This window comes from Schistocerca cancellata, chromosome 1 (assembly GCF_023864275.1).
Source record: "Schistocerca cancellata isolate TAMUIC-IGC-003103 chromosome 1, iqSchCanc2.1, whole genome shotgun sequence".
Taxonomy (NCBI): Eukaryota; Metazoa; Arthropoda; class Insecta; order Orthoptera; family Acrididae; genus Schistocerca; species Schistocerca cancellata.
Window position 1 is genome coordinate 652036450 of NC_064626.1, and position 288358 is coordinate 652324807.

The 288358-nt window shown below is 43.0% G+C and overlaps 1 protein-coding gene and 1 pseudogene across 1 annotated transcript; both read right to left on the reverse strand.

The window, feature by feature from the left end:
* Positions 1 to 1049: 1049 nt before the first annotated feature.
* Positions 1050 to 154827, reverse strand: LOC126092044 (calpain-9-like). Its single transcript, XM_049907489.1, has 10 exons — positions 154720 to 154827; positions 130134 to 130238; positions 114536 to 114682; positions 103745 to 103876; positions 85078 to 85271; positions 65930 to 66089; positions 41261 to 41445; positions 9983 to 10154; positions 5321 to 5432; positions 1050 to 1144 (listed from the first exon to the last, which is right to left on the reverse strand). Exons 1-10 carry the CDS (start codon positions 154825 to 154827, stop codon positions 1050 to 1052), a joined length of 1410 nt encoding a protein of 469 aa, XP_049763446.1.
* Positions 154828 to 167395: 12568 nt separating this feature from the next.
* Positions 167396 to 167513, reverse strand: LOC126098332 (5S ribosomal RNA; annotated as a pseudogene).
* Between the last annotated feature and the right edge of the window lie 120845 nt (positions 167514 to 288358).

The following is a 288358-nucleotide window of genomic DNA, read 5'->3' on the forward strand; positions in this document are numbered from 1 at the left end:
AATCCGTCATCTTTGTCTCCCTAGACCTAGAGAAAGCATATGACCACATATGGCGTGCAGCTCTCTTTTTCAAACTCCAGTTAACTATGTACGCCTTATTGCATCCTTGCTCTATAATCGCCTATCCTATGTCATTCTTTACAACACCAATTCCTGTACATTCCACCCCACTGCAGGTATGCCCGAAGGTTCCATTCTCTCCCCTCTGTGTTACCGCTTATACACTGCCAATATGTCCAAGCCATCTCCTCCCATACATCTTCTTCAGCATGCTGACGATACCACATTCCTCGCCCTCTATCCTACTCTCCAGAAATTCCAAAAAGTCCCTCCAAATCTACCTCAATGAGTTTACCTCCTGCCGAACCAATGGCTCCTGAAGATTAACCCATCCAAAACCTAGGCAATAATTATAGGACGCACCACACTCACCTTCCTTCTCCACGACTTCTACCTCACCATTTACGATCATCCCATCCAGCTAACTAACACTCTAAAATACCTTAGACTAACCTACAACTGGCAACTGCTGTGGAAAGCTCGCCTAATAACTATCGAACAGAAATCCCTCAAAAGAATAAAACTGCTAACTGGGCGAACATGGGGACTACACCCCTCCGCTTTCCTTCACGAGTAAAAACCCTGATCCGCCCCATCCTTTGCTATGCAAGTGTTGCATAGATATCTGCCCCTCCCAAGTTCTCTAAGTCATTCCAGGTATTTGAATGCCATGCATTCCCCCTCACTTTCTACATCTATTTACCTTCCCCACAAGGATCCTTTACAGCTCGTGAAAATCCCGCCTCTCCGCACTCGCACTGAACAGCCTCAAACACTTTACACCACCCACAAACTCAACTCCACTCACTGGACTCGCATTCGTAAGGACGACGGATCAAACCCTCTACTTTCCAGTCCTCATACACTGCCGTGCCTTTACCAACACATTCCACAACTCCTACCTGTTCACCCTCTCCACCTACTCTCCCGAAGAAAATTCAACCACTTGCCTCTCCCACATCGTGAACTTCACCCTGACATTTATCCATTCATTTCCTGTGCGTTCGTGGACAGTACAGAATGGTGCCGTCACGCCCTGTCGTGAGCACCGTCAGCCGCGTCCAAGGGCACTGCTTTGCTGGATCTGCAAGTTGATTGCCCACAAGTGCACAGCCTCATGGGAACGTGTTGTTACACAGTGTCCCACCTTATCAGGGCTTCCTCTCCCTCCCTTCCCCACATTTTCTTACCCCCTTTCTTCTCCCCATCTGTTTCCTTTCCCCACCCCACCCCCTTTTCTCGACAACTATTAACATCAGTAATTCCCCGTCTACTCCACCCCTTATTCTGTCCCAACCCCCATCGCTGCTGTGCACCAGTCCTCCATCCCTACGCCACAACATTCCTTCCTTCCTCAGTGGCCAACATTCCCGCTCGCAACAACAACCTCCCTATCCAACAACAGGTCCTTCCGGTTATTTGTGACAGGAAAGTGCTTCTTTTAAATATCAGTGTTTCGCCAACAGGTTACAAATGTTATTTATTTGCGTTTATCGTGTTTCGTTTTATCTTTTATTATTACTCTTTTTAACTAACAGTGCAAGAGATCAATCTAAAAACTTCATTTTAATTTTTTCTCTCAAAAACGTTTTAACTTCAATGTAAATACCTCCCATATTACCAAGCCAGGTGGGGCAGTGGTTAGCACACTGGACTCGCATTCGTAAGGACGACGGATCAAACCCGCGTCTGGCCATCCTGATTTAGGTTTTCCTTGATTCCCTAAATCACTCCACGCAAATGCCTGGATGGTTCCTTTGAAAGGGCATGGACGATTTCCTTCCCCATCCGTCCCTAATCCGATGGGATCGATGACCTCGCTGTTTGGTCCCCTCCCCCAAACAAACCAACCAACCAACCTCCCCTATTTGTCTTTTTTTTCATCTAATTAAATATTTGATGTCAGTTGGCTATAGAGAGGGTTGCCTGTAGCGATGACAACCCTCCCTTCTCCCCGCCCATGTGCGGTGTGGGGGAGATAAAATAACAAGAGCCGGCCGTTGTGGCCGAGCGGTTCTAGGCGCTTCAGTCTGGAACCGCGCGACTGCTACGGTCGCAGGTTCGAATCCTGCCTCGGGCATGGATGTGTGTGATCTTCTTAGATTAAATAGGTTTAAGTAGTTCTAGGGGACTGATAACCTCAGAAGTTAAGTCCCATATTGCTCAGAGCCATTTGAACCATTTGAAATAACAAGAGAAAAAGGCGTGAGGGCTCTGTCTGGCAGGTAGCGGCGAGCAGGCGTACTCCGTACTGGGGAGTTGAGGTGATGGTGCGGACGCAAATAGGTGCCTGTGATTGCAGCGCTATTTACCACTACCCGCCATATCGGCGCGGGTTGCAGCCCCTGACGCTGTAGTGGGTGCAGGAGGCTAAGCGGTAAACAACTCAACGACTTTTCTGTTGACAAACAACCTCCAAGATGAGGCTGGGGCCGTACCAGGGACCGTACCTAGCCCGCGGAGCATGTCTGTGAGACGTGTGGCCGAATATGCTGGGGCACCCCACAGTCCTATCACGCTTCTCTGTGGCATTCCTGACGTATCTGATGAACACCCGCCGTCGAGGACAACATACTGGTTTCTATTACAAGAAGCCTTCGAGCCACAAATCTGGGAACGTAATCCGCATCCTCGGACCTTCGTTAACAGTCTGTAGTGGGGCCCCGTGTCAAAAGTATTCCGGAAATAGCAGTATTAGTGTTTAATGTCCCGTCGTCAACGAGGCCATTAGAGACGGAGCGTAAGCATGGATTACGGAAGAATGGGCAAGTAAGTCGGCAGTGCCCTGAGAAAGGAACCATCCCGGTATTTTCCTGAAGCGATTAAGCGAAATCACCGAAAACCTGGCTAGCCGGACGTGGGACTGAATCACTGCGCCACCTCGCTTGGTATGAATGTGGAATTTGCCTATTGTCCATTATCCATGGTTTGCAGAACATCATATGAAAGAAGGGCAAACTGAGTTTCGCGAGTAATGCGTTCTAAATCCAGACAGAAGCTTATCCGTCTCGAGCAAACTTGTTAGTATAGAATTCAGAATACGTTGAAGAGTTCTGTAGCAAACTGATGTTAAGGATATTGGCCTATAGTTTTGAGTGTCCGTCTTTTTACTATTCTTATACAAGGAGTCTCCTTTCCAGTCGCTTAGGATTTGCGCTGGGCGAGAGATTCGCGACAACTGCATAAAGGGCCAATGCTGAAGAGTACTCTCTATAAAACCGAATTGGAATACCATCCCAACCTGATGAGTTATTTGTTTTCAACCCTCTCAGTTGGTGCACTACGCCAAAGATTCCTACTACTATGTCGTCCATACGGGACTCTGTGCGACGGTCAAACAATCTTCCCGCGTGAATGAGTTCTTAGAAGCGAATTTAAAGAATACAGAGGTCACTTTTCAAACGATCAGTGAGTCTCCTGAATAAAACAGTTCTCTCGAACTATAAACCTGGAGCAGTAAGACGGTGACAGATGTTACCTCCAGTTTTATGCCTTAGAAATGGGGGTTGTGTCAACTAATAAACATACTTTGGCAGAAATGTTTCTTAAACCGATATATCAGTCCATTACTTTACTGCTATTAGTCATATTGTACCGTAGTGGAACAACGCGATTCCTTTGCTTGAACAACAGAAAACTTTCAGATTTTTCTATAGTAAGAAGTACTCAGACTAGTACAAATATAGGGCCGATTTCAAGGTTTTTCCGTTGTATTGGTACATGTTACACAAAAGGTTTTGACGATGATTCATGCAAAGAAGTCCCAAAACGGCCACCACAAGTGAAAACATCGAAAAAGTGCACAATTTGCTATGGGACAATGGTAGATTAAATCTGCAAGAAACGGGTGATGTCATAAGCATGTTAGAATAAGTGGCAAGTTTTACACGGAGAATTAACTACGAAAAACTTTCGTGGAACTTGAATACTGCATTGTTTAACGCTGGCCAAGAGAAAATTTGATAACAAATTTCGCAACAATTTCTGACAGCTTTAGAAAGAGTACAATTGATATTACGCGTCGCTCAATTGCTGTCGAATGGTTCAAATGTCTCTGAGCACTATGGGACTTAACAGCTGAGTTCATCAGTCCCCTAGAACTTAGAACTACTTAAACCTAACTAACCTAAGGACATCACACACATCCATGCCCGAGGCAGGATTCGAACCTGCGACCGTAGCGGTCACGCGGTTCCAGACTGACGCGCCTAGAACCGCACGGCCACACCGGCCGGCTGCTCAATTACTGTCGATGCACCATTCACAGACAGGAAAGGCACAGAAACCCAAGCAATGAATGGAAGCTGATGGCCCCACCAAAAAAGGTGAAATCGGAATCATCTGACGGAATTCCTATGACAAGTATTTTCTGGTGTACTGAAGGGCTGATTATATTATAGAAAGTAACAGAACATGTTGTGAATGTCGTGGTAGTATTCTGCACCTCCCAGATGATAATATGTAAGAAGTGGTAAATTGATAGCAAAATAAAAACGTCGTAATGCTACTCATCTAAGGAGAGTTATGTTAGCAGAACAATAATACGAGTAGCAGTAATGTTTTCTTATTTACAACACGAGTACATAAAGCGCAGCACTGTAGTGATTTTACCTTACTTCAACTGAAGACGATTGATTAAATGACCAGAGTGCATTTTCCTCTGTTTTCATTTGTTTAGTGTCAACTCCAGCAAGTGGTCGAGTTATGTTACTCCAGGTGCCTGGTCTGTCAACTAGTACAGGACAGTCAACGTCAGTGTCTGTTACGTTTTCAATAACAGGGTGTTCACGCAATCGTACACTGTGATAAGACGTTTCTGGATAGGTCTTGAAGAGAGGAAGTGTATTACCGAACTAAAACAAACTAGGGTTCTACTTAAAAAAAGACCTACTGTTGTACAACTTTCGTAATGAACAAAGTTATAAGAAAGCGATCGTATTCGTTATTGTCCTCCTGATAGGTAAACAACTTTTGCTTGATACATTGTTTGTTTTGCTTCTGCACGAAAAGTTATTTGAAATGGTCAAGATAAATGGTAAACGCTGTCATTAGCACTAGAAGCATGCAGGTTATTCACAGGTATGTACGTCGCTAGCAGTTATAGTGCTGAGCGTGAGAACGTACATGTGAGGGAATTTCGAATGTCTGCACCAAAATGCACCTTTGATAGTTACTATCAGCGAGGGCGTGTTAAAGCTCGATGGTCCTGGGATCGATAGTGGACGTGTAAGTCGTAGTAAGGGTTTAGCGGATTTCTTACCGGTGGTGGTGAGCGTGAGCAGGAACTGCGGGTTGGTAGTGAACTTGCTGATGTCGTTGCGGCAGCCGCCTGCACTGCGCCCCGCCACCCATTCCCCGTGGCACACCTCCACCTGCACACAGGGAGCGCAAGGCTTTATGGCGTGTGGGAGCGGTTCTGGGCTACAGCGTATACACAGGGCTTCCAGCTGCTCATACCTGTGGTTTCTATGCGACCTGCAACGCCTTCAAAAACCACATCCGACATTTTCATATTCTCTCGCTCGGTTCGCACAAATTATTAGCCTTACGGAACCTTTTCGTGCCGCGCGGGATTAGCCGAGCGGTCTCAGGCGCTGCAGTCATGGAGTGTGCGGCTGGTCCCGGCGGAGCTTCGAATCCTCCCTCGGACATGGGTGTGTGTGTTTGTTCTTAGGATAATTTAGGTTAAGTAGTGTGTAAGCTTAGGGACTGATGACCTTAGCAGTTACGTCCCATAAGATTTCACACACATTTGAACATTTTTTTGCACCTTTTCGTAGGAAGTTTAATGTAGTGTAATGTAGTAAATTTTGTACTGGGATATGTTTTTGCTGGGGGCCTCGGTTTTCGAGCTATTAAAAAAAAAACGCGCTTGAAGGTTACTTTTGTAAGTTTGCTCGAAAACCACGGTCTCTGGCGAAAATGTATCGCAGTACAGAATTTAACTACATTAAATTTCCTACAAAAAGGACCTGTTCATTTCTTTTGAAGGACTAATAGTTTGCACGTACCAAGGGAATGAATATGAAAATCTTGCACAGGTATTTGAAGACAGTGCATGTTGCATAAAACATAGGTAGGGGCAAAGAATCACCTTGAATAAAGGTAACACATATGACGAAGGCAAATGGGAAATATGTGGTAAGGTCTTATGGGACCAAACGGCTGAGGTCATCAGTCAATAAGCTTACACACTACTCAATCTAACTTAAGCTAACTTACGCTAAGGACAACACACACACCCATGCCCGAGGGAGGACTCAAACCTCCGACGGGGGAAGCCGAGCGGACGGTAACAAGACCCCTGAGACCGCTCGGCTAACCCAGACGAAGACAGATCGGTACATACTACTGTAGAGAGCCAAGATTCTAAGCAATGTTTCAAAGAAAAAGGAAGTTATCTCGAGGTGGTATAATGGCTGGACAAGGAATAGTACTACAACAATTTTCAAAAAATTGGCCAAGTGCGATTAAGACTCAGCTCTGAGGTTTCTGTACAAACTTAATTACATATACATACGCTTAATCCATTAAAGGAATCATGAATCTCGGCGATTCTGATTCTCTGCCAAGCACTTAAATGTGAATTGCAGAGTAATCATGTAGATGTAGATGTAGTAGATTTTTGCCTGTTATTGACATTGATGCTGGCACGACGTTGGTGCTGGGAATTCCAAGAATTTCCGAGAACTTTCGGACAATAAATTATGAAAATTATTTTTTTCATGTGAAATAATTAAAAATTAACACGTCGTGAATTTTTTTCTTTACCTGAATTGTGGAAACCTGTTTTTTGCCAAACTGCATGATTCTACAAGAACCTACCAACGCCTCTGCCATTTCCTGAGTGTTTCGAGTACTTCTAGAGCGATTGCCATACGCGCCTTTGTTCAGGATACACACACACGCGGGAAGTCATCATCATTGTTTGGAGAATTACAGCTAGATACAGAGGCACGATCAGTTTTGAAAATTATTTCTTGTTATAATTCTGTCATCTGAGATAATTTTCACTTTGATGTGATAAACTAGTTACACGCGCAACTGAATTCGAAAATACCGTTTGTGTAAAATACGCACGGTAAGGCGTTTGTGTACCTTTATGGACCCATGCAAAAGATGAAATCAATTGAAGTGAAAGTAAATATTTCCGTCGAATTGTAGCACCAGAATATTTATTTGTAGTGAAAGAATATTTCACTGAATAATTTTTTTCATTGTTTAAGTATATATACTTTAATTTATTATACACCTTTCCAATGATTCATCCGGGCTCAACACTGTGTTGAATGATTAAATTTCACTTTCATTGAGATGTGAACATTCTATTAAACTGGTAATACTCTGAAGCCTTTATTTTACTAGCGATGGACCCCCGACGGTTTATGCTCCATGAATTGGAAAAGGACGTTTCAATTCTCAAGTACCACCTGACAGTTTCAAAATTACCCATAATAAATAAAATGTTCTGCTAGAATTCTAATCCGGAATAGTAATGTATCATCAAAATGTTAAATAAAAATCTTTTACCCAACCAGATGTTGTGTTATATGTCTCAAATGACTGGTTACTCTCCTCGGGTATGCAGCCGGATACTGTAGTCATATTGACACAATATTTCAACAAAGCATGTGGCCTACTTTTTCAGGTGTGGAACAGTTCCGGCGAGATCGTGCATCAGCATACTCACTTCGAGATCGCGGGTAGTTGATCCGCTGAAAGGTTGTGTCAAGATGGCTACATTACCCAGCTGTATACCCGAGAAAGCATCATCAGTCATTACGCGGGGAAAGTCTACGTAAACTGGTCCCAAATGGTTGTTGTCGCAAATATACGAAAACCCTATTATATCTGACAAGTATAGCATGTCTTAAATTTGACCTTATGTACTCCATTAGTGGTTACAAAGTATGATTTTCGACTTTTTCTTTCAATTGAAATTTATCCAGGTATTAAGGGGTTAAGAGTCTTAATAGTAACGAATGGAGAAATCCACTGACATAACCAACAGTTTTGAAATGTAGTACTACAGAAGAATCCTAGAGATTAGATCGGTAGATTGCGTAACTAATGAACTGGTACTGAAAAGACAGCTTTGTAATTTACACAATACAGAATACAGAATAGAAGTGAGTACTCACCATTATCAGTATTTCACTCAGCTCTGCGACTGTGAGCACAGGCTTGAAGTATATGGCTATGTGTGAGCGTGGGATGCTGTTTCTTCCAGTCGTTTCAGCCTATATTCGGGAAGTCAGTCCTTTTTATTTTTCATTTCTTGCCTTACTCGACTTCCTGTGGTTTGTCGTGTGAACTTAAGAACCGTATCAGATTTGTTGTTGGTACTAGGTACTGTCAACTTGAACTGTACGCCTTTACCTGAGTGGAATATCACCCGTCAGGTCGCAAGCTCACCCAAGAGAGCAGGCGTTCAGGCAAGCTACAGAAATGTACCCCGTGTTAAATGCAGCTCGTAATTGGCAGGGAAGCTCTGTAAACACTTGTTGTTAGTAAGTTTGCTTCTAAAAGTCCTGTGTCGTATACTGATATTCATGGCGTGCTCTACATATTATGTAAGTAACGACAAATGTAATGTTATGGCTTAAACCATTTTAACCCTTATCCGTGAAGATGACTGAAATCGGTCGATATTTGGGTTTAAAATAAAAGCAGCTCATGGTCAAACATGCGTTTCATACATCACCAATTTAGTATTGGAGGGGAGTGTGAGAGGTCAAAATCATAGAGGGAGAACAAGGGACGAATACAGAAAACAGATTCAGAATGATACGGGTCGCATTAGGTAGAGATTACATGGTGAGCTGCGTCAAACCAGTCTTCAGACTGAATACCAGAACAACAACATCTCACAGTGACCAATGGCAGAAAAAAGGAGAAAAAGCTGTCGGAAACGGCGAAGCTGATTGCCTGTTCGCGTTCTGCTGTCGTGAGAGCCTATGGGAAGCGGCGGAAGCACAGTGAAACCACGAGAAGGTGACTGGAGGTCGGAAGATTTCCCGCTCTATAAATCAGGACAGGAAGCGATCTGTAGCATATCTAGTGACACGGTATAACGCTGACGCAGGCATAAGTGTTTCAGAACATACCGTTCCGGTAACATTGCTGAACGCGGGGACCTGCAGGAGACGACCCCTATATGTCCCCCTGTTGATCTAACTGCAGTGTCAATTACGGTTGCAGCCAGCAAGGGAGCATCGAGATTGGACCGTGGATCAATGGAAATGTATAGCCTGGTCGAATGAATCAAGTTTCATGTTACACCAGGAGGATGGTAGTGTTCAGGTACGTAGTGATCCAGGGGAACAGTTGCTCGAGACATGCACCGCGTCATGGACGAAAGCCAGTGGGGGGTGAGGGGAGAGGCGGTATATTGCTATGAGGGAGATTCACATGAGCCTCCAAAGAATCTGTGGTTGTAATCGAAGGCACCATGACAGCTGGGGTCTACGTAAATGTTATTGCAGAGCACCTGCATCCCTTAATGCTTCTGTTCCCCGATGGCGATGGAATCTTCGAGCAGGATAAACGTCCGTGTCACAAGCTCCGAAACGTACTACACAGGAGTATGAGAGTGAATTCTCGTTGATGTCCTGGCCACCAAATTCGCCTGATTTGAACCCGATGGAACTCATCACCTCCGCGCGCAGAAACTACTGACCCATAATTTACTGGAATTGGGTGACGCGAGCATAATCATCTAGTACCTCTTACCTCCGCAAACCTACCAAGGACTTGTCGAACCTACGCCACGCAGAATCGCTGCTACCTTGCTATCCGGAGATGGACGAACACGCTATTAAGCAAGCAGTCATAAATGTTTCGGCTGATTAGTGTAGGAGGGTGTGATACTGACGTAGCGGCGGCTCCTGTCGGCAGCGCTGTTGCCGTTGCTGGTGGCGGCGTCGGCGCCGTCGGCGTCGTAGTCGAGATCGGGCACGAGTGTGGCGACGGTGATCTCGGAGAAGTGTCGCTGGAAGTCAGAGAACTCCATCCAGAACTCGCCGTCCGGCGCCGGCTGCAGCGCGCCCATCTCACGCCGCGTCTCCTCGTCCAGCAGCTGCCAGCGCCCGTCCCTGCCCACACACTAATCTGTTTCTGGGGCGTCGCGCCACATCTAGTCTACTGTGTTCCCAGGAGACACCGATTACAAAACTGAACAACAATATTCAGAAGAACAGAAAAGTGAAACGAGCTTATGAAGTAAGCACCAGACAAAATCTAGCGGCCCCAATACTCACAAACAAACGCACACACTCGCAAATACATACACGTACACGCATGGTAACATGCTTAGACTTTCGCCACATGTGCGAGGGCCATACTGACATTTTTTCTTATAGACATTTCTATTCAAGGCTAGCTGTCCCCGGCAGCCGCTGCTGTGACTTAGTCTCATTAAATGGAAAACGAACAAAACAGAAAACACACGTTTCTAATATATTTAGGAATTGGATATACATCCTAATTTCCTTCTCTCCCTGTCTGTCCATCTCCTCCTCCTTTTCCCTCTCTCTGTCAATGAACAAAGTAAGAGCATTGGACTATCAGACCAATTGTGTGTTTGGATTGAGGAGATCCTAGATAACATAATGCAGCATGTCATTCTGAATGGAGAGAAGTCTTCCGAAGTAAGAGTGATTTCAGGTGTGCCGCAGGGGAGTGTCATAGGACCGCTACTATTCACAATATACATAAATGACCTTGTGGATGACATTGGAAATTCACTGAGGCTTTTTGCGGATGATGCTGAGATACATGGAGAGGTTGTAACAATGGAAAATTGTACTGAAATTCAGGAGTATCTGCAGCGAATTGACGCATGGTGCAGGGAATGGCAATTGAATCTCAATGTAGACAAATGTAATGTGCTGCGAATACATAGAAAGATAGACCCCTTATCATTTAGCTACAAAATAGCAGGTCAGCAACTGGAAGCAGTTAATTCCATAAATTATCTGGGAGTACGCATTAGGAGTGATTTATAATGGAATGATCATATAAGGTTGATCGTCGGTAAAGCAGATGCCAGACTGAGATTCATTGGAAGAATCCTAAGGAAATGCAATCCGAAAACAAAGGAAGTAGGTTACATTACACTTGTTCGCCCACTGCTTGAATACTGCTCAGCAGTGTGGGATCCGTACCAGATAGGGTTTATAGAAGAGATAGAGAAGATCCAACGGAGAGCAGCGCGCTTCGTTACAGGATCATTTAGTAATCGCGAAAGCGTTACGGAGATGATAGATAAACTCCAGTGGAAGACTCTGCAGGTGGAAGACTCTGCAGGAGAGACGCTCAGTAGCTCGGTACGGACTTTTGTTGAAGTTTCGAGAACATACCTTCACTGAGGAGTCAAGCAGTATATTGCTCCCTCCTACGTATATCTCGCGAAGAGACCATGAGGATAAAATCAGAGAGATTAGAGCCCACACAGAGGCATACCGACAATCCTTCTTTCCACGAACAGTACGAGACTGGAATAGAAGGGAGAACCGATAGAGGTACTCAAGGTACCCTCCGCCACACATCGTCAGGTGGCTTGCGGAGTATGGATATGGATGAGGATGTGGATGTAGATGTAGACCGCCTACTCCCCCCTTTCTCTTCGCACCTTCTCCTGCCTCCTGTCTCTCCATTTCCTCCAGCCCCCTCTCTCCCTTCTCTTTACCCATTACTTCCTCCCCCTTTCTATGTCCATCTCATCCTCCCCCTCTCTCTCCAACCTCTCCTGCCCACTTTCTCTGTCCATTTCCTCTCCTCCACACCGCCCCTGACAGTGAACTTTGTTCATTATTTCATATCTAATGTACACTCCTGGAAATTGAAATAAGAACACCGTGAATTCATTGTCCCAGGAAGGGGAAACTATATTGACACATTCCTGGGGTCAGATACATCACATGATCACACTGACAGAACCACAGGCACATAGACACAGGCAACAGAGCATGCACAATGTCGGCACTAGTACAGTGTATATCCACCTTTCGCAGCAATGCAGGCTGCTATTCTCCCATGGAGACGATCGTAGAGATGCTGGATGTAGTCCTGTGGAACGGCTTGCCATGCCATTTCCACCTGGCGCCTCAGTTGGACCAGCGTTCGTGCTGGACGTGCAGACCGCGTGAGACGACGCTTCATCCAGTCCCAAACATGCTCAATGGGGGACAGATCCGGAGATCTTGCTGGCCACGGTAGTTGACTTACACCTTCTAGAGCACGTTGGGTGGCACGGGATACATGCGGACGTGCATTGTCCTGTTGGAACAGCAAGTTCCCTTGCCGGTCTAGGAATGGTAGAACGATGGGTTCGATGACGGTTTGGATGTACCGTGCACTATTCAGTGTCCCCTCGACGATCACCAGTGGTGTACGGCCAGTGTAGGAGATCGCTCCCCACACCATGATGCCGGGTGTTGGCCCTGTGTGCCTCGGTCGTATGCAGTCCTGATTGTGGCGCTCACCTGCACGGCGCCAAACACGCATACGACCATCATTGGCACCATGGCAGAAGCGACTCTCATCGCTGAAGACGACACGTCTCCATTCGTCCCTCCATTCACGCCTGTCGCGACACCACTGGAGGCGGGCTGCACGATGTTGGGGCGTGAGCGGAAGACGGCCTAACGGTGTGCGGGACCGTAGCCCAGCTTCATGGAGACGGTTGCAAATGGTCCTCGCCGATACCCCAGGAGCAACAGTGTCCCTAATTGGCTGGGAAGTGGCGGTGCGGTCCCCTACGGCACTGCGTAGGATCCTACGGTCTTGGCGTGCATCCGTGCGTCGCTGCGGTCCGGTCCCAGGTCGACGGGCACTTGCACCTTCCGCCGACCACTGGCGACAACATCGATGTACTGTGGAGACCTCACGCCCCACGTGTTGAGCAATTCGGCGGTACGTCCACCCGGCCTCCCGCATGCCCACTATACGCCCTCGCTCAAAGTCCGTCAACTGCACATACGGTTCACGTCCACGCTGTCGCGGCATGCTACCAGTGTTCAAGACTGCGATGGAGCTCCGTATGCCACGGCAAACTGGCTGACACTGACGGCGGCGGTGCACAAATGCTGCGCAGCTAGCGCCATTCGACGGCCAACACCGCGGTTCCTGGTGTGTCCGTTGTGCCGTGCGTGTGATCAGTGCTTGTACAGCCCTCGCGCAGTGTCCGGAGCAAGTATGGTGGGTCTGACACACCGGTGTCAATGTGTTCTTTTTTCCATTTCCACTAGTGTATATTCAGATTCCTTAGTAGTATTCTAATAATAAGCCAATAAGCCATAAATACAGCTTTCCTGTTTGCTAACAACGTTTCGCTGTTATATACAGGGCGTTTTCGTTAGATCGTGCAAAAATTTAACAGGACTCAGAGGGTGTTCCACTGAACAATTTGAGGTAGGGAGCCAGCTTAAAGAGATAACAAGAATAAAATGACATTAGTGAGTATTTCTTTAGTTACAGTTAACTGCAAATACCATCACTGACACAATGAACTTACAATCTGAACAGTATCCTAGAACATGTGCTGAAACTCATGGCCATCAACCTCAATGCAAGCATGACATCGGCTAACAAGATTCTGACGCACCCTGACAAATATCCCTGGTGTGATCCTCGTATTTTCCAGGTCCCTCGGTTCTTATTTCCAAAGAACCAGTCTCCCGCATTCGTCCATAGAGAGAAATAAACACTCGCTGTTACAGATGATGCCTGTTGGGAAATCTTTCCCTGTACAGCCTTCCAGCAGCGAGAGCATTCCAACGTACTTCCACACACACAAGGTGTACGTCAGTGAGTTCTGCAGCTGTGCCGGTACTAATCCATCGTATTGTACTGTACGACTCTGAACAGCACCAAGTAATGAATGGGTCTGTCGTTGATTCATAGCAAGTTCTGTCATGGGACAATGTAAATACGATACAACAGAGCCACCTTATGGACAATTAGAGTAAACAAAACCTGCATCATGACTTCCTAGTAGCCTGCGGCTGTGGCCGAGCGGTTCTATTCGCTTCAGTTCAGAACCTCGCTGTTGCTACGGTCGCAGGTTCGAATCTTACCTCGGGCATGGATGTGTGTGACTTCCTTAGATTACTTAGGTTTAAGTAGTTCTAATCCTAGGGGACTGATGACCTCAGATGTTAAGTCCCATAGTACTCAGAGCCAGTTGAACATTTGAACTTCCTACTAAGCAGGCTCGTCCTCCTTGTTTCGTTGCAGGAAATAAATGCCTGGAGTTTGTTCTTTTGGACATGTCCGAAACAACAGGACGACGCAAAATCCTCATCTGTGACACATATTATGTAATTGAAGGTGTAGGGAAGGGAGAAAGGACGGAAAGAAAAGGGTAGGAACGATTGACGTCAGCTACATTGGGACTTGATGCGTAGTTAGCGGCGACGAGTGAAAGTGTGTGACCGAAAGGGCTTCGAACCTGGGAACTCTGCTTACTAGGCAGTTGCGTTAATCACTGCGCCATCCAGCCACAGTGTTTATCGCAACACCGCGGACTGTCTCGGCACACCTCTTGGCTGATCCCCACTCCCGCCTAGCGGCACTCCGTCCATGTACTCCATGCTCGCTACTTTTAGATACCCATAAGAGGTACTTCATAATGTTAGAATACAGCATATGTTCCAAACCCCTACTGCAAATCGACGTTAGTGATATGGGCCTGTAAGTCCCTTTTTGGGTATTGGTGTGACTTGAGCAGTTTTCCAGTCTTTAGATATGGATCTTTCCGTGAGCGAGTGGTTGTACATAATTTCTAAATATGGAGCTATTGTATCAGCATACTCTGAGAGGAACCTGACTGATATACAATCTGGACCGAAAGCCTTGCTTTTATTAAGTGATTTAAGCTACTTTGCGACACCAAGGATATCTATTTCTTGTTTCTCATCTTGGCAGTTGTTCTTGATTGGAATTCAGAAATATTTCCTTCGTCTTCTTTGGTGACGGAGTTTCGGAAAATCGTGTTTAATAACTCTGCTTTAGTTGCACTGTCATCAGTGACTTCACCGTTGTTATCGCGCAGTGAAGGTATTGATTGCGTCTTGCCACTGGTGTGCTTTGTGTATGACCAGAATCTCTTTGGACTTTATGCCAGATTTCGAGACAGAGATTCGTTGTAGAAATTATTGAAAGCATCTCGCATTGAAGTATGAACTATATCTCAAACTTCTGCAAAACTTTGCCAATCTTGGGGATTTTGCGCTCTTTTAAATTTGGCATGCTTTTTTCGCTGCTTCTGCAACAGCGATCTGATCCGTTTAGTGTACCATGGGAGATCAGTACCATCACTTATTAATTTATGTGGTGTCTATCTCTCAATTGCTGTTGATAATCTCTCTTCGAAATCATTCCACAACATTCCTATGCTTGCATGAAGGAGTGCAGACTGTTTCTTAAAAAGGCGTTTAAGAGCATTTTCATCAGCTTTTTTAAATAGATATACTTTGCGTTTCTTTTTGGTGGTTTTAGGAGTTACGGTATTCAGCCTAGCAACTACTGCCTTGCGATCGCTAATCCCAGTATTCGTCACGATACTTACTATCTGTCCAGGATTATTTGCTGCTAAGAGGTCAAGTATGCTTTCGCGACCATTTACGCTTCGAGTGGGCGCATGAACTAATTGTTCAAAATAATTTTCTGAGAAAGCGTCTAGTACAATTTCGGATGACGTTTTATGCCTGCTGCCGGCTTTAAACGTATATTTTTTCCAGCATATCGAGGGTAGATTAAAGTCACCACCGACTATAATTGAATGAGTGGGGTATCTACTTGAAATGAGACTCAAGTTTTCTTTGAACTGTTAAGCAACTATATCCTCTGAGTCGGGAGGGTCGGTAAAACGACCCAATTAATAGTTTAGTCCTATTGCCAAGTATAACCGCTACCCATACTATTTCGCAGGAATTATCTACTCCAGTTTCACAACAAGGCAAACTACTTCTGAAACAATAAATACTCTACCACCAATTGTTTTTAATCTGTCCTTTCTGAACACTATTAGATCGTTAGAAAAATTTCTGCTGAGCTTATTTCCGGCTTTAGCCAGCTTTCTGTACCTATAACTATTTGAGCTTGAGTGCTTTCTATTAGGGCTTGGAGCTCTGGTTCTTCCCCAACACAGCTACGACAATTTACGACTACAATATAGATCGTTTCTACAACTAATTTACTGAGTTTTACCTGCCCCCTTTTAGACGGACGCCCTTTCTGTGGTTCCCTGAGGCCCTCTAACCTAAAAAACCGCCCAGTCTCTTCCACACAGCCACCGCTACCCGCGTAGCCGCTTCCTGTGCGTAGTGGACTGCTGAGCTATTAAGCGGAACCTGGAAACCCACCACCCGATGGCGCAAGTCAAGGATACTGCAGCCTACACAGTCACAGAACCGCCTGAACCTCTGATTCAGACCCTCCATTCGGTTCTGCACCAAAGGACCACAGTCGGTTCTATCAACGATTCTGCAGATGGTGAGCTCCGCCTTAATCTCGCAAGCAAGATTGGCAGTCTTTATCATTTCCGCTAGCCGCCCAAAACCAGAGCGACATACGTCATTGGTACCGACATGAGCCACCACCTGCAGTTGGCTGCACGCTGTACTCTTCATGGCATCCGGAAGCAGCCTTTTCACATTCGGAATGACTGCCCCGGGATGCATACGGAGTGCACAGTGGCTTCCTTCCCCTCCTTGGCAGCCATGTTCCTAAGGGGCCGCACTATGCGCCTAACGTTGGAGCTCCCAACTACCAGCAAACCCACCCTCTATGAACGCGCAGACCTTGCGGGCCGAGAAGCTTCCCCTGGGACAGGTTTGAACGACTGCATCCAGCTCAGAGACATCATCAGCCGCAGACAACGCATGAAACCTGTTTTTCAAACGAACCACGGAGGCCCTACAATTGGCCCCTCAAAATGTTTTTCGCTGCCTGCCAGTCTTTGGAATGATCTACCACTCTGTCATGGGTGAGGGGTCAACCTCAGTGCAGGCAGTACCCAGAGTGGCCACAGCAGTGGACCCAACGGGCGACACGTGGGATGTGGTCGACGTCTCTCGCATCCCCGCGTCCGATCCCCCACAGTGATGCCCCTTGGCAGCAGCCTCTAGCTGTGAGACGGAAGCCAACGCATCCTGGAGCTGTGAGCGAAGGGTCGCCAACTCAGCTCGCATCTGTGCACAGCAATCACAGTTCCTATCCATCACTGCAGTGGCTCCCGTTTGAAGCTCATGTAAATATAGAACAAACGAAGGGTGTATTCGACTTCTTAGCAGCAGGAACACGAGGTGCTCTGTCACTGATGGTCAATCCGACACTCGTTGTGTCATAATTTCAAAGCAAGTGGCAAAGAACTTTCGGAAATTTATGATTTTGTACAAACGAGGCTTTACTATTTTATTTATTTTTATTACTATAGATAACAAAACAAAAAACATTTGTTGTACCGATCCATAAACTTTTCTATGCCTTCTGTAGACTCAGTTGCTGCCAACTTGTTCAGCCTACCACTAACATCCTCTTTCAGTTCGTTGTCGTTTTCATTGTTTTTACCGCCCAAAAAAACTTTCTGTTTGGGAAAAGACGGCAAACACTTGGGGGACGAGTCCGAGCTATAGGCGGATGTCCGAAAAATTCCTATTGCGAAGCAGATCAGGCGTCAACCCAGCAGAAGGCGGGTGAGTGTTATCGTGAAGAAGCTCAGTGTCGCTGATCAACAATTCGAGCCGTTTGTTTGCTACGGCGCGACGTTGTCGGTGAAGGGTCTGAAAATAGTGCGCCCTTTCTATCTCAAAACACAGTGGCCATATCCTATTTGGTGGTCAAAATTTCTTCGGGTGTTTTTGGTTTTGGTTCAAATGGCTCTGAGCACTATGGGACTTAACATCTATGGTCATCAGTCCCCTAGAACTTAGAACTACTTAAACCTAACTAACCTAAGGACATCACACAACCCCCAGTCATCACGAGGTTTTTTTGTTTTGTTGGGGATTGTAAATGATGCCATTCCATTGAGTGGCGGTTTCTTTCTAGACCATTATGTGACACCCAGGGCTCGGCACCAATAAATATGTGATCCAAATATTCCGCCATCCTTGTCGCATCAAATGAGAAACGTCAATGCAGCTCCCGTTCCTTGTCTTTTGTATTCGTCTGTCAAAAGTTGAGCAATTCTCCTAATATACACGTTTCTACACGGAAAATCATCACTAATAGTTTTATAAAGTACTGATCGTGAATTTTCAGTAAGGGGCAAGTTCATACCGCCAGCAGTGAAACGTCTATCTTGTTGAATGTTTTCCCTCAGTCCTTGATTTCAGTTTCTCAGTCACAACAAAGAAAGCCTGTTAATTCTTTATCGTGAATATTTGGTCGTCCGCATTTAAACAGGATGCCTTTTCTGACGGAAGCCTCAGTCATCATATTTCCATAAACTTCAATAGGTAGGTCGCTTTTTGCATTGAGAAGCCATATTACGCTACGAACCTCATACTTAGAAGGACCGTTAATTTTGCCAAACCTTTTAAAATCGCACAGATAAAGAGTAAACGACAAATCCTGTTTCGGCTTAGCGTCGCACTAGCGCCAACGATTGGAAAGGTGATAGGGCGGCGGGGAAGGAGGTTAAAATGGCTAATGTAAGTGGAACGGAAAGAGGTAATATTTCGTTAATCTCATGCATTAATAAAACTCATACTGTACCCGTAACATGAACTTATAAAGCCCACGCGACCCCGCTGATATATAGTGTGGCTGTGACAAGACGAGGAAAATTAAAATGGGGGCAACTTCGTGGACGTTCATTAATCGGATGGCTTCATCGTAAGTAATAGCTATTGATCACTAGTAATACTTATGTAACAGTTTCATCAGAACCTTACTGTTCCGAAGGCTTGTGCGCTTGTTCTGAGTTGCTGACACAGTTTCACAGAACTTATCGATGAAATGTCAACGGAAGTAGACTCACGTTGGCGCTAACGTTTCGGATCGATACCACGGCATCATGCCACTACGTGAGTTATCGTTATCTCGTTATCATCCGCTGCACCACGCCGTATTGAATATTATTCCTTGCCTCACAAGCGGTCCTTTTCTTTACAAAATCATTTCAATCTACAACTCACCAACGCATTATCATTATCAACTGACACAATTTTTTTTATATTGACAATTCCGTGAGTACCAAGGAATAGTCATGGCCATATTGCCAAGTAAATGTGAATACAGCTTATTACTCTGAAATTTTTTACGTACATTGTTAACGTGAACAACAGAAGCCCCGAGGAGCAGAGTTATGAACACTTGGGTAGAGGGAGGGGGTAACTCATTGTAGATACAAGCGAATGCTTCCTATATTCACATCTTCAGTAGTTTCTGAAATTCGCTGGTAACATGAGAAAGAGAATAGCGAATTGAAGAGACTACATCGGCGGAACAAAAAAAGAAAAAAATGGTTAAAATGGCTCTGAGCACTATGGGACTTAACATTTGTGGTCATCAGTCCCCTAGAACTTAGGACTACTTAAATCTAACCTACCTAAGGACATCACACACATCCATGCCCGAGGCAGGATTCGAACCTGCGACCGTAGCGGTCACGCGGTTCCAAACTGAAGCGCCTAGAACCGCACGGCCACATCGGCCTGCTCGGCGGAACATTTAGGAACTCAGAGCCGTCTGGCATGTTGTTTTGCAAGGGAAGTAGCACCAAACGGCGAAATTGTATTGAAATTTTACGCCATATAGATGTGGAGGCACTAGCTATTAGTCAATATTGTTTACATCTTACGGCTTTCTTCAGACCGATACTACATTCATACTTTAATAAGTATGGCGGGACAAAATCAAAATCCTAGTTTGGTTTGCGAAGAGTATTTTTTTTTTTTTCGCAATGATGCGAGAGATTGTAGGGCGCGAGTGAGTAGCGATGGTGGTGGTGGTCGGAGGTGGCTGTTGTCCTACCATAATCCTCGCGGGCAATGCTCTTACAGACAAAACGGCGCAAAGTCTTCTGGAAATAATCTTATAGACAGTGACTAAGCAAGCCATTTCTCCGAAATATATTTTCTTCCAGGCTTGCTAGAATAGACTGGTGTGGAGTAGGCCTTCCGTGAAGTTTTGAAAATGTGAGAGAGATACTGCTAGATATGTACTCTGAGGGCGGGTGGCGGATCGTATCTGGATATCTCAATCCCAGACCGGAATGCACTTTTAATTTGCCAGTATGTTTCAAAAGAGAGAACGCTCCTCTGAAGAATGAAAGATTCTTTCTGAAAACAGAGCGTATTGTGTCGAGTTCCGTATTAATTTTAAATGTACCGTTATTACGTGCGTCCTCTTTATTTCCGAAATCTCGTATGTACAGTGATGCTCAAAAGTATCCGAACGACCTGAATTGCATTTCGCCGGATTCGAATGCAACCCACATAGCGCAGCTGTCTAGCAGGTCCTCTAATCACCCCTCGGTACAGTCGTTTGACTATTGAAAATGGTTCCAACAAGTCACCACTAGGAAACACTGCTCTGTATCGCAGTAACTCAAGATGTAAAGTAATACCAAGGTACTACAAACATCAGGGAACATCTTATCACAGAGAAGACGGTTCTGCAGGCTTGTAAGCTCACATTTATTACAATAAATGACATACATGAAATGTTACCACTCTCATTATTACGTCAGATAGGTAATTCACGTAGTAAGCTCGTCGTATTCATGATTTCCTCTTCAAAATAACATACCGTATTTATTATTTAACACAAAATGACATTAAAAATTTAACTTATTCACGAGCAGCTAGTTGAGAATATGTATGAACTTCAAATGACACGACGAACCGTCTCGTTCTGCATATGGATTCAAACCCAGGTAATGCAGACTAAGCAAAGACTTCGTGACTGACGGAAACTGTCATTCCTCACTAGGCATACAGAGAGTGCTATACCTCGATTTTAGACAGTATCAGTTAGCAAATATCAACTTTAAATTACATAACGTAAACATTGTTAACGGACGCGAATTCCTACCCAGCATCTATTGTCCTTGTTAACGAACTACGAGAGATGTTAAATATTGCTTCTTCACAAGTAACTTACTTGAAATGCCGTGAGGTAAAGCTTTTTGTTGGACAGGGATTCGAACCCATAGCCTAATTAGATTGTCATCGAAGCACAATCAACTGTGACATATCGGATTTTCTCGGCAGTAGCTACATGTTTTGACTGAAATGACGAGACGAAACATTAATTTGTCCTTTCCCAGGACTCCAACTTGGCACCTATCGCTGTTATATTCTAGAGAAAACGAACGTTAAAAACGGGTTTGTTACACCACCGTCGACATGTGAGCATGTTTGAACTAGAAATAATATAACGAAGAGTTCAGTGCTGACTGGGAATCGAGCCTCACACATATCGTTGTTGACTGCACACAAAGAGACTTCAGCTACCGAATTTTTCTCCACCAGCAGCTCAGAATAACATCCTTGAACTTACAATGATTTCGCAAATAGTTCCGTGTCTCAATGGCACTTAAAAACGTCGGATACCGTTAGTGTTGACAACGAATGAAAATACATTACAAATCAAAATTATTACCCACCAGCAGATAGGTGTTCTCATGCTAGAGCTTGATAATTGCAAAGAAATTGTTGCAAAGAAACTGAATCATGGTATGTAAAGAAATCTTTCATTAAAATGACACGTTCTATATCATTAGGAAATGTCGTATTCATGATCTATGGAACAAGTATTAATCTAATCTAATCTAATCCAATCATATCATATTGCCGAATAGTCATGAAGAGGGACGAATTACAGACAACTTCGCGAATATCAGTAACCAAATCTAAACTTGAAAACAAAAGACGACAGTTTTTGTAATAAAGACCCTTTCGGCCTTGTTAACTAACCACGAAAGATGTGTGATATACCTCCATTCAGAAGGAACAAAGTGTTCATGCATTTAAAGATGAAGCGTTGATGTGAATATCTGTGACGGAGATACGAACCCAGCACGCAATAGGATTGTTAACTAAGTAAAATCAAATGTTACGTATCGGTTTTTCTTACCAGCTGCTAGATGTTTGATTCTAAAATAAGGATACAAATTTTTGTGCCTGAGCGACAATCGAACCGCACAGCTACCGTCCTTCTTTATCATCCACGAACATAGCTTAAGTAACACTTGCTTACTCACCAACAGTGAGATGTGTGCGTGTTTGACCAAAAATAACGACACCTATTGCGATTGTAGGTAACACATGAACAGACATTAAAAATGCAAGTTAATTTTCACTAGCAGACTGGTATGCACGTGATATGGCTTGAAATGAAATTATGAATATTTTTGTACCGGATCAGGTTTCGGACCCACATACTTACCTTTGGAGGAGGCCTAGAGAAGATTGCAGTCTTGGGAGAAGGAACGAAATAATTGAACTATACTGTTTCGAGAGATTCAGATCCTCGAAAGATGAGATACGAATTCGAATCACAGTCCAGCACCAAATTTTTCAACGTCTCTAGTTCAATTAAGTACAAGAAAAATAAGAGCCCTGTTCCTTTAAATGGCTATCGTTTCATCAAATAAAATAAAATGTTCTAATGTAAGTAATTTTACTGGAGACAGTTTTTCTGTTTACCATGACTTCCGCCTATGTCATTTCTCAACGTAGACCGGCTCTGCCCAATTCGTAATGAAGGAACGTGATGTTTAATGCGGATTCTGGATTATAACGTCTCCTGAGGTTACCAGAGGTAAAGTAAATCTGTTTGTGCCTCTTAAAAGTAAATGCCTGAACCCACGCATTGCACCTGTGATAGTTCGTTCCACCAGACCATTGTGGCCACATTTCCCCAGCCCCATGAGTGTGCTGTAACGGATGATGTGCTTAGCTTACAAAATTAGTCACGGTGGAAAAAATTCGAGTCTATTAAATGGTTAAGTAGAAGCAATCTTCTGACGTGGAGATTGTGCTATTCTCATGTCAGCACGATGTAAAGACTCTTCTAGGCATCATGGCCTCGATGTAAAGTCATTTTGAAGTATTCACTAATTCAGCAAATTTCATAGTTCGAGAAAATCCACTGTTAAATGTGAAGTTACCGGATAATTCGATTATTACCGTCATTGTTACTACCATTTTCTTCATACCGTTGCTGGAACACAAGTGTTTGAAGATCATTTAATGGCTTTTGGTCATTATAGAAATAGTTACCCAAGAAGAGGTTCTTTCCCTGTCTACGAAGTCCTTTTCATGTTAATATCAAACATCAGCAATTGCTCGCAGATTACATTAAAACTAAAGTAATTGATGAAGACGTTACTTGACAAAAAAACGCGCTGCATTTCTTAATTTACTTGCGCCTAGAAATGGCTGTCGAATACTGCCAAACCAAAAGCCAAGGGATCTTACTGCCTTCCGTTATACGTCGCTGTTAGTTCTTCCACAAGATTTGGTCGACGTGACCTATTTCAAGTTGTGTATGGCAGAGAATGTTTTAGAAAATCAATTGTTTTCCTTTGCAATAAACAGAAAGATTTTTATTGTAAGCTATCCAAGTTCAAAATTTTCTCATTATTAGCTCAGAGTTAATATTCACGTCTATAATGTAGCAAAGTATTTCACAGTTGCAAAATCCGCATCCGTGTCATTGACCTTATACTTAGTAGCTGACCATAAATTCTAGCTCAGAGTGACACCACTGTAAGTAACCTAATGAAGCGAAGACTGTTTACCAGTGCTCTCTTTCAGCGGAAAATATGCAAGTCACTCATTGGGCTCCAATAGTACACTGTAACAGTAATTTCTGTGTGTATGCAATGCATGCAGATTGTGGAATTTATTGGTGCTCTCTCTTCCACTTCTGTATACAATATGCCTGACCTAAACGGGCCCTTTATCATTACAGGCCCTGGGCGGTGCAACATCATTCTGACAACAGTAATGTGCTTATACTGACAGCTTCGCGGTTCGTTTTAACTGATTTTTGAATCATTTAAATAAAACAACATGACCTTCCACTGGGAGACATTTCGTCCCCCTTTTCCTTGTGTGAAATTTGTCAGTAAGCCTTTTGCCTTCCAACCAGCGAAATGCGGCAGAGAAAATCCGGTAAACGATTCACAAACCACGATTTAGTGTCGTTAAGACGATTTCTTTAAACATTGTCGTAGCTGAAGGAATTTAGTTTCTTCTTAAATCGTCTTATGCAGCTACGTTCACAGGTATCTCAAATAGGAAATGCTCTTTATCCAGGTACGAAAGTTGTTAAACAAACTTCCCACTGTTTGAGTCAGGTCGATCTTTTCGTCTTATAGCACTGCATAAGTATTTTGTCTAAGAGGTAACACAAGTAGTGTTCCTGTAGCTGTAGGAATCATTGGTTGAAAACGATTTTAACACCAATGGGTACAGTACTGCCAAATATTCAAAATGATTATCAACCTAAGTCTGAGTTCATCCACAAACTGAGGCGTATTTATAGTACTGTAGCTAGACTGTGTATCCTTGTCTTATTTGAGTGGGCATTGGAAGACATTTACACACACGTATACAATACTATGAATACTTCGAACGCTGTAGCTATCGTTGCTCTCAAATCTAATTTTAGTAGATGGGAGGATACAAAGAAACAATCAGACTCATGGGTGTGGACAGCAACTAAAGGGCAGATGCGGGCACTGTGCAGATCTGCGCTTTTTCTTCTTCTGATCTATACAAATAATGTATACAAGTCAGCGTATGCATTGTTTTCATAATGTTTCTCTCTTGTTTAGTCTTGTAATGATGAAGTGGATCCACACCCATGAGTCTGATTGTTTCTTTGCATCCTTCCATCTACTATCGTTGTGCGTTACTACTCGGTGTTCAAAAAGCAATAAATTATGCCTGCTCCCACGAGGTATTAGAACGAGGTCGCAAGAAGGCTAACGAATTATAATCAAAATACACTGAGACGTCAATTTGTCCGTCCTCTTGGTGTTAATCCGGTGGAAATAGTGGGTATTATTGCCTGCATCACCGGCATCCCATTGCCGTCTTCTCTTTCGTTTGTGTATTGCCCAAGGTGCAAGAAGTATTTGTGTTTTGCTTGCTTCTGTGACGAGTTTCAGCTCACTGAATGCGAGCAAGCTCACGAATAGGCTGTCAATAATTGGAATTACGCAATAATAGACTTAAAATGTGTATTTTTGCATTATGTATCCCTATGAAAATAACTGTAAATAGATTATATGCCTACTTGCTTATTACTCGCGCTTCTCAATGCTTTACTCAGAAAATAAAAAGAAAAATAAAGAGAGGGAGACAGACCGAGAGAGAAAACAGAAATGTATTTCAAATATCAGCTCGGTGACGCCTTGTTCGTCTCGTGATGTAAAGCAAGGATAGTTGATAGGTAGTATGTCGTTGTACTAGCGATATGTATGGCTACAGGGGTCTTTCTTTTCTCTCTGCAAACAACCAGAACTGAATTAAGTAACAAAGATGTAAGAAGACCTATGCAGTGCGACAATTAAACACTCAGTCTTTCTTCGTTATTTTGTTAATCCTTAACTGTAATGCAGTAAACATCTTTGATTACTGATTTTTTATTACTACCATTGTCATTGTTATTCAACACCTTACAACAGATTTCCTATCACTCACTGTTGCCGATACACGTTACGAATGGATCAGGATGAATGGAATGTGGGATGTTTCGTCACGGAGAATATACACATTTCTCTCGGCGTCTTATGTTCAGGGTAATATGAAAATCTCACTAAGAGCAGTCGACAACGGGATGCCGGTGATACAGGCAATAATATCCCACTATTTCTGTCGACTTAACACCATGACGACAGACAAATTGGCGTCTCGGTGTATTTTGATTATAATTCGTTAGCCTTCTTGCGACCTCGTTCTAATACCTCGTGGGAGCGGGCATAATATTTTGCTTTTTGAACACCGAGCAGTAACACACAAAGATAGTAGATGGAAGGATACAAAGAAATAGCAGTAACACACAAAGATAGTAGATGGAAGGATACAAAGAAACAATCAGACTCATGGGTGTGGATCCTCTTCATCGATAGATGACTAAACAAGAGGGAAACATTACGAAAGCAATGAATACGCTGATTAGTATACATTATTTGTATAGATCGGAAGATGAAAAAGCGCAGATCTGCACTTTACTTTCTGTCTTAATGGGCATGATTTTTAGTTTCTTCTCTTCTGAATTTTCAAATGAATTGATTATTACATGGCATAGAATAATTAGTTAACTGTGTTTCTTACAGCTTCCATTCGCACCAACATTTTTCTACATTCTCGTTCAATTCATGAAATTCTGCCTGTATGATCACAAGACTGCACATAGATGCAATCGATTTCGAGGTGCATAGTATTTGTTATCTTACTTTTTGTGACAGGTGAGCCAAAGTTTATTTCCAAAAACTTTTTATTGTACTGAAATAATCTTTTGTCACAAAGTAACAAGGTAAGTGTTTTATTGGCATATATTTTGTGGGAATCTGTAATCGTTATGGAAGATTATACATCTGAATGTTTGACACAACTGGTAGGAGAAAACGCTGCATATTAACCAAACCACACGCCTCCTCTCTGTATCCTGCTATGACATGAGCATGGAATTCTCCTCACATACCGCCACAGAGCTGTTCCTAGCACAGCTGAGAATTGGCAACATCGTCACAAGCATTTGGCAACACTGTGACAGGGCAATCACTTCCACGTATGGTACTGAACTGACTCGCTAAATTCGCTTGCTAATCCATTTCCATTTGAATGACTCATCCTATATAATCCTCATGAAAACTAAGACACTAAGACTGAAAATTCAATTTTTTGGCTAAAGAAATGCTGTTCTTCACATAAGTGACAACTTTTATTATTTTTAATGATGCATAATGAGGCAGAGCGACAAATACCATGATGAGAGTGGAGTGCTCGCAGCAGTGTGTCCGTAGCCCCGTGGTACAGCCCGTGTCTCGTGTCGCAATGGCTCAATGAATCGTCAGTTCTAACTGTGGTAGGAGCCAGCGTGTGCGAGCTTTTTTTTCTGATTTAGTTTATGGAGCCACGAATTTCCAGAAAAAATTCTGTAACGAAATCGGAAGAAAAACCTTTACACTTCAAGTCCTCTTGGTAGCTCGACCCAGAAAGTTGTGTTAATGGTCATAGATCTTGGCTTTCTGACTGTCAAGCTGCTTCACAATACAAGCGTCTCTGAAGAAATTCGAATCGACCGTCAACGATACGAATTTCAATCTTGTTCTTCACACAAGGCTCACATGCCAGGGTGATAAGTATGAAGGGAATGAACCTCTTGATTACTGTAGGGCCTCTATGCTAAATTTCTACAATAGCAGTTAGGAACTCTCTGCAGACATTTACTAACAGTGGCTCTAGTGACTTACTTTTTCTCTGGGTAGCTTCAAGTATGGGCAATTTTGTCGCCTTAAATCCAATTGAAGATTTTAAATATCACTTCTGAACAGCATTCACTTCTCCATTAATTAATGTATAGACCTCAAAACAAGCAATATGCCTAAGTAGCTACGTAGCAGGTTCTGAAAGGTATTGACACTATGTTTTGCATCCATTTACCAGAGGGAATCAAAGAAAGGAACCAAACACATTACACTACATGTACTCTCTGTGCCTTGACTAACACATATGACAATGAAATTAAATCTGTGCCACATTGATGTATTGCATACTCGTGTAATAAAAGACACACCAAATAAAAACGGTTTTGTGCCTCCGTTGCAACAGAGTGTGAAACACAAATTGTAGACAGATTTTATGGGTCACCACTCAACAACATTAAAGCTTTTACACCGTCGAGAGAGAGGGGTGGAACAGACGCTGTCAGCAGAAGGCGAGACAGCGCAGTGCCTCATCCCCTGTCAGTAGGCAGCAAACGGGTCGCAGAGAACTCAGACGCATGCGGTGTTCAGAGGCGTATGGTCGGCCAAGAAATCTCTCGCTAAAATAGTGTTGAACCAAACTGTTATTACCAATGTGACAGAAAGCGAAATATTTTGTAGATTCGCTTGAAATACACTCATAGCTGCAGCACCGAGAGGAAAGGGTGATAAGACTTATATCGACGTGTACTCTAGGTTGCCAGATGTCGTAATAGCTAGTCCTGCATTTTACCTAAAGACTACAGTCGCAGTGGAAAATGATGCACTCAGACTGCACTCAAGACTTCCTCCAGGAAGTGACACAGTCTACAATGTAGCCTGATCGAGCATATTGCTGGACATAGAATTCTGATGACAGCACGATTGTATTTACCACCTTACGGACAATTTTTTCGTTTAAGACTGTATTTACAACACGTATTGCACGCTGAACACCCAGAAAAATTAACAAAACAAAATTATTTTATGAGAGCAAAGTTAGCTACAGCGTTCGAAGTATTCATAGTATTGTATACGTATTGTAATGGCGCCTCAAGGAAGACAAGGATACACAGTCGAGCTACCGTATTATAAATACGCCACGGTTTGTGGATGAACTCAGACAGGTTGATAATCATTTTGAATATTTAGCAGTACTGTACCCATTGGCGTTAAACTCATTTTCAACCAATGATTCCCACAGCTACAGGAACACTACCTGTGATACCAGTTAGACAAAATTCTTATGCAGTGCTATAAGACGGCGATCGACCTCACTCAAACACTGGGAAGTTTGTTTTACAACCTTCGTTCCTGGATAAAGAGCTTTTCCTAATTGAGATATCTGTGAACGTTGCTGCATAAGACGATTTAAGAAGAAACTAAATTCCTTCTGCTACGACAATGTTTAAAGAAATTGTCTGAACGGCACTAAATCGTGGTTTGTGAATCGTTTACTGGCTGTACTCTGCCGCATTTCGGTGGTTGGAAGGCAAAAGGCTTACTGACAAATTTCACACAAGGAAAAGGGGGACGAAATGTCTCCCAGTGGAAGGTCATGTTGTTTTATTTAAATGATTTAAAAATCAGTTAAAACGAACAGCGAAGCTGTCAGTATAAGCACATTACTGTTGTCAGAATGATGTTGCACCGCCCAGGGCCTGTAATGATAAAGGGCCCGCTTAGGTCAGGCATATTGTATACAGAAGTGGAAGAGAGAGCACCACTAAATTCCACAATCCGCATGCATTACATACACACAGAAATTACTGTTACAGTGTACTATTGGAGCCCAATGAATGAATTGCATATTTTCCGGTGAAAGAGAGCACTGGCAAACAGTCTTCGCTACATTAGGTTACTTACAGTGGTGTCACTCTGAGCTAGAATTTATGGTCAGCTACTAAGTATAAGGTCAATGAGACGGATGCGGATTTTGGAACTGTGAAATACTTTGCTACATTATAAACTGTCGTCTTTTTTTTTCAAGTTTAGATTTGGTTACTGATATTGGCGAAGTTTTCTGTAATTCGTCCCTCTTCATGACTATTCAGCAATATGATATGATTTGATTAGATTAGATTAATACTTGTTCCATAGATCATGAATACGACATTTCGTAATGATGTAGAACGTGTCATTTTAATGAAAGATTTCTTTAAATACCATGATTCAGTTTCTTTGCAACAATTTTTTACTCTCTCTCTCTCTCTCATTCTTTTTTATTTTTATCTCTCTCCCTCACTATCTCTCTCCTCTCTCTCTCTCTCTCTCTCTCACACACACACACACACACACACACACAGTCTTTTTTTATTTTTATTTGTTTGTTGTGCTCGTCCATCGGCGAGGCACGAAAACGTTCGTCAATGATTTTCTTAGTTTTGATTACGAAAGATATATAAAAACAACTATGAGAGTTACTGATTTATTAAGCTTAGTTTGCAGTCAGTTCTGAGTATTGTTAGTAACTACGCTCCAGACCCTAAACCCAGTTACAGAAATGTGAATCAGACGGATTACGTATTCCAGGTCGTAGCAGCCTCGTCTTTGATACGTCAGTTATGGTCACTTCCCAGCCCACTGTAGGATCACATCGGTTCGTCTTCTTCCTGCTGGTAATGTAACTAAGATTTGGCAACAGGGCAAGGTATATTTGGCAAATCTGTGATCGACGAATTACTTCCTGGTGTGCACGGAATTAAGCCTCAAAGTTCACTTGATTTTTCCTGTCATTTCCATTGAATCATCTGAGTTATTATTAACGCTTTAGCTGTAACAAAAGATTGTAAATTTACGGTTTTCAGCCCTGGAAAGTCGTTGCACGTGAAAATCGCATCTAATCCCGTCCTTCAAATAGCGGTTTATGAGTTTTAGCCACTACTGGTCTCGTAAGAGGACATGTAGGTGTATGCCTCTTCCCTAGCTCTGTGGAAACGTGCTAACCTGACGAAAGCGTCTGTTATGGTTTGCGGTTCCAGTATTGCTGACTGTAACGTTTTTACCCCTTCTGTGAAAGAGCTACTAGCAGTCAGATCACACATCGATAAGGAAATCGCAAGAAAATACTTTCGGCTCATAGTGCAATGGTGAAAAACTTACAATGCTGCACAACAGGTAACGCCTCTTTCCGCTGCTGACAAACAAATGTTGGGTTTCTAGGAATACATAACTTTATTTATGAAATACCACATTTGCATACAACTTGAGTATGACACAGCATACCAATCAAACACAGACCCAATCAAAATCTAAGTGAGTAGTATTTTACTAATTCGTGCCGATAGAGGCACGCTTGTGTACAGATACTCAGTTTCATTGAAACAGACTTTCGTCGTAAGGTTGTCGTGGGTAGTTTTATTTAATTTCTTATAATACAGTGCACAATTTTCGTACGATTTCTTTTAGTGTTGTTAAAACATTAGTTAACATGGGAGAGAAAGTAATCATAAAAGATAAATGCGAATTCTCTTACGTTATCTATAACAGTCTGACAATGCACATGCAGTTTATTGATTACATGCATGTAGAAAACTTGTTCCGAGTTAACGCTGTCAAACAAGGTTTTATGAAGAATAAAATGCCACTGCCACACGACAGCTAATGTATAAAATACTTTTCTGACGTATTTTGGCACGATGCTTTCTCCCCATACATAATACAAAAGTTTCGAGATGCATCTGCATCCTGGCCATCTATTAAACCTGAAAAGAACAAAATGTCGCAGAAATTAGCCCTTTTTCCACATGCGACTATTTTGGGTTCAGAAGTGAAGGGAATTATGTTCAACGTTCCATGAGATCGATAACTTCAGCAGGAAGCAGTGCGGCGTTTTAAAAAATGTAGTAGTTAATGTACCCAAATTCGCGACGTCTTATCAACAGTGCGCGACGCTTACCGTTACGCTACTAGCTGACACAGAGCTACAGCACCGCCAGAACGCAACAACAAGTTCTCCAGAACTTGCGCATTGCACAGTGCTGTGAGATAATGCATATGGCCTGATCGAGACTTCTGAGAGACATACAGTTACAGCTTTTCTTTTGCACTGCACGACGTTTTTAACAAACAGATAGCGCAATAGAGTAGCTCAAGTCGAAAGGAACACTTCTCGTTAAAGTTTTGCATCCTACACTGTTGGCAGTTCTGTGTAGGTGTCAGTTACGTGATTTTATTTCGGTGATTACAAAATAGAGTCGAAAGTATGCACTGGGTAGCCGATGCAGCTAGTTCATGGCGATTCGGTCAACCAAGTAAATGAATGTACTGAACATGCTGCAAACCACTACAGGGAGTCTGTGTGTCAGAATTCTCATCCAGTGTGGCGCAACTTTGTTATGACAGAAAAATGAGTGATAGAGAAGAGAATTTGGCGGTGTGGTCTCTTGGATTGATGCTAGGTTCATATGCTTATGGTTTGGGTTCGAGTCCAACTTCTGCTGATGATTTTTGATAAGGAGAGACAGATTCTGTTCTCTTCTGGCTACGCCAAGTGAAGAAGGTATAATGGCATTGTGGTTTGATATTCATGTTAAACATGATATTCCTTCTCTACCAAGTAGACGTTAGGTTGAACCACAATAAAGTCAGGAGTCGTGACACGTAGAAACTCTACCAGAAGTAACCTTTCTTATACTAGTTATTTATTTCTAGTGACGAAACAAACGCTACGTAGGACACTTATTCCGTCTTTTATTTGAGCTTCTGTATGTCGATAAAATTGGTTCTGATCTGGGAATGCAACTCAGAGCGCCCTTAACGCGGAATTTGATCCCTTCGTGACAATACAGCTCGGCTACAATTTGTTGTTTGTTCAAAACTGCAGATTCCTCAACATCTCCACATATTGCGCGTGAAAGGGTTCGAATCTTGGTCCGGCACTAAAGCTTTCATTATGTATTACCAAGCTCTAGCATGAGTACACCTATCTGCTGGTGGGTAATAATTTTGATTTGTAATGTATTTTCATTCGTTGTCAACACTAACGGCATCCGACGTTTTTAAGTGCCAGTGAGACACAGAACTGTTTGCGAAATCATTGTAAATTCAAGGATGTTATTCTGAGCTGCTGGTGGAGAAAAATTCGGTAGCTGAAGTCTCTTTGTGTGCAGTCAACAACGATATGTGTGAGGCTCGATTCCCAGTCAGCACTGAACTCTTCGTCATATTATTTCTAGTTCAAGCATGCTCACATGTCGACGGTGGTGTAACAAACCCGTTTTTAACGTTCGTTTTCTCTAGAATATAACAGCGATAGATGCCAAGTTGGAGTCCTGGGAAAGGACAAATTAATGTTTCGTCTCGTCATTTCAGTTAAAACATGTAGCTACTGCCGAGAAAATCCGATATGTCACAGTTGATTGTGCTTCGATGACAATCTAATTAGGTTATGGGTTCGAATCCCTGTCCAACAAAAAGCTTTACCTCACGGCATTTCAAGTAAGTTACTTGTGAAGAAGCAATATTTAGAATCTCTCGTAGTTCGTTAACAAGGACAATTCGCGTCCGTTAACAATGTTTACGTTATGTAATTTAAAGTTGATATTTGCTAACTGATACTGTCTAAAATCGAGGTATAGCATTCTCTGTATGCCTAGTCAGGAATGACAGTTTCCGTCAGTCACGAAGTCTTTGCTTAGTCTGCATTACCTGGGTTTGAATCCATATGCAGAACGAGACGGTACGTCGTGTCGTTTGAAGTTCATACATATTCTCAACTAGCTGCTCGTGAATAAGTTAAATTTTTAATGTCATTTTGTGTTAAATAATAAGTACGGTATGTTATTTTGAAGAGGAAATCATGAATACGACGAGCTTACTACGTGAATTACCTATCTGACGTAATAATGAGAGTGGTAACATTTCATGTATGTCATTTATTGTAATAAATGTGAACTTACATGCCTGCAGAACCGTCTTCTCTGTGATAAGATGTTCCCTGATGTTTGTAGTACCTTGGTATTACTTTACATCTTGAGTTACTGCGATACAGAGCAGTGTTTCCTAGTGGTGACTTGTTGGAACCATTTTGAATAGTCAAACGACTGTACCGAGGGGCGATTAGAGGACTTGCTAGACAGCTGCGCTATGTGGGTTGCATTCGAATCAGGCGAAATGCAATTCAGGTCGTTCGGATACTTTTGACTGTACGTGTGATGATTGTAAACATAACGAGAAAAAATACTTTGAAACAACTAAGGCTGGAGTCTGAAGAGTGTTTTATGGCCGAGTTAGAACTCATACCCCTACAATCTTAGGTTCAACGTAAGAAAAATCTTCAAACAAGGTTAGTAAGGTGTGAAGTGTTGAAACGAGATGATTCTGGGTGTACGTAGCGGCATTAAGATGAAATACGAAATGTGTTGTAATTTGGTGTGGGATATGTTTCGTTGAAAGACATGACATGTTAACCTGACAGGTTTCCCACAGTATTCTTATGTTACTTAACACCAACGCAAAAACTTCACGACTAGAAAGTTTCCCTTTGTTACCCACCTGAGCTTGTTCCAAGTTTCTAATCACTTCAGTGTCGACAGTAGTTAAATTCTGTCCTTCCTTCGATCTTCGGTAGGATGGCTTAACATTCCCCGCGACTCCATATCCTTGACTGGTGGAAATTTCTACGAGCTGTGCAGCTGTTATCCACTGCAAATCCAAAGGAAAAGAGGGCTGGTCTTTTCCGTGGTATAATACTTTGAATTACAAAGATGGCGTAATTCTTGTCGCACGAACTTACGGAAAATCGAAGAAAAGTAAACTGACAAGCTCAAGAACACAACGCGTTCCCCGGCTGTAACGAGAGCACAGCAACAGTCCATGCGGCGTAATCTCCCGAGACACTAAACAAGGATACGAATGAGAACATGTTTGGTTGTAATCTACAGCACCTTACTTTCCCGCTTAATACTGAATTCTTGATTTGATAACTATCGTGGCGGAAGCAGGCAGAGTTTGGTTTCTAAAGGCATGCATTTTCTCTTAACTTTTAGTCTGAGTTTTTATTCGAGTCTTTGTCATTTATCTCTAAACAAAAACATTTATTTTTTCAACAAAGTTTAAGCAGCTTAACTTTGGCATAATACTACTGTCGAAAGCTATGTTATTCTTGTTGCTCATAGTATAATGTCTACGCGAGTTTGGACATCAATTGCGAGCCGCGTATATACGCCTAATATTTTCAATATGTATTGTTTCCTGTGAAAAAACTCTGATTTATGAATAGGAAGAACAGACCAATAAACCAGTGTAGCGGAAGTATGTTTAGGAAAACAAGATGGCGACTATCGTATTGTAATAAACAGACTCATAATGGTGCAGTGAGTCGCTGAATTACACAGTTAAGCGGGAACTGCAGAAATATCAGTTTATCGCCAATTTCAAGGATATATGTGAAGCATCACTATCAGTTGTAGGCGAGGTCATTATTTACAAAACTTATAATCTTAAACTGGCGTCCAAATATTACAAATCGTCATCAAGTCCTCGACGAGAAAAAAAAAAGTCACCTGTACTGTTTCTCGATTTCGGGGTCATTTGGCTTTGAAATCGACGGTGTGAAAATTTGGAAATGATCCATACAGCCGAGTGGACAATGAAAAAGAAATAAAATGAAGGAAATGTAAGATATTTTCCTCCCTCCGCAAATAGCCGTTGCTAGTAATAGCGGGAAACCCAAGAAGGAAACTAGGAGATCACTACAAATAAAAGTGTGTAAACTTTTAGATGACACGACTTCTCCCTAGTCCCGAATCGGTAGAAGTCGGTAAACGTCGGGAGGCTTCGGCAGGCACGCAGTTTCGACTCCTAACATTACGTAGCTGACTGTGCTGTACAAGGTAGCCATTGTCGTCTGCTTCGTTATTGTTTTGCGCTGTACTGTTCTGCGTGTTTTTATTGTGCAGTTGTGCTAAACATTATCAAAATGAGTGGAGAGGCAGTTGCTGGCCCATCTCGGGAGTCGCCAACAACCCCTACCGGTAGGCCTAAGGTTAGAAGGAAACCAGTATTACGTCGATGCTCGCAAAATTATATTGCGTATGATTGTGTGATTGAATGCTGCGAAAGGGAAAGGGAGCAGAAAAAATTGCTTCAACCCATTCATTTTTATATATAGAGATATACTATATACTATATGACCTGTTTAAGTATATTTAAATTTTATAATTAATAGTTTAACATTGCGGGGAATGAAATAAATGAAAAAAAATGGCGAGCAGTGGGAATCGAACCCGGGTCCGCTGCATGACAAGCCTTTACCTAATCAATTTTTTTTTTTTTAGATCTCATTTTTTCTATATTGTTCGTTCAATTTGTTCGTGGCGGACGTCCGATGACACTCGTTCAGGTGTTCGTTAATCCATTCACTCAGTTTCTTTTATTACAGAGGGTAGCTAAACCCTCTCAACGAACATGCTGAGCTACCGTGCCGGCAATCAATTGCGCTACACATGCTACAGTGTCCTAACCTTTGAAACATTGTCCTTTACTGTTTTCGGGTGTTCGGAGAACAACTCACCAAAGTTTCATTGCAATCGGATGAATGGTTTGTGAGCGCGTAGTAGACAAACACACACACATATATATATATATATATATATATATATATATATATATATATATATATATATGACGATTTCAGTTTCGTTTACGAACAACATTTAAAGCTAGTTTTACTTCCAAGCCTTTCGTCTGCTTTCGTGTAAGCATGACGCGCAATTTGTAGTGCCAGCACTGCAACTGGTAGGCGTGCCCCCTCCCCCACCCCACCCCACCAACGGCTCCTCTCCCCTCGCCAGCCAATGCTTGCTTCCTCCTCTCCCCGCACTCCCATTACAACTCTGCCGTCTTACAGTTAACACACTGTACATTAACACAGAGCCCCATGCACAAGGATGGCAGCCCCAGTATAAACTTTAGTTGGCCCTCCAAAAATCTGTTGACATTGATCTTAAATGAAAGCTTTGAAGAAGACCTTCAATAAAACCAGCCAAGACCAGATGTGAACAAATACCTGGGATTGATCATAGAGAAAAGACGTCTTCTACCAGGTCCAAAACATCTGTAAAGTTACTCTTCACTTAAGGAACAAATTAGTGAACATAGTACGACACAGGTTTCGATCTATATTTCATATTATGTGATCGTCGTGCGGCAATTCTGAAAGCTATACCAGGATAAAGAGCAACCATGTGGACACATGGAGAGTGTTATGTAATTTGTCATAATCTGATCCTGTACGTATCTGAATTACTTACATTTTTTTAAGCGTTACAGAGATTCAGATAACTCAGTATATTTTCAAGTAGAGACTTATAGAGCTGTCAAACTCAAGCGGGAAGCTGTTCGCGTGGTCGGGGCGAATGAACAACGCAAATGCCATGCAATATGTGCGCACTAACGCTCGGTGGTGTGAGCAGCGGTTCGCTACGTAGCTGAAGGTGTGCACTTGCAGCACACAACAGCTATTGGCTAAAACAATCTAAAATCTCTTGTCCGTTTCTTCAGTAATATATTTTTCGGTTGCTCCTTGAAGGCTCTATAAAACTGAAATTCGTCCAGGGCGTCCATAAATCCAACCTTCTCTGCCCTGAAAATACCTTCAAAGAAAACAAATGGTTCAAATGGCCCCTAGAACTATGGGACTTAACTGCTGTGGTCATCAGTCCCCTAGAACTTAGAACTACTTAAACCTAACTAACCTAAGGACATTACACACATCCATGTCCGAGGCAGGATTCGAACCTGCGACCGTAGTGGTCACGCGGTTCCAGACTGTAGCGCCTAGAACCGCACGGCCACTCCGGCCGGCTACCTTCAAAGATTCCTCAGTACTGCTGGTGTTATAACTGTAATCGTGGAGATGTATACTAAATGAAGAATTGCAACTCTCGATTATATGTGTGCGCTCTCCGAATCTGGCAGAGAAGCATTTACAGATTTTTGCCACGTGTAAACTTCCACATTCACCATATCTGGTTTTATAAATGCCTGATTGCATTAATGGTTTTGTTTTGTGGAAGGCGTGCCTGACTATTTTCTCTACTTTGTTTAACTGTGCAGAACGCAACTATCAAGTTAGTTTTACTAAAATTACGGGCTATTCGATGTGATGCAGTGCCGTCTTAAGACATAAAAATGTACTACCTTTTTTTCCTGATTCCGCCTCTCGCATCAGTGTGGTTCCCGTATGTATTTTGCAGTTCTTGTTCCGTAATTTTGTAGATTAGTTTTACCCACCATATCAGTACTGCAGCCATTATTACACTATTCGTTCACATTAATGTGTCCATCGCCTACGTTCAACGTGAACGTACAATAACCGCTCATATGCGGCAGGTGGCAACCTCTGCAGTGGAGGGTATATGAAGTGCGTCAGGGGGACGGGGAAAACAGGGCAGTCGTTCTCGTAATTCAGAAACGGAGTGATTTATCTGACATCCAAAACACGATGATCATTGGCTTTTGGGCCAAGGGTGGAAGCATTTCCGAAACGATTAAGTCGGCAAACTGTTCGCGTGCCATCGTGATTATACACTACAAGGAAAAAAAACGGCGACACATCACGAAGGAATCTTCTAAATGGGAAATGGGACAGAAATCGGTAGATGTGATGTACGTGTGCAGACAAACAAATGATTACAGTTTCAGCAAGACAACAACGGGTTGGTCCTCCACTGGCCTTTATGCAAGCATTTATTCGTCTTGCCATTGTCTGGTAGAGTTGCTGAATGTCCTCCGTGCCAAGTTCTGACTAATTCGTGCGCTAGATATCGTCTAAATTCCGAGATGCTTGGAGTGCCTGCCCACAACGCTCAAAATGCTCTCGATTGGGGAGAGATACGACGAGCTTTCTGGCGAAGGTACTGTTTGTGAAGCACGAAACCACGCAGTAGAAACTCTCGCCGTGTACAGGCGGGCATCATCTTGCTTGAACGTAAGCTCTGAATGACCTGACATGAAGGTCAACAAAACGGGACGTAGAATATCGTCGACGTATTTCTGTGATGTAGGGGTGCCGCGGATGACAAACAAAGGGGTCCTACCATGAAACAAAGTGGCATCCCAAACCATCACTCCTGGATGTCGGCCCGTATGGCTGGCGACAGACAGGTTGGTATCCTACCGTTGTCCGGGGCATCTCCAGGCACGTCTTCGGCCTGGAATTTCACCGACTGGATTGTAACTGTCTTCAGTGACGAGTCCCACGACTCCCGCCGCCATACGGCCCTACATCCAGGAGTGAAGTATAGGGAGATATTTCTCTTCACAGCAGGACCGTTTTGGTTGCTAACCGTGGCACCATTACAGTACAGCGGTATGCAGACGATACTCGACATTCCGTTTTATCGCCCTCATTGAAAGCCATCCTGGGCTTAAATTTCAGCAAAATAATGGTCGCCCACACTTGGCGAGAGTTTCTGCTGCTTTTATTCGTGCTTGCCAAACCCTACCTTGGCCAGAAATGTCGCCGGATCTTTCCTCAATTACGAATGTTTGACGTATTATGGGCAGGGCGCCCCACCCACCTCAGAACTTTGACGATCTAACGGACCAGTTGGACAGAGACTGGCTCTATATCCCACAGTAGGACATCCAACAACTCTACCAATCAGTAACAAGCCGAATATCTGCTTGCAAAAGGACCAGAGGCGGATCAACGCGTTATTGACTTGCTCAGTGAAGCTTTCTCTCTTGAGCAAAACATTCGATTTTTCTGAAATTGTGATCATTTGCTTGTCTGGACATGTACATTTACCGATTTCCGTCGCGTAATGATAATTCCTTCGTGGTGCGTCCTTTTATGTCTTTCTTTTGAGTGTATAACGAGCGTGACAAAATGGCGCTATCCAAAACCTACACCGACGTAACTGTGGTGCACCAAGGGCCATCGACGACAGTAGTAAACGACAGCTGTGCATGTTAGTATCGGCGAATAGATGTGCAACTGTTGAGCAGCAGACCACTGAGATGAACCAACAGGCTACTAACAGTGTCTCCTCAACGACCATTGAGTGAATGTCGAAGCGTATGGGCCTCCACAGTGAGTGCATTGTTCATACACCCAGGCTAAATGCCGTTGATCGACGACAAAAGCTGGAATTTACACGCTAATACCGCAATTGTACGTCCAATGAGTGGCGACAGTTGGCATTTTCAGATGAATCACGTTTGACATTCCACCGACAGATGGTCGTTAGCTGCAACAATCTTCGGAAGGGTCCAAGCCGCAGGATGGAGCGTTATGGTCTGGGGAATGTTTTCCTAGCCCGACGGATCAACACAAGCTTCTATCTATGCCTGGGACCAGCTTGGTTTTCCCGAGCACGATAGCATCTACCAGCAGAACAATGAAGCGTGCCACACATCTTACACTTTACGTGCCTGGTTCGAAGAGCACCAGGGGTTAGTTTACCGTACTCTCCTAGCCACCAACCTCCCCGGGTGCAAATTCGCCCCTTGGATCCTAACCAAGAAACGGAGAGCAACTGCCCACGGCACTGGAGTCGGTTTGGTTCAAAAATGGTTCAAATGGCTCTGAGCACTATGGGACTTAACATCTGTGGCCATCAGTCCCCTAGAACTTGAGAACTACTTAATCCTAACTAACCTAAGGACATCACACACATCCATGCCTGAGGCAGGATTCGAACCTGCGACCGTAGCAGCAGCGCGGTTCCGGACTGAAGCGCCTAAAACCGCTCGGACACAAAGCCGGCTACAGTCGGTTTGGCTCCACATCCCTGTCGTTATCTTCTAGAATCTCATTGACTCTCTTCCTGCACGTCTCGCAGTGGTTCGCGCTGCAAAAGGTGGTTTCTTTACAGGTGTTTACATTAATGTGACTCAACAGTGTAGTTGCTATATGTTTCGATATACATAACTCTTCGACAGTTTCGTCCTGATATTTAAGTGCTTGCTCACGATGTTAACTAATAGTTATGCCAACGTTACCTTTGCTGCCTTAGTGGTTCAAAATGGGTGAAATGGCTCTGAGCACTATGGGACTTAATATCTAAGGTCATCAGTCCCCTAGAACTTAGAACTACTTAAACCTAACTAACCTAAGGACATCACACACATCCATGCCCGAGGCAGGATTCGAACCTGCGACCCTAGCTGTCGCGCTGTTCTAGACTGAAGCGGCTAGAACCGCTCGGCCACCACGGCCGGCCTGCCTTAGTGAAATGGATTTGCCCAGCATATGCGTACGGCATGGACGATAAATAGTTTGGACGAGAAGAGAACAGAGGCTTTCGAAACGTGGTGCTACAGAAGAATGCTGAAGATTAGATGGGTAGATCACATAACTAATGAGGAGGTATTGACTAGAATTGGGGAGAAGAGAAATTTGTGGCACAACTTGACTAGAAGAAGGGATCTGTTGGTAGGACACGTTCTGAGGCATCAAGGGATCACCAATTTAGTACTGGAGGGCGGCGTGGAGGGTAAAAATCGCAGAGGGAGACCAAGAGATGTACACATTAAACAGATTCAGAAGGATGTAGGTTGCAGTAGGTACTGGGAGATGTAGAAGCTTGCACAGGATAGAGTAGCATGGAGAGCTGAATCAAACCATTCTCTGCACTGAAGACTGCAGCAGCAACAACAACAATGCGTACGGCAACGTGCGAGCAGGCGTGTCAGCTTCTATACAGCAATGTTATGGGCTAGGTGTGAAAAGGCTGTTTTATGATGCAGCACTTCACAGCCGGTATAGGACTGCAGCAGCTGGACATGTGAAGAGCGCTGGAGATGATCGCTCACCCGTCGCTCCAGGCGCCGGTCCACTCGCGGTGGTCGGCCCAGGGGTTGCGCACGCGCACCATGCGCAGCGGCCGCCGGCCAGCCTGCCGCACGTGGCGCACCTCCCGCACGGTGTAGGCGTGGCCGCGCGCCAGCCCGCTCTCCGTCACCGCGGGCCTACTCGCCGACATAGACGCCCAGTTACCCTGCAAACGCGATATTATCAACTCTGTCTCTCTGTACCTGCCCCTCTTTAAAAGACTAGCATTTTCTTTGTTAGAAGTGTATGGTCTTAAACGCATTTGCAAATACAAATATTTACGTGATAAACTTTGAAAAACTAAGCTCTAACGCACGGCTTTCCGGGCGGGAAGGAGCGCCTGGCCCCCGGCACGAATCCGCCCGACGGATTTGTGTCGAGGTCCGGTGAACCGGCCAGTCTGTGGATGGTTTTTAGGCGGTTTTCCATCTGCCTCGGCGAACGCGAGCTGGTTCCCCTTAGTCCACCTCAGCTACACTATGTCAGCGATTGCTGCGCAAACAAGTTCTCCATGTACGCGTACACCACCATTACTCTACCACGCAAACATAGGGGTTACACTCGTCTGGTGTGAGACGTTCCCTCGGGGGGGGGGGGGGGGGGGTCCCGGAGGCCGAACCGCACAATAACCCTGGGTCGGTGTGGGGCGGCGGAGGGATGAAGTGGACTGCGGAGTCGTCGTGGGGTTCTGGACTATTGCGGTTGCGACGGGGACGGAGCCTCTCCGTCGTTTCTAGGTCTCCGGTTAACATACAATACAATACAAGCTCTCTTTCTACAGTGCGATCTAAAAGTCGCGCACATGAAAATAAATGCATCTGTAAATAGGAGTTGCTCTGCATCAGTTCGATTAGCCACTGCAAGATAGCACAATGTGTTCCACCAACAGCAGATGAAGAGCCCAATGTAACAAGTTAGATCACGTGACATTTATAGTATTGTGCAGCTAATAGCGCGGTAAACATGTCGTTTTTGCAAGAGCAAAGAGTTTTTGCTGTTGTTCAGCATTTTTTGTCATCCATATGCACATATCATATGTGCATTTCCTGAGAAATGTGCACTTGCCGCGTTGCCAAATAATTCAGTAATAACGAGATTAATCTCCCAGTACTGGGAACGTGGATCAGTTGTAGACAAGAAGAGAACCTGAGATCAGCCATTAAGATGGACGTTAAACTGCTTGAGGTGACTAATGTCATCCTGTGCTCGCTTTCGAAAAGTTTGAGACTGACTTTCCAATCTCGGATTTGATATGGCGGTGCTCCCAAAGCGATTCAGAAGTTAGAATTTCGTGCTTATCACGATCGTAATGTGGAGGAATTGAAGAGGCGGAATAAACAAAAGCGTCTAGCGTACTGTACGTGGATTTGGTCATTTTTAACATCCATGGAATCGTAAAACTGGACCGCATTTTCTGTACTGATGAGACGTAGTCTCACCGTAGTGGGTGCATGAATAGTCAAAACACAATACTTGGGTCAACTGAAAATCCATATGTGTTTCATGAAAACAACTTGCACTGTTAGAAAACTGGAATGTGGTGTCCTTTATCGCGTCCTCGAATAGTGATCCCTAATTTCTTTGGAAGTGCTATTAATACACTACTGGCCATTAAAATTGCTACACCAAGAAGAAATGCAGATGATAAATGGGTATTCATTGGACAAATATATTATACTAGAACTGACATGTGAATACATTTTCACGCAATTTGGGTGCATAGATCCTGAGAAATTAGTACCCAGAACTATCACCTCTGGCCTTAATAACGGCCTTGATACGCCTGGGCATTGAGTCAAACAGAGCTTGGATGGTGTGTACAGGTACACACCTGCCTATGCAGCTGCAACACGATACCACAGTTCATCAAGAGTATGACTGGGGTATTGTGACGAGCCAGTTGCTCGACCACCACTGACCATACGTTTTCAGAAGGTGAGAGATCTGGAGAATGTGCTGACGATGGCAGTAGTCGAACATTTTCTGTATCCAGAAAGGCCCGTACAGGACCTGCAACATGCAGTCGTGCATTATCCTGCTGAAATGTAGGGTTTCGCAGGGATCAAATGAAGGGTAGAGCCACGGGTCGTGACACATTTCAAATGTGACGTCCACTGTTCAAAGTGCCGTCATTGCGAACAAGAGGTGACCGAGACATGGCACCAATGGCACCCCGTATCATCACGCCGGGTGATACGCTAGGATGGCGATGACGAATACACGCTTCCAATATGCGTTCACCACGATGTCGCCAAATACGGATGCGACCATCGTGATGCTGTAAACAGAACCTGGATACATCCGAAAAAATGACGTTTAGCCTTTCGTGCACCCAGGTTCGTCGTTGAGTACACCATTGCAGGCGCTCCTGTCTGTGATGCAGCGTCAAGGGTAACCGCAGCCGTGATCCCCGAGATGATAGTCCATGCTGCTGCAAACGGCGTCGAACTGTTCGTGCAGATGGTGGTTGTCTTGCAAACGTCCCCATCTGTTGACTCGGGGATCGAGACGTGGCTGCACTATCCGTTACAGCCATGCGGATAAGATGCCTGTCATCTCAACTGCTAGTGATACGAGGCCGTTGGAATCCAGCACGGCGTTCCGTATTACCCCCCTGAACCCACCGATTCCATATTCTGCTAACAGTCATTGGATCTCGACCAACGCGAGCAACAATGTCGCGATACGATAAACCGCAATCGCGATAGGCTACAATCCGACCTTTATCAAAGTCGGAAACGTGATGGTACGCATTTCTCCTCCTTACGCGAGGCATCACAACAATGTTGCACCAGGGAACGCCGGTCAACTGCTGTTTGTGTATGAGAAATCGGTTGGAAACGTTCCTCATGGCAAGACGTTGTAGGTGTCGCCACCGGCGCCAACCTTGTGTGAATGCTCTGAAAAGCTAATCATTTGCATATCACAACACCTTCTTCCTGTCGGTTAAATTTCGCGTCTGTAGCACGTCATCTTCGTGTTGTAGCAATTTTAATGACCAGTAGTGTAGTATTATGTACCAAGTCGTCATTCAGCAGTTAATTTCGCTTTTTGAGACAGATGAACGTTGTTGTTCGTTTCAGCAGGACGCTGTCACTGATGACACAACTAATGAAACAATTCATATCTTAAGCGAATATTTTGGTGATCGCATAATCTCTAAAGCATTACGGCTCTTACATGTTCCCGATTTAACTATCTAGACTTCTTCCTCTAGCGCTATGAAGTAAGGGTCTTTAAAAACAGGACGTACACAATGGAGGAACTAAAGATTAACATAATAACGGACATTAACATCAGTGTCGTTATGCTACGTAAGGTAGTCTCAATCTGGTAAAATGAATTCGTGGATGCATTACTGAACATGACGGGCATTTTGAGCATGTGCTATAAACAATGTGTATGATATTATGAGATATAGCACTTTTTAATGTGCACGACATTTCGATCGCCCTTATTACAACTATTTTTCGGCTATAAAGTAAACAAACACAAGGCAATACGTTAAGTAACGACCATTTCGCTTTAACAAATGGGGATTATCAACAAACCAATAGTGCATGTTTCGGCTGTATACCTGCCCATGACTGGCAAGTGTGGCTTCATCACTAAACAAGATACGTGATACATCTGGAGTGTCCTGTCTTAATGCTCACATGCAAAGTTAACACGGTTATTATAGTCGTTTCCACCTAGCTCTTGATGAAGAAAGGAAAAAGAGGAGTGGATCCTATGTCAATGGAGAATGCGTAGGACATCATGCCTCCTCCTCGTGCGATTGTGCGGGAGCCAACGTACGGATCACCTGAAACAGCAGTAGCAAGAACATTAATTTCTTCCCTCTTCTGCCGTCACTTGTTTCCTTCTGTGGCATTGTCTATGTGTTGCACTATCACTTTGACGTAACTGGTTGAAAAGGTTGATAAATAATAGCCGAGATGGTTGACGTCTATTGAGATATGTACAGTCATGCTCAAAAGTATCCGAACGACCTGAGTTGCATTTCGCTGATTCGCATGCAACCCACATAACGCACCCGTCTAACAGGTCCTCTAATCGCTCCTTGGTACAGTCGTTTGACTATTGAAAATGGTTCCATCAAGTTACCATTACAAAACACTGATCTGTATCGCAGTAACTCAAGATGTTAAGTAATACCACGATACTAAAAATATCAGGGAACACCTTATCACAGATAAGACTGTCCTTAAGGCTCGTAAGCTCACACTTATTACAATAAATGACATACCTGAAATGTTACCACTCTCATTATTACGTCAGAAGGGTAATGCAAGTAGTAAGTTCGTCGTATTAATGATTTCCTCTTCAAAGTAACATACCGTATTTATTATTTAACACAAAATGACATTAAAAATTTGTTATTCACGAGCAGCTTGTTGAAAATATGTATGAACTTCAAATGACAGACGAACCGTCTCGTTCTGCATATGGATTCAAACCCAGGTCATGCAGACTAAGCAAAGATTTCGTTACTGACGGAAACCAACAGTCATTCCTGACTAGGCATAAATGCCAACTTTAAATTACATAACGCAAACAATTTTAACGGACGCGAATTCCTACCCAGCATCTATTGTATTTGTTAACGAACTACGAGAGATGTTAAGCATTGCTTCTTAACAAGTAACTTACTTGAAATGCCGTGAGGTAAAGCTTTGTATTAGAAAGGGATTCGAACCCAGAACGTGATCGGATTGATATCGAAGCACAATCAACTGTGACATTTCGGAATTTCTCTGCAGTAGCTAGATGTCGTAACTTAAATGACGAGACGAAACATTAATTTTTTTCCTTCCCAGGACTCCAACCCGGTACCTATCGCTGTTATATTCTAGAGAAAACTAACGTTAAATGTAGGTTTCTTGCACTAGCAGCGACATGTGAGCATGTTTGAACTAGAAATAATATGACGAAGAGCTCAATGCTGAGTGGGAATAGATCCCCACACATTTCGTTGTTGACTACACACAAAGAGACGTCAGCTACCGAATTTTTCTCCACCAGCAGCTTGGAATAACATCTTAAACTTAGAGTGATCTCGCAAATAGTTCTGTGTCTCACTGGGAGTCAAAAACGTCAGATATCGTTAGTGTTGACAACGAATGAAAATACATTAAAAATCAAATTTATTATCCACCAGCTGACAGGTGTTCCCATGCTAGAGCTTGATAATACGTAATGAAAGCTTTAGTGCCGGGCCAGGATTCGAACCCATTCACGCGCAATATGTGGAGATGTTGAGGAATCTGCAGTTTTGAACAAACAACAATTTGTAGCCGAGCTGCATTGTATCGAAGGAATCAAATTCCGCGTTAAGGGCGGTCTGAGTTGCATTCCCTGTTCAGAACCAATTTTATCGACATACAGAACGCCAGATAAAAGATGGAATAAGTGTCCTGTGAACCTACATAGCATTTGTTTCGTTACTAGAAATAAATGACTAGTATAAGAAAGGTTACTGGTGATAGAGTTGCTATATGTCCCCACTCCAGACTTTATTGTGGTCGAACCTAACGTCTACTTGGTAGAGAACGAATATCGTTTTTAATTTGAATTTCAGACCACAATGTTATTATATCTTCTTCACTCGGTGTAGCCCGAAGAGAATGGAATCTGTCTCTCCATATCTAAAATCATTGACAGAAGTTGGGATTGAACGCAGACCATAGGTATATGAACGTAAAATCAGTCCAACAGACCACCAAATCCTCTTCCTTGTGGCTCCTATTTCTATCATAAAGGCATTGCGCCACACTGGATGAGAATTCTGTCACACAGGCTCCTTGTAGTAATTTGCAGCATGTTCAGTAAATTCATTTACTTGGTTGACCGAATCACCATGAACTAGCTGCCTCGGCTACCCAGTGCATACATTCGACTCTATTTTGCAATCACCGAAATAAAATCACGTAACTGCCACCTACACAGAACTGCCAACAGTGTAAGATGCAGAAATTTAAATAGGAAGTGTTCATTTCCACTTGAGCTACCGTATTGTGATATCTGTTTGTTGAAAACATCGTGCAGTGCAAAAGAAAAGGTGTAACTGTTTGTCTCTCAGAAGTCTAGACCCGGTCATATGCACTATCTCACAGCGCTGTGGAATGCAGAAGTTTTGGAGGAATTGTTTTTGAGTTCTGGAGCTGTTGTAGCTTCGTGTATATTCTTTGTTACATTTTTTAAAACGCAGTTCTGCTGTCTGCTTAAGTTATCAATCTAATGGAACTTGTAACATAATTCCCCTCACTTCTCAACCCAAAATAGTCGAAAGTGAAAAAAAAGGGCTAACTTCTGCGACATTTTGTTCCTTTAAGGTTTAATAGACAGCCAGGCAGCAGATGCATCTCGAAACTTTTGTAGTATGCATGGGGAGAGCGCAAAATACGTCGTAAAAGTATTTTCTACATTAGCTGTCGTCTGGTAGTGACATTTTATTTTCTTCATACCTTGTTGGACAACTTTAACTCAGAACTAGTTTTCTACATGCATGTAATCAATAAAATGCATGTGCATGTTCAGACTGTTATAGATAACATCAGAGAATTCGTATATATCGTTGATTATTAATTACCCTCTCATGTTCCCTATTGCTTTAACAACATTAAAGGAAACCTAACGAAAATTGTGAACTGTATCATAACAAATGAACTAAAACTACCCGCGATGACCTTTCGACGAAAGTCTGTTTTAGTAAAACTGAGTATCTGTACACAAGCGTGCCTCTGTCGACACGAATTAGTAAAATACTACTCACTTAGATTTTGATTGGGTCTGTGTTTAATTGGTATGCTGTGTCATACTCAAGAAGTATGCAAATGTATTCCTAGAAACCCAAAATTTGCTTGTCAGCAGCGGAAAGAGGCGTTACCTGCTGTGCAGCATTGTTAAGGTTTTCACCATTGCACTATGAGCCGAAAGTATTTTCTTGAGATTTCCTTATCGATATTTGATCTGAGTGCTTGTAGCTCTTTCACAGAAGGGATAAAAAATCTACTCTCAATGAGACTGGAACTGAAACTGCGAACCATTACAGACGCTTTTTATAGGTTAGCACGTTATCACGGAGCTGGCGAAGGCTGATGTGTCTCGCTCCCCTCTTACGAGACCAATAGTGGCTAGAATTCGTAAACCGCTATTTAAAGGACGAGATTAGTTGCGATTTACACGTGCATCGACATTCCTGGGCTGAAAACCGTAAATTTACAATCATTTGTTTGCACCTCAAACGATTATAACTCAGATTGTTCAATGGAAATGACAGGTAAAATCAAGTGAACTTTGAGACTTAATTCCGTGCACACCAGGAAGTAACTCGTCGATTATAGAGTTGCCAATCATACGTTGCCTTGTTGCAAAATCTCAGTTACAGTACCATCAAGAAGAAGACGAACTGATGTGATCCCACAGCAGAATGGGAAGTAACCATAACTAGTGTCTCCAAATCGCGGCTGCTACGGCCTGAAATACGTAATGCGTTTGATTCGCATTTCTGTAACTTGGTTTAGGGACTGTAGCGTAGTTACTAATAATACTCAGAACTGACTGCAAACTAAGCATCATAAGTCAGTAACTCTCATAGTTGTTTTTATATTTCTTTCGTAAATGTACTCAAAACGAAGAAACTCATTCACAGACGTTCTCGTGCCTCGCCGATAGTGCAGCACAACATACAAATAAAAATAAAAAAAAGAATGATTGTGTCTACGTGTGTGTGTGTGTGTGTGTGTGTGTGTGTGTGTGTGTGTGTAAGTGTGTATGCGTGTGTGTGCGTGACAGAGAGAGAGAGAGAGAGAGAAATTAAAAAGAATGAGAGAGAGAGAGAGTAAAAAATTGTTGTAAAGAAATTGAATCATGGTATGTAAAGATATCTTTCATTAAAATGACACGATCCACATCATTACGAAATATCGTATTCATGATCTATTGAACAAGAATTAATCTAATCTAATCTGAACATATCATATTGATGACTAGCCATGAGGAGTCATGAATTACCGAATTTTTTGCCAATACCAATAACGAAATCTAAACTTGAAAATGAAAGACGACAATTTTTGTAATAAACCGGGACTCCTATCAAGACCATTTCGTCCCTGTTAACTAACCACGAAAGATGTCTGGTATACCTCCATTCTGAAGTAACAAAGTGTGCATGCATTTAAAGATGAAGTGCATGATGTGAAGTTCTGTGATGGAGATACGAACCCAACACGTAATCGGATTGTCAACTAAGTAAAATCAAATGTTACGTATCGGATTTTCTTACCAGCTTCTAGGTGTTTGAATCTAAAATAAGGATACAAACTTTTGTGCCTAAGCGACAATCGAACTGCTCACCTACCGTGCATCCACGAATATAGTGCTTACTCGCCAACAGTAAGATGTGTGCGTGTTTGACCAGAAATAACGACACCTATTGCGATAGTTGGCGATATTTGTACGGGATCAGGATTCGGACCCACATACTTACCTTTGGAGGAGATCTAGAGAAGATTGCAGTCTTGGGAAAAGGAACGAAATGATTGAACTATACTGTTCCGAGAGATTCAGATCCTCGAAAGAGGAGATACGAATTCGAATCACAGTCCAGCACCAAATTTTTCTACGTCTCTAGTTCAATCAAGTACAAGTAAAATAAGAGACCCGTTCCTTGAAATGGCTACCGGTTTTTCAAATAAAACAAAATTTTCTAATGTAAGTAAGTTTACTGGCGACTGTATTTCTGTTTATCATGACTTTCGCTATGTCATTGGCTCTGCCCAGTTGGTAATGAAGGAACGTGATGTTTAATGCGGATTCTGGATTATAACGTTTTCTCTTGAGGTTACCAGAGGTAAAGTAAATCCGTTTTCGCCTCTTAAAAGTAAATACCTGAACCCACGCATTGCACCTGTGATAGTTCGTTCCACCACACCATTGTGGCCATATTTCCCAGCCCCAGGAGTGTGCCGTAACGGATGATGTGCTTAGTTTACAAAATCAGTCACGCTGAAAAAAATGCGAGTCTATTAAATGGTTAAGTAGAGGCAAGCTTCTGACGCAGAGATTATGCTGTTCTCATGTCAGCAGGATGTAAAGACTCTGCTAGGCATCGTAGGTTCGATGTGAAGCCATTTTGAAATTTTCACAAATTCAGCAAATTTCTTAGTTTGAGAAAATCCACTGGGAAGTGTGAAGTTACCGAATAATTCGATTATTACCGTCATTATTACAATCATTTTCTTCATACCGCTGCTGGAACACTCTACTTGAAGATCATTTGATGCCTTTTGGTCACTATAGAAGTAGTTTCCCAGGAACAGGTTCTTTCCCTGTCTGCGGAATCCTTTTCATGTTAATACCAAACATCAGCAATTACTCGTAGATTACATTAAAACTAAAGTAATTGATGAAGACGTTACTTGATAAAAAAAACTCGCTGCCTTTCTTCATTTACTTGCGCCTAGAAATGGCTATCGAATACTGCCAAACCAAAAGGCAAGAGATCTTACTCCCTTCCTATATACGTCGCTGTCAGTTCTTCCATATGATTTGTTCGACATGACCTGTTTCAAGTTGTGTATGACAGGCAATGTTTTAGAAAATCAGTTATTTTCCTTTGCAGTAAACAGAAAGATTTTCATTCTAAGCTATCCAAGTACAAAATTTTCGCAATATTAGTTCAAATTTAATGTTCGCTTGTGTAATGTAGTAAAGTATTTCACAACTCCGACTCATTGACCTTACACTTAGTCGCTGACCAAAAATTCTAGCTCAGAGTGGCACCAGATTAAGTAACCTAATGTAGCGAAGACTGCCAGTGCTCTTTCTAACTGTAAAATACGCAATTCACTCATTTGGCTCCATAAGTACAATGTAACAGCAATTTCTGTGTGTATGCAATGCATACGGATTGTAGAATTTAGTGGTGCTCTCTCTTCCACTTCTGTATACAATATGCCTCACCTAAACGGGCGCCGGCCGGGTGGCCAACCGGTTCTAGGCGCTATAGTCGGGAACCGCGCGACCGCTGCGGTCGCAGGTTGGAATCCTGCCTCGGGTATGGATGTGTGTGATGTCCATAGGTTAGTTAGGTTTAAGTAGTTCTGAGTTCTAGGTGCTGATGACTTCAGATGTTAAGTCCCACAGTGCTCAGCGCCATTTTTGAACGTTCAGTCTCAGTACTCTATGCTTGACTATGACTGTAGTCTTGAGGTAAAACGCGAGACTAGCTAATATGACGTCTACCGACCGAAAGCACACATCGAAAAATTTTTTATCGCCCCTTTCCCCTCGGTTCTGAAGCTATGAGTGTAATTCAAGCGAATCTACAATATATTTCGCTTTCTGTCACACTGGTAATAACAGTTTGGTTCAACAATGTTTTAGCGAAAGATTTCTTTGCCGACCATCTGCCTCTGAACACCGCATGCGTCTGAGTTCTCTGGGACCTTTTTACTGCCTACCGGCAGGGGCTGAGGCAATGCATTGTCTCGCCTTCTGCCGACAATGTCTGCTCCACTCCGCACTCTTGACCATGTAAAATGCTTTAACGTTGGTGAGTGGTGACACATAAAATCGGTCTACGACTTATGTTTCATAGCAACGGAGGCACAAAACCATTTTTATTTGATGATTATTTTATTACACTAGAATGCAATACATCAATGTGGCACAGATTTAATTTCATTGTTTCTGATCCAGTGCCCTGTAATTAAAGCGTCACATTCTGTTCTTTTTCCTTTCACAGGAGATTTTTCAAATAATTTATTATTATCATGGATTCATATGTATTAGTCAAGGCACAGAGAGTAAATGCAATGTTATGTGTTTGGTTTCTTTCTTTGATTCTCTATGTTAAATGGATGCGAAAGATTGTGTCAATACATATCAGAACCTGCTCTGTAGCTACTCAGGAAAATTGCTTGTTTTGAAGTCTATACATTAATTAATGGAGAAGTGAACGCTGTTCACAAGTGATATTTAAAATATTCAATTGGATTTAAGACAACAAAATTGCCCATATTTGAAGCTACCCAAAGAAAAATAAGTTTCTACAGCCACTATTAGCAAATGTCAGCAAAGAGTTCCTAGTTGCTACTGTGGAAATGTAGCATAGAGGCCCTATGGTAATCAAGAGGTTCATTTCCTTCATATTTATCACACTGGCATGTGAGTCTTAAGTGAAGAACAATATTGAAATTCGTATCGCTGATGGTCAATTCGAATTTCTTCAGAGACTCTGCTTAGGCGAAGCAGCTTGGCAATCAGAAAGCCAAGATCTATAACCATTAACACAACTTACTGAGTCGAGTTACCAAGAGGATTTTATGTGTAAAGGTTTTCTTCCGATTTCGTTACAGAATTTTTTCTGGAAATTCGTGGCTCCATAAAATATATCAGAAAAAAAAGGTCGCTTAGGCTAGCCCCTACCACGGTTAGAACTGACGACTGACTGAGCCATTGTGACACGAGACACGGGCGGTACCACCGGGCTACAGACACACTGCTGCTTGTACGCCACTCTCACCATGGTATTGATCGCTCAGCCTCATAATGCATCGTGAAAGATAATAAAAGTTGTCATTTATGTGAAGAATAGTATTTCTTTAGCCAAAAAATTGAATTTTCTGTCTCAGTGTCTTAGTTTACATGAGGATTATATAGCACGAGTCATTGAAATGGAAAGGGAATATCAAGTGAATTTAGCGAGTCAATTCAGTACCATACGCGGAAGTGATTGCACTGTCACAGTGTTGCCTAACGTTTGTGACGATGTTGCCAATTCTCAGCTGTGCTAGGAAGAGCTCTGTAGCGGTATGCAAGGAGAATCCCGTGCTCGTGTCATAGGAGGATATGGAGAGGAGGCTGCGGGGTTTGGTTAATATGCACCGTTTTCTCCTACCAGTTGTGTCAAACATTCAGGTGTATAATCTTGTATAACAATTACAGATTCCAACAAAATATAAACAAATAAAACACTTACCTTGTTACTGTGTGACAAAAGATTATTTCAGTACAAAAAAAAGTCTTTGGAAATCACTTATGCCCACCCGTCATGAAAGTAAGATAACAGACACTTTGCACATTCAGGTGTATATCTTAAATCACGATTACAGTTTCCTACAAAATATATACGAATAAAATACGTATCTTGTTACTATGTGACAAAAGATTATTTCAGTACAATAAAAAGTCCTTGATAATCACTTATGCCCACCTGTCACGAAAGTAAGATAACAAACACTTTGCACCTCAAAATCGATTGCAACTATGTGCAGTCTTGTGATGTTTAAATCAATCGTCTTAACGGCACTAAATCGTGGTTTGTGAATCGTTTACTGGCCGCACTCTGCCGCATTTCGCTGGTTGGAAGGCGAAAAGCTTCCCGAGAAATTTCACAGAAGGAAAAGAAGGACGAAAGGTCTCTCACTGGAAGGTCATGTTGTTTTATTTAAACGATTCCAAAATCAGGTAAAACGAAGTCAAGTTGTCAGTATAAGCACATTACTGTTGTGAGGACGATGTTGCATTGCCCGGGGCCTGTAATGATACAGGGCCCGTTTAGGTTCAAAAATGGCTCTGAGCACTATGGGACTTAACATCTGAGGTCATCAGCACCTAGAACTCAGATCTACTTAAACCTAACTAACCTAAGGACATCACACACATCCATACCCGAGGCAGGATTCCAACCTGCGACCGCAGCGGTCGCACGGTTCCCGACTGTAGCGCCTAGAACCGGCCGGCCACCCCAGCCGGCGCCCGTTTAGGTGAGGCATATTGTATACAGAAGTGGAAGAGAGAGCACCACTAAATTCTACAATCCGTATGCATTGCATACACACAGAAATTGCTGTTACAGTGTACTTATGGAGCCAAATGAGTGAATTGCGTATTTTACAGTTAGAAAGAGCACTGGCAGTCTTCGCTACATTAGGTAACTTAATCTGGTGTCACTCTGAGCTACCTTTTTTGGTCAGCGACTTAGTGTAAGGTCAACGAGTCGGAGTTGTGAAATACTTTACTTCATTACAGAAGCGAATATTAAATTTGAACTAATATTGCGAAAATTTTGTACTTGGATAGCTTAGAATGGAAATCTTACTGTGTATTGCAAAGGAAAACAACTGATTTTCTAAAACATTGCCTGTCATACACAACCTGAAACCGGTCATGTCGAACAAATCATATGGAAGAACTGACAGCGACGTATATAGGAAGGCAGTAAGATTTCTTGCCTTTTGGTTTGGCAGCACTCGATAGCCATTTCTAGGCGCAAGTAAATGAAGAAAGGCAGCGAGTTTTTTTTTATCAGGTAACGTCTTCATCAATTACTTTAGTTTTAATGTAATCTACGAGTAATTGCAGATGTTTGGTATTAACATGAAAAGTATTCCGCAGACAGGGAAAGAACCTGTTCCTGGGAAACTACTTCTATAGTGACCAAAAGGCATCAAATGATCTTCAAGTAGAGTGTTCCAGCAGCGGTATGAAGAAAATGATTGTAATAATGACGGTAATAATCGAATTATTCGGTAACTTCACACTTCCCAGTGGATTTTCTCAAACTAAGAAATTTGCTGAAATTGTGAAAATTTCAAAATGGCTTCCCATCGAACCTACGATGCCTAGAAGAGTCTTTATATCCTGCTGACATGAGAACAGCATAATCTCTGCGTCAGAAGCTTGCCTCTACTTAACCATTTAATAGACTCGCATTTTTTCCAGCGTGACTGATTTTGTAAGCTAAGCACATCATCCGTTACGGCACACTCCTGGGGCTGGGAAATATGGCCACAATGGTGTGGTGGAACGAACTATCACAGGTGCAATGCGTGGGTTCAGGTATTTACTTTTAAGAGGCGAAAACGGATTTACTTTACCTCTGATAACCTCAAGAGAAAACGTTATAATCCAGAATCCGCATTAAACATCACGTTCCTTCATTACCAACTGGGCAGAGCCAATGGCATAGCGAAAGTCATGATAAACAGAAATACAGTCGCCAGTAAACTTACTTACATTAGAAAATTTTGTTTTATTTGAAAAACCGGTAGCCATTTCAAGGAACGGGTCTCTTATTTTACTTGTACTTGATTGAACTAGAGACGTAGAAAAATTTGGTGCTGGACTGTGATTCGAATTCGTATCTCCTCTTTCGAGGATCTGAATCTCTCGGAACAGTATAGTTCAATCATTTCGTTCCTTTTCCCAAGACTGCAATCTTCTCTAGATCTCCTCCAAAGGTAAGTATGTGGGTCCGAATCCTGATCCAGTACAAATATCGCCAACTATCGCAATAGGTGTCGTTATTTCTGGTCAAACACGCACACATCTTACTGTTGGCGAGTAAGCACTATATTCGTGGATGCACGGTAGGTGAGCAGTTCGATTGTCGCTTAGGCACAAAAGTTTGTATCCTTATTTTAGATTCAAACACCTAGCAGCTGGTAAGAAAATCCGATACGTAACATTTGATTTTACTTAGTTGACAATCCGATTACGTGTTGGGTTCGTATCTCCATCACAGAACTTCACATCATGCACTTCATCTTTAAATGCATGCACACTTCGTTACTTCAGAATGGAGGTATACCAGACATCTTTCGTGGTTAGTTAACAGGGACGAAATGGTCTTGATAGGAGTCCCGGTTTATTACAAAAATTGTCGTCTTTCATTTTCAAGTTTAGATTTCGTTATTGGTATTGGCAAAAAATTTCTTTACAACAATTTTTTACTCTCTCTCTCTCTCATTCTTTTTAATTTTTCTCTCTCTCTCTCTCTCTCTCTGTCACGCACACACACACACACACACACACTCTCACACACACACACACACACACACACACACACGTAGACACAATCATTCTGTTTTTTATTTTTATTTGTATGTTATGCTCCACTATCGGCGAGGCACGAGAACGTCTGTGAATGAGTTTCTTCGTTTTGAATACATTTACGAAAGAAATATAAAAACAACTATGAGAGTTACTGACTTATGATGCTTAGTTTGCAGTCAGTTCTGAGTATTATTAGTAACTACACTACAGTCCCTAAAGCAGGTTACAGAAATGCGAATCAAACGCATTACGTATTTCAGGCCGTAGCAGCCGCGACTTGGAGACACCAGTTATGGTTACTTCCCAGCCTGCTGTGGGATCGCATCAGTTCGTCTTCTTCCTGCATGTACTGTAACTGAGATTTGGCAACAAGGCAACGTATGTTTGGCAACTCTGTAATCGACGAGTTACTTCCTGGTGTGCACGGAATTAAGTCTCAAAGTTCACTTGATTTTACCTGTCATTTCCATTGAATAATCTGAGTTATTATCGCTTGAGGTATAAACAAATGATTGTAAATTTACGGTTTTCAGCCCAGGAAAGTCGATGCACATGTAACTCGCAACTAATCTCGTCCTTTAAATAGCGGTTTACGAATTCTAGCCATTATTGGTCTCGTAAGAGGGGAGCGAGACACATCAGTCTTCGCCAGCTCTGTGATAACGTACTAACCTATAAAAAGCGTCTGTAATGATTCGCAGTTTCAGTTCCAGTCTCATTGAGAGTAGATTTTTTATCCCTTCTGTGAAAGAGCTACAAGCACTCAGATCAAATATCGATAAGGAAATCTCAAGAAAATACTTTCGGCTCATAGTGCAATGGTGAAAACCTTAACAATGCTGCACAGCAGGTAACGCCTCTTTCCGCTGCTGACAAGCAAATTTTGGGTTTCTAGGAATACATTTGCATATTTCTTGAGTATGACACAGCATACCAATTAAACACAGACCCAATCAAAGTCTAAGTGGGTAGTATTTTACTAATTTGTGTCGATAGAGGCATGCTTGTGTACAGATACTCAGTTTCACTAAAAGAGACTTTCGTCGTAAGGTTATAGTGGGTAGTTTTAGTTCATTTTTTATGATACAGTTCACAATTTTCGTTAGGTTTCCTTTAGTGTTGTTAAAACAATAGTAAAGATGAGAGAGAAATTAATAATCAACGATATATACGAATTCTCTGATGTTATCTATAACAGTCTGAACATACACATGCAGTTCATTGATTACATGCTTGCAGAAAACTTGTTCTGAGTTAAAGTTATCAAACAAGGTTTGTAGAAAAATGAAATGCCGCTACCAGACGACAGCTAATGTATAAAATACATATACGACGTATTTTGGCATGATGCACTCTCCCCATGAGTACTACAAAAGTTTCGAGATGCATCTGCTGCCTGGCTGTCTATTAAACCTTAAAGGAACAAAATGTCGCAGAACTTAGCCCTTTTTTTCACATTTTAAAAAATGTAACAAACAATATACTCGAATTTGCGACACTTACCATTACGCTACTAGCTGACACATAGCTTCAACAGCTCCAGAACTCAAAAACAATTCCTCCAGAACCTCTGCACTCCATAGCGCTGTGAGATAATGCATATGGCCGGGTGAAGACTTCTGAGAGACAAAAAGTTACACCTTATCTTTTGCACTGCACGATGTTTTCAACAAACAGATATCGCAATACGGTAACTCAAGTGGAAATGAACAATTCCTATTTAAATTTCTGCATCCTACACTTTTGGCAGTTCTGTGTAGGTGGCAGTTACGTGATTTTATTTCGGTGATTGCAAAATAGAGTCGAATGTATGCACTGGGTAGCCGAGGCAGCTAGTTCATGGTGATTCGGTCAACCAAGTAAATGAATTTACTGAACATACTGCAAATTACTACAAGGAGCCTGTGTGACAGACTTCTCATCCAGTGTGGCGCAATGCCGTTATGATAGAATTAGGAGCCACAAGGAAGAGGATTTGGTGGTCTGTTGGACTGATTTTACGTTCATATACCTATGGTCTGGGTTCAATCCCAACTTCTGTCAATGATTTTAGATATGGAGAGACAGATTCCATTCTCTTCGGGCTACACCGAGTGAAGAAGATATAATAACATTGTGGTCTGAAATTCACATTAAAAATGATATTCGTTCTCTACCAAGTAGACGTTAGGTTCGACCACAATAAAGTCTGGAGTGGCGACATGTAGTAACTCTATCACCAGTAACCTTTCTTATACTAGTCATTTATTTCTAGTAACGAAACAAATGCTATGTAGGTTCACAGGACACTTATTCCATCTTTTATCTGACCTTCTGTATGTCGATAAAATTGGTTCTGAACACGGAATGCAACTCGGACCGCCCTTAACGCGGAATTTGATTCCTTCGTGACAATGCAGCTCGGCTACAAATTGTTGTTTGTTCAAAACTGCAGATTCCTCAACATCTCCATATATTGCGCGTGAATGGGTTCGAATCCTGGCCCGGCACTAAAGCTTTCATTACGTATTATCAAGCTCTAGCATGGGAACACCTATCTGCTGGTGGATAATAAATTTGATTTTTAATGTATTTTCATTCGTTGTCAACACTAACAATATCTGGCGTTTTTGACTCCCAGTGAGACACAGAACTATTTGCGAGATCACTCTAAGTTCAAGATGTTATTCCAAGCTGCTGGTGGAGAAAAATTCGGTAGTTGACGTCTCTTTGTGTGTAGTCAACAACGAAATGTGTGGGGATCTATTCCCACTCAGCACTGAACTCTTCGTCATATTATTTCTAGTTCAAACATGCTCACATGTCGCTGCTAGTGCAAGAAACCTACATTTAACGTTAGTTTTCTCTAGAATATAACAGCGATAGGTACCGGGTTGGAGTCCTGGGAAGGAAAAAAATTAATGTTTCGTCTCGTCATTTAAGTTACGACATCTAGCTACTGCAGAGAAATTCCGAAATGTCACAGTTGATTGTGCTTCGATATCAATCCGATCACGTTCTGGGTTCGAATCCCTTTCTAATACAAAGCTTTACCTCACGGCATTTCAAGTAAGTTACTTGTTAAGAAGCAATACTTAACATCTCTCGTAGTTCGTTAACAAATACAATAGATGCTGGGTAGGAATTCGCGTCCGTTAAAATTGTTTGCGTTATGTAATTTAAAGTTGGCATTTGCTAACTGATACTGTCTGAAGTCGAGGTATAGCACTCTCTGTATGCCTAGTCAGGAATGACTGTTAGTTTCCGTCATCTTTGCTTATTCTGCATGACCTGGGTTTGAATCCATATGCAGAACGAGCGGTTCGTCTGTCATTTGAAGTTCATACATCTTCTCAACAAGCTGCTCATGAATAACTTAAATTTTTAATGTCTTTTGTGTTAAATAATAAGTACGGTATGTTACTTTGAAGAGGAAATCATTAATACGACGAACTTACTACTTGCATTACCTATCTGACGTAATAATGAGAGTGGTAACATTTCAGGTATGTCATTTATTGTAATAAGTGTGAGCTTACGAGCCTTAAGGACAGTCTTATCTGCGATAAGGTGTTCCATGATATTTTTAGTATCGTGGTATTACTTAACATTTTGAGTTAGTGCGACACAGAGCAGTGTTTGCTAGTGGTGACTTGTTGAAACCATTTTCAATAGTCAAACAACTGTACCAAGGAGCGATTAGAGTACCTGCTAGACAGCTGCGCTATGTGGGTTGCATGCGAATGAGGCGAAACTCAATTCAGGTCTTTCGGATACTTTTGAGCACGACTGTACATGAACGAAATGCAATACACTCTCCGTGCACTATGAACCTATCGGCTTCTTCTGCATTGGCAAATCCTATTGCTTTGACCGTCACACACTAACTGACTAGCAAGTCGCACAGCACTCACTGAACACACAAGCACAGTATAAGCGAGCATATCGACACAGTTTCTAGCAACCACGCAAGTTGAATGGCCCAAACAAGTATCGGCGTAGAAACCTTTCTAAATATGATATATCGTAAATGACTCGCACTAGAATCCTGCAACAAACATCAGTAACACTCCAATTTACCCTACTTTCGTTTGTTAATGTCAAGAGGCATTGTTCCATTTAAAAAAGTGTATGTTTGAACAAAAAGACGCTTTCTAAGTATTGTGACAATCTATCTATTGTCTAGCAATACGAGCCACTGTCTACCAATCTACACTCCTGGAAATGGAAAAAAGAACACATTGACACCGGTGTGTCAGACGCACCATACTTGCTCCGGACACTGCGAGAGGGCTGTACAAGCAATGATCACACGCACGGCACAGCGGACACACCAGGAACCGCGGTGTTGGCCGTCGAATGGCGCTAGCTGCGCAGCATTTGTGCACCGCCGCCGTCAGTGTCAGCCAGTTTGCCGTGGCATACGGAGCTCCATCGCAGTCTTTAACACTGGTAGCATGCCGCGACAGCGTGGACGTGAACCGTATGTGCAGTTGACGGACTTTGAGCGAGGGCGTATAGTGGGCATGCGGGAGGCCGGGTGGACGTACCGCCGAATTGCTCAACACGTGGGGCGTGAGGTCTCCACAGTACATCGATGTTGTCGCCAGTGGTCGGCGGAAGGTGCACGTGCCCGTCGACCTGGGACCGGACCGCAGCGACGCACGGATGCACGCCAAGACCGTAGGATCCTACGCAGTGCCGTAGGGGACCGCACCGCCACTTCCCAGCAAATTAGGGACACTGTTGCTCCTGGGGTATCGGCGAGGACCATTCGCAACCGTCTCCATGAAGCTGGACTACGGTCCCGCACACCGTTAGGCCGTCTTCCGCTCACGCCCCAACATCGTGCAGCCCGCCTCTAGTGGTGTCGCGACAGGCGTGAATGGAGGGACGAATGGAGACGTGTCGTCTTCAGCGATGAGAGTCGCTTCTGCCTTGGTGCCAATGATGGTCGTATGCGTGTTTGGCGCCGTGCAGGTGAGCGCCACAATCAGGACTGCATACGACCGAGGCACACAGGGCCAACACCCGGCATCATGGTGTGGGGAGCGATCTCCTACACTGGCCGTACACCACTGGTGATCGTCGAGGGGACACTGAATAGTGCACGGTACATCCAAACCGTCATCGAACCCATCGTTCTACCATTCCTAGACCGGCAAGGGAACTTGCTGTTCCAACAGGACAATGCACGTCCGCATGTATCCCGTGCCACCCAACGTGCTCTAGAAGGTGTAAGTCAACTACCCTGGCCAGCAAGATCTCCGGATCTGTCCCCCATTGAGCGTGTTTGGGACTGGATGAAGCGTCGTCTCACGCGGTCTGCACGTCCAGCACGAACGCTGGTCCAACTGAGGCGCCAGGTGGAAATGGCATGGCAAGCCGTTCCACAGGACTACATCCAGCATCTCTACGATCGTCTCCATGGGAGAATAGCAGCCTGCATTGCTGCGAAAGGTGGATATACACTGTACTAGTGCCGACATTGTGCATGCTCTGTTGCCTGTGTCTATGTGCCTGTGGTTCTGTCAGTGTGATCATGTGATGTATCTGACCCCAGGAACGTGTCAATAAAGTTTCCCCTTCCTGGGACAATGAATTCACGGTGTTTTTATTTCAATTTCCAGGAGTGTATTCTGTGAAAACCGTACATCAATAGCACTTTCCATTTTCGCAATATTTGCAAAGCAGAGTTTAGGTAATTCATCCTGTATAACGAACGCCATAACTATTCTTTCGGGATGTGTAATTCAGTAGTCTCGAAAAGTAGATGATCACTGTCACTAACAAGTTTCACTTTGAGTGCAAAAGAAACAATGCGTGGTCTCTCAACACTGTGAAGACACAGAGAAGTGCACTTAATTGTTTAGATTCCCAAGCCACCACCGTAGATATGGGCCAAGTCTCTGGTAACAAGTGCGACTTGAGCCGTTTATGGACCATAAATCGTCACCACAACAGCAGCCACGGCAGTTTTTCTTACGAAGACTCAGAGACTTTCGTCGAAAGCTCAAACTGAACCCGGATTTAACGTGGCAAGCTAACTTACAATGTCGCCGCGGAAAGCATCGACTCGATATCGCAGTATCAATCTACACTGATTGAAATGCCTCTAGGCATTAAATCCACCCTGACAACATTATTACAATGTCAAAAAGCTTTCGATACGAGTTTCCATGTTGACAGAGTTTGAATTTTCGCTGTTGTTCTAGGTAGTAAAGAGTGACGCCAATCGAAAGAGTGGCTCTTCGTCTCTGGGGTGAAATGAGACACGTACGTCTCAACACTAGGAGCAGTTTGGCCAAGAAAGGCATTTCTGTCAGTGTAACAGCGCGTCGGCGCTGCAGCCATTGTGTCTGTTTCGTGTTGGTCACTCAGTTACGAGTGTAGCCACTGTTAACAAATTCTGCTATGGCTATGATGTTTGGACATAGTTTCATCAACCAAAGAACGAGAAATAATTGGGAGACTATTCTTTTACTTGTTTAGATTTACACGTCTGTCTTAAGTGATTTTGTCCCCTACTTGGGTCTCCAAACCATATGTGATGAGTCACGAACGTGCTAGTCGATTTTATTCGTGCACATTTGTTCGGACGTTGTTGAACATGTCACATCACTGTCTCACATACCTCTCGTTCATTATTTACATCACGACACAGTTTCCTTAGCTAACTGTATTTTATTGCAAGTTTCGGCTTCTCAGAGTTCCAAACCTGGATAACAATTGGGACCTTTCTATGGGTGGGATTTTGTACCAAACATTTAATTTTAATTACAAAATACACAACTTGTTTCGACTGGCTGTCATGTAACAGTGAAACTAGGTGTCGAGGAGCCCATTCGACGTCGTATGTAAACTTGACATCACTCTGTGGACCTGGAATGTGCGAGTGTCGTTACTGTTGCTCTCGTATTTACATATGTTCGATATTCGCTACTACCTTTGTTTTCTTATAACTAATGTGATTATTAAACTCCAAGAGGAAATTGGTTTTGTTGTCCATTTGTGGCAATGTGGACGTGTGGAACAAACAAAAAGCAGCAAATCGTGGTCAATTTAAGACACGTCTTAGCCCTGTCGTCTGCCCATTTAGCAAATATTTAGTGTTGTTACAATACTACGTTACCTTAATAACGCTAAGAAAATGCAGTGCCACTGTCACTAGCTGCAAAGGTACAAGAGCTACAGTTTCGCTATAGGATGTTGGAAACTAGGTGAATGAGGCTTCATGAGTCTACGGGTTCGCTAACCCATTACTAGGAACCAAAAAGTGAGAGATCCTACGCAATAAAGCCAGACAGACATTCCATCGTAAAAGAGAATTTTTATTGTTCGTCTTCATTGCTTTTGTAGCGTCTTCCGATCCATCCACACAACAGCGTGCTGCTGGTTGCCGCCCTGTCGAGTGGCCTGCAACTGGACCGCAGCTCGCCCTGCCTGTGACACCCGCTGCTGTCCTGGGGGCGCCACGTACGCCGGATACAGCCGGCACCAGCTCTGTCCACGAGCCACGTGAAAGAAGACAACTTGCCGGTATTCCTCCTCCAGGCCTCTATAAGACAGCCCAACAGCTCGCCGGTCAGTGCGAATTCCAGCCTCGACCTCGACTTAACCTCAGTCTACACGTCAGATCTCAGCGCTTGTCAATGGGACCAGACAAATCGTCAAGGCAGCGTACACTGACCGTGCCTACGGCAATGTTTCCCGATCGCGACACACTGAGTGTTCAACTTGCACCTTCAAGAATTGCTATCGCACCACAGACAAACTTCATCAGATCAGGGCGATCTTTACGATGTCTTCACTCGGGAGCTGTTTCTGTTGCTAGAGTTATCGAGAACTTCTCTGTTCAAGTTATATTGTTCTTGGCTATCTGAGCACCTTTCTCTTCTTGTGTGTACATCACCCACAACTTTAATTTTTTAAATAAACGGTTTCAGTTCGACATGGATCATCCTAAGATCAGATTGTATCCGTTGCCAAGTGTAGCCCGTCAGCAAAATTTACAAGCTAAAATAGTGGTTTGGCAGAATCCGCTTTATTCACATAACATTTTGTATGTCGGTTAAGGATACTGTTCTTGGAGACACTTAATTAAAACTTGCGGTTTGTCAAGGGTAAAAAAAACATTGTAAAAACCTCCCAGAAATCTGTAATTTAAAATGCGGACGATTTCCAATTCCATAGCGTTGCTGCAGGTTTGTCTTCGCTCCTCCACGTGACCGCAGTTTTGGCGTTGTGCCGCGAATCGAACAGTCGTCTGCGAAGCGCCACCATGGGCAGAGCGCCTCGTCGCTGATTTCAGTCCAAACACGTGTTCCAGCTATCCCGCAGCTAAAGTTTTGTCCCTGTAACCTTGGACATCCATTTGTGACAATAATCACCTTAGAAAGTCATCGTAATTGTTAAAATAGGCATTGGGATTGAATTCGCTCTGTACGTTCAAAATAATTTGATCTGGATATTGCTTCTTGTGACTGTAAATTTGGAGTTCCTCGAAGACGTTAAAAATCGTCCCTCTTAAGCTGTCTTTAGGTTGTTCAAATTCTTATCAACATCCAACGTTGTCATACGGGCCTCAAACACTGTTTCGACAGAGTTTGGGGTTTCCAAGCTCCTCCCCGTTTGTTCTATGTACAGTTTGTTGCAGTAAGTGCAGTTCATCGTATACACTCCTGAATCCAAAAACTTATTCCTGTTGTTACAGATTTTATGGCACAGCTTCAACTTAGCACTTTTCTTTTTTACGGAAACCTATTCTTCATTTACTTTATGAAAGCATCTTTCGAATTTATCGGAAGCCTTTCCGTTGTAGGTTATAGCCAAGTATTCTTTCATTCTGTTTTTTTTTTCTTAACTGTGACGTGATCCCTTTTTTGTTTTAGTTGTTTTTTCTTTATGCTCTTATAAACTTCCATAGCGAACCTTCCTCTTTGTCTGTTCGCTGTTCAAACCTATAACCCAGGGCTTGTATATTATGTTTCACTTATTTGACTAAAGTAATTGCAGAAACATTTCGTGTTAAATTATGACAATTTTTATTTTAAAAATTTGTTATAATCTTGTAAATATTGAGGATCCACAAACATGTTTGATTATATCAGGTTTGGTTCCAAAGGAAAACAGTTTTGCCGAGGGACTGTATTCATTTCAAGTAGCGAATGGTGTAGCAATCAGTTGCAATGATGTTTATTGCATATCTAGGTTTCGGTCACTGTGTGGCAATCTTCAGTCCAGTAATATAAGTGAAAATATTAAAGTAACTTGTATATGCACATAAATTCAACTGGGCGATTCATGCTAGAGGCTGAGGTGACACTGAGGCCCTCTTTATAATTACAAAGCAGCTGGCGTCAGTGTACTCGTACCAACGTACAGCACCGTCCTTATATGTATTACGCTCTGACAGCATGGAAGGCGGGCGCTGTACATTGGTATGATGTACATTGGGGAGCCAGCTCCGTTGTAATATTGTAAAGAGGACCTCAGTGTGGACTCAACCTCTAGCGTGAGTAGTTCAATTGGGACTACGCACACATACAAGTGTTTTTGATGTTACATTTACTGGTTTGTATTTTATGACTGAGTAACATTTAAAGCTTATGCGACTCTACATTTAATAAAGCATGCATGTTACCTTATTGTAATTTGTTCTTAATATGTGTTGGAGCGCTGAAGATGGTCATACAGCGACCGAAACCATTAAATTCTTAATGTTGCAAAAGCACCCACTAGAGAGCACTGTGGGTTATCAGTATCGCTCTAAGCTGAGCCGTGCTGTGCTGCTAGCTATCTTAGCGCGCTTGGCAGACGCGAATCACCTTCTTGGCGCAGGTGACGAGGTCCCCGCGCGCGAAGGCGTCCCTGAGCAGCGGGTAGAGCGCGGCCGACGAGCGCAGCTTCTCGGCGACGCCGCCCGTCAGGTCGACGAGCGCCTCGAGCGCGTGCCCGCCCGCCAGCGCCTCGTAGCTGCCGTGCAGCCTGCGGCAGCGGAAGGGGGGAAGCGTCAGCTCAGCTCTGCACCCACCCACTGCACTTCTAGCTGCCTGTCCAGAAACACTGAAGGACAAGCCTGTAGGCCTCAAGGCGCACGTGCGGCACACCAAAAACATTTACCATGTTACTGCGTGTATTGATACAACGCGAATGAAGACAGCTACCATGGGAAAAAAAACTGTAAACAGTCGCAAAATATTTTCGCGCAGCAAAATTACTTCCATACATAAGGCGATTTGTTAACTTACCACCCAACTTCAAAATGAATCATTTCGCTGCAGATAACAAGCTATGGGAGGGCTTCAGCAAGTAACGCAACATATTTTTTTTCTGAAAGCAGGTTGGTTTTACTGAGAATACCAAAAAATGGCTCTGAGGACTATGGGACTTAACATCAGAGATCATCAGTCCCCTAGAACTTACAACTACTTAAACCTAACTAACCTAAGGACATCACACACATCCATGCTCGAGGCAGGATTCGAACCTGCGACCGTAGCAGTCGCGTGTTTCCGGACTGAAGCGCCTAGAACCGCTTGGCCACCGCGGCCGGCTGAGGATTCCAAAACACGACATCATTACCCGCTCTTTTGGCTACAAAACTCTATTTTTCAATACAGTCTGCGTTCAATCCCACAGTCTTACGCCACTCACTGCGAGGGCCTGCATGCCCGCATGGTACCACTCTACTGGTCGACCTCGGAGCTAAAGTTTCGCTGCATCAGTAACCTCCCCATCATACAGCCATTACTTCCCGTGGGATGGTGGGATGTATCCTTCACTGGCCCACACAGAAGGAAGGTGCGAGATCCGGGCTGAATAGTAGATGAGAAAGAACAGTCTAATGAAGTTCTGCGAACTCCTCTCGGGTGCGCAGACTTCTGTCAGGCCTTGCTTTGTCATGGAGAAGGAAAAGTACGTTTGCATTTTTGTGCGACTAACAGTTTGAAGTGGTTTCTTCAATTTCCTGAGGGTAGCACAATACACTTGAGAGTTGACCGTTGCACCATGTGGGAGGGCATGAAACAGAATGACCCCTTCAGAGTCGCGATGACTTTACCGTCTGAAGGTGTGGCTTTGAACTTTTTCATCGAAGGAGAGTTGGTGTGGTGCCGCTCCATGCACTGATATTTTGTTTTGAGATGAGCCCATGTTTCGTCGCCTGTGACGATGCTCGACAGAAATTCATCACGATCAGCCTCGTAACGCGCAAGCGATTCCGCACAGATGATCGTGCGCTGTCTTTACGGTCTTCTGTTAGACGGCGAAGAACCCAGCGGCCACACTCGTTTTTCCTTGTGGACCTCGGGCACCTGACGGATTTAACAATATTTTATTTCTCTTTATAAAGAAGAGTATATGTTTCGCTGATTCGAAAGTAAAGTCCGTAAGTTCAAATCAGCCTGCCACAGAATTTCGGAGCTACCACCTCAATAACGCTGATATCTGTTCTTACATGCAGGGTGTGGACAAAACAATACAAACACAACTTGTTACCGTGTCTAATAAAGTGTAGCAAAACAGTTGGCATTCAGAAAATCTTCCAGTAGGAATGGATACGTACAAGTCCTGTATGGTTTTTCAGGGAATGGTAACCCATTCTTCCTGAATAACAGTGCCAAGTTCAGGCAACGATGATGGAGATGCACAGCGATCAGGCACACTTCTATTCGAAACAGACCACAACGGCTCAATAACATTGACGTCTGGTGATTGTGGTCGCCAGGGAAGATGCGACAATTCATCCTCGTACTCACAAAAGCACTCCTGAGCGAAGCAAGTGGTGTGAAGTGTTCCTGTCGTCTTGTAACATGCATCACCATTCGGGAATAAACATTGTAACTTGAAAATTATTTGTTTCACAATTGTAATTTCGCCCTTTGGACCATTTCTAACTAGTACGGCAAAGCGCTTGCTTCAGCACATCTAAGACTTTAAAATCCTCCGACATTTATATATAAAATACAACATCAGACGAGTGCGAAGTTCTGCATATCGCAAAATGATGTTAAGTTATGTGAAATGTCACCAACGTTAACATAGTTCACATAAATCGCTCAGTGTTTTCGCACAGTCTTTACATATAAACTAAGGTCGTTGGCGCGAAAATATGTATTTCAAAGTCTGACATGTGCTCAAGCAAGATCTTGTGCAGTACAAGCTGCCAAAAGTTAAAACTGCAATTCCGAAATAAATAGTTTCTACAGTCAATGGCGGATATGATTTCTTTAAAATTCTGCATGACTGTGAACCCCGACCATGAGAAGTTCATTGTACCACGTGGTGTACTTGATCAGCCAAAATGGTCGCATGATACTTGGCAGTAACGCCATCTTGGTACCCATGGAATACCACGATATGGCTGCCAAATTCGTCACCCAACCCCATCATGTTTCACTCTTGGTACGTAAAGTCTCCAGAAGTTGGAAACACTCTGCAACGAAACTCATCGGACCAAATGGCTTTCTTCCATTTTCCCATATTCCAGGTTTTATGGTTTCGGCACCACGTTTTCCTGTAACAGGCATTTGAATCACTGATGAGTCATTTTGAAATTCCAGCTCACCCTGCAATTTCCAAATTATGGAGCTTCCTTCTTTTTGTTTTGGAGCTGACATGGTTCGCTAGTGCGACATTCAATTCTGCAGTGACGTTTGCAGCTGTCGTCTTCTTATTTTTTGTCCCGGTCCTTTTCAATGACCGTCTGTCACGCTCACTCAGCTGACACTTTTGTCCGCATTGTGACTTCGTGGATTATGGTTTTCCTTTTTACCCGTGCGCGATGTAAACCTTTGATACGATGCCTCTTGAAACACAAAAAAATTACGGCTCCTTTGGTTACGGAAGCACCTCCGTACTAGTACCAACAATTGGCTCACGTTCGGATTCACTTAGCTCAGATATAATGCACTCAAAACCACGCAAACGCTGTTCTAATTATGGCTAACACTGCCCAGGTGCCGCCGGCCGCGGTGGTCGTGCGGTTCTAGGCGCTCCAGTCCGGAGCCGCGCTGCTGCTACGGTCGCAGGTTCGAATCCTGCCTCGGGCATGGATGTGTGTGATGTCCTTAGGTTAGTTAGATTTAATTAGTTCTAAGTTCTAGGGGACTGATGACCACAGCAGTTGAGTCCCATAGTGCTCAGAGCCATTTGAACCATTTTTTGCCCAGGTACCACTAATGGTCAAATACAACAGCGCAAGCTGCTGGCTTGAATAGCATCTGCATTTACGTTCAAGCATGCATTTCTCTTGGTGTTTCCATAATTTTCTCCAACCCCTGTATCTTCTTCGCCTTGCACCCATACTTGGCTCATATACTGTTGTATTTCATGCTAAAATTATTCCGTCACTCTGACTGTGCCGCAAATTATACCTCTAAAATAGAGCATGCAATTGCCGTTTTTTTATAATGTCCGGAAGCCACTGTCTACACATATCACGACGGGATTTATTACTACCAACGTCGTGTACAAAGCTTTTTTTCTCAGAGGGCCGCGAACCACTCTAAGATATATTTAAAGAATTACACTCCTTCATGCCATATTTTCTCTATGTTATTTGATTCTTTTTTCCCGACAGTGGCAGCGACAGTGTAAAGTAGTTGCCTCAGTTTCTGCATGAGTTTGATTTCTTCTTGTCACGAAAGGAATATAAAGCATTTCTGGTACATTTTCAAACCATAATTATGAATAAAATATTGGAAAGTCAGAGATATTTTATAACAATCCACCATAGATCAGTACTGGACTGAAAACTTGAAAATTTCGACTCTGGAAAATACTCATGTGCTGTGTCGGTTTCACTTATTCTCGAAATTAAGCCCATTTCTCTCTCTGTGTTTCTCTTTCTCTCTCTCTCTCTCTCTCTCTCTCTCTCACACACACACACACCCTCCCTCCCCCTCTCCCTCTATGTCTCTCATTCAAGACCTAGATCTATTAGAGAACTGTTGTTCCTGTTTCTTTAACCAATGTGGGGCTCTAGACCAATAATTTTTTAAACAAAGAGTGATTTCATCTTTAAAAAAAACAACGGTGATCACTGCATTCCACACTTAAACGCGGATTTAAATTATGCTCTTACATAAAACAGTGTCATCTTTGATGAGAATCATCCCAAAGTAGTCATTTTAGCCCGATGGCAGTCCAGAAGATAAGCTCTAATGCAAAAAGGAGATACTTCTGTCAAGAGATTACTATGGAAAGAGATACTAACACAGGAGATTACTATGGAAAGAGATACTGACACAGAAAGACGATAGTGCGCACGATATCTTAATAGAGTGGATTTTCAATTTTCTGACCTCCATAATTCAGTGCACTTATAAAAAGAAAGAGAACGATATCAAACAAGAATAACGATTGACCGTCACGACAAAAATCAGAGGGGAAGGAAGGGTAGTGTTCTAGCATTAAAGACGAAAACCATCTTACAGTTTATTTTGACTGACAGTGGCAGAGGTTAAGTTGTGTTTGATCAGAATTCGTAGTTCGTAAGGCGAAGGTATTTTGGCTCCACTTCCCCGCCACTATATCGAGGAGCCCTTGTGATTGGCTAAGCCCTACGGGCGGATATTGTTTTAAATTGTTCGAGAAGCTTCTAGAACATTTTGTATGAACTGCTCGGGGTGGGCCAGCAGTTTCACTTCTAGAAAGAGTGAAAGGAAATCGGATTATAACGAAGGCCGTCACTGGCTGAGTCGAGAGACCGCACTATTGAATCGAGGTTTGTTAATATCGTATCAGAATATGACATAGCACTCTCTGGTGGGTGTCCAGCCGAAACATATCTTTGGAGAGCGTGTAATTCGTTGAGACACTAGTGATAAAGCGTCCGGTGATCACTCTGAAACTTAATCTGAGAAAGTTCCGATTGTGCCGTTTGAAGCAGAATCATTTTGTTTCTCTGCGAGCGGAGGAACAAATCGGTGCTCCTCCGTGAAGCTTTAGGCATTCACTGGTGCTCAGTTACGCTGGCGCACTAGTCAAGTGTCTACTCCTGGTAAGTGTGCAAGCAGATTGTCTTCACTAATGAACGGACGCTGTACGTGAGTAATCTCGAACATAAGAGTTTTCGGACGCAACCACACATTCCCTGTGTAGTTAAATTCACATTTGCACATCATACTTCGCCTCCACGACGATCGCAGCCTTCCGCAAATTGACGCAGCAGTTGTGCTCGTCACTCGACTATTTATAGTGATACACGCGCCACGGCCTGAGGCATAGGTAACTAGAACGGTAAATGTATTCAGACCTCTTTGTTGTCAGCACCAGTCAGAGTGGAGGTTTTCACTAACAGAGAGGCTAGACAGTATTAACCATTTAAGTGTTCCTGGCGTGAAAACGGGGAGCGTGATCTTTTCGTAGAAGATAGGTGTTGTGCCAATCTTAAACTTAATCTGACCAGCAGAACTGAATGTTGTAATTGTACAGATTCTATTTGGCAAGTTCATTTAGGAACATCACAACTGACCTTGTAACGAAAATCTTAAACGGCTTACAACCACAACCATGTCCTTCACTGCGGGTGCCAATTGCTTGTTATTGCGTTCAGAATATTTCACAATTGACATATCATAGCAAGAGATATAGAGTTGTTTCAGATCTCTAGAACTACAAATTGTTGTAACAAAGCTAGCAGTGGTCGCTGAATGTAGTCTCTAATCCATCGAGTCTGCCATATTTTTACTTCATTCTACGGGTGGTGTGGGGTGTGTGTGTGTGGGGGGGGGGGGGGGGGGGAGGCAGAGAGCAGATGGGACTCGTGGTGCACTGTGCTGTCTAGCACATCATGTATGTAGCACATCTTGTATGCAGTAGCTGTAGCTTGGGCATATTTTTTATTTAACACCCTGTGTTTAGTGATGTCTCCCTTGACGTATTCGACAGTGAAATTTACGAACTGACTGATTTATTCAGTAGTCACTGTAAAATGAGTAAATAGTTCGTAACCTGTCATTGCTGGGTCAAAGTCCACATCTACATCTACATCTACATGGATACTTTCCAAATCACATTTAAGTGCCTGGCAGAGGGTTCATCGAACCACCCTCACAATTATCTATTATTCCAATCTCGTATAGCGCGCGGAAAGAATGAACACCTATATCTTTCCGTACGAGCTCTGATTTCCCTTATTTTATCGTGGTGATCCTTCCGTCCTATGTAGGTCGGTGTCAACAAAATATTTTCGCATTCGGAGGAGAAAATTGGTGATTGGAATTTCGTGAGAAGATTCCGTCGCAACGAAAAACGCCTTTCTTTTAATGATTTCCAGCCCAGATCCCGTATCACTTCTGTGACACTCTCTCCCATATTTCGCGATAATACAAAACGTGCTGCCCCTCATTGAACTTTTTCGATGTACTCCATCAATACTACCTGGTAAGGATCCCACACCGCGCAGAAGTATTCTAAAAGAGGACGAACAAGAGTAGTGTAGGCAGTCTCCTTAGTAGGTCTGTTACATTTTCTAAGTGTCCTGCCAATAAAACGCAGCCTTTGGTTAGCCTTCCCCACAACATTTTCTATGTGTTCCTTCCAATTTAAGCTGTTCGTAATTGTAATACCTAGGTATTTAGTTGAATTTACGGCTTTTAGAATAGACTGATTTAACTGATTTATCGTGTAATCGAAGTTTAACGAGTTTCTTTTAGTACTCATGTGGATGATCTCACACTTTTCGTTATTTAGGGTCAATTGCCACTTTTCGCACCTTTCAGATATTTTTTCTAAATCTTTTTGCAGTTTGTTTTGATCTTCTGATGACTTTATTAGTCGATAAACGACAGTGTCATCTGCAAACAACCGAAGACTGCTGCTCAGATTGTCTCCCAAATCGTTTATATAGATGAGGAACAGCAAAGGGCCTATAACACTACCTTGGGGGACGCCTGAAAACACTTCTGTTTAACTCGATGACTCGCCGTCAATTACTACGAACTGTGACCTCTCTGACAGGAAATCGCAAATCCAGTCACATAAAAGAGACGATATTCCATAGGCACGCAATTTTACTACGAGCCGCTTGTGTGGTACAGTGTCAAAAGCCTTCCGGAAATCCTGGAATACGGAATCGATCTGAAATACCTTGTCAATAGCACTCAGCACTTCATGTGAATGAAGAGATAGTTGTGTTTCACAGGAACGATGTTTTCTAAGCCCATGTTGACTGTGTGTCAATAGATCGTTTCCTTTGAGGTAATTCATAATGTTCGAACACAATATATGTTCTAAAATCCTGCTGCATATCGACGTTAACGATATGGGCCTGTGATTTCATGGATTACTCCTACTACCTTTCTTGAATATTGGTGTGACCTGTGCAGCTTTCCAGTCTTTGAGTACGAATCTTTCGTCGAGCGAACGGCTGTATACGATTGTTAAGTATGGAGCTAATGCATCAGCATACTCCGAAAGGAACCTAATTGGTATACAGCCTGGACCAGAAGACTTGCTTTTATTAAGAGATTTGAGTTGCTTCATTACTCCGAGGATATTTACTTCTACGTTACTCATGTTGGCAGCTTTTCTCGATTCGAATTCTGGAATATTTACTTCGTCTTCTTTTGTGAAGGCATTTCGGAAGGCTGTGTTTAGTAAATCTGCTTTGGCAGCACTGTCTTCAATAGTATCTCCATTGTTATAGCGCAGAGAAGGCATTGATTGTTTCTTGCCGCTAACATACTTCACATTCGACCAGAATCTCTTTGGATTTTCTGCCAGGTTTCGAGACAAAATTTCGTTGTAAAAACTGTTATAGGCATCTCGCATTGAACTCCGCGCTAAGTTTCGAGCTTCTGTAAATGATCGCCAATCTTGGGGACTTTGGGTCTGTTTAAATTTGGCATGTTTGTTTCGTTGTTTTTGCAACAGTGTTCTAACCCGTTTTGTGTACCAAGGAGGATCAGCTCCGTCGTTTGTTAGTTTATTTGGTATAAATCTCTCATTGCTGCCGATACTATTTCTTTGAATTTAAGCCACATCTAGTCTACACTTATATTATTAATTTGGAATGAGTGGAGATTGTCTCTCAGGAAGGCGTCAAGTGAATTTTTATCTGCTTTTTTGAATAGGTGTATTTTTCGGTAATTTTTCGAGGATTTGGGGATTACAATATTCAGACTCGCTACGACAACCCTGTGGTGATCATATTTTCTAGACTCAAATTCGGGACATTAACATATTTCCTAGGCCCAAATCCGAGACACATTAAAAATTTTGCAAAATAGGCTATATTTATTTATTTATTATATGAGAAAATATTTCAATTAAATGTAGTAAATATAAAATATCAACTAAATTTTTTTTACAAAGAAAAGCACATTTACATTTTATTAATACCTTCTAAGATGTATGACTGTGATCAGGGCAACTGTATTTATCAGTGCTGTGAATTTCCTTTATCAAGTCTGTATTTTTCAACAACGTATAGAAAAACTCGACACAAGCTTCATCATAATTTATTCTACTTACTAACATCGCTTTCATGGTTTCTACAGCCAACTGTGTTTTGTCACTTTCCTTATATTGTTCATGTGGGAAAATACCCTTTCTGTAGCAGCATTGGTGCCAGGAAGGCAGAAAAGAAACTCCACTAGCTTAAGTACATTTGAGAATGGCACATGATTCTGACTGAAATGAGAAATAATCTCAACCCATCTTTGACCTGGAACAGTGTTGTTAGCAGTCCAGTCAATGATTTTCTCAATGGTTACAAACTGTTTGACACTGACATACTCATAATACATTACATTTTCTGCAAACTGAACATATGGCACAGTTTCGCTAACTAGGGAAGAAGTTCTTTCAATGTCATCCCATACAGGTATTTGATTCAAGGTAACCCAATTGTAACAGTCCAAGTTCTGGAAACTTTTTTCAGTCCACTTTTTTAAGTAGTATAGAGCAGTTTCATAGGAAAATAGTACAGCACCATGAAAACTCTTTACCTCTGCTGGAAGCAGACCTAACTCTGTTTTAAGAGTTTCAAGAACTGTTTCAACTCTTGAGGGAAGGAAGTGGTCTTCAATTTTGGACTGCAATGTAGTTTTCAACTCGCTAATACAACCAGCCACTTCAAATATAGTGACTGTCTGTCCTTCAACTTTTTTAACTGCTTCATGAAATGATGAAGCCTGACTGTGAACAAAGTATAGCCATACTTCAGACAAAGGGTTCTGAAAGAAGTTTTGAAGTAACAATGGACACTTATTTTCAGATTGGAAGTATGATTTTAGTGGTTTAAACATTTTGATGACTCGCTCAACAGCAGGCAACAGTGCTAACCATCTTGTTTGAGCATAACCCAAAATCGTTGCAAAATCTGTTTCAACAAAGCTGCAAAAGTCATCCAGAGTTTCAACTCTCACAGTGCATGATTTCAAATACAGAAATATTTAGGAAACTACCATTTCTATATCTATAGGCAAAATATCAGTGGCTGCTCGAACAGTATTATGCAGTATATGAGCAGCACAACCAACCCCTATCAGTCTATGACAGAGTTCCACTTGTAGTTCAGTAAAAACCTTATTCTGACCTTTTCTTTCAGCACCTCCAAAACTGCAATTAGTGTTATCAGCACACAGTCCAACAACTTTTTCTTCTAGGCTGTTTTTTCTGAGTCAGTCTGTTAAATAGCCACTCACAATAGTAGATGTTTCCCCAGGCAACGATTTTAATTTTAATAATCTTACTTTTACACCAGTTTTGTAATCAAAATATCTGACGAGGATATGAAAGACCTTAATCTCTTTGTGGTTAGATGCATCAGTCAGAAGTGAAATAAATCTCACTTTTTCTAAATCACGTCGCAACATATCTAATGCATGAGGAGCTAACATATTCACAATTATTGCTTCTGTTTTTGTATGTGCACAAGCAAATTTAGGCTCTAACATCGCTTGAAGAAGCTTCGATGTACAGTCCATAGATCTGAAACTATGATTGTGCTGAATTGTATGATACGCAAAAACGCCCTCAGTTGCAACTAACCTCTCCTACTGACCACAAAGTTTCTCTGATGTAAAAAATGACTTTAATGTTGCACTAGACGCTGTTGCAGAGACTGCTCTTTTATGTTTGTCACTTTTTAAATGTAGTTGTATATCACCACGTCCACTGTGACTTAGTGAGAAACTAGAAGCACATGTGTTGCACCTCACTTTTCCTTTTAAGTCCGAAGAACTAATGTCACTGATGAATGGAAATTCTTTCTGCAATTGTTCATTGAAGGAGCACTTGCGCTTCTTTGAACTCATTCTTGCGAAGAAGTATTGTTATTGTTATTCACGAGGAAAAACAACTAAACTTATCAAACGTAATATACCATAACACGACGTAACACAAAATTCAATCTGATATGATATGGCGCACACAGATGACAAATGGTAGTATTGTAGAGACCAGCATACACTGCGTTGGCGACGCCAAAGTCAACGAGAGCGTATACTACTGTTCGTCTGTTCGAGTTACTTTGTATTTCGTCTGCATGTTTGCCATAAAACTTCCTCTGCCTCTTCCATGGCTATCAGAAAATATGCAGATTTCTTCCTTCTTCTGTTCGAGTTACGGTAGGAGCCGTTTCGACCGAGCGAATGCGTTCGAGTGCGACTTTTTCCCAGTTGCCGTGGTCTCTGACTGCCCATTAGCTGTTCGAGCTGCGGCCAACACGTGTTTGCACAGTAGAAACAGTTCGATAAAGGCTTCGACAATTTGTCGTACCCTCTTGTCAAACAATTTCCCACCATAACTAAAACTAATAATAAAATATACCGATACAGGTAAAATGAATGTCTAATTCTGGACAAATTGGGTCATGATTGTTAATTTCGGGACAAACAGGTGTCCCAATTACCTTTGAAAAAAATTCGGAACAGACACACAAAAATCGGGAATGTCCCGAAAAAAACGGGACGGATGGTCACCTTACTAATCTCTATATCGGTTTTGATGCTGGTTGTTAACTCAGGATTATTTGTTGCTAAGAGGTCAAGTGTGTTTTCGCAACCGTTTACTATTCGCGTGGGCTCATGAACTAACTGCTCGAAATAATTTTCAGAGAATGCGTTTAGCACAATTTCGGATGATATTTTACGCGTACCTCCGGAATTAAACATGTATTTCCACCAACAAAAAAAATGGCTCTGAGCGCTATGGGACTTAACTTCTGAGGTCATCAGTCCCCTAGAACATAGAACTACTTAAACCTAACTAACCGAAGGACATCACACACATCCATGCCCGAGGCAGGATTCGAACCTGCAACCGTAGCGGTCGCGCGGTTCCAGACTGTAGCGCCTAGAACCGCTCGGCCACTCCGGCCGGCTTTTCACCAACATATCGAGGGTAAATTAAAGTCACCACCAACTATTATCGTGTTTGAAATCAAACTCAACTTTTCTTTGAACCTTTCAGCAACTGTATCATCTGAACTGGGAGGTCGGTAAAAGGATCCAATTATTATTTTATTCCGGTTGCCAACAATGACCTCTGTCCATACTAACTCACAGGAAGTATCTACTTCAATTTCTGGACAAGTTAAACTACTTCTAACAGCAACAAACACGCCACCGCCAACAGTGTTTAGCCTATCTTTTCGGAACACCGTTAGGTTCTTCGCAGAAATTTCGGCTGAGCTTATATCCGGCTTTAGCCAGCTTTCAGTGCCTATAACGATTTGAGCATCAGTGCTTTCTATTAGCGCTTGGAGCTCTGGTACTTTCCCAACACAGCTACGACAATTTACAACTGTTATACCAACGATTCTGTATCTATGTTCTTCCTGTGTTCAGCCTGCACCCTTTGTGACTGAAGCCCATCTTGTGTTTTCCCGAGACCCTCCAATCTAAAAAACCGCCCAGTCCACGCCACACAGCCCCTGCTACCCGTGTAGCCGCCTCCTGCGTATAGTGGACGCCTGACCTATTCAGCGGAACCCGAAACCCAACCACCCTTTGGCGCAAGTCGAGGAATCTGCAAAATACACGGTCGCAGAACCGTCTGAGCCTCTGATTCAGACCCTCCACTCCGCTTACGTGCAAAACAGTTTAGTTAGCCAGAATGTCCACGGGATCCCAAGTCAAGTCGTCTTTTTTCGTGCGTTGGGGTGTGGGAAGGAGGGTGAAGGGAGGTATCTTGGGTGCCATAGTCTTCTGACCGGTCTGACGCGACTTGTTCGTCTTGAATTCGTCTCCTGTGCCAACCCGTTTCTTAGGAGCACATGCTTCCAACATCCTCAGTTATTTGTTGAGTACATTCCACTCCCTGATGCCCCAAAACATTTTACCCTCTGCAGTTCCCCTAGGCACCATGATGTTCTCCACATTTTCCTCTTCCCGTAGATTCTGTGGAGGATCTCCTCCTTTCTTATCTAAACAGTCTATATAATTTTCAGCTTCCTTTTACAGCTCCATATCTCAAACGTTCCTTTTCTCTTCTGTTCTGGTTTACCCATAGACCATGTTTCATTGCCATTCAGTACTGTGATCCAAACGTACATTCTTAGAAATCTGTTGTCAGGATTTCCCCCTTAGTTGTGCAAGTCAATTTGTTGATGTCAAGTGACTTCGATGGTCGTAAGGTGACTCTTAGACGTTTTACTTTTGTGACAAGATACTAGTTCTGAGCCAGATCCATCAGAGACAAAAGAGGTAAACCGTTGCCTGTTCATCGAATACGATCAAGACAATTGTGAACGAAAAAGCATTTTCAGAAATAAATGTCATGTTCGGATTTGACAATGTCAGTTTTCGTTTAGATTAAGCTGCACGAACTGAATGACTTGTCAACTGTTACATTGATGTAGTGTTAATAATTACATTTTTTGTCGGCTGGTAAGAGAAACTCAAATATTTCGTTGTAGTTTTCGGTAATAACGAGTATACACAAATTTAGAATATATGCTAATTTTATTATCATCACACGACAGGAGTTCTGCACCATAGCCTTGAAAATAACGTCAGTCTCACGCCATCGTGGGTAACGGAACATATCTCCCCACCATCCTGGGACATTACCGCTGCTATACTGCAGACTTTGCTGCAGAGACTGTGATACCCGAGCACATTGTGCACTAAGTCCACCATAAACCACCTGATCTTGTATGTTTTGACTTCGATAATCGCTTTCTCCACGATAGTTTGTGTAAGGAAGCGCTCGTTGAACTTAAACAGAAAATATCTGATTTCAACGATTTCATACACTGGCTAACGACCAGAAGTGAAATGAACCATACGGCAGCCTGTTCCAAGCATTAGCTGGCTTCCACAGTGTACTCGCACGTCTACTCCTCTAATCACGGCAATCTTACCTAGTCGAGATTTGCTACTTTTTTGCAAAGCCTGTCGCACCCACTATGATGGTCACTCTCAAACCCATTCCAAGGCAAGCAGCTGCATTTCTCTGATCAGTACCAGTCAGATGATTCGTGATAATCTTCTCGGTACGTGCAGAAACGCACTAAATGTGATCGCAGTTGCCAGACATTCTCGTGGACTCTCTTCCCATAGACCGAATACAGTAGAATAGCCCCAATAAGTGATCGTCGATAGCATTGTTGGATTTACTGGTGGAAAAGGATGCTTATCACTGTATTCTACTAGTAACGTCATGCATTATTCGCCCAAGCCAAGTTGACACTGGGAAAACGCAAAATGCATTTACGGCCGTTCTCATCAGCCACCGCACCTAGTGTCAACTTGGTTTGAGCGAGTAACAAGAATAGTGCTGCAACGCTGCAATGGATTTGGGAATCACGCTTTTTGCCAGCAATTCACAAACTTGGTGATTTCGTCGTAGAAATTATTGACATTCATACATGAATGCGTGAAGCATATTCAAGAAATGAGAATACATTTCCTGAAGAGGATGTCGGGTTGTTAAGAGAGAAGGGAAATCTGAATGAGCGGCCAGAAGGATAATTAGAAATGAAGTCGAAGATACAGGATTAAGAATAGATAGCAAAACTGGAAAAAACTCTTTGGAATAATAAATATTCCTAAATGCTGCACGTGATTGGCAGCGATTTTGCATACTTTCTATGAGATTTTTCTGATGGCATATCAAACACGCTCCACTAGAATAACATTCATAGACCTCGCTGGTTAGTCCTTATAGTGCGCCACTTCAACTGTAAGAATATCGACAAAGAGAGCAGAGATATCGTTGAGGACGAAAAATGCTGTACTAATTACACGAATTGAAACTCGCACCTCACAAAATTTTCTCCGTCTTGGTGAAGAAAATTTATTGGGTAAACTTGTTGGTTCCTTATCCGATAGCGATTAACAGGAAAAAGTGTGTCTACTGTTAAGCTTTTTAAAGACGTCGTGATGTGCCAAACATTTCGACACACTACGTTCCTGGAGCGCTGGGTGACGTTATGAGAGCCTGTATCGTTTTAAAAAAATGCCGCTAATGTCTTAGGGTCCAATTGGCAAATGAAACTGCGTAACTGCGTTTATTTTGTATATTGCATGCCATCGAAACAGAATACAGACGAGCAGCCATGTAGACTTCCTTTCTGACAACTCTGATCAGCGCCAATCGCAGTAAATCTACCAGGCGACACACAGCCCCCAGAAGAGGCCTCAGGACTAGGCTGCGTGACTGATAATTATTGAACATTGTTACAGAGAAAGTAGTTGTATTTCGATTTAAGAGAAGTTAGTTCCTTTTTAATAGATGTTGAGACTACAATGCAGTTTTTACGTGCCATGTATAAGTATTCGCTGAGGTTAATAAATAACAATTAAGACTGTGAACGTCTCAAAAGCTAGAAATTGATTACCTAATGTTTCAACTTTGTTTATTGAAGAAGAAAATTATTTATTGAAATGTAATGAAATTATAAAACATCATCATGATAATAGCTGCTGGTAAACCTTTGGGATGTGAGGTCATGGTCCAAGAAACTCTTCCGTTCCTGACGTTTCGCCCAGGACTGCTCGGCAAGACTCAGCGGAAGAGCACCTCTGAAGATGTCCAGCGCAGTCCTGGGCGAAACGTCAGGAACGGAAGAGTTTCTTCGACCACGACCTCACACCCCGAAAAGTTTAACAGTAGCTATGTCATCCGGTCGTGAAAGCCCTCGTTCTATGATTATGACAATACACGCGAAATCTATAATCAATAGCAAAGTTTGTGTAAACAAAAAATTAGTAGTAGCACGTTGGCTGCAATAGTACATGGTCTCTGGAATATCTTTGCAGCAGTAAAAGTAAGAGTGTCACTGTATATTTCGTAATTACACAAAACTTGGAGTGAAGAAATGAGAATTTTTAAAGACAAGAAGTTATCTCGTCTCATTAGCTTAATTCCATGACAGCCTAACAAGAATCAGTGATAATGAGTGACGAGAGCTGGTCACAAATACAAGTATGACAGAAGATTACGAAAAACAAATATCTTTTACTAGCGACCAGTCTGAACCAGAGCAGTAACGCGACGATTCGAGTTGGGATCCAGTTCCAATTCTGCCGCCCGCTTTTTGTTACGAGCGTCATGCCAGCTTGATGACGCAAATAAAAAATTAAATAGTAAGCGAGAAATACAATAATGAGAAATTATTTATCTCATAAATTCATAGCAGCCATGTCTACAAGAAGAGGATATCTCGAAAAAAAAACGATTAAATAAACTCATTCAATAAGTGTAATTTTGGCTATACAATAGCCGTTCATCCACCAATGAAGCATCAAACGCCCACTCAGGCTGTTCTTTTGGAAACTAGGACCTACCATTACCAAAGCGGTGTCCTTGTGTCTCTGCGGCCTTAAGGACACAGCATTCCCTCCAGATGAGAGTTTTCTACCTACTCAATTGCCTTAAAGCTAGCTTGACGAAATGCTTTCATGGATCCGGTGAAAGCACGCAAGGGGCGGAGCTGAACGATATGTGGCACGGTCTGCACCACCTTGTTACAGCCACCGTTTGGAAGATCTCAACATCTCCAGCAGTGGAGAATAGCAGCAGTTCTTCCAGCCCCACATCTGATTCGGATCAGTCTGAACCAGGTGACGCGAGGAAGATTGAAACTCGGGAATCTGGTAGATGGGTTTCGATACGCTAGGTATAGATGAGGTGAAGATCACCATCAGGCACAGGATTGAAAATGCTGGCTAACGGGCACCCCACTGGCTGATGAGATTGCTGAATGATATCGTGTATGCGGAGAGACTGTTTCTTCTGTGCTCTTGTCCCTAACAAGCGAGAGCTTGCTGTCTTCGAGACGGAATGATTCTGCTTAGCACCAGAAGCCAGTGAAAGCCGTAGGCAAAAGCGTACCAGTTACTTATACAGTGTGCATTGTCTGCCGAAGTTGAACATTCACTAGGAGGGTGTAGGAAATGTTGAGCCCTACAGCTAAACAGTACTCCTGTGTTGTAATAGACTGACCCAATGCTGCTGATTTCAGAGAGTTTGCATCGACTCCACACCAAGTTCCAGTTTGCTTTCGCAGTAAATTATTGCGGCTCTTCATTTTTGCAGTTACTTTTATTAAGACTGTGACGGTAGATAAGTAGACTTATCGAAAGTGACTGCCAGGTATGTTAGAGTGCAGTTGCATTACTCTCTCTAAATGTTATCAGCGGACGTTAGTTTGCATATCGATTGCTCAGAGAGAATGTTGCAACTTCTGTCTTCAACGGGTTCGGTTTTAGCTTCTGCCTCCTGAAACACTCACCAAGTACACACGTGTCATCTGTCACCATTTCTTCTGCCTGTGACAGACTGGTCCGTTGGGCTACCATATAGATGCCGTTGTACGTAACGAAGCAGGATTCATCTGTGAGACGCACAGCCCTCCAGTCATTGATGATTCAATGTTGTGGACTCTACAGTAAGCGAGGCTGTCTCGGCATCGCTGTGAACCAGATACGCGCTGCGACATTTCTAGTACGCGCACAATCTGTTCTGATGCTGCAATGCACAATTTTCCACGAAAATGCGTATCATGGGTAAAACGCAGCTATTCATTGTCTATGAGTCACGTGTCTATCGGAAATAGGAAGTTACACTTTCCTATACAGAAAGCACAGTTCCGGTTTATGGGTAAATCATGACTAACAATACAGCGATTTTTCAAGTTTTCTCCTTCAGCTTCCGCCGTTACTGAATATGCTTAACTCTCGAAAAGTAGTATAAACTGTTGACACTAAAGAGCGTCACCAGTCTAGCAAGATCCTTTAGAAAAGGAGAGAAGGAAGATTAGGAGTTAACACCGCAGAAGTGACGAGGGTTATTAGGACAGAAGCTCATATCGGGAAAGGATGGGAAAGATTGGCCGTGTGGTTTTGAGTGGAAGCAGCCTGTCAGTCGCCTTAATCGATTCAGGGAAACGACGGAAAGCTAGAGGGCGAGGCTGGGGCTTGATCCGCTGTCTCCGCAACATCTTAAGCTCTTCACTATCTCACTGGGTCCAGCTTAAGAGTGTACAAAAATTAGTCGCGTCCCCCTTCTTCCTGAAGGCATCACACTAATACCGTGTAACATCATTTCTGTCCTCGATAATGACTTCGTTTCGTCGAGGAAGGGAGCCCACAAGTTTCTTCAGATATTTCATACCCATTTGAAGCCACTGAGTGATGATTGGATCCAGTAGAGCTCAAATATAGCGTGTGTTGTTGATTGCTACGATTTCCCGCTGTTACAAATAGTCGAAACTTTTTCTATGCGATTTAGATCAGGTGATTTACGGGGGTCAGCATAGGCGCGATAGTGTTCCTGAGTGCTTGTGTATTAGAAACGTATGCCTGCACACCCGTAAATACAACTTCTGTCATCTTGGAAGACGGTATTGTCAACAGTATACTCATCATAAAGGTGGAGAACAAAGAGCAACATTTCGTCACCGGAAATGTTCATGTTCTCGGTAACTTGAATGAGCGGGTCTTAGTAGTGGCACAAAAAACACTCCCAGAATATCACGAAATTGCCTCCGGTCTAAACTGTACCCCTACAAATTGCGGGATGAACGCCCCATTGGGGACACTCGACACCTTGCATGATTTGAAAAGAGGTGAACCGCGACCCATCTGACCGCACTATTCGCCTGCAGCCATATAAGCTGGTTAATGAGCCAGTCTGAGCAGTGATCCATTGTCAGTTACTAGGCGTAAATGTCCTTTGCCTGTAATTCCCTTGGCAATGATCGCTTGGAAGCTAATTGAGACAGCCCTGCAGTAACTGTGCATAACAATTCCTGTCGAGTTTAAAACAGACTGTCAATAACAAGGTGCAACACTGATCTTCGGTGCCTTTTTACAACCACTATTTTTACGTGTTACATGTCTTAAAGTGGTACACCATTCTTTGTAGAGACCAGTCTAGGTTGATACACCAAGAAACTGGACGCCTTTATTAATGGGAAGGTCTTGACATACGTTCAAACACTACAGTTTCTTCATTCCATGTAGGCTTCCACGGCCGGCGTCTTCATCAGTAAACACTTCCGGGCTAAGTTGCCGTGGTCGATCTGTAGAACTTAAGTCCTACAGATCGACCACGGCAACTTAGGCCGGAAGTGTTTACTGATGACTACAGTTTCTGAATGAAATTTTCACTCTGCAGCTGAGTGTGTGCTATTCATAAACTTCCTGGCAGAATAAAACTGTGTTCCGAACCGAGACTCTAACTCGCGACCTTTGTCTTTCGCATGCAAGTGCTCAAACAACTGAGCGAAGGTCCCAAGTTCGAGTCTCGGTCCGGCTCACAGTTTTCATCTGGCAGGAAGTTTCACTATAGTGCCTGTGTGCAATTCTGTCACGACTATGTCGATCCATTCCAGTGCGCTGTTTCTCTATAACTGATTGTCAGTTACACGCCACTCACTGCTATGATGTAAGTCAGTGGTGCAGTGTCACGACTGCCTGTTACGAACTCTACAACATCTCCAGTGGTCGAAAGCAACCAGTTTACAGTGTGTCAAATAGTATGTCTGGTGAGGTGGATGTGTGGCGGCCCTCACTTGGCGTACGCCTTCTCGACGAAGCAGACCCAGAAGAGGGCGGCGCCGGCGCAGCTGGCGTAGAGCGGCGCGCCGCCCCTGGCCGGCAGCCGGTCGTCGAGCAGCACGCAGCGCCACCGCCCGAAGCGCCACAGCCGCACGCGCACCGCGCCCCGGTAGCCCGCGCCACGCAGCGGCTGCCGGCCCGGCACCACCTGCGCAGTCGGAGCGCGCACCTAGTCCTCCAAATTCATACTATCGTCTTATACAGGCTGATACAAAATTCCTATTGCAGTCTTCTAGGGGTTATAGACGAGACTTACAAGGAAACTCTTGGGTGCGAGGTCATAAGATCAATCTTTAGTAAGGCTAATTTAAAAGTATTGTGTTAACAATTAGGAAAGATATTAGCTGCCAATGATTCACAGTGTGTATCAGGAGGGTGACAGAAGATGAGCGTCCGCGAGGTGCAGAGATCAACCGCCTGTGGGACGTATATACACTCCTGGAAATGGAAAAAAGAACACATTGACACCGGTGTGTCAGACCCACCATGCTTGCTCCGGACACTGCGAGAGGGCTGTACAAGCAATGATCACACGCACGGCACAGCGGACACACCAGGAACCGCGGTGTTGGCCGTCGAATGGCGCTAGCTGCGCAGCATTTGTGCACCGCCGCCGTCAGTGTTAGCCAGTTTGCCGTGGCATACGGAGCTCCATCGCAGTCTTTAACACTGGTAGCATGCCGCGACAGCTTGGACGTGAACCGTATGTGCAGTTGACGGACTTTGAGCGAGGGCGTATAGTGGGCATGCGGGAGGCCGGGTGGACGTACCGCCGAATTGCTCAACACGTGGGGCGTGAGGTCTCCACAGTACATCGATGTTGTCGCCAGTGGTCGGCGGAAGGTGCACGTGCCCGTCGACCTGGGACCGGACCGCAGCGACGCACGGATGCACGCCAAGACCGTAGGATCCTACGCAGTGCCGTAGGGGACCGCACCGCCACTTCCCAGCAAATTAGGGACACTGTTGCTCCTGGGGTATCGGCGAGGACCATTCGCAACCGTCTCCATGAAGCTGGGCTACGGTCCCGCACACCGTTAAGGCCGTCTTCCGCTCACGCCCCAACATCGTGCAGCCCGCCTCCAGTGGTGTCGCGACAGGCGTGAATGGAGGGACGAATGGAGACGTATCGTCTTCAGCGATGAGAGTCGCTTCTGCCTTGGTGCCAATGATGGTCGTATGCGTGTTTGGCGCCGTGCAGGTGAGCGCCACAATCAGGACTGCATACGATCGAGGCACACAGGGCCAACACCCGGCATCATGGTGTGGGGAGCGATCTCCTACACTGGCCGTACACCACTGGTGATCGTCGAGGGGACACTGAATAGTGCACGGTACATCCAAACCGTCATCGAACCCATCGTTCTACCATTCCTAGACCGGCAAGGGAACTTGCTGTTCCAACGGGACAATGCACGTCCGCATGTATCCCGTGCCACCCAACGTGCTCTAGAAGGTGTAAGTCAACTACCCTGGCCAGCAAGATCTCCGGATCTGTCCCCCATTGAGCATGTTTGGGACTGGATGAAGCGTCGTCTCACGCGGTCTGCACGTCCAGCACGAACGCTGGTCCAACTGAGGTGCCAGGTGGAAATGGCATGGCAAGCCGTTCCACAGGACTACATCCAGCATCTCTACGATCGTCTCCATGGGAGAATAGCAGCCCGCATTGCTGCGAAAGGTGGATATACACTGTACTAGTGCCGACATTGTGCATGCTCTGTTGCCTGTGTCTATGTGCCTGTGGTTCTGTCAGTGTGATCATGTGATGTATCTGACCCCAGGAATGTGTCAATAAAGTTTCCCCTTCCTGGGACAATGAATTTACGGTGTTCTTATTTCAATTTCCAGGAGTGTATTACACTCCACAAAACGGGTATGGTCTACACCTAAGAAATGTTCAAAATAAACCGTTAACTTGTACCATGAGAACGGAATGAAAAATGGTGCGCCACAGAGATCACAAAGGTTCGCACCATCAAGATCGAGGGCGAATTCCTTGAGAGTTACAAATCGTGCAAGATATTCCACTCTTACTAGAACCATATTGGGGGTAACGGGCTTATGAAAACTGAGGGAATGTGATGACATGCAAGCGAATCAAACAGCAGTCTGTAGCGGAGCTCTCGTGAAACTGGCTATCCTTTAAGGCGTAGGTGCAGATAGTGCGATAACTTATTCTATAGGGACGGATAAAACAAACGTCCAGAAGCTGAACTTGTCCAGCGGTTCCACAATGTCACACACTTTTCAGGAGAGATAGTTTGCTCTAAAGGAGTATAATTCGTATACTCTGACGAGGAATCAGCTATTGGCCAAAAGCAGTGTTCATACTACAGTTGTAGTTCTCTTACGCTCGTTTTTCCACTCTTGCTTGCTGTGATGTAAATATTCTCTACTGCCCTTGCAAGATCAAGCACACAAGAAAGAATCGTAGAGGGCACAGTACCTCGAATTTCTCGCAACACAATTAATAACTTCCTAGTCACTTTAACATCCAAATTAATAGTCTGCTTAATTGTATACGAACGCGTTGAGGCACTGATGTTACTTGATCTTGATGCAAGTCTCTTCGTACCTCAAATTTCCAGGGTTCCTTTCATATGCATTTCCTCTTCAAATCCCGATTGGTCGGGGTTGAAAATAAATTTCTTACTAATTCATGTGTAAGTTTGCTTACCTCTTCCATAAATTTTCGTGTCCATTCTGCAGTTTGCTGTACATCGTCAAGTCCACGCTTTATTTGAAATTTCGTTATCAGACGTCTTCCAATTCTGTAGCACTGTTTGAAGTTATGCAACTATCGGCTACTTCCCTTGAAATCAGTATAATCTGTGTCGCGCAAAATTTGATGGACGTAATAGAGTACCCCCCCCCCCCCCCCCCACGAACCATGGACCTTGCCGTTGGTGCGGAGGCTTGCGTGCCTCAGCGATACAGATAGCCGTACTGCAGGTGCAACAACGAAGGGGTATCTGTTGACACGCCAGACAAACGTGTGGTTCCTGAAGAGCAGCAGCAACCTTTTCAGTAGTGGCAGAGGCAACAGTCTGGTTGAATTACTGATCTGACCTTGTAACATTAACCAAAATGGCCCTGCTGTGCTGGTACTGCGAACGGCTGAAAGCAAGATGGCGTCCTCTTGCGTAAAATATTGCAGAGGTAAAATAGTCCTCCATTAGGATCTCCAGGCAGGGACTACTCCGGAGGGCGTCGTTATCAGGAAAAACAAAACTGGCGTTCTACGGATCGGAGAGTGGAATGTCAGATCCCTTAATCGGGAAGCCGGCCGCGGTGGCCGTGCGGTTCTAGGCACTGCAGTCTGGAACCGCGGGACTGCTACGGTCGCAGGTTCGAATCCTGCCTCGGGCATGGATGTGTGTGATGTCCTTAGGTTAGTTAGGTTTAAGTAGTTCTAAGTTCTAGGGGACTGATGACCTAAGATGTTAAGTCCCATAGTGCTCAGAGCCATTTGAACCATTTGAACCTTAATCGGGAAGGTAGCTCAGAAAACTTAAAAAGGGAAATGGGTAGCTTAAAGTTAGATATAATGGGAATTAGTGAAGTTCGGTGGCAGGAGAAACAAGACTTCTGGTCGGTAAATACAGTGTTATAAATAAAAAAAACAAATGGGGGAAATGCAGGAGTAGGTTTAATAACGAATAAAAAAATAGGAGCGCGGGTAAGCTACTACGAACAGCATAGTGAACGCATTACTGTAGCCAAGATAGACACGAAGCCCACACTTACCACAGTAGTACAAGTTTATATGCCAACTAATTCTGCAGATGACGAAGAGACTGAAGAAGTGTATGACGAGATAAAAGAAATTATTCAGATAGTGAAGGGAGGCGAAAATTTAATAGACATGAGTGACAGGAATCCGATAGTAGGAAAAGGAAGAGAAGGAAAAGTGGTAGGTGAATATGGAATGGGGGGTAAGGAATGAAAGAGGAACCTGCCTACTGGAATTTTGCACAGACCATAACTTAATCATAGCTAACACTTGGTTTGAGTACCATGAAAGAGGTTGTATACGTGGAAGAGGCCTGGAGACACTGGAAGATTTCAGACAGATTATATAATGGTAAGACAGAGCTATAGGAACCATGTTTTAAATTGTAAGACATTTCCAGGGGCCGATGTGGGCTCTGACCTCAGTCTATTGGTTATGAACTGTAATTTAAAACTGAAGAAACTGCAAAAAGGTGGGAATTTAAGGAGATGGGACCTGGATAAACTGACTAAACCAGAGGTTGACCAGAGTTTCAGGGAGAGCATTAGGGAACAATTGACAGGAATGGGGGAAAGAAATACAGTAGAAGAAGAATGGGTAGCTTTGAGGGATGAAGTAGTGAAGGCAACAGAGGATTAAGTAGGTAAAAAGACCAGGGCTAACTGAAATTCTTGGGTAACAGAAAAGATACTGAATTTAATTGATGAAAGGAGAAAATATAAAAATGTAGTAAATGAAGCAGGCAAAAAGGAATACAAACGTCTCAAAAACGAGATCGACAGGAAGTGCAAAATCGCTAAGCAGGGATGGCTAGAGGACAAATGTAAGGATGTAGAGGCTTATCTCATGAGGGGTAAGATAGATACTGCCTACAGGAAAATTAAGGAGACCTTTGGAGAAAAGAGAACCATTTGTATGAATATCAAGGGCTCAGATGGAAAACCAGTTCTAGGCAAAGAAGGGAAAGCAGAAAGGTGGAATGATATATAGAGGGTCTATATAAGGGCGATGTACTTGAGGACAATATAATGGAAATGGCAATATACTCGATATTATTGAAATGGAAGACGACGTAGGCGAAGGTGAAATGGGAGGTATGATACTGCGTGAAAAAATTGACAGAGCTCTGGAAGACCTAAGTCGAAACAAGGCACCGGGAGTAGACAACATTCCATTAGAACTACTAATAGAGTTGAGAGAGCCAGTCCTGACAAAACTCTACCATCTGGTGAGCAGGATGCATGAGACAGGCGAAATACCCTCACACTTCAAGAAGAATATAATAATTTCAGTCCCAAAGAGAGCAGATGTTGACAGATGTGAAAATTGCCGAACTATCAGGTTAATAACACGTGGCTGCAAAATATTAACACGAATTTTTTATAGACGAATGGAAAAACTGGTAGAAGCCGGTCCTGGGGAATGTCAATTTTGATTCCGTAGAAATGTTGGAACACGTGAATCAATACTGACCCTATGACTTATCTTAGATTAGGGAAACCAAACTTACGTTTCTGGCATTTGTAGACTTAGAGAAAGCTTTTGACAATGTTGACTCGAATACTCTCTTTCAGGAGTAAAATACAGGGAGCGAAAGGCTATTTACAATTTGTACAGAAACCAGATGGCAGTTATCAGAGTCGAGGGGCATTGAAGGGAAGCAGTGGTTGGGAAGGGAGGGAGACAGGGTTTCAGCCTATCCCCGATGTTATTCAGTCTACATATTGAGCAAGCAGTAAAGGAAACAAAAGAAAAATTTGGAGTAGGAATTAAAATCTATGGAGAAGACATAAGAATTTTGAGGTTTGCCGAGTACATCAAAGGACCTGGAGACAGCAAAGGACCTGGAGACAGCAAAGGACCTGGAAGAGCAATTGAACGGATTGGACAGAGTGTCCAAAGGAGGATAGAAGATGAACACCAACGAAAGCAAAACGAGGATAATAGAATATTGTCTAATGAAATCATGTGACGCTAAGGGAATTAGATTAGGAAATGAGACACATAAAGTAGTAGATGAGTTTTGCTATTTAGGGAGCAAAATAACTGATGATGGTCAAAGTAGAGAGGATATAAAATGTAGACTGGAAATGGCAAGAAAAGCGTTTCTGAAGAAGAGAAATTTATTAACATAGAATGTAGATTAGTTCACTGGATTTTGCTCGTAAGGGGCAAACCATCGTGGCAGCATACTACCAAAATTCTCCAAACGAGGTTCCAGGATCCTGTCGAGACGAAGCGTCACAGGAAGCTCGCCAATCTGATGTTTTGGTTTCAGAACTGCGTCCCAGCTCATTCTGCACATGCACAGTCGCACATGCTGATGTTTCAGGATATCAAATTTTGCCACACACCTCCGTATTCTTCTAACACATTACCCAGCGACATGTCACTCTTTCCTTGGACGGAGAAACCATTGCGTGGCAGGCTTCTCCAGAATGAAAAATTGGTGATTTCCGCAGTGGAACGTTTGCTGAACACCTAAAATGCAAAAATTTACAACAAGACATCCAGAAAAATGTGTCGCAATGAAGATGAGTACGTAGGAAAGGTCTCAAACCGTCAACACGTTTCATTGTCGCAGTCTGATTTTTTCCTGGAGTAGTAATTAGAAGCTTATGACTACCCATCGTATTATTATTATTACTACTATTATTATCTGCTGCCTTTTCCTCTCTAATAAGATATAACCTCTTCAAATTTAGCGGCCATTTATTGAAAGCTCACACCACTCATGTCGTTCTCGATTAGTTTTCTGCGAGTTGCAGTCACGACTCTTCTGATGTCGTTAACCTAACTGCCTAGTGGTCTTCCTCGCGGATGGATAGGCCTGCTCTCTCTTTTTGGACTCCATTCAACGGCTGCTTTAGTCTACCTTCCATCATTTCACCTTTTAACATGGCCTGCCAAATTCCATTGCAGAGTCTCGATCCGCTGTATTATACCACTGACTTCAGTTACAACCATTGTTTTCGTTTTCTTAATTGACCTTTAGTGCCATTCAATCACATTCAAAACGTGGCGTTGAATGCAACGTGCTGTGCAGACTATCCTGTAACTTATTAATGGTTTTCATTGGTACACCTCCGTAACACTTTCGAGAGTGAGTCAGTTAATAAGTTTCAAAACAGGGTAGCGATGTCAGCACCGCTAGTATGAGCCTGAAAGTTCTATTGCTTTTCAACACACTTTCTGTGTTAATTTAAAACGCGCGATCTAAGGCGCCTTGCCAGGTTCGTGCGGCTCCCCACGTCGGAGGTTTGAGTCCTCCCTCGGGCATGGGTGTGTGTATTGTCTTTAGTGTAAGTTAATTTAAGTTAGATTAAGTAGTGTGTAAGTCTAGAGACCGGCGACTTCAGCAGTTTGGTCCCATAGGAACTTACCACAAATTTCCAAATTTAATTTAAACTTTTCACCGTTTAAACCACAATTGTTTGCCATTGTCGATATGATATTTCAATGGGCCTCATTTTAACAGAGATAATTTCATTACAGTGGCTCTTGGGCTTTATGCGTAATGGTCTTTAAGGCATGCAGAAAAGACATCTTATGGCAGATGTCACATCCACCGAGTGACCTAATCGTCTACTCCTCATTGTCTTTGAATAACTGCCTCCTCAGATGGTTTTTAATAGGACTGGGGGCCAAATCGAAGCTTTATGATGATTGTTCCAAGTGTTCCCAACAAAATGTTTTCAATTATCATTGTGTTTGTCTTTTTGTGTCACGGCGCATATTAAAAATGGTTCAAATGGCTCTGAGCACTATGGGACTTAACATCTGATGTCATCAGTCCCCTAGAACTTAGAACTACTTAAACCTAACCAAGAACATCACACACAACCATGCTCGAGGCAGGATTCGAACCTGCGACCGTAGCGGTCACGCGGTTCCAGACTGAAGCACCTAGAACCGCTCGGCCACAACGGCCGGCGGCGCATATAGGTCGCTTGCGGCTGACGAAACGTAGTATTTGTTCCAGAGTGGTACAGCAGTAACAGGTTCACCATGATTCTAGAATTTTATACCGCTGCGGTCGGGGATCCTCTCTTTCCACGGAGAATGTTAGTTTGGTACTGGTAAAGCCTTAACTCGTTCTCTGTAATGTCTTGCGTTTGACAAACATCTTCACTGTAGCTTACGATATCTTGCATGCTTCCACTTGTGCTCTGGAGTCAAGCACAAATTTTACAAACCTTGGAACTTTTACGAATAATCTTGTGCGCAGTTCATTTGGCATGTGCCACATCATCTATTGTCACACGTTACCATGTAGCGTCAATGGAAAACTCTACAGTGTCTGTTTTAATGTTGATATAGCAGTATACAGCTATGGAGTTTAAATGATGTCCTGAAATTAAGCTGAAAAGATTGAAGATGGCCCATTACGACCACAACCGGTAACGGCCTAGATTAAATCGCAACTGTAACTTGTTGCTCTATCTTTCTACGACATCACACTCTTTGTTTATGATTCTTTTTTTTTAAATTCCTGTATCCAACTGAACACAACATTCTGTGAAATACAGTCGGGCGTCGCATTTGCCGCTGAACGTCCTCTGTGGACAGACCATTGGTCCACAAAACACGCACATGTGTGCCTTGTTGTAGTTCGCTGTCTCCTTGTAGCACACCTCCAATCTTCCACTGGCTGTATTTCGCTAACCGATAACCATGGAGTAGTAAATATCAGCTATCTTTCACCTGACATATGCTACCGTCTTCTAGAAACACAGGGACGCGATATTTAAAACTGTGCAGCATTCTGACGTTATTTGTTAACCCACCAACCTATGTCCAGATTGTTACCTTTTAATTCGTCATCTATGCGTGATGGTAGGAATTTAAGGAGATGGGACCTGGATAAACTGAAAGAACCAGAGGTTGTACAGAAAGAGCATAAGGGAACAATTGACAGGAATGGGGGAAAGAAATACAGTACAAGAAGAATGGGTAGCTTTGAGGGATGAAGTACTGAAGGCAGCAGAGGATCAAGTAGGTAAAAAGACGAGGGTTAGTAGAAATCCTTGGGTAACAGAAGAAATATTGAATTTAATTGATGAAAGGAGAAAATATAAAAATGCAGTAAATGAAGCAGGCAAAAAGAAATTCAAACGTCTCACAAATGAGATCGACAGGAAGTGCAAAATGGCTAAGCAGGGATGGCTAGAGGACAAATGTAAGGATGTAGAGGCTTATCTCACTAGGGGTAAGATAGATACTGCCTACAGGAAAATTAAAGAGACCTTTGCAGATAAGAGAACCACTTGTATGAATATCAAGAGCTCAGATGGAAACCCAGTTCTAATCAAAGAAGGGAAAGCAGAAAGGTGGAAGGAGTAATAGAGGGTCTATACAAGGGCGATGTACTTGAGGACAATATTATGGAAATGGAAGAGGATGTGGATGAAGATGAAATGGGAGATACGATACTGCGTGAAGAGTTTGACAGAGCACTGAAAGACCTGAGTCGAAACAAGGCCCCCGCAGTAGACAACATTCCATTGGGACTACTGACGGCCTTAGGAGAGCCAGTCCTGACAAAACTCTACCATCTGGTGAGCAAGATGTATGAAACAGGCGAAATACCCTCAGACTTCAAGAAGAATATAATAATTCCAATCCCAAAGAAAGCAGGTGTTGACAGATGTGAAAATTACCGAACAATCAGTTTAATAAGCCACAGCTGCAAAATACTAACACGAATTCTTTACAGACGAATGGAAAAACTAGTAGACGCCGACCTCGGGGAAGATCAGTTTGGATTCCGTAGAAATACTGGAACATGTGAGGCAATACTGACCTTACGACTTATCTTAGAAGAAAGATTAAGAAAAGGCAAACCTACGTTTCTAGCATTTGTAGACTTAGAGAAAGCTTTTGACAATGTTGACTGGAATACTCTCTTTCAAATTCTAAAGGTGGCAGGGGTAAAATACACTTAGCGAAAGGCTATTTACAATTTGTACAGAAACCAGATGGCGGTTATAAGAGTCGAGGGGCATGAAAGGGAAGCAGCAGTTGGGAAGGGAGTGAGACAGGGTTGTAGCCTGTCCCCGATGTTATTCAATCTGTATATTGAGCAAGTAGTAAAGGAAACAAATGAAAAGTTCGGAGTAGGTATTAAAATCCACGGAGAAGAAATAAAAACTTTGAGGTTCGCCGATGACATTGTAATTCTGTCAGAGACAGCAAAGGACTTGGAAGAGCAGTTGAACGGAATGGATGGTGTCTTGAAGGGAGGATATAAGATGAACATCAACAAAAGCAAAACGAGGATAATGGAATGTAGTCGAATTAAGTCGGGTGATGTTGAGGGTATTAGATTAGGAAATGAGACACTTAAAGTAGTAAAGGAGTTTTGCTGTTTGGGGAGCAAAATAACTGATGATGGTCGAAGTAGAGAGGATATAAAATGTAGACTGGCAATGGCAAGGAAAGCGTTTCTGAAGAAGAGAAATTTGTTAACATCGAGTATTGATTTAAGTGTCAGGAAGTCATTTCTGAAAGTATTTGTATGGAGTGTAGCCATGTATGGATGTGAAACATGGACGGTAAATAGTTTGGGCAAGAAGAGAATAGAAGCTTTCGAAATGTGGTGCTACAGAAGAATGCTGAAGATTAGATGGGTAGATCACATAACTAATGAGGAAGTATTGAATAGGACTGGGGAGAAGAGAAGTTTGTGGCACAACTTTACCAGAAGAAGGGATCGGTTGGTAGGACATGTTCTGAGGCATCAAGGGATCACCAATTTAGTATTGGAGGGCAGCGTGGAGGGTAAAAATCGTAGGGGGAGACCAAGAGATGAATACACTAAGCAGATTCAGAAGGATGTAGGTTGCAGTAGGTACTGGGAGATGAAGAAGCTTGCACAGGATAGAGTAGCATGGAGAGCTGCATCAAACCAGTCTCAGGACTGAAGACCACAACAACAACAACATGTGTGATACTTAAGAGTAACGGCAATGTAAAGCTGCTGCCCACGACAGAGGCTGCAGTCTGAGCCACTGCTACCGCATTACGAACCAGCACTGCCCCAAGGTACCGGAGTTTACTGACTTGAAACTGCCTCCGTGACATTTCCATGGTTACATCACCCGAAAAGCGAGGTCCACCGTGACGACGAGGCTATCACATGCACACCATTTCTCGTCTCAGGAAAGGGCTGCCCAGTTCCTGTGCACACTTCTTACAAACAAGAACGTGCGTTAGTTTACCGACCGAGAAAAAAGCTTTGAATTCTGGCGGTGGAATAAATTAGCACCACAGTGTTTTGCAATGGTCTATCTATAAGGCATTTTAATGGATCACATTTTAACAGGATTAATTTCATTACAATGGCTCTTGGGCTTTGGGTCTAATGACGTCACTGTAATTAGCTACAGTCAGTATGAACTGGAAATGAACAGGTAATTCTTTGACATATAATTGAGGTCCAGCGACATTACTGATGTAGCTCGTGGGAACCTTAGCTTTATTTGGATGGTTTCAGTGTGCGCACTTTGTCAACTGGTAGGAGGAAACGAGGAATCTGAAAAGAGCAAAAATAATTTGTGTTAGCGATGAGATGAATGTAGTAGATAATAAGACTTTCTAAATTCGTCGTATTGATTGAAGATGGCCTTTTCCACTGCTGGGGTCTAAGTTCAAAAATGGCTCTGAGCACTATGGGACTCAACTGCTGTGGTCATAAGTCCCCTAGAACTTAGAACTACTTAAACCTAACTAACCTAAGGACAGCACACAACACCCAGCCATCACGAGGCAGAGAAAATCCCTGACCCCGCCGGGAATCGAACCCGGGAACCCGGGCGTGGGAAGCGAGAACGCTACCGCACGACCACGAGATGCGGGCGTCTAAATTTTAACCACTATCAACATGGGTGGCTTATTCACTTCTAATTGCTTGGAAGCCAGTCTTGTGTAGATTAATAGAAATTGAAAAACTAAGTCGGGTTAAGTAGAAACAACACATTTAAGGGAAACTGATAAAGACATTTAAGGTACGGATTGTCAACATCGTGATGTGTACGGAGTAAGAACCACGCGCTGAGAGCAAGCTCGTTGATCGCATAAGAGCGCTATTTAGAAATGAGTCGTACCGTGCGAGGCTTACAAAGCTGCACTAACACACTGCGTGTGGCTGGTGCCTACGAGTGTGTTCGTCACTGTTTTTCAGGACGGCAGCAACATTCATATTCTGATTGCAATGCGACTGCAGCACAAATTAGGAACAATGTTGCACAAAGGGTTTCAGTTATAATCATCATGAACAAAATTAGTGTATAGCGATGGTGTCAGATTCTGCGTACGAGACAGAGGAGGTCCTTTGCAAGTGAACTGCCGCCAGCAGAGTGCCAACTGCCACAATGATGATACAGTATTAACTCTGTGCAACATAGCATGAGGGGCGTATTCCACAACGATCGTATAGCTCTGTTTATGGAATACTCGACAGTGCAAGATACATACACAATATCATCTAGTTTACGGGACTACGAAGACTTTCCCCGGTGTATTAACTCATGATATTCTCATCGGGATTGCAGCCGCATCACGTAATTCTCTGCGCGGTCCACCTGGCCGCTATCTTCAGACGAGAACGTTATATGTTAACCCAGCGGAACTCACTGTGAACGACGGCCCTGAGTGGTACAAACTGGTCACAAACAGATAATCGTATAGATATTGGCGGAAAATGCAAAATCTAGAACTATGGCGGCCGATGAATAAATGCGTGACGGGGAACGCAATATCTCCGCGCAGCCGGGAAAGATAGAAAACAGGAGAAATATCGATAACAGGGCATAAAGCCTTAGCAAAATTTCATTCAGTGTACTCAACTGGACAGTAACTCTGCCTCGCAACAGGTACACGAATAATAGAAGCAGATTTCAGGATTTGAGGGGGGACGTGTAATTGGGCTCAAATAAGCCGGTTGGAGTAGTCGGCGAATCACTCGAAATTTCAATAGGAGCGATGCTACTATCAGACGATGTTGGCAGGAATGGGTGAACCATGGTCGAACACAGCGTCAAGAAGGGTCGATCTAGAGAGACGACGGAAAATGAGTACCGAGCGATGGTCAGAGAGGCACTCAGAGCCCCGCATTAAATGGTGCCCTAGGGATTAAAAGGAGCATTAATAGGCGGTTCACAGAAAGGGGTGTGAGCCCACGGTGCTCCTTGCACCAACTACCCGACTGCGGTTGACATCTGTACGCCAGCAAGCCCATTTGCAGTGGTGTCGGGCACATTCGACCTGGGATTGCCATTGACTGGAGTAAAATTGTCTTCAGTGATGAGTCCCGCTTCGAACAGAGTCCCGATGACCAGTGAAGACGTGTCTGGAGACGCCATGCACAGCGGTGGGAACCAGCCTGACTGTCGCTCGCTCGCCACAGGCCGCGACAACCAGGACTCGTGGTCTTGGGTGTCATTTCATTTCATGCAGAAATTTTTGGTTTTCATCCGCGGCACACCACAGCGTTACGTAGACGACATTCTACAACCATTTTTTGCCCTTCATGGAAAGCCATCCTGAGCTTACATTTCAGGAAGGTAACACCGGCTCGCAAACAGCGAGAGTTTCTGCAGATTTTTTTCATGCTTTCCAATACCTAGCCAGCCAGGTTGCCGAACTCTCCCCAGTTGAGAACATTCTGAGTATTACGGGCAGGGCCTTGCACCAGATCGGGATTTTGAGGATCTAACGCGCCAATAGGACAGAATTTCTCACAAAATCCCTCAGGAAGACATCCAAAAACTCTATCAACCAATGCCAAGCCGAATAAATGCCTGCATAACGGCCAGAGGTGGACAGACGTGTTACTGACCTGCTCAATTTGTCTGTACATGTACATCACTTCTACCGAGTTCCGTTCCATTCGAATAATTCCTTCGAGGTCAGTCGTTTTTATTATTTAGAGTGAACGTCACGGAAGGCAAACACCGTGTGCGCCAGAAACCGTCCCTGCTGTCCTCTAACGCAGGTGAAAGAAGGGAAGATACTGTGAACACCTAATGAGCAGTACTGTTAATATAATCTACCGTCCGAGTCAACGACGGTTGTTTTCTAATTTTCAGGTGAAGCAAGGTTCCAAATCTTGCTTAAAGGGTACCCCTTCTCTCTATTTGTAATGCGGTATGCCAGTCTAATTTCGATAGCTTCTTTTAAAACACGGTCCAAATAGTGGGACGCATGAGAAACCGTTGTGTCTTATCATACAACATTTTGTTCGCTCGGTAAGACGGTGCTCCGCCACTGCAGATTTCTGAGGCCGCATCAAAAGCTTGTGGTGATGCTGCTCAGTTCATCTCTGTTGAACGGCGCGAATTGCCTGACCAATCTTATATGATTTCTCACAATGGCAGGGGACTTTATAAACACTGGGCTTCCTCAATCCTAAATCATCTTTTATTGGGCTAAGGAACACTCTAATCTTGGATGGCGTAATAAAAACACTTTTGATATATATTTTTAAAATTCTTACTATTTTTGAAGATATGTTGAGATGATTGCCTGATCCGCCTGCAGACCCAACAAGAATATAATCTAATTTATGTTGTAGCAGTTTCTGCATTGTGGGGGCTATGCCCATGGCCTTAACTCTCACAATGTCCATGGCATTTGGTAACGCCCTTTGCGACCGTTCTTATCGGATCCCTCCGCTATTGAGCATGTGTCATCCGCTCAGCATAACTCCTTCTTCAACTGCGACGGCCGGTGCTACTAGAGTGGATATTCTTTCAAAAGATAATTTCCAACAACCCTGTTATCAATTCTATGTGTGATTTCGGTATTACTACAGGAATGTAACCAAGATACCTAAATTGTTGTTCAAGACAATCTGTCTATAGGTTGTGATATATACGACTCCCACATCAGCAACAGGGTTTCTTCTGTTTAGTTTTACAGGAGGTTAAGTTGTTTCATTATATTTATCGGGTAGTAGGCTGTCTTATAGCAGTTATATCGCTGCTGCCGCTTTCTTCTTTTATCTGATGAAAATGAGATAGCCGCCTTTCCTTTTCTGAAGGTCATAGAGGAAGCATGCATTTCGATGTGCTACTACTCCAATTCTGATCTGTAACTAAATGTATGAGTTCTTAATAAAATACAGCCTTTAGCATTCTTTATTTGTATTAATCGAATCCTGCATATTTTTAATGTTGAACAGAAAATCTACAGAAATATTTCTAGCATATTCTTGAAGACGTCGTTTTCCAGGAACATAGCAAACATTGTCCTCATACCGTTTCATAGAGAAAAATGTCGCAGTCTGAAAGATAGGGAAGAATGGGTAAAGAAGCAGGAAGGAAGGAAGATTAGAGTTTAACTACTCGTCGTCAACGAGGTCATTACAGTCGTGGGTGGTTAAAGGCAGTTTGCATAATACGTGAATGCTAGTCGATTCGTGTGCGACTGTCGCTATTCAAAAACCATATTTCTGATGGCTAATATAGCGTCATCTGTTGCATAGGATTTACTTTTAATTTGCTATGTCGGATCTGAATCGAGCCACAAGCCGACGAAGATGGGTAGGTGGCTGTTACCCGTGAGGCGTAGAAAATTAAATACTATGCAGCCGTAATCGACATTTCAGCCATCAAAAATATGATTTCTGGCTTTTGAGAGAACTACAGGGCAAAAAGAGTAGAAGGCTAGTAGTATCTTTGTGTTTCGTCACCATTCTGGTGGCCACGTTATTTCCACTGCCTGGCAAAAAAAGCGATGCTCCAAAAAGAAATGGCGGGTAGTCAATATAACTTCGCACACAATATACACCATCGTCGGGTATGTAAGTGATAAGAGCTGCGGTTCTCTGTAACAATTAGAACGGCCACAAATGTGCATTAATCACTAAAATGTTGAATGATCTCTGTGAAGGACACGGATACGCCGCGTACGAGTGTGAGACAGCGTTATCAGCGCTTGACAGACTTTAAAAGGGCGTCACTGTAGGTCTCCTTTTGGCATGCTGGTCACATAGTGCAATATCCAGATTTCTAGCGCATGCGTAGCTAGCAGTGGCTCAGGATTGAACCGCATGGGAACGTGAGAGCAAGTGTAATCTTCATCAAGGTTGCTGAGACCACGTCCGAGCACCACATGGGAGAATGACAGTATTATGGACCAAGCACATCGTAACTCTTTGACATGTGTGCCTGCCTTATGAGAACAAGCAAGGGGTTCCGTACTACATTCTGCGTTATCCCACACCATTGGTCAGGGACTACTAAGAGCCGGACTAGGGAATAGCAGTCCCACAAGTAGACTGCCGTTAATATCACTACACAAATGTGTCCCGGAACAGCTGTGGAACCAGCTCGGATGTTTACTCCATTCCAGTGGCAGTATCTGGGATATCAAGGACCAGTTACAACAGTAGTCGGCCAGCTTGGCTCGGGAGAGGCTACAATGCCGTTATGACACTCTTAACAGCCGAGTCAGTGCATGCATCTAGGCCAGAGGGGGTGCAAAGTCGTACTGATAAATGGGCTTGTACAGAAAAATTTGACACGATTTTGTAATGTCTGAAATAGCATTCCATACCCTCTCAACCCGTGAAATTTTATTTTGTTTTCTCCTCACCGTCTGGGTGCTTCACTTTCTTTGTCAGGCAGTGAATTTCACGTGGTTCAGGCATATATTTTTATTCATTGTTTTACGTTCGGACTCGACTAATCGCGAGGCGTATTCAAAACTGAGGTCCGTTTGGTCATAAAAATAAGCTTATGATAAAAGGTTTTTATTGACAGTAAGAGTCTGTTACATTTATACCTTACATTTTCACTTAATCGCCGTTCATGTCTATAGACTTTCTGCAAGGCTGCGCCAGCTTCTTTAGCCCCTCTGCGCGGTAGTCTGACGCATGGAAATTGAAGCGGTTGAAACGCTAGTGTTCAGTTCATCGTCGTTTTAAAAATGTTGTCCACTAAGCCACTTTTTCAAACGCGAGAAGAGGAAGTAGCCACTTGGTGTAAGGTCGGGACTGTTCCCAACGAAAATCTTGAATATTCTCCTTGGTTTTGACAGCGATGTGAGGGGGTGGGTTATCGTAAGAGAGGATGATGCCAAACGACAGTTCCTCGCGGCGTCGATTTTGGGTCGCACTTCTCAGTTTGGTTAGCGTTTCACAGTATTCGTCAGCTGTAATTGTTGACGCGCGGTCCAAGAACTCAATCAAAAGGATGCCCTTTTCGTCTCAGAATACGGTAGCCATCGTTTTTTTCGATTCGAGGACGGAGATTGCTTATACATTTTTGGTTTGGGTGGACTTCAATGGCGCCACCGCACTGACTGGTGTTTCGATTCTGCGTTGTTGTACGACATCGACGTCTCGTCGCCTGCAACAATGTGGGAAAAGAAATCACCTCCACATGTCTATAGCGCTCCAAACATTGTCATGCACTGCACATTCTTTGCTCTCTGTAATGATCACTGAGCATTTTCGCAACCCATCTCGCACACGGTTCGTGATATCCAAGCTGTTCATTGGCAATGCTGTAAAGTGAGGTTCGAACAACATTTTGGAATTCATTAGTCAGACCATTAATCGTCAATTAACGATCAATTCGAAGTTTCGGGTTCACTGAATCAACGATATCGTCGATCCGAATACTGGGCCTGCCACTCCTCTGTTCATGTGAACATTTGTGCGGCCATTTTGAAATTATCTACACCATTTCCTACTTGTCCGTCCCTCATTATAACAGGTCCATATACTAGGTATAACAGACATGCCGCACAGTACAAGAACGCTGCGATGAACATCAGCGTCATACAAGCCTTCGTCTACCGGAAAAGTCGGCAATTGCAGAAGACTGCCTGAATACAGAACATCGTATGATTTATGAAAAGACGGAAGTTTTTTCCCCGGCATCATCTTTCTGGGATTTCGTCATTAAGGAAGCAATACATATCCGTACAGCCTATAATCTCATCAAGAAGGATACGGGATTTCAGCTGGGCACAGCCTGGAACCCTGCATTGGCTGCTGTTAAATCACGACGCAAAAATCAAGATTCTTCGATAACAGGCCCGTCATAACACTGGCCTAGTACGGCCGTTGGTGAGTAACGTCTGGCCGCACTGTTGAGAAACTCAGCGTACAGCGCACGCGCGGGAGAGCCGCTCTGAGATTTTCGGCAGAGGGAGTTTGAATAGGGCAAATCACTGAGCATGCGCGATTTCCGCGGCTGTACATTCTTCGCGCGCGTGTTCTAAAAACGGTGAGTCGGCGTGCGGATACCGTCAGTCGTACCTAGCCACGAGCAAGGTCGAACCACCTGAAGATGTCGGACAGTTGCTCCGATGAAATATTGTGGAATTTGCACAACGTGATCCGGCCGCAAACCCGTGAAACTATTTACATCACATCCGCCGGGAAAATGGCTCTGAGCACTATGCGACTTAACTTCTGAGGTCATCAGTCGCCTAGAACTTAGAACTAATTAAACCTAACTAACCTAAGGACATCACACACATCCATGCCCGAGGCAGGATTCGAACCTGCAACCGTTGCGGTCGCTCGGCTCCAGACTGTAGCGCCTAGAACCGCACGGCCACTCCGGCGGCATCCGCCGGGAAATCTTGTAGAGTGACGAAGACCCTTTTGCCAGCAAAAATCTAATCACACCGCGCGCTTCACAATTGGCGGGATCTATGATTGACTCGGCCATTGCAATCTGCTGTCACCCACTGGCAAACGACTACTGAATCCAACCAACACTGCGGTAGTTTCCTAGAGAGGCGGTGGAACTTCATTCGCGCCTACCATCAGCTAAATATTGGTCGCCGGACCTTAGTTTCGGAATACGCCTCGTACTTAGTCTGTACTGTGAGAGAGTGTGTGGCCACTGGCAGGTGGCGGCGCGGACCTTCCTGAGGAGGTGCGGCCGCTGGGCCACGGCGGCGCACGCGCTGAGCAGCCAGCAGTCCCCCAGCGCGCCCTGCCGCACCGCCGACACGCCGCGGCCCTCGTCCAGCAGCCGGGGCTCCTCCACCAGCTCCTGCCGTCCAACACAAGCAGACACCGACCTCCTGAGTAAGTCTGCAGGCTTCCCTGGCTGTTGTCACGTACACTGAGGTGACAGAAGTCATGGGATAGTGCTACGCACAGATACAGATGGTGGTAATGTCGCGTACACGAGGTATAAAAGTGCAGTACATTGGCGGAGCTGTCATTAGCATCCAAGTGATTCAAATGAAAAGGTTTCCGATGCGATTATGCCTCCACGACGGTAATTACCAGACTTTGAACGCGGAGTAGTGGTTAGAGCTAGACTCATGGGACATTCCATTTCGGAAATTGTTACAGAATTCTCTACTCAGAAACCACATTGCCAAGAGTGTGGTGTCACCGCCAGACACCACACTTGCTAGGTGGTAGCCTTTAAATCGGCCGCGGTCCGTTAGTATACGTCGGACCCACGTGTTGCCACTATCAGTGATTGCAGACCGAGCGCCGCCACACGGCAGGTCTAGAGAGACTTCCTAGCACTCGCCCCAGTTGTACAGCCGACTTTGCTAGCGATGGTTCACTGACAAAATACGCCCTCGTTTGCCGAGACGATAGTTAGCATAGCCTTCAGCTACGTCATTTGCTACGACCTAGCAAGGCGCCATTACCAGTTACTATTGATGCTGTAAAACATGTACCGTCAAGAGCGATGTTTATCATTTATGGATGAAAGTTAAGTATTCCACAGCTACGTCCTTTTTTGCTAGTCTCATTTCCTTGACCTGTTCCAGACCTCACGCCAGCCTGCGTGAGGTAAAACGCGTGCCTTTCGAATTCCTCTCATAGTGGGTTGGCTCTCTTGCCAATCTACAACAAAGAGTGTGTCGAGAATACTATATTTCAGGCATTAGCTCTTACCGCGGACAACGCAGTGGTCGACGGCGTTCACTAAACGACCGAGAGCAGCGGCGTCTACGTAGAGTCGTCAGTGCAAACAGACAAGCAACACTGCGTGAAATAACTGCAGAAATTAATGTAGGACGTAGGCGGCGAATTATCCGTTAGGACTGTGCGGCGAAATTTAGCGTTTATGAGCTATGACAGCAGACGACTGGCGCGAGTGCTTTAGCTAACAGTACATCATCACCTGCAGCGCCTCTCATGGGTTCGCGACCATATCGGCTGGATCCTACATGACTGGAAAACCATGGCCTGGTCAGATGAGTCCTAATTTCGGTTGATAAGAGCTGATGGTAGGGTTCGAGTGTGGCGAGCACACCCCACTAAGCCACCGACCCAAGTTGTCAACAAGGCAGTGCTCAAGCTGATGATGATGGCTCGATAATGGCGTGGGCTTTATTCATATGGAATAGACGAAGTCCTCTGGTCCCTCTGAACCTATCATTGACTGGAAATGGCTATGTTTGGCTACTTGGAGACCATTTGTAGCCACTGAGGGACTTCATTTTCCCAAACAAATATATGGATGACGATGCGCCATGTCACTGGGCCACAATTGTTCGCGTCTGGTGTGAAAAACATTTTGGACCATTCGAGAGAATGACTTGGTCACCCAGCCCAGACCACCCGAACATTTATGGAACTTAATCGACAGGACAGTCCTGCACAGAATGCTCTGCCGGCAATATTTTCGCAGTTGCAGACGGCTATAGGGGCAGGATGACTCAGTATTTTTGTAGGGGCTTCCAACGACTTGTTGAGTCCATGTCGCGTCGAGATGTTGCACTACGCCGGGCTAAAGGAGGCCCGACACGATACCAGGACGTATCCCACGATTTTTGTCACCTCAGTGTAATGCGTCACAAAAGCCTTCTTGTTCACTCCGTTATGTGAATGACAAATATGTTATATGGTCACACAGTAAATAACAACTTAATGGTTTTCACAATTTCTTAAATGATTTTAATTCCAAAATCAATTTCATCTTGCAAGCAGAGAATGAGGTCTGTCTCCCGTTCCTAGGTGTTTGGTCTGTAGATAATCTGACAATACTCTAGAAGACAGGGTCTGTACTAAGCCTACAGACATCAGTAGGTATTTAGGTGCCACTTCCCACCACCACACAGTCTTAAGAGGCAACCAGTGCTCTGCTGCCGCAGACTTGCATCAGTGTAAACTGCAGCCCCGTCGTGTTGCAACAACAATACCCGAGTATCGCGTAGTGCCCCACATCCAGTAGGATCGTCCAACTTTTCATAAAATATGAAGTGGTTTATATGTTTATCTGAATGCCAACAGACATAGCCCACTGACCTGCCACCAATTATTCTAGCTATACGTTAATATTATACCTGGTTTTATGACTTATAATCGCTTAGGAACCTGGGCTGCATAATTAATTAGGTCACCAAGTGCAACCATAACGTCACCATACACTAGTTTCGATGACCTGGCGCCAAAACATACATTTCGGGATTGGGATTCTTCTAGTAAACTGTTGAAATTGGCGTCCCGCACATCGTACCAAGTATTGTCAGGATTGTTTACATGGTCTCTGTATATCTTTATTCATCGTTGCTTGGAAGGAAATACAGTAAAAAAGGCTCCTCTAGCAGAGAAGCCTCGTTACATTATGCTATAACCAGGAGAGTAAGTACATATATTTTTGGATGGGGTCCGCCTTTAGCAAAACACAGTTTTGTTTTTGTCCCAAACTTGCTTCACTGCAGTTGCAGCATCATCAGTGGGCTTATATTTTATAGCTCTTAAATATAAAGAAGGTTTTCTTACTGTTTGTATACATATAAATGTTAGTTTTAAATCGTAATTACAGATTTTCGAAGAAACACATAAAATTATGAATTCATACCCTTTTAACACATGGTATGCTTTTCCTAACGTGTTATCTTTTTACAGTGACTGATTTCATTCACAGTTTGTCATCTGCATCCATATACAACTTAATGTAGACAAATTTTTTAAGCAAAAAATTACGATACGCATAATAGGGTTCCAAATCGTATTTTTTTGCTTAAATACACTCCTGGAAATTGAAATAAGAACACCGTGAATTCATTGTCCCAGGAAGGGGAAACTTTATTGACACATTCCTGGGGTCAGATACATCACATGATCACACTGACAGAACCACAGGCACATAGACACAGGCAACAGAGCATGCACAATGTCGGCACTAGTACAGTGTATATCCACCTTTCGCAGCAATGCAGGCTGCTATTCTCCCATGGAGACGATCGTAGAGATGCTGGATGTAGTCCTGTGGAACGGCTTGCCATGCCATTTCCACCTGGCGCCTCAGTTGGACCAGCGTTCGTGCTGGACGTGCAGACCGCGTGAGACGACGCTTCATCCAGTCCCAAACATGCTCAATGGGGGACAGATCCGGAGATCTTGCTGGCCAGGGTAGTTGACTTACACCTTCTAGAGCACGTTGGGTGGCACGGGATACATGCGGACGTGCATTGTCCTGTTGGAACAGCAAGTTCCCTTGCCGGTCTAGGAATGGTAGAACGATGGGTTCGATGACGGTTTGGATGTACCGTGCACTATTCAGTGTCCCCTCGACGATCACCAGTGGTGTACGGCCAGTGTAGGAGATCGCTCCCCACACCATGATGCCGGGTGTTGGCCCTGTGTGCCTCGGTCGTATGCAGTCCTGATTGTGGCGCTCACCTGCACGGCGCCAAACACGCATACGACCATCATTGGCACCAAGGCAGAAGCGACTCTCATCGCTGAAGACGACACGTCTCCATTCGTCCCTCCATTCACGCCTGTCGCGACACCACTGGAGGCGGGCTGCACGATGTTGGGGCGTGAGCGGAAGACGGCCTAACGGTGTGCGGGACCGTAGCCCAGCTTCATGGAGACGGTTGCGAATGGTCCTCGCCGATACCCCAGGAGCAACAGTGTCCCTAATTTGCTGGGAAGTGGCGGTGCGGTCCCCTACGGCACTGCGTAGGATCCTACGGTCTTGGCGTGCATCCGTGCGTCGCTGCGGTCCGGTCCCAGGTCGACGGTCACGTGCACCTTCCGCCGACCACTGGCGACAACATCGATGTACTGTGGAGACCTCACGCCCGACGTGTTGAGCAATTCGGCGGTATGTCCACCCGGCCTCCCGCATGCCCACTATACGCCCTCTCTCAAAGTCCGTCAACTGCACATACGGTTCACGTCCACGCTGTCGCGGCATGCTACCAGTGTTAAAGACTGCGATGGAGCTCCGTATGCCACGGCAAACTGGCTGACACTGACGGCGGCGGTGCACAAATGCTGCGCAGCTAGCGCCATTCGACGGCCAACACCGCGGTTCCTGGTGTATCCGCTGCGCCGTGCGTGTGAGCATTGCTTGTACAGCCCTCTCGCAGTGTCCGGAGCAAGTATGGTGGGTCTGACACACCGGTGTCAATGTGTTCTTTTTTCCTTTTCCAGGAGTGTAATTTATCTACATTAAGTTGTATATGGTTGCAGATGACAAACTGTGAAATAAATCAGTCAATGTAAAAACATAACACGTCAGGAAAACCACACCATGTGTTAAAAGGGTATGAATTCATAATTTTATGCGTTTCTTCGAAAATCTGTAATTACGATTTAAAAACTAATATTTATATGTATACAAAAGTAAAATACAGTCTTTATGTTTAACAGCCATAAAAGAAAAGCCCACTGATGATGCTGCAACTGCAGTAAAACATGTTTGGAATAAAAAACAAAACTGTGTTTTGCTGAAGGCGGATCCCATCCAGAAACATGTATATTGTTAAATAAAACACGGACAAAAGAGGTCCAACCCCAAGATGATTAGGAGAGTAAGTATATTCGAAGTCGAAATTTCCATCTAGTGTGTTGCTGATTGTTACCATTCAGCAAGTGAACGTAAATTACTGTTTAATAAAACAGTTCCGTTGCACAACACATTATCACGCATTTCCTTCATTATCTATGAATCACGTTCCTCTTCGAAGAAAGTATTTCGCCCCTTTATAGAAGTCCAAGTCTGGTTTCTGGGGAAATGTTGGTGATCGTTTACTTCCCCTTTTCCCGATTACACTTAACTCTTAAACAATGCAATACTTTATCTAGTGCTGCTAAATACGCTGTGGGAAGTAATATCTCTTGTGAAGGAAAACTTGAATCTACATTAACATAAAGGAGAAATGCCGTCACGGTATTTGGAAGAAACGCTGTGAAGAGGTCGCGAGCACGACTGCTTTAAAAAGTTTGATGGAACTCTTAAAGTGAAGACAGATGTCCATCGTTGCCATATTATGTCATTCTAACGAATGTGGAATGTATTTCACACCTCATCATTTAGAAAAGTCGAGGGAAAAAACTGACACGCAAGACAATTTGTTAACATAGTCTAAATAAATTCCTAGTAAAAAGTGGTGCTTTACTGCAAGCCACTGTCGTGCGTGACGAAATACGCCTATATTGTTTATAGCACTGATACCAATCGATACAACATAGAGTGGCTACCCACCAAACGCGTATATCAGTCTTCTCATGGAAAGGTAAAGTAGAGTATTTGGGACGTCTTTCCAGCTAAATGAGAGCCCAGTGTACTAACGCATGCCACAGCTTTCTTATTTGTGATATAATACGTATCATTTCTTTTACTCAAATCTAAGAGCTCAAGCGATAAAAAGATTTCCATACTCGAAGTCGATCCATAGTGAATGCCATATAACTTCAAAACTTCCCGCACTATATTTAAAATTGCGGCATTCACACCAACAGTCGACGGAACGTAACAGCAAGGAACACCAATATCACGCCACACCAAGATTTATCCATAGCAATTGTGAACACGACAAATAATGGTAAATCATCACCTTGTGAAGTGCAGCCCATTTCTTTATCAGGCTCTGTTGCATTTACTTTGGGTTGTGTTTTTCGCACGTTACTTATTTTATTGCTTGTTTTTTCGCGACTAACTGCCGTGGTTTATGAAGTTTACCAAACCACTTTATCGCAAAATAAATGCCATATTTATAAGATAAATATTTACAAACGGTATTACTATGTGTGAACAAAAAGAGAGTACAAAGTGCGTAACCTAGAATATAAGAAGCTGCCTGGATATATATGTATACATATTCGAAAGAACAGACACGTTACGTGATCTAGCGTCCATACACATACTATTCCAAGGTTTCCAATCACTTTAGCAGCATCTGGGCATCGAAATGAATCGATAGTAACAGGCGATAATTTATGCCGGACCGTGACTTGTACCTGGATATGCGCACCAAACCCTGTTTATTGAAGGAATCTGAAATGGCGAGGGAGGGGTTCATGGGTAAGTGATGCTACGCTATTAGTGGGAATTAGGGTCGAATGGCCGAGGCAGTTAAGGAACCGTTCGTGTTAAGCGGGAGATCCTTTTTCGAGTTCCGGTCCGGCACATATTTTCACCTGTTATCATCGATTGATAAGTGCGATTAATGTTACTCAAATCCTTTAAAAGTGCAGATGCGTTGCTCCTGAATATTGCAGCAGTGAAACCGTCTTCTCCAACGAGAGTGTAAAATACACTTGTCTGATGTAGTCCCGGAATTGGAAACTAGAGAAGACGATGAGGACAAGACAAATGGCAATGTAAACTTCTTTTTTTTTTCAGAATTCAGAATTATATTTGGAACAAATGGGAGTTGACGTTTTGTGGCCACAAGTACATGTCCTTAATAAATGTAGCTGGTTCCGTGGACAGTCCATAAATTTGACAAGGGGACCTTACCGACTGCTCTGCTCCCTTTGGTTTTCTTCATATGTATAGAATCTGGATGCGAGTTACACACATTAATTTCGTAAAGCAGGTAGGTGAATTTGTAGTGTAATAGGACTATAATTGTAAGTTTGCTGGTTCGAATCTCTGTGGTACCATTTTTTTTACGTATATTTAAATTTCATGTTTATTAACAAAAGGAAATATTATTTAACAAATATTGAACCACAAATTTTTAATATAAGTAACATGTTCTTTGTTGGGAATGTGTAGCTGAACGTTGCTATTAAGTCGGCTCAAACATCTCCGGTAGTGGAAAACTTAATTCCTACTATTGCTTAACAAAAGGTGACACATTAATTGAACATTTGCTTGACAGGGCAGAACTGGAACAGAAATGTGGCAACAGAATAAGAAATAACCAGTTACATTTATTAAGTGTGTTACAAAATAGTATTTAACTTTTGGTAAGTTCGGTGGTACTTTATGTCCCTAACCTAATATAATGATCTCTAAATAACTTTGTCGTCTCTTGGCGGTCTTCGTCATCATCACTATGACAAAGTAATTTTGCAGACACTCTTTTTATTGTCTTAGTTCTACATACTTATAAGGGAAACTCCCCATCGCACAGTCCTCAGATTTAATTGTCATATGGCCCAGTGGATAGCCCGTCACAAACTGAACACAGTTCTAGCATAAAACAGGACGAACGAGTACTGAATGTGAAAAAAAAGCAAAATCGAAAGTGAACAGTGCGAGCTCAAGATATGCAATATCAAGCGAGTTTGAATAAGCACAGCGTCGTGGTTATGTGATCACATTGTTCGTCGGTGAAGGGGGGAGATCTGTGTTCAGATCTCCCTTTTGCCCCTTTTTTCGCAATATTATGAATTGTCCGTCCGGTCACTGAAGTGTCTATTCACTGTACTAAAATTTAAGTCTGTGTTGTGGTGTAACGTCCGTGTACACCAGCGAGGTGTAAGGAAGGGACATGCAGACATACATACCTCCCACTTTTTCTACACAAGTAACACATGTTACGACTCTTGCGTTCCATTTTGGTAGTTTTGACTCTTTAATTTCCTTGTTGTAACATAGTTCACACCCGTTTATTTGTTGTTATCATTTCTGTGAGAGGTCTAAGCGGCATCCCGGCTGCTCTCACTATTCATCACACTTTCTTGCAACGTTAAGATATTCTTACCACATGAGTCGTATCCTATAGCTAATGTATAGTAAGACGGTTGCTAAGACTACAGAAGGAGAACAGACACGTCAACGACCAGACGGAAAGTTTGTAAAAAAACATTGGCACCAGGGAGATTTGAACACAGATCACTTGATTTGCAGTCCAGCACCATGAACACACAACAAAGAAGCCTTCTTGCCGTTTTCATTCTTGATCTGTGTTCAGTTTTTGACGGGCTGTCCACTGGACCATTTTATCACTAAATCTGATGGAGGAGAGATGGGGATCTTCCCTTGCCGGTATCGAGTGAGGTGATGCGGTGGTTAGCGCACTGGACTCGCATTCGGGAGGACGACGGTCATCCACATTCAGGTTTTCTTTGATTTCCCTAAATGGCTCTAGGCAAATGCCTGGATGGTACCTTTGAAAGGGCACAACCGATTTCCTTCCCCATCCTTGACACCCTTCGAGTTTGTGCTCCCATTTCTAATGACCTCGATGTCGACGGGACGTTAAAACTAGTCTTCCTCCTTCCATATTTAGTGCTTGCCAATTTGGAATATCGTCTTCTCAACAGAACTCGTGGAACTGTGTATGTATCGTAAATGAAAGAACACAACTGAAGTGTCTGACTATTAGCGCTGAGCTGAAGTGTCTAACTGCTGCTTCAGAATTACGTGAGTGTCCGCAGCACGTCGTGTTTTGTGCCTGTCGCTTGAAGAATTGCTCTCTCTGCCAGTATAAGGCAGAAGCAGTGCAGTCCTGTCGGTGGCTGGTAACGCTATCGGAGGACGAGTACAAGTCGTTGAAAGGATGGCGTAGAAGCAGAAAAGTGGTCTGAATTTTTGAGCGCCCTTTGCTTGGAACTGATAGGGGCCAGGCCAGTGGTTACGCTTCTGTGGTGCCGTTGTCTGATGGTATTTGTTGTGTACACTTAAGCCTGGTTCGTAATAGTTATATTTTTAATTACTTTTGGTGTGGAAACGCGAGTATTCACAGCAAATTAAAATTTTGTACAAAAATGCGGAACTTCAAACAGAAAATAAAATACTTTTTTGCTAGAGACTGAGCTAGAACATCTGACGCGCGTGACAAACAAAGGGTTGGACGTTCTGTGATAGCAACCACCAAGTTTCACATGCAAGATGTTGACAGATTGATTCAGGACGATCATCATATCACTCAGAGAGAAACTGCAAGCAAAATCGGTTTCAACACGAACGTGTGGGTCACATTATTGCTTTGCTTCGCTATCGGAAGGTCTGTGCACGAGGGGTACCCCGGATGCTGACTCCTGAAATGAAAGCTCAGAGACTTGAAATTTCCCGTCTCAACAACTTTAAACTTACTTGCCCAATGACGTACAGTACTCACATCAACACAATCACCATAAACTGCTTTCATTCTCTGATGACTCTCCTTTGGGGTGACACCTTCTGCTGTCAAGAATTCACATTGCTTAAATCGCACATTGCTTAAATCGCACTGACTGACCGTCTGCGCAGGATTCCATACTTTACACTGCAACAACACAACCGTTCAATGCTAAGGTTTCCCGCCAACTGGAGCTGTAGAGAAGAGGCTACGGAACAAGGCAGTATCTACCGCATACCAATTCTGCCAACTGTTGAAGAATTACGAAGGTGGAGGCATTACTTTTCAGTCAACTCTCTTAAAAGTGGCCCAGAGAACAGAGTTCCAGGGTACAAAGACAGACGTCAGAGGAAAGGAAATACGGCACTAACTTGACTACAGCAGATGCGGAAAGTTACCACCATTCATCTCTTAGCACTTTTGGACCCTGGTCAGCAAGTTGCTGAAGGCGGACTGCTGGACTGCTGGAATTGCTGCACTATCATACGAAATCTTCTGCTGCAGTTCTTGAAGATTATAAGAGTAGTTGCGATACACCTTAGACTTGAGGGCTCTCCACACAAAATAATCGCACACTGGCTGATAAAATGACCTGGGTGGCCAGTTAGAGCCGTGACCAGACTGACCTCTGCCAGCATCTCAGTCAAGCGTGAAGATTAAGTAAATATGCTCTAACGTTCGGCCGGCTGTAAGGGCAGATGCTCCATCCTGTTAGAAGTAGGTGTAGGTCTCTCTCCCTCCGTTAATGCTGCTACAAATAGTTTCAAGTTGTCCGGGACCCTTTTATTTGTTCCACCCTGTATTCATCTATTTTTAGGTAACTAGTAATAAATTAGAAACATTATTAGTATCCGTTAATTCCCATTTACGTTTTTTAATAAAAATGGAATTCAAAAAAGTTTAAAAAATATAGTGGTAGTAAAAAGGTTAGAACCAGCGACTTCACGATTGTAAGGTATTACGCAACCCACTCAGTTACTGATGGATGTGTTAATAAGATAGAAAAGTTATGCACAAAATAGTGCTCTAAAATCATCTAATTTTCAAATGCTATGTTTTCGGTTTTTAATCTTTTTAATTTTTTTCGAATTGCGTCATTCTGTTCGGGGACACTGATGTCCAGGCACTGACCATCAATCGTATAAGCATGAAGAAAATGGAAGGGAGGAAGTCTGTAAGATCGCCTTGTGGGACTAAATTCCGACCACTTGCACCGCTGACGTTCCCTTAGAACCTCGCATTCCCTGTTCAATCCTGAATAATTCTCCGATGTGACGTGACATTGGTGTATAGTGTGAATCAAACGCCACTTGATCGGGCATTGCCATTCTCTTGCATGACATTCCTCTAACGTCAGCGCGCTGTCTCCAGCACTCGGAATTTGGTACTGAAACTGATGCGTGTGAGCGTGCAGCGGTGATACAGACGTGCGGCCGCAGCCATACGACGTCGCTGAGGTGCGCCGCCTGCGGGTCGGAGTGGCTGAGGCTGCTCGCCTCTGCGGGGAAGTCCTCGTCGCGGAACAGCTCGCCATCCGGCAGGGCTGCCACACGCTGCGCCGCCTCGCACTCCTCCTGCAACACGGCCGCCAGAATCTTAACAGTGGGCCCATCAGACTCTTTCTGGCAGCGTTGGGCAATCCGAGGATGGACAAGTCCTTGGCTGTAGCATACACTATGTCATCAAAAGTATCCGGACACCCCCAAAAACATACGTTTTTCACATTAGGTGCATTGTGCCGCCACCTACTACCAGGTATTCCATATCAGCGACCTCAGTAGTCATTAGACATCGTGAGAGAGCAGAATGGGACGCTCCGCGGAACTTAACGGATATCGAACGTGGTCAGGTGATTGGGTGTCACTTGTGTCATACGTCTGTACGCGAGATTTCCACGCTCCCAAACGTCTCTAGGTTCACTGTTTACGATGTGATAGTGAAGTGGAAACGTGAAGGGAAACGTACAGTACAAAAGCGTACAGGCCGACATCGTCTGATCACTGACATAGACTGCCGACAGTTGAAGAGGGTCGTAATATGTAATAGACATCTATCCGAATGGAAAAACTAGTAGAAGCCGACCTCGGGGAAGATCAGTTTGGATTCCGTAGAAATACTGGAACACGTGAGAAGAAAGATTAAGGGAAGGCAAACCCACGTTTCTAGCATTTGTAGACTTAGAGAAAGCTTTTGACAATGTTGACTGGAATACTCTCTTTCAAATTCTAAAGGTGGCAGGGGTAAAATACAGGGAGCGAAAGGCTATTTACAATTTGTACAGAAAGCAGATGGCAGTTATGAGAGTCGAGGGACATGAAAGGGAAGCAGTGGTTGGGAAGGGAGTAAGACAGGGTTGTAGCCTCTCCCCGATGTTATTCAATCTGTATATTGAGCAAGCAGTAAAGGAAACAAAAGAAAAATTCGGAGTAGGTATTAAAATCCATGGAGAAGAAATAAAAACCTTGAGGTTTGCCGATGACATTGTAATTCTGTCAGAGACAGCAAAGGACCTGGAAGAGCAGTTGAACGGAATGGACAGTGTCTTGAAAGGAGGATATAAGATGAACTTAAACAAAAGCAAAACGAGGATAATGGAATGTAGTCGAATTAAGTCGGGTGATGCTGAGGGAATTAGATTATGAAATGAGACACTTAAAGTAGTAAAGGAGTTATGCTATTTGGGGAGCAAAATAACTGATGATGGTCGAAGTAGAGAGGACATGAAATGTAGACTGGCAATGGCAAGGAAAGCGTTTCTGAAGAAGAGAAATTTGTTAACATCGAGTATAGATTTAAGTGCCAGGGAGTCATTTCTGAAAGTATTTGTATGGAGTGTAGCCATGTATGGAAGTGAAACATGGACGGTAAATAGTTTGGACAAGATGAGAATAGAAGCTTTCGAAATGTGGTGCTACAGAAGAATGCTGAAGATTAGATGGGTAGATCACATAACTAATGAGGATGTATTGAATACGATTGGGGAGAAGAGAAGTTTGTGGCACAACTTGACCAGAAGAAGGGATCGGTGGGTAGGACGTGTTCTGAGGGATCAAGGGATCACCAATTTAGTATTAGAGGGCAGCGTGGAGGGTAAAAATCGTAGGGGGAGACCAAGAGATGAATACACTAAGCAGATTCAGAAGGATGTAGGTTGCAGTAGGTATTGGGAGATGAAGAAGCTTGCACAGGATAGAGTAGCATGGAGAGCTGCATCAAACCAGTCTCAGGACTGAAGACCACAACAACAACATCTATCCAGTCCATCACACAGATTTTCCAAACTGCATCAGGATCCACTGCAAGTACTACGAAAGTTAGGCGGGAGGTGAGAAAACTTGGATTTCATGGTCTAGCGGCTGCTCGTAATCCACACACCACGCCTCTAAATACCAAACGACGCCTCGTTTGGTGTATGGAGCGTAAACATTGGACGATTGAACAGTGGAAAAACGTTGTGTGGAGTGACGTATCATGGTAAACAATGTGGCAACCCGATGGCAGGGTGTGTGTATGGTGAATGCCCGATGAACGTCATCTGCCAGCGTGTGTAGTGCCATCAGTAAAATTCGGAAACGGTGGTGTATAGGTGTTGTCGTGTTTTTCGTGGAGGGGGCTTGCACCCCCTGTTGTTTTGCGTGGCACTATCACAGCACAGGCCTACATTAACGTTTTAAGTACCTTCTCGCTTCCCACTGTAGAAGAGCAATACGGGGATGGCGATTGCATCTTTCAAGACGATCGAGCACCTATTCACAATGCACGGCCTGTGGAGTGGTTGCACGACAATAACGTCTCTGTAATGGACTGGCCTGCACAGAGTCCTGACCTGAATCCTATAGAACACCTTTAGGATATTTTGGAACGCCGACTTCGTGCCAGGCCTCACCGACCGACATCGATACCTCTGCTCTGTGCAGTACTCCGTGAAGAATGGGCTCCCATTCCCCAAGAAACCTTCCAGCACCAGATTGAACGTATGCCTGCGAGAGTGGAAGCTGTCATCAAGGCTAAGGGTGGGCCAACACCATACTGAATTCCAGCATTACCGATGGTGGGCGCTACGAACTTTTGAGTCATTTTCAGCCAGGTGTCTGGATATTTCTGATCACATAGTGTATCCTCGGTCTTTTGCAGAACTGGCGGAGTTTTCGAAGACTACTTCCAGGGCATATGCTGTTTCCTTGGAATAGTCTTTTGCGGTGTCATGCTTCTATAAAAGCTTCTCAGTTTACACGCCGCGTCACTTCGAATATACCGCTCGACTTTTCGTTTGCTGTCTCCGCCATTGTCATCAGGAGTTAAAATCAGCCAGCCCTGGCAGTCGGTGATTTTAACTCCTGATAACGATGTCGGAGGCAGCAAACGAAAAGTCGAGTGTTTTATTTGAAGTGAGACAGCTCGTAAACCGAGAAGATTTTAATGAATCTCCTGTTTCACACTACGGATCGGCTCTTGTCGGCAGCACTTGAGACCAGAACGACATTATTTGTCATTCTCGGATGTGTATTCGTTTCTGCTTGTCTCCAGCTGTCTCCTAGTATGGAAACACGGGCAGAGCTCACACTTGTTCTACAAGTAAGAAAGTTGTGTTGAAAAATGAGTTTAATGTAAGTTTTAGCGATTATATTTTTCACAGCAATTTTTTTGTTAATTGTGATGAATTACTTAATTCGGAGCATCGCAGCATCCATGGCGAATAATAAAAAAATACTCAGTTATTTACCAAATGGCTATGTGAGACCACAACAAGGAAAAGAGTACCCTGTTTGACGATCTTTTCTTTCTTAAAACTTGGATCTAAAATCTGCATAGCAAAGAAAATACGCAATACGAAACCAGCTTTTTTTTCAAAAAGAATATTATCCGAAAAACTTACTTCAGAAACTGCTATAACTTTCATTCACTTCCACAAAACTGTTTATCACAGAGATGCGACAGACGACATGAACTCCCACGTTATGGACGTGTCGAAGAACTATGAGTAAAGCTGGTTGAGTGGCTGAACCGTATAGTTCTCAGGCAGTTACGCTGTACTCGTCAAGTTCTAGACCCTCGGAGCTGTTTTCAGTTCCTTAAAATTATATTGAAGATGCTCGAGGCTAAAGATGCCGCAGATGGTGTTCCAATTGTGATAGACTATGCAACCTGAGAAACAGTATCACACTGTTGGTATGTCGAAGGGTGTTGTTCGTTTTTGCATGCCGTATTTGGAATTTCACTGAAAGTTTTACATGTGGTAGAGTATTATAACTGAATCTGTGTACTGTGAATATCGATTGGAACACAAACATATGAAATGCTTCATTCACAAAGAGATGCAGGAACTAAGGCATCACAAAGCAAACATTATTATTGAGCATTGTACGAAATTCGATGAAAATTTTAACATACTTTGGTTAGTTATTTAGTACAAGCACGTCAAGCTCGTAAAAAGTATCTGAAGTTGAATTATTCCTAGTCTCTCTTTCGAAAAAACGCCTTTTTTATTATATCAGTGCGCGGTGTCTGTTCTTTCCGACCACACATCCATATAATTGATTCACCTCGATGGACAATGAACCCACCACCTTCAGTGCTGATGGACAGTTACGTCCGACCTCCTGTGGGAATCTCAAGGTAGCAAGCGTGGAGGACATGGATGGAAACTGCGGATAGTTGGTGCTAGGTGGAAATGTAGGTCGGTCGGGAGGCGTGCTGAGATAGCCCGCGCAATTACAATAAGCACAGTGCTTAACGCAGCTGCATAGTAATCAGGAGATCCCGGGTTCGGCAAACATCTTCACTCGTCGCCGCAGTTCCCGTAGAAAGTCCCAGCGCAGCTTTCCTTTCTCCCCCCTTCACCTTCAGTTTACATACTACGCATTTTTATTATTTCCCCCCTTTCATTTTACTTGTGACTTATTGTCGACTGAATGAAGCAGATAATCATAGTTTTTGCATTCCAGCCTAACGCACCTCAGAGTCCGACTATAACATCGACATGCACACACCACAATCGCTGACAAACGATGCGGTCCGTATTACGAGGTTCCCACAAGACCGCGGCCTGCACTAGGAGGTGCTCGTAACACAAGTGCCTTCAACCGTCAGTAGCGGTCCCCGTCCTGCAACTTCACTTCGGACCATTAAGCAGAGAGTCACCGCATGAATTGATCGGGGAACCTACCATTGTCTGTGGACTTGCGTACGTACCGGATTACCATACTGGAGGATTTTGCTATTGCGTAAAACGACTTGGCTTTGGGTCCCTGGACATGCTGGTTAAGCAATATTGTTCTATTAAGGCTATAGTTGGATTTGATTCGCTGCAGACAGGATACGATCTAGTGCTCTTCAACTGTGACTATTTCAGAGTTGTAGATAAATTATTCTTCAGGTTTAGTGCCACATCGTTCATGGTCTTCGAATGACATGTAGTAGAATGTTTCTATCCGTCCATTACTTGCAAGAATCTTACTGATGATTTTATTTCCACTTTACATTTTCCTTCAATGAAACAACAAGTTTACTGTTAGCAGTCACCGTTTTATTTTTTCCACGACGCGTTTCGAAGCTTTAAACCTTCATCATCGGGTGGATTTACATTATTTAGTATTACATATGTGTGTGTGTTCTGTTACGATTTTGGACGAACTTGTGGCACTTCCTCCAGTGGTCACAGGTTCCTTTTGCTGTCGTAACACATCACATGTATACTGCCACATTTGTAAACAAATATAATGTCTGGAATCAGATACTACCCAATGATTGTATGTATTTTTTCCAAGTGATGGTACAGCAGGATGAATTGGTGAGATGTGGCACCCTCCATCGTCGACAGGGCGAGCGCTGATAACCCGCGTCCACGAACACAGAGCTAGGCTGTGCTGTTCTGCTGTCCCCATAGTTGATCATTACCGCTCGTCACGTTTGATTCGGGTCCACCTTTACATGTTATCTCCTCGCTGCTTACAACTCGGTGCGTAGTAGCGACTGAAACGTGGCATGCAGCGCCGGGTACATCAGGAAGCTTTACGCTTTCGTTAACGAATGTTGTAAGGAGCTCTTAGGTTCTCTGGGCGGGTTTGAGTAATAATGTGCTTTCGGATGTTCAGACGAGTCGCTGATTCGATTTCATGCTGAATATTTTGACGAGCAATCCAGGTGTCTTCTAACGATACTGCGAGCTGTGTTGTCATGCGTACTCCTGGCGCCCGCTACACGCTTTAATCCTTGTTTGTTTTTCACAGTCCACACTTTTATTCGCTGAGACGCATATTCTCACAGCGTTTTCTAGCTGTGGTAAATGAGATGGTCGCCGACGTCTTAATAAATTGGGACGATGGTTTCAATTAAAACAAGGCTTTGGTTCGATTACTAAATTTATAAAGATCTCGCAGAACATCCCCTAGACCAGAGCTGAAAAGGGTGAAAGAGTGTCTCAATGAATAAAAAGTGGCCTCCGAAAAACAAAAGAGCGTCAAAGAGCGTAGCTGGCGCTGGGAATCGAACTGGGCTCTAAATAACAGCACGACACCAACCGTCCACAATCATCAGTTACGTGGTAACAGGAGAGCTCGCAGCACCTCAAGAAGAAAACTGAGTCGGTCGTCGAAATATTGTGCGTAAAATGGAAACGAAATTCTCAGCCTAAAACCCGAGAGCACAGCTTTACGGTTATTAGGGTTTAACGTAATATCAACGATGGAGAATCACGCTCGAAAAAGACAAGGATGAGGAAGGAAATGGGTTTAGAAAAAACATGGGTAATTGAATTCTAGTTTTCTGAGCGGTCATTTGAATTCCACCCTCAGTCACCGCCCCTCATAATGCCAATCCAGTGCCTTAATCACTGCGTCATCTGTTTTTGTTACTACTGTCCTACAACTTCGAAACGAAACTTCCTGATAACTGACATGTGTAGTGACAGGGAGGGGGCGTGAACCCAGGACTCGCCTTTTTCGGGCAATGCTCTCACCAAATGAGACACTGAGATACCGCCTGAGTTGCCAGTCTTCCAGTGCTTCCCTCCAACTTATCCATCCTTCACAGAGACTCCTTCAGAGGGCAAATTTTTCCCGAACCGTCCTCTCTCCTCCATCTTTTTCGAATGCACACTGTTTCGAGAACCGAAGAGTACTAAAGGAAAAGGCTGTCTCTTGTATAGTAAGTTATAGATGTTATGAAACTGAATTTTCGATCCGATCCGTAAAGCGTGCTCAGATAGCTCAATAGGTAGTACCATTTCCTGCAAAACTTAACAGTACGGAATTTCTAGAGTGAAAGAATCTTTATGGAAAGTTTCCAAACTTACGAACAGACACATTCAGTCATCTGTCGCGCATGGTTGTGTAATAAAATTATCATCTGTCGCGCATGGTTGTGTAATAAAATTAGCTAAAATACATTAAAAAACCTGAGTGCGACATCTACATCTACACACACACACACACACACACACACACACACACACACACACACAGGTTTACATATATGCTGCATTCATTGTCATATTACGCTTTTGTGAATGTAGGTCGTGGCGAAGAGTGTGAATAGGAGAACAGGGCATTGAAGAACTGCTTGAAGTCCTGTACGCACAAGGCACACTTGGACATCATTTTCCATTCTTTCTTTGGAGAGTGGTTTATGGATAACACGAACTACAAATGGTTACTTTGTTCTTTTGAATACACTACGCTGATCGCAACACCAATAAGGAGCTGTGCGACGTAAACGAAAGTTTGTAGGCCTGTTTCTACATCAGAGAGACGATGTGTATTCAGATTTCACGTCAGTCGCCTAAGAGTGTCGTTGGTACTGCCATTTTGAGGATGTAAACAAAGTTTGTTGTAAATACACTCTGCAACGGTCGCTGTGACGGTCGTGAGCTATAGTTACCTTTGAACGTGGTAAACTGATGTTAGCCATGAATGCATTTAAGATGCAAAGACGCCATTATCAGTGTCTCACTAAGTTTGAACGAGATGGTGTAATAGCGCAATTAGAAGCTGGATGTTTCTTCTGCGATATTGCAGAAAAAAATGGTTCAAATGACTCTGAGCACTATGGGACTCAACTGCTGTGGTCATCAGTCCCCTAGAACTTAGAACTAATTAAACCTAACTAACCTAAGGACATCACACACATCCATGCCCGAGGCAGGATTCGAACCTGCGACCGTAGCAGCAGCGCGGCTCCGGACTGGAGCGCCTAGAACCGCACGACCACCGCGGCCGGCTATTGCAGAAAGACGTGGCGCGTATGTAGCCACTGTACATGATTGCTGGCAGCGGTCACAGGAAGACCGGGCTCCGGACGGCCACGTGGCACTACCGAGAGAAGAGATCATCGTGTTCGGCGTATGGTTCTGGCGCATAGTACTGTAGCAGCAGTTTGAGCAGCAGTTGGCACCACAGTGGCACAATGCATTGTTACAAATCGGTTGATCCAACGTCAGCCCCGATCCAGACGCCCTGTAGCGTGTACTCAACTGACCCCAAACCACCGCGATTCGCAGCTTCATTGGTGTCAAGCGAGAGCTCATTGAGGACGGGATGGAAGTCTGTCGTGTTTTCTGATGAAAGTTGGTTTTTTGCCTCGGTGCCAGTGACGGCCGTGTGTTGATTAGGAGACCAGTTGAGGGCCTGCAACCAACCTGTCTACGTACTAGACAGCAGCAACTAGCAGGAACGTTCTCGTGGCTATCCCTGAGAGCAAAATTGTACGTAAATCCGGTGATCCGAATTGTTGTACTGGCACTCAAGAGCAGCAGTCCAGGGGGTGTTTGCCAACTCTCGCCTGCACATCTCTGTTGTAACCCCACATGCTCTACAGAGTGTCGACACGCTGCCTTGGCCTGCTCGATCACCAGATCTGTGTCCAATTGGAAAACAACTCCAGCGTCATCCAAACCAGCATTAACCATCGCCATATTGACCGACCAATTGCAATTAACGTGGAACACCATCCCGAAAACTGTCATCCGGCACCTGTACAGCACAATGCATGCACGTTTGAATGCTTGCATTCAACATTCTGGCGGTTACGCCGGTTATTAATGTATCAGCATTTCTCATTTACAATGGTTTATCTCTTGTTTTCATTAATCTGTGATCTGGTAATGTTATCCAGAAAAATGTATTCTTCAAATTTTATTAGTCTACACTAAATACTTTTTGGTGTTGTGATTTCTTTCCGTCAGTCTATCATCTCCGTGTGTTTTCCTTCGCAGCATACTGTAGCCACTGTCGCAAGTCACATACTTCATTCGTTCGAGCTGTACCTAGGGACCACTAGCGGTTCGTGAGTATACATTATGGATGTTCCCTAATTTTTAGATTCAGATAAAGACGAGAAGGTGAAATTAATAGCATTTGTTGTATAACAGTTACGCTTATCAACATATTTACACAATTGCAGCGCCGGCCGGTGAGGCCGAGCGGTTCTAGGCGCTTCAGTCTGGAACAGCGCGACCGCTACGGTCACAGGTTCGAATCCTGCCTCGGGCTTGGATGTGTGTGATGTCCTCAGGTTAGTTAGGTTTAAGTAGTTCCAAGTTCTGGGAGACTGATGACCTGAGATGTTAAATCCCATAGTGCTCAGAGCCATTTGAACCATTTGAACAATTACAGCCACTGCCAATAATAATAATAATAATAATAATAATAATAGCCCCCGTGGAGGCCCGGGGAAAAAATAGGCCTCCGGTATGTTCTGCCAGTCGTAAAAGGCGACGAAAAGAACAAACAACTAATAGGGCTAACCCCCCTTTTAGTGTGATTACTTGGTTCAGGACAGAACTAAAGAAGCCTCGGACAAGCGCCGTCATGGTCGGGGACGACTCTTGAACCTTATGCCCGCCCACAATGGTAACGACACTGCTAGCCAACTGGAAAATGATTTAAATCCAAATAGAGGTGTTTTGCAGGATATGCTTCCTGCAACCACCCTAGAAGGAAAACAAAGACAGAGGATGAGATGGTCAGATGAAGTTAATCGACACCTCATGTTCTGTTATTACCAAGCAACAAACCTAGGAACCAACACAACTGGATACAGACCACAAGTATACACAACATTTATTACCAGATACCGGGAATTAAAATTTTTAACAGAACAACGACTAGCTGATCAGATTCGTGTAATAATAAAAAATAACAGGATACCCCAGTCAGAATTAGAAAACATCAAACAACAAGTACAACAAATACTGGAACAAAATAATGTGCAATCAGAAGAAGAAGAAGAAGAAAATACAGTAATGGACTCAAACATCCCAGAGCATACAAACAAAGACCAACACGCATCAATTAAACAATCAGAGGAAAACGAAATCTTAAGACAGCCACCGGAACAAGCACAAATAGAACACGAAGAGACACACGTGTTAGATATAGAAGAGAAATTTCAGCTGACATACATAGAATACAAAGACACAAATACAGACATTAGACCATTCTTGCATAGACCGCCAAATAACCCACAAGTCGAAACAACAATAAAAACTATCAACACAATCATACACAATAAAATAAATGAAAACACAACTATGGAAGAGTTACAACTACTGGTTTATATAGGAGCACTCACTACACTAAATATACACACTAGGCACAGATCAGAACCAACCAACACACAGAAGAAACCCACAAAACCAGCATGGCAACACAGGCTACAGATCAGAATAGAAAAACTGAGAAAAGACATCAGACAGCTAACACAATTTATAAGAAATGAAATATCAGACAAAAAACAAAAAAGGTTAGGTAAAATCTCACAACAAGAAGCAATAGAGCAATTAGATGAAAAAAAGCAGAAATTACAAGCATTGGCCAAACGACTTAGAAGATACAAAAAAAGTGAAAATAGAAGGAAACAAAACCAAACATTCAACACAAACCAAAAGAGATTTTACCAAACAATGGATAACACACACATTAAAATAGACAATCCACCAAACATAACAGACATGGAACACTTCTGGAGCAACATATGGTCAAACCCGGTACAACATAACAGGCATGCACGGTGGATACAAGCAGAAACAGACACATACAAGATGATACCACAAATGCCTGAAGTGATAATTTTGCAACATGAAGTCACCCGAGCAATTAATTCTACACACAATTGGAAAGCCCCTGGAAATGATAAAATAGCAAATTACTGGCTAAAGAAGTTCACCTCAACACATTCACATCTAACTAAATTATTTAACAGTTACATTGCAGACCCATACACATTCCCTGATACACTTGCACATGGAACAACCTATCTGAAACCTAAAGATCAAGCAGACACAGCAAACCCAGCTAAATATCGCCCCATAACATGCCTACCAACAATATACAAAATATTAACTTCAGTCATCACACAGAAATTAATGACACATACAACACAGAACAAAATTATAAATGAAGAACAAAAAGGCTGCTGCAAAGGAGCACGAGGATGTAAAGAGCAACTGATAATAGATACAGAGGTGACATATCAAGCTAAAACTAAACAAAGGTCCCTACACTACGCATACATTGATTACCAAAAAGCCTTTGATAGTGTACCCCACTCATGGTTACTACAGATATTGGAAATATACAAAGTAGATCCTAAATTGATACAGTTTCTAAACATAGTAATGAAAAACTGGAAAACCACACTTAATATCCAAACAAATTCAGATAACATCACATCACAGCCAATACAGATTAAGCGTGGGATATACCAAGGAACTCATTAAGTCCTTTCTGGTTCTGTCTTGCTCTGAACCCACTATCCAACATGCTAAATAATACAAATTATGGATACAATATTACTGGAACATACCCACACAAAATCACACATTTGCTATACATGGATGATCTAAAACTACTGGCAGCAACAAATCAACAACTCAACCAAATACTAAAGATAACAGAAGTATTCAGCAATGATACAGAATACCCCAGAAGACATGACAATGTAGCAAAAATAATACATCAACAACTTGCCATAAAGCATAAACTAATAAAACAACACGTTCCCACATACAAGTACACACCACAAAATGTACTGGAGAATGATGAATACAAATTATACTGGAACAGAACGATTATAACAGATAAAACAACACCACATAACAAACCTGACATCATACTCACCAATAAAAAGAAGAAATTAACACAACTAATTGAAATATCCATACCCAACACAACAAATATACAGAAGAAAACAGGAGAAAAAATTGAAAAATACATCCAACTGGCTGAGGAAGTCAAGGACATGTGGCATCAGGATAAAGTCGACATTACACCAATTATACTATCAACTACAGGAGTCATACCTCAGAATATCCACCAGTACATCAATGCAGTACAGCTACATCCAAACATATATATACAACTACAAAAATCTGTAATTATTGATACATGTTCAATGACCCGAAAGTTCCTAAATGCAGTATAACATATACCGTACAGTTAAAAGGAAGTCACGCTTGATCAAGGTCCGCGTCACTGTCCATTTTTGACCAGACATAACGTCTGAGAATAGAAAGAAATAATAATAGTAATTATATTGCATTTAGGAACTTTCCGGTCATTGAACATGTATCAATAATTACAGATTTTTGTAGTTGTATATATATGTTTGGATGTAGCTGTATTGCATACATCAATGCAATACAGCTACATCCAAACATATATATATACAACTACAAAAATCTGTAATTATTGATACATGTTCAATGACCCGAAAGTTCCTAAATGCAATATAACATATACCGTACAGTTAAAAGGAAGTCACGCTTGATCAAGGTCCGCGTCACTGTCCATTTTTGACCAGACATAACGTCTGAGAATAGAAAGAAGTAATAATAATATACATAACTTGTCTCAACAAAGAAAGAATTGTTTCTGTGGAGCTTTGCTGTTTTCTGCATAAGTAAGTACAGTGTAGGGCAAGAACGAAACAATGTTTAAGCTTTCGGTAGTTTACGTTTCGCATTTATGAGTAAATAGGAATTTTCGCGCTTTTTTTCGGACAAATGTACAAGTTCCCTAGCAGGTATTAGGTAAAGAATTAACTTCCAGGCTGAAAATCACATATTTTTACGTTGTACCCACGCAACAACTTACGCTTATTCTACACGTGTTTGTTAAATATTCGCTTGTAGCCACGGTTTTTTGATTTCGTCACTTACACAGTCTGCAGATCTGGCCTGGAAAGCCCTAGATCATTCGCAGCTAACTTTTCCTGGTAATTTTCTTTTCTGTTTGCCATTAAAACAGATTCAACAGAGTTCATGCTGACATTACACACGAATGCCAATACCTGTACGGTAAACAACCAACTCCTAACACTAGCTGCCGTTTGTGTAAATGATTAAATTCAAGGATTAATATTGTCCGCCCCTGGTAGCTGAGTGGTCAGCGTGACGGAATGTCATACCTAACGGCCCGGGTTCGATTCCTGGCTGGGTGGGAGATTTTCTCCGCTCAGGGACTGGGTGTTGTGTTGTGCTTATCGTCATCATTTCATCCCCATCGACACGTAAGTCGCCGAAGTAGCGTCAGCTCGAAAGACTTGCACCAGGCGAATGGTCTACCCGACGGGAGGCCCTAGCCACACGGCATTTCCATTTCCAAGCACTGATATCTACCAACGTGGTCGCTTGGCCGGAATACAAATGAGGCGCTGAGAACGGCAAGGGCAAAAAGCACAGCGTCGTTGATCCAATCTCTGAATATCAGAGAAATCAGCGAGACAGCGTTTCGTGGCTCCATTTATACAGTGTTTTGCTACACCACAGATAAACCTGACCCACAATAAGATCAACTGATGACAGTAGCATGAACACATGCTACAGTCTCACAAACGACGATGATGTGCTTTATGGTTCTCAGCACCTCAGATGGATTACAGTATGATAAAATCCAAAACTTAATATACTATATCTCATTCCGAGTCCCCACAAAACAGGTTTTCCTTTCAGTATAACATATGCTGTGTATATCTTAATAGGAATCGAAAGTAGAAGTTGCTATATTGTTGCAAATTCTTCCCTTATTCTAAATGGAAATACAAATTTGGACCGAATTTTCTCATATTGAGAACCCAGAAGTAGAGAACTATATCTTACTTGGGAAACAGTTCCAGTAGCAACATAACAAACACTAATTTCACTATATAGCGAGTGAACTGGCATATCTGACGAAAGCCTACCGTCAATCAGGGTTTAAGCCAGGCGGACAAACGTTTGCTGCGGTGTGCTATCATCTGGTGGCATGACATAAACTTGTAGGTCATTGTAAGGGCTAGCTGCGCACACCGTCAACAATGCACATTGTTGATCAATTCCGTATGTATTTGGTCCTTAAGGCTATTACGTCACGCCGGTTGCGCATGCACAGAAATTTCTTAAAACGTGCCCAAGGCAAGGCGTGCTCACGACCCTGATGCCAAATTTCAGGGAGTCCAGAGAAGTAGCAACGTAGTATATCGCTGTTCATTTAGTGCCATGTACTTCAGTTTACCGCATCTACATTGCGTTGAACAACATTCAAAGAAAAATAAGCAATAAATCTCCAAGATGTCAAAAGCTAGGGCGTTCACACGCTATTGTGCTCTTACAAAGCAACAGCCACTGCTAGGGAGTGAAGATGGAATCATGTAGATGGTATCAGTCTACGACGCAACGCAACGCAACGCAAGACTCGGCACAGAAGCAGAAGGAATAAATGCTTTGAGCGTGGTCAGGACCGAAGGTTCATGTTTCACGCGAGAGTATAAAACGCGTCGGCAGGCCGCCTAGCTAATCACCGTGGCACCGAAATCTCAGGGACGGCGGAAATGAAAGAAAGGCAGGCCACAGCGGCGTATCGGTCTTCCCCTTCCGTCCCCATTCCCTGTATCGACTACCACCAGAGCCGAGGCCCTCGACACGGATTTTCACAACGGGCGCTATTCGATAATACAGCGCAGCGCTGTACACAGTGAAACTGCTTCAGCTAACTGCCCTTATGCAGTGTGAGAAAATGTTGTTACTGCTTGCTCCTGATTCTCTCATTTCCGAGACATCTATGGCAAAACATTACTTCATTGAGACGTAGAAATAAAAACTAAGGCAAAGTGCTCTAAAGGGCGATAATTTGTTGACTAGAAGGCCAGGCATGGGGGGGGGGGGGGGGGGGGGTGGCTATGAAACATAGACTGTCGTGGTCATCCATCCAGTATATATTTGTTACATATGACAGGCAACACGTGCGAGGGCGACGATCATCTTATTGGCTGTGTAGCTAATAGTACCCTATTTTTAAAGTAACATAGTGAGAAAATATGTATATAAACTTCAAACTAAATCATATAATACACATTTCTGTAGGCAATGCTCCACAGCTCATAAGTGATTCATAAATATCTTAAGACTGCCAGAAACTTCTTATTTTCTACTAGTTCCGATATCGCCACCAGGCTGACAATTTTTATAGGGCAATTTGGAACGACTGCACGTTGACATCAAATGTGCAGGCAAGATACAGGAGTTCACTGTATCAGCCTGCACGCGTTTGCAATACAGTTCAGTTCGTTGACATCAAGTGAACAATTCATAAGCGTTAAAAGCGCAAAGTGATTCTCGATAAATGTCTGAACCCCATAAAACCGTTGAAATCATATTCACGTAACTGAGAGTCTAGGACTGTTTACAAATATTCATTACAGGCTTCAGTCAAATAAGTCAAGTGAGATCAACACTGCGCCAGAGGACACTTACACAGAATCGAACACTGGGCGCGCTTAAGTTATTGAGCAGACGTCAACAAACATTTACAACAGCTTGTGACGGTTTTAAGACATCTTTCCCGAGACATCACATCATCAGGGTTGGCACATATATAACATCTCTGAAACAGTAACACTAGAAAATGGACCTGGAAATTGAAAGCTAGGTCGCGTAAGATGAAGATTTCTCAAAAAATACAGAAGGATTATTTTCTTTCGTAAACCTGTAATCTTATCCGTATGATGAGGCTTTATGGGAAACAGGTAGCTTAAAGCACAGCAGCTCCTCACCAACAGCGCTGTGCTGCCCATGTCCGAGAAGGTGTCAAGGCCATCAGTGACTCCATCGCTGTCCTCTGCTGCGGACCGCTCGTGAAGGGCTGCATCTTCATCGTCCTGCAACACGCAACGCCGCATTTAGCTACCATAAGGCCGTCACCCGCAACAGCTGGGGCCACCAGCACGCAAATTTATCCCCTTCACTGTCGTTCATGCTACATCCTTATACAACTTACAAAAAGCAATAATATTGACTCCCTAGATATGAAAGAATTTTCTTATAAATCGTTTGAAAACCCACACTGGAATGTTGCTAGTGTTCACAGCGTGATTCAGCTGCCTCTAATGTTCGGGTTCATGCATCCACAATGCCTTCAAGTACCATGCACAAGGTTTTCATTTTATCTCACTCGCTACATGAAAACTATTAGTCCTACAAAAAAATGAACAGGGCCTTTTCGCATGAAATTTAATGTAGTTAAATTTTACGGTTCTCGAGTTATTCAAGAAAAACGTGTCTGAAGATCACTTTTGTACGTTTTTTTGTATATTTTTCTAGAATAATTTGAAAACTACAGCCTCTAGAGAAAACGCGTCCTGATACAAAATTTAACTACATTAAATTTCTTACTGAGAGATCCTGTTCATTTTTTCCGTAGGACTAATAGTTTGCCAGTAGCGAGCAAGAGAATATGAAAGTCTTGAACGGTATTTGACGGCGTTGCGCGTTGCGTAAAACCCAGCAGTAGGGGCAGTTGAATCACCCTTCACATAGTGTTAACAACAATTTTAAGTATTAAATGGTACATAACGCACTCAAGGAAGAACATAAAGGGGGTTTACATGAGAAAGTGTCTCTGACAGAAATTTTCGTAAAAAGACGCCGCATATCTCCAGAAACCCTTCTTAGAATACATAAGAGTCAACCGTCTTTTGGATACTGTCGCTGATTTGAGTTCATGTTTGCGTTACAAAAATTGTATGAAAATACCGCCTTTCATAAGAAACAACTATTCCTTTTACCCATAGATGATTCACCGTCTCCTGTGCAATAATCAATGGTTTATTATTTACTGTCTGGGAAATGGTGAAAATTAACATATTTTAGCGTATTTGAAAAATCAGGAGTAAAACTAGCTATATAAACTGAGATTAGTGTTTGTGATTATCTTATAAACGTGTAGCTAATGTCTGTGACAAATGTCTTAGTACATTTTTGCAGACATTCTTTCTCATTTGCTATTTCAACACTGTTTACTTTGTGGTTAATTGTTTTGTAAACATTGTCCTTGATACCCCCTCCCCCCCGTCCGAACAGGCCCAACGGTACCGACCGGCCGTCGTGTCATCCTCAGCCCATAGGCGTCACTGGATATGAAGGAGCATGTAGTCAGCACACCGGCCGTATGTCATCATTTTACGAGACCGGAGCCGCTACTTCTCAATCAAGTAGCTCCTCTGTTTGCCTCACAAGGGCTGAGCGCACCCTGCTTGCCAACAGCGCTCGGCAGACCGGAAGGTCATCCATCCAAGTTCTAGCCCAGCCCGACAGCGCTTAATTTCGGTGATCTGACGGGAACCGATATTACCATTGCGACAGGCCGTTGGCATGATAAACCCCTCATGTACTGAAATCCAGCGGAATAAGAGTGGGAGACCGAGGGGCCCAGTGAACTGGACCAGTCCATCCGGTATAACGCTCAGGAAACGCCTCATGGAGAAATGTGATAACACCCCCATGTATGTGTGGTAGGACAACATCCTGTTGTAAAATGATATCGGGGGGCGTCTGTGGAATTACGTAGTTCGCCAATATGCCGAGATAAGTGTGATCTCTCACTACAGACTCCGTTTAAAAAAACGGACCCCTACTACTTTCACCTTTCGTACTCAGTCATGTCTCCTGGAGTCTCACTTGCCCATATTCGACAGTTATGTCGGTTAACTTTGCCACATTGGAAGGTAGATTCATCACTGAACAGCACTGCATTTTCGTCTATGCTTTGCAACATTTCAACACAAAAATCACATCGTCTGCGGTGATCCTCAGGCTTAATGTGATCCCAATTTGGTGTCTGTAAGACTGCAACCGGAGACGTTTGTGCATAATTTGATTTATGTGTGGGAGGATCCACGTTCCATTCGCTTCTTACAAACCCGCAATCCCTTTTCCGCTGCTTGTTTCTGGCGCTTTACAGTGTTATTTGGGCGCCGTTTAGCAAGCTGAATACGTAGTAATTTACAACGATTCAGGACGTATATTTCTGTTTCCCCAAAGCGTTACTCGATTCGGTACAGTACATGGATAGTACACCACCCATATATATGTTATAGTGGAAGTGGAAGATTAGAGAAGGTAAACCTTCGCTAGTGGTTGTACACCATCACTACAATGATCAGTGAGAGCTTACCATAAACTGAAAAAACTACATCCACTAGTGAAGGTGAACCATCACTGTACTCTGCTAGGGGAAGAGTACAGTAGCATATTATCCACAAGTGAACGTGTACCATCGCTTTTCCCGGGTTATTAATGACGCATCCAACAACGCTACCAGGCGCCAGCATGAATGTAACTGTCGTCAGCTTGGTATCGTTATGTTACACAGCAGTGCAGTTGTGGTTGATAGTAGTGCAGTTACGGTTCACATCATTGCAGCTATGGTTGAATCAGTGAAGTTCTACGAACATCTTAGAGTGGAGCAGGGAAATCTCAGTTATAATTCTGTCTTCACGGACAAAGAAAATTACGAGTCACCTATCAACAAGGCTAAATCACTAAAATCTGGACGAAAGAGGGACGGCAACGACAACAAGATTTTGAAGAGATATCAAGTGCTGGAAGTGAATGGAGTAACCAAATTCTTACAACTTGTAACTGAAAAAGGTAGTATTAAATACCATGTTTATGATGAAGAACTGTATGATTTTCTGCATGATGCTCATGCAATGACTGGCCGCGGTGGACGAGACAGAGTGATGAAGTGCTTGAAGTTTAAGTTCTGTGATATAAGATACAGAGATGTCCAAATTTATCTTAGTTTGGTGAACATTGTTTACAAAAGCAAAAACGTCAGAAAAAAAGAATAGCAGTGAAGCCAATGCTGTTCAAGGAGCTAAATTCCAGATGTCAAGTTGATCTCATCGACTTCCATCGCAAGCAAATGGAGATTACAAATTCGTAATTGTTTATCAGGACCACCTCTCTGGCCACTGAAGCCCAAACGAGCTGAAGAGGTACGCGATAACATTATTGACATTTTTATGTTGTTACGCGCTGCCTCAGTATTGCAGTCTGATAATATTAGAGAGTTAGTTAACAAAAGAATGAGCGGCTTAACTGAACTATGGCCCAAGTTTAAGATTATCCAGGGTAAACCTAGACACTGTCACAGCCAAGGCAGCATAGAGCGAGCAAATCAAGACATAGAAAATATGCTAACTACATGGATGCAGGAGCACAACACCGCGGAGTGGAGCCGTGCATTAAGATTTGTGCAGCTAACGAAGAATACCGCTGTACATTTTGGAATTAAAAGATCTCCGTACGAAGCGATGTTTGTTTGCCCTATTGAACATGGTTTATCTTCAACAAGTTTAGCTCCTGTAACATCGATGAACGTTCACTCTGAGGATGACCTTGAAAATATAATTGAGTGTCAGCAGTGAGACAGGGACTGAAATGTTGCAGGATAGTGATCACAGTCCATTGTAAGAGGATAACATACCAACAGGAACAGAGGTTGAGAACTGAGAGAAAGAAAGTATTCCTGACAATAATGAATGCTGTCTGACTAATTTAGACGAGTCAACTCGTGCCATTAAAAACACAGAACTGAAGCGTACAAGTAGATAGAAGAACAACAGCAAAGAATGCAGCAGTGTTCAAATGGTTCAAATGGCTCTGAGCACTATGTGACTTAACTTCTGAGGTCATCAGTCGCCTAGAACTTAGAACTAATTAAACCTAACTAACCTAAGGACATCACGTCCATGCCCGAGGCAGGACTCGAACCTGCGACCGTAGAGGTCGCTCGGCTCCAGACTGTAGCGCCTAGAACCGCAGCAGTGTTCAGATCGCTGCTTTCCAACAGTGGAAAACGGCGCTACAGTGAGAGTTCCAGTTCACGACTTCGATAGAGGAAGAGGAGGTGCTAGGTCGATCTTGGTGTCGTCCTCGAGACAACAGCCGATGACTTCTACCCAATCGGGACGAGATATGTTGTGATATCTATACTCACTCTTATAAACTGTTTGTTTTTAAATAATTATGGAACGATACGATATGCCACTGCAGCTACTACAACATTTTGTTCCAGATCCCAGTTCAGTACTTGCCCTCTAAGAATAACCTCTGAGGAGGAAGTTCCAGCAGAGAAAACTGTTGTCCTGAGGACAGTTGCGACGTCTCAGTCGATGGGAAGCGGCCAGAAGTTCTTGAAATGCAACTTTCAGCAAAAATGTAAGACTCTGATATGCTTTTGCAAAAACAAAAATGTGTTGTGCAACTCTAAGTGCCGTGGTGCACGTCCTTGCTGCAGTAAATGAATTTTACTTAATATGACTATGTTTTCAAAATATAGGTGATAAATGCAACTTTCGAAATACGACTGATTTGTTATTACAGCGGTGGTTCATATTCCTCACCTCTTGGCAATGAAGATATACATTCACTAGTGCCGTGCCGTTCAAGAGTGGAATGGTAGAGAGACAGCTTGAAGGTGGTTCATTGAACCCTCTGCCAGGCACTTTATTGTCAACAGCAGAGTGATCACGCAGATGTAGATTTAGATCCCTAGTCAATGTATATTGTTTAACAGAACTAGAATCAGCAATCCACTTTCACTAATTGGGCCAGTGAAGATGCACTACCACCAGTGATGGTATACTTTCCCTGAAACTTCCACTTCCACTGTAACATAAAAACCCTGTAAACCAGTGCTCGTCAAACGTATTTGCTCTAGGGCCACTACAGGCATTGTGGGGTGGCACCACGAGTCACATACGAACTGATCTCACTATTAAATTGTAACTTGCATAAATTAGTATGTCATAAGCCTCCAGCAGATTAGCTACAGTAAAGGCGCGATAAGCTGACCGCTGGCAATCAAGTACTGATCGTCTGAAGTTGGCGTTACTCTGAACACTTGGTGCCGACTGTTCTCTGTTTCAGATTGCTACCAACTGCAGCTACCCAAAAGTGATGATACTGCAATGGCTTGACAAAGTGGTGCCCCTAGATACATTACGATAGTTCTGTTGCCAATGATTTGCGTCCATAGTGTGCTCGAACAGTACTGGGTGTAAATTTTCAGGCTCTCCCGGCGATCTAATGACATCTTGGATGACGGGTGTTCTGCCGGATATCAGTGTAGTTCTTGCACGATATATCGGTAAAGTAGCCCGTAACCTTCGTCAGATGCGACGTGAGACTATTTCTCGAATGGACATGGTCCAGTATTTATTTCTGTGGCCTTCCCCCTCCACCGGCGGTCGCAGGCGTTCCCTCTGCGATCTGTGCCCGCTCGCTGCGACCTGCTGGAGCACTGCCGTTCCGTTTTCCGTCCACTGCGGTTCTGTGTGTTCCCTCTGCAGTCCGCGCCCACCAGACTCCCTCCTGGGTGTTCAACCTTTGGCCTGGAGCATTTGGAGTTCTGTCTTGGGGCCAGGCATTCTCCCTGCGGTCCTCCTCCCTCGCTCACTGCGATCTTCTGGAACGTCACCATTCCGTTTTCGGTCCGCTGCGGTTCTGGATGTTCCCTCTGCGGTCCGCGCCAGTCGGACCCGTTTCTAGACGTTCCATCTTCGGTCTGGTAACCCTGGTACTCTGTCTGGGAATAGTTTTCCATATCCACACCTTAAGTTCTACTATTCATGGAGTGCTGCAGCTGTCCCCGTTGTTCCTTTAACAATTCCTGAGCAGGTTCCCAGGCTCTGCTTAGCTGGTACCTCATGTCACGGTTCATAAGATTGTCAGTTACTTTTATCTCTATCGATTCCCTTATAACACTGTCCTAGAATCTGGGTGTCTGTGCTAGAATCTTGGTTTCATCGTAGTTCATGGCATGATCTCGTTCTAGACAGTGTTCAGCACTGGCTGATTTCGTCATCTATTTTAATCGGGTGTGCCTTTGATGTTCTTTGCACCTGATATCCACTGTTCTTGTCGTCTCGCCAATGTAGGACATGCCACATTGACAAGGTATATTGTAAAAGCATGGTTTCTGTAACCCCAGGTCGTCTTTAACATTTCCCATCAGTCCCCCGATCTTGCTGGATGGACAGAAAACACACTTGACGTTGTGTTTACGGAGGATCCTACTGATTCTGGCAGTATAGGGCAGATACGCCACCTTCTTAGCTTCATCTTGCTGTGCTTCTGGAACCTGTCGTGTACTGACAGGTTGGAGTTCTATCTCAACTTGTTTGGTGGTGTATCCATTTTCTTCCCCCCATTAACCATGGACCTTGCCGTAAATGGGGAGGCTTGCGTGCCTCAGGGATACAGATAGCCGTACCGTAGGTGCAGCCACAACGGAGGGTATCTGTTGAGAGGCCAGACAAACGTGTTGTTCCTGAAGAGGGGCAGCAGCCTTTTCAGTAGTTGCAGGGCAACAGTCTGGATGAGTGACCGATCCGGCTTTATAACACTACCAAAACGGCCTTGCTGTGCTGGTACTGTGAATGGCTGAAAGCGAGGGGAAACTAAATCCGTAAATTTTTCCCAGGGGCATACAGCTTTACTGTATGGTTAAATGATGATGGCGTCCTCTTGGGTAAAATATTCTGGAGGTAAAATAGTCCGCAATCTGGATCTCCGGGCGTGGACTACTCAGGAGGACACCGTTATCAGGAGAATGAAAACTGGCGGTCTACGGATTGGAGTGTGGAACGTCAGATCCCTTAATCGAGCATGTAGGTTCGAAAATTTAAAAAGGGAAATGGATAGGTTAAAGCTAGATATAGCGGGAATTAGTGAAGTTCAGTGGCAGGAGGAAGAAGACTTCTGGTCAGGTGACTAAAGGGTTGTAAATACAAAATCAAATAGCGGTAATGCAGGAGTAGGTTTAATAATTAATAAGGAAATAGGAGTGCGGGGAAGCTACTACAAACAGCATAGTGAACGCATTATTGTGGCCACGATAGACACGAAGCCCAAGCCTACCACAGTAGCACAAGTTTATATGGCAACTAGCTCTGTAGGTGATGAAGAGATTGATGAAACATAAGATGAGACAAAAGAAATTCTTCAGATAGTGAAGGGAGACGAAAATTTAATAGTCATGGGTGACTGGATTTCGATAGTTGGGAAAGGAAGAGAAGGAAACGTAGTAGGTGAATATGGAATGGAGGTAAGGAATGAAAGAGGAAGCCACCTGGTAGACTTTTGCACAGAGCATAACTTAATCATAGCTAACACTTGCTTCAAGAATCATGAAAGAAGGTTGTTTACATGGAAGAACCCTGGACATACTACGAGGTATCAGATAGATTATATAATGGTAAGACAGAGATTTAGGAACCAGGTTTTAAATTGTAAGACATTTCCAGGGGCGGATGTGGACTCTGACCACAATCTATTGGTTATGAACTGTAGATTAAAACTGAAGAAACTGCAAAAAGGTGGGAATTTGAGGAGATGGGGCCTGGATAAACTGACTAAACCAGAGGTTGTAGAGAGCTTCAGGGAGAGCATTAGGGAACGATTGACAAGAATGGGGGAAAGAAATACAGTAGATGAAGAATGTGTAGCTTTGAGAGATGAAATAGTGAAGGCAGCATAGGATCAAGTAGGTAAAAAGACGAGGGCTAGCAGAAATCCTTGGGTAACAGAAGAAATATTTAATTTAATTGATGAAAGGAGAAAATATAAACATACATGTGCCACGTATCGACTCGTCTTACACCTTGTGTTTAGATTGCATTGGTTTTCCTGTTCCTCCCCTGACATGTTTGTTTGATACACTCCTGGAAATGGAAAAAAGAACACATTGACACCGGTGTGTCAGACCCACCATACTTGCTCCGGACACTGCGAGAGGGCTGTACAAGCAATGATCACACGCACGGCACAGCGGACACACCAGGAACCGCGGTGTTGGCCGTCGAATGGCGCTAGCTGCGCAGCATTTGTGCACCGCCGCCGTCAGTGTCAGCCAGTTTGCCGTGGCATACGGAGCTCCATCGCAGTCTTCAACACTGGTAGCATGCCGCGACACCGTGGACGTGAACCGTATGAGCAGTTGACGGACTTTGAGCGAGGGCGTATAGTGGGCATGCGGGAGGCCGGGTGGACGTACCGCCGAATTGCTCAACACGTGGGGCGTGAGGTCTCCACAGTACATCGATGTTGTCGCCAGTGGTCGGCGGAAGGTGCACGTGCCCGTCGACCTGGGACCGGACCGCAGCGACGCACGGATGCACGCCAAGACCGTAGGATCCTACGCAGTGCCGTAGGGGACCGCACCGCCACTTCCCAGCAAATTAGGGACACTGTTGCTCCTGGGGTATCGGCGAGGACCATTCACAACCGTCTCCATGAAGCTGGGCTACGGTCCCGCACACCGTTAGGCCGTCTTCCGCTCACGCCCCAACATCGTGCAGCCCGCCTCCAGTGGTGTCGCGACAGGCGTGAATGGAGGGACGAATGGAGACGTGTCGTCTTCAGCGATGAGAGTCGCTTCTGCCTTGGTGCCAATGATGGTCGTATGCGTGTTTGGCGCCGTGCAGGTGAGCGCCACAATCAGGACTGCATACGACCGAGGCACACAGGGCCAACACCCGGCATCATGGTGTGGGGAGCGATCTCCTACACTGGCCGTACACCACTGGTGATCGTCGAGGGGACACTGAATAGTGCACGGTACATCCAAACCGTCATCAAACCCATCGTTCTACCATTCCTAGACCGGCAAGGGAACGTGCTGTTCCAACAGGACAATGCACGTCCGCATGTATCCCGTGCCACCCAACGTGCTCTAGAAGGTGTAAGTCAACTACCCTGGCCAGCAAGATCTCCGGATCTGTCCCCCATTGAGCATGTTTGGGACTGGATGAAGCGCCGTCTCACGCGGTCTGCACGTCCAGCACGAACGCTGGTCCAACTGAGGCGCCAGGTGGAAATGGCATGGCAAGCCGTTCCACAGGACTACATCCAGCATCTCTACGATCGTCTCCATGGGAGAATAGCTGCCTGCATTGCTGCGAAAGGTGGATATACACTGTACTAGTGCCGACATTGTGCATGCTCTGTTGCCTGTGTCTATGTGCCTGTGGTTCTGTCAGTGTGATCATGTGATGTATCTGACCCCAGGAATGTGTCAATAAAGTTTCCCCTTCCTGGGACAATGAATTCACGGTGTTCTTATTTCAATTTCCAGGAGTGTATATGAGTTATTGGAGGTCAAAGTGGACGATTACTATTGATCGCGTCAGGCCATACGTACTCCGCAGTTACATGAAAAAACGGTAGCAGCATGCTTATAAATATATTTATTCGTCTGTGTCTTTGTTTATATCCGATATATACTATTCATGAAGAAATGGTTCAAATGGCTCTAAGCACTATGGGACTTAACATCTGAGGGCATCAGTCCCCTGGACTTAGAACTACTTAAACCTAATGTAAATCCAGTATTTCGAATGTGTTTCATTATGTTTGTGAGTGTGCGTTGGCTTGGGGACAGGGCAGGAGCACTCTAGCCAATCACAACGATCGTTCCGAAAAGGACACGTGGAGAGACTGTATGGAAGTGGGGTAGGAGCATCGTTTCGGGAGAGGACAGAGCAGTTCTGGACAGTGCGGCGCGAGGGACAGTCGCACAGGACACAGGGAGTGCTTGACAGTATGGCGCGACGGACGCACGGTCGCAGGAGAGACTTGGAGAGTGTGGAGTGGATTGCGCGTGTTCGCGGGAGATAGAAATACTTTGTAGTGCCGACTTGTGCACTTGTGAGACTTCCGTGGCTTCTGCAGTGAAGTGTGTCGACATTGTGCATGCTCTGTTGCCTGTGTCTATGTGCCTGTGGTTCTGTCAGTGTGATCATGTGATGTATCTGACCCCATGAATGTGTCAATAAAGTTTCCCCTTCCTGGGACAATGAATTCACGGTGTTCTTATTTCAATTTCCAGGAGTGTATATTGTCTGTCATTAAGTGGCTGCTTGGTTGTCTTTTCCCTCTGCTATCGATATCTGCGTTTTTACTTCCGGGAAACTGCTATGGAGGAAGTGACATCTTTGACCGGCTGTAACCTCGTGTGGTGGCGCGGAAGGAGGGGCGTTGCGCGCAGAGAGTGTGGTGTGGTGGACACGGGAGGGCAGTGTGGCTCTCCAGCGCGAAGCAGGCGTGGTCAGTTGTACCGAGTCGCCCCGTGATGTATGTCGATTGTGTGTAACGAGCGGGTCGAGTTGACGGAAGAGCTCCCCGCGTGTTGGTTGTATACAGAATCGCCCCACGAGTAGTTGCTGTTCATTTCGCCTTGGTGGGACGTTAACAAGCTTCTTTAAATTCTCCGTTTCAACACTGGAGTTTAAAAGGAGACACCTAACATGAAGGAGCGGTCACTACCCGTCAACGCTGCAGAGAAGACGTGAACTCCGGTGAAAGAGCGTGTTGTCGCGTGACCGTGGCGTGTTGGGTACGCTGGCGACGCGTGCGCGGTCGGATGTGTGTATCCTTGCCATCGGAGGTCGTGTACTGCCTGTTCGAGCATAATTGCAAGTTAAGTTCGTGGAAGGTTTAATCATTAAGTAATAATTTAGTGTAACCAGCGTCTCTTCTGCCTTGTGGCCTCCGGCGACCGGGTTTCCTGTCCCTGGCACTGGTGTAATTGAAGACAGTGACCTTTCCTCCTACTCTCGTTATCGTCCGATGGGAGGTGTAGTTTTGGCAGTTTAATTGTTTCGCTATTCTGTCGTGGGTTATGAGTAAACTCATGCTTCTTGTTGGTTGATCATGTGGTCGCTCATTCACGACAGTGTGGTGTATTGTGTCCTTGCACGAGGTTAGCTCTAATTCTGTCAGCAAGTTAAGCCATCTTATAATAAGTTTTCGCTGGCTAAAAGTCGGTGCAGTGACCAGCCTGAGAGTGGCAATTGTGTTTACGGGCGTATTTAAATAGGTCAGTATTCTGTCTAGCCTGAGCATCCCTAAGTGGGTGATTTGTGGCCGCCTTACACGGGTCCGTCATATCTGTTGTGTTCTAATGATATTCCAGGACACTTTTGTTTAAAAAAATTTTTAATTCCTCCAAGCTTGTGAATTCCTTTTATTGCCATTAATCGTCTGTTTGCTGAGATCGGTTTAATTTTTTTAATGGTGGTGTTGGTAGCTTCAGTACCTCACCGTACTCTATTAACAAAGTTTTGTAGTTAGCAGCCTGTTTACTAATGTTCTTTAAATTTTTTTGAATTGTTGTATTGCTATAAATTACTTTGATTGGCGTTAGCGGCGTGTTTTAAAAGGTAGTTTATTGCCGTACTGCTAGCTTCTGTGTTCTTTTTTTAAAAAATTTTAAATGGTTGTATTGCTATAAATTACTTGATTGTCGTTAGCGGCGTGTTTAAAAGGCTGTTTATTGCTGTACTGCTAGTTTCTATAAGATATGAATAAAACATTTGTGAAAATCTCAACTCGACAGTAAACTACTAGAAATTTGGCCCCGTTTCCCAACTTGTGATGTGGCTTGTAGTAACCGTAACCACTGTGTGTGTGTCAATACAGTAAATGAAGCAGCCAAAGAGGAATACAAACGTCTCAAAAATGAGATCGACAGGAAGTGCAAAATGGCTAAGCAGGGATGGCTAAAGGATAAATGTAAGAATGTAGAGGCATATATCACTAGGGGTAAGATAAATACTGCCTACAGGGAAATTAAACAGACCTTTGGAGAAAAGAGAACCACTTGTATGAATATCAAGAGCTCAGAGGGAAACACAGTTCTAAGCAAAGAAGGGAAAGCAGAAAGGTGGAAGGAGTATACAGAGGGTCTATATAAGGGCGATGTACTTGAGGACAATATAATGGAAATAGAAGAGTATGTAGATGAAGATGAAATGGGAGATATGATATTGCGTGAAGAGTTTGACAGAGCAATGAAAGATCTAAGTTGAAACAAGGCCCCAGGAGTAAACAACATTCCGTTAAAACTACTGATAGCCTTGGGAGAGCCAGCGCTGACAAAACTCTACCACCTGGTGAGCAAGATGTATGAGACAGGTGAAATACCCTCAGAATTCAAGAAGAATATAATAATTCCTATCCCATGTGAAAATTACCGCGCTATCAGTTTAATAAGTCACGGCTGCAAAATACTAATACGAATTCTTTACAGACGAATGGAAAAACTGGTAGAAGCCGACGTCAGGGAAGATCAGTTTTTGATCCCGTAGAAATGTTGGGACACGTGAAGCAGTACTGATCCTATGACTTATCTTAGAAGAAAGATTAAGGAAAGGCAAACCTACGTTTCTAGCAAAGCTTTTGACAATGTTGACTGGAATACTCTCTTTCACATTCTGAACGTGGCAGGCGTAAAATACAGGGAGCGAAAGGCTATTTACAATTTGTACAGAAAGCAGATGGCAGTTATAAGAGTCGAGGGGCATGAAAGGGAAGCAGTGGTTGGGAAGGGAGTGAGACAGGGTTGTAGCCTCTTCCTGATGCTATTCAATCTGCATATTGAGCAAGCAGTAAAGGAAACAAAAGAAAAGTTTGGAGTAGGTATTAAAATCCATGGAGAAGAAATAAAAACTTTGAGGTTTGCTGATGACATTGTAATTCTGTCAGAGTCAGTAAAGGAACTGGAAGAGCAGTTGAACGGAATGGATAGTGTCTTGAAAGGAGGATATAAGTTGAATATCAACAAAATCAAAACAAGGATAATGGAATGTAGTCGAATTAAATCTGGTGATGTTGAGAAAATTAGATTTTGAAATGAGACACTTAAAGTAGTAAATGAGTTTTGCTATTTGGGGAGCAAAATAACTGATGATGGTTGAAGTAGAGAGGATAGAAATGTAGACTGGCAATGCCAAGGAAAGCGTTTCTGAAGAAGAGAAATTTGTTAACATCGAGTAGAGATTTAAATGTCAGGAAGACGTTCCTGAAAGTATTAGTGTGTAGTGTAGCCATGTATGGAAGTGAAACATGGACGCTGTCTTTCCCATGAGGCCAGATCATGAATATGCCGTCCACATACCTGAAGAAGCATGTGGGTTTATATCTGGCTGTCTCTAATGCCCTCTCCTCAAATCTCTGTATCAACTTGTTGGCAACTACAGGAGACAGTGGGCTGCCCATAGATACACCTTCAGTTTGTCGTAATATTGGTTCCCATACAGGAAATATGTGGAGGTCAGTGTATGCCTGAACAGGTTCAACAGAGTATTGTCAATCATTTCCAGTGAGTCTTTCAGTGGGACCCTAGTGAATAGCGACGCCACATCAAAACTAACAATGATGTCCGAATCTGTGATTCGTAGTTACTTTAGGAGTTGCAGGAAATCTTCTGTTTTTCGAATGTGATGAACGCATTTCCCCACATACAGAGACAGAAGATCTTTCAAGTGCATGGCTGTTGCATACGTAGGTTTCTGGATTAGATGGATCAATTGACCACGGGGTGTATATAAAACTAACTCACAGTGATTTATGTCTGCAGGCCAGCAGCTGTCACCACCCTGTGCAGTAGAACACGGTTCTTAAGGCATTGGCCCTTAGAGCACGTACCCTGTCAGACCAAGAGGGTCTACCAGCGGAAATAGAGCATCTTAAAACGTGTTCTGAAAAAATGGATATAGTACCAAACAAATTGAGATGGAACTCCAACCAGTCACTACACGACAGGTTCCAGAAGCACAGCAAGATGAAGCTAAGAAGGTGGCGTATCTGCCCTATGCTGGTACTATTTCTGCCACAATCAGTAGGATCTTCCGTAAACACAACGTCAAGTGTGTTTTCTGTCCATCCAGCAAGATCGGGGGACTGGTGGGAAATGTTAAAGACGACCTGGGGTTACGGAAACCATGCTTTTACAATATACCTTGTCAATGTGGCATGTCCTACATTGGCCAGACGACAAGAACAGTGGATATCAGGTGCAAGGAACATCAAACGCACACCCAATTAAGACAGGTGACGAAATCAGCCCGCTGAACACTGTCTAGAACTAGATTATGCTATGAATTATGGTGAAACCAAGATTCTAGCACAGACACCCAGATTCTGGGACAGTGTTATAATTGAATCGATAGAGATAAAAGTAACTGACAAACTCATGAACCGTGACATGGGGTACCAGCTAAGCAGAGCCTGGGATCCTGTTCTGGAATTGTTAAAGGAGCAACGGGGACAGCTGCAGCACTCCATGAATAGTAGAATTGAAGGTGTGGATATGAAAAACGATTCCCAGACAGAGTACCAGAGTGATTGAACACCCAGTAGGGGGTCTGGTGGGCGCGGACTGCAGAGGGAACACCCAGAACCGCAGTGGACGGAAAACGGAATGGCAGTGCTCCAGCAGGTCGCAGCGAGCGGACGCGGACTGCAGAGGGAACGCCTGCGACCGCCGGTGGAGGGGGAAGGCCACAGACATAAATACTGGACCAGGTCCATTCGAGGAGTAGTCTCAGGTCGCACCTGATGATGGTTAAGAGCTACGTTACCGAAATATTGTGCAAGAACTACGCTGATATCCAGCAGAAGACCCGACAACCCAAGATGTCAGTACTGGATGTGTTCACATATTTACACGTAGTACACACGATTTGGTTAGGTTCAGGGTCGACTGCCAGTCCTAGCGCCTATCGTCGATGCTCTGCACATCTCGTTGTGTTTCTCTACAGCAGTGCTCGTCAAACGTTTTTGCTAAAGAGCCAATACTGCTTTATGGGACGGGACCTCGAGCACCATACATACTGTTATTATTTTTAGTATGTTAAGAGCCCCAAACAGACTAGTTATAGTAAGGGTGCTCTTAAGGTGGTGACTGTCTCTCAAGTACTGATCATTATACGTCGGCGCCATTTGAAACACTTCATGTCCATTGGTCTCTCTCTCAGTTTGTTGCCATTGTCAGCAATCTAAGAGCTCTGACACGTCAATTGCCTGAAGGAACTATTGCTGTTTTGCCTGTGTGAGTGGAGGATTAATTGGTATCTAAATGCATTATCCAATACTAGACACGGTCACAAGTATTTGTTAAATCTTTCGAATGCCATTTTGCTTCTACACACTGCGTTGTATTATAACAGCTGTAATTTAATTTCATAGACCTTGATACAAATATGCAATCCATCTGTGGAAGACCGTTTCTATAACGTGCATTCACGAATGCATGTTATTTCCATGTCAAAGTTTGTATTATAGCAACTGATCGGTACGAGTCGCGCTCGCTCGTAGGTTGTGAACACTGGAAGACAAAGAATAAAAGTCCCTCCTCTTACACCCCCTAAATCCGCAGCGGACGCGCTACTTACCGCTTTGCCCTTGAGTTAAAGGCCAACTTTACTTAGCTCGAGGCCGAATTTACCAACGACTAAAATTAAGCCCATCTTAAAATATTACTACATACTCCGCAATCCACCATACGGTGTGTGGCGGAGGGTACCTCGTACCACAACTAGCATCTTCTCTCCCTGTTCCACTCCCAAACAGAACGAGGGAAAAATGACTGCCTATATGCGCTGTACGAGCAATAATCTCTCTTATCTTTGTGGGCTTTCGTCGAAATGTAAGTTGGTGGCAGTAAAATTTTACTTCAGTCAGCCTCAAATGCTGGTTCTCTAAATTTCCTCAGTAGAGATTCACGAAAAGAACGCCTCTCTTCCCGTAGAGACTCCCACCCGAGTTCCTGAAGCATTTCCGTAACACTCGCGTGATGATCAAACCTACCAGTAACAAATCTCGCAGCCGGCCACTGAATTGCTTCTATGTCCTCTCTCAATCCGACCTGATAGGGATCCCAAACGCTCGAGCAGTACTCAAGAATAGGTCGTATTAGTGTTTTATAAGCGGACTCCTTTACAAATGAACCACATCTTCCCAAAATTCTACCAATTCTCTGAAACTATTTTTATTTGTTACTCAGCAGAAAAACTACACTGTAAAGAAGTTTTTAACGTTAGTTGATGTTTATGGATTCAGTTGTTAGTCGTTAAATGCATATTATTATAAAATATGGCTGAGAAGCGCGGGCCATACGAATACCCGAGCCGCAGTTTGACGACCACTGCTCCAAAGTCTTCTAGCGTTGCAACCTTCCTAAAGACAACAGCATCGTCCACGAACAGCCGATCGGAGCGTCCGACGTTATCCACTAGATCAGTGGTTCGCAACAGGTGGTCCGTGGACCCCAGGGGGCCGTGAGCTATGCCAAAGGGGTCTGCAAGATGCTATTAGAATAAAAAATATATTAAATATATTTCGTATGATAACAGATCTTTTGTTTTGGCCGCTACCTGCATGAGCAGTTTTAAGCTCAATATTTTTTCCATAATGAATATGTCAATGTTTTTTCTAAGTACCAAAAATAGGAAACGTATAAAAAACTCTCAATTTGGCTTTTTTAGGTACTTGATACTATGATATGACAAGGTACCAATCATGCTCGATGAGGGGGTCCTCGAGAAAAGTTTGTTGGGAACCCCAGCACTAGATCATTAAGATAAAATGTAAATAGCAGTGGCAGAGTTAAGCTTCCTTGGGGGTCCTTTCAAAACTAAGCTTCCATGGGGGTCCTTTCGAAACTACGTTAACATTTGTGCTATTTGTTCCGTTAACAACGATGTGTTTAGTTCTGTCTGCGAATTTGCAAACAGAGTTCAGCATTTCCGCTTGACAGTAGCGACGTCGAGGTCAGTGAGCCCTCAGAGTTTTCCCGCAGGCCCTCCCGTGGCCAGGCGAGCGCCGCACAGCCCGTGCAGAGAGGCGCTGTCGGAATTAATGAGGACAATAAAGGCCGCGGGCAGTAAACCTGGGTCCCCGCCTCGCCTCACCTCGCGCATCGACTGCGCGCCCGACCTCGCTCTTCCGATTGATATTTCATACCGACTCGGTCAGGATCCGACACCGATATCGCTCGCACTCGATATGGAACACGCACGGTACAGACAACTGGTTTTGTAGGACACCATAGTGGTTGTAAAAGCATTTCGGAGCACAAAGTCTCAATTACGTGCACAGAACAGTTTTTATTCCGAGATAAGCCTACTAACTATTTTCATGACTGCATGAGAAGCTGTCACATTAAAAAAACAATGCAGTTAATTACCTAAACAGTACAGTTAATTACCTAACCGTGTGTACATTAATAACGAGGCGTTTCTGTTGCTTAGCTCGGAGAGTATCTGAAGAAAAGGCTGAGACTCAAAAATAATGTGTAAAAAGTAAATATAAATTTTTATGAGCCTTTATGTAGTTCTTCCATTAATGTTTCTGCTACCTAATTCACGATATGTTGCTTTTGAAATCTGAATGAAAATTTAAATGTACAAACTCTTCTGTCATTGTTGATCACTCAAAAAGGGGAAAATATATTAATTAGTTCTTACTTTACACACGTTGATGTGCTACGTCGCTCAGTCTCTGCTTACAAGGATGTAACATACAGTGGTGTATTCTACATCACACAGACAATGCCACTTATTTAATAAACAGAATAACGATTGAGACGCCAGACGTTTTAGATGTGTCACTACCAAAAGATACGAGTATTTTAATTTGCGTTTAATCTTCTCGGCCATCGAGATACTGACACGGCTAAAGAAGAATGTACTTTCATTAAGACATTCAATAGCTCATGAAAAGAACAGTGTGAAGTTCACCAATATTTTCGCAGCAAAAGGCGCCAAATGTGAAAGCTGAGTGTACTGTCACTATGAAGTAGCAGCAAAAATATTCGTAGAATTCTCGGGTGTCTGCCAGGGACACGTCGTAAGTTCCCCACGACAATTCGTCAAACAGACTTGTTTGCCATCTTCAGGTGGGGTAAACTTTAAATATGACACCAGCATTGATATATAAGACGAAAATATTGCCCAGCCTAAGATCTACAAAAGTAGATCATCTGCGGTATGTTTGGCTGCAACACTTCACCTCACGGTAGAGATGGTGTGCTGCCACCACACGCACCACAGACGATAAGAAGTTTGAGAACGACGACGTTTTCTCGGACCTTCTACAAACCGTGTGGATATGTTTCCCGATATCAACGTTATCACCCATGGTCATAGAGGGGGGCGCAACCGGCTGGTTATAAATAAAACAATATAAGATGTAACGACTTAGGTTGGGACTTCAGAACGACAGGTCATTTTCGTCATTGTAGTGAAACGCCGTCAACAGTTTACACATTCCTCTTCCGGCAACTGCATGCATACTCTTTCGTCAGCCGGCCGGAGTGGCCGAGCGGTTCTAGGCGCTACAGTCTGGAGCCGCGCGACCGCTACGGTCGCAGGTTCGAATCCTGCCTCGGGCATGGATGTGTGTGATGTCCTTAGGTTAGTTAGGTTTAAGTAGTTCTAAGTTCTAGGGGACTGATGACCACAGCAGTTAAGTCCCATAGTGCTCAGAGCCATTTGACCCATACTCTTTCGTCGAGTAAAGGTTCGAATAAATGATGCTGTTCCATTTGCTACTGAAAGGCAGTGGCACGCCTTCCCAATACAATTTAATTCACTATTTGTTTGAAACATAAAATTTAAAAACATAGTACTATATAGCCCATGCCGGTTAACTGCTTGTTAATATCAGTCCCAGAGCATACATACCGTTCTGATACCATAAATTCTGGTTGAATCACTAAAACTGGAAAATACACGATGAAACAAAGCGGTTGGCACGAAAGGTAGGCGTGTTGTCCTTGGAGTTGTGCCGCGCACAACCACTAGGCGGAAAGAAGCGGTGGTTCAATCCGAATTTCTTGTTTGTACGTGGCATTAAGCTAATTGTTTGACAGTAGGACAGAAATTACTCATCTGAATTTACAGAGGCTGATGAGGTTTTTTCATTTATTGGGTGAACTACGAGAAAGGACCCTTGAAAGATTTGCGTTGGGTCTAGCTGCGATTTATTTGGAAACTGATATGAATCGATTATTCAGCCACCCGCACTAAAAATTATTGCTAAGATATTAGCAGTTTCTACATGTCAGATTTCATTATCGAATTTCACTTTGATCACATCAAATGACGACTGGTTAACAGATTAACCTGGGTGAGCATCTTGTGGCCGAGCAATTCGTCAAGTTTTATGATGGGGGTGGTCGTACAACGAACATGTGAACGATGTGAGAGATTCATATAAGCGTTAATGCACAATGTCTTTATAATATGTAATGCTAACACCAGTTATGGCTTATAGACATCCTGAAACTCGCAATGACTTAATACGTGGATTTAACTTTCGTTATTGCATAAACGATTCACAACAATTTTAAAACAAAAATGGCTCTGAGCACTTAACTGCGACTTAACTTCTGAGGTCATCAATCGCCTAGAACTTAGAACTAATTAAACCTAACTAACCTAGGGACATCACACACATCCATGCCCGAGGCAGGATTCGAACCTGCGACCGTAGCGGTCGCTCGGCTCCAGACTGTAGCGCCTAGAACCGCACGGCCACTCCGGCCGGCAAGTTTAAAACAGAATTGGCCAGTTGGGTAGTTATTGATCTATCATTCGTAGATTGTGACAACAATTTTTAAACAAAGCTTTAGCATCCAGAAGAGTGGACCAGGGAATAACATTTTTACTGTGTTTAGCCTACAATGACGCAATGGAGCGGTTACGTGAACATGGTCAGGATCACATTGCTAAATTAGATTCACATAGGTGGATTTAAAGGTTATAAATTATTGATCATCTAGTGCACGATGTCATGATAGGTCTCGAGTATATCGACAGAAATTGTGTTCTATTCACTCTAAGGAACGAAGGAAAATTAGGATCAAACTATCTCGTCAAATGTCTACATTCCAATTCTTTCGTCGGACCTTTGATAATAAGTTACAAAATTTTAAAATCCTAATACTAACACATGAGAAACCACATTCAAACAACCACAGTTTATGATACGTGTTTCCACATTTACGTCTTGAATGCATTACTCACAAACTCATAATTTCAGTTCACAAAACTCCTTAATCAGTCTCTATAGTAGCGGTTTTTCTGAGCAAGTTCACAGTATTCTGTCTCTCCTATCCCTTTTTAGGGAGACTATTCGTCTAAGATTTTTTTTACTTTTTATATTTACTTTTTTTTTTACAAATTATACCGACGTACTAAAATTCTGCGTGGCAATTAAAAATCTAACAGCATAACGTTCGTTACAAAGTGCTAATACAAGCCTAATTTCAGAATATATTTTTGCATAAGATTCATTATCATATAATTATGGAGAAATGTGTACATACTGGTGAACCACATTTTTACTGTGTTTAGCCTACAATGACGCAGTGGAGCGGTTACGTGAACATGGTCAGGATCACATTGCTAAATTAGATTCACATAGGTGGATTTAAAGGTTATAAATTATTGATCATCTAGTGCACGATGTCATGATAGGTCTCGAGTATATCGACAGTTAAATAGGGTGTTTAGCTAATGTAGCCACAAATGAAATCGGCGAGTAGAGCACAATGAAACAAGTAAGTAATTCTATCAGAGACAGATCTGAAAACAAGTTCACTACTGGCCATGAAAATTGCTACACCAAGAAGAAATGCAGATGATAAACGGGTACTCGATGGACAAATATATTATACTAGAACTAACATGTGATTACATTTTCACGCAATTTGGGTGCATAGATCCTGAGAAATCAGTACCCAGAACAACCACCTCTGGCCGTAATAACGGCCTTGATACGCCTGGCCATTGAGTCAAACAGAGCTTGGATGGCGTGTACAAGTACAGCTTCCTATGCAGCTTCAACGCGATACCACAGTTCATCAAGAATAGTGACTGGCGTACTGTGACGAGGCAGTTGCTCGGCCACCATTGACCAGAGGTTTTCAATTGGTGAGAGATCTGGAGAAAGTGCTGGCCAGGGCAGCAATCGAACATTTTCTGTATCCAGAAAGCCCCGTACAGGACCTGCAACATGCGGTCGTGCATTATCCTGCTGAAATGTAAGGTTTCACAGAGATCGAATGAAGGGTAGAGCCACGGGTTGTAACACACCTGAAATGTAACGTCCACTGTTCGAAGTGCTGTCAATGCGAACAAGAGGTGACCGAGACGTGCAACCAATGGCACCCCATACCATCACGCCGGGTGATACGCCACTATGGCGATGACGGAAACACGCTTCCAATGTGCGTTCACCGCGATGTCGCCAAACACGGATGCGACCATCATGATGCTGTAAACAGAACCTGCTGTCATCCGAAAAAATGACGTTTTGCCATTCGTGCACCCAGGTTCGTCGTAGAGTACCCATCGCAGGCGCTCCTTTCTGTGATGCAGCGTCAAGGGTAACCGCAGACATGGTCTCCGAGCTGATAGTCCATGCTGCTGCAAACGTCGTCGAACTGTTCGTGCATATGGTTGTTGTCTTGCAAACGTTCCCATCAGTTGACTCAGGGATCGAGACGTGGCTGCACGATCCGTTACAGCCATGCGGATAAGATGCCTGTCATCTCGACTGCTACTGATACGAGGCCGTTGGGATCCAGCAAGGCGTTCCGTATTACCCTCCTGAAGCCACCAATTCCATATTCTGCTAACAGTCATTGGATCTCGACCAACGCGAACAGCAATGTCGCGATACGATAAACCACAATCGCGATAGGCTACAGTCCGACCTTTATCAAGCGGAAACGTGATGGTACGCATTTCTCCTCTTTACACGAGGCAGAACAACAACGTTTCACCACGCAACGCCGGTCAACTGCTGTTTGTGTATGAGAAAGCGGTTGGAAACTTTCCTCCTGTCAGCACGTTGCAGGTGTCACCACCGGCGCCAACCTTGTGTGAATGCTCTGAAAAGCTAATCATTTGCGTATCACAGCATCTTCTTCCTGTCGGTTAAATTTCGCGTCTGTAGCTCGTTATCTTCGTGGTGTAGCGATTTTAATGGCCAATAGTGTACTTTTCCCGATACGACATATTATGAGTGCATGAACACATGAACACCTTCTAACAGAGTCGCCTATCATCCAAACCGCATACGTGCAATTGAGGACAAACACATTACAAGTGGTGTACATGGCCACATGTGAAGGCAGACTTCAGCACGTATCATCGATGGCAGTACACATTCAAAAATCGCAGGCGTGTTTCGCATGCACTGACAATCATCCACATTGCATTCCGAGAGGTCATCGACCCTATCAGTAGAGCTGGCATACCTCAAAGCTATTAAAAAAACTCACCCAAAAAGAAAAATAAATGGAATGGGGTCCAGTCGGGGGCCTGGGAGACCATGGGTTAGCGAGCAACAACCAACGTTGCCGAACGCTATTTGTCCGCCGCTCGTGGTCTCGCGGTAGCGTTCTCGCTTCCCGAGCACGGGGTCCCGGGTTCGATTCCCGGCGGGGTCAGGGATTTTCACCTGCCTCGAGATGACTGGGTGTTTGTGTTGTCCTCATCATTTCATCATCATCCAGGAAAGTGGCGAAATTGGACTGAGCAAAGATTGGGTAATTGTATGGGCGCTGATAACCACGCAGTTGAGCGCCCCACAAACCAAACATCATCATCATCATCATCATCATCACCGAACGCTATTTACCAGGACTTATGTATCTCAAATAATGATAAAATGATGCGAGGGCAGTTTATCATTCGCAACTGACATCTGACTTAAAGGTGTTTCGAAATAAACGTACCCGTAGCCTTAGACGTGAATAGTGACCTATGTACCTGGTTATCAAAAAGTCAGTATAAATTTGAAAACTGAATAAATCACGGAATAATGTAGATAGAGAGGTACAAATTGACACACATGCTTGGAATGACATGGGGTTCTATTAGAATAAAAAAAAAATACAAAAGTTCAAAAAATGTCCGACAGATGGCGCTTCATCTGATCAGAATAGCAATAATTATCATAACAAAGTAAGACGAAGCAAAGATGATGTTCTTTACAGGAAATGCTCAATATGTCCACCATCATTCCTCAACAATAGCTGTAGTCGAGGAATAATGTTGTGAACAGCACTGTAAAGCATGCCCGGAGTTATGGTGAGGCATTGGCGTGGGATGTTGTCTTCCAGCATCCCTAGAGATGTCGGTCGATCACGACACACTTGCGACTTCAGGTAACCCCAAAGCCAATAATCGCAGGGACCTGGGAGGCCAAGCATGACGAAAGTGGCGGCTGAGCAAACGATCATCACCAAACAACGCGCGCAAGAGATCTTTCACGCGTCTAGCAATATAGGGTGGAGCGCCATCCTGCATAAACATCGTACGTTCCAGCGGGTGTTTATCAGCCAGACTGGGGATGATGCGATTCTGTAACATATCGGCGTACCTCTCACCCGTCACGGTCGCAGTTACAAAACCAGAATCGCGCATTTCCTCGAAGAAAAAAGGCCCGATAACGGTAGATGTGGTAAATCCAACCCATACCGTGACTTCCTAGTCGTGCAATGGAGTTTCCACGACAGTTCTAGGATTTTCGGTCGCCCAAATTCTGCAGTTGTGGGCGTTGACAGACTCTCGGAGCGTGAAATGAGCTTCGTCGGTCCACAACTCGTTAGTCAACTAATCGTCATCTTCCGCCGTCTTTTGAAACGCCCACACCGCAAATGCCCTCTGCTTCACTAAATCGCCAGGTAACAGTTCATGATGCCAATGGATTTTCTACGGATAGCATCGGAGGGTACGCCTCAGTGCCAACCAAACAACAGTGTATGGAATGCCGGTGCGACATGCGACTGCTCGAGCGCTGACTTCCCTGTGCATAGACGAAACCGCTACAGTCTCCATTTCTTCCTGCACTGTCTCAGCAGCATTACGCCTTATTCTCGGTCGGCCACTACGGTGGCTATCGTCCAAACAACCCGTGGCTTCGAACTTCGAAATAATTATCGCCACAGCTGCATTTGTCAACGGACCTTTACCCGTTCGAATCCCCTTCCTATGGCGATAGGATCGTAACGCTGAACTAGCACATTCCCCATTCTGATAATACAGCTTCACTAAAAGCGCCTTTTCAGGTAACGTCAACATGCTGCGACTGCTGGCCCATCTGATTCTCTCTCTCATTACAGCTCCTTTTATACACGATTGTCATGCGCAGTCACTGACGTTTTGCTGTCCAGCGCCATCTGCCGGACATTTTGTGAACTTTTTTTTCTAATAAAACCCCAAGCATGTGTGTCAATTTGTCCTCTCTATCTACATTATTCCGTGATTTATTCAGTTTTCAAATTTGTGCTGACTTTTTGATCACCCGGTACATTAGAATTATTTGCTTGTTCATTGTACTTTTCTTGCCCGTGTCGTTTGTAGCTGTAGTTGTCAGACAACCTGTATAGTGAAATTTCTAACTGTAAAAATAAAAATTCGAAAAACAGCGAGTATGAGGCACTTTCAGCTGCGATGCGACCCCTCGGGCGAGAGTGCGTACAGAGGAAGGCGTTACCTGGGTGAGGCAGCTGTCCCGGAAGAAGTGCTCCGAGGAGCAGCAGCGGCTGGAGTCGAGAACAGCAGACACGCGCGACGAACAGACGGCGCTGGCGCCGCACCCCATGCCATAACACAGCCACGGCGCCGCGCTCCCGTCTCGCTGCGGAACTACCTCTCCTCCTGTCCACAGAAGTACAGCAGGGAAACGTGCCGGGTGACTACCAATTCACTCGTGTAACATGTTTTAAGATTTATTAGACGACGATGTGAACTGGCAGATAATATCCGTTAGAATTAACAATCATTGGCGCAAGTGTATTTGAGCTATTGCAAAATTCCAACATCACAATTTAAGGAGTCATTAATCGCTCTGATTGATTTTTCTGTACGACCTTTATGTTTCACCGATCTATAATTTGTCTCGTCCCAGGTGACCCAGACCCGCACTGTCGTCTCCACTGTACCTGCAGAGCTTTAGCATTGATAGACGAACCCATCGCCAAAATGTTGGTCCAACACTGCACAGCCCTCGGATCACTCTTGAAACCGGTGATACTAGTGGAAAACATTACTGATTCAGCTGCCTGCTAAACTTGTGGAACTCCATGGCTGGCTGCTGTCACACTGTTCTGGGCCGATCGTCACACACTGAACTTTTCGGGAAAGAGTATCAGACGCAATTCACACAGGATCCATTTAAAGTGCTCTTTGCCCCCCCCCCCTCCTTCGCGCGGCCTGCTGCTGGAGGATTTGTACTGTATTCGTGATGGACGCCAAGAAGCGAAACTCACCGTGTGGCTCAGGTCTTCAGTGTCTTGTGCTTGACGGTAATGGCTGAATTCGTTGTGGTACACGCCGATGCAGGTGCTGACAAACCTTCTTGCCGTAACGTGTCCGTGTGCGCACGGTCTGAGCTCGGAATGAAAGTTGACAGACTGTAGAGTGCACACAGGCCGCATTCTCCCGTTCACCACTGGCAGCTCAAAGTGGTTCAAATGGCTCTGAGCACTATGGAACTTAACATCTGAGGTCATCAGTCCCCTAGAACTTAGAAGTACTTAAACCTAACTAACCTAAGGAGAACACACACTTCCATGCACGAGGCAGGATTCGAACCTGCGACCGTAGCGGTCGCGCGGTTCCAGACTGAAGCGCCTAGAACCCCATTGGCAGCGCGCTCTACTGGGACCCACCGAGAACGTGGGTTTATTTTTAAGTCCATTTTGCTGGTACGTGCACCTCCGTAGCTGAGTGCTCAGCGATATTGGATGCCAGTCGGAGGATCCGGGTTCGCTCCATTCCCGGAACTGCCAGGGATTTACCGAGCTTGGGAAGTCTGGGCCGGGGTCCATTCAACTTCGTCATCAAAACTGAGGAGCCACTTCAGTGAGAAATAGCTGCTCCAATGTCTGCAAAGGCGACAACGTCCGGGAGAGCTGTATTCTAAACTCACGCCCCTCCGTACGACATCCAAATGACGCCATTGGCGGAGGATGACATGGCGATCGGTATGTTGCGATTGATCCCTCTGAGGTCAGAAATACGCAACAGAAAGTTACATAGGTGGTTCTACGTAGTGATTTCCTATGGGTTATTGAGGCAGAGCTGTACTCGAAAAAAACCTGCAAACATTCTAAATCATGAGGATGCCGCTAAAGGAAATGGTAGGACTGGGTTGAATCGTGATTAGCTGCTCTTGCTCCTTCCTAAAATAATTTTTAATTTATTCCAACAGATTCTGAATATTTGCTTTCTCATAAAAAGTAGCACAATTTAGAGATTTAAATGATAATTGCTTTTTCCAAACCAAAACTGTAACAGTATGGGCAAACAAATCAACTTTGTAGCTACTCAACAAGAAGAGCTTTCCCAACACAAAAATGCTCACGTAACAGTATGAAATTCCACTACGGTGAAAACACATGAAGTATCACTGTTGCTTCATAACAAAAATTTGATTTAAAATACATACGTATTAAAAGTTACAGACAAGACTATTACGGAAGGAGCAAATTCTATTTGAAATCTTTAAGAGAATTCTTATGATCAAAATACAATCCAAATAACCATTACCTGGAACATGACAGTTAAATAAGAGGCGGGTTGGTTGCATAAAACGTATCGAAGAATCAAATGACATCAAATCCAGTGGCCAAAAAAATACGTATCTGAAAAATTTAGGGAATCGAGAAGTCACAAATATGAAGCACAGTTAGAAGGCACATACTGGTTTTCCAGTGTGTGCTTATCAGGTTGAATTTACTCACAAGAGAAACTCCCCAGCACACCCTCCCCAAATTTAGTGATGAAATGGCCCAGCGGATAGTCCATCAAAAGCTGAACACAGATCAAGCACAAAAACCGGAAGAAGGTGTGCTGAACTGTGAAAAAAGAAGCAAAACAGAATCAGTGACCGGTGCAAACTCAAGATGTGCAACATCGAGCGTACTGGAAGAGCCACGGCGTCCTGCTTATGAGGACACGGTGTTGGACCGCCAAGCGGGAGATCCGTGTTGAAATCTCCCTCGTGCCTAATGATCTTTTCACAAAATTACGAACCTTCCGTCCTGTGATTCGCGTGTCTGTTCTCTTTCTGCAGTCTTGGCATTTGTCATACCATACATTAGTTACAGAATATGAGTCATTTCGTAAGAATGTATTACCGTCGCAAGTAAATATGATGAACAGTGAGAGTAGGCGAGACGCCGCATGGACCTCTTACAGAAATTAAAACAACAAATAAACGGGTGTGAACTGGGTAATTTCCAAGAATGATGGCCTATCGAACGCGTCGGCTCCTAACGATATATATCTAACGTGCGACTCGATGTCGACCGTACGATTCTGGTGGCGCGAATTGTGGTAAACGTGTAGTGCATTGCCAGGGGAACATATTTTATCGTTTTCGGTGTGAATAGCAAAAAGCAAATGCGTTGCAATTTCGAGTGCCGAGAGCCTTACATGACGAACTCTAATTCCTCATTTATTTTGCGTGGAAAGTTATACCTCTTCCGATATCTATATTTCTACAACTTGAGGTTGCCTGGAAAAATTGACCATACTGATACTCTCCTGCAATCTCTGACACAGAAAGAGTGTACCCAGGTTATGGAAAAAAGAATTGCTGCTGGGAGCTTACACAACACGAGCAATAGTGCACGAACTACTCGTACTTTCATTTGTTATTAACTATAAAGTAATAAATGTTCGTCTTTTATCGTTGCTCTAGAGAAATCCATAACTCGCGCCACCAGAATCGTATGGTCGACATCGAATCGCACGTTCAATATATATCGTTAGAATACCACGCGTTCGATAGGCAATCATTCTTGGAGATTACCGTGAACTGTGTTACAACAAAGAAATTCAAGAGTCAAAAGTTCCAAAACGGAACGCAAGAGTCATAACATGTGGCCCTTGTGTAGAACATACGGGAAGTACGTACGTGTGGAGGTCCCTTCCTTATACCAGGTTGTTGCAAACTGACGTTACACCACGACACAGGCACAAATTTGAAAACTTGCGAATAGACTTGTCAATGACTGAACGGACAGTTCATAGCTGTGTGAAATTATATGGGTCACGAGGAAGCTTGGACCATGAAATCTCCCCCTTCGCAGTCCAACACCGTGACCACATGACGACAGCGCCATGGCTGTATAAATTCGCTCGATGTTGCACCTCTTGAGCTTGGACCGTTCACTGTTTCGATTTTGCTTCTTTTTTCAGGGATCAGTACACTTTCTTCGTGTTTGCATGCTTGATCCGCGTTCAGTTTCTGACGATATACCCGCTGGGGCATCTTATCACTAAATCTGAGGGGGTGCGCGGGGAGTTCCCTTGTCAGTACATCTACATCTACATCTACATCCACACTCCGCAAGCCACCTGACGGTGTGTGGCGGAGGGTACCTTGAGTACCTCTATCGGTTCTCCCTTCTATTCCAGTCTCGTATTGTTCGTGGAAAGAAGGATTGTTGGTATGCCTCTGTGTGGGCTCTAATCTCTCTGATTTTATCCTCATGGTCTCTTCGCGAGATATACGTAGGAGGGAGCAATATACTGCTTGACTCTTCGGTGGAGGTATGTTCTCGAAACTTCGACAAAAGCCCGTACCGAGCTACTGAGCGTCACTCCTGCAGAGTCTTCCACTGGAGTTTATCTATCATCTCCGTAACGCTTTCGCGATTACTAAATGATCCTGTAACGAAGCGCGCTGCTCTCCGTTGGATCTTCTCTATATCTTCTATCAACCCTATCTGGGACGGATCCCACACTGCTGAGCAGTATTCAAGCAGTGGGCGAACAAGCGTACTGTAACCTACTTCCTTTGTTTTCGGATTGCATTTCCTTAGGATTCTTCCAATGAATCTCATGGCATCTGCTTTACCGACGATCAACATTATATGATCATTCCATTTTAAATCACTCCTAATGCGTACTCCCAGATAATTTATGGTATTAACTGCTTCCAGTTGCTGACCTGCTATTTTGTAGCTATATGATAAAGGATCTATCTTCCTGTGTATTCTCAGCACATTACACTTGTCTACATTGAGATTCAATTGCCATTCCCTGCACCATGCGTCAATTCGCTGCAGATCCTCCTGCATTTCAGTACAATTTTCCATTGTTACAACCTCTCGATACACCACAGCATCATCTGCAAAAAGCCTCAGTGAACTTCCGATGTCATCCACCAGGTCATTTATGTATATGGTGAATAGCAACGGTCCTACGAGACTCCCCTGTGACACACCTGAAATCACTCTTACTTCGTAAGACTTCTCTCCATTGACAATGACATGCTGCGTCCTGTTATCTAGGAACTCCTCAATCCAATCACACAATTGGTCTGATAGTCCATATGCTCTTACTTTGTTCATTAAACGACGTGGGGAACTGTATCGAACGCCTTGCGGAAGTCAAGAAACACGGCATCTACCTGTGAACCCGTGTCTATGGCCCTCTGAGTCTCGTGGACGAATAGCGCGAGCTGGGTTTCACATGACCGTCTTTTTCGAAACCCATGCTGATTCCTACGGAGTAGATTTCTAATCTCCAGAAAAGTCATTATACTCGAACACAGTAGATACAGCAGCGCACACCACTTAATAACATCTGCAGACTTGCAACAGAAGAGATGAGCCCTGCCTAAATAACACACTCACACCGCTCACACAGGCTATTACGCTGCTTCGGTAATAGCCAGCCAGATAACCCTGAAGCAAACTTCGCCCAGTGTCGCCGTATCGCAAGTCTCCGACCAACACCCTCTTCCTTGTTGTTACCGTCCGCCACGGCGTCAACAGCCCCTTCCGCTACTGAGCTCTGGTCCTGGTCGATATTCGCTCGCCGTCCAAAACCACACTCCTCGTACTGCTAGATGTTCTGCGAAGGTTCGCCAGGTGGCGCCTGTGTCGCGATGCACGCGGCGCAGCGCCGCCACCAAGCTGCTCAGCCACGTATGCCGCGCAGTGGTGTGGGTTTTAACGTGTGGCGGCTGCGTGACGTCTTGTGGCGGGACAAGGATTGTGCAAAACGTTTTATGAGTAATTTATTTCAGGCGATGAATCAGAAACATAGACAGTTAATACAGGAAATAGTATCATTCTGGAATTACAGCTGCGTGGACGTAGAGCACAGCAATTCAAGATATGAAGAAAAGAAAGCGTCAATAGAAAAGTGAATGGAGGAAAAGTAATACAAAAGGAACTTGCAAATTATTTACGGAACATGTATAGTGAAAGATAATTCTCGAAAACTAGAATAGTTCTATAACTGTAATCGGTTTCGCAAGATAGAAGAGAGACAAAAGTCATACAAATACCGACACACTTACCAGTCTCGTCTACGAAGTGCAAAAAAATTCTCGATAAAGAAAAACCACTGTATTTTAAACAGACAAAGAACAACCTTGCCTTAGAAGTGAATACAGCTCCATGAACCACGGCAACCGTAGGAGAAACTACGACGTGGAGCACTGAGTATGTATTACCTTGTGTCTGGGATTCATAAAATCTGTACAACCAGTCTTAAAGCAACAAGGAATTGGTGCGATGTTGATTAATATAGTGAAACTAATCCCAGTACACCTACGGAAAGTTTTCCGATCCTTAAACTTGAAAAATGTAAAGGGAATTTGTGTTCATGGCTCATGCCTGAACCAACATTATTTTTAGTGCAGATAGACTTCAAAAACTTGTGGAGGAACCTAACAGAGCAAGTTTGATAGTGTTCCGGCGTAACGACAAGCGTCTGCACGACGATAAAAAGCGGAAGAACAGGGAGGGCTGTGAGACGACGTCAGCCAATAGTATGTTGAGGAACCCCTCTCTAGGACGACACCAAGACAGGAGCGGCCTCTATACTAAGAGAATACAAGCGCCGCGCCGCCTAGCCGCAGCGGCGTGGAAGACGAGCCGTCATACAAACGCTACAGCAGTGACTTACGAATTGTATATACCGAAGAACTTTGATTATTTACATGACGCCATTTGCTTGCGACACACTTTTGTGAATACGCAAAGTTAAGCATTATGAATTTAACTTACTGTAATAAACTCCACTAATGCGATTTGCTCGAATTGTCTGGCGATCCGAGAAGGCGGCTTCCTGGGCGCCCTATATAAGACGAGTGGGCAGGGCACAATAGATAGTGTACCGCAAAAGCCGTTATAAGGTTAGGAAAAAGTATAATCAACCCATCTGAAAGAAACTGATGTGCCGTGAACTTATAAGCCATGGAATGCGGCGCTTGCGACGCTGCTGGCACCGCTCCGAGCCTGGATGGGTGCTGCACGAGTGGGGTGAGGGACTCAAGCCGGACTCTTCGGTTCACTAGTGGTCGGCCCAGATAGAGCAGTCGGGCCTTGGACTACAAGCGACAGTGCTCGCTGGACTTCACTCCGGTGGCGGAAAGAGATGGCCGCCTGAAGTTGAGTTGCGGGCAGCACGGGCTGTTCCTGATGCCGTGCATATCGTAAATACGGCCATCCATGCGATCTGCTGGTCGCCATCGGAGCAGTTTGAGGCGGTGGACGAGTGCCAAATGTTGGTGGAGGGCCACGAACAGAAGCCTTCTCCAAGCTGGTACACCTAGGAGCTATCTACGGGTCCCGCGAACCTAGGTATACAGATGTGAACTAGGTGTGCATATGTTTTCTGTAAAAGCAAGAGCCATGTTGCTTTATTATATTTACGCTTGGGCATGATTGATTCTGTATGTACCATTGTACAGAAGATGAGCTTGTTAATTTTATGCTGCAAACGTGGTTAATTTTGTTTACACCATTTTACTAAAATGGTTCAAATGGCTCTGAGCACTATGGGACTTAACTTCTAAGGTCATCAGTCCCCTAGAACTTAGAACTACTTAAACCTAACTAACCTAAGGACATCACACACACCGAGCGAGGTGGCGCAGTGGTTAGACACTGGACTCGCATTCGGGAGGACGACGGTTCAATCCCGCGTCCGGCCATCCTGATTTAGGTTTTCCGTGATTTTCCTAAATCACTCCAGGCAAATGCCGGGATGGTTCCTCTGAAAGGGCACGGCCGACTTCCTTCCCCATCCTTCCCTAATCCGATGAGACCGATGACCACGCTGTCTGGTCTCCTTCCCCAAACAACCAACCAACCGACATCACACACATCCATGCCCGAGGCAGGATTCGAACCTGCGACCGTAGACCATTTTACTGAAAATCCTCTTATTATCATATCCTGAAAGATTGATCGGTTTTGTACGTTTTGAAATTTGTGTAGATAGTCCGGTATATGGCTGACAGTAGCTTTGCTTCAGTGACAAGTTGGTGATGGGAGTGGTTGTACATCCAAATTTAGTTGAGTGCTAATGTGAGTTGCCTTAATTAGGTCAGATAGCTGTCTTCTAGTTTATTGTCCTGAGGTTAATTGTGGGAGCTAATTTTAGTACCTTTATTGTCGTTCAACAGATTCAGTCTACTGGGTCGAAGTCTATTTGAATTTGGTTTTAATTGTGTAAGAGGTATTTCACATTGTTAATCTCTAATCGATCTCTGCTTTCAATAACCGTATTGGGCTATAAATTAAGTTCTGTTTACCACTATTTCTGTGTTTTCAAGAAGAATATTTTCTGTTTAATAATTTGTAAAATTCAGCCCACTCCTACACAACCTCCAATCGAAACCCATTCCACCCAAATACTCTGCTACACTTGTTCAAGTTAACAATTACATCATAGAACTAGTTTATGAATTTATGATGACTGAAGTAAACGGTTGGATGGACAGCAAAAGAAATAAACAGAAGATTAAATATGCTCTTGAGTGCTTCTGGTAAAATGAAGAGAATTTTCATAACTAAGCTTTCAATGCATCAGAAGCAGAATGTTTATAGTTGGTCTTTATTTGCAGTTTTAACTTAGGGCAGTGAACAGAGAATTTCAGTGCGAAGATCACTCAAAATCCCAGTGCTGCCCACGACGGGTATTAGAGAGATGGAGGTTGGGAATTGCTACGAGAGACTGGAAAACAATTCGAGGGATCGGGGAAAGGAACGGAGTGGGAGACGTAATTACGTCTAACGGAAAGCATCGAATACCTTTCATCCGGTACATTCCTGCATCATGCATTCCAACAAGACTACGCCCCGTTGTTTTTGGCTGAGTCGTGGAAGCCTTCCTAATTTCAGAGCGGGTATTGCTTCTTCGCAGCTCTGTACACCTGCATGTCGCCTATTGTAAACACGCTCGGTAACGTTGTTCGCTGTTTCAAACTCTGAAATACTTCAGAAGTCACCGAAAAAGAAGTACGAAGGGTGTACGCGCTGTCATTTTCTGGGCACAAATGCGACCCGAGAGCGCTGTCCAAGGAAATTGGCAGGGCAGGGCTACACCGACCACGAACCATAATGCGACATATGCAGAAAGACACACACACACATGACGGGATGCTCACCCATGTGCATTAGCGTAAGTTGTTTGAACATTTTGTGCGCCAGGAGAAACTCAGGTTTATCATGTTTTCAACCTTTTCACTTTGTAGTGATTTTGCGATATTTCAGGAAAAATCGCTCTTCCTGGCTCCTGATGCTGAAAAATTCTTCTCGAAATGTGACGGACACTTCTGAATTGAAGCTACTGGAAACCCGTGAAGCTGTATAGCATACATTTACATCTACGTGGATACTCTGCAAATCACATTTAAGTGCCTGGCAGAGGGTTCATCTTTCCGTACGCCGGCCAGAGTGGCGCTACAGTCTGGAACCGCACGACCGCCACGGTCGCAGGTTCGAATCCTGTCTCGGGCATGGATGTCTGTGATGTCGTTAGGTTAGTTAGATTTAAGTAGTTCTAAGTTCTAGGGGACTGGTGACCACAGCAGCTAAGTCCCATGGTGCTCAGAGCCATATTTCCGTACGAGCTCTGATTGCCCTTATTTTATCGTGGTGATCCTTCCTCCCTATGTAGGTCAGTGTCAGCAAAATATTTTCGCATTCGGAGGAGAAAGTTGGTGACTGGAATTTCGTGAGAAGATCCCGTCTCAACGAAAAACACCTTTCTTTTAATGATTTCCAACCCAAATCCTGTATCATTTCTGTGACACTCTCACCCATATTTCGCGATAATACAAAACGCGCTGCCTTTCTTTGAACTTTTTCGATGTACTCCGTCAGTCATATCTGGGAAGGATCCCACACCGTGCAGTAGTATTCTAAAAGAGGACGGACAAGAGTAGTGTAGGCAGTCTCCTTAGTAGGTCTGTTACATTTCCTAAGCGTCATGCCAATAAAACGCAGTCTTTGGTTAGCCTTCCCCACAACATTTTCTATGTGTTGCTTCCAATTTAAGCTGTTCGTAATTGTAATACCTAGGTATTTAGTTGAATTTACGGCTTTTAGATTAGACTGATTTATCGTGTAATCGAAATTTAACGAGTGTCTTTTAGCACTCATGTGGATGACCTCACACTTTTCGTTATTTAAGGTCAACTGCCACTTTTCGCACCATTCCGATATTTCGTCGAAATCGTTTTGCAGTTTGTTTTGATTTTCTGATGAGTTTATTAGTCGATAAACGACAGCGTCATCTGCAAAGAACCGAAGATGGCTGCTCAGATTGTCTTCAAATAGTTTATGTAGACAGTTTATGTAGATAAGGAATCTTGAGCAAGCAATAAAGGAAACAAAAGAAAAGTTCGGAGTAGGTATTAAAATCCATGGAGAAGAAATAAAAACTTTGAGGTTGGCCGATGACATTGTAATCCTGTCAGAGACAGCAAAGGACTTGGAAGAGCAGTTGAACGGACTGGACAGTGTCATGAAAGGAGGGTATAAGATGAACATCAACAAAAGCAAAACGAGGATAATGGAATGTAGTAGAATTAAGTCGGGTGATGCTGAGGGAATTAGATTAGGAAATGAGACACTTAAAGTAGTAAAGGAGTTTTGCTATTTGGGGAGCAAAATAACTGATGATGGTCGAAGTAGAGAAGATATAAAATGTAGACTGGCAATGGCAAGAAAAGCGTTTTTGAAGAAGAGGAATTTGTTATCATCGAGTATAGATTTAAGTGTCAGGAAGTCGTTTCTGAAAGTATTTGTATGGAGTGTAGCCATGTATGGAAGTGAAACATGGTCGATAAATAGTTTGGACAGGAAGAGAATAGAAGGTTTCGAAATGTGATGCTACAGAAGAATGCTGAAGATTAGATGGGTAGATCACTTAACTAATGAGGAGATATTGAACAGAATTGGGGAGAAGAGGGGTTTGTGGCACAACTTGACGAGAAGAAGGGACCAGTTGGTAGGACATGTTCTGAGGCATCAAGGTATCACAAATTTAGCATTGGAAGACAGCGTGGATGGTAAAAAACGTAGAGACCAAGAGATGAATACACTAAGGAGATTCAGAAGGATGTAGGTTGCAGTAGGTACTGGGAGATGAAGAAACTTGCACAGGATAGGGTAGCATGGAGAGCTGCGTCAAACCAGTCTCAGGACTGAAGACCACAACAACAACAACAAGGAACAGTAAAGGGCCTATAACACTATGTTGAGGAACGCCAGAAATCACTTCTGTTTTACTCGATGACTTTCCGTCAATTACTACGAACTGTGATCTCTCTGACAGGAAATCACAAATCCAGTCACATAACTGAGACGATATTCCATAAGCACGCAGTTTCACTACGAGCTGATTGTGTGGTACAGTGTCAAAAGCCTTCCGGAAATCCAGAAATACGGAATCGATCTGAAATCCCTTGTCAGTATCACTCAGCACTTCATGTGAATAAAGAGCTAGTTGCGTTTCACAGGAACGATGTTCTCTAAACCCATGCTGACTGTATGTCAATAGACCGTTTTCTTCGAGGTAATTCATAATGTTCGAACACAATATATGTTCTAAAATCCTGCTGCATATCGACTTTAACGATATGAGCGTGTAATTTAGTGGATTACTCCTACTACCTTTCTTGAATATTGGTGTGACCTGTGCAACTTTCCAGTCTTTGGGTACAATATATAAATCCCTAGAAACAGAGAAACGGAACAATGTTTTTGCTCACCCGCACAACACAGAGCTTTGGGTTTATCCCATTACTCGGTCTACAAATAAAGGTATTTCAGAAGTTAAAAACGCTGCTTGACTAACATGAGAGATATCCGTGTCGACTGAACGGAAAGCAATTCTACTTCAACAGCTTCTGTCGGATTTGCTGACATCATGCAGGAGCCTGTAAGATAAGCACTGAATTACCTACTTGAACTGTTGTGGTTATTTATTGATTACTTTAGTAACAAACAGCTTTCCCTAAAGAGTGAAAAATGCTCGTAAATGTGTAAACAACGGTAAGAGAGTTGAAAGATGTAGAACGTGTAACTGTTGCTGGCTGTCGCAGGGTTAGCAGAGGCAGGTGCTTGTACGGTGTGCGCCCGAGACTCACCTGTGGTGGTGCCTCTGTGGCTGGCAGTCGGTGTCCGTGCGCGGGCGTGGGAGACGCGGCAGGGACAGCGGCGGGTGGCCTACTGGCGTGCCAGGGGCGGCCCGGTGGGCTGTCACGGGGGCAGCGGCCACTGCGCCGGCCCGGGCACGCCCTCCCTCCCTGCAAAGTAACGCCACCACGGCTGCATTCAAGCTACACCAAAATGCCCAACAAACAACACGTTTTGAATAGTAGTACAACATACATATTTACGAACATTACTTATTTATTATCTCATTTTTATTTATTTTATTTACTGGTATTGACGTTTACTCTACTGCCTGGCTACTGTAGCAGGTCGTTTTATACCCGTAAATACAGTTTTTGATTCACTGTGCGTCTATTCTAGAGTCAGCATATTATCATTCTACGTTATAATAGTACACTATAATTAAATCTCCTATTGTAACAGTGTGTGTTCGTATGTTAGTATACTGTAACTAATTTATAGCAAAATGAAGACCTGCAGCACCGTCGTCTTTACGCCTGAGAAAGAGGAAGGGGATGTCGCAGCAGTCAGCAGTGTACACTTTCAAACGGAGCATTGCCACACGTTGCACAGTTTCTACACCGCAAGCCAAAAAACTGGAGAATCCACAAAAGATGGTCGGATGTCACCGTAATTTTGTACACGTGTACACCATCGGTGAGAGAGTAAATGATAATCACTCCTAGTCGAGTAGCTCCTCAATTGGCATCACGAGGCTGAGTGCACACCGAAAAATGGCAACAGCGCATGGCGGCCTGGATGGTCACCCATCCAAGTGCCAACCACGCCCGATAGCGCTTAACTTCGGTGATCTCACGGGAACCGGTGTAGCCACTGCGGCAAGACCGTTGCCGAGAGAGTATATGATATGAGTTGTAATTTTTTGTGACACGTAGAATGGCCACCACAGAGCGTTAGTGTTGTGTTTGTTTACTGTTGTCACTAGGCCTGGTAGGGTACATAAAAGGTGTGAACAACGGCAGACGTTGATTATTCCGCTGCTCGACCCGCTGCGGGTCGCATCGTTGCTCATGCTGCCCGGGAAAGATCACGACGGCAAGAAGTGGAAGGCGAAGGAAGAGAAATGCTCCGCTACCATTACTTGGGACCCGTCACCACGTTCTACAGTGGTACAGTCGCCTGTTTTAAGTGCGCGAAAATGCCTGATGCACGCGTATGTCACAAACCAAGAGATGTCGCTGCCATATGCGTCACTTGCGGCGGCGTTCATGCAGCCACTCTACGCAGATCAAGAGCTGGAGCCGCCGAACGAAGAAACACAACGAAGAAGTGGCATCAGGAGGCACGGAGCAAGAAGCAGCGGTAACACTCCCACCCCACCCCACCCCCCATCCCTGCCAACTCATCCAAGAGGGAGAACCGGGCCGCGGCGCCACGAAGAACACGTGCAAGCCAAATTGCGAACAGCTTCCGATGACGCATTGGCAGCTGTCAAAGCTGCCATGGAGGCGGAACGGACGGCACTGAGAGCAGAGGTCGAAGACGTCCGCCGCCATTTGCAGCTGTGAAGTTAGAGCTGAGGGCGGCGGAAGCGGAAACGTCTGCCTCTGCCGAGGCTCAAAATGGTTCAAATGGCTCTAACCACTATGGGACTTAACATCTAAGGTCATCAGTCTCCTAGACTTAGAACTACTTAAACCTAACTTAACCTAAGGACATTGCACACATCTATGCCCGAGGCAGGATTCGAACCTGCGACCGTAGCAGCAGTGCGGTTCCGGACTGAATTGCCTAGAACCGCTCGGCCACAGTGGCCACCTCTTCCGTGGCGGGCACCGCCACACAGACGGACGCTCCCCCGGCCCCTGCAGAAAAGCAGGAGGCCGAGGAGGCGCGCATAGAGCTAAAGACGTCTACTCACCTTTCCGAAGGGGATGTCACGCAGCAGACACAGGAAAGCGAAGAGACGCCTACCACAGCAGCCTCCTAGGGAGAGGCTGCACCGGCGGAGGAGCCAGACGTCTGCTTGCCACTCTCTGACAAGCACAGCACACAGGCGGTGCTGAAGATTGCCGAATCCCTTCGAGTCGGAACTTATCCTCACCTTGATAATTCGTATCCCTTCACCCTGCTAATGATCCCAGACCTCCCCTTCCCCAAAAGTCGCGTGATTTACCTGGGTCACAAGGAATCATGTACGACGTCCTCTCGAAGAAGGAATGCATCAACGCTCAGCCGGTATTCATTCCTAAGTGCTCGGCACATGTTATCGAAGTTTCGGGCCAGTGGATAAAGGAGGAGGACCAGTCGGAAAGAAGGAAGTCACCCGCAGAAGAACTTTATATCCTTCTACAGATGAACAAGAAGATGAGGAGGACATAGAAGACCAAGTCTTCTGATAACCGCTAACCTGTTGCAGTTCACGTTTTTATCCGTTTCAGTTAAAAATTAGGACATGTCATGAAAGAGAGGTCACCATCAACACCAACCAGTCAGAAAAAAAGGAAAATCGGCACTTTTTTGCTCAAACTCCTAAAATCTCGGACCAAGGACAAAAGTCCACCAGTCAGCGACAGACTACGCCAGATGCTGATTGATCTGAGGACACGGAGGTACTGCGTAATCGTCTGAGAGAGTGCAAGCAGCTCCTGACAACGTTTGAAAGGGGGCCTCATTGTGGGGTCTTCAATTAGCCGTCTGGTCGAATCGCGTAATATCGAAATTTGCATGCATTCAAGCATGACAGTCGCGCGATGTTGGAGAGTGCGGGAATGCTAGGGCAGGTAGACTGGTCGTCAAGGATTCTGTCGATCAAGTCTGACCACCACAAGCGAGGACCGGCACATTGTGCACCAAGCACACTGTAAGCGTTTGACACCTGCACCTGCCATCCGAGAACACATAATGAACTCCCTGCACCGCTGTATACCATCCCGCATCTTTGGTTGGAGACAAGCTGTTACCAGACCAGGTAATTACTATCCCATGTGTAGGCTGCCATTAAAAACACAGAAGAAACACCTCCATTTGGATTTGTGTCGTGACCGGGAAGCATGGACTGCTGATGAATGGCATCACATTGCGATCAGCAATGAATTGCCGTTCTGCGCTACCCCGAATGGCCATCGTTGGGTATTATGGCGGGGACCTGGGGAGAGGTTCCATTCTCCCAATGTTTTGGAAAGGCATTGTGGTGATAACCCTGGCGTCATACTATGTGGAGCCATTGGTAAGCACTTCGGTCATGGCTGGCAGTGGCCGAGAGAACTCTGAAAGCACAATAGTTCGTCAGGGACATCCTGAGCCGTCATGTGTTATCTATCATGTGACAGTACCGTGATACCATTTTTCAACAGGACAGTGCTCGTCCTCATATGGCAGGTGTTTCTCTGAACTGTCTGCATTACGCTGAGGTACTCCAGTAACCAGCAAGATCCCCAGGTTACGTGCGGGGCCAGCTTGGACGTCAGCTGCATCCCAGTGCTTGTATTCAAGATATCAAGAACCACTTACAATAGCTGTGGGTTACCTTGCCTCAGGAGCGGACACAACGGCTTTGTGGTACCCTTCCCAACCAGATCAGTGCATCCATCCAGGCCAGAAGGGGCGAAGCGTCGTACTGGTAATTGGGCTCGTACTGCCAAGTTTTTCATAAATTTGACACGATTTTACAATCACTGAGATAACATCACGTATCCTCCCAACCAGTGAAGTTTCGTTTCGTTGTCTCCTCCTCTTCTGGCTACTTCACTTGTTATGTCATGCAGTGTATATCTACAATCGTACTCTCCATACCAATGAGAAATGCACGGCAGAGGGTACTTTGCATGGTACGACATGTTAATGTTTCCCCCGTTCCAACCGTTCGTGGAGCGCGAGAAGAATGACTGCTTAAATGCCTTTGTCGTGTTTTAATTCACATATTTTTGTCTTTACAGTCTCTATGGAAACGATATTTACGATATTTCTGATTTCTTCACTTAATGCTGGTTCTTGAAATTTTGTAAGTAGTCTTTCGTGGGATGATTTACGTCTACCAATTGCGGCTACTCAACATTTCCGCGGCGCTCTCTCGTGATAAAATAAACATGAGACCAATGGTGCCACCTTTCTTTATGTATGTTCAGTGCCCCCTGTTAGCCCTATCTGTTATGGGTTCCACAGACTTAAGAGTTATTCTAAGGTGAGAAACAGAAGTGATTTGAAAGTAGTCTTCTTTATGATCTGATTGCATTTTCCCAGTATTCTACCAATGAACTGAACTCTCACACTTGTCTTGCCTCTTCCATTTCATAAACCAAAAATTTGTTGCATCCAGGTATTTTGTATGATTTTCATTCCAGTTTTGACTCAGTGATGTAGTACTCATACGATACTTTTTTTTCTTTAGTGAAATGTGTTATTTTACATTTCTGTACACTTAGACAAGTTGCCAGTGTTTTGCACCACTTTGATCACGATCTGTCTGAATATTTCTGTAGCTATTTTCAGACAGTACTTCATTATAGATAACTGTGTAATCTGCAAAAAGTCTGAGGTTTCAATTAACATTGTCTGTCGGGTGGTTTTTATCAACATGAAGAACAAGGTTCCCAATACACTTCTCTGTGGAAGAGCTATGCCCAGCATGGTGCTACAATCACTGATTGGCAGTTCTGCTTGAAAATACTCCTTCCACAATAGCACTGCGCAGAGTACCGTAACCAAGCCTGTCGCTGTGGCCAGCCGGCACGGTAGCTCAGCGTGTTCGGTCAGAGGGTTACGTGCCCTCTGTAATAAAAAAAAAACAACTGAGTTATACGATCATCAACGAACTTAAAACGGATGTCTTACGACGTCCGCCCCGAGTAGACGCAACGAACAAAAGCGAACAAAATAAGATTAAAAAAAAAAGCAGATACAAAGAACGAAAACGAACAAAATGAGATTTTTTTTTAAATCGGTTCTAGGCGCTTCAGTCCGGAACCGCGCTGTTGCTACGATCGCAGGTTCGACTCCTGCCTCGGGCATGGATGTGTGTTATGTCCTTAGGTTAGTTAGGTTTAAGTAGTTCTAAGTGTAGTGGCCTGATGACCTCAGATGTTAAGTCGCATAGTGCTTAGAGCCATTTGAACCATTTTGACCTGTAGCTAAATAAACCACTGAAGCATCATTTTTTGTAAAAACCAAAAGTACTATGTCTTTTTGAAAGTACGTCGTGTTATTTCGATTGACGACTTGGTTATTTTGGCATCCTCTAAAACCAAATCCTATAGACAGCATAATTTATCTCCGCATTTCATCGTAAGCCTTACAGGGTAGTTCTGTAGAACAAAATCTGTGAAGTGTATAAGCACACTGAAGCAACGGATAAAAATCTGTACAAGGCCCGGGATTCGAACGCAGATCTCCTGCTCGCTTAGCAGATGCACTAACCACTACGCCATACGGACAGAGTGGCTTTGCAGACCTGTGCAGACTGCCCCTTGCACACCTCCCTCCTGAATCCAAATTCCCTTTCACACCTCAGCCAACTTCCAACTTGCTACTGCCTCTAAACTTGAACAGCATTGGAGAGGCTCTCCAACTGTATTGGAATAGCACTCCAGCATCCAACGAATAGAATTAGAGAACCTTTGCAATGCTGTTCCAGTATAGTGGGAATACCAAGCTGGCTGAGGGATGAAAGGGAGTTTGGATTGACGATAAAGGCGTGGAAGGGTAGTCTGCACAGGTCTGCAAAGCCTCTGTCTTAAGCTGGCATAGTGGTTAGCGCGTCTGGATAGTGAGCAGGATACCTGGATTCAAATTCCAGCCTTGGTACAAATTTATACCCGTCCCTATAGTCTGCAGATACACATCATACGTGCTTGAGACTTCAAAAGATCTCTCGAAGCATATAGTTTCATTTGACAAAAGCTGTGAAGATTTCGCAAAATTGGTGTTTCTTTATTGATACCGTCGTAGAATTGTCTACCTGATAACACATTTATCCATATCCGAACTGATATATACTTTCTTCAGTTTGCTGCTTCTTCTTTTCTTACGTAGAGCAGGGGCAGGCAAACGTTCCACGCGTCTCGTTAGCCCCCAGCTGTGCCCGTGAGTGCTGCTCGCGTGCAAGCATACACTGGGGCAGGCACAGAGGCACGGCGACAGTTCTTAGTTTGCGACAGTCTAATAACGGCTTTAGTTACCGAAGTTTATGGGCAGCGATCACCAGTAGGGTACGTTACATTACAAGCAACAGAAAATGCAGTGTCAGTCAAAGAAATGGAAAAGGGGAGATTTGGCGTCGCTTAAAAAGGAATGGAGTTAGTTTTTCTTTGTGCAGGAAAAAGAAAATTCAAAAAGTTTTAATATATGGCAGTATATTTGTGGTTCAGCGGAAGTTTGTTGTAGAAAGCCATTATAACACCTTTCACAAGGATGAGTACTGCTTATTTTCGGGTTGTCAACAGATGGGAAATTAACTGATCCTAAAAATGCTGGTCAGACGACGCCTGATATACCTGACATATGTTACTTTTGTCACGAGAGGTCTACAATTTTCTTCGTGAATGTCTTTCATCTAAGTGACGTAGTGTTTTATGCAGCACAGTTTTCAACTTTTCAGAACAAAAGCAGTGACATCCCAGCGGTACTAGCATCTTATAAGAGTGTACTTAACATAGCAAGAGCTGGAAATCATTAAAATTCAGTAAAACAGTCTCGATAGCAACAGATGCTTATTATAGTTGGCGACTAGTTTCGTTATATGGTAGGCACTGTAATGCAAAAGCTACAATAATAACAGAAAAAGACGTTATACCCAAGCTGGCGGCTGGCAGCGGTTGACAGAGCAAGATCCGCAAGAACACGAAACGTCAACTGCTGAGTAAGGCAGCATTACTCGACAGTATGTACTGTAAGCTCTGCCTATCGCGTACGGCATTACAGCACAAGCAGACAACCATGTACTCATTACATGAGGTACGTTACAGTAAATGGTATAGCTGGAATTTAGAAGAAAAATTTGGTACGAAAATACATACAAAAACTACATATATAATAGCTTACAACATATCCTGTGCAATCTATTTAAAATAACGAAAAGCAGTAACAGCTTTATGTGTAGACTGCCCTCTTATGGGCATATGTGTGAACTCGTTGGCCATATAAATAAATTCTGTGCGAATTATCATAAAAGTAAGGTCGTCCAGATGTTTCAAAATCAACAACACGAAGTATGAAAGCATTACCGCGTTTACTGGCGACAGAAAATCGTGTAATAAAAGCAGCACATTTAGTATACGTAAAATCTGAGTCATTTACATAAGTACAAGAATAAATGACTGTTCAAGAGAACAGTTTCCCACGCCATTATTTTTTGTATTAGAATTATTAAAATCCTAAATTATTTTGTTGAAGCCGGCCGTGGTGGCCCAGCGGTTCTAGGCGCTACAGTCTGGAACCGCGCGACCGCTACGGTCGCAGGTTCGAATCCTGCCTCGGGCATGGGTGTGTGTGATGTCCCTAGATTAGTTAGGTTTAAGTAGTTCTAAGTTCTAGGGGACAGATGACCTCACAAGTTAAGTCCCATAGTACTCAGAGACATATTTTTATTTAGTTGAAAGGAAAGAAAATCAAGGGGCCATCCATGGGTACATCTATGATACGATGACCTCAGTTATATGATTCTTAACTAGTATTGTTCGCCCCAGTGGTAAGTGACAATGTATGGAGCTCCTGATTTTTGTATCAAAGTGTAAGGAGCAGACTTCATCACTCTTGCAGTAAATCAAAAAATAGTTCAAAGAAATAGATTTTAATGAATCTGTTCATTCAACAATGATAGAGGTTTATTTTCCAAGTGTGCATAAATTTCCATCTTCTCAAGGCTGTTAGGTAGTAATCCCTTACGTGCATTGTGAAGACTTCTCTGCATGCTTGTTCTGTGTCAAATGTTGATATAATAGTGATTTGTTGCTAGAAACACCTGTTATATGTTCCTTAAACCACAACGCGAAGTACATGAAATATAATTGAGATGCGAATAGGACAACCAGCGTATGTGTTATGGAATGACGGCACTGAAATTTGTGCCGCACCGTAACTCGAACCCGCATTTCCCGTTTATCGTGAGCGTATTGATCAGCCGACACAGGTCAAGCGACCTAAAATTAAAATGTCTCCCCTGTACAGTACGTACGTAATGGATTTACGAGTGTACGTTGCAGGCACATGGTTGACGACATATGGAAGTTTGGGGCTGGCGTTGAAGCTAGCTCGGATAGCCTAATGGTAGACGGTCCGATAGCTCAGCGTGTTCGGTCAGAGGGTTAGCTGCTCTCTGTGATAATAATAATAAAAAAAAACTGAGTGAACAGATCAACTATGAACTTGAACAGGTGTCATAGGGCGTCCGCGCCGACCAAATGCAAGGAACAAAATGAGCGGTGTAGCCGAGCGGTGTGACCGAGCGGTTCTAGGCGCTTCAGTCCGGAACGGCGCTACCGCTACGGTCGCAGGTTCGAATCCTGCCTCGGGCATGGATGTGTGTGATGTCCTTAGGTTAGTTAGGTTTAAGTAGTTCTAAGTTCTAGGGGACTGATGGCCTCAGATGTCAAGTCCCATAGTGCTCAGAGCCATTTTTGAACAAAATGAGATAACAAAAAATGGGTAAGACTACCGCTCGCGATAAGCGAGAAATCCGGAGTCGAGTTCGGCAGAAATTTTCAGTGTCGTCATTCCATTATACAGCTGATGGTTGTTTATATTCGCAACTACGGATACATTTCATAACGGCTGTAGTCGCCGCAGTGACTGTTCCTTCGGGCATGTTTGCATATCCGAAGGAACATTGCATCTTACTTCTAAACAACACAGACACTGCATTATCACAACGCAGAGCTTCTTCCTGTCTGGCCAAGACTGTAATATGCAATGTATTGGCCAGACAGAAAGAATACGTTGCGGTACAAGGAACGTACAGTACGTGTCTCTCGCAACAAATCACTGTCTGGTCAGCGTTTGACGCGGAATAAGTATGCAAAATGTTACATTGACAGTAACTTGAGAATTTTTCACAACATACTTAAGGAATTACTACTTAACAGTATTGAGAAGATGGAAATTTATGCACATTTGAAAAATAAACCACTATCGTTGTTGAATAAACATCTAGATTTTAGGGAAAGGTACTTCTCTGAGCTGTTTTATGGTTTACTGTAAGACTGCTGAAGTTTGCTCCTTACACTTTTATATAAGACTCAAGAGGTCCATTCATTATCACTTGCGAATTGTACTAGTTACGGAGGAGGAGGAGGATATTGGCGTCTAACGTCCCGTCGACAACGAGGTCATTAGAGACGGAGCACAAGCTCGGATTAGGAAAGGATGGGGAAGGAAATCGGCCGTGCCCTTTGAAAGGAACCATCCCGGCATTTGCCTGGAGTGATCTAGGGAAATCACGGCAAACCTAAATCAGAATGGCCGGACGCGGGATTTAACCGTCGTCCTCCCGAATGTAAGTCCAGTGTGCTAACCACTGCGCCACCTCGCTCGGTACTAGTTACGAATCGTATCGCCTTACGTATTGTCATACCATAGTTATGCCCATTGATGGCCTCTTAATTTCGCTTTCTTTTAACCAAATATTTTAAGATTTTAATAATTTTAGTTGAAATAATAATGGCGTGACAAATTGTTCTCTTTAGCGGTAACTTATTCTTGTACTTACGTAAATGAGTGTATTTTACGTATGCTAAATGTGTTGCTTTCATTACACGATTTTCTGTCGCTAGTAAACGTGGTAATGCTTTCATATTCTGTATTGTTCATTTTGAAACATCTGGAAGACCTTACTTTTGTGATATTTCACACAAAATGTGTTTATAAGGTCGTTATACTATTACATTATTGGAAACATTTTGTCTAATACTAAACAACACCCACAGATTTTGACGCCAGCACTTGTTCATGTTCTATATTCAGATTCTTTGACAGTAGTGCGCAGTACTTGCGATTCATTGCTTCAGTTATTTCTTCTGACCACTTGAGGCCGGATTGTGGCAGTTAGTTTCCACAACTATCGTCTTTCAGAGCTGAAACACGACGATCCAATTCCAAGCCGTCGGATAGCCGCCTCCTCAGCGTTGCGGCTCTGGTGGATCTCAGTGGAGCGTTTAATTATCGACACCGGCGGGTCTTTGCTATGGTAACTGACACAACCGTCTCTGCTACGACTACTTTCAACGAGTTCGCACAGATGCCCGTAGAGGGCCGTCTATTCATAAAACTATTCAAATCATGTCTGTTACTGAGTTTCTTAATTTTAAATAGATTGTCACTGAATTTGTTGTCAGCCATTATGTATGTATTTTCGTATCCATTTTTCTTCTAAAGTCCATCTATACACAAGTAATAAGTAGATAATTGGTTGCCAATGATTTAATGCCGTAGGCGATGGATGGAGCTTACAGTGTATGTTCTCGGGTAATGCCGCCTTATTCGGCAGGTGACGACCGCGTTCTTACAGATTTCGGTCCGTCCGCCGCCACCAGCCACCATCTTGGGTATAGCGTCTTATTTTGTTATTATAGTAGCTTTTATTTTAGATGTTTTTGGCCATATTACCATCTCTCTGTATAGAAATTCCTCTATGTATCATTACTGAATTGTAGTGCTTACAGCCTGAAGACGGTCTAAATCATAGACCGAAGCTGGGCCAGCTATAATAAAAATCTGTTGCGATCGAGACTGCTTTACTGAATTTTAATATTTAATAACGATCGCTGTTAAATATTCAGCGAAAGAATGCTTTCTAAAATTTTAAGATGGAGGACAGTTTGCTGATGGTGAGTTGATCAATGACGATGCAGAACTTTTGTGCTCCGACTTTCTCAGCGGACTGCACACCGTCGCATAAGCGCCATTGCTTGGCTGCGTTTCCGGCAGTTATAAGGAAGGTGCAGGACTTCAGGGCATTTTCCATCGCACTTTATAAGTCCACAGACATTTCAGATACTGCGCAGTTATTTGTGTCCGAAGCGTGGTCCCTGATCTGCACGTAACTGAGTATATTTTGGACATGATATCTTTAAACAGCACTACCAACGGCGCGGACATCACAAAATCCGTGGAAGAAGCTTTCTGTTCCGTTGGTTTACACTGGGGACGTTTGATGTCAGTCACAACAGACGGAGCACCTGCAATGAAAGCGGAGCAAATGGGATTTGTTGGACTGCTTAGAAAGAACTTGCAGCGCAGCGCACAGGAGAATCATTACATAGCATTCACTGAATTTTGCACTAAGAGATACCTTGTGAAAATCAGCAAAATTATGGGATTTCATGCAAATGATTAGTCGGATAGTTAATTATTTGAGATCCCATGGTTCGACACTTCGACAGTTCCACCAATTTTTAGCTAAAGTTGGAGAGGAGTACGGTGACATACTATACCGCCAGGGGCGGGCAGGAATCCTGCACGTGTGCGGTGCACTTGCACGCGTGCAGTTAACAGGTGTTCTGCGAGCACACAGGGGCAAGCTGGCCACCCGCTTATCTCCTCTCCCCACCATACCCTCTGTCCGCTCCTTCCTCTGCAATGCGTTTTGTTTCCTAGCTTGCTTTATTGAATGTAGGAATAAGATTAGTAGTAGTAGTGCTTGAAATATATCGTGGTTTGAAAGAGTACCTATTACCTACGATACGTTTCATTTAATTATCACAGGTGGAGTGGAAAAAAATTTCTACATACAGACAAAAGCAAGCAGTTACTTAAATTTTCATCACTGATGTTTGCTCTTAACCGACACTTACTAATTCAGCAAATGGTTTTCCAGCTCTCGCTATATTAAGCTCGTACCGCTGGGCTATTATTGTTGTCGTCCTGAAAAATTGAAAACGGTGCTCCATAAAACGTTAAATCAGTTACATGAGAGACATGACGAAAGGAAGTCGCAGATCTCTCGTGACCACAGCAACTACGAGAGATTCATCTAGTATCGTCAGATCGCTCTTCTTAAGCTCAGTCAATTTCCCATCCGCTCAGAATCCGACAATAAATTGTACTCGTCCTTGTGAAATTTGTTATAATGGCCTTCAATACTAAACTTCCGCTGACCAGCGAGAATACTGCCACATATTAAACATTTTGAATTTTCACGTTTTTGCACAAAGAAAAAATGATTCTCCCATTACTTTTTAAAAGATAGCAAATCTCCACTTCTCCGTTTCCTTGTTTCGCTCTGCATTTTCCGGTTCTTGAAATACAACGTTGACTACGTAGTGGTCGCTACGCATCAACGTCCGCAGCTTAGCCTGTTACTACACTGCCGCAACCTGCCGGCTGTCGCCACTGCCCCAGTCGACGATCGCACGCGAGCAGCACACGTGCAGCCCTGTGCGCTCGTGAGCCGCGTGCAACTTTTGCCCGCCCCTGCGTATACCGCAGAGAAGTGTTCTGGCGTAGCTGCGGAAACGTACTGAAAATATTTTTTGAATTGAGAATGTCAATAAATCAGTATGCTTGAGACGGTGTCCGGACCTGGGCAGTAGCGGTACATCAGGCTTCGCACTTATCTGGCGTAGCGGTAATAAATATTGTCAGAGAAGAAGCTGAGTAGCACCGTGGTGTAGTGGTTATGATACTAAACAGCTGCATGGAGGGTCGTGGAGTACAAAACTCACCTGGACTGTACAGTTTTGAATTTCTATATTCGGTTCGAGTACATTCTAGAAGTATCCACAAATGTCAAGAATCATTGTACTGGAATGATCTGTAGCCGTGTTCTGGCCGGAGGCAGTTCGTTCCGCGCTCTTGTATGTGCAAGTGCTGAATAAACTTTCGTTAAGCTAAGTTAGTGTTCGTCTTCATCTAATTACGCCTTCATCTACGTGACATTATTCTGGTGGAGGCACTGGGTACTGGAAGACAGAGCCGCCGCTTACGTGGGGAGAAACCCGAGTTCGAGCCATATTCAACAGATCGCAATCTATCGGAGGCAGAAGAAGGAGAGGACGTTACAATGACAGCAACTGCGTGCCACCACATAAGACATCCTTCCGCGTTCTCTGGTGGCGATGGCCAAGATCCATACAAGTGGCTGAAGGCATATGAGCGTATAGTCAAATTTAACAAATGGTATGTGACTGTGTGTTTGGCTAACGTATTTTTCTTCTTGGAGGGCACTGCCAAGCACTGGTATGAGAACAATGAGGAGAAGTTCACAAGCTGGGAAATATTCTAAGCGGAACTGTGCAAGTATTTCGGCGACACACAACGACAGAAGTGCAAGGCTGAAGATATATTAAAGCGCAGGGCGCAGCGTCCAGGAGAAACGACAGCATCCTACATTCAAGACGTCTTGGAGCTGTGTAAAATAGTGGATCCTAGAATGAAGGAGGAAGATAAGGTTGCACATCTCATGAAGGGAGTTGCTGAGGATGTATCAAGCCCTACTCCTGAAGGACGTTTCGATAGCAGAAGACTTCAAAAAAGAATTACACGCAAGAAGTATGAACGGCTTCCAAACGTCGTATCGATGTCTGTGATGGAGGAAGCAACTGATTTCACAAGTGTTCTTCGTCAGATACTGAGAGACGAAGTTCAGAAGGCACTTGGATTGCACGGCGAGCAAAAAACCGAAACACTTCAAGAGGTCATAAGGGAGAAAGTGGAACAGACATTGAACCCATTCTCTCGTCCTTCATTTCCCTTCAAAACAGTGAAAAAGTCGAGACCCACGCGGAGTTACGGTCCTACATTGCTGCATGAGGAGCCTGTTTGGGCACAAAGGAAGACTGACGTCTGGAGGACCCAGGATAACCAACCAGTATGTTTCCACTCTGGACGACAGGGACATGTGGTGTGCTATTGTCGAGACAGGCGGCGGATATTTAATGACGCCCGCGCCAGAAGATAGCAGATCGATCTTAGCCGACGTCAACTCCAGGACGACGAAGATGAACAAGAAGTTGTGGGTGCAGGACGACGTAGGTCACCATCGCCGCAAGCTTGCCGCTGGAGAGGACGCTCCCCAACCCGCCGATAAAGGTCTCCATTGCCGTTTAGAAGCTCCAGCCGATCATCTAGCCGCCGCGACCTGGAAAACTAAAGGGTACGACCTTCCTTGGAGATGAGGCCGCCGAAGAGAAAAATCCTCCGCCGTCGATCACTACAAAAATGATAGGAAACTTCGTCGATATTCTCATGGATGGCCGACCAACCCAAGCTCTTGTTGACTCTGGAGCATCATATTCAGTCATTTCGGAGAAGTACCGTCGCCAGTTGCAGAATATCGTATTCGTCGACAGCAAAACATCCCTGCGGAAGGTGGCTAATGGGAAATATGAAAAACCTACAGGAAGATGTACCATTCGTGTAGGCACAAGTGACCATACACAGCCCTTAGAATTCATCGTTTTACAAAAGTGTAGTCATGACGTCATTCTCGGATGGGACTTTTTGAAAGTTTCTCAGGCAGTTATAGATTGTGGTCGCTCGAAGATCATGCTAGACGAGATGAGACACTGTGGAAAGGAAGATGCGCATCCGAGTTGTGGAGACTATGTGTGCTGGATGAAGTGCTCATTCCTGCAGTCAGCGCTAGAAAGGTAACTGTCACGTGTCATGCCCTGCATAAACCCATGGATATGGTAGTGGAATGTGAGAGAAGCATACCCCTGAAGAATGGTCATCCCAGCCTATGTCACCTCATTTAAGAACGGAGTCGGTGAATTGTGGACAGTTAACTGCCACCAAGAACCGCAGATCCTTCGAAGACGCATGTGCGTAGCAAACGCTGAGCCGTTAACTGAAGAACAGCTGAGCGTCATAGAAACCTCCCATGCCAATTCTGTGGGCGAAATTAGCGCTATCACTACGAGACAAGATCTTCTAGCTCGACTATCATCAGATCTCACTAAGGAACAACAGAAGAAGCTACTTGTCATTCATCAAGAGTTCTCTGAATGCTTCAATCCACAGGTGAAGAGCAAATTAGACAAATCGACGGTGAAGCACCGGTTTAGCACTGGAGACCATAAACCAATAAACCAGAGAGCATACCGTGTGTCAGCAACGGAACGTCGAATAATTCGCGACGAGGTAGAAAAAAAAGATGAGGAATGACATCATTCAGCCTTCGCAGAGCCCATGGTCGTCACCAGTGGTCCTTGTCAGGAAGAAGGATGGCAGTTGGCGTTTTTGTGTTCATTACAGGAAGCTTAATAAGATAACTAAAAAGGACGTTTACCCTCATCCACGAATTGACGATACACTAGATTGTCTGAAGGGGGCTAAGTTTTTCTCAACCGTGGACATGTTCTCGGGATACTGGCAAATCGAAGTAGATGAGGCTGATCGTGAGAAAACTACATAAGGGCCTGTATGAGTTTGAGGTAATGCCGTTTGGTTTGTGTAATGCACCAGCAACTTTTGAACGGATAATGGATAATCTTCTAAGGCACCTGAAGTGGACGATGTGTCTTTGTTATTTAGATGACATTATAGTGTTGTCAGAGACATCTGATGAACATATAAAAAGTCTGAGGGCCGTTCTTAAGTGTCTCCAACAAGGTGGACTGAAACTTAATCCAAGAAAGTGTCTCTTTGTAGCAAAACAAATAAAAATACTTGGACACTTTGTGTCAAACGAAGGTGTGCGGCCAGACCCAGAAAAGGTGAGATCTACAACGGAATTTCCTATTCCTAAAAGTATTAGATATGTGAGAAGCTTCCTCGGATTATGTGCTTATTGCCGTCGTTTTATCAAAGACTTTTGTATCAGAGCCAGGCCACTCCAAGAGTTGTTAAAGCCGATGCTAAATTTATCTGGAGTGGTGCTCAACAAGATACTTTCGACGTGCTGCGAAAAGCTCTGACGACTGACCCTGTACTTGGTCTGTATGATGAGAGAGCACGCACAGAACTACACAGAGATGCCATTGGGTATGGGATCGGTGCTGTTCTGCTGCAAATTTTGGATTGAAAAGAGAAGGTTATAGCCTATGCTTCTAGGACACTTACAAAATCCGAGAGAAACTACTCAACGACATCGTGTGATCGAAGTTTAACGAGTTCCTTTTAACACTCGTGTGGATGACCTCACACTTTTCGTTATTTAGGATCAACTGCCACTTTTCGCACCATTCAGATATCTTTTCTAAATCGTTTTGCAGTTTGTTTTGATCTTCTGATGACTTTATTAGTCGATAAACGACAGCGTCGTCTGCAAACAACGAAAGATGGCTGCTCAGATTGTCTCCCAAATCGTTTATATAGATAAGGAACAGCAAAGGGCCTATAACACTACCTTGGGGAACGCCAAAAATCAACCCTGTTTTACTCGATGACTTTCCGCCAGTTACTATGAACTGTGATCTCTCTGACAAGAAATCGCAAATAAAGTCACATAACTGAGACGATATTCCATAAGCACGCAATTTCACTACGAGCCGCTTGTGTGGTACAGTGTCCAAAGCCTTCCGGCAATCCAGAAATACGTTCTACGCACATTGCTGGACTTGGAGCGCCATGCTGACCATCGGTAGCGTCAGTTACGATTTTAGTTGGCGCAAAATCATCGAAACTGGACGGTTAATCAATAGAAACGCATCGCCCGTCAAATGAATCCTATTTCTTTTTACTGCAGGTCGATCGTCGTGCCCAGATACACCATCATCGAGGCGAAGGGCTTCTCGAAACATGCACCTCGTCGCTGACTCAGGCCGATGGAGACGTACGGTGCTATAAGGACATTCATATCGGCTTCCATGAGACCTATGATAGTAATCGCAGACACCATGACAGCTATAACAAATGAACATTATTGCTGACCACCTGCATCCTTTCATGTCTGACGTCACCCTCGTCGATGGTGGCATCTTCCAGCAGGATAACGGTCCATGTCAAAAATCCAGAATCGTGCTATAGTGGTTTGAGGAGCATGATAAGAAACACGTGTTATCCTGGTCACCAAATTCACCTTTTCCGATTTTGAAGGAGCACGTCTAGGATGCTACAGCCCGCCAGCTCCGCGCCAGAAAACCTCCGGCCCCTAATCTGCAGAAATTACGCGACCTACGCGTGGACATTTGCCGCCACATACCTCTGGAAAGCTACGGGGTACTTGTGGAATCCACGCCACGGAGAATCGCTGCTGAATTCTTGTCCAAAGATGGATAAACACGCTATTAAGCAGGCGATCAAAATGTTTTGGCTCACCAGCGTACATTTTTGCTATTAGTTCTGAATTATGTTATCCATTTCCCTTCCTGCAACATTGTATGGTTTAGAGCTCCATCTGTAATGACAGCGATATCGATGAGGTGGTAAACACGTACTTTCTCAAACTGTAATATAGTCGCAGCAAAGTTCACAATGATCCAGAAAAGCGTTTAAGTCTAGCGGGAACTAGCAGCAGGAAAAGGCAGTTTGATTTGCAAAACAAGTATTTATATGCTTGCTGCGGAGGATGGCCACACAAACAAACTTGTTAAAGTCTTTATTCCACTTACGAACCACAATTTTACACAAAATGTAAGTAATTTCGATCTACGATGACCATCTTCAAGACATGGGTACAAAGGCTTTTCTGTCAGTAACATACTTTCACATGTTAGCTGGATGTGTTCGGAAAGCGTTTGTACTGGGATGTGGAAGAAATTAACTACCTATTGTGGAATAAAGACATAAATACCTAAATTCCCGCTTCCTTCTAGCTTCTTATAGCTTGTTACGGTTTATTCTACGAGAATTTGTTTATGTAAGACGAAATGACTTCCACGACCGGCACAAAAATCACATCCACAAACTTCTATGTTGTGTTGAAGAAATAATCTCAAAGCTCGTACACCATTTTCGGAACATCAAAAATGAACTCTTTTTCTTACGATGAAAAGATCATCGAAGACGAACCGAATTCACCTCGTCTGACTTATTAGACAAAGTATAGTTTGAAGTTTTCCACCTTGGCTCATGTCCGAAGTCACTCTGCATCGTAATTCAGAAAAATACAGGCACTTCCAAGATCGCCTTTATCCACCAACACCGCGCAAGCGACTTTCAAGAGCAATGTCTCCCCTGTACGGGAATATACATAATGGATATGCGAGTAGACGTTGCAGACACGTCTTTGGCGACATATAGAAGTTTGAGGCTGGTCGTGAGTCGTGCACGGGTAGCCAAATGGTAAGGCGACCGCTCGTGATATGCGGGAAACCCGGGTTAGAGTCCCGGTCCGGCACAAATTTTCGTTGTCCAGCTGATGGTTGACCACATTCGCAACTCGATGGTTGTCCACATTCGGAACTGCGAATACATTTAATGTATTAAATTCGAAAGATGCTGTCATAAAGCAAATGAAAACTAGCTTTCCGTACAAATAAGGTGAAACCTAATTCATAATGAGCGATCCTGTAAATATATGTTTGCCGCTTTTGGAGTACATAAGCTTGGGTCTAACGGAAAGGACCTTAAAAACTGGATTTCAAGAACATTTGCTCATAAAGAGGAGGCATGTAAACTGTAATTCCACATCAGATGGACACCTCAAATCTAGTGTCCACCAGCCACTCACGCTTGGTCACTTAATGATTTTACACCGCGCTCCCAAAGGGAGGAGACTTGACCTTCTGGAAGAAATTGAAATCGTTAAGCACTCATATATTGGGAAGTATGTCTAACTCGATTATCAATTTGACAGCAAAAATCAAGATTTTTAAAGGATTTTTGGGTTCTGGCAGTGACGTTTAATCAATAATGCTTGATTTGGGTTGTAACGTTGTTGCATTAATTTGTGGTGTAAGCGGTGCTGATAGCCAATAAAAGCAGTTTAAAAGCTGTGAGCTGTCTGGGGAAGTTAACCTTGCATTACTGAGCAACTGTTTCACCAGGTATCCAGTCTAGCTTACCAAATTCCCAACCAGACTAACATTAATTATAATCTTTTAATAGTCATACGACAACCAGTGATATATATATAAAAGAGAATTTAAATAAAAATAAATAAATCAGTTTATATTTGGAAATTTATTTTAACATTGATCATTGAAATTTCAGCATATTAAACTTGAGTCATAACTAAGCTGGTGCCTTATTTAGGATTGTGTAAATGTGAGTTTGTAATCTTACGGAACACATCAAATATGGAGCCAAGATTGGGAGACTGCATACAACACTGCATTCATAAAATAACACACGAAGAACGTTGAAACATATGCAAGAGCAAATTAACCACAACCAACCGATTCAATTTTCACCCAAAGAAGTTATGTTCGTAGTGCAATCCTGTCCATCATGAAATTACCACACACTGGTGTACTAAATTCATACTAACTTTCTGTGAAATCTTCCCGAAAAGAATAGCTGAGGGCTATTTGATGCTTACACCACATGCTTCACGTGGTCAACTTGGTTTACACAAAGAATGTAACTCCACAATAATTTTGATAATTAAAATAAATTACATGGAAGCGCGATTTACTAAAGAAAAACCTCGAACTGGTTACTATCGTCTTACTATTAACCTGATGGGTCAAACAACTGTATAAACACGTGGTACTGGTCTCACAAAGTACACCCCACGTGGGTTGAACATAAAGAAAATTTGCTATATTGAAAAATATTGTCAAGACAAGACGTTATAATCTCACGCACATTCGCATTTAAGATTGATGATCTTAGTTAGAGTTACTGATCAACACGTGGTTCCACTTTACTCACAAAGTAGTGACAAAGCAACTACTGGAAGATATTCTGAACTTCACAAGCGAATTACACTGCGTTGCAATTTAAGATAACATTAGATATTTTAGAGCTAAACCTGAAATAAAGGTGATTAAATTTTCAGTTATGCTGAACTTAAGAAATCCATTGCCCTACGGACTTAGCAGACACGCGCTTAGCCGGAGATCTTACCACTTCAGACGCTCACCACGGACAGACTGCACTGGTCCCTTCCTGAGGGTGGCTCACAAATACAAACGGAAGTGGCCAGAGGGGCAGCTTCCTATACCAACATGACAAGGGACGGACAGGACCATACTAAGGATAGAAAACTCTTTGCTTTTAGAAAGCGTAGCTACCTGTTCCGATGTTGGTCCTACTGTTCTCTAGCAGACAGGCTTGTCTGCTACCCACAAGCATGCAACTAGAAATACATTTGCTCTTTTATCCTCTCACACAGAAGGGAAGGGGGATGACAGTATCTTATCATATACAGTATATAAAAGAAAGCGGATGTAGGTTCTGTATGAGACTGTGTGACATGAATTACATATAAACTGTGTTTTAAAGTGTAGTAGTGTTACAGATCGTTCTTGTTTATGTGTAAAAGTAACACGTTCCACTACTCAGTCTCCTCCCAGATAGTCAGAAACGCCACAGTAAATTTAGAAGAGGAATTTATGCCGTAAATGACAACAGATTTAAGAAATTAACATGAAAGGAATCCAACAGAGACCTTTCAGGGTTTAGTTCTCTTTGTGTTTTTTACCTTAAAAAGTTCTGGTTTTATAATTACATAATTCTCTATAGTATACTTGGGGTGTAGTCTGTCTTGTTTTAACCTGAAAGTTACTCCTATTCGCAGCAGAGTCTTATAGCAATTCTTATGCCTATATATTCTTCACAGTCACAGTTTCTGCCACGCTAATAATTGTAATGGTGTGCCATCCCTTATGTGCCCTGTAGCTCGTCATAACACTTTATTATGAAGGTACTGTCTTTAATTTACAAGGTTTGTTTTAGGTTTCTTTTGTGGTTTCTCGTTAAAAATTCTAATTTTCTAATTGCATTGTATTATATAAAATACTTGGGGTTTGCAGCTTTGTCAGGTTTTACATACACTCCTGGAAATGGAAAAAAGAACACATTGACACCGGTGTGTCAGACCCACCATACTTGCTCCGGACACTGCGAGAGGGCTGTACAAGCAATGATCACACGCACGGCACAGCGGACACACCAGGAACCGCGGTGTTGGCCGTCGAATGGCGCTAGCTGCGCAGCATTTGTGCACCGCCGCCGTCAGTGTCAGCCAGTTTGCCGTGGCATACGGAGCTCCATCGCAGTCTTTAACACTGGTAGCATGCCGCGACAGCGTGGACGTGAACCGTATGTGCAGTTGACGGACTTTGAGCGAGGGCGTATAGTGGGCATGCGGGAGGCCGGGTGGACGTACCGCCGAATTGCTCAACACGTGGGGCGTGAGGTCTCCACAGTACATCGATGTTGTCGCCAGTGGTCGGCAGAAGGTGCACGTGCCCGTCGACCTGGGACCGGACCGCAGCGACGCACGGATGCACGCCAAGACCGTAGGATCCTACGCAGTGCCGTAGGGGACCGCACCGCCACTTCCCAGCAAATTAGGGACACTGTTGCTCCTGGGGTATCGGCGAGGACCATTCGCAACCGTCTCCATGAAGCTGGGCTACGGTCCCGCACACCGTTAGGCCGTCTTCCGCTCACGCCCCAACATCGTGCAGCCCGCCTCCAGTGGTGTCGCGACAGGCGTGAATGGAGGGACGAATGGAGACGTGTCGTCTTCAGCGATGAGAGTCGCTTCTGCCTTGGTGCCAATGATGATCGTATGCGTGTTTGGCGCCGTGCAGGTGAGCGCCACAATCAGGACTGCATACGACCGAGGCATACAGGGCCAACACCCGGCATCATGGCGTGGGGAGCGATCTCCTACACTGGCCGTACACCACTGGTGATCGTCGAGGGGACACTGAATAGTGCACGGTACATCCAAACCGTCATCGAACCCATCGTTCTACCATTCCTAGACCGGCAAGGGAACTTGCTGTTCCAACAGGACAATGCACGTCCGCATGTATCCCGTGCCACCCAACGTGCTCTAGAAGGTGTAAGTCAACTACCCTGGCCAGCAAGATCTCCGGATCTGTCCCCCATTGAGCATGTTTGGGACTGGATGAAGCGTCGTCTCACGCGGTCTGCACGTCCAGCACGAACGCTGGTCCAACTGAGGCGCCAGGTGGAAATGGCATGGCAAGCCGTTCCACAGGACTACATCCAGCATCTCTACGATCGTCTCCATGGGAGAATAGCAGCCTGCATTGCTGCGAAAGGTGGATATACACTGTACTAGTGCCGACATTGTGCATGCTCTGTTGCCTGTGTCTATGTGCCTGTGGTTCTGTCAGTGTGATCATGTGATGTATCTGACCCCAGGAATGTGTCAATAAAGTTTCCCCTTCCTGGGACAATGAATTCACGGTGTTCTTATTTCAATTTCCAGTAGTGTAGAAGGTTACTGCTTATGACAGCGGAATTACTCATATAGGTTAGTTTTAGCGTTGTAACTAACTGTGTTTTCCGCTATATGCTCTTGACACTTACAGGCCCTGTTTTAGTTTTAGTCATTCTGCATAAACTTTTTACTCAAAAGCGTCCCCGCTTACGTACCTTCAGATTCGTGCCCCGCATTGTTTTAAATAGAAAGGTTTCTGTTTGGAAATTGTATTGCATAATTATTTTCACTTTATCTTCTTATTGTATGTCAGCTTCACGGCTCTGTTTATTGCATTATTTACCTCTGCCGCATTTCTTTCTTTCGTTTCTAAAATTGTTTTCTATATAATTGTATTATGTTCGCATACTTGAACCTCCTGCTTCTGTAATGATACTTATACCGTTTATTTCCTGCTTTTACGTCTATATAGCTCGCTTATGAGGATTTCCTTGTCTCTGGTAGAACCAGTTTTTGTTGTTGACTTTGTAAAAAAAAACAATGGCTCTGAGCACTATGCGACTTAACTTCTGAGCTCATCAGTCGCCTAGAACTTAGAACTAATTAAACCTATCTAACCTAAGGACATCACACACATCCATGCCCGAGGCAGGGTTCGAACCTACGACCGGAGTTGTCGCCCGGCACCAGACTGTAGCGCCTAGAACCGCACGGCCACTCCGGCCGGCCGTTGACTTTGTACCTGCATTCGGCGCCATATGGTGCTCGTTACCTTAACTAACGCTGTGAGTCGCTTCTGATACAATCATTACCGTGTATACATTGTGTGGGCGCGGATCGGTTGCGGCACTTTGTTCCGTGGTCAAGTTTATAGATCATGAGCGTGGCATTATTCTACACTGCTGTTCGGTAGTTTTTATACTATCTTCTACGCTGTTCACCAAGTTCAGCTATAGGGTTTTTAGGCGGATTTGACGAATGCTTTTTGGCAGTAATTATAATATTTCATACGTGCTTTCCTATTTTTTTCATCTTATGTATTTACGTATCTGAATTTCACTTTTGAATGTAGTAGTTCAGGATAGAATCACGCACGATTATTAATTATGTCCATTTTCTATTGTACTTCCAGATAACCTGATGTTGCCCTACCCGGGTTAAACGCGTTGTTTTTGTACCATTAGAGAACACTGGGCAACCTGGAACTGTTTTTTTAATATTAAACACTTTGTGAAAAACAACCGAGATGGTAAAATTTAAAATAGCCTATAACAAATATAGTGCTGTGGTACGCCACATGAAAAAAATTACGTATTAGACGCACGTACCACTACTACAGTATTTAACTTAAACATTTTAATTCATCAAGTTTTACCGTCAATAATATGGATAAAACTTTTTCTTGACTTAAGGTTCTGCAACCATAACAAATTGCTTAAAATAAATCATTGTCTACTTCTGGCCGTAAAATCATCATTACATTGTACAGCAGCCTAGTTTCGACTAACGTATTTTTCAGGCGTGCATCTTGAAATGCTTTAATGCATTGCATATTGTCATTTCATACATATTGCAGACAGTATTTGGTATACTCAAACTGTTGCCCAACGTCGCAAGCGACACAATACTTTACAACTACAAGCTTTCACATGTCCGTGTGCATACTGAACTTCAGTATTTTTGCCGGTACGTGAGCAAACATCGTAAAAAACTGGTCTCTTTAGGGTGTTCTACTGTGCTGACTATGTTTTTGAATCATGTCTTTGAGCTTTACATGGAACTGGTCAAAATTTCGCCCAGCTACGGCAGCTAAACACCTTTAAACAACTCTCCTTGACATATCGTGACCTCTATTCATCCACCTCGCCTCCAGGCAACCAGTCAGTTATTTGGTTAGCCAAATAATCATCTGAGCATTATTCCAATCCTTTAATCGTGATGAAATTCGAGAGAAGTGACGTGTTTTAATTGAAAGACCTTGAGCGGCGATTGTCGGGTCAATTACGGTATGTAACTAGGTCAGACCGTCAAAGAGCGGAAGGATAATCGATTATCAGCTTGCACGCGCGTTCTGAATAATTCATTTTAAGGCTGACGGTATCTGTGGATGCTATCTCGGAAACGTGCTGATTATCAGCTACCTCGTAAAATTTAAGTTGCTTGTTAACTCCCACCATTAGTTTGCTTCCGTTTCTTAAAGTAGAAAAATATAGCCACTCCCGGGATGCGTTCATAAAAGTCCACTTCATTCCTCAATGCAAGAGTTTCTCGACTTCCGTTTGAGTTATTCTCATACCGTCTTCCTTTTCTTCTGTGTTTATTATACTCTCAGTTTCGTATTTACATTTTTTGTCATGAATATTTCGTATTTTTGCTGCTGTATATTCGATCCGAGTAATCCTCGGTTGACTGCTGAATTATTCATATATCTGCAGCGCTATCTGTCGTCTAACATCGGCAGTCACAATTGTTAAAAGAAAATTTGTAACGTAAATATTCTTCTCCCGAATTCCTCTTTCAGCTAGACCTGCAGTCTGCATGACTGGTTTGGAAGCACAGTTCAATACTCTACTAGTACTTCAAAATCACTGCTTACACCTGTTATTATTAATTCGGTTTTTGAAGTATTTCCTAAAGCAGTTCGGGTTTAGAAACTAAACTGAGCACCTACAGGATATTATTCTTGCGCTTATATGCTCACCTGCCCAGCTCTCAGACTTATCGAATATTTCAAATTTTTGGACAGATTGGCTATAAGGAAAACATTATGCCGATATTACACAACACAATTTTGCACTTTGTTCCATTCCCGACTAAGTATTGATATAATTTTCTCTGATTTTTGTTGCTCCTTGCGGGCTTTCAAAGAAAAAAAAATGTGGTGTGATAGTGACCCAAAACTACGTATAGTGAAACTCAGAGTTGAAACATTAAAAGTTTTGGCTGGTTTCGTTGTCTAGGGGATGGGATACGTAGTTGCCGCATTACAAGCCAAATACTGCTGAGCCTGCAGTATACAACATGAATATACGCATGAATCGAATGGTCGAAGGTTTCTATCACTCGGTAATTGCGAATATAACGTAGAAATTTATAAATGAACGACTGCAATTAAATAAATTCCGCAGGTACTATTTTAACGACTTTAAATGATAGGTATGATATCAGAACTAAAGAATGCCCTTTATTACTATAAAAGACTTATTGGTGTCGTTGGTCCAGCAAGTAAATAAAATATAAGTTGAATAACAGGGAAACAATAGATTCCTACTTCACGTAATTAGTTATAAACAACAACATAGCTCGCGAGATATTGACTTCTAAACGCATACTACGTCTTCACTGCAGAAGCCACGGAAGTCTCACAAGTGCACAAGTCGGCACTACAAAATATTTCTATCTCCCGCGAACACGCGCAATCCACTCCACACTCTCCAAGTCTCTCCTGCGACCGTGAGTCCGTCGCACCGTACCGTCAAGCACTCTCTGTGTCCTGTGCGACTGTCCCTCGCGCCGCACTGTCCAGAACTGCTCTGTCCTCTCCCGAAACGATGCTCCTACCCCACTTCCATACAGTCTCTCCACGTGTCCTTTTCGGAACGATCGTTGTGATTGGCTAGAGTGCTCCTGCCCTGTCCCCAAGCCAACGCACACTCCCAAACATAATGAAACACATTCGAAATACTGGATTTACATTAGGTTTAAGTAGTTCTAAGTCCAGGGGACTGATGCCCTCAGATGTTAAGTCCCATAGTGCTTAGAGCCATTTGAACCATTTCTTCATGAATAGTATATATCGGATATAAACAAAGACACAGACGAATAAATATATTTATAAGCATGCTGCTACCGTTTTTTCATGTAGCTGCGGAGTACGTATGGCCTGACGCGATCAATAGTAATCGTCCACTTTGACCTCCAATAACTCATATACACTCCTGGAAATTGAAATAAGAACACCGTGAATTCATTGTCCCAGGAAGGGGAAACTTTATTGACACATTCCTGGGGTCAGATACATCACATGATCACACTGACAGAACCACAGGCACATAGACACAGGCAACAGAGCATGCACAATGTCGGCACTAGTACAGTGTATATCCACCTTTCGCAGCAATGCAGGCTGCTATTCTCCCATGGAGACGATCGTAGAGATGCTGGATGTAGTCCTGTGGAACGGCTTGCCATGCCATTTCCACCTGGCGCCTCAGTTGGACCAGCGTTCGTGCTGGACGTGCAGACCGCGTGAGACGACGCTTCATCCAGTCCCAAACATGCTCAATGGGGGACAGATCCGGAGATCTTGCTGGCCAGGGTAGTTGACTTACACCTTCTAGAGCACGTTGGGTGGCACGGGATACATGCGGACGTGCATTGTCCTGTTGGAACAGCAAGTTCCCTTGCCGGTCTAGGAATGGTAGAACGATGGGTTCGATGACGGTTTGGATGTACCGTGCACTATTCAGTGTCCCCTCGACGATCACCAGTGGTGTACGGCCAGTGTAGGAGATCGCTCCCCACACCATGATGCCGGGTGTTGGCCCTGTGTGCCTCGGTCGTATGCAGTCCTGATTGTGGCGCTCACCTGCCGGCGCCAAACACGCATACGACCATCATTGGCACCAAGGCAGAAGCGACTCTCATCGCTGAAGACGACACGTCTCCATTCGTCCCTCCATTCACGCCTGTCGCGACACCACTGGAGGCGGGCTGCACGATGTTGGGGCGTGAGCGGAAGACGGCCTAACGGTGTGCGGGACCGTAGCCCAGCTTCATGGAGACGGTTGCGAATGGTCCTCGCCGATACCCCAGGAGCAACAGTGTCCCTAATTTGCTGGGAAGTGGCGGTGCGGTCCCCTACGGCACTGCGTAGGATCCTACGGTCTTGGCGTGCATCCGTGCGTCGCTGCGGTCCGGTCCCAGGTCGACGGGCACGTGCACCTTCTGCCGACCACTGGCGACAACATCGATGTACTGTGGAGACCTCACGCCCCACGTGTTGAGCAATTCGGCGGTACGTCCACCCGGCCTCCCGCATGCCCACTATACGCCCTCGCTCAAAGTCCGTCAACTGCACATACGGTTCACGTCCACGCTGTCGCGGCATGCTACCAGTGTTAAAGACTGCGATGGAGCTCCGTATGCCACGGCAAACTGGCTGACACTGACGGCGGCGGTGCACAAATGCTGCGCAGCTAGCGCCATTCGACGGCCAACACCGCGGTTCCTGGTGTGTTCGCTGTGCCGTGCGTGTGATCATTGCTTGTACAGCCCTCTCGCAGTGTCCGGAGCAAGTATGGTGGGTCTGACACACCGGTGTCAATGTGTTCTTTTTTCCATTTCCAGGAGTGTACTATTCAAGCCCGCATCTCGTGGTCGTGCGGTAGCATTCTCGCTTCCCACGCCCGGGTTCCCGGGTTCGATTCCCGGCGGGGTCAGGGATTTTCTCTGCCTCGTGATGGCTGGGTGTTGTGTGCTGTCCTTAGGTTAGTTAGGTTTAAGTAGTTCTAAGTTCTAGGGGACTGATGACCATAGACGTTAAGTCCCATAGTGCTCAGAGCCATTTGAACCATTGAGCCGTACTATTCAAGCTACATGTCTGTAATTCATACCAATTTATGTTTACACTAGTAGCTTTCGAAAGACATGTCGATCGATAAAATAGGATGAGCGGTTTAGATTTTGGAAATTCGTTGCTGGGTGTTACTTGTATAATTTATAGTCAGATCCTAAACTTTAAAGTAATACAGATATTGAAAATCTGTTTACACTATCAGAATCGTCGTGCAAATAACATGTTTGTTTTTGAGGTATCAAGATACATCTGGCTACTATTAATTTCTATACGAACTGTGAAATGTCTGCCATTATGGTTTCACAAAGTCCGCTTTCTTTGGCACTACGCGGCATGTTCCTCTTCATCGACACTGTGTCATCATGGAATTCCCAGCCACGTGCTCGGCCTGGACCACGCGCTGGGTCTACCCCTCTTGCTCCGGCTGAGGTACGGCACCACGCGGTCGTTGACGAGCCCTGGGTTGCCGAGCGGCCGTTGCCGCCACGCCAACTCCGAACACAGAATATTTTCAGGGCGCCACAACTCGTACGTTACTACACATCCTCCAGCTTTGTTGTATCTAGCTCACAGTTCTGACAAATGTTACAGTCGAAGGGGACATTCACAGTATAAATAATGGAAGCCAAATTCTAAGCCCGGTGCGATCGAATAAGATCAAAATTTCATCAGCTTCTTCATCACAGGCAGTTTTCGTTTTAACCTATGCCACCGAAAAAAGATGGCCACTTGTTTATTTTCATACCACACGGCTAAAGTCCTGTTGTAAATCTTAGGAAAGGAACGTGAAAGTATTTTCTTTGACTTAGTCAATGATGTGTTCGATGTTTTGAATTCTAGAGTTCCCTTTGAGTATGGCAGGCCTCTATGTAGTAGCTTCGGTCTGCATCTTCCAAGCCAAAAGAACACTTTCAGAGGGTTTCGAGACGTTTGCCTTGATATGCGCTTTGGAATCTGAAAGTGTTCGTTGCCGTTTCAAAAGAGTTTTATCAACACCATCACATACAGTCTAAGACTGTTTGAAGAAATAAGAAAAGATAAAGAAAGGTACATTCTCACATCCTGACCAAATCAAGACTGTCTGGAAAATTACTTTTTCGAGAATTCGAGGACTTGGTGCTTTCTATAGCGACCTTACAGCAGTGGACGTCAAGCACAGATTTCCGCTTCTTGTTTTAACAGGAAATGGAGACGATGTACCGTTATGAAGCACTGGATCGGTTGCTGATGAGAGAATCAGCACAGCTCTGCAGGCACCGCAACGCACTGTGAGGAACACATGACATTCGTTACCCTTCAATTTCTTATTGTCGTGACAGAAGAAAACCAAGTGAAAGCTCAATGTGCAAGTGGTTCTAACATTGCAGACAAAATGGAAGGGGAAGAAGAATTCCTGAGAGCAATCCACTAAATAAAGGGAAAAAATCTGATGCAGTAGACGTTTCGCCTTAATCTGTTCACTGCATGGTAGGCTACCTTACACTGAAGTGTCGAGCTGCTGACAAATTCTTGGGATCACGAATGAAATGTGCTTAATTACCGGAACAAGTTTTGGTTCCAGGATATCTACTTTTTCTCTAAGAGGGCTTTCATATCCCACAACAGACTGAGCGAACGCAGTAAGAATGGTTCAAATGGTTCGAAGCATATCACTTAACATCTGAGGTCATCATTCCCCTAGACTTAGAACTACTTAAACCTCACTAACCGAAGGACATCACACACATCCATGCCCGAGGCAGGATTCGAACCTGCGACCGTAGGAGCAGCGCGGTTCCGGACTCGGCCACACCGGGCGGCTCTCAGTAAGACAGTTCGAAATAATATCTTCTGGTTTTCATGAACATACCATTTCTAAGTGTGACGAAGTAGTTAAAATTCTGACATCGACCATTAAAACAAAGTTTCCTCTGGAGCACAAAGATATAATTAGTTTGTATATAGAAACGAGAACATTTATCAACGTTAGGCATTAGAATAAAGAAAAGCAGTTGCACGCATGGAAGAAGAACACTGCAAGGAATAATTTTATGAGGACAGCATCTCAACCACGCAAGAATTGAATTTCCGTTTCCCTTCACTCACAACAAGCGACTCATACATTTAACAATTGTAGGCTGCAGGTATGTTAGTTTTCCGAAGAGTTCCGTCTAGTGTGGAATTATTTTTAGTTATATATTTCTTAGGACCTATTTATATATTTCTGCTTCCCGCAACTTTGTTTTCACACAGTGAGCTGCCTGGCCCGACGGGCGATTGTCTGCTGATGTCGCGCGAGAGCGACCAATGAAGTCAGCTGCAGAGCTTACGATCACACTGCTTGCAATGTCAGATATCTGATCCTAATCGACGGGGGGCCATAAGGAAAAATTTCCTTGCATCTCATACAGCAAGTACGCCGCAGTTTAATAGGGTTAGTGCGCGGGATAGCCGCGCGGTCTGGGGCGCCTTGTCACGGTCCATGGGGCTCTCCCTGACGGAGGTTCAGGTCCTCCCTCGGACATGGGTGTGTTTTGTGTGTGTGTGTGTGTGTGTGTGTGTGTGTGTGTGTGTGTGTGTGTGTGTGTGAGTGTGTGTGTCTGTGTGTGTTGTCCATAGCGTAAGTTAGTTTAAGTTAGATTAAGTAGTGTGTAGGCTTAGGGACTGATGACCTCATGGTCCCACAAGACCTTATCACCAGTTTCCAACAGGGTTAGTGAACAAGTTCGTGATGTTATGAAGTATTGAGTGAAAGCGGATATTAGAATACTAGGAACTGAGAACGCATATTGGTTAACAACATGCACAAAGGGCCCTTCGTGTAATCATCTACTTACATTAGGAAGAACTGAGGCATATGGCCGGCCGCGGTGGCCGAGCGGTTGTAGGCTCTTCAGCCCGGAACCGCGCGACTGCTACGGCCGTAGGTTCGAATCCTGCCTCGGGCATGTGATGTCCTTAGGTTAGTTAGGTTTATGTAGTTCTGAGTTCTAGGGGACTGATGACCTCAGATGTTAAGTCCCATAGTGCTCAGAGCCATTTGAGGCATATGACTGCACTGCCACTGGAAGAGCGTGCTCTCAGCCTCCTCGTGATCCCACTTAGGGAGCGACTTAACCGAGTAGTAGCAGCTCCAGGTCACTAAGCCTGGCGACGGGCTGGAGAGCGGCGTGTCTGCATACCGCATCCAATGACGCCATTGGGAGAGGATGACAGGACGGTCGGTTGGTACCGATGGGCCCGCCAGGGTCTGTAACGGTGTTCACGTTACTACGCCCTGTGACACAGCAAGTCGTTCTTAGTGAATCGTTGAAGTCCCAACAACTCAGTAAGCAAAGATCACTTGCTGTTCCAATAGCAGAAGACTGCTCAGATATCAGTGAAAGTCCATTTCAGACTGAAAGTTAATCGCTGACATTGAGTATCGGAATGTTCTTTCTGAGGCAAAGTTCAGCTGGAGAGTTACTGTTTATGAATGTCAAGTCCCACGCGGCATTGGCACTACAAAATGACGTCTGGCTGCTCAAGGATAGGTTGAAGACAGAATCTAGCGAGGCAGTGATCGCATGTGAGCGATAGCTACACACGACGACATTTTGATTACTCGTGGAACGTAATAAAGACGTCCAATGAGGCAGTGGTTGGCGGTGAGCAGAAGCTGCCCATGAAGGCGTCTTGGCTGCTTGAGGACTGCAAAGAGTAGACCCAGGAATGGCTGCGCAAACTGAATTGGATTGCAAGCGGCTAGTGTCCATTCACGTACACTTCACTCACGGACACTTGCTCCACACCCAGGTGGACATATAACCGGTGAAAGCAAAATATTCTGCGACTGTAGCACTGCCAGCCGCAATGCGTGCGCAACAGGTGGTTATGTTGGCACTGCGAGTTTTCGTGGAGCTATCTGCAGACTAGCTTATAGACAGCTTGTCGTCTAGGGCGCTGCAGTCATGGACTGTGCGGCTAGCCCCTGCGGACGTTCGAGTCCTCCCTCGGGCATGGGTGCGTATGTTTGTCCTTAGGATAATTTAGGTTAAGTAGTGTGTAAGCTTAGGGACTGATGACCTTAGCAGTTAAGTCCCATAAGATTTCACACACATTTGAACAGCTTGTCATATCAACGTGTGTACAATAATCGCTGCATTTATTTACAAGTCATGTACGCCAGCTGGGGAACAACTATTAGTGCAGCAGCCGTTCTGCCTTAGTTGTACTGCCATGTAACAGTCTTCCTCGGACAAGCATGGGAATTCGACATCCTCACCCCTAGGGCAGAGATTGTGGAGCTATCTCGATGCCAGATGAGGATACAGCATCCCTCCCCTCCTAAGGAAGAGATGATGAAGCCATCTCAAAGCTGGGTGTAGCCTGGTGTCGGTGGAGGTGTCCAATTGGATGAGGCAGCCCGGAGTCATGGTAGTCAACATCCAATGGTGCAGTTGCCCTCGGCGGCCATGTTCTATCCCTGGAGTTGTGGTGAAGAGCCCATCGGTGATGCTGCATCCAGTTAGAATGTGGCTGTGAATACTGAGGTTGGGATAGATGAAAACCATGCATAGCGGAACTGCAAATAGGAACACTGCAGAATCTCTGTCATGGAAGACAAACTCGTCACAGACGTCAGCAATGGATGTGCTTCATAGCGTAGGCCAGTTGAATTTTCAGGAAGGAGCAAGCAAAAATCTGGGGAAGTCCTGCTGATGGCCTTTGTAGATCGTCCTGGTGAGCAACGGTAGCAACCCTGAATGCGACAGTGGGTCATTATGGTCGACTATGTTGAATCTTGAGAGGTCGACCGTGGAGGTGTGTTGCAGGACATGGACCACAGTATAGAGTTCTTATTCTTGAAAATATTGGCAATCCATAAGACGTGTATCCATGACGGCAACGGTCACTGTTGCGAAAGTTAGACCAAGACCACGTCAGGGTCCTGATATCAATGATTTTGTCAGCGAGGATACTTGCAAAAGTTTTTGGAAGGTCCCGAAGGTGCATAGGATCAAATTGTTTCCACTCTGGAGCTACAGAGTTGTGGTGTGGCCGACTGAAGTGGAAGAGACTTGGCTACAGACTGCAATGGCCTCCGTACTGTCACTGGTCAATGTAAATGTTTTAGGATCGCCGTTCCGACTTCGGTATAATATGTTTACTGTGTTCGGCGGCCCACTGGACAGTATGTACATTTATTTCTTGTTTTTGTAGGGTGGTCTAGTTGGCCATTAGAACACATATCGAGGGAACTTGCCTACCAAGCTTCCGAAAGGAAGCTAACTAAATTCTGCAAATTAAAACTATTTCTAAATGTCAATGGAGCAAGACTATTTCTGCTGTTAAGACTCAATTGTCTATCTCGTCCGAAATGCAATCGGCGAGGTAGATTTTTAACAAAAATAAAAATGTGGCATTTCAGTCTTTGATCGCTATTTGTTATTTTCAATGACCGGTTCCAGGCTAGCTGCCCAGCTTTAGATCATATATTGCAGTTACAGAGTAACTTGTCAGTACAGAACCATAGGTTCGCTGTCGCATTATTTAACGAACGATCGTGGAAATCCCATTAAGACAATCATGTCTAGTTTTGATAAAAGCTTTTTAACAGTTTCGTTGATTTTTGTTTCTTCAAAAGCTAAGCGCTTTAGTCATCTAAGAGTTAAACATTTTTTCCTATCTTTGAGTCTGTGGTGCTCAGCTTTTCAGCAATAGAATCTACTGAAGTTAACCTTTGCTGCAACAGAATCTACTGTGCTTATCTTTTCTGTGACGCGGGTTGTTCTTCCCGCATATTGGTTTTTCTTCAAAAGACTCTGTTCTTGGGTCTTACGAGTAACAACACTTAGGATTGACTAATTTTGCTAACATGCCAGTCACTTTTTCTTGCGTAATCTGTACTGATTTGCTTTCTAGTGTAACTTCAGGTGCGAAAGCTGAACTTCATCATCTGATGCAGTACAAATACGTAAATCCATGGTAAAATTAGTATACTAGTTAGTGTAAAAAACTAGTTGGAAAAAATCTCTTTATAGTATTTAATGTACTGTACTTACAGGGTCTGAATGCAGTTAAACTGGTCCTAAATGCTAAGTGGAAGCAACAATGGCTGATAAATTTATTGAAACAGTCTCGTTGCGCTCTGGAGAACAATGAAATGTATACACTACCTACGCTCAATAATCTATTTCAATTCACAAGAAGGTGAAAATTGCTACAGATAACTAAATTCTGCAAATTAAAACTATTTCTAAATGTCAATGGAGCAAGACTATTTCTGCTGTTAAGACTCAATTGTCAATGCTGAATTTGCTGCTGTGAAGTTTAAGATGAAATGCAAATTTTTTCAACTTGCATGCCGATTCCAGCCTTGGTTGTTGGATTTTACTATTCCCGTTCAGATTTTTATACCTCTAGTCCTAGTCCGGATTCGTGTTGTTCGTATAACAAAGTTTACCAAATGGATTAATTAGTTGTCCAAAAATAAATCAACTATAATGCAATTAACTAAAATTACAGTAACAAATAAATATTCGAGGTCCATTGGCTGTAACTGCGCCAAGAGTCCTTTTCACGTTGTCGCCACTTTTATTATGGCTTCAAATGGCTCTGAGCACTATGGGACTTAACATCTATGGTCATCAGTCCCCTAGCACTTAGAACTACTTAAACCTAACTAACCTAAGGACATCACACAACACCCGGTCATCACGAGGCAGAGAAAATCCCTGAACCCGTCGGGAATCGAACCCGGGAACCCGTGCGCGGGAAGCGAGAACGCTACCGCACGACCACGAGCTGCGGACTCACTTTTATTATATCTCCTCCTCGTTATAACAGGAAATGGCTATGGAAGACAATAATATCTGGCTTGGATAATATTTTTGAAACAGTTAATTGCTTATGAGTCGCATCTTTGCATGGGGCAAGATAATACATTAATACAATATCTTTACTCTCGTCCATCTGTAGCCATTTTATCTGAGCACACAAAATTCTGAATGTCTCAATAAGCAGAAAAATAACGGAAACGTTTTTTTTAACTTTTTGGCCTTTTTAATGCTATGTGCTTGAAATTTAATACAGCTGCTACAATGAATTTTTAATATAGTTCTAGATAAGTCTGACTTTAATTTCTGTTTCTGCGATAATTTTCATATCCGTATGCCTTTTGTAACCGCGGCTAATGATGTACAGGGTGAAGCGAAATTCGCGCACTCGGACTTCGCGGGGCGACTCCTCACATGCCAGCGATAAAAAAATGTCTTTCACAAAATTTCGCCTCGCAAGTGCATCTGGCAGAAAAAGGACGTTAAAGAGTGGCAATCTGGCAACACTGAAACCACATGAAGGGTAACTATTTCTGACAGCACATTTTTACTTATGCTGTGCTGTTGGTGCAATGGATAGAGTTTTGGATTATCATGGAGGAGGTCGAAGGCTCAACCCTGTGGTGGGGAGCATTTTGTTTTATTTGCTAATTTCATTTTGACATTTCATACTGTAATATATACCGTGTCTTATGTCATATGTATCCTAAATTTACAACATTTTGTAATACTGAATACAACAGATACGTGGTTAGACAAATAAGAAAGAGACAATTGAAGCAAGTAGTGGGACCATGGTGATAAGACATAGAAATAGTAACCGAGTTTGGACATTATTTGCAAAGCATGTATCTAGTCCTACTGATAACGTAAGGTCCTAACGAATTGTAATGGGCGTGAACGAGGTAAGAGTAATAGTTGATACTTATCTAAGCGAACATTAGAGGAAGGTACAAAGGAAACAGGTTTCGCATCTAGTATATAAAGGCCGGTTCCCACTAGGGCTGCCGCGCGTCAAAACCGCGCGTCAGCGGCACGGCGCGGCGGGCTCTGCGTCGCGGTTTGACCATGTCGAACCGCTTCCGCTGCCGCGTGATGCGCCCCAGGTGCGCGCCGCCAATCACAGACCGCGCTGAGCGTGACGTCAGGTACGGAACCCCGGGCCACGCGAACTTTCGCCGAACCGCTGGCGCGGACGCGGCGGCAGCTATGAAATACTTATCATCCGATTCCAAGGAAACTATTCGGTAGAAAAAATTGATTCTTGGGCATGTTACAGCCTGATATCTTCTCTCGATAAAGAACCGAATTTCTTTTCGTTATTCGTGGTGGTTACTTGCTGTATCGCATTTACGTAAACCTTTACACGAAATTTTAATGAGTGTGCAGAGGTAAAAACGCATTGCGTGGACTTTGCGTACAGTTCATTTTAGGTAATACATTATTGCGTATGAAATTTAGTCAACATATCGAAATTGTTTTTAAAGCTGAGAGCAGATCGATAGCTATCACCGTTCTCGAGATATTGACTGGTATGTCGGCGGACGGGCTGTGCCGTGACGCGACCGGTACTTCATCCTGCTCGTCGTAAACCATGCGGTTGTATCAACCGCAAATTTCGTAAACGGTTCAAGAAATCGAAACATGTTTTTTGCAAACGATAACTTGTGAAAAGTCATGTATTTCGTCGCATGATAAATATCCTAAATCTGTTTATCTACCGAGATATGAAAGTAACTACAGTTTTTCAGAAGGGATAGATGAATTCTTTTAAATGGCATTAATAGCATGTCGAATGAGAAGTTAAACCGAAACTAATTTGCTGGTATGTCATAAGATGTAATTTACTAAATATGTAGAGCTATTGATTATTTCCTTCTTTTTTCTTTATCCAGTGTACTGATTCAAGACGCGTTTCGCCTTTTACTTTAAGGCATCTTCGGTGGAATCTAGAATGACTCAGTTTTGTTTTGATCTGTGATACTTGCAGATTATAAAACAGTTCACATCTTTTTTTACGTGAATGACTGATTACTTACAGTGAATTGAGTTTTTGGCGAACTTATACGTTTCCCCTCACCTGGTCACATGCTGGAGGTTGAACTAAAACTTCGATTATGGAACATAAGCACATCTTCATGTTCGTTCTTTTTTCTTCTGTCACTAGCAGTAGACGTTTTACCGAAAACTCTGATTTAAAGTCGTAACTACAGTGTGTTCACCTCATGTCCCTTCCTGTCTGGTTCGCGGTAGCATTCTCGCTTCCCGAGCACGGGGTCCCGGGTTCGATTCCCGGCGGGGTCAGGGATTTTCACCTGCCTCGAGATGACTGGGTGTTTGTGTTGTCCTCATCATTTCATCATCATCCCGGAAAGTGGCGAAATTGGACTGAGCAAAGATTGGATAATTGTACGGGCGCTGATAACCACGCAGTTGAGCGCCCCACAAACCAAACATCATCATCATCATCCTGTCTGGTTTGTTTATGTACATGTTGCCAACCTGCAATGTTTGTTTATTTTTGTTCTCCTTATATCTGTATGTGTGTGTGGCTAGCCAGTGATAGTTATAGAAAGTTGAAAGTGAATCCAGTAGTTGTCAGACAGTGGTTGAAACATTTGGTGTTGAGCTGATTTCAGTTTTGGTTTAAATGTTTTAAAGAGTGCATGGAAGAGTAAATTCACTGCTTACATTAATAGATAAAATAGTAGAATAGTATTTCAACAGATGATTATTATCAGGATACTATCACCCAACCCCTTTGTCCTCACTTTTTGACGCCCCATAATACGTCCTGTCAACTAACCCCTATTGTTGTCAAAGTTGTGCCGTAATTTCCTCTTCCTCCTCTATTTAATTCCGTACCTCTTCTTTAGCCACACGATCCTCGTATCTAATGTTCAGCATTCTTATGAATCACCACGTTTTGAAAGCGTCCATTGTCTTCTTGACAGAACTGTTCATCGTCCACGTTTCACTTACATACAAGGCTGCACTCCACACAAATACCTTTGTAAAATAGTATCCAACCATTAGCATTTATATTCGGTGTGAACAAATTTTCTTTTTCAGAACGCTTTTCTTGCTATTGACAGTCTTCAGTCAGGTTTGCGTCTGCACCAGGAAATGCCTTACAATTTAAAATCTGGTTTCGAAAACTGTTCCAAATATATATTATTCTTTCGTGATTCTTAAGCAAGGTGCTGGCAATGATTACATTATGCTCTGTGGGAAATTCTATCAGGTGGCTTCCACTTTCATCCTTTCCACCTAGCCTTTGTGTTCTTACTGTTTTTGTGTACCTGCTACCGTACCACATTTTAAATTTTTGTCTCGCTTAACTATTTGAATAATCTCTCTTGTTGTACATTGTTTCAATGTGTTAGGAGATAGTGAGCAATCGTGAACGGTAGTCATGAAATCTGTTTATGGTGAAATGAGAAAACATGAATAATGAAATATGTGAAAGAGTACATTGTACAGAAAATGAAAAATTGGTATTTCACCCAACTTCGTCTTTCCTTCATGTAGGTGTAAGATATAGTTAATCAAACGCACCGCGCGTTTCAGTGGGTCCTGCCCCATACCTCAGTGGCTGTCCGTCATTGGCTACCGCTAACGTCTGCCGCTTCCAGATGGGAACGCCAATTCCGCGAGCCGCCGCGTCAACGCGGAAAACGCTTGCCGCTGCCGTTTCCGCACGCCGCGCTGCCGCGCTCTAGTGGGAACCGGCCTTAAGTGGTGCGAATGAATTCGAGCCCACGACGTGGGAAGGGCTCCTTTCAAAGATGAACAATCTTCCATTTCTACGATTGTAGTATGTAAGTGCAAATGTTTTCCAGAGGACCCGCTGCAATCGCTGTTGTCGATTAAGATGCCAGATACCGTACACCTGGACTAGATTCACCAAATAAAAAACAGATGCTTGAACCCAGGTTCGAACCCTCGACCTCCTGCATGCTAACCCAAAAACGTATCCACTGCACCAGCTGTACAGCGCAAGTGATCTCTCTTGACAGAGGGATAGTTACTGTACATGTGGTTACTGTGTTGCCAGACTGCCACTCTTTAACGTCCTTTTTCTGCCGTGTGTACTCGCCGGACGAAATTTTGCGAGAGACATTTTTTTATTGCTGGCATGTGAGGAGTCGCGCTGCGAAGCCCGAGTGCGCGAATTTCGCTTCACCCGTATAGTGGAGCTCGTCACAAAAGCATGTAACTCAGTGAGCTGATGAATGTAAACTGTATTTTTGGTGTCGCCTTCGTCTCCGTACAGAGGAAGAGGAGTGAACATACCGAGAGTAAAAATGTATCTTTGCCTCACTCCACAGTGTGGATGAAATATCCTTAAAATTATATCGGAAATGACTTGAAACTGGCTACGCTGGAGCCGTAAAACGAAACTGAAATACCATATAGGATCAGAAGACTGGTTAGCTATCACTAAAACTTCAACTCAGGCTGAAAGTTAATCAATAACACTGAATACTGGAATGTTCTTCCTGAGAGAAAGTCTGACTAGAGAGTTACTGTTTACGAATATCGAGTGCCATGACGCAGTGGTCTATGGTGAACAATGGCTGCACCGGGTGATGGCTTTGCTGCTCGAGGAACGTTCGGAAAACAGTCTCGGAGGGGAGGGTGGGCAGGGGGGTGGGGGGAAGTGGTCAGTGGTGCAGTGGTGAGCGGACACGATGATGAACTGGTTGCTTGAGGATGGGTTGAAGGCAGAGGTAGCGGTTGGTGATGACAGGTATGGTGACGGCTTGTCTGCTCGAGGACTGTGAAGGGTCGACCCGGGTGTGGCTTCGTAAACGGAACTGGTTTGCTATTCGCCGCCTTTCTCTTGAGTAAACGCTGCGCGGCCCGTTACGTGCATTGTAGACAGTCAGACACGTGATTAGCGTAGGCAAATTTATTTATTTATTTAGCGTATGGCTCATAACATCACAGTAAAAATTACAGAAACAACACGATTTAAAAAAAATCACATATGTATAAACAGAACAATAAATAACAGTTTGTATATAAGGACACCACCAATTGTAAGTTTACACTCACAGAAGAGCAATCACAAACAAACGTCCAGCTTAGATAATGTATGGTCGATTGCCTCTTGGGTCGCCATTAGGAAATACTGTGGGTCACCCTCATATGCTCTTAGTGGGCATTCCTGCACGATGTGTTTGACCGTCTGTCTCTCAGCGCCACAGTCGCAAGCGGCCGAAGGAAGTTTACCCCATCTGTGTAAGGAGTCGGCGCATCCCCCACAGTTGGTTCTGATGCGATTAAGAGTTGACCAAACTTAGCGAGGGCAATCAAATCCTTTTGGTTTACTAAAGATGCGTGGCATACTGTGGCAGTTTACTGCTGTTCTGCTCTCCCATTCCTCTTTCCGTCGCTCATTTATTTTAAAGCTGGTTTGGTGCAGCGCCTGTGCGGTCCTTAGTGGAGGATGCCTAGACCGGAGTCGGTTTCCTTGGATGTCGTGAGTACCTTCATGGATTTGTAATTGAGGGTTGGTCATGATTTTTTGAAATCCTCTAAACAGAGCGTGTTCTCGGCGCAGTGTGGCTGCCCGTTCTCAGCGTAGGCAAAATAGTACGGCGACTGTACTGCCGCCACTGGCGACGCAGGCGCTGCGGGTACCGAGGATGATGCCGCGAGCTTGCATGGAGCTCTCTGCAGGTTTGTCGGATCTGTGTGTGAACTAGACGGCATCAGTATTATTGCACCTAGGAGTGAGGGCGTTCGGTGTCTTCTCGTGAGTCAGCACGTAATCAGGATTGATAGTATATCCACAACTGAGCTGAAGACACTGACAGTGCAATACGTTTTTCTTAGTCACCACTGTACTTGTTTGCTGTAGTATCACCGCGCGCTTCTGGTAACACCCAAGTGCAATAATAACGTGGTTGAGAATGACGCTATCCGCTGTAATTATTTACAAGTGGTGTGCATCAGCCTGTGTTGTGATGATGACGGGGCATGTCTGTTAGTCCGCAAACCAGTCCATCTTGGCTATATTTCTGTATAATAGTCTTCCTAGGATAACAACAAAGATGCAGCAAATTACACTCCTGGAAATTGAAATAAGAACACCGTGAATTCATTGTCCCAGGAAGGGGAAACTTTATTGACACATTCCTGGGGTCAGATACATCACATGATCACACTGACAGAACCACAGGCACATAGACACAGGCAACAGAGCATGCACAATGTCGGCACTAGTACAGTGTATATCCACCTTTCGCAGCAATGCAGGCTGCTATTCTCCCATGGAGACGATCGTAGAGATGCTGGATGTAGTCCTGTGGAACGGCTTGCCATGCCATTTCCACCTGGCGCCTCAGTTGGACCAGCGTTCGTGCTGGACGTGCAGACCGCGTGAGACGACGCTTCATCCAGTCCCAAACATGCTCAATGGGGGACAGATCCGGAGATCTTGCTGGCCAGGGTAGTTGACTTACATCTTCTAGAGCACGTTGGGTGGCACGGGATACATGCGGACGTGCATTGTCCTGTTGGAACAGCAAGTTCCCTTGCCGGTCTAGGAATGGTAGAACGATGGGTTCGATGACGGTTTGGATGTACCGTGCACTATTCAGTGTCCCCTCGACGATCACCAGTGGCGTACGGCCAGTGTAGGAGATCGCTCCCCACACCATGATGACGGGTGTTGGCCCTGTGTGCCTCGGTCGTATGCAGTCCTGATTGTGGCGCTCACCTGCCCGGCGCCAAACACGCATACGACCATCATTGACACCAAGGCAGAAGCGACTCTCGTCGCTGAAGACGACACGTCTCCATTCGTCCCTCCATTCACGCCTGTCGCGACACCACTGGAGGCGGGCTGCACGATGTTGGGGCGTGAGCGGAAGACGGCCTAACGGTGTGCGGGACCGTAGCCCAGCTTCATGGAGACGGTTGCGAATGGTCCTCGCCGATACCCCAGGAGCAACAGTGTCCCTAATTTGCTGGGAAGTGGCGGTGCGGTCCCCTACGGCACTGCGTAGGATCCTACGGTCTTGGCGTACATCCGTGCGTCGCTGCGGTCCGGTCCCAGGTCGACGGGCACGTGCACCTTCCGCCGACCACTGGCGACAACATCGATGTACTGTGGAGACTTCACGCCCCACGTGTTGAGCAATTCGGCGGTACGTCCACCCGGCCTCCCGCATGCCCACTATACGCCCTCGCTCAAAGTCCGTCAACTGCACATACGGTTCACGTCCACGCTGTCGCGGCATGCTACCAGTGTTAAAGACTGCGATGGAGCTCCGTATGCCACGGCAAACTGGCTGACACTGACGGCGGCGGTGCACAAATGCTGCGCAGCTAGCGCCATTCGACGGCCAACACCGCGGTTCCTGGTGTGTCCGCTGTGCCGTGCGTGTGATCATTGCTTGTACAGCCCTCTCGCAGTGTCCGGAGCAAGTATGGTGGGTCTGACACACCGGTGTCAATGTGTTCTTTTTTCCAATTCCAGGAGTGTAGATACCATGCCTACGTACGAGGAGTGTTCAATGAGTAATGCAACAAATTTTTTACTGGACCAGTTTCGGTTGAAAAAACGTGGAATTCGTCGCGGGACATCCTGCAATCTTCCCGCTTCGGCACCTATAGCTTCATGAAGTTCCGATAGCTGGCAACGCTATACCTATCCTTCAAAATAGCGTCTGTAACGGAAGCGCGTTCCAAACAGAGTGCTGCCATTGAGTTTCTTTCGGTGGAAAATCAGAGCACCCCAGATATTCATAGGCGCTTGCAGAGTGTCTACGGAGACCTGGCAGTGAACAAAAACACGGTGAGTCGTTTGCCTAGGCGTCAGTCATCATCGCAACAATATCGCGCAAACCTGTCCAATCCCCCGCGTACCGGGCGGCCGCGAACAGCCATGACTCCTGCAATAATGGAATGTTTCGACACTCTCATTCGAGGTGACTGACGGATCACAAGCAATCACGTCGTTGCTGAGCTGGGCGTCTCTGTTGGTAGTACTGACACACTCGCCCTCCAGTAGGAGTACTCGGAGTTGTGTGCCCACTGCATGCCTCGCCGCCTAATAGTAGACGATAAAGAGCAGCGAGTTTGGCCCCATAAAGGATGCACTCCGCGGGAAGCAGTACGTGCATGATGGGGAGGCTCCTGATGCTGCTAGACGTTGGTTCCGACGTCGACCAGTAGAGTGGTACCAAGCGGGCATACAGGTACTCCCGGTCACGTGGCGTAAGGCCGTCGCATCGAATGGACATTATGTTGAAAAATAAAGTTTTGTGTGTAACAGAGAAGCCGGATTCAGAACCACCGACGACTGAAGAACTACAGAAGGTCATTTCAGAACTTAAAAACAACAAGGCGTCTGGAGAAAATCAAATAGTGGCCGAACTATGGAAAAAGGCTGACAAAAATGCAGTTACATCCCTAAAGTGTGTTTTCGATCAAATCTGGAAAGAAGAAGAGATCCCCGCAGAATGGAGAACAGCTCTCATCCACCCTATCCACAAGAAAGGTTTGAAGACAGACCCCAACAATTACAGAGGAATATCACTGCTGGATATAACGTACAAGATTCTTTCTGAAGTCCTTTTGAACAGGGCAGAGCCGCAATTGGATCCGAAAATCGGGGAATACCAGGGAGGTTTTAGAAAGGGTAGATCATGTTCGGAACAAATACTAAACCTCAAAAACATTATGGCATACCAAAAATCAAGGGCAAAGACATACGTTATCTCCTTCATTGATTTCAAAAAAGCATATGATTCGATTGATAGAGAATCTCTGTTATCAGTTCTGGAAGAAATGGGTTTGGATAAGAAAACAACTAATATTATAAAAGCGACCCTTACAAATACATTTTCGAAAGTTAAATTTATGGGCGAACTATCAGAACTCTTTGAAATAAAAACGGGAGTGCGACAGGGCGATGGGCTCTCACCGTTGCTGTTTAATTGTGCGCTTGAGAAAGTAGTCAGGGAATGGAACACAAATATTAAGAGTGGTATAAGACTGGGTTGCAAAAAGAAGAACCTTAAAGTAAATTGCATTGCTTTTGCAAATGATATGGCCCTGTTTGCTGAAACAATGGAAGAAGCACGGGAGCAAATCCTTGAACTAAAGAAACAAGCAGCTAAAATTGGTCTTCACATCTCCTCTGAAAAAACTAAGATATTGACAAACATCAAGCACTCATGTAAATACCTCAAAGTTCAAGAACAGAAGATTGAAATAGTAAAAGAATTCAAATATCTCGGAGAATGGATTACTTGGAATGCTGGGGAAAGCAAAGCAATGGAATCCAGAAAAAATAAACTTGAATTGGCCTTCCAACTAACAAAAAATACATACAACAAAAAATCCCTTTCATGGGGGTCCAAAATTACACATTACAAGACAGTGATTAAGCCAGAAGCACTGTATGCAGCAGAAACACTTAACATGAATTTCAAAGGCCAAATGGAGAAACTTGAGGTAAAGGAAAGAAAAATTTTAAGAAAAATCATTGGGCCAAGATTTCAAGACAATAAGATTATATACATCAAAAATGAAACTCTCTACAAGAAAATTGAAAAACTTTCAGATTCTATGCGAAAAAGGAGAATAAATTTTTATGGTCATCTTCTCAGAATGAATTCCAACAGATTAACTAAACAAATCTTTGACTTCTTCCGTAACCGAAAAACGAAGCCCAACTGGTTTAAAGAAACTGAGAAAGACCTAGTGGAATTAAATATTTCAGAAAGTTCACTTATTGATCGAACTGCTAAATTAATTACTAAAGATGAAAACATAAGGTTCCAAGACAAATCCACACAAAAGTCCAAATCCTTCATCTCGGAAGAAGAGAGGAGAAGAAGATCAGAAAGAATGAAGAAATACTGGGCCCTAAGAAAGGAACAACGCACAAAGAAATGATTGATCCAGCGTACCCCAAAGAGGGTGAAACGAAAGAAGAAGAGAGTGAGGAATAATATGATATTTTTGACCCTGAATAAAAACAATCTGCTTTGAGACAAAAATGCCTTGCATTACTTATTGAGTGCCTCTCTTATCTGAGAACAGGTATGAGTCACTGCCAGTTATTGATAAAAATCGTGAACGGGTAAGATTCTCAAGTTGTGGTGAGAACCTGGGCCTGCTTCTGCAAAATTGAGGGCAGCTGCAGGAGCAACGGAACTGGATGTTATACAGAGTGCCAGTCAAGCTGATACAGTGAGCACAAAGCAACCAGGGAATGCAAGTACAGATTACAGATTTCAGATCCCGCTCAACCACTCCTCATTCACTTCTTCCGTGGTTACCTGAAATCGATACCCTCTTTAACATGTCAACGGGTCGATCTGAATTTGAATACCTCAATTTTCTTGACATGTCATTGTGCTGACTTATCAGTCTCCGAAATTTTATTTTCAAGGAACATTTTTGCTTAAATGTATGGCCCAATGCTGGCTATGCCTCTCCCTCCTTGTTGCGTTGCCTTGAATAATCAAGAGCCACGCTTCCACAGTCGTGTACTTCGTGATGTTTAGTTACTAATGCCCAAAAGATTTATTCTTGGTTTTGTTGTTATTTTGGGGCCTATAAATAAAGCTACGTTACATTTTGTATCTGTTGAGTAATAAGGTTTCTTGGGAACAGAATAAGTTGTAGTGTGGATAAAACAAAGAAGATAACCATTTACTACCAGACAGGAACGGTATACACTGGACTCGGCGAATGCTTCGGATACCCGATTTCCACAATGTGAGTTGATTAATTCACTTTCCATCTCTCTTGGTCATTGTGAAAGAAGTTTATGTTACTGCAGCAAACCATTGTGAGGATTATTCTTGATCAATTTAAACCGCGAGGTATGCAACAACTATGATATTCGAATCGCAGTAAATAAACGATATCTATGGAAGCTTTATAATAAGCATGTCTATCAGTTTAGTTGACGAGGACGCAGATAAGTCATAACATAAATTAAGATTGAATTTAGAACAAATAGTAGGCGATAAAATAACGGAAGACATAAATGTCTATCACACCCAGAATAAAGAGTATAGCCTTTAGAATTATTGTGTAACTGTCTACAAAATGCAAAGAAAACAGCATTCATTAGAAATGCAGGTTTTCTCAGACCTATCAGAAGTTAGGCTAGTTCTTACGTTCACAGAGAGACATTACAACCATTCTACGTGCCATAATGGGACTTTCAAGCACCACAAAATATATTCATTGTCATAAGATGAACATTAAAAAAAAGGATAACAAGAGCAATGGCATGTAGCCGAATAAAATCAGATGATGCTATGGTAATTAGATTAGAAAATGAGACACTAAAAGTAGAGCATGAGTTTTGCTATTTGGTCAGCAAAGTAACTGAAGATTATCGAAGTAGACAGATACAGATTGCCAATAGCAAGAAAGGCATTTACAAAAAAGACAAATTTGTTAACATCGAGCACAAATTTAAGTGTTAGGAAGTCTTTACGGAAGATATTTGCCTGGAGTGCAGCCCTGTACGGAAGTGTTAACAATTCAGACAAGAAGAGAAAAGTAGCTTCTGAAATGCGGTGCTACAGAATAACTAATGAGGAAGTGCTGAAAAAATGATTCAAATGGCTCTGAGCACTATGGGACTTAACATCTGAGGTCATCAGTCCCCTAGAACAGAACTACTTAAACCTAACTAACCTAAGGACGTCACACATATCCATGCCCGAGGCAGGATTCGAACCTGCGACCGTAGCAGTCGCGCGGTTCCAGACTGAAGCGCCTAGAACCGCTCGGCCACTCCGGCCGGCGGAAGTGCTGAATCGAACTGGGTAAAAAGGAAAATTTTAACACAACCTGACTGAAAGAAGCGATCGGTTGATAGGACACATCCTGAGCATCACGGAATAGTCAGTTTGATAATGGAGGAAAGAGTAGGTGGTATAAATCTTAGAGAGGGACCAAGGATTGATTGCTGTAAGCAGGTTCAGATGGACTGAGGCTGCAGTAATTACGCAGAAATGATAGGTTAGCGCGTGCAGCTGCACCAAATGAGTCTTCAGATTGACGACGACGACAACAACCACAATAACAAAAACAGCAACATTTAGTTAAATGGTGTATCATTATCACATGATGCAAGGACATCCTTTTGAAAGCTAAAAGTGAAAATTAAATTCTTTACTGAATGAACATAGTTTACTCAGTAGGCTGTTACGTGGGTAAGATGGAAGTTTGTTATTCACGGACATATCTATTTACATTAAACCAGTCCACGGCTGTGTATGTTGATAGATAACTGTACGGCAATGACAACTTCCCAGTTGTATATCATTCAGAACTTCGGCTGAATGAGTGCGCCTCCGTCATTTCATTTACAAGCGAGAAACTAGGTAAATATTAAGATGGGTAAACCTAGAGCACTGATACACGCTTAAAGCGAGCCGGACGGACAATACAGCACGAAGAATGTCATCTGGACTTAGGGCATTACAAGCCCGAGCACTAAGACATTTAACGTGTTTGGAAGTGTTCCCTTGTAGACCTCCTGTTTTAATTATCCCCAGATGTGACGTCCAGATGTGCTATGTCTGGTGAAAGGGCAAGCCATTTTGCGTTTCTCAAACGACAGATCCAGCGATCTCCAAATGTTCTATTAAGAAAGTCCGTAATGACCTGTGCGGAATAAGCGGTACATCCATCATGTAGATAGCTCACGGAATGCCTTATGTCCAGTGAGACGTCATCTAATACCACAGAAGCATATCTTGTAGGGACTGTAAATTACTGTGGCCATTTAGAGTCCCATCAATAACACAATTACTTCGACATATTCGTTGGGGCATATTCGAGACTGCTGTGAAACGCCACTGCCCTTTTCGGAAACTTCGAGGTCAGTGATAGTTTTGGATCAGTTGGAGTTCACAGGTCACTCGAAAATAAGGAAATGTAATTCGTACAAATCAAATCACCCACTTAATTGTTTCCAAAAACTCGCCGATCAGTGAAAACGATTCGTTGCAGGTATACTTAAGGGCGAAAGTGCTGGCTAACGGTTTGTGGTGGGCAAGAAGTGTAAGGCCTGCATTTGACACCAGTCATTTCATTGCGAGTTGAGTCGAATTGCTCTTTTTGCATATTTTATTTTCACTCTTTGGCAAGAGAATGAAAGCGGTGGCGAAATTTATTATTGTACTAAATAAAATAAATATTATTGTGAACAGGTGTGAGTAATAGTCAATGTACAGCCATACTCAAAAGTATCCGAACGACCTGAATTGCATTTCGCCGGATTCGCATGCAAACCACATAACGCAGCTGTCTAGCAGGTCCTCTAATCGCTCCTTGGTACAGTCGTTTGACTATTGCAAATGGTTTCAACAAGTCACCACTAGAAAATCCGTATCGCAATAACTTAAGATGTAAAGTAATACTACGATACTACAAATATCAGGAACATCTTATCACAGATAAGACGGTCCATAAGGCTCGTAAGCTCACATTTATTACAATAAATGACATACCTGAAATGTTACCTCTCTCACTATTATGCCAGATAGGTAATTCACGTAGTAAGTTCGTTGCATTCATGATTTCCTCTTCAAAGTAACATACCGTACTTATTATTAAACACAAAATGACTTTAAAAATTTAAGTTATTCACGAGCAGCTAGTTGAGAATATGTATCAACTTCAAATGACACGACGAACCGTCTCGTTCTGCATATGGATTCAAACGCAGGTCAAGCAGACTAAGCAAAGATTTCGTGACTGACGGAAACTAACAGTCATTCCTGATTAGGCATAAAGAGAGTGATATACCTCGATTTTAGACAGTATCAATTAGCAAATACCAACTTTAAATTACATAACGCAAACATTTTTAACGGACGCGAATTCCTACCCAGCACCTATTGTCCCTGTTAACGAAATACGAGAGATGTTAAATACTGTTTCTTAACAAGTAACTTACTTGAAATGCCGTGAGGTAAACCTTTGTGTTGGACAGGGATTCGAACCCAGAACCTAATAAGATAGCTATCGAAGCACAATCAACTGTGACATATCGCATTTTCTTGGCAGTAGCTAGATGTTTTAACTAAAATGACGAGAAGAAACATTAATTTATTCCTTCCCAGGACTCCAACCCGGCACCTATCGCTGTTATATTCTAGAGAAAACGAACGTTAAATATGGATTTGTTGCACCAGCAGCGACATGTGAGTATGTTTGAACTAGAAATAATATGACGAAGAGTTCAGTGCTGACTGGGAATCGAACCCCACACATACCGTTGTTGACTACACACAAAGAGACGCCAGCTACCAAATTTTTCTCCACCAGCAGCAGCTCGCAATAACATCTTGAACTTACAGTGATCTCGCAAATAGTTCTGTCTCATTGGAGGTCAAAAACGTCAAATATCGTTAGTGTGGACAACGAATGAAAATACATTAAACATCGAAATTATTATCCACCAGCAGATAGGTGTTCTCATGGTAGATCTTGATAATACATAATGAAATCTTTAGTGCCGGGCCAGGATTCGAACCCATTCACGTGCAATATGTGGAGATGTTGAGGAATCTGCAGTTTTGTACAAACAACAAATTGTAGCCGAACTGTATTGTCACGAAGGGAACAAATTCCGCGTTAAGGACGGTCTGAGTTGCATTCCCAGTTCAGAACTAATTTTATCGACATACAGAAGCTCAGATAAAAGATGGAATAAGTGTCCTGTGATCCTACATAGCGTTTGTTTCGTTACTAGAAATAAATAACTAGTATAAGAAAGGTTACTGGTGATAGAGTTTCTATATGTCGCCAATCCAGACTAGAAGGAATATCATTTCTAAATGGAATCCCACAGCGCTGTGGAAAGCAGAAGTTCTGGAGGAATTGTTCTTGATCTCTGGAGCTGTTTTGGCTACGTGTCAGCTAGTAGCATAATGCTACGTATCGCGCGCGGTGGATAAGATGTCTCGAGTTCGAGTACATTCCCTGCTATATTTTTTTTTAAAACGCAGTTCTGCTGTCTGCTAAAGTTATCGATCTAATGGAGCTTGTTACATAATTCTCTTCACTTCTCAAACTAAAATAGTCGCATGTGGGAAAAGGGCTAACTTCTATGACTTTTTATTCTTTTCAGGTTTAATAGACAACCAGACAGCAGACGAATCTCGAAACTTTTGTATTATGTATGGGGAGAGCGCATCGTGCCAAATTACGTCACAAAAGTATTTTCTACATTAGCTGTCATCTGGTAGCGGCATTTTATTCTTCTTCAAACCTTGTTTGACAGCTTTAACTCAGAACAAGTTTTCTACATGCATGTAACCAATAAACCGCATGTGCATTTTCAGACTGTTATAGATAACATCGGAGAATTCGCATATATCGTTGATTATTAATTTCTCTCTCATGTGTACTATTGTTTTAACCACACTAAAGGAAACTTTAGGAAAATTGTGAGCTGTGTTATCAGAAATGTAATAAAACTACCCACAATAACCTTACAACGAAAGTCTGTTTTTATAAAACTGAGTATCTGTACACGAGCGTGCCTCTATCGACACGAATTGATAAAATACTACTCACTTAGATTTTGATTGGGTCTGTGTTTAATTGGTATGCTGTGTCATACTCAAGAGGTATGCAAATGTGGCATTTCATAAATAAAGTTCTGTATTCCTAGAAACCCAAAATTTGCTTGTCAGCAGCGGAAAGAGGCGTTACCTGTTGTGCAGAATTGTAAGTTTTTCACCATTGCACTATGAGCCGAAAGTATATTCTTGCGATTTCCTTATTGATGTTTGATCGGACTGTTTGTAGCTCTTTCACAGAAGAGATAAAAACGCTACACTCTGTGAGACTGGAACTGCGAACCATAACAGACGCTTTTTCACAGGTCAGGACGTTACCACAGAGCTGGCGGAGAAGTATGTGGCTTACCTTCCTCCTACGAGAGCAATAGTGGCTAGAACTCGTAAACCGCTATTTGAAGGACGAGATTAGTTGCGATTTCCATGTGCAACGACTTTCCTGGATTGAAAACCGTAATTTTACAATCTTTTGTTACACCTCAAGCGATAATAACTCAGATTATTCAATGGAAATGACAGGTAAAGTCAAGTGAACTTTGAGGCTTAGTTCCGTGCACACCAGGAAGTAACTCGTCGATCACAGAGTTGCCAAACATACATTGCCTTGTTGCCAAATCTCAGTTAAAATACCAGCAGGAAGAAGATGAAACCGATGTGATCTTATAGCGGGCTGGGAAGTGACCACAGCTGGTGTCTCCAAGTCGCGGCTGCTACGGCCTGGAATACGTAATGCGTCTGATTCGCATTTCTGTAACTAGGTTTAGGGACTGGAGCGTAGTTACTAATAATACTCATAACTGACTGCAAACTAAGCATCATAAATCAGTAACTCTCATAGTTGTTTTTATATTTCTTTCGCCGCAACAAACTAATAAAAAAAAAAGAATGTATGTATATATGTGTGTGTCTGTGTGTGTGTCAGAGAGAGCGAGAGAACGAGAGAGAGAGAGATAAAAATCAAAAAGAATGAGAGAAAGAGAGAGAGTAAGAAATTGTAAAGTAATTGAATCATGGTATGTAAAGAAATCATTCATTAAAATGACACGTTCCACATCATTACGAAATATCGTATTCATTATCTATGAAACAAGAATTAATCTAATGAAATCTAATCTAATCGTATCATATTGATGACTAGCCATGAAGAGTCATGAATTACCGAAATTTTTGCTAATACCAGTAACCATATCTAAACTTGAAAATAAAAGACGACAGTTTTTGTAATGAACCGGGACTTCTATCAAGACTCTTTCGTCCCTGTTAACTAACCACGAAAGGTGTCTGATATACCTCTATTGTGAAGTATAAAGTGTGCATGCATTTAAAGATGAAGTGCATGATGTGAAGTTCTGTGACAGAGATACGAACCCAACACGGTTCTTTCCCTGTCACCGGAATCCTTTTCACGTTAATATCAAACATCAGCAATTACTCGTAGATTACATTAAAACTAAAGTAATTGGTGAAGACATTACTTAATATCAAAAACGCGATGCCTTTCTTCATTTACTTGCGCCTAGAAATGGCTATCGAGTACTGCCAAACCAAAAGGCAACAGATCTTACTGCCTTCCGATATATACGTCGCTGTTAGTTCTTCCATATGATTTGGTCGATATGACCTGTTTCAAGTTGTGTATGTTTACGCTAAATATTCAAAAATCAATTGTTTTCCTTTGCAATAAACATAAAGATTTTCATTGTAAGTTATCCATTTAGAAAATTTTCGCAATATTAGTTCAAATTTAATATCCTCTTCTATGATGGAGGAAAGTATTTCACAGTTGCAAAACTTGCATCCGACCTCAGAGTGACACCAGATTAAGTAACCTAATGTAGCGAAGACTGTTTTCCAGTGCTCTTTCTCTCCGGAAAATACGCAATTCAGTCATTGGGCTCCATAAGTACACTGTAACAGTAATTTCTGTGTGTATGCAACGCATGCGGATTAGAATTTAGTGGTGCTCTCTCTTCCAGTTCTGTATACAATATGCCTGACCTAAACGGGTCCTTTATCATTACAGGCCCTGGGCAGTGCAACATCATACTGACAACAGTAATGTGCTTATACTGATAACCTGACTGTTCGTTTTACCTGATTTTGTAATCATTTAAATAAAACAACATGATCTTCCAGTGGGAGACATTTCGTCCCCCTTTTCCTTCTGTGAAATTTGTCAGTAAGCTTTTTGCCGTCCATCCAGCGAAATGCGGCATAGTACGGCCGGTAAACGATTCACAAACCACGATTTAGTGCCGTTAAGACGATTTCTTTAAACATTGTCGTAGCTGAAGGAATTTAGTTTCGTCTTAAATCGTGTCAAGTAGCAATGTTCACAGACATCTTAAATAGGAAAAAGCTCATTATCCAGGTACGAAGGTTGTAAAACAAACTTCCCACAGTTTGTGTCAGGTTGATCTTTTCGTCTGATAGCACTGCGTAAATATTTTGTCTATGAGGTATCACAAGTAGTGTTCCTGTAGCTGTGGGAATAATTGGTTGAAAACGAATTTAACACCAGTGAGTACAGTGCTGCTAAATATTCAAAATGATTATCAACCTAAGTCTGAGTTCATCCGCAAACTGAGGCGAATTTATAATATTGAAGCTAGACTGTGTATCCTTGTCTTCCTCGAGTGGGCATTGGAAGGCGTTTACGCACACGTATACAATACTAAGAATACTTTGAACGCTATAGTTAACGTTGCTCTCATAAACTACTTTTGTTTTTTAATTCTTCTGGGTCTTCAGCGTGCAATATGTGTTGTAGATACAGTCTTAGAGCAAAAAATTGACCACCGAGTCGTTCACGTAAGGTGGGCAATACAGTCATGCTGCTCTCAGAATCCTATGTCGGCACTGTGCTCGATCTGGCAACACTGTAGACTGCGGCACTTCCCGGAGGAAGTCATGACTTCAGTCTTAGTACACTATGCTTGACTACGACCGTAGTCTTGAGGTAAAACGCGAGAATAGCTAATACGACGTCTGGTAACTACAAGCACACGTCGACAATGTTTTTATCGCCCCTTTCCTCTCGGTGCTGTAGCTATGAGTGTAATTCAAGATAACCTACAATAGATTTCCCTTTCTGTCACACTGGTAATAACAGTTTGGTCCAACAATGTTTTAGCGAAAGATTTCTTTGCCGACCATTTGCCTCTGAACACCGCATGCGTCTGAGTTCTCTGGGACCCGTTTACTGCCTACCGGCGGGGGCTGAGGCACTGCATTGTCTCTCCTTCTGCCGACAACGTCTGCTCCACTCCGCAGTGCTTTAATAATGTTGAGTGGTGACCCATAAAATCTGTCTACGATTTGTGTTTCACTCTTGATAGCAAAGGAGGAACAAAACCGTTTTTACTTGATGATTATTTTATTACACTAGAATGCAATACATCAATGTGGCACAGAATTAATTTCATTGTTTCTGATCCAGTGCACTACAATTAAAGCGTCGCATTCTGTTCTTTTTCCTTTCACAGGAGGTTGCTCAAATAATTTATTATTGTCATGGATTCATATGTGTTAGTCAAGGTACAGAGAGTAAATGCAATGTAATGTGTTCGATTTCTTTCTTTGATTCTCTATGGTAAATGGATGCAAAAGATTGTGTCAATACCTATCAGAACTTGCTCTATAGCTACTCAGGCAAATTGCTTGTTTTGAAGTCTATGCCTTAATTAATGGAGAAGTGAACGCTGTTCACAAGTGATATTTAAAATATCCAATTAGTTTTAAGGCGACCAAATTGCCCATATGTGAAGCTACCCAGAGAAAAAGTAAGTTGCTAGAGCCACTGTTAGCAAATGTCTACAGTGAGTTCCTAACTGCTGCTGTGGAAATTTAGCATAGAGGCCCTATAGTAATCAAGAGGTTCATTTCCTTCATACTTATCACCCTGGCATGTGAGTCTTAAGTGAAGAACAATATTGAAATTCGTATCGCTGATGGTCGATTCGAATTTCTTCAGAGACGCTGGTATTGCGAAGCAGCTTGGCAGTCAGAAAGCTAAGATCTATGACCATTAACACAACTTACTGAGTCGAGCTACCAAGAGGATGTGATGTGTAAAGGTTTTCTTCCGATTTCGATACAGAATTTTTTCTGGAAATTCGCAGCTCCATAAAATATGTCAGAAAAAAAGGTCGCATACGCTACCCCCTACCACGGTTAGAACTGACGACTGACTGAGCCGTTCTGACCCGAGACACGGGCGGTACCACCGGGCTACGGTCACACTGCTGCCTGTACGCCACTCTCATCATGGTATTTGTCGCTCCACCTCATAACGCATCGTGAAAGATAATAAAAGTTGTCACTTATGTGAAGAATAGCATTTCTTTAGGCAAAAAATTGAATTTTCTGTCTCAGTGTCTTAGTTTACATGAGGATTATATAGCACGAGTCATTCAAATGGAAAGGGAATATCAAGTGAATTTAGCGAGTCCATTCAGTATCATACGCGGAAGTGATTGCACTATCACACTGTTGCCTAACGTTTGAGACGATGTTGGCAATTCTCAGCTGTGCTAGGAACAGCTCTGTAGCGGTATGCAAGGAGAATCCCATGCTCGTGTCATAGGATATTGAGTGGAGGCGCGGGGTTTGCTTAATATGGAGCGTTTTCTCCTACCAGTTGTGTCAAACATTCGGGTGTATATTCTTCCATCACGATTACAGTCTCCTAAAAAATATATATGAATAAAACACTTACCTTGTTACTTTGTGACAAAAGATTATTTCAGTACAATAAAAAGTCTTTGGAAATCACTTATGCCCACCTGTCATAAAAGTAAGATAACAAACACTTTGCACCTCGAAATCGATTGCACCTGTGTGCAGTCTCGTGACGTTTAAATAAATCGTCTTAACGGCGCTAAATCGTGGTTTGTGAATCGTTTACCGGCCGTATTCTGCCGCATGTCACTGGTTAGAAGGCAAACGGCTTACTGACAAATTTCACAGAAGGAAAAGGGGGACGAAATGTCTCCCACTGGAAGGTCATGTTGTTTTATTTAAATGATTACAAAATCAGGTAAAACGAACAGTCAGGTTGTCAGTATAAGCACATTACTGTTGTCAGTATGATGTTGCACTGCCCAGGGCCTGTAATAATAAAGGACCCGTTTAGGTCAGGCACATTGTATACAGAAGTGGATGAGAGAGCACCACTAAATTCTAATCCGCATGCGTTGCATACACACAGAAATTACTGTTACAGTGTACTTATGGAGCCCAATGACTGAATTGCGTATTTTCCGGAGAGAAAGAGCACTGGAAAACAGTCTTCGCTACATTAGGTTACTTAATCTGGTGTCATTCTGAGCTAGAATTTATGGTCAGCGACTAAGTATAAGGTCAATGAGTCGGATGCGAGTTTTGCAACTGTGAAATACTTTCCTACATCATAGAAGAGGATATTAAATTTGAACTAATATTGCTTAGAATGAAAATCTTTCTGTTTATTGCAAAGGAAAACAATTGATTTTGTAAAGCATTGTCTGCCATACACAACTTGAAACAGGTCATATCGACCAAATCATATGGAAGAACTGACAGCGACGTATATCGGAAGGCAGTAAGATCTGTTGCCTTTTGGTTTGGCAGTACTCGATAGCCATTTCTAGGCGCAAGTAAATGAAGAAAGGCATCGCGTTTTTGATATCAAGTAATGTCTTCATCAATTACTTTAGTTTTAATGTAATCTACGAGTAATTGCTGATGTTTGATATTAACATGAAAAGGATTCCGTAGACAGGGAAAGAACCTCTTCTTGAGAAACTACTTTTATAGTGACCAAAGGCATCAAATGATCTTCAAGTACAGTGTTCCAGCAGCGGTATGAAGAAAATGATAGTAATAATGACGGTAATAATCGAATTATCCGGTAACTTCACACTTCCCGGTGGATTTTCTCGAACTCAGAAATTTGATGAATTTGTGAAAATTTCAAAATGGCTTCACATAGAGCCTATGATGCCTAGAAGAGTCTTTACATCCTGCTGACATGAGAATAGCATAATCTCCGCTTCAGAAGCTTGCTTCTACTTAACCATTTAACATACTCGCGTTTTTTCCACCGTGACTAATTTTGTAAGCTAAGCACATCATTCGTTACAGCACACTCCTGGAGCTGGGAAATGTGGCCACAATGGTCTGGTGGAACGAACTATCACAGGTGCAATGCGTGGGTTCAGGCATTGACTTTTAAGAGGCACAAACAGATTTACTTTACCCCTGGTAACATCAAGAGAAAGACGTTATACTCCAGAATCCGCATTAAACATCACGTTCCTTCATTACCAACTGGGCAGAGCCGGTTTACGTTGGGAAAAGACATGGCGGAAGTCATGGTAAACAGAAATACAGTCGCCAGTAAACTTACTTACATTATAAAATGTTATTTTATTTGATGAACAGATAGCCATTTAAAGGAACAGGGCTCTTACTTTACTTGTACTTGATTGAACTGGAGCCGTTGAAAAACTTGGTGCTGGACTGTGATTCGAATTCGTATCTCTTCTTTCGAGGATCTGAATCTCTCGGAAGAGTATAGTTCAATCATTTCGTTCCTTTACTCAAGACTGCAATCTTCTCCAGGTCTCCTCCAAAGGTAAGAATGTGGGTCCGAATCCTGATCCAGTACAAAAATATTCATAATTTCATTTGAAGCCCTCTCACGTGTACACCGACCTGTTAGTAAAAATAACGTACATTTTTAATGTCTGTTCATGTGTTGCCAACAGTCGCAATAGGTGTCGTTATTTCTGTTCAAACACGCACACATCTTACTATTGGTGAATAAGCAACTGATACTTAAGTTATATTCGTGGATGCACGGTAGGTGTGCAGTTCGATTGTCGCTTAGGCACAAAAGTTTGTATCCTTATTTTAGATTCAAACACCTAGCACTTGGTAAGAGAAACCGATACGAAACATTTCATTTTACTTAGTTAACAATCCGATTACCGGTTCGGTTCGTATCTCCGTCACAGAACTTCACATCATGCACTTCATCTTTAAATGCATGCACACTTTGTTACATCAGAAAAGAGGTATATCAGACATCTTTCGTGGTTAGTTAACTGGGACGAAAAGGTCTTGATAGAAGTCCCGGTTTATTACAAAAACTGTCGTCTTTTATTTTCAAGATTAGATTTGGTTACTGATATTAGCAAAAATTTTGGTAATTCATGACTCTTCATGGCTAGTCATCAATATGATATGATTAGATAAGATTTCATTAGATTAATTCTTGTTTCATAGGTCATGAATACGATATTTCGTAATGATGTGGAACGTGTCATTTTAATGAATGATTTCTTTACATACCATGATTCAATTACTTTACAATTTCTTACTCTCTCTCTTTCTCTCATTCTTTTTTATTTTTATCTCTCTCTCTTTCTCTCGCTCTCTATGACACACACACACACATTCTTTTTTTATTTTTATTAGTTTGTTGCGCTCGACCATCGGCGAGGCCCGAAAACGTCTGTGAATGAGTTTCTTAGTTTTGAGTACACTTACGAAAGAAATATAAAGACAACTATGAGAGTTACTGATTTATGATGCTTAGTTTGCAGTCAGTTCTGAGTATTATTAGTAACTACGCTCCAGTCCCTAAACCTAGTCACAGAAATGCGAATCAGACGCATTACGTATTCCAGGCCGTATCAGCCGCGACTTGGAGACACCAGCTGTGGTCACTTCCCAGCCCGCTATAAGATCACATCGCTTCGTCTTCTTCCTGCTGGTATTGTAACTGAGATTTGGCAACAAGGCAATGTATGTTTGGCAACTTTGTGATCGACGAGTTACTTCCTGGTGTGCACGGAACTAAGCCTCAAAGTTCACTTGATTTTACCTGTCATTTCCATTGAATAATCTGAGTTATTATCGCTTGAGGTGTAACAAAAGATTGTAAAAGATTGTTTTCAGTCCAGGAAAGTCGTTGCACGTGGAAATCGCAACTAATCTCGTCCTTCAAATAGCGGTTTACGAGTTCTAGCCACTATTGCTCTCGTAGGAGGAAGCTAAGCCACATCCTTCTCCGCCAGCTCTGTGGAAACGTCCTGACCTGTGAAAAAGCGTCTGTTATGGTTCGCAGTTCCAGTCTCACAGAGTGTAGCGTTTTTATCCCTTCTGTGAAAGAGCTACAAACAGTCCGATCAAACATCGATAAGGAAATCGCAAGAAAATACTTTCGGCTCATAGTGCAATGGTGAAAAACTTACAATGCTGCACAACAGGTAACGCCTCTTTCCGCTGCTGACAAGCAAATTTTGGGTTTCTAGGAATACAGAACTTTATTTATGAAATGCCACATTTGCATACCTCTTGAGTATGACACAGCATACCAATTAAACACAGACCCAATCAAAATCTAAGTGAGTAGTATTTTATCAATTCGCGTCGACAGAGGCACGCTCGTGTACAGATACTCAGTTTTATAAAAACAGACTTTCGTCGTAAGGTTATTGTGGGTAGTTTTATTACATTTCTGATAACACAGCTCACAATTCACAATTTTCCTAAGGTTTCCTTTAGTGTGGTTAAAACATTAGCACACATGAGAGAGAAATTAATAATCAACGACATATGCGAATTCTCCGATGTTATCTATAACAGTCTGAAAATGCACATGCGGTTTATTGATTACATGCATGTAGAAAACTTGTTCTGAGTTAAAGCTGTCAAACAAGGTTTGAAGAAGAATAAAATGCCGCTACCAGACGACAGCTAATGTAAAAAATACTTTTGTGACGTATTTTGGCACGATGCGTTCTCCCCATACATCATACAAAAGTTTCGAGATGCGTCTGCTGCCTGGTTGTCTATTAAACCTGAAAAGAATAAAATGTCGCAGAAGTTAACCCTTTTCCCACATGCGACTATTTTAGGTTGAGAAGTGAATAGAATTATGTAACAAGCTCCATTAGATCGATAACTTTAGCAGACAGCAGAACTGCGTTTTAAAAAAAATATAGCAGGGAATGTACTCGAACTCGAGACATCTTATCCACCGCGCGCGATACGTAGCATTACGCTACTAGCTGACACGTAGCCAAAACAGCTCCAGAAGTCAAGAACAATTCCTCCAGAACTTCTGCTTTCCACAGCGCTGTGGGATTCCATTTAAAAATGATATTCCTTCTAGTCTGGATTGGCGACATATAGAAACTCTATCACCAGTAACCTTTCTTATACTAGTTATTTATTTCCAGTAACGAAACAAACGCTTTGTAGGATCACAGGACACTTATTCCATCTTTTATCTGAGCTTCTGTATGTCGATAAAATTGGTTCTGAACTGGGAATGCAACTCAGACCGTCCTTAACGCGGATTTTGTTCCCTTCGTGACAATACAGCTCGGCTACAATTTGTTGTTTGTTCAAAACTGCAGATTCCTCAACATCTCTACATATTGCGCGTGAATGGGTTCGAAACCTGGCCCGGCACTAAAGATTTCATTATGTATTATCAAGATCTACCATGAGAACACCTATCTGCTGGTGGATAATAATTTCGATGTTTAATGTATTTTCATTCGTTGTCCACACTAACGACATTTGACGTTTTTGACTCCCAATGAGACAGAACTATTTGCGAGATCACTGTAAGTTCAAGATGCTGGTGGAGAAAAATTTGGTAGCTGGCGTCTCTTTGTGTGTAATCAACAACGGTATGTGTGGGGTTCGATTCCCAGTCAGCACTGAACTCTTCGTCAAATTATTTCTAGTTCAAACATACTCACATGTCGCTGCTGGTGCAACAAACCCATATTTAACGTTCGTTTTCTCTAGAATATAACAGCGATAGGTGCCGGGTTGGAGTCCTGGGAAGGAATAAATTAATGTTTCTTCTCGTCATTTTAGTTAAAACATCTAGCTACTGCCAAGAAAATGCGATATGTCACAGTTGATTGTGCTTCGATAGCTATCTTACTAGGTTCTGGGTTCGAATCCCTGTCCAACACAAAGGTTTACCTCACGGCATTTCAAGTAAGTTACTTGTTAAGAAACAGTATTTAACATCTCTCGTATTTCGTTAACAGGGACAATAGGTGCTGGGTAGGAATTCGCGTCCGTTAAAAATGTTTGCGTTATGTAATTTAAAGTTGGTATTTGCTAATTGATACTGTCTAAAATCGAGGTATATCACTCTCTTTATGCCTAATCAGGAATGACTGGTAGTTTCCGTCAGTCACGAAATCTTTGCTTAGTCTGCTTGACCTGCGTTTGAATCCATATGCAGAACGAGACGGTTCGTCGTGTCATTTGAAGTTGATACATATTCTCAACTAGCTGCTCGTGAATAACTTAAATTTTTAAAGTCATTTTGTGTTTAATAATAAGTACGGTATGTTACTTTGAAGAGGAAATCATGAATGCAACGAACTTACTACGTGAATTACCTATCTGGCATAATAGTAAGAGAGGTAACATTTCAGGTATGTCATTTATTGTAATAAATGTGAGCTTACGAGCCTTAAGGACCGTCTTATCTGTGATAAGACGTTCCCTGATATTTGTAGTATCGTAGTATTAGTTTACATCTTGAGTTATTGCGATACGGATTTTCTAGTGGTGACTTGTTGGAACCATTTGCAATAATCAAACGACTGTACCAAGGAGCGATTAGAGGACCTGCTAGACAGCTGCGTTATGTGGGTTGCATGCGAATCCGGCGAAATGCAATTCAGGTCGTTCGGATACTTTTGAGCACGACTGTACATGCTTTATTACTGGACTCTCTCCCTCGTTCCATTTCTTGAAGGCTCACTTACTTCTTACTGTCGAGGCAAGCTTTCATCATAGAAGCAGGAAAAGCAGAGAAACCTTATGTACCAAGCACACAGGATGTCATTTTCCTGCGTTCATGCACTTCCCGCTAAAAATGAAATGTAAAGCTAACTTAGTGTTTTGTCATGAAGACATTTCTCGTGGCGGTTGCTTGATACTCGTACTACGCGTGCAGTGACGTGCTATGATATACTGGCCTGACAAATGGGCACAAAAAACATACGTCTGCAACGAGGGTCAAACACAAATGTATTTCATTTAAAATAACAATGTGTAGTAGGAGGGTAATCCCAAAAGTAAGGCCTCCTATTTTTATAAGTACATAGACCTGTTTATTTCTACAATGGTTTACATCAGTTTACAGCTTGAACATTTAGCTATTTTTCGACATAATCACCATTTCTGTCGATGCATTTTTGTAGACGCTGTGGCAGTTTTTATATGCCCATGTCATACCAGCTCGCCGCCATGCTGTTCAGAAAGTTATGAACTGTCGTAATTGTTGCTTGGTCTCAGGTGTAAAGTGGTATGCCCAGGTTTCGTCACTCGTGACAATTGAGTCCAGAAAGTTGTACTGTTCAGCTGCAAGGCGGTGAAGAAATGCGCGGAAAGCATCAACTCGTTGCCGCATGTGGTCCTCAGTCAGCATACGTGGCATCCATCTTGCGCACACCTTCCCGTAGCTCTAATTCTGTGAGCGGTGCTTCGGGAAACCTCAGGAACCAACGTGCAGAGATCATCCAGAGTGATCCGCCGAACTTTACGCATGCTTTGCTCAACCTTCAACACTGCCTCCTCAGAAACCGACAGTCTTCCGCTCCTTTGATCGTCGTGAATTTCGGTCCGACCAGCTGCAAACTCTCTACACCACTTACGAACATTTTTGACATCCATCCACTTCCGTCAATTGGCGATGGATTTCGATCGGCGCAGTTCCCTTTGCGTTCGAAAACCGAATAACTGCGAGCAATTCGCACTAGGTGGTAGCATCCAACAGGAGCTCCATTCTCAACGGCTGCCAAGCCAAGACTGAGCGCCTCAGCGCGGCGTGCGCATGTTTACACAAAGCGCGTGGAGCACTCATCATAACAGTGTGACCAACTGCCACACAGAGTTCTGTACTTAAAAAAAGATAGGAGACCTTACTTTTAGGATTACCCTCGCATTAATAAAATATTCTCGAGTTTCAAGTCGCGTCAAATGCTTAACTGCCTACTAGTTTTCGGCATATCTCCTCTGCTACTTTCAAATAGTTGACTATAGTGTGGATGTCGCTGCCGTGCTTATATAGCCGCGACGTCGCCAGTGACGTCACTGGCGCTGATCCCGCATCATATAATATATGATGTTTGGTAATATTTTGGTGTCACGACCGCCGGGCCCGCTTCAACTCCCCCATCACAGGATCCTAGGCCGTACACAGCTGTAATCCACCGTCTTTATTGAGCGCGTTGTCCGATTTTTGATCTCTATTGCTTCGTTTATTACACTACCTGAGAAGCCGTTGGACCTTTTAACGACGGAAGTCTCGTCGAATGCAATTCGGTGTCCGTTTTCCAGTGTATGTTCCGGTACAGATGGTTTTTTGGGACAGCGTAGGCGGGAACACCTTTCATGTCCTATGCGGCGCTGTTCAATGATGCAAAAATTCTGACCGACATAAAACTGCCCACACCCACATGGTATCTTGTATATTACAGGTGTCCTGAGGCCTCCATCGTCTTTCATAGGCTTCATTAGTTGCCAGATCTTTTGCCGAAGGCCTGAAGAATGTGTCGATTTTGTGTCTCTTCAGGAGCCGGCTAATCTTCCCTGTTATTGAGCCACAAAACGCAATCTCCTTCTGAGACCTTCTGCTTTCGTGGGTTAGATGAGACTTCTTGTGCAATTTTTCTGTTGTTGCAACCTTTTTCCTTCGAAAACTTTCATAGGTGGCTCAGTTCCCTTGGCAAGTTTTCGGCGTCTAAGACAGTTTCAGCTCGATGTACCAAGGTCCTCAGAACAGACCGTTTCTGTGCTGGGTGGTGGTAGCTGGTGGCATGTGGATACCGATACGTGTAAGTGAGTTTGCGGTAGAGGCTGTGACCGAGACACCCATTTGGTTTACGGTGGACAAGGACGTCCAGGAACGGCAAGGAACCGTCCTTCCCTACTTGCTTCGTGAACTTTGTGGTCGTGGTTGTTTTTGATGTGTTCCAGGAACTCTTTCAGCTTTTCGTGTCTTCGAGGCCATTTGACGAAGGTATCGTGGACGTAGCTATAAAAACAGCTAGGTTTTACAGAAGCTGTATCCACGGCGATGTCCTCGAAATGCTCCATAAGGAGGTTGGCTACAACTGGAGCAACTCGACGCGGTTTGAAACAAGAGAATATTTTATTAACGGATACCGTCGCGAGAGCATGTATTCGTAAACAATGTATACCCTTACAACAATTTTCATTTTCTTGCCGAAGAGTAAAAACTATTGCAAAAACTTCCATTCGAGCTCACGCTCACTGATCTCAAGGCAGGCCATACATCACCTAGTAGTCGGTTATTTAGCAAAAGCTTTCCTCCTCAAGTGCGTCTTCAACAGGTCGAAATCACTAATATTCTCAATTTCTCGAAAGCATTTAAATAGCAGGCCTGACATGTATTAAAATGTTTCTGTATTTTCGAGTACCCTAATGTTTCCACCTCGTCCGAAAGGAGTCCTGGTCAAATATTTGACCTCGAGTTTTTCGAAAACGCAAGCGTAATAACCTAAATCTTTTTGCAGGAGTTACTTTCGAGTGGCTCTCGGCTAGTATGCCGAAGCTCGTCGAAATAGATTTGTTACAACTGGTAAGATCTAATAATACAAATTATTTCTCACTTAAATGCATGTTCTGTAAACAGAGTTTTATTACTCCTCATAGTTCAGTGTTCCAAAACTTCGACCTTTCAGATCTCGTGTATTTGGTTGGCTTTGATATTTTTAACGATAATCAGTTGGATGAAAGCTTACTATGAATTTTTCAAGACGTATGATTTCCGTCGACGAAACGAAAATCTTGCTTTCACAGACTTGATTCTCTACTACAGAATAACTCGCAAATCGTTGGTGGTGTTTAAGGAATCCTCGGCCAAGTCCTCAGCTAGTAAAGAACCCCACACACGAGCGAGGTATCGCAACAGTCCATCGCCAAGTCGCGTGATGCGTCCTTAGGTATCACGTTATGGGCAAATCACAGCGATTGCTCGCTACTTGCTCGTGACTCCCAAGTAATCTGATGAATTGAATGCGACGAACTGGCCGTGTGTGGCAGTATGACCCCGAGATGCGAGATGTTTGTCTAGTAATTAAGCCGTGAATGTGCAGTTTTGTTTCGTTTCACAATGCCCACGTGGAGTAAGGACTTCGCTTTAGAACCTACAGTTATTCAGAGAGCACAAACCACTCTGAAAAGTGAAGTTTAAGACGGAGTTGCGAGTCATATTAAGGAGTCAAATCTGAAAATACTGATAATTCCTAGAATGAGTTTTCGCTCTGGATCGGAGTGTACATTGATTTGAAATCTCCTGGTAGATTCAATCGTGTGCACGGTCTGGGCTTGAACCTGGCACCTTTGCAAGAAGTCTACCGACTGAGCTATCCAAGCACGTCTTACGACCTCACTCACAAATTTCTGTGAAGTTCGGAAGGTAGGAGAAGAGACACTGGCGAAAGTAAAGCTGTGGGGTCTGGTCATTAGTTGTGCTTGGATAGCGCAGTCGGTGAGCACTTGCCCACGAAAGGCAAAGGTCCAAGGTTCGAAAATCGGTCCGACACATATTTTTAATCTGACAGAAGTTTCAATATAGATACTCCTAGATTTTGAAGCGAGGGGGATTTTGAAGTTTGCTGCGTAAAAGTGGCAATTCATGGGAAGTTCACAGTAATAATGACGATTTTGATTTATTTTTGAAACAACTAGGCGTATTATAAATGGATATTTTAATTTAAATGTTTAGAGACACCTATATCAACACTGAACTCCCTTGTTTTTCTTTAATGTAACCTGACTCTTCCACATAGAATTTACAATAAGAGTTATGAAAACGGTACTGTATTGATAACATTTCTATAGACATAAATAAACTGCGAACCCATACGTAGATACCTGAAGTTAAACTATAAAGCTGAAAGATTTATAAATGTAAAAGGAATTGAGAACCTTAAGGGGGGTAGGACGTCAAACGGGCCGACTTGGAGCAGGAGAGGCACCGCAGGACATTTTTTAATTCCTGCTGTCTATACTTTTACAAATGAATTCATAAAACTTTGTCAGCATGACCAGAAAGGATTCAGGATTGACACTCGTACCAGTGGGAGTTCTAAAACATAACAAAATAATTTTTTTACATGTCAAATTTCAACATTTTTTTCACTTACTATTGCCAGCATGTGTTGCTATAGGTACACTTTTCTTCATAAGTGAGAGAGATTCTTCGATGAATTTTGCACAGCACACAAATCATACTCACAGGTGTATGAAACTATAGAATTTTCCAAATTTATTAAAAACTGCGGAAAAAATTGAGATAATAAACTGTGCAATTTGAGTTTTTTCTAAACATGAAGTTTAAAATATAACAGCTCATTCATTTTTTCGTAAACTGAAGAAATTCTAGAGTTTCATACCCCTGTAAGTACGATTTGTATGCTGTGCAAAATTCGTCGAATAATCTCTCCTATTTATGAAGAAAAGTGTACCTATAGTAACAAATGCAGCCAATAATAAGTGAAAAAATGATGAAATTTCAAACGTAAAAAAACAAAATTGTTACGTTTTTGAACTACCACTGCCAAAAGTGTGAATCCTGAATCCTTTCTGGTCATGCTGACAAAGTTTTATGAATTTGTTTGTAAAAATATAGACAGTGGAAGTTAAAATGTCTTGTGGTGCCTCTCCTGCTCCATGTTGGCCCGTATGACGTCCTATCCTCCTTAAGGTTCTCAATTCCACGAGACTCAGAGGGCCATAGACACGGGTTCACAGGTGGATGCCGTGTTTCTTGACTTCCGCAGGGCGTTCGATACAGTTCCCCACAGTCGTTTAATGAACAAAGTAAGAGCATATGGACTATCAGACCAATTGTGTGATTGGATTTAAGAGTTCCTAGATAACAGAACGCACCATGTCATTCTCAATGGAGAGGAGTCTTCCGAAGTAAGAGTGATTTCAGGTGCGCCGCAGGGGAGTGTCGTAGGACCGTTGCTATTCACAATATACATAAATGACCTTGTGGATGACATCGGAAGTTCACTGAGGCTTTTTGCAGATGATGCTGTGGTGTATCGAGAGGTTGTAACAATGGACAATTGTACTGAAATGCAGGAGGATCTGCAGCGAATTGACGCATGGTGCAGGGAATGACAATTCAATCTCAATGTAGACAAGTGTAATGTGCTGCGAATACATAGAAAGATAGATCCCTTATCATTTAGCTACAAAATAGCAGGTCAACAACTGGAAGCAGTTAATTCCATAAATTACCTGGGAGTACGCATTAGGAGTGATTTAAAATGGAATGATCATATAAAGTTGATCGTCGGTAAAGCAGATGCCAGACTGAGATTCATTGGAAGAATCCTAAGGAAATGCAATCCGAAAACAAAGGAAGTAGGTTACAGTACGCTTGTTCGCCCACTGCTTGAATACTGCTCAGCAGTGTGGGATCCGTACCAGATAGGGTTGATAGAAGAGATAGAGAAGATCCAACGGAGAGCAGCGCGCTTCTTTACAGGATCATTTAGTAATCGCGAAAGCGTTACGGAGATGATGGATAAACTCCAGTGGAAGACTCTGCAGGAGAGACGCTCAGTAGCTCGGTACGGGCTTTTGTTAAAGTTTCGAGAACATGCCTTCACCGAAGAATCAAGCAGTATATTGCTCCCTCCTACGTATATCTCGCGAAGAGACCATGAGGATAAAATCAGAGAGATTAGAGTCCACACAGAAGCATACCGACAATCCTTCTTTCCACGAACAATACGAGACTGGAATAGAATGGAGAACCGATAGAGGTACCCAGGGTACCCTCCGCCACACACCGTCAGGTGGCTTGCGGAGTATGGTTGTAGATGTAGATGTAGAAGACATATTTGCGAAATACAAATCAGAAAGATTCACACAATTAAGACTGTAATATAGTCTACAATTCCCGAGAAAAGCCGACTAAAACAAGTTTAATCAATTTAAATTCCTGTCCTTTTAATTTTTTTGTAAGTTTAGTCGATGTACTGGCATCAGCTGGCAGTGGTCCTAGACATAGCAGGTTAAACAAACGACTATCGGCAATCAAAGATGTAGAAGTAAATCCCGAAACAATATCTTTGAGTATTTCAAAATTTCAAGTTAGCCAAGAGCACCTATTTTCTCTTCTTATCATATCAGGTAAGTTATAATAATGTTCGACGTAATTAATTTTCATATATATGGTAGCTAAAGCTAACCTATAAAGCACATTTTGTACCTTGTGATACTCCGACTTTTTGCAAATTGCTACATTGCGTATGTGGTGCTGGCAATGTCAGTAGAATGCTAGTTATTTTCCGGCGAATGTATAATTTATATTACTAGCTAGATGGTACCGCCAGTGTTAGCCAGCAACATTTAACTGTTCATTGCGTCTCGTGTTTTATTATTCCTTCTTGAGGGGGATTCAGTTTTTAAAAATTAAATAATGCGAGAGTTACAAATAAAAAAACATAGATACATCCCAAATTTCTGAATTGGTTTAAGAACTGATTTTGTTGCACATTTACTATTTTTAAAAGAGCCGAATTTTCACCAGTGTGTATAATGCACACATTGCATGTAAGGCAGACTAGGAGCGGTATCAATCGGAGGTCATTAGCTTTCCACGCGCCAAGGAACGGGCTGCGAGCGTCATTCAGCTCACTTTCAGTAACAGTCGTGCAATAGTCTACAATCTAAAATACTTCAGTCCTCTTTGCTTGTTGAATGAACCACCAACAAAGAACTACAGAGTTGTTAGTTACAATACCAGACGTTTGTCTTTCTTATAGGCAGCTGTTTATAAAGAGAATTTGATTTCATGTCGCCCCACTACATTCCACATATTCGACTTCAATGCCATCTTCATTCCAGTTTATTCATTGTGAAGTAGACAAGAGACTACATTTCTTATTGGGTACACATTATCAGCTACATTTATCATCACACGTGAAGAAGACTACTAGCCCTTGAAAACAGGCCTTTGATATTTACAGCTGGTGAATTCACACGATATAATCCGCGTCATCGTCTGTTGTCTACCAACTTCTTATTGTTGCTGTCTTGACTTCGAAAATCGGTTTGATGCAGTTCTCCACACAAATCTATACTGTGCAAGCCTCTTCATCTCCAACTAACTACTGCAACCTACATCCTTTTGAACGTGCTTACTGTATTCATCTCTTGGACTGCCTCTACAATCCTTACCTCACACACTTCCCTCCAACTTCAGACAGGCGATCCCTTGATGTCTCAGAATGTTCACTGTCAACCATTCCATTCTTGTAATCAAGTTATAACAATTTTTTTTCTCCCCAATTCTATTCAGTACCTTTTTGTTAGTTACTCAATCTACCCATCTAATCTTCAGCATCCTTCTGTAGCATCACATTTCAAAAGCTTTCAATCTTTTCTTGTCTGAACTGTTTCACTACCATACAGCTACGATCCATACAGATACCTTCAGGAAAGACTTCTTAACTCCTAAATATATATTCGATGTTAACAAAATTTCTCTTTTCTAAAAACGCTTTTATTTCCATTGCCAATCTACATTTTATAACCTCTCTATTTCGGCCATCATCAGTTATTTTACTGCCCAAATAGCAAAACTCATCTACCACTTCTCGTATTACGTTTCCTAATCCAATTACCTCAGCATCGCTTGATTTAATTCGGCTACATTCCATTACACTTGTTTTGCTTTTGTTCATGTCCACCTTATATTCTCGTTTATGGATACCGTCCAATCCTTTCAACTGCACTTCCAAGTCCTTTGCTGCCTCTGCCAGAATTACAATGACATCGACAAACCTCCAAGTTTTATTTCTTCTCCCTGAACTTTAATTCCTTCCCCAAATTTTTCTTTGGGTTCCTTTACTGATTGTGCAGACATGTACAACTGCTGTCTGGTTTCTGTGCATGTTGTCGATAATGCGCTCCCTGTATTGTACTCCTATTACCTTCATAATTTCAAAGGCTGTTCCAGTCAACACTGTCAAAAGATTTCTCTAAGTACAAAAGCTATATTTCTCACGAATCCAAAGTGCTCTTCCCCGAGGTCAGCTTCTACCAACTTTTCCATTCTTCTGTAAACAATTCGTGTTAGTATTTTGCACCCGTTAGTTATTAAACTGATAGTACGGTAATATTCACAGGTGTCAGCACCTGCTTTCTTTGGAATTGAAGTTATTACAATCTTCTGAAGTCCGAAGTTATTTCGACTGTCTCACATATGTTGCATACCATGTGGAATAGTTTTGTCACGACTGGCTCTCCCACGCCTATCAATAGTTCTGAAGGATTGTCGTCTACTGCAGCAGCCTGGTTTCGACTTAGATCTTTCAGTGCTCTGTCTAATTCTTCTCGCAATATCATATATCCCACCTCATCTTCGTCTTTCCTTTCTTTGCCTTCAAGTTCATTTCCCTTGTATAGCCGCTTTACATGTTCCTTCCATCTTTCAGCTCTGCCTTCTTTACTTTGTACTGGTTTTCCGTCCGAACTCTTAATATTATACTATTTTCTTCAAAGAGCTCGTTACATATGATTCTTCATGCTCACATTTGTCCTCTAGCCATTCCAGCTTGGCCATTTTGCACTTCCTGTCAGTCTTATTCCCTTTCACTTGCCTCATTTGTTGCATTTTTATATTTTCTCCTTTCATCGATTAAATTCATTGTATCGTGGGATACCCAAGGATTTCTACTAAACCTTGTCGTTTAACCTATTTTACCCTCAACTGCCTTCATTATTTCATCTCTCACAGCTACTCATTCGTCTTCTATTGTATTCCTCTCCCCCGTTTCAATCAACCGTTGCCTAATGCTCCCTCTGACACTCTGGAAAACCTTTGGTTCCTTAAGTTTATCCAGGTCCCATCTCCTTAAATTCCCACCTTTTTGCAGTTTCTTCAGTTTTAATCTACAGTTCATAACCAATAAATTGTGGTCATAGTACAGATCTATCCCTGGAAATGTCTTACAGTTTAAAATCTGATTCTGAAATCCGTGTCTTATTATTATGTCTCGAGATCTCTTCCACGTATACAACCTTCTTTGATGATTCTTAAACCAAGTATTAACAATGATTAGATTACGCTCAATGCGAAATTCAATCCGGTGTCTTCCTCTTTCATTCATTTCCACCGGTCCACATTCACCCGCTATTTTTCCTTCTCTTCCTCTTCCTAATACCGAATTTCAGTCTTCCGTCACAATTAAACTTTCCTCTCCCTTAACTATCCGAATAATTTCTTTTTAACTCCTCTTATTCTTTCAATCTCTTCGTCATCTTCTGGGCTAGTTGGCATACAAACCTATGCTACTGTGGTGGGTGTTGAACGCTTTATCGTAGCCAAGACGGACACGAAGTCACTATCCTATTTGTAGTAACTTATCCGCATTCCTGTTTTCTTATTCATTATTAGGCCTACTCCGGCATTATCCCTATTTTATTTTGTATTGTTAGCGCTGTACTCAGCCGGCCAGAGTGGCCAAGCGGTTCTAGGAGCTTCAGTCTGGAAACGCGCGACCGCTACGGTCGCGGTTTCGAATCGTGCCTCGGGCATGGATGTGTGTGATGTCCTTAGGTTGGTTAGGTTTAAGTAGTTCTAAGTTAAGTCCCATAGTGCTCAGAGCCATTTGAACCATTTTGAATCCTGTACTCACCTGGCAAGAAGTCCTGTTCATCCTGCCACCGAACTTTACTAATCCCCACTACATCTAACTTCAATCTATCCACTTAAATTTCTAAATTTTCTTATCTACCCGCCCGGTTAAGGGAACAAACATTTCACGCTTCGGCACGTAGACTGGCAGTTTTGCTTTCCCCAACTACGACATCCTCCTGAGTATCTCCCGCCTGGAGATCCGAATAGGGGACTCTTTTGCGTCCGGTATATTTCACCCAAGCAGATGCTCTCATTATTCCTCCATACAGTAGAGCTGCTGTTCGCAGTACCAGCACAGCGAGGCCGTATTGGTTGATGTTACAAAGCCAGATCACTGTCATTCATAGCGTTGCCTCAGCAACTAGTGAAAAGGCTGCTGCCCCTCTTCAGGAACCGCAAATTTATCTGACCTCTCAATAGGTACCCTTCTGTTGAGGTTGCACCTACGGAACGGCTATCTCTATCGTTGAGGTATGCAAACCACCCCACCACAGCAGGGCCCATGGTTCATGGGCCAACTTAGAACGACAAATATTTATGTAATCCTTAGGTAACACTAAGAAAGTGTATTGTTAGTGTTCAGTTCTTCCGTTTCTTTGAGAACTGTCAGTGCGCCACCGTAAGATTTGTATAAGAAGAAATAATACGTTTTCTTGACTCATCTTGGAACGTGCACTCTCGCAATTTTAAATGTAATGTTTCACGTGAAGCACAGCTCCTTTGTTGCATTTTGTACCGCTGGAGATTATCCAGCATTTTTTGCGATGCATTTCTGCTGCCGACATAGCCATGGCCAATCGCATAGCTCTTCTCTCCAAATTCTCGATTAAATTCCGTAGTCTGGTTTACATTGAACTTTTGATATTTTCATTTTACGCGATCAGAGACGAAATTCGAGAACAGTTTTTGGTCCCGGAGAACGACAACAGAATTATGTTCGACGATCAAAAGTTTCCTGCTGGAACGTCTAAACTATTCAGACTGTGCGGGCAACGGTAGCCATTTACAAGTGATTTCAGAATCCCAAAAGGGTAGGTTAGAGTTTAACGTCTTATCCACTACGGACTCATTAGTGATGAAATGATAGATTACTTTGAGCGGGATGAGTGGAGGACGGAGTCGTGATTTATCTATTGACCCATCTAAAATACCTCCGTAAATATGTGTGGAAGCCACGGAAAACCTGATCAACGATGGCCGGACAGAGAATGGTATCAGCTCCTTCCAAGTGTGAAATCAATGCAATGCTCACAGACGGTTTTAGAAGAAAAGTTGCAGTTTCAGATGTGTTAAAATGTCGTGTGACTAGGGCCTACCGTCGGGTAGACCGTTCGCCGTGTGCAAGTCTTTCGATTTGACGCCACTTCGGAGACATGCGCGTCGATGGAGATGAAATGATGATGATTAGGACAACACAACAACCAGTCCCTGAGCGGAGAAAATCGAACCCGGGCCCTTAGGATTCACATTCTGTCGCGCTGGCCACTCAGCTACGGGGGGCGGGCTTCAGATGTGTTTTGGAAGTTTTACTGTGTGATGGCTGTTCCAGCACCATGGCTAACACAAAATGTACAAGCTCTAGATCTCAGTATATAGCTGCTATGATTTTCCTTTCAGACATATTTCAGCAGATCATTTTTTTATTTATTCTTGTACACTATTATTCTTTGGCAGCCCTCGTATGAATACATAATTTATAGGGTCTATAGCATCGGGCAGAATAATGAATAATATCTCTTAAAATTGTACAGATGCTGTGGTAACAACAATAATCTTAATCCTAGCTTTACAGTCAGTTCTAACGTCACACAAGACTTCGCGTTTTTCTTCTAATTGTAAGGCGAAAGCCGCGACGTGACACTGTCAAACAATAAGAAAATATTAATCCACACTAAATGAAAAAAGGACCTACAGCTAAATCTTCAATTGTAAATAAGACTCAACAAAACAAACAAAGTCCTTATTGTGGGCTGAAAAGGTACTATGCATCTCAGCAGTGGGCCCATCAAATATATATGGTGTTTGTTTTAACTTAAAACAACTAAATATCTCGAAAACGATGCATCGAGTAAAAAAAGTAGTAGGTGAAAAGTTAATGTTAGTAATGGGGACATCTGTCTGAGCTACGACTTGCCACCACCAAATAAGCGCTCATGCGTGGGAGGAGTCAGCTTTGTATGTTCAAATGGAAATCCCTCATTTTTATTGCAAGTTCGGAGTCTACGCCAAAAGATAAGTACAGTTTACTCACACCACTGTTTCCCACTCGTGGTAGATGGCGCTGTAATTGACATATATCAGGTGTGCCTCTTTTTGTACTTAAGAACCGACGCATTTGATTCTCCATTTCATTTACGATTGAAATGTAAACCTTCGTGTTCTAATGGTTCAAACGTTACTTGAGTGTTGTAAATGTGATTGTACAGTACAAATAATGTGAATAGATTGACACCTCTGGCAAATAAGCTAGTGCATGGTAACGTAGTTTTCTGTTCCATGCGGGTTGGTTGTGGTGAGTCCCCAAACCACCGAAATGCTCTATTTCGATGGCCGCCCTCGAACCCCGCTATCAGTCACTGATTTCAGTGTGTGTTTCCTCCCAACCGTCATAACTCTCGTGCTGGTCGCTACGCGGCTACCGGCGGAATATAAACCACAATCATTGTAATAACGTAAAATGTCTATGAAGTGATAGTAACAGGCGCACCTGCCATGGATACTCAGCGAAATCAAGGACTGCAATGGAGTGAGGGAAGAGGGCTCACCGACATCAAGCATTCCGACGGGAACATCTAGGTCGTTGTTTCGGATCACGCTAAACGTCTTTTCTAACCAGACATTGAAACGGCTAACCATGTTGTACTGTACTATCACATTTGCAACACCGAAGTAAATTTCGAACATAAATATCAACAGTTAGAAAACAAAGGGTTACATTTACATTGTAAATGGAATGTAAAATCAGATGCATCGTTTCTTAATTGCAAAAACAGGTACACTTGATATTTGTCGATCACAGCGTCGTCTACCGCGATTGGAAAACAATGATTTCAGTAAACCGTACGTATTTTTTGGCGTAGACTCCGAATATGCAATAAAAATAGGGCGTTACCATTTGAAAATAAAAAGCTGACCCCACCCATGCAGGAGGGTTGAGTGGGAGGTGGCCAGTTGTATCGGACAGATGTCCCCTTTACCAATATCAGCTTTTACTTATAATATCTTTTTCGTAGGATGCGTCATTTTCGAGATATTTAGTTGCTTCAAATTAAAACACACATCCTGTATATGTACGCGTACGTATACTCCAGCTGTCTTTTCTAAGACTCGACAGACACATTTTCTCTGATGTTAAGGCAGATATTTTCAGTTTCGTTTTTGCAGTGAGTACCTAAAGTCGGTCCAAAAAAATATTGCCCAAAATGTCTTTCAAGCGACGCCCAGGGTCAACGGAAAGCGTTGGTTTGTTCCGCGTTACGAAAATAATTATGTTCATGCGGAATTTTATGTACCCATTAGACAGTGCGATCCCACATCAACCCTGTGGGATATTCGGCGTAGCGATATGTATTAACAGTGACACTAAAACGCGAAGAATAACCAGTATCCCAGCCACGACTGAATATACCGCCTTGTCCTGTGCTTTCTGCCGCCGTCATGCAGCAGCGCTAATCAGTTTCTATTGGAGTACTCGTTATTCTACGTATTTTCTGGCCATGTTAACTCTTATAGATTAAGATTCAAAAAATATCGCACTAGACTAACTTGGGACGGCTTTAACGAATACATTCATGAAATTTTGCTACAAAAATGATTTTGTTCTTAACGGGAAACAAAATCGACGCTATCCGTTCGCACTGGACCTCATATGAAGCATGTGATGAGCAAATTTCTTTGGGCCGACTCTATCTGCGCACTGAAAAAACGAAATTGCTAATGTCTGGCGACACACAGAGAAAATGCGTTTGACGACTGTTACGAGAGATACACCTCAACTTTACGTCGTATGTATTTAACGATACGACTGCATTATTCCTTTCACACCAGAATTTGAAACATTGATGTGTTTACTGATGTTTTCGTATGGCCGAAATCGTCCAGTCGTCGATTAGTTTACTGTGTGTTTTGTTTTAAATGTTCACAGGACGCTCTTGTTCATTCTATGCAGGATAATGAATTCTAATCATGAAAAACTTTGTGAAGTGCGTGCACTTTTTTTGTATTCTGAAGTACGTTTTTCTATTCAGACGGAAATAACAAACCCAGAAGATACGAGCAGTTTTTTTTATCTTTGTGAGAGCCGCATACTACTATTTTGTAGAACGTTCCAGAACTAAAATAAAATTAATTTTGACTTACTTTTAATACTTGTTGCTAACAACGAGTTTTTAGATGTCTAGGATTAGCTAGTCTCTCAACCTCCATTGCTTCCATTTTTTTCAGATTTGATTACCTACAGGAATTGTAAGAATGGGACACAACGATCCGGAGAAGTCAGACGCCGCAGAAGAAGTGACACCGTGTTCACATCCTCCAGAGCAAGAGTAAGTCTAAACATCAAAACTGGAAGATCTAATAGTCATTTGTCATTACAACTCTTTTGCTTCGTATCTTTAACGTAACTCGTGGTTCACCTACACTTCATTTACAACTAACAGCCTCCACATCACAAAATTCTGTGATGTGTACAAAAAAAGAGATCTGTATTCGTAATTAGTACTTGCTTTGCTCCATTTACACAGTGTGTCTTGTAATCGAATAATTCTAATGTAAAATTTTACCGAATCGCTGTTCGAACATGGTGTCCCCAAATTCGTGAAAAATTTGAGCTTATGCAACCGCCAGGGTAGCTGAGAGCACTAACGCGCTGCTTCCTGGACTCGGGTAGGCGCGCCAGCCGCGGATCGAATCTATCTGGCGGATTAACGCCGAGGGCCAGTGTGCCGGCCAGCCTACATGTGGTTTTTAGGCGGTTTTCCACATCCCACTAGGTGAATACCGGGCTGGTCCCCACGTTCCGCCTCAGTTACACGACTCACAGACATCTGAACACATTCGCACTATTCCATGGATTACTCTAGACGCAGACAGTTGTGGTACACTACTTCCTTCCCCAGGGGGGGGGGGGGAGGGGCAGGTGACATGAAAGGCATCTGGCCACCCCTTAAAATTAACGTGCCACATCCGATTGAACAGCAGACCCCGCCAGTCGGGATTAATGGTTGGAAAGAGAGAGAGAGAGTTCGTAAGCTTATGCAATTAAAAAATTATAGGGCGACAACTCACTATGAACGGGATGTAAATGATCACTTTGATTATGCACAGTATTGGCAGCGTTGGAGTAGTTGGAGTCATACTGATTCATATGTCTTCTTATGGTGTCATATGAAGTGTCCCCTTTCGGAATCTCTAGACGACATCAGGTTGCACCAAGTTGCCAGTTGCTGAGGTTTTATGTTAATATCATGGAATGACCGAATGCCTTCGACACTCGATAAATTTTTGTTACAGAGTCTATCGAGATAAATGTTTACAACAACAGACTGCAAGAAAACATTCTGTGCAGTCTCCTGATAGGTGAAACTTTGCGACAATTAAGGTGAGTGCCGAACTTTTTCTAACTAGCCTGGCCTTGTATTCGAGAGGATGGTGGCCCCAGTCTCCATTCGGCCATTCTTATTTAGGTTTCCCATGGTTTCTCTAAGTTGTTTTTCAAGAAATCGCAGCAATGGGTCCAATTAAACCACGAAACAAAGTTAAAGGATCATTTTTTCAAACCCCCGTGCTTGTCTCCCGTTCCGAAGCATAAGTTCGAAATTTGGCTCAAAGATGCCTGCAACCTCCCTCTGCAATGGTGGAAGAGCGTGGCTCCCTGCGACGTCACCCTCGGGCTCGGCGACGCTTCAAATTGCAAGGTGTCTACACGTTCAAAAAAAGGTCACAGCTAGGAAGTTCATGCGAACTGCAAGATGGGTTGATGACGTCACTTTGGCACCAAATTTCACCACAATTCTGAAGAACTGCACCACATGTGTGTCATACGATGGTAACGTCGTCATACCCTCTCTTAACAATTTCACCCCTCCTTTTGACACTCTACGATGGAGGTCAGCCGGCCGCTGTGGCCGAAAGGTTCTAGACGCGCTGCTGCTACGGACGCAGGTTCGAATACTGTCTCGGGCATGGCTGTGTGTGCTGTCCTTAGGTTAGTTAGGCTTAAGTAGTTCTAAGTCTAGGTGACAAATGACCTCTGATGTTAAGTCCCATAGTGCTCAGAGCCATTTGAACCATTTTTGATGGAGGTCAGAACCGCGACTCCCAGCGCTGGAATCACGCAGTTTTCTTGTGGATGGGCGAGGAAAACATTTCTGGCTCACATCCGCTCAGAATCGAAGCAAAAACTTCTCAAGGGGTTGTATAAAGGGCTTCAATGAAACCACCCCTTTGCCTGGGGCTCTGATTCCCACACATTTCGCGCTCGAAAACGACAGCTCACAGTGTGATAACCAACAGGACGACGTTCTTGACAACGTTCGACACTGCTGCCACCCCCTGGGCGTTTCAGACCCAGTCTAAGAACGTCATTGGGCTGCAACCCCATTAAACATTATTTGACCCCTTTGTCGCGTAGTGCGACTGCAATTTTTGCTCTGGCATACAGGGTGGATCAAGTAGAGACCGCTGAAAACCATTCGAAAATATATAAACATGATTCGAAGCAGAAATAGGTTTTTCATCCATTCTTTTTCGCGCCCTACTATGGCGTGATCACAGGGGAGGGTGCAACATTAAGATTTGCGTAAATAAAAAGGCAAAGGGTCCCTTTTAGACCCCTCAGTTCTACATCATCGGTGCCATCTAAGCACCTTAGTTGGGCACATTGGGTATGTGTACCTGTCAGGACATTCGACACGCATTCTGCCTTGCGGCTGCTCTGGCGCTTGAAGTCAAGCAAATTCCACCTGAGGAGTGTTGAAAGGGTTGCCTAACCCACAGACGCTAGAGTAGCCACGAGACTGAATGTGTGCCCAAGTTTCTAATAGGTAAATTCGCAACGCGCCCAAATGGTGCGTAGATGGCACTGACGGGGTTGCCCAACGGAGGAGGGGGAGGGGGGGGGGTCGTGATAGGAACTCTTTGCCGTCGTATTCTTCACGCACAGCTTAAGTCTGCACCCACTCCCCCAGCCACCCCATGGCACTCCACTGTAGGGTGCGAAAGAGATGGGACGGAAAAGCATAAAAAATTTATTTCTGCTTCGGATCAACCTACACTACTGGTCATTACAATTGCTACACCATAAAGATGACGTGCTACAGACGTGAAATTTAACCGACAGGAAGAAAACGCTGTCATATGCAAATGATTAGTTTTTCAGAGCATTCACACAAGGTTGGCGCCGGTGGCGACACCTACAACGTGCCGACGTGAGGAAAGTTTCCAACCGATTTCTCATATACAAACAGCAGTTGACCGGCGTTGCCTGGTGAAACGTTGTTGTGATGCCTCGCGTAAGGAGGAGAAAGTCATACCATCACGTTTCTGACTTTGATAAAGGTCGGATTGTAGGCTATCGCGATTGCAGTTTATCGTATCGCGACATTGCTGCCCGCGTTGGTCGAGATCCATTACTGTTAGCAGAATATGGAATCAGTGGGTTCAGGAGAGTAATACGGAACGCCGTGCTGGTTCCCAACGGACTCGTATCACTAGCAGTCGAGATGACAGGCATCTTATCCGCATGGCTGTAACGGATCTTGCAGCCAGGTCTCGATCCCTGAGTCAACAGATGGGGACGTTTGCAAGACAACAACCATCTGCACGAACAGTTCGACGACGTTTGCAGCAGCATGGACTATCAGCTCGGAGACCATAGCTGCGGTTACCTTTGACGCTGCATCACAGACAGGAGCGGCTGCTATGGTGTACTCAACGACGAACCTGGGTGCACGAATGGCAAAACGTCATTTTTTTCGGATAAATCCAGGTTCTGTTTACAGCATCATGGTTCAAATGGTTCTGAGCACTATGGAACTCAACTGCTGTGGTCATTAGTCCTCTAGAACTTAGAACTACTTAAACCTAACTAACCTAAGGACATCACACACACCCATGCCCGAGGCAGGATTCGAACCTGCGACCGTAGCAGCAGCGCGGCTCCGGACTGGAGCGCGTAGAACCGCACGGCCACCGCGGCCGGCTTTACAGCATCATGATGGTCGCATCCGTGTATGGTGACATCGTGGTGAAGGCACATTGGAAGCGTGTATTCGTCATCGCCATACTGGCGTGATGGTATGGGGTGCCATCGGTTACACGTCTCGGTCACCTCTTGTTCGCATTGACGGCACTTCGAACAGTAGACGTTACACTTCAGATGTGTTACGGCCCGTTGCTCTACCCTTCATTCGATCCCTGCAAAACCCTACATTTCAGCAGGATAATGCACGATCGCATGTTGCAGGTCCTCTACGGGCCTTTCTGGATACAGAAAATGTTCGACTGCTGCCCTGGCCAGCACATTCTCCAGATCTCTCACCAACTGAAAACGTCTGGTCAATGGTGGCCGAGCAACTGGCTCGTCACAATACGCCAGTCACTACTATTGATGAACTGTGGTATCGTGTTGAAGCTGCATGGGCAGCTTTAACTGTACACGCCATCCAAGCTCTGTTTGACTCAATGCCCAGGCGTATCAAGGCCGTTATTATGGCCAGAGGTGTTTGTTCTGGGTACTGATTTCTCAGGATCTATGCACTCAAACTGCGTGAAAATGTAATCACATGTCAGTTCTAGTATAATATGTTTGTCCAATGAATACCCGTTTATCATCTGCATTTCTTCTTGGTGTACCAATTTTAATGGCCAGCAGTGTATTTAATTTTTACACGCATACGTTACTTGTACGAGTAGGACATCTTTGAAGTTCTGTAGCTGGGAAAGGGATAAAAATATCAAGAAAATTGTAAAGGTTGTGTGAGATCGGGATCTTAGAAATATATCGTAAGAATTTCAGCCATTCGCTGTGCATAGCGATATTTGTATCCTCGGCTGGGTTGCGGTCCGCTGATAATGGCGAAAATATAGTAAAAAACCCTTTTTTGGGGGTTTTGAGGAACCGCCCTTGAACTAATGGTTCCTCCATAAGTCCCATCAAGCCCACCGCAGACCACGCCAAGTGCAAAAAGAACCAACTGCTTTGTTCCGCTTCACTACGCAGGAGGAAGTTGTAATATTCACACTTTGATCTTGTACTGTAGGATAGTGACACTAAGACGATCCTTCCGTTGGGTATATAAATGGTCGCTAGCCCAAGCGCTATCGAAAATACTCGCCATAGAAACCGAGGTATAAGCACCGGAAAAATCCTGTTTTATGAGTGGCCTTTTAGAACATACTGGTACGCATGGTGTCGCATGAATACCGATTATGTCGTTTTCTTTGTCCTTAAACACTAATATCGTGACATGTCCTACATCTAGGAATGAATATTATTATTATTATTATTATTATTACTACTACTACTACTACTACTACTGCTGCTGCTGCAGCTGCTGCTGCTGCAATTACCACTATGACACAGAGCGAGGTGATGGAGTTGTTAAGACACTGGACTCGCATTCGGAAGGCGCACGCAAATTACGTGAGTTATCAGAAGGCAATGAACAGTTAAGTGGTATAGTTTGCACAAATCATCTGACACATATTTGCTTCAGGTATGACTGATTTCGACGTTACGATGGCTTCGTAGCTCATCTCATTTCTGTGTGATGGTGGTATACAAAAGAAGTTTGTCCATACTGTTTACTTCCCTACAACTTTGTAATAACAATAGTGTGAATGTACATAACTGGCGCATACTCGTTTCATCAGCATAACCTTTACGAACGAGTACATTGACAGCCGTTTTGGAGATTAGAATTATTTGATAGGACCTCGTGGACAGAAAGCTGTGTACTACAATACTCTGTTCATATAGCTAAAAGGAATGCAGCAAGGTGACTTCTTGGACAACCGCCAATGTTTGGGCAGGTGAACACACTGTCATTTTCAAGACACAAATGCAACGAGAGAGCGCTGTGCAGGGCCACACAGACCAGAAACCGAAGTACACTCACTGTAAAACCAAAGATGATCAACGTCAGAAAAGTAATGGGATAGCTTTATAATGACATACAGATGGTGGTAATAACGCGTATATAAGATATAAAAGGGCAGTGCATTGGTAGAGCTGTTATTTGTACTCATGTGATTCATGTGAAAAGGCTCCCGACGCGATTCTGGCTGCACAACGGTTATCAGGCTTTGAATGCGGAATGGGAATTGTAGCCCGACGGATGGGACATTCCTTTTCGGAAATTATTAGGGAATTTAACATTCCTGGATCTACGGTCTGAAGAGAGTACCGAGAATACCAAACTTCAGGCATTACCTCTCACCACAGACAACGCAGTGGCCGACGACCTTCAGTTAACGACCGAGAGCGGTGGCGTTTGCGTAGAGATGTCAGTACTAACAGACAAGCAACACTGCCTGAAATAACCACAGAAATTAATGTGGGACGTGCAACGAACGTATCCGTTAGGACAGTGTGGCGAAATTTTGCGTTAATGTACTATGGCAGCAGACGACCGACGCGAGGGCCTTTGCTAACAGCATGACATCGCCTGCAGCGTCTCTGCTGGGCTCGTGACATATTGGTTAGACCCGACAGGAAAACCGTGGCCTGGTGAGATAAATCCCGATCTCTTTTGAAAAGAGTTAATGGTAGAGTTCGAATGTCAACAAGGAACTGTGAAAGCTGGTGGTGACTCCATAGTGATGTGGGCTGTGTCTACATGGAATGTGCTGTGTCCTCTGAACCAACTGAACCGATCATTGACTGTAAATGGTTATGTTCGTGTACCCGGAGACCGTTTGCAGCCATTCATGGACTTCATGTACTCAAACAATGAAGGATTTTTTATGAATGACAATTCGCCATGTCACCGGTGCGCAGTTGTTCATAATTGGTTTGAAGAACAAAAAAATGGTTCAAATGGCTCTGAGCACTATGGGACTTAACTTCTGAGGTCATCAGTCCCCTAGAACAGTCCCCTTAGACCGTAGCGGTCGCGCAGTTCCAGACTGTAGCGCCTAGAACGGCTCGGCCACCTCGGCCGGCGGTTTGAAGAACATTTTGGATAATTCGATGTTGTGATTTGGCCACCCAGATAGCCCAACGTGAATGCCGTCGAACATTTGTGAGACATACTCGAGAGATCAACTCGTGCACATAATCCTAAACCAGCAACACATTCGCAATTATGAACAGTAACAGAGGCAGTATGGCTCAGTATTTCTGCAGGGGACTTCCAACTACTTTTTCAGTCCATGCCACATCGAACTGCTGCACCACATAGGGAAAAGGAAGTCCGACACGATATTAGGGGGTATACCACGACTTTCTTCACTTCAGTGTATATTACAAGCGACTATTCCAAAAACCAGCAACCGCTTGTTGCTTATCTAACGGCTAAAGCGGCAGCAATATTTTGATTTTTCAGTATTTCGGGTAGTTATTGAACGGATTTAAAATGCTATCATAATCTATTCATTAAGACGCATAATCTTACGTTAAAAGTTAATCACGGTAAGAGAAGTATTACAGTTGGGAGCTGTGTGTTTGCCTGTGGCAAGTAACCGATGGCGTACAAATACCCGGATATTATTGATTCAGTACTTGAGAATGAGAGCACTCAGCGTATTTCAACACACTTTAAGTATAATTTCAAACCTTTTCTAAACTTTATTTCGCTTAAATGCCTAACGTGAAATATTTAACACATTAACTCATTTATAAAATAAACAGACGTCGGAAACTGTTTTACACAAGAGAGTTAGTTTCTTTAAAAAAGGCTAAACAACAGAAGTATCGCCTACATACAGCATTCGGGTCACTATGCCGTCGGCTCCGGACGTTTCTCGAAACCTTCCATAAACGGCTGGCAATAACAGATGACAAAAGGCTGCCCATCGCACCCTCATCTATCTGTTCAAGAAACTAGTCATTGAATAAAAAGGCAAGTGGAAGTCGACATATCACACCCAGGCAAGGAAAGTGACGTTAAGTTAAAAAAATGGCAATTTTTGGTCTGCGTCACTGAAAAAATACATCTGACGTACCTTAACATGCACGAAAAAGGTCGCATCTCTAGCTCGCAATTTGTCAGTTTCGTTGTAGGCCACTTCATGATTCGCCACGCCTAGAACTGTGTCACCTCAGCACTGCTACTGGTAGGTCAGCATAGTTAATTCAAGAAGAGCAGCACATTCTGAGTTGTGACACTTTTTTTGTATAAGGGAAGTTGAATGTAATTTTTAATATAATTGTTTATTACAATATCTGTAGTTATAAAGTGTCTGTATTCTGCAGACATGCATGCATGTCTGAAGGAAGACACTGTTTTGCCGATTACAGCTGTTGTAAATATAACTATATTTCATGCGTTGCAGTATACAAGAAAAAAATGGAAACTTCTGCTATAAACATGTTGAATATAAGCCCATTTAGGTTTCTTTGTTTTCGTAAATAGTGCTCTTTACATTATTCTTAATTGACGTTCCTCGTTAAATTCTATTGTCATAAACTGTAATTTTGCATTTTGTATTTTTCTAATAAAACTGTTTCGACGTGTTTTTCATTTTTTTGTTCTAACTTAAGTACTGATTTTACCTGACGAAGGTCCGAATGTCGTATTATGTTACAGTAAGTAAAAAATATATATGGTTTTTGGGTTGGAAACGTGGCAAACGCATCACATGAATGCTCATAACAAAAACAAAAAGTTTTTAGGAAAGCAAGAAAAGTGACAACTCACAGAACTAGTTAATAATTACCTGATTGAACCTCGCATTCGACGAGAGCAGACAACATTTCCATACTACAGTTGTGTAAAATATAATGGTACGTACTGGCAAAAAAAAATGGAATTTAAAGGAAGCTTCTACTATTTCAATCTATGTGTAATAGAATTCTTTAAGTCGATGTTAATCATTTATTGCAATTTTCAGTTGTCACTGTTCTTGCTGGGATTCGACATGTCGAAATAGGTTCCTTGATTCGACACCAAGCATGACCTCAATCAACTGCAGTTAATCAGACAGAGGAATGCGAATGAAGCGAGAGACCACATCAAAACTCACTAAAATATCATAGTCGTTCAAACGCAATTCTCTAATGGACGAAAGAAATCCATCGAGTTCCTTATGTGACGCACACACCAACCTATTAGTAGGCTAAATAGAGCAACAAGGTATTTTGCTACACGTGTGTGCTGCTGCAGTCCCATAAATTATTTGCACATTTCATACGGCGGGAAAAAATCATACGTAAAATTTTGAACTCATAGCTCGGAGACACATTCAGAAATGATATTCTACGAAAACATTATTGCTACTGTATAAGAAAAAAGCGATCACTGTTGGGCAGTGTAGAAACAGAACAGAGAATGTGGAAACAAGTAATAGTGTGACCTCACACTTCAGGATGCCTGATAAATGTTTGTAATATTTATTACGTTTTGACTGAATTTATCGAAACCACGGGACTACACCTGCAATGCTTAATGATTTTATTTGACTCCCCTTAAAGACACACACAAGTATACTACTCGTCACCCGATTACGTAAACACACGTGAACTTCATTTGTTCATTTGCAAAATGTGGAAGCAAACGATCCTGCCTAAGCAAAAGTTGTGGGTTATGCTCTGCAGTCCTGCTGAGAAATTCCTAGCCGCACACGATCTTGCACTATTTGCATATCTGTCAATATTCGCTTTAGTGTGAAATAACAAAAAAAGCAAGCATAAAAAACATGAGATTGCGCCACAACGTAATCATATGACTTCTGTTCATTTTAAACACAAATGGGAGCAGTCACACGCTGCCGGTATAGAGAGTAAAATTGTTTATAAACCATCTTGTGTAGGACACATTTAATTTGACAACAAATCAGAATATTCACCAAACCACGCCAGTAATATTTCAGCAAACTCCATTGTGCGGCCGCAGACTTCTAGGTAAGGGTTTTAGAGGTAATGTAATGTTTCCAATGAAAAAAACCTTCATCAGTGTGTTTCGAACAGTATATAATGATTTCTGTGGGCTCTTTATGGGCATGCCTTTATCTTATTAGCGTTGCCGTCTATTCTTAGTGTTGAATTGTCTCGTTCCATACCAAACAGAAACTCTAGAATAGAAAGAAATACGTTGTCTTTTCTACAGAAAGAGCTGTAAATACTAGCATGTACATATTAGATGCGTTCTAATGTTTATTCAACTGACACGCTCCGGATCATAAGGTTTATCACAGATACGATCAGTGGAACAAGTAATTAACTATCTCACTAACTCTGCAAATTCGTAACACTACCTTTTTTTTGTTTTGTTTTAGCATCTAGTGCACCATTAATTCTACGTTAATTCCTCCGTCACCTTTTCCACGCACCACAGATCCTTAAACTTCAAACAAGGTAGTTCATTGGCTTTCTCGAGAGCTTAGGAGCAGTGCTTAATTTCTGAACTTTTAGGTGCCGGAACGCGCCTTCTTCTACCACTCCCCCCTGCCGGCCACAGAGAGAGACTTGTGATAAGACTTACTATGAGAAATCATTTTTTAGACGATAATATCTTATAATCAAAAACATAACACCACAAAGTTCCAATATAAACAACAGCTGCCACCGCTTGCCGCCGTACCAGTGTCACTTTGCTCCATAGTTCTGCTTCATACGTGTTGGTACAAGTCGGTAGTCTTCGTGACTATGGCATCATGTTTTCAAATGCTGCCAGCCGCAACGTTCGAACAGTTGCTTTGTAACTGCTCTACCAACGTGTGTTCAGTATTAATCAACAAGGCATTTAGCGGTTAATGACGATGAAGATATTCCTGCTCCATCTGGGTCTCGTACAATTACGATTTCCCACGTCTTCACGAAACGTCAATTCCGTGTGCATTTTGTACCGTAGCAGCTGATCGTTGAGTCGCTCCTGAGTTGATAACAATGCAAGATAAAGATGAAACATTCCCCCCTCCTCACCGTGAGGCTGCCGTAATCTCCGTCCTCTCCTCTCCTCTCCTCCCCACATCATGTTACACTGCCATGGGGAAAGACTATAAGCAATGTTCTTCAGTCAGATTTTGTCATTTGAAACTTTCACGATAGTGAGTGAAAAAGAAATCACAAGTTTTATTTATACAGGTAATAAATAAATTCGCTTCTAAATGTAAAATGTAACTAACAGAATAAAAAATATCTACGACTTACTTTTACACTCGTAAAATAATGCAAAACTGGTTCAAATGGCTCTGGGCACTATGGGACTTAACTTCTGAGGTCATCAGTCCCCTAGAACTTAGAACTACTTAAACCTAACTAACCTAAGGACATCACACACATCCATGCCCGAGGCAGGATTCGAACCTGCGACCTTAGCGGTCGCGCGGTTCCAGTCTGTAGCGCCTAGAACCGCTCGGCCACTCCGGCCGGCGTAAAATAAGTAAGTAGTTTCTGTGTTACTAGCCAAATAGAAAGGTCTTTATCATTTAATTAACTTGAGACTTTACGTGTAAAAATTGAACTGAAAAACCACTACCGTTGATTGTAATCTTTGGCGGCCTTGACACAACTCTACTCCGTGGCGCCGCTGACACTGTAGTCTAGCTTCAGCATAGCATAGCATCAAAGCTGGTCGCGGCGGCATTAAATCCGCTCACATGAACAGCAGCACACGTTGCCAGTGGCGGCATGCTGATCCGTGCCTTCTGAATGCTCGAGTGCGCAGAGAACCGCTTCTCGGTGGTGGCGTGTGGAGAGGCCCTTTGCACTTACCTCAGAAAGTCAGTACCTTCTCTTTCTTTCTGCATCTACTGATTATTTCTCTGTAATCAAACTAAAACACGAAGCGCTCTTGAAAATGCTAGTGAAACTTGTTAAGCATTGTAATTTGGGAAGTAATTCTGAATCTATACGGAATGTAGGCCTAACTACTGTTGTGACAGTGTATTCTACTATTGTCAGTACACTCTACCAAATCGCTCAATAAACATTTCCTTTTGTTCTACTCGCGCTATTGAATATACATTATTGCAAACATAGAACACAGGCTATTACGATCCCACAGAAATTAGTTTAAAGAAAATTACTTCTATAACAAAAGTGTAATGCAGTTAAGTTACAATATGCCTGACTATAAAATACGCACCAACGGGTATTGTTTCTAAACGGAAACAATAGTTGTGGAAAATGCCATGTAATTTAAATATTTCAATATCTTGCTTCCCGCAGTGAGCATAGCCATAGAAATGCCTTCTTTGTCTATACAGATTCAGACAAAAATAATTTACTCAAATATATACCGAAATTCAATGCGGAAAAACAATTATGAAAATTCAAGTATCGTGGGATTTTGTTGTTAGCAGCAGCAATTAAAGAGAGATCTGGTAAAAAAATGGCCAATTTTATTCAGAATTAACCATTAAACTGGGGAATTCTGTGACGCTATACATTACGTTATAATAATCAGAAAATGATAAACTCATCATAGAGACGACAGATTTGTTCTTTGCTATAAGCGCATACTGCCTTTTAACTGAGAAAAACATATTTCATGAGTAGCCGCTGCAAACTGAATATTTATTTATTAAACCACAAACAGTCAAGAGAGACCTGTTATCATAAATGTTAACACATTTGCTGCAATCTGACCGAAAAACGTTTTACACGTAGAATACATCTTGTAGGAAATGCAATCAAAGCATTTGGCATTGGGAGAGAATTATTACAAAAATAAACATGCACTTAAATAAAATCAGCTTCACAGCGCAGTCGACCATTTCAATCAAGGTCGCACTTATAACAATCGTCCATCTTTGGCGAATATTTTACAAAAATATCAAAGCTTCTTGAGTTCCATTATGGCTCCGTTAAAATTACTTTTTCATTTCCAGTAACACACTGTGTATATAAAAAATTAGTTTGTACATTAAACCATTATTTAAACAATTTTAATTCAGTGGGCTGCACTAAGATGCTACACCGTTTCAAGCACCAGTTCATAACTTTAAGACTGCAGCATTTAAGTAGATTTTTGGCTCATAAAATAACAAGTCCTATCAACATGCAATATATATCTTTGACCAAAGTGTAAACAACTTTGTTTAAATACTTCCCTTTAAATTTTATTACACTTTCAACACAGCATATTAACTTAAAATGACAAACATCTGTTATGTGGCATATGACCAGTCAATTTGTACAGAATATACGTTGCGTATTTATTGTTAAAAAGTACCTTTCTAGGATGTATTGAATTTTAACGGAGCTCATAGTTTTAACTAAGTTCATACTCAGTGGCACAAACAAAGGAAGAAAAAGTACCCACTGCGAAATTATTTCAAACACAATAAATCACAAACAGTTTGAGATGGATTAAGAAAAACATTTCCATAATACAATATTGACTTCATTATGCACTTTATCACTTTGTGCTTTTGACTGTGTAGCAAGTGCAGAATGATATCCCTTCGCCAGCCAAGACTTTACATGACGCCTAGGTTCATATCTAGCCACAGGTGGTCCCAGAATTCTGATGCGTAATAAACAACAAACAGTGCTGATGTAGAGTGAAGGTCTCAGTGGTGTCATAATTAAGGTCATTGCAGAAAAGCCACGTTCACACTCCGCACTCGACACTGCAATGCTATTTATTACTGATAAGAATTTTTTGAACATCGGTGGCTGTACATGAATAGTTGGCGTTTCTCCGCTTAGTACTGGTTTCAGACCCCGTTTGTACTCCCAGAAGTTCTTTATTATTTCACGAGGGCTATTAATCTTAAATCTTTCACACATTTGAAAAATTTCATTTTCTCCATAAGTGATCGATATGATTTTAGACCAGAATTTGGTGTGAATGACCTTCATGCCATTCATAACAATGTCGTAGCTTTCAGATGCATTCACTGTTGATAACAGCCTAGATGACAAATTATTTGCCAAGGTGCGATAAAACTGTTTATCAGAAATCTTAGAAATATTTGTTCTTTCAGAAAGTTCGACACATTGAAAGTTCATATTTTGCAGTGCAATGTTAACTACATTTGCATGTTGTCCCATTGCATCAAACCGACTTTCAAACACTTTTATTAAAAGTGTAATATCGTTGTGAGCTTAAACAAGGTTTACACTTGATCTTTGAAGCTGTAGGGATAGATCGGCCAACTCTTCTAAGGCATCATACATTACATTACAAAGCCCTTTGTTAGTAGACCGTTGTTTTGAGTCCCGTTTCGTGTCCTCTGATGCTTCTAAAAAATGATTGTACAGAGCCCTGTAATCTTTCCATATAGATTTTACTGCCAATAAATTGGTGGCCACCTAACGAGTGTCAAGCACACGACCGATTTTTAAAATTTCTTGCTCCAAAACTTTAGCAACAACTGCCAGATCCCTGCTGTTTTTCGGAGAGCAGCTGAAGATGTTGCTAACTTTATCCATGAATATTTTTAAGTGCTTAATTCCCGCCACTTCTTCTATCGTGTCGTGCACGGCGAGCTCTAAACGATGAGTCAAACAATGCCAGATGAATAAGTTTGGAAACATTTCCATCACCTGCCTTGCGAAGCCAGACTATTTTCCTAACATGACAGAAGCTCCATCGCAAGTCAAAGCGATTAAATTGTCTTTCAAAAAGTCATAGCCTAAACCTAGTGATTCTAACTGCTTTAAAGTGCCAAAAAATTGTCATGGGGTTTTCCACTCTTCTTAACAAGGCTCTAAACTATACCATCAAAGCGTTTTTGTTTGAAAGAGAAATTATTAAATTATTTATTAGATCTGATGTCATCTGGTCAGAAATATGAAGTACTATATTAGAGCAAGCAAAATCTGAATGTAGTATTCGGCCCATGTCCAAACCATTTTTAATTTGGAGATCAATTTCTGTCTCAAACTCATAACACGGTGTTGTTCCTTTACCACGGAAGCAACTGAGTTCTGAATGTGATGTTTTTCTGTGTTGGTCTGGATTTTGTTCGCTACACCGTGAGCTTGAGATGTGCGCTGATCAAATAGTTTTTTCCTAGGAGACGTTAGTTGATCTTTATTTGTCTCATATGAGCTTACAGTTCCTAAAATTTTGAATAATTAACCACGGGTTTTTAGCTTTATAATCTGTATATTGTTCAATAGACCAAAAATCTGGCTTTTCATCATCATTACAATTATCATTACTGTCTATAGATGTTTTGTCCGTATCCATATCCACCAACTTACAGAAATTTTCATTTAGCGACGACGACTAGGAGAAGGATCGTCTGCTTTGTTGTTTGCATCTTCTTCTCCAACTACAGTTGAAGTCGTGGATTCTACTTCATTACTCTCACTAACTTTTTGACTTTTAGGGTTAAAGAAGTCACTAATTTTTGTAGAGGTAGTACATAACTGTTAAACTCTCGTGTCCACTCATAGTCACAGTGTGCAAATACACACTACGAACAAACTGAAACAAAGCTGTCGGTTCTCAGCGGAACAACAACTGAACTGCAATCGACTGACGTACATAGAGTGAGTGAGTAATATTGTTGAATGTGAATTCCGAAAGTGCCTGTTGGATTGTTTGTTGGCTTCCTGTGAGGCAGCGATGGCTAAAAAGGTAAATTGATTCAAATTGAAAAAGCCGTAGACATGACTTGTCTGAATCATGGACTACAAAGACTGAATTTGAATGGCCATCCTTCCGATTGCGCTACCTTGCTCGGTAAATGCTCGAGTATCATGTCGTTTTTGGAAACCCAGAATCTACTATGTAGGAATCAACATGGATTCCGGAAACAGCGATCGTGAGAGACCCAACTCGCTTTATTTGTTCATGAGACCCAGAAAATATTAGATACAGGCTCCCAGGTAGATGCTATTTTTCTTGACTTCCGGAAGGCGTTCGATACAGTTCCGCACTGTCGCCTGATAAACAAAATAAGAGCCTACGGATTATCAGACCAGCTGTGTGGCTGGATTGAAGAGTTTTTAGCAAACAGAACACAGCATGTTGTTATCAATGGAGAGACGTCTACAGACGTTAAAGTAACCTCTGGCGTGTCACAGGGGAGTGTTATGGGACCATTCCTTTTCACAATATATATAAATGACCTAGTAGATAGTGTCGGAAGTTCCATGCGGCTTTTCTCGGATGATGCTGTAGTACACAGCATTAGAAAATTGTAGCGAAATGCAGGAAGATCTGCAGCGGATAGGCACTTGGTGCAGGGAGTGGCAACTGACCCTTAACATAGACTAATGTAATGTATTGCGAATACATAGAAAGAAGGATCCTTTATTGTATGATTATATGTTAGCGGAACAAACACTGGTAGCAGTTACTTCTGTAAAATATCTGGGAGTATGCGTGCGGAACGATTTGAAGTGGAATGATCATATAAAATTAATTGTTGGTATGGCGGGTACCAGGTTGAGATTCATTGGGAGAGTCCTTAGAAAATGTAGTCCATCAACAAAGAAGGTGGCTTACAAAACACTCGTTCGACCTATACTTGAGTATTGCTCATCAGTGTGGGATCCGTACCAGATCGGGTTGACGGAGGAGATAGAGAAGATCCAAAGAAGAGCGGCGCGTTTCGTAACAGGGTTATTTGGTAACCGTGATAGCGTTACGGAGATGTTTAACAAACTCAAGTGGCAGACTCTGCAAGAGAGGCGCTCTGCATCGCGGTGTAGCTTGCTCGCCAGGTTTCGAGAGGGTGCGTTTCTGGATGAGGTATCGAATATATTGCTTCCCCCTACTTATACCTCCCGAGGAGATCACGAATGTAAAATTAGAGAGATTAGAGCGCGCACGGAGGCTTTCAGACAGTCGTTCTTCCCGCGAACCATACGCGACTGGAACAGGAAAGGGAGGTAATGACAGTGGCACGTAAAGTGCCCTCCGCCACACACCGTTGGGTGGCTTGCGGAGTATAAATGTAGATGTAGATGTAGAATTCACAAACAGACATACAGATAGGCAATTATAACTCGAGAACCACTTATGCGATTTACATGTTTCTTTCTTTAACTCACAGATATATTCATTTACTATCTACGAGGGCGGTTCAGAAAGTAACCTCCGATCGGTCACAGTGCGGGTTGTGGGGGGAGTAGCGACGCCATCTGTGCGTTCACGCACTCAACAGGTCAGTCGGCATCAAGCCGTGGTCGAGTGAACGTCGTACCTGCGCTAGTTTAGTTTTTGTTGCAGTTTGAAATGTGTGCTGCAATAGAAAACCCCGCCAAATGTGAAGTGCGTGCTGTCATAAGGTTTTTTACAGCCAAAGGATATTCTGCAGCAGCTATTCATCGTGAGCTTTGTGCCGTGTACGGACCAAGAGTTATGAGTGAACGAGTTGTCCGTGAATGGGTACGTTTATTTAAAAGTGGACGAGAAAACGTTCATGATGAAGAGAGGAGTGGTAGACCATCATTGGTGACTGACGAACTCGTTCAGACAGTTGATGCAAAAGTTCGTGAAAATCGACGTTTCTCAATGTCGGAGTTGTCTACTGGTTTTCCACAGATTTCTAAGACTCTCTTGTACGAGATAGTGACAGCAAGATTGGGTTGCCGTAAGTTCTTACCGACCACCACAAAACTCAAAGAATGGCCTCTGCATTAGACTTTCTGTCACGTTATGAGGACGAAGGAGAACCATTGTTAAACAGAATCGTGACCGATGACGAAACCTGGATTAAGTACGTGAACCCTGAGACAAAAGAACAATCAAAGATGTGGGCACATTCAAATTCGCCTACCAAACCAAGAAAAGCCTTGCAAGATTTTTCTGCCAGAAAACTGATGGCAACGGTGTTTTGGGATGCCAAAGGGGTGTTGTTGGTTGAATTCATGGAACGTGGTACGACCATTAATCAAGACGTGTACTGTGAAACAATAAAAAAGTTACGACGGGCTGTACAGAACAAACGCCGTGGTATGCTGACTTCCGGTATCGTTTTTTTGCACGATAACGCCCGTCCTCACTCTGCTCGCAGAACAACGGCCCTTCTTGAGTCCTTCAAGTGGGACGTTATCAACCATCCACCTTACAGCCCAGACCTGGCGCCAAGTGATTATCACCTCTTCATGCATTTGAAGAAATGGCTCGGGTCACAGCGGTTTGATGACGACGAAGAGCTCAAAGATGCGGTCACAGGCTGGCTCCAGGCACAAGCGGGTGATTTTTATGCAGAAGGAATTTCAAAGCTTGTGAAGAGATACGATAAGTGCCTCAATCGCTATGGAGACTATGTAGAAAAATAGTGCAAAGATGTAGTTGTAAAATGTATATATTAAAATATTTTTATTTAACTTGGTGTATTTCTTTAAATCAACCGGAGGTTACTTTCTGAACGGCCCTCGTATTAGTATATATTTAGCTACTTAAGGTAGCACAAGAAATAAGCTGTGGCTGTAATTGTAAGTCAAGTCGCAAGAAAGTGGGCTGCTGTCGCGCTCTCTTGCAGTACGCTGCTTAAACTATTAGAGCGAAATCATTTGATTTAGTAATGAATTGCAGACCTCAAAAAGAACCACAAAAAGTCGACGAGAGCATATATTTGTCTTTCACAGCTGAGTCACAATCACACTTTCTCTGCTTTGTAGGTGCTGAAACAGGCGACTTCAGAAGACAAAAATCATTATTATCGCTGAACCGTAATCTTTTATTTGGGTACATCTTTTTGAGCTCTACAATCTGGTACTGCATAACGTGATGTAGTTCTTACGGACTACGTAACGTATTTCAAGAGAGCATGCTGGCAGAAAACATTTTTACTTAATATAGCTGATGAAATTTAAACGGCTGAACAGACTTTCAGAAATATAGCTAAGAACCGTCCCGATTAAACCAGTTTTCAAATAAAAAAGGCTTTAAAATTGGAACTTTCGTTTCAGGACTATGTTGGGACAGACAGACAGACAGACTTCGGGGCAAATATATACATCTCCGTTCTGCATTGGGAGATCAAATTTGCTCCGTGTTGGAGTTCCCCTCTACTGTATAGCGTCAACCATGCTCCAACAAGGGTACGGACAGATAAAGATTTAAGTCCAGTCGCAAGAAAGTGGGCTGCCGTTGCGCTCGAAAGGCTGCCATCTTGTAAATATGCGTGCTCCATATGCACATTTAATTAGTAGCTATGACGTCCTTTCCAAAGGAACTATATCAGCATTTGCCGTAAGCAGTTTAGGAAAACCACCGAATACCTAAGTCTGCATCGCTAGACGGGGATTTGAATGGCCATCCTTCCGATTGCGCTACCTTGCTCGGTAAATTCTTTGTTGTTTGGCAAAATCCTAGAGAGAAAAGTGAAAAGAATTGAATGCATGCAGTCTCGGTGACTTTCAATGATAAATTATGGCGATATATCAGCCGAGTGATGGGGGTCGCTTCATGTTCGTCTGCTTGTTCTCTCTTGCTGAAGCATGGAAGAGTGTAAGACTAGTCACGACTTATTGTTTATACAGACCCGGGTCTATGGGGTTCTAACAGGGGTATTTGCCCTGGGCGACAATTTCAGGGGGCACCAAATTCATATTTTTGAATGCCTAGCCTTCAACGCACGTTGGTCTATCGATTATTCATATGATTTTGAAACGCATCCCAGTTTGTTTTTGAACATTTTTTAACACATTCTACGTTGATTTCTGAATAAATCATATGTTGATTTTTGAATGCGTGCAATGTCTCTGCCAGAGGAATCTCTGTTCCCGATTCCTGCTATACGAGCAGAGGCCGGCCAGTGTAGCCGATCGGTTCTAGGCGCTTCAGTCTGGAACCGCGCAACCGGTACGGTCACAGGTTCGAATCCTGGCTCGGGCTTGGATGTGGGACTGATGACCTTAGATGTTAAGTCCCATAGTGCTCAGAGCCATTTGAACCGTTTTATACGAGCTGAGCCAAATAAGCCGGAACGGGTGATGGTTCAAATGGCTCTGAGCACTATGGGACTCAACTGCTGAGGTCATTAGTCCCCTAGAACTTAGAACTAGTTAAACCTAACTAACCTAAGGACTTCACACACATCCAAGCCCGAGGCAGGATTCGAACCTGCGACCGCAGCGGTCTCGCGGTTCCAGACTGCAGCGCCAGAACCGCGCGGCCACTTCGGCCGGCTCGGAACGGGTGAATTCCAATCGCTGTTTGTTTATGTGGTTGATTGGGTGTGCGAATGATCCATAGATTCAGACTACCAGAGTGGAAATAAACGTCTAACAGAAGTAACAGGCAAGAACAATTACATATTATCTTCTCAGTGTATCTAAGAAAATGAAATTTTGACAGACAATTTTTGCCAGAACGCTACATTACCAAGAGCCGGTTGTACAGTCCCCGGTTAGTAGCCGCTTAAGTTCTACTCTCGGAACAGCGCAGAAAACGCGCTGTACGAACATGAACGACGCCTGACCGGAGAATAAACGGGGGTAACTGGGCCAGTGAGTCTGGCACGGATAGTGAAGTTAACCGGAATAAATTTTGACAGTGGTAGGAATGGTTACAGAATTAGTGATGATAAGATTGTTTGTTAGAACGAGGAAGGAGAACAAATGGGGACATCACACAAATTATGTGGAAGAATATGACGATTCCAAATTTATATAAAAATTTCATACTACTACATTTCGATCTCATGCTTGAGAAACTGGAGCATATGAATGAAATGTGAAACAATTTCCTAACGTAAAACGTTTTGCTCGTAGTAGGCCTAATAGGCATTTGATATTGGTACTTCGTGAATTATATTCTGTCGTGTTATTTATGTAAATGAGTTACATAAAAATGACCATTTGTGCCAAACAGACTCGCTTATTTGGCGTGTGTTCCAATTGCTACAATATTAGGAAGACCTAGTTCGTTTTATCTAGCAGACAGTGCCAAAATAGACGTAATCAAATCGAGAAATGACACCAGTCTTGAATACTATATGTTTTAACCGTTTTTTCAGTATTACTCAATAACATGTAGCAAAAAGTTTAACGAACTTTGCTGAGGAGGTAACAGACTCTTTGGCAGAGAGGAAAGCATGTCGTGTTAAGCTGTAGCAAGATTTGAGAGAAAAAAATGCTGGGACCTAAGGAATGAAGAAATGTGTACTGTTTTGCTTGTCTCTTGCTTTTACTGGTTTTTTGTTTCCTGTGTTTACTTTGTCACACAAAATAGGAAGTTATTAGCTAATAGACAATAAAGGATGCAAATTTCCTGAAGAATTCTTATTCTCCCAGTCACAGTTAATCCCAGGAGGTAGGATATCAAACCGGCCGATTAGGAACAGGAGAGGCGCCACGGGACATTTTATTTTCCACTGTCCTGAATATAGATTTGATGGCTTCCATTCAGAGCGAGAAACAGTGACGTGCCATAGAAGGATGCTGTGTGAAGAGGCGTGACACTGCAGTTTGGCACACTTAAGACCGAATAAAATGTCTTACATTTCCTCGAACATATATGTTTTATATATCAAACTCTTAGAAAGATTTGTGCAACAAAGTGGACATATTTTTATTGAGGCGCCACTATCAAGTTTTTTCCCTGGTTCAGAAATACCGTAGACCCGGAGCTGTGTTAGTACAGAAGGTCACTGCTGTGAAGTAGCACTGACAAGGCAAAATGACCTATTGTCAGTGTCACTTGGCCTTAAACCAAGCTGTGTTTTGTGAAACTGTAGAGGGTGTTAGACAAAAATTATTGATGCGAAGTACACAATTGCAGGTGTGTTCCATTAGAGGAGCCGTGATACAAGTTTCGTCCAGTGTAAACAAAATGGTTGTATTCTTGTTTATTCCACCTCCTCCATGAGAAAACATGTGTTCTGCGTCAGACGAAAACTGGGCACAGAGCTATATCGCTGTTCATAGAAACTTGTGTTTGTAGGCTAACAGCGAGTTAACCTATCAGTACTACATAAAAAATGCTGTTGGTGGTTGGGTTTCAACTAGTGACCTGCAATGTATCAGCGGTGGATGTTAACCAATACACCACATTGCATGCAGCTCTGCTCACAGAATTGCTCCCTTTCCTGGGAAAGCAGTGACCCACTGTTTCTGAAGTTCTCATTGGAGCTGACTACAGCACCCTGGATCAAGATCTTATTAATGGTCCTCTGTGGGGCAGTGCTGGTGAATTCTCATACGCTGGTTGTGTTTTCACATCCTCTTCACTATGATGAGCATTGGAGCTAGACCCTCCAGTTGAAGCTTCATGATCATTGAGAAAGTGTAAAAATCTGCACCAAGTATCCTGGGCTGTCTCTCACTGGCTGGTGCTCAGCTCTTCATCTTTCTCCTGGATGTCTAGGTTCCATATGTGAGCCAAGTGTCTTGCTATTTGATCCTAACGATGAGGTGCTTCACACAGTCATCTTCAGGATCATCCAATTCAGACAGGAATAGTGTATCAATTCCTGTTTTATCCTCATGTCTGTGAAGCAGGAAGAACAGTGTGAAGCTTGTTTCACTGTGTTGCAAGCAAATGTCATTACAAGTACTGTGTCCCAATCTCTCTGTTCAGCATCAATGTACATTGAGAGAATATCTGCCAATGTCTTGTTAAACCATTCTGAGGTCATATGTCTGTGGATGGTAGGCCATTGTCATTCTGTGGATGATGCCACAAAGTGAAATTACCTCTGGTGCTAATCCTGATTGAAAAACTTTTCCACAATCCTAAATCAACAAGTGGGGTGCTCTGTGCTTCAGAATGACATTGTCTACAAGGAACTGTGTGATTTATGGAGCCTTAGCATCAGCACAGCTTTGGTTGTAGCATAGTGAGTGAGGAGTCAATACAGTTATTAATTAATTTCCTTTTGTCGACTTCAGGGACCTTGCTAAGAGGTCAATTCCAGTTCAGTGGAATGGCGGTGCAGGAGGCAGAATTGGTACCAGGTGACCAAGACTCATTTGTGGCATGTGCTTCTGTCACTGGCATTCCTTACCATTACTATCATAGTGTCTAAAGAGTCAATAGAGACCTGGCCAGTGACATGTATGTCTGATTCTGTCTGGAGACATCAGGACTCCTAGGTGTCCAGATGTAGGAGCATCATGGAAATACTCCAGGATAGCTACCTGAAGATAACTAGGGTGACAAACGAACATTTCCGCTCCGCCGAATCATAATTCCACTCCTAAAAATTTCCATTTATTAGTTTGAATCCTCCTTTGGTCAGTTCCCCTTCTTCAAGGCGTCTGTGGTTTTCAGCACTGCTGCCCCTTCCTCTGTTCAGCAGCAATGTCATTTAGTGCAGTGATGACTGAGATTTCATTCACACTGCTGTTTTCCAGCAAAGGATTCCTTGAAAAGCAGTCAGTGTCCTTGTGTTTGCCTCCTGTGACACTGAACTACTCAATCCTCAGTGTACATCTTGTCAGTTGGCTTGATGGGTCCTTCAAGCTAGTCTGTCAGCATAGAGAACGACGATCCTTCACAAAGATGAATGATATTCCAAATAAATACAGCCAGAACTTGTTGATGGCCCAAACAACTGAAATACATTCTTTTCAATTTAGAGTAGTTCATCTCAGACTTGAAGAGTACTCTGAAAGTATTAAGTATCATCTTTTCAGCACCTTCCTGAATCTGTACACCAACTGCACCTATCCCATAGCTGCCAGTATTGATATCATTCTCAACATACAATGGTAGGACTAAAAATGTCAGCAGCTTATTTAGACTGTTCCCGGAAAATTTGGTACCAGCACATGCTAAGAATACATCTCACATCACGAATGTGATGAAGGGTTGGAAAATCTGGGACTACTCTTATTTTCTCTGGGTCAGGATGGACTCACTTGGTGCCTTAAGATTTTTATTTCTTTGGTGGTGAAGAGGCACTTTTGCAGATTCAAATAGAGGATTGCACTTTGAACACACTTCAACATGGTTGTCTGGCAGATAAAGTGTTCTTCAAATGTCTTCTAAAGAACAACAATCTCTTCCAGATAGCAAACACATGTTGTCCATTTAAGGTGTTGAAACAGGTTGTCCATCATATGTTCAAAGGTGATTGGATCATTACACAGTCCAAACAGCATAAATTGAACTCATGGAGGCTGCCAGGTGCTATGAAGACAGTCTTTTCCCCATAAGTCTAGATTTGCTAATAACTTGTCTACATGTCTGGGGTTGAGAAATACTTTCAAGCCGTGTAGGCTGTCATTAGGGTGCAGCAATGGGTAAACATCTTTTCTCATGATTTTGTTCTGTCATCAGTAGTCAATGCAAAACTACCATGTACCATCCTTCTTCTTCACAAGTACCATAGGAGATGACCAAAAACTCTCTTTTTTTAAAAGCTATATATTTTCAAATGGTTTACAAAATGACCTTACCCCCTTCAAAATACTCTCCGTTACAACTAATACATTTGTCCCACTGCTGGTGCTTCCACTGTTTGAAACATTTTTTGCAGTCATCTTTAGAAATAGCTGACACCTCCTCCCACATTTTTTTCTTGACTTCTTTAGTGTTGTCAAATTGGTGTTCTTTCATGCCCCTTTCCACACATGGAAATAAGAAAAAGTCACACAGAGCCAGGTCAGGCAAGTAAGATGCCTGGGCCGATAGAACCATGCCATTTTTTGCCAAAAACTGTCTAACAGAGATGGCCGTGTGTGCAGGTGTGTTGTCATGGTGGAAGAACCAGTCTCTTGCCTGTCACAAATCAGGTCTTTTTTGATGAACACTGTTGTCCAATCTTCTTAAAACTTCCAAATAAAAGGTTTAATTGGCAGTCTGACTGGGAGAAACAACCTCTGAATGAACTATACGCTTGGCATCATCAAAAAAGCAAATCACCATAGTTTTGATGCTCGATTTGACTTGATGACACTTTTTTGGACAGGGTGATAATGATGTCACCCATTAGCTTGATGGTTGCTTTGTTTCTGTGTCATAACCATAGAACCATGACTCATCACCAGTCATGAACTCAGACAGAAAATCTGGATCAGTTTCAAGCTGTTGTTTCAAAGCACAACATGTTTCAACTCAATGTTCCTTTAGATTGTCAGTCAGAGCCCAAGGAACAAGCTTGGCAACAACCCTTTTCATTCCCAAATCTTCCTTTAAAATTTGCTGAACAGAGCTCCAAGATAACCCACTAATCTCTGACAGCTGACCAGCTGTCTGTGAATGGTCTGTGAGCATAAGCTCTCAAATTTTTCCAATATTTCCTTTGATTCGAACAGTTGATGGACATCCAGAAGAGGTTTGTCATCAATCAACATGTCGCCATTTTTCAATCAAGCAAACCACATGTACACTTGAATTTTTCCCATAGCATCATCTTGGTAAGCTGTTTTCAACATTAAAACAATTTAAGTAGCATTTCTCTCAAGTAGAAAACAAAATCTGACAAGTGCATGTTGTTCCCTTAAACATGCCATCAAAAAAACAAAACAACAACAACTTAGCTCTAGCAAAAACAATCACTGCAGATGAACAGACCAAGTCAGGTTGACAATACAGGCAACACTGGACTGGTAATGAGTTGCGCTATAGGTGCATAGCAGCAGAAATGCATACCACACCAGCTCCGCCCATGGCAGTGTTATTCCTTTTTTTTTTTTCTTTTTGGTGGAGGTTACCCCCTAGTATACATCATAGATGTTCAACACTTGTAGTCTCCAGAACCATATAGTTTCATTTGATATAGATTTATTTAGTGAGCTTGAATAGCATGTTGCAATTTTCATTTATGACTGGAGCTCATGTTGTTTCTGACAGTGGGATAACAACATCCTCAGTGGAAAAAAACTGACCAGTGCAATCTTTGTTATGTGTGCTTGTTGAAATAGCTTCATCAATCTGGAACTCTGACCTTCCACAGTCTTTGACTATTTGTAATGCCTCCAAGAAGCCAATTTGGGAATATTATTGCTACAATTTTCTAAAATGACAAATTCAGAGAGCTATGTTCTGCCATTGATAATTATTATTGCAATACATATTCTTGTCAGTATTTCCAAATTGCATCCTTCAGCATAATAACTTTCATATAATGGAATATAGTCTTCTTTAGCTGATGCAATAAGGAATCGACACTAAAGAAAACAAAGTCTATGAGTCAATTAGCACCCAGATAGGCTGGCCATCAGTGATGATTTCAGTTAAGTTTCCTGACGTCTTGGTGACTGTTGTCCATGGAGGATTCTAATCTATGGTAACTTCTTTTCTATTGATGGTCGCCTTACATTGTTTTCCTGAAGTTAGTAACTAGGTGGCCAGCTGGTACCTTTGTACGATGATAATGGAAAGACTACAGCAACTTGTGAGAGTGATCTCATCCAGGGTAAGCTATGGGCTTTATGCCACAGGTTGACCATAATCACTTGTAGTCAACAGGCATGAATAGAACTTCTGTGATAGTTGACATCTAGTGGCATAGTAATTGTTGAAAACTTCCCTTCTTTCTCAGAAATAATGTACCATGTGACCAGTGCATCCCCAGTGGAAACGCATTGGCTTGTTGTCCTTTGAACTACAAAACTGTGCTTTTCTACACAGCATTATATTTGGCAGAGGAACTGGTTACACATGCATGGATTGGGTGCTGGGTTGTCATTTGATGTCTGTGGCATAAGTCTGAATTGGCCAGGTCCATTTTACCTTGTGCATTCATTTGGTGGTGTAGATTGGTGCCAAAAACTGATACATATATTCTTCAACATTCTCCATTACCTCCTGGCATATCGTATCTTCATTCGTGGCCAATGTTTCTTGCTTACTCAGTCTGACAGTTCTGGTTGCCATAAAATGCTGTATCTCTTCTAGTACTGCTTGCTGTGTGAAAGGAGGCAAGATTGTGGTGGTCTTTCATAACTGCCAAAGTGACAATATTTGGGAATCAATCATACTTTCATCTGATCCTTTTCCTCTTTCCTGTTACATTTCCTCAATATGGTGGCATCACTCATGAATTCATCAGTTACCATGACATCCTTTGCTGGAGGATCTTGGTACATGTCTTCTGCAAACAATTTCATCAAATGTGAAATATTGTTGGCTTCTGTCATATTCGATTTTGCAATGTGGCATAGGGCCAAATTTTTCTTTATAAAAGACTGTGTGATTTCCCTGTGTGTTGTGTCCTGTTCTTCATTTATTCTTCCACTAAGTGGGCTTTCTGCTAATTGTTGCAATTGTTTTCTTCACTTTAGCCTGCATTTGATCCCAGCTGTTGAGCTTTTCTAAATTGATTCCAGCTACTGCTGGGCTCTGCCTTCCCTTTTTTGCCAACTACATGTAGATTCTACTTAATCTTTATTTGTATGAAGTCATTAATTTGTTATGTTTGTATCTAATATAAGACTAAGACCCAAGTGTAAATGGGCATAGAGGCCTTCCATAAAGTCATATATCTACAAACATTATGTCTCTTTCTTACATCTGAAATGTCATACATCCTTACCTTAACTAAAATGATGCTAGAATGTTGAAATAGCATCATGTGAATAAGATGTTGATATCTTAGAAGAAAATACATCTCATGATAGCAGCATGTTTCCAAAACATGTGACTGAAACAGAAAAGTGTATATAACTTAACGCAAGTCATGAACAAATTCTTTATCTGGGAATAAAATATGAAGTAGTGGTAATATCATGTAGTCACTACAAACAAACTTCCATGAGCTCATGGTATGATGAAAATGTTACCTTAATTTAAAACTTTGTTGTGGTCCAAAGCTGGCAGGATACTTAGGAATTTGGGGATACATTTTTAGAACAGCACCTGTGTTTTGTCCAGTTATCATGGTGTCCAGTGGGCTGGAGTTGACAGTAATGGAAAGAAAGATAAGTTTGTCTTGTTGATATTGATCTGATAAAAGTTGGCTCACCAAATTATTAAGTATGGCAGAAACAAATCCTTGATGCACAACTCATTCAAGCAATGGGCATTTTAACACATATTCCAAAAGTGGGGTTGCTTTCTCATATACTGTATTTAAAACTAGCCATAGTATACATAATATGTGTACAGACTGCAAGAAAACTATCATTACAATGAGTAATGATTTTGGAACATGCCATTGTTCAATGTGTTCGATTCTAAACAGCTGCTTTCGTCATGCAGTAGTTATACGAGATACACTGGTGACCTGAGGTTTTCCTCCTTGATTCTATTAAAGCAATATGATTGTATCCACAGGCAGAGGACACTACCAAAGGTGGTGCATACTGAGGCCACAAAAGGCGCAGACCCCACACACTGTGACTGCGAGACTTGCCGACATGAAGCCGTAAGTAGATCACGTGTTCTTCAACATGACAGAGGGAATAACCCTGAAATTATTCCAGGTATCTTTAGTCCATACTGACAAACTTTCTGTATATTACTATTATACTCCTGCATAGTCACTTAGTTGGTTATCTTCCGAATTTTATTTTCACTCTTACACAATATTTATGAAGAATATGGACAAACTGTGGGAGAAGATCCCTGAGAGTATAAGCCTTGGAAGAGGTCAGTAATCAAGCAGCATTTATACAACAAATGTACTGTCAAGATCACACTTCATCTATCCACATCAATTGTAATCTGTGCATTCAGCAGACTTCCATGAATCAAATCTGTCTTACAATTGTAAAAAAAGGAATTAACATTTTTTAAACTTTCTACAGCTAAGGACTCAAACTTCTTCATGAAGTATCAGAAACAGAGAAACAACATTTACCATAATAAAGAAGTAATCAATGCAGAAATAATCATCAAATTGTATACTGAATACGTACTATAAGAAAGAAATGATCAACGCAGAATGTACCATAAAATTATGTACTGAACTGCAACATATACAAGAGCAAATAGACTGTCAACATCACTGCAAAAAAGGCCAAGCAATCAACCCACCCCTAGCTGGTGCTCAAAATATACAAAAAGCACATACTACTTTTTAAAAGTGTTAATAGTCATAAATTGGTGGAAAATATATAAATTTCAGTGAACTTATAGTCTTACATTACACTTTCATATTTCAATTAACAACTCAAAGCACATCTATAAGGAAGAATTTACTAATATATAGTGTCCACTGTAACAATGGCATTTTCATTTGTCTGCAGTTGCTTTCCTCTGTAGAACCATCATTAAAAGTGTGTGAACTTCATATATACAATTTTTGTTCTGTTGTAATGATTTCTTCCCTATTAATGTTGGACTGTTTGTCTGACTGTTCTGTGTAAACAAGCCTTGGATGTTATCTATTTCAGTGTTATCTTGGTATGAAAATCTTTTACAATGTCATCAATTTGGCTCCTTTCCTTCCTTGAAAATGATTCCTGATGTGATCTGCAGAATGAAGTCTCAGCTTTCAATTACTAATCTAGCTGGGTTTTTATGATCATTTATGTATGATCTTCAGTAAACTTTTTTTTAAATATGAAAAAACAGTTTAGTTGTACTGAGCTTGAGAGTTTGTTCTAATATGTTTCACCTTTAAAATTGTTCACTGGTAATTTTAACCTCAGTTGATAATGTTTGTGTGAACACTGCATATCAGTAAATTCATTCACATGGAATTGCTTAAATTGTTAATTCAAGTATGGAAGTGCAATTGTAACAGCATATGTTTTGTGAAAGGCACATTTGCACATTTTGCATCATTTTGTACAGTGAGAATGTATGAAACACAGTGAAGTGGTCTTTCAGAGGTTCAGGTTTGTTGTTGTTGTGGTGGTGGTGGTGGTGGTGGTGGTGGTGGTGGTTTTCAGTCCAGAGACTGGTATGATGCAACTCTCCATGCTTCTCTATCCTGTGCAAGTTACTTCATCTCTGAGTAACTACTGCAACCTAAGCCTTCTGCAACAGTTTAATATGATCATGCCTTGGTCTCCTTCTATGATTTTTACCCTCCACACTTCCCTCCACTACTATAGTAATGCTCCCTTTTTTGTATCCCACCTGGAAGGTGGCACGTGGGTCTGCTCCTGTAACTGAAGGGTCGTCCGAATATAGGAAGGTAGGAGGAGCAGGTGAAGTAGAACTCTTGGTACTGCAATTAAAAGTGGTTTTGCTATATCACAACACTATATTGTGAATACATAAATAGTAACTTAACTTTGGCTTAGATGAGCACATAGGTGTGAAGCTGTACATCAATCAAATCTAACATTGGCTAGAAGTTACAAAGGCGAAATCTGTAGTGGCTCGCCCACTAGGAAATAGAAACAATATTGCTTGGTCATCTACTCAGAATCAAATGGGCTGAATATGGAGCGGCGCTCGTAGAGCTGCACAGCACCAGCTAGAAGTCGCTGTCGTTGGTGTCTGTGTCGTAGTACCAACCTAAGAACTTGTACCTATGCCGTGGCATCGTATCTATCGGTACCACACCCCTCCCCCCTGAAACAGCGTACCGTCATTGAGTAGGGCTTCCAATGGCAGGTGGAGGGACCCATGGGCGGTGCAACTGAGGGGGCAGACAGCAGAACTGCAGGGGTGTGCTGCCCACCCACAACCCTGAATTGCTCGTGAGTGGGCAAGGAAAACGCCCTGTGGAAAACCTGCCCAGCCTGTGCGCCACCACTGGGGATACTCTGATGAGGAGGCGGAGCAATGAGTTCCATGTGCGACAGCAGCAGCCGGAAAACAACCACCGGCAGAAAACCAAGGACGGCAGAAACAGATCTGGTTCCGGTGTCGCCTGACAGTGCCAGAGGGGCCAGAAATGACAAATAAGGTGAGGCCAAGCTGGTGAAGAATGCGCCCCTGCTCCCAGCACTGCCTGCCAGAGAAAACACAATAGAACACCAAATCATGCAGCGCCAGGCCAGAATGAGGTGAAGCAGTGTGAGCGCATGGCAGTGAGTGCAATAGCTGCAGGAGCGACCAATGGGCACGGCCATGTAGCAATTTCACTGGGGAATGGCTGCTGCGCGGCTGGGAGCGATATGAAGCAAGGAAAGTCCAGAGAGCACACTCACGAGGGTTCATGTTGCTCAACTTGCTCATCTGCGACTTAAATGTACGCACAAAGCGTTCAGCCTCGCCGTTCGACTGGGGATGGAATGGGGCTGAGGTCACATAGCAAATTCCATTACCAGCACAGAATGCTTCAAACTCGGAGGACACAAATTTGGGGCCATTGTCGGAGACAAGAACTTCAGGATGGCCCTCAATGCAAAAAATAGATGTCAAAGCCCAAATAGTACTGGCAGATGTAGTAGAATACATAGGTACAACAAAAGGAAAGTTGCTGTATGCATCAATAACTATCAACCAGCGGGTGTCCCAGAAAGGATGCGCAAAATCAAGATGAACACGCTGCCAAGGCACAGTAGGGATCGGCCACGCAAAGAAGCACTGGTGGGGAGCAGAGTGATGCTCCATGCAAAAGCAACAATTAGCATGCAAATACTCAATTTGTTTATCAATGCTGACCCAAGTGAAGTGATGACGTGCTAATTGCTCTGTCTGCACTATACAGCAATGACCAGCGTGCAGCAATCGGAGGGTTTCCGACTGCAACGAACGAGGTACAACCACACAAGACTGATCATTGTCAGTTCGTAACAAGATAACACTGTGATGTACAGACAAGTTGTGACGTTGTGCAAAGTAATGTCGAACAAGTGGATCATGAATCTGCGTAGCAGATGGAGGCCATTGAGTACAAATATACTGCAAAAGAAACTGTAAAGAAGCATCAGCAGCTGTCGTGGAAGCAATGCAACGAAAATCCACAAGAAAACCATTAGCTAATTCCTTATCTTGCAAATCAATAAACATGCATGACAATTCGGAAGAATCAAACACTGTGTCAGGACCAATAGGTACATGAGGCCAAGCATCAGCATTGCCATGCTGGCTCATAGGCCGAAACAAAATTTTGTAATTGTAGTTAGACAAAAATAAAGACCAACGTTGCAACTTTTCTGCAGTATGGGCCGGAACTGGCTTTGACAGGTGAAACAACGATGTCAAAAGCTTATGGTCGGTGACCAAAGAGAACTTGCATATACAATAGCTAAGGCTTCTTTCTCGATTTGAGAATAATTTTGCTGGGCAGAACTGAGCAACTTAGATGCAAAAGTGATTGGGCAATTGACAGAATTAATGCAGTGTGAGAGAACCACTCCAATGCCATGAGAAGACGCATCGACAGCCAAAACAACTGGTTTGGAGGAATCAAAAAGCAATCACTCAACAAAGCAGATTTGAGCTTGTGGGAAGCAGCATCATATTCCAACGACCAAACAAAAGGAACATTCTTACGCTGAAGGTGATGCAAAGGTGCTGCAATCTGCTCTGCATTTGGTATAAACTGAATACAATATGTAATTTTGCCCAACACAGACTGAAGTTCTTTCAAGTTCCTGGGTGCTGGAAAGTCTCTAATCGTACTGAGATGTGACAGCAAGGGGTGGATACTCTGTCCATTAATCATATATCCTAAATAATGAATCTCACTTCGAAAAAATTTGCACTTGTCTCTGTTACACTTTAGTCCTGCATGCAAAAGTACAGTAAATAAGGCATCCAAATTCTGCAAATGTTCATCAGGGGTGCGACCTGATACAACTATATCATCCAGATAATTGGAACAACCAGGGATTGAGGTACACAACTGCTGCAAATAAGACTGAAAAATAGCAGGAGCCAAAGCACAACTGAACGGAAGGCAGCGAAACTTGAACAATCCAAGGTGGGTGTTGATCACAAAATAGCGCTGTGACTGTTCATTGAGTGGAATCATCTGAAAGTATGTGTCCCACAAGTCAATTGTGGAAACGAATCTTCCCACACAAAGCTTATCAAAAATGTCTTCAGGATGCAGTAAGGGAAACGTAGCTACCACTGCCTGGCGATTTATTGTTGACTTAAAGTCAGCACAAATACAGAGACAACCATTTGGTTTCTTCACACAGCAGAAACAGGTCTAATGTCACCACTGTCTTGCAAATGCGTAAGTTCAGCAGCTACAGCGTCACGAAGTGCATGTGGTACTGGTCGTGCACGGTGGAAAACAGGCATGGCATTGTCTTTAACTACAACAAGTGCTGCATAGTCTGTGGCACAACCTAGGCCATCAGAAAAGAGTTCAGCAAAATCATGTCCAGTAAATGCAGTCAGTGTGGAATGTGGACGATGAAGTGGGGGTGTACCAAGTAAGTCATATGTTGATCTGTCCAGTAAAAAAACTGAACACACCAGTGTCCAGCTGCATGAGAAACAGAACGTCCACAAATGTTCAAAGTCACAAAAACTTTCCTCGCATCGCTTGGAATGCGAGAGGAAGTGTCTGGTAAAACTTGTTTATCCACATGACGAGCTGTAGAGGCACATGGAGTAGAAGGCTTTACATAAATGCCATTAATGTCCATAGGCTGATGGGAATCATGATTGCGGTGGTTTCCGTTGCAGTGACGCCCACGCAAGTCATGCGAATGGGAGACTAGTTGTGAATTAGAGTTTCTCTTACTGCACACAGCTTGTACATGTCCTTTCTTATTACAAAAATAACACTGCACTTGATCAGATGGGCAACTGACCCGTAGGTGGGTATGAAAGCAGTTCGGACAAGATTTCAGTTTCTTAGTGGGTGCCTGGTTTGAAACTCGTTTACTTGTGCGTGAGCGGCACAGTGTGGCGTGCTGTGCTGGGGCTGGGCGGGAGGGCACATGTTGTGCCGCGCTAACAGTACACACACCTGGGGTCACATTGAACGCGGAAATAGCCATGTCTAATGCATCTTGTCTGTCAAGCAAGTCCACTACTCCCTGCAAAGATGGGTTTTTTAATTTGAGCATTTTCTCGTGGATGCGGTGATCCGCATCTGCACAGTAGCATCTCTAATCATTATATCAGCATATGAGCATCACAATCAGAAGTTAGTCCCTGAAGGTCTGATAACCATGATTTATTGAACTGGGTATGGCCACGCCGGAGACAAAAGAATTTGTAGCATGCAGCTACCACATTTACACTGTCATGGAAGTGGGAGTTCAAAGCATCAATCACTCCATCGTAAGTTTTAGTTTCTGGGCGGGTGGTGGGAAACAATTTTATGAGCACACGGTATAACACAACACCCACCTTGGCAATGAAAAAAGCAACCCGCTCTGTACCTGGTATGTTGTATGCTGTGAAGTGTGCCTCGAGCTGGACGAAGTATTCTGGCCAGTGTTCAACATCTGGGTTGAAGGCACAAAATGGTGGCGCTGGAGGCATTGTTGGTGGTGGTACAGGTGGAGGTGCCATAGTAGCTGCAGTTTGTAGTGTGACCAGTCCATTTACGGCAGCAAGCAGCTGCGTCATTTGCTGAACCTGAAAACGTACAAGATCAGACAGTGAAGCCTTTTCCTGTGACGAAGCCATGGTTTACACAAATGAAAGTCTTATAGCGAAAGGTGGGAGCACTCAGATACAGTCACACTGGGCAAGCACAAAAAGAAAGCAGTACCGAACACGAAAGACTCATCGCCAGCTTTTATATCCCGCCTGGAAGGTGGCACGTGGGTCTGCTCCTGTAACTAAAGGGTAGGCCAAATGTAGGAAGCTAGGAGGAGCAGGTGAGGTAGAACTCTTGGTACTGCAATTAAAAGTGGTTTTGCTATATCACAACACTATATTGTGAATACATAAATTGTAACTTAACTTTGGCTGAGATGAGCATGAAGTTGTACATCAATCAAATATAACATCGACTAGAAGTTACAAAGGCAAAATCTGTAGTGGCTCGTCCACTAGGAAATAGAAACAGTGGTCTTGGTCGTCTACTCAGAATCAAATGGGCTGAATCTGGAGCTGCGCTTGTAGAGCTGCACAGTGCCAGCTAGAGGGTGCTGTCGTCGGTGTCTGTGTCGTGGAACCAACCTAAGAACTTGTACCTACGCTATGGCATCGTAGCTATCAATACCACTCCCTTGATGCATCAGAATGTATCCTATGAACCGATCCCTTCTTCTAGTCAAGTAGTGCCACAAATTCTTCTTCTCCCCAATTCTATGTGGTATCTCCTTATTAGTTACGTGATCTGCTCTGCCTATCTAATCCTAATCATTCTTCTGTAGCACCACATTTCGAAAGCTTCTATTCTCTTCTTTTCTAAACTATTTTATTGTCCATGTTTCGGTTCCATACATGGCTACACCCCATTCAAATACTTTCAGAAAAGACTTCCTGACACTTAAATCTATACTCAATGTTCATAAATTTCTCTTCTTCAGAAACGCTTTCCTTGCCATTGCCAGTCTACATTTTATGTCCTCTCTACTTTGACCATCATCAGTTATTTTGCTCCCCAAATACCAAAATTCATCTATTTCTTTAAGTGTCTGATTTCCTAATCTAACTCCCTCAGCATCACCTGATTTGATTTGACTACATCCCATTATCCTCGTTTTGCTTTTGTTGATGTTCATCTTATATTCTCTTTTCAAGACATTCTCCATTCTGTTCAGCTGCTCTTCCAGATCCTGTGCTCTCTCACACAGAATTACAACGCCATTGGCAAATCTCAAAGTTTTTATTTCTTCTCCATGGATTTTAAATCCTACTCCAAATTTTTCTTTTGTTTCCTTGACTGCTTGCTCAATATACAGATTGAATAATATCAGGGATATGCTACAACCCTGTCTCACTCCCTTCCCAACCACTGCTTCCCTTTCATGCCTGTTGGCTCTTATAACTGTCATATGGTCTCTGTACAAATTGTAAATAGCCTTTTGCTCCCTGTATTTTACCCCTGCCACCTTCAGAATTTGAAAGAGAATATTTCAGTCAACATTGTCAAAAGCTTTCTCTAAGTCTACAAATGCTAGAAGCATAGGTTTGCCTTTCCTTAATCTATCTTATAAGGTAAGTCATAGGCTCAGGTGTTCCAACATTTTTATGGAATCCAAACTAATCTTCCTGAGGTCAGCTTCTACCAGTTTTTCCATTCATCTGTACAGAATTTGTGTTAGTTATTAAATTGATGGTTCAGTAATTTCCACATCTGTCAACGCCTGCTTTCTTTGGAATTGGAATAATTAAATTCTTCTTGAAATCTGAGGGTATTTCACCTGTCTCAAACATTTCTCACCAGATAGAAGAGTTTTGTCAGGGTTGGCTCTCCTAAGGCTATCAGTAGTTCTAATGGAATGTTGTCTACTCCTGGGGCCTTGTTTCGACTGGGTCTTTCCGTGCTCTGTCAAACTCTTCACGCAGTATCATATCTCCCATTTCATCTTTATGTACATCCTCTGGCCATATTAACTGTGTATATTTGGGTGTTGTGAACAGTGAAAGTAAAGAACTGTGAAACTCAACTGTGCATCTGTCAGCTACATCACTTACAGTAGTCAGTATTGAACTTCCACCCATCACCCCACCCCCCACCCCCCTAGTTTTCGCCAGCATCACAACTTAGTATGTCAACACAGAGGACTATCAACGAAGAAATAAAGCAGGCAAACATCACATATGGTGCCCCCGGTGAGGATTATTGTAGTTGGGCACAATAAACTAGGACTCACGAGCTTTGAACAGTGAACTCAAGAGTGGTTTACAGCACACTGATCTTAATGAAGGAGATGCAACAGCCACTCAGTGTTTGGGTTTCATGGTCACAGTATGACAGCAGCCAGTCAGTGGGTGGTTTCTATGGAAGCAGCCATTGAGTACAGGAGCAGCCAATCAGCATAGCCAGGATAAACAAGATGCTTCACTGAGAAAATTACAACTTGCAGTAGTTGTGCAGATGATGAATCAAGATGAGAACCATAGTAGCAGGAAGTGAGTGAATAAGAATAAGGTAATTTCATAGCAAAAGCTGTTTTACATTATTTATATTAAGTGATACATAATGAGTGGCCTTAATGAACAAGACAGTGTGATGGGAGGCAATGGACAACAGGGGACTGGTTCTGTAGACAATAGTGATTATAAGTAAGACATGAATGTAACTTTGAATGATGGGGACAAAAGTCCTATTGTAAATTAGATGATAAAAGCGTCATCTACATTGTATGGTGCTGTGAGTGAAATGGACAAAAACAGTACTGAAGCAGGTGAAATCACTAAGGTTAAGGGGGAGGAATCTAGTAGCAAAAGCCAGCAAGGGCAACAGTTTATGGCAGATGGAAAATTGGAAGTGATGTTAAGGCAAATTATGAGTAATATTTGTAATAAAGAAGACATTAGTAGCATGAAAAAGGACATTAGCAGGGTGAAAAAGAAAACTGATAGCATTAGAAATGACATGGTTAGCTTAAAGGATGAACTGGAGAAAGAAATTAAAAAGAATATTAAGGTAGTCAGCTCTAGTCTTTCAGAATTAAATAAGAAGGTTGGGGGCGGTAGTTAAAGATTGTGATGAAAAGTTGAAGAAAGTAGAGCAGAATACTAATGAGAAATTAACATTAATAAGTAGTAAATGTGTAGAAGAGAGAAAGCAACTTTGTGATGACTATAGTAGGAGAGTGGCGGCTTCTGAAAAACAGTGTAAAGATGAAGTCAAAGCAACCAGGAAATTTTGAGGTGAAAATAGGGTTAAACTTGAGAGCAATAAGATTAAAAATGATTTTAAAATGGAGGTAGAAACAAAGTGTGCAGTAGTGGTAGAAGAAAAGCTGGTAAAAGTAAATAAAAATGTAGATTCAAAATTGGCTGAAACAGAGAAAAAGAAGGAAGAGGTACAAAATCTAAAGTATAGAGTATGTAGTGTCCCAAACAGTCCTTCATTTGATAGTTGTCAGAAATTTAATAATTTTGAACCATATGGGGAACTGCATACAGTGGATTTCATTAGGGAATTTAATGATTTGTCTGAAACATGGAATTGTAGTGCCTCAAGAATTTCGGGGTAAATTCTAGAGACACTCAATTTTCCACCACTCAAACATGCATTATTTTAAAGATGAGTGTGTGAAAGTGAAACTGTGTCTACTGCATTACGATTATGTGTGTGCAAGACTGGCGTGGGCAGGTATCCACAGCGCACGCCTCAGAAGTTACACCCCCAGCACAAGGAGCAAGCGCGCCATACTCCGTGATGGCGTGACATCAGTCATTATTAGGAACGGTTGAAGTGTGTAAAAGAAAAGAAAAGACACCAACTATTACTCACTTACTTTCATGAGTCACTGTTGTTGGACTCGCAGAAGTCAAGATGCATGTTCACGATTTTGGGAGAGAAGGAATGGTTGTTAAACCAGCTTTCTCATAAATGTTATTGAATGGGTCTCTGGAAGTTATATGTTTAATTCAACCTAAAGAAACTTATTGTAATTTGAGTCAACTACATCGCTAATTGACAAGTATGTCAATAGTAAAGTTTGTATATGTGATCATCAGATTACAGAAAATAAGAAGATATTTTTGTTTGCCACACATGTCACAAAAAACCACCAGAATGTGGTGATCGAAGTGATCAGGGCTCAAAAAATGGGAATTTTTTGGAGAAAATTGAGATGGTAAAAAGTTTAGAGTTGCCATAGCAACCCTTAATAACAAGACAAAGAAATTGGTCCACAGAATTCAATTAAGAAGATTTGGGTGTGGGAAGGAAGCAATCCTCACACACACAGTAACCAGCCAATGTCGACGCAGTAACCAGCCGACACTGACGCAGTAACCAGCCAAAGCCGACGCAGTTATCAGCCACCGACATCGACGCAGTATCCAGTTGCTGATGCCGATGCAGTAACCTGCCACCATTGCTGACTGCAACAGCTGCCATTTGAGTTGCTGACTCACATCCGCTCGCCCATGTCGATGCCGCGGCCAACATTTGACGCTGCTGGCGACTGTGCTTTTCACTGGTGCCGATTCTACAAAACTCTATGCTGGGTGAGCTAAATACAATAACTATTTGAATGTAAAGTAGTATGGTCATTATTCTAAGAGGTGAATTTTTTTAATGACCACAAGGTCAAAAAAGATTAAAACTATGGAGCAGGAACAACAATCTACAGAAACTGCAGAACCACCCGTGGCCATAACAGTGAATAAGGACATGCCAGATTTGTCTGAAGTAATAAATTTAATCAAGGCCCAGAGCATATAATTAAATGCTAGATTAGATGCAGATTTAGCTTCTTTAAGACAGGAACTCAGTGTTACATTAAGAAAGGAATTGGATGAAACCTTAAATGATAAAGGTGTTAAGTTAGATTCAATAAATACACAACTGAACATCAGATTAGATGTTCAGAGTGAGGTTCTAAGTAGCCAAAGGGAAATCTTAAAACATCAAGCAACAAATATAAGTCTGCTGAAGACTGAATTTGACACTCTGAATATAAAGTCAAGAATCTGTAGGTAGATTTAAAGAGTGAACTATCCAGTTGTTTAAATACTCATATCAATGAATGATTTACTGAATTTAACTAGACAGGAGGAGCAATTACAGAATATGACACGTGTAGGTTTGTTCCATGTCAAAATAGATGCTCAAAGCAAAGAATCTAGTAGTCGATGTGAAGGCATAGTTACTTTGGAAACTGATGAATTTGACGCCAAATGTAATAATAAAGAACCTGATCTTAATGAAAAATTAGAATCTTGTGAAAATGTATGTAATGTTAAATTTAATTCTGTAAGACAGGAAATGAATTCTTTGGAAGAGGGCACAAATCAGCGTAAGGAATTAATATTAATTATTCAATCAAAAATTCCAGGTGTTAGTATACGAGCTGTCAGTTCGCAAGTAAATAATGTAATGCAAAGTTTTAAAGAAAAATTAGCCAACATTGACTAGATAAAGGAAAGTAGTCTGGCAGAATCTTTTGAGATAATTATACATTGAGAAAGTTATGAGAGTATAATCTCTGGAAACATTGTAACTGTTACTTTTTACAAACCTAATGATGCTAGCAAGGTTATGGACAAAGAATTCAAACTTTTCCACGTCAGATTAGAACACAGAATAACTTTACTTAATGTAAAAGGGTAATTGTTTTGTTGTGGGGAGTCTTTCACACAAAATTAAATGAGAAGTACTGGTATGCACTTGCTCAAATGAGGTTAATATCAGATCCATGGGATCCGGGCGGAGTCACATCTATTCCCCAGGGACATTAACATTCTGTGTTGGGTGACGAGTCTCTCTCTCTCTCTCTCTCTCTCTCTCTCTCTCTCTCTCTCTCTCTCTCTCTCTTTCCGTAGGAGTTGCTAAGATCTTTCTTCAAGGACAGTGAAGGTGAGAATCTCTGTTCTGCAGGAGATGTTTAACATCATACCTTCCCCGGCTTCTCACTCAAGTAGCGGCGAATTAGGGATCCTGGGGAAGGCAGGTGGGAAGGGTTTCCTGTCTTTGGGGCTATCTTCTTTCACTTCTTCGATCTTAGCAACCATTTCTATTTTTTCATTTCTTACTTCTCATCTGAGTACCGGTCCATCTTTTCCTCTGTCCATATGAATAAGCTTCTATCACTGAAGTCCTTCTCAATTTCCATGGTTTTCAATAACCTTCTATGTATTTTACATAAGCTAGCCAAAGAATCAGGCTGCACGACTACCCATATGCATACACACAATGAAACACAAAGACGCAAACATAAAAGATAATGTGAGAACCATCATGTAATGAGGGGGAATGTTGTACACATAATGATGGGTATGCACACATGGTTATTTGAGGTGATGGTGCTAGGGCAATGAACTATGAAGACTACTCAAGAAGGAGGAGGAGGGCGCACCCAGCATTTACTGAATGGAAAAAAGGGCAGATAGGCAGACCAAAGAGAGGCTGGCCTATACTGTGTGGGCAGGGGCACCATGAAGGGGATCAACCTGTACCATAGATTAGGAAGTTAAAAGGGGCATACCTACCAAAACAGGAGGAGAAAGGGTACGCCTAGGATCAACCCGTATAAGCTATAGGTACTGTTCCTAAAGGGAAGGACAGTATCATGACAGAAGTCACACAATTTGATAGAGGTTATTCTGGTAAGTTTGAATTCTCTATTCCACTAGCCTTGTCAGGTTTGCAAATGTCCAAGAAGGGAACACTCTTATTCTACCCAGAGTTCCTCCAGATTACACTAAGTAATGATGAAGTACATACTGAGAAAAGGTAGAACGAGAAACAAGAACAAAGCAACACAATATTCATGAGTTATGTGCACCTGGTATTTATGATTGGAAAGGTCATGAATTTTAGATTTTTTAAAGAGCTAACTGCAACATTGATCAAAAGGTTCAAGTTTTATAGTTGTGGTAGATAGGAAAAAAAGGGGAGTTATATTAATCACACAATTGTTAAAAGGAATGTCATGCAAACTGATTGAAGCATAAATTAACGTTATATGTATACAATATTGATGTACATAGAGAACATGTATAGAATATCATGTGTTCGAGCTAAGGGGAGGGATATGTAGTGCCTTGAGAATTTCAGGTTAAATTCTAGAGTCACTCATATTTCCACTGTCTTGAACACGCATTATTTTAAAGACGAGTGTGTGAAAGTGGAACTGTGTCTACTGTGCCATGATTATGTGTGAGCAGGACTGGCATTTACTGGGTGGTTGATCGGCACTGGCAGGTACCCGCAACGCTTGCCTCAGAAGTTACATGCCCAGCACAAGGAGCAAGCACACCGCACTCTGTGACGGTGCGACGTCAGTTATTATTAGGAACAGTTGAATTGTGAAAAAGAAAAGAAAAGACACTTACATTTACTTACTTATTCACTTACTTTCATGAGGCTCGGATGGTGGACTAACTAGAACTTTGAAAGATTTATAATACTGTGTTTATGGTAAAGCTTATGTACTAGTATCTGAAGGACCAGAAATTGTTGAACTTACGAAAAATGATTCCTGTATGTGAAAGCTGTTATGTGTTGTGAAAATATAGTGGGATTGAGTTCAAAGTATATTGAGTGTACGGAGTTATTTTAAGAGTAGAGAAAATTCCTCCAAAACAGCATCTTATTTTCGGAGAAGAAGGGGGGCAGACCATCGCAGCCAGCTATCCTGAAAAGAATTGTGTTGATAAAGTGGAGAGAGTGAAGCACTCAGTGGAAGATCTTAGGAGGAATTTTGATGACAATAATCAATTGGGGAGAGAATTTCAGGTAAATAGGATGATCACAACTAATTATAGTAGAAAATATGGAACAGTTGGGTGAAGGATAGCCAGAATGGACATGGAAATGGTAGAAGAAATTCAAGTAACAGAAATGGAGGAGATGATTTTAATTCTGTATCAAACCATTTAAACTAGTTAATGCTCCAGTTTTGGCTCGCACTAGAGCAGGTAGTGATAAAGAGCCACTTGTATATAAATGTGCTGTAATCAGAGGTAAGAGCAATGTAAATGATAGTAGTAAGACGAGTGTAATTTCTAATTATAGTGAGATAAGAAGTTTTAGTTTTGTACATGTGTAGGTTCTTAGCTGAAGTGCACATAAGGGATAGGATATATTGTGAGGTCATTGTTAATATTTTGTGTGTTTTAAAAAGATTTCTGCATGAATGAATCCTGTTAACTCCACTTATAATTCAAATTGCTCTTTTCTGAGTTACAAATACTTTATTTGCCATTGGTTGGTTACCCAAGAATATTAAGCCATAAGATAACAATGAATGGAAATAGCCAGAATAAGCAGCCTTAACAGCATCACTATTAGCAGTTGTTGCTATAATATGTAGAGCATAATTTGCTGAACTAAGTCTTTTTCTTAAGTCCAAAATATGGCAAGACCAATTTAATTTATTGTCAATGAGGAGGCCTAAAAATTTTGTTGAATAAACTTGATGTATATATTGATGATTACAGCTTAGACTTATGTCATCGTGAACTTTGTGAGACCCATGGAAATGTATGAACTGGTTTTTTTTTTTTATTATTATTATTTAAAGTTAGGCCATTGCATCTGAACCACTTATGGAGGTCATGTAACACCATGTTGGCAGATGATGCAATATCATTTTCAGGTGTTTTTTTCAATTACAAGAGACATATCATCTGCGAAAAGAGTAAATTAGAACAGTGAGGAAGGTCACTAATAAAAATAAGAAAGAGCAAAGGGCCAAGCACTGAACCTTGCGGCATGGCTACACAAACTGTTCCCCAGCCATATGAAGCTATTGAGCCATCTACATGATTCAGCAATACCCTCTGCTTTCTGTTAGTCAGGTATGATCTGAGCCACATTCTCACTGTGTCAGTTAAACCATAATAGGCTGCTTTTGAAAGGATTTCATGGCTCACACAGTCCAAGGTTTTGGTTAAGTTGCAAAAAAAACCAACTAAAGCCAATTTATTGTTCAGTGCTTCTAGAACATTATTAGTTAAGGAGAATATGGCATCATCAGTTGACACGCCTGATTGGAAACTAAATTGGCACTGACTAAGAGCCTTGTGGAAATTCAGGTGTTCTACAATTCTCCTATGCATCAGGTTCTCAAGAACATCGGAGAAGCATGTTAAAAGGGATATAGGACAGTAGTTAGAAGCATCAGTTTTTCCCCCTTCTTGAACAGTGGTTTCACATCGGCATACTTCATTCTATCAGGGACAATACCTTGTCAAAGAGGTTCATTAAATAGATGGCAAAGTATTACACAAACAGCATTACGACAATATTTGAGTACCTTAGTGGAGATATTATCAAAACCAGATGACATTTTGGTTTGCATTTTATTGATGATCCTTTTCACTTCACTGACTGTGACTAGGGTTATGAGCATTTGATTAATTTTGCACAGACCAGATCCTTTCAGCCTCATTGACTGAACCCCTACAGCCAGAAAGATAATTAAAATAACGGTGCTGGCAGACATGGCCGAGTAATGAAAAAGATTACTGTATACAAACGAATGTGGTGTAACTGCATTGATGATATATTTTTGAACTAGGCAATCTTGGGCACTGTGCATGTTGTGCAATTCATGACACTGCAGCTGGGAATCAGAGCTTAACAGAAAGACCAATATTTTAGTGAGTTACAAGTTGCATTTTCAGATCTATAGGGTATCTGAAAACTTCTATTCGCATTCTGAGGAATTACAAGCTTAAAGTGGTAATATTAGGATGAAGAAAAGAAATTTTGCTGTTTAACTGATAATGGTGGTGCTAGGGTGATGTGAAGGTTCTGACAGGTCAACAGTTTGGTGTGATTTTGTGAGGATTTAATTTTCTGGTTGAATGAAAGTAGTACTCAGAGTTGAGTAGAGAAGTGGCACAAAGAGTTGGTACAACTTCCATCCCCTTAATTTTGATTTGAATAGTAATTAAGTTATGTGATGACGACCCTATTATTTTCTCATACTGTAATGATTATTAAACCTATGCTACTGCACATCTTGAGTTTTTGCTAGAGGTAATGTACATATTTTAGACACTAAGGTGATATTTTGCAAATGGGAAAGACACAAAAGTCTTTCAAGTTTAACCAGTTTCAGACAAAGTTACAACTTAGAGTAATGCTTTGTAGTGTAATGTGCAATTGATTTTAAAATTTTACTAGTCCACACCTTTCGTACTATAGACAATTTTGGTGCTGATTATTGTGACTTTATGAGAATTGTGTATTGTGTCTATTTATGGAGTACTGACTATCATTTTTAGTGTGAAACATTTTTCTTCAGCTTAGAAGTAAAAGTAAGTGTACTAAAGTAGGGTAATTTTATCTATTTTTTTTCATGTATTGTGGCAGAGGAGAACCCTCTCCAAGGAAACTGTTACCAATGCATTTCCTTACTAACTGCCACTTGGGCCTGTTGAAGGAATGGACGACTTGGTGAGAAAAGTGTTAAAACTCATTGAAAAAGTGAAAGTGCTTGTGAAAAATACTGAACAATGAGCAAGTGAAATTTTCTGTCAAAAAAAGTGAACTGCAATGCACAGTAATTTAACTTTTTGCAACCCATGAGGACCTTTTTTTTTTTTAAGTAAGACAGGATTTGTATAAAGTGATATGTATCTTAGAATGTAGTCCTTGTTTACCCAAAAAGGACATCACTTATGATGAAGATGCCTAAATTTTATTAATAGTATAACTTGTAGATATTTTGTGCCATTGTACAATACACTGTATGTAAATATCAGCCACCATTTCCCTTCACCCTGGCTGTCCCAATCACCTGATCTTAATCCGTGTGACTTCTGGCTGTGGGGCTATCTGAAAGATGTTGTGTTCAGTGTTCCGACTGCAAACTTAGCTGCATTGAAGGCACGCATTGTGCAACACATTCTGAACATGACCCTAGAAACATATTGATCAGTTGTGGAACATGCTGTTTCTCGATTTCAACTTGTTGCACAAAATTGTGGACAGCATACTGAACATGTTTTGTGCCCGTCACATGGAGATTAATAATCAAATTTGATTCTGATTTATGCTTTTTATGCGTTTTTTGGCCTCAGGACAATTAAAAACCAATGTGATTAATGCTTTTTATGCAGTTTTTGGCCTCAGGACAATTAAAAACTGACTTTTCCCATTCAATGTGATATGACCTTGCCATGGTGGATGGGCTAATGTAACTAACAGTATCACACCTGTACACCCACGCACACCTTAGGCATTGTTGTATGATTCATTTGTCATTTGTAGTTGGCCACTGTTAAATTATGATGCTTACTGCACTATCTAAAGTACATAACAGTGATCTCAGAAAGGTACAAGTTAGTTGAATGTAGTCAATTACAGTCATTGGAAAAGGAATGGACAAGGTACAGGGACACAGTACTAGAAGTGGCTAAAGAGTGTCTTGGAACAGTAGTGTGTAAAGGTAGGATGAAGCAAACAGCTTGGTGGAATGACACAGTCAAGGCAGCCTGTAAAAGGAAAAAGAAAGTGTATCAAAAATGGCTGCATACTAGAACTCAGGTAGACAGAGAAAGTTATGTTGAAGAAAGAAACAATGCCAAACAGATAATTGCAGCATCCAAGAAGAAATCTTGGGAAGACTTTGGAAACAGGTTGGAGACTTTGGGTCAAGCTGCTGGGAAACTACACTGGAGTGTAATTAGCAGTCTTTGAAAGGGAAGTAAGAAGGAAATGACAAGTATTTTGGACAGGTCATGAAAACTGCTGGTGAATCCTGTGGATGCCTTGGGCAGATGGAGAGAATATTTTGAAGAGTTGCTCAATGTAGGTGAAAATACGATCAGTAATGTTTCAGATTTCGAGGTAGAATGGGATAGGAATGATGATGGAAATAGGATCACATTTGAGGAAGTGGAGAAAATGGTCAATAGATTGCAGTGCAATAAAGCGGCTGGGGTGGATGAAATTAAGTTGGAACTCATCAAATACAGTGGAATGTCAGGTCTTAAATGACTACACAGGATAATTGAAATGGCCTGGGAGTCGGGATAGGTTCCATCAGACTGGACAAAAGCAGTAATCACACCAATCTTTAAACATGGAAACAGAAAAGACTGTAACAACTACAGAGGTATCTCTTTAATCAGCGTTGCATGTAAAATCTGCTCACGTATTGTTGAAAGGAAAGTGCGAGTATTAGTTGAGGACCAATTGGATGAAAATCAGTGTGGGTTGTCAGGACCAGATCTTTAGCTTATGGCAAATAATGCAGAAGTGTTACGAGTGGAACAGGGAACTGTATCTATGCTTTATACATCTAGAAAAAGCATATGAGTGGGTTCCTAGGAGGAAGTTATTGTCTGTTCTACAAGATTATGGAATAGGAGGCAAACTTTTGCAAGCAATTAAAGGTCTTTACATAGATAGTCAGGCAGCAATTAGAGTTGACGGTAAATTGAGTTCATGGTTCAGAGTAGTTTCAGGGGTAAGACAAGGCTGCAACCTGTTTCCACTGTTGTTCATATTATTTATGGATCATATGTTGAAAACAATAGACTGGCTGGGTGAGATTAAGATAT

Coding starts and splice junctions, on each gene's coding strand:
- LOC126092044 (XM_049907489.1), bottom strand. CDS start 154,827: ATGGGGTGCGGCGCCAGCGCCGTCTGTTCGTCGCGCGTGTCTGCTGTT. Junction 41,446..65,929: donor TCGTCACCTGCGCCAAGAAG/GTGATTCGCGTC, acceptor TCGCGTTTGCAG/GGTAACTGGGCGTCTATGTC. Junction 5,433..9,982: donor ACGACGCCGACGGCGCCGAC/GCCGCCACCAGC, acceptor CCCTGTGTGCAG/GTGGAGGTGTGCCACGGGGA.